The 221,793-nt window shown below is 43.5% G+C and overlaps 5 protein-coding genes, 1 long non-coding RNA gene, 1 other non-coding gene and 1 pseudogene across 14 annotated transcripts; 5 read left to right on the top strand and 3 right to left on the bottom strand.

Annotated features, from left to right (window-relative positions):
• Window positions 1-807: 807 nt before the first annotated feature.
• SPINDOC (spindlin interactor and repressor of chromatin binding) lies at window positions 808-12,169 on the bottom strand. Its single transcript, XM_065937588.1, has 6 exons — window positions 11,847-12,169; window positions 8,141-8,470; window positions 7,935-8,066; window positions 7,665-7,802; window positions 7,357-7,557; window positions 808-1,566 (listed from the first exon to the last, which is right to left on the bottom strand). The coding sequence occupies exons 1-6, from the start codon at window positions 11,971-11,973 to the stop codon at window positions 1,355-1,357; spliced, it is 1,140 nt and encodes a 379-aa protein (XP_065793660.1). The 5' UTR covers window positions 11,974-12,169; the 3' UTR covers window positions 808-1,354.
• Window positions 12,170-13,139: 970 nt separating this feature from the next.
• LOC136169673 (uncharacterized) lies at window positions 13,140-58,710 on the bottom strand. The gene is made up of 3 exons (XR_010663427.1): window positions 58,581-58,710; window positions 47,979-48,105; window positions 13,140-13,274 (listed from the first exon to the last, which is right to left on the bottom strand). It is a non-coding gene; the product is annotated as an uncharacterized lncRNA (long non-coding RNA).
• Window positions 40,458-40,529, top strand: TRNAC-GCA (transfer RNA cysteine (anticodon GCA)). Its single transcript has one exon. It is a non-coding gene; the product is annotated as a tRNA-Cys (tRNA).
• ZFTA (zinc finger translocation associated) lies at window positions 52,626-58,858 on the top strand. The gene is made up of 5 exons (XM_065937591.1): window positions 52,626-53,653; window positions 55,782-56,279; window positions 56,801-57,202; window positions 57,664-58,233; window positions 58,399-58,858. The coding sequence occupies exons 1-5, from the start codon at window positions 53,506-53,508 to the stop codon at window positions 58,851-58,853; spliced, it is 2,073 nt and encodes a 690-aa protein (XP_065793663.1). The 5' UTR covers window positions 52,626-53,505; the 3' UTR covers window positions 58,854-58,858.
• Window positions 58,859-62,423: 3,565 nt separating this feature from the next.
• RTN3 (reticulon 3) lies at window positions 62,424-117,608 on the bottom strand. 2 transcript variants are annotated; one of them, XM_065937590.1, is made up of 9 exons: window positions 117,286-117,608; window positions 111,690-111,693; window positions 88,449-90,481; window positions 69,327-69,534; window positions 67,307-67,445; window positions 66,665-66,734; window positions 66,158-66,204; window positions 65,507-65,565; window positions 62,424-64,466 (listed from the first exon to the last, which is right to left on the bottom strand). In XM_065937590.1, exons 1-9 carry the CDS (start codon window positions 117,428-117,430, stop codon window positions 64,421-64,423), a joined length of 2,751 nt encoding a protein of 916 aa, XP_065793662.1. In that variant the 5' UTR covers window positions 117,431-117,608; the 3' UTR covers window positions 62,424-64,420. The 2 variants fall into 2 exon arrangements, with proteins under 2 accessions (XP_065793662.1, XP_065793661.1); XM_065937589.1 differs by lacking the exons at window positions 88,449-90,481; window positions 111,690-111,693 and having other exon boundaries at window positions 117,286-117,585.
• On the top strand, window positions 103,536-105,217 carry LOC136168824 (eukaryotic initiation factor 4A-II-like; annotated as a pseudogene).
• Window positions 117,609-124,046: 6,438 nt separating the features above from the next.
• On the top strand, window positions 124,047-165,813 carry ATL3 (atlastin GTPase 3). Of its 2 annotated transcripts, none has more exons than XM_065937587.1 (13): window positions 124,047-124,157; window positions 135,441-135,655; window positions 135,794-135,937; window positions 142,471-142,575; window positions 143,084-143,134; window positions 145,859-145,915; window positions 146,734-146,826; window positions 147,706-147,844; window positions 157,852-157,979; window positions 158,580-158,636; window positions 159,746-159,817; window positions 160,201-160,632; window positions 161,391-165,813. In XM_065937587.1, the coding sequence occupies exons 2-13, from the start codon at window positions 135,449-135,451 to the stop codon at window positions 161,475-161,477; spliced, it is 1,572 nt and encodes a 523-aa protein (XP_065793659.1). In that variant the 5' UTR covers window positions 124,047-124,157; window positions 135,441-135,448; the 3' UTR covers window positions 161,478-165,813. The 2 variants fall into 2 exon arrangements, with proteins under 2 accessions (XP_065793659.1, XP_065793658.1); XM_065937586.1 differs by lacking the exon at window positions 124,047-124,157 and adding an exon at window positions 124,360-124,493.
• A 3,681-nt stretch (window positions 165,814-169,494) lies between these two features.
• LOC136169667 (phospholipase A and acyltransferase 3) lies at window positions 169,495-201,314 on the top strand. 6 transcript variants are annotated; one of them, XM_065937585.1, is made up of 5 exons: window positions 169,495-169,565; window positions 170,489-170,566; window positions 188,576-188,678; window positions 191,229-191,497; window positions 198,369-201,314. In XM_065937585.1, exons 2-5 carry the CDS (start codon window positions 170,552-170,554, stop codon window positions 198,468-198,470), a joined length of 489 nt encoding a protein of 162 aa, XP_065793657.1. In that variant the 5' UTR covers window positions 169,495-169,565; window positions 170,489-170,551; the 3' UTR covers window positions 198,471-201,314. The 6 variants fall into 6 exon arrangements, with proteins under 6 accessions (XP_065793657.1, XP_065793652.1, XP_065793653.1 ...); XM_065937580.1 differs by lacking the exon at window positions 169,495-169,565 and adding an exon at window positions 169,975-170,044; XM_065937581.1 differs by lacking the exon at window positions 169,495-169,565 and adding an exon at window positions 169,998-170,079.
• The last annotated feature ends 20,479 nt before the right edge of the window (window positions 201,315-221,793 follow it).

Raw genomic sequence — 221,793 nt, 5'->3', positions numbered from 1 at the left:
CAGGTGACATCAGCTCACAGGCACACAGTGCAGCCTGCTCAGCGGACTCCACCTGGTTTAGGGACCAGCCTTCTGGTCAGTCTCAGAACCTGCTGGGCTGTGGGCTTCCATCAGAAGCAGTGGAGCCGGGGCAGAGGGTGGACGGCCCTATTCTCCCACCCACCCCTGGATTCTACATGGGACAGTCAAGTTAGGGATCTGAGAGCTCTCTGTGCCTCTCTTGAGAGCCGCCATCATCACAGAGGAAGAACACAACCCTAGGCAGGTTTGGCTGGTGATGGTAGTTTAGGAGGGAAGGGATTAAGGAACAGGGGGAGAGATCCAAAGTGGATTATCTCCTGGTTCAGGGAACCTGAAAACCAGGCAAAGGCTCGCTGTAATTAAGCGAAGGAGATGGGGGCTGATCGCAAGGCTGAAAGGTTGGAGGTGGCCTGCCTGCCTTTCTTCCTGTCCTGGGGCGGGGTAGGGGGAGGTATCGGTGCCCCTGCACGCTGGCCACAGCCAGGGCACTCCCGAAAGATGACCTTAGGTCTCAGCTCCTCCCTGGCGCCCCAGGGTGGCCTGTTTTGAACGGAGGTTCACCAAGTGAGTCAGAAGGTATGTTTAAGAGGCGCTCCTGACCCCATCAGGGCAGGGGTGAGGGGAGGGGCTGAGGCGCCCATCTGACAAGGCCTGCTCCCACCCCGCCGCAGCTTCTGGCCCACACCCAGGACCCCCTCTCAGCTATCCTGCTTCTCAGGGTCACTCTAGGGGGCTGGACAGATTGCTAGCAAATCCCTCCCCCCAATGATGGCCCAGACAGAACTCTCTTCATAAAAAAAAATAATTTATTGTCAACAAAGGAGATATATACAACAGGAAAAGAGGTGAACAGGAAAGTGAGCGACCGGTTGGCCACCTGTGGGGATGGAGCGGGAAGAGGTAATGGAGGCCTCCTGCTCTGGGGGCCTGCGCAGGGGGGAGGGGAGGCGTCCCCCGAGGTAGTGGGGCTCAGTTCACGACCACCTCCTGTGTAAGGCACTGTGCCGAGGGAGAATGGGGGGGGGGGGCTGAGAGGGCGGGAGGAGGTCAGGGGACAGTAGAGGTCGGGGTCAGCAAAAGGATTGGGTGGGTGTTCTCCACAGGCCCAATGCCCTACCGCACGACAGCCATGGGCGGTCCCCCGCCTCGCTCCCAGGAGACGTTTTCCCAGCGCCCCAAGTCATGGCAGATGCTACCCACCTTCCTCTCCTCCATCCTGCTTTGGCACCTGGTTCTACTCTATCAGGCGGCCGAGCTGGGGGGCTCTGCGTAATGAGCCCAAGGGGGACACTGCCTCCTCCCTCCCTCCCTCCCACCCCAGAAAAGCAAGAACCTACAGGCCACTCCCCGCCTCTGGCTGCGCCCCCACAGTGCTGCGGGGTTCCGACAGCACCGCGGGCCAGTCTGGGGCGTCACCTGCTCCCACTCCCTTGGCGCCCTGGGGGTGCTTGGACCAGTCCTGCAGGAGGCTGACTGCTGGGGGCTCCTCCAGTCGCACGCGGATGACCTGGAGATCCAGCGTCCCGCGAAGCCCCGGAGGGGGAGCTGGGCAGGGATGAGGGCAGAGAGCAGAGTCAGGGCCCTCCAGACCATCCGGCTCAGGGAAGTTCCTGGAAGGTCTCTAAACCACACCCCCCTTTCCAGGCCTTCCATTCCACAGCTCTGGACCTGCAGTCAGAGGGGAAGCCCAGGGACAGTGGGAGGCCTTGCTCCTGGTTCACCCGAGGACCAGTGCTAACCACGGGGGCATCCCGCCTCCGGGGGCCCCCTGGAGCCTCCCTCCTGCGTGTACTCCACACATGGATGCTTGGTGCTCTCCTCCGCCCCCCTCACCTCTCTACCTTCAGCTGACTCTGTTTCACCTAAAACTTACTGGGCATCCTAGCCTGAAGGGCTCTGGCCTGCGTGGGCAGAGGTGGTGGGATGGAGAACACCCCAAAGGAAAGAGAAACAGGGCTCTGCCCTGGTGAATATGCAGGGTGGAGGAGGGAGCACCGCACAGAGGGTCCTGGGGTTAACATCCAGCTCTGCAACCCCGACCAGGCTCTTTACCTCCCGAGTCAGTACTGACCATGCAGGGGTCATGTGTCCACATGATCAGCATGAAGCTACTCACAACAGGCAAAATCGAATCTCAAGATGGGAAAGCGGACTGCTGACAGCCCCGTCAGGAAGCAACCCCACCCAGTGCGCTGCACAAGCAGGTCCAAAAGTTATATCAAAAAGCAAAACCAGAAAACATAAAATAGTGACTGCAACTGTTGTGATGTCTGTGTTACTTGTGGTTTTGGCCTTTCCTGTTTCCAGAGACTTAGTGATTTGGCAGGGAAAAGGGGTACCATTTTGCTATACCATTTGCTGGGATGTAAAACGACTCAATGGCTGCCACTGGGTTGTGCACCTGAACAAACTCTGCTTTGTATTCACATGAGCTGGTTTGTCTTCCTGACACATTCTACACTCCTCGAGGACATGTGGGGCCCACTCACAGGGCTCCTTAATTCAACAGTAACTTACTGGGCAACCACACTATGCCCCATGCTAGTCTAGCTGCTGGGGGTTCCCCAGGACACAGGGCAGACTAAGTGGCCTTCCTGGAATTTACGTTCCAGCAGTGAGAGCCAATCAACAGGATGAACAAATCAAAAATGCAATGTGATACACATGGACGGAAGCAAAGTGAAAAAGCACACCAGAGTGGGGGACAGGAGGGTTTCACTGAGGTGACCTGGAGGTGACCCGTGAGCAAAGGTGTCCAGGAAATGAGGAGTCCGCACTGTCTAGCTGGGGAACAGCATTCCTAGGGGAGGAAGAGGACATGCAGACGCCCTGGTGAGCAGGGAAGGTGAGGCCCACCAGGCCACTGAGGACTCTGACTTTTCTCTGGAAAGTGACAGTGACGGCGCTGGGGGGCTCTGAGCAGCAGTGCTAGGATCCCCGTGTTTTCAACGGCGGCTCTGGCTGCTGCAGGAGACTGACCCAGTGGGCACTGATCAGAAGCCAAGGAGACAGGCTGTTAAGGAACCATGGATGAAGGCAGCAGCAGTAGAGATAGTGATGCAGTTTGTGTGTGTGTCAAACCTGAGCATCCTGGAGGTGGGGCTAACAGGATTTGCTGACAGACTGAAGTGGGGTCTGAGAGAGAGAGATGACGACTCTGAGGCTTTGGTCCAAGCAAGCTGAAGAACGTGGTAGCCAGCTTCCCAGGGAAGTGAAGCACGGGGAGGGGGGAGTAAAGAGGCTGGGGTTCCATTCAGAAACGCTGTCAGAAACACTGAGTTTGGGGGATCTTTTATACAACCAACCAGACACATCAACTACGCAAGAGAGAGGCTGGAACCGAAGGGACAGGCCCAAGGCAGAAGGGAAGGTGGAACCACGACAAGCTTCGAGTCTGGGATCATCCAGGCTGTGGGTACAGATCCTGACTCACGGTTGGGTCATTCATTCATTTGCCAAATACATAGACAGCACCCATTCTGGGCTGGGCACTGGGGATATTACTGTGAATGAAACAGGCAAACTTCCAGACCGAAGGAAGCATAATACTCTAGAAACAGGAAGCAAAACCACCATATGATCCAACTTTTGAGAGCTGGAAGTGAACAGGCAAGAGAGGCAGGGGCAACCCCCTCACGGTGCAGCCAGAGAGGCCACGGGCAGCATGAGCCTCTAGGAAGGAGGGCGGGACAGGCTCCTTGTTTCTGCTGGATCAGGAAAGACAGGGACTGACCACCAGGTCTAACTTTATGGACGTCAGTGGCAATCTTGCCAAAAAAGACATGTAGGTGGTAAGCATGAGTTTGAATCTAGTGGCTTCCAAAAGACAGACTGGAGATGGTAGAGAAAAGCTCTCCAGCTCTGCTGAAAAGGTTTGGGGACAAATGTGACAGGCTATGATAGATGAGGGTTAAGAAGGGAGAAATAACATCTCTATGTAAGCTGATGGGGAAGACCTGAAAGAAAGAATAGCTCGTGGTCCAACAGAGACTTGATCCCTGGCCCTCGCGGCAGGCTGCGTGCTGCACGGGCAAAACACACACAGGCTGCTCGAGGCTCAGTTTCCTTTTCTGTAAAACAGGGGCTCAGCACCCCAAGCCCAGAACCGCCCCCACTTGCCTCCTGGCCCGGCCCAAATCCCTCTGCTCCCCCAGCTTCAGCCCCCTTCTCTTCCTCCACACTGTGCGTATGTGTGCAAATGTGAGCACCTCCTCCAGGGGGTGGCTGGGACCCATCTCTCGTTTTTCACTAAGGCTCATCTCTGAGCAGAGACTCTGGAAATGTCACCACCAGAGTGACAAGTGAAAGCAGTTGCCATCCACTCATCTGTCAGTAAATCTTTTCCAAGGGCTTTCTTTGTGCATGCCCTGTTCCAGGTGCAGAGGATACAGCAGTGAACAAAGCCTGCCACTCATGAAGCTCACACACATACACACACACCCTGTCTTCTCCTTGGTCCAGTCTCTCTCTCACACACACTGTCTTCTTCTTGGTTCAATCATACACATACACACCCCTTATCTTCTCTTTGGTCCAGTCTCTCTCTCACACACACACTCTCCTCCTTGGTCCAGTTACTCACACACACACACACACACACACACACCCCCCCCCCCCCATCTTTTCCTTGGTCCAATCTCTCTCTCTCCCACACGCACACTCTTTCTTCTCCTTGGTACATACACACCCACTCTTCTCCTTGGTCCAGTCTCTCTCTCACACACACTGTCTTCTTCTTGGTTCAAGCATTCATACACACACACACACGTACACACACACACCCACACCCACCCACCCTTGTCTTCTCTTTGGTTCAGTCTCTCTCTCTCACACACACACACTTCTCCTTGGTCCAGTCACACACACACACACACACATCCCCTTGTCTTCTCTTTGGTTCAGTCTCTCTCACACACACACACACTTTCTTCTCCTTGGTCCAGCTGAGAACACACTGGTCTAGCTGAGGTATTCTAAGCCAGGTCTCCAGGTCTTATTCTAATTAAACACCAGGAAGGCTTCTCTCCACTACTTGCCAGTGGGCTGGCAGGGCTCACCGCCTCTCCTGGCCTGGGCGCCTTCACCCTCCAAGGCCCCAAACGTCCAGCAAGCCTTCCCTGACGGCTTTACACACACGGCCACCAGCTCAGCTGACCACTGTGACTTCCTGCCGACTCCCAACTTCTAAATCCTTCATTTTTAATTTTCTTTTTTAAAATGGTAGGATCTCTAGTCCATCAAGACCTTTGGAGAACTTCAAAAAAATCAAACAACTCAAAGTAGAACATTCTGGTTGAAGCCTCACAGGTTTCTGAGACATCTGAGCTTTGGGTTCTCAAAACCCAAACCGGCCTGCGGTCACCCGTCTGGAGCCGTGCCGTGCTCAGAACCACCGTGGGCACCTCCTCGTCTGCATGTGCTGGCCTGGGCCCCTCAGAAGACTGGGCGTTTCCTGGGGCCAAAGCCGGGCCACTTGGGTCATTTCTCAGGGCTTCCTGGGTCAGGCTGCAGGCACACGTACCGCTGTGTCTCTCGCCATCTCCTGCGCTTTCTGGACTGTCCGGAACCTCTACAGGTCCCTGCCGCTGCCAGAACATGGCTCAGCGTCTCCTTCCCTTTCAAATCATTCAGACAGCCGAACCCCGAAGTCTTAGGCTCTGCCCACTCACCCCAAACGAATCTGAAACCTCAGGGATGCTCTTCTCAGCTACTGGTCACTCCAGACAGGAGGAGTTTGGGCACAGGGTACCCCAAGGCTCAAATGAAGCCCCCGCCTTCTAGCATGAAACCAGAAGACCCACCAGCCAGTGGGAAAGGTCAGCTATGTACAGCAGGGGTCCGCTGACAATACGATGGGGACCAGGAAACACACAAGTCTAGGCACAGCGCAGTCCTGGGGAGGCAGGACTGCAAGGTGACTCAAGCTGAAACCTGAGACAGTTAAAACCTCACAGGGGTGAGGCCCGCCTTCAGACTGGAAAAAGCAGAGCCCCTTTGGGTAAAAAATAAATAGACGGGAGAATATGGGCCCCTATTTGCACACAGAGCTTTGTGAGAGGTTGCACGGATATAAGCCAAATTTTTGACAGTGGTCAGTGAGTGACGTGGGCTGAAGGGAAGTGAAGCTTTTTCTTTATGCAAAAGGCACACCTCCCTTTTGGGAGCCCTGCTCTGGGGAGCCTCCAGCACCCGTTGTGCCGTCTTTCTCAGGGCTCCAACTCCAAGTGCCCGCATCAGGCAGGCCGGGATGAGGTACTGTGTGTGCCACATTCACTCCTTCAAGAACCACTTTCTGCACCCGAGATGCTACGAGCAGGGCCTGGCCTGGCGAGATGGAGAGAGAGGAACCAGGCTCAGCCGGTGCCGAGATGGAACACAGACCAGTGTCAGCTCAATTCTGCTACTGCCGCGTTAGGTGACTGTCCTAGCAAGAGGACTAGTCCCCCAGAGATGTCCACGTCCTAACCCCCAGGGCCGTGAATGTGGTACGTTCACGGTGGGGAGAATTAAGGCTACAGAAGGAACTGACGTTTTGTTAATCAACCAACTTTAAAATTAAATGGAGCCTTGGATGATCCAGGCGGGCTCACTGTAACCACAAAGGTTCTTAAAGGGGAAAGAGGAGGTCGAAGGGCCAGAACCAAAGATGGTATCCCAAGAAAGCCTGGCCACGGCTGGCTCTGAAGACGGAAGGCGAGCACAAGCTGAGGAATAGAAGCAGCCGCGAGAGGCTGGAAGAGGCAAGACTCCCTCTTTAGGAGCCAGAAAAGAACTGGCCCTGCCGACACCCTGCCTATAGCCCACTGACACCTCCTGTACCAGGCCTCTGGCCTCCTGGACTAAAAGGCAGTGTATCTGTGCTGTTGTCAGTCACTGAGTTTGTGGCAATCTGTTAGAGCAGCCATAGGAAGGGAACACATGGACGTGAAAAAGGAATCACCTCTCCGAGACTCGGCCTGTCCGCTTGGAAAAAGACACTTTTATAAGCGCCAAATGAGCTGCATATAAAATTTTCTTAAAATCAAGAGAACATGATATAAACACAAGCGCTCACTGCTATTACCAGACATACCCCGAGCTGAGGGTCTGTGGCGCATTGACCCCCGTCTCCTGTTATCAGTCCCATTTAGGCCCCTGGGTGGGCATCTCAGGTTCTAGCTGGAATCAACCATGACTGTGGTGATGCTGTCGGGCTTTGGGGAACACTGGCCTAACTCAACCTAATGCTAACTCAGGATGCTCCCAAGGAGCGTGCCCAAACCTTAGCTCTCGGGCCAGCTGCCTGCCCTCAGCCCAGCCACCCGGGGACGCGGCCTCCCCCGCTCAGGCGCTCACCTGGGGAGGGGCTTTCCGGCTGGAGGAGGCCTCCTTCGGCCCCTCTCCCCTCTTTGGGCAAGTCTCTGCGGTCTGAGGCCCTGAGCTGGGTGTGGGAGAAGAGCTGGAGGGCGAAGCCAGCCGGGAAGCTGCCGTCCGTGAAGTGCCGGACCTCTGCGGGAGCAGCGAAGGTCTCCGTGGGCGAGTCTGGTGAGGGGGGGTCTGAAGGAAGGACGGGATCAGCCTCGGCTGAGGTGCACGTGACCCCTGCCACCCCACCCCGACCCCTCCAGCCCCAGCTTCCCCTCGGAGCCCACACGCTCCTTCACCTGGGTCAGGGTCTGGGTCTAGGTCCAGGGTTTTGGTCATAGGCCTGCCTCTTTTCTTCCTGACCGGCTCTTCCCCAGAGGGCTCCTTGCATCTCTGACCACGGGGCTTCTTGCTTACTGGCTCTGGGACAGGGGTCACTGCAAAAGATAAGACCTTTTTAAGAGGCCTGACTCCCGCAATCTCGGAGCTGCAGGGTACCTGCCGAGCAGCTCACGGGGCTCATGATACCCTCACCCCAACTTGGCCTCACTGGCTGTGGGATGACTGACCGGGAAGTTCCAGAGGGCGAAGTCCCCTGGGCCGGGTCCTCCTGGGGAGGGATGTGTTGTCCTCGGAGTCGAGGAGAACGACGATCTCTGCTGGCATCCTGGCAGGGTCCGGGTCGGAGTCCTGGCCTGAGTCTGAAGCGGGCAGATGCCAGTGATCAACCACAAACTCCAACTCTCCCCTCCGCCCCCACGCCCGCCCCCACTACCTGAGTGGTGTGGGGACGTCTGCTCCGCTCGGAAGTCTTGCACAAGAGCCGCCCCCTCGCTCCAGGCCTCCAGGATGTTGCTCTTCTCGGAAGGGCTCAGGTCCAGGGTGTGAGGATGCTGCTCCAGGATGTGGGCGCGCGCCGTGTCTGCCGAGGGGGCCTGGATCTCGGCCCCACAGACCATGCACAGCGCCCGCCCGCTGCCTCCCGGGCTGCTCCCCACCAGAAACTCCTGCTCCCAAGACACATGCTGCTTGGGCTCCTCAGAGCCATCACTGCCCGCCTCCAGCAGGCTGGGCCTGGGCGGTGGGGTCTTTTCCTGCTGGGCCACTAAGGAGGAGAGGAGGGGGGAGGTGTTATCAGTAGAGGTGCCCACACCGGCAAGAGAGAACAGGGCTCCCCAAACTTGGTGGCATGTACAAGGAAGGACCTTTCCCATCTAGTGTCTCTTTTCTCCCCGCTCTGGAGCCCACAAGACATTAGCCACAATAAACACAGCCGACATGCCACCACATCCCACTAGCCCGATCCAGTCTCCGACCACAGGTCCAACAGGTTTTTCCAAAGATTGCATTCCAGCATGGCCCGGTCTGGGCACACCTGTTCAGACCACCCTGTCAGTCTGGCAAACTCGACTTCTTTCACGGTCCTGTTCAAATCCTTGGCCCTGTGAAGCCTTTCCACCCACCCATCCCTGGCAGTTGACTGTATCTACATCTGACTTCTGACAGTGTTTACTTCCTCAAAGACAAGAACAGCAAACTTTGTCATCTTATTCTCCTGCAGGGCCTGGCATGCAAGGGAGGAGATGCTCGATGAGCTTTGGGTCAGCAAAGGGCATCCAGGCCCGGTACTCCACTCGTTGAGGCCCCGTCAAGAGGCCTCCCCTCCAAAGCCTTGGCAGCAGTGACCTTGTCCACCCCCCAGCACCGTTCTCTCTGTACATGGGATCATAAGATTTGACAGGATAGGAACCGTTCTCAACTTAGCAAAGGATGCAGGCTCAGATTCTTGTGAGTCTGGCAGCTCAGAGCTTTTAATCCTTTGTGGGTGCACCTCTCTCCCATTTGAGAGGATGGGGCAAAATCATGGGAGGTTCTAATACCTGTGGACTTCCTGGAAGAGGTGGCATTTGATACAGGTCTGAGAACTGGCTTGGTCTCAGAAGGTTTAGCTCCAAGCCTGGGCGGTACCTCTCCCCCAGGTGATGGGGGCTGCAGTTCTTTCCCACCACTCCTCCAGAATAGCTTTGTCAAGGTCACCACTGCTACACCCAGTGGTCAGTGCTTCAACTTCATCCCCTGGCAGATCACTTCTTTCATCTTGATTTTTGTCACCTGGTTTCCAGGGCATCACCTTCTGTCGGTTCTTCTCTTACTTCACGGGGGCTCTTTTTCGAGCACCCGTGCCAGTTCCTTCTCTACGAGAGAACGGTCTTCTCACCAAGGCCTCTCTGCCGTCCCTGAGAAAGCGGTCAGCAGCCCCACCTGAGTGTCCTGTTCCCCTCACTTCATCTCCTCCAGAGCCCACAAGGCTGCCTGACGAAACATGTGCTTTCCTTGTTCCCTGTGTCTCCTCACTTCGCCGCAGGTCCGCGACAGCATGGGTTTTTTGATCCTTCGCACCTGTATCTCCAGCAATCGGCCCAGTGCCTGGCATGCCGTGGCATTCAGCAATGTCTGGTAAGGATTGACTCAGTCTCCAAGCTGGAACCCCTGGAGCATTTCACAACTCAGTCCTAGGACCCCTTCTCTATCCACCTCCTTCCTCTGGTGGTCTTGCTCCAAAGCCTGCCTGCTGACAACTCCCATGTCTACACCTCTAGCCAGTCACTCCCAAGAAATTTAGATTCACGTGTCTTATTTCTCATCGGACCTCTGTGCTTCAATGTGCATCTCAAACTTGTCTTGTTCAAACTGTAACCTCCTACAGGCCTGCCCCTCAGTCTTCCTGTCTCAGCAAATGGGAAGTTTATCCTTCCAGTCACTCAAGCCAAAAACCTTGAATTTGTGTTTTTTTTACCCCCTGAACCAAATCTTTCAAGAAGCTTGTTTCAGGATCTTTGCAATTGCTGTTCTCTCTGCCTAAAATGCCTTACCTCCAATAATCTACAGGGTTCCCTTCCTCACTTCCTTTGGTCTGTGTTCGAAATTCACCGTATTAAGAAGACTTTCCTGACCACTTGATACTCCAAATAAACCATTCTCACTCTTCTTATCTTGATTCAGTGTTCTCTGAATTATACATTTATCTATATTCATCTATCTCTGGTCATTAATATATACCCACAAGTTCCAGAAGAGCAGGGTTTCCACTTTGTTTACGCTAATTAGCATGCCCAGCCTAAAACAGTGCTTGACATGCAAGTGTGCGTGCTCAACTGTGTCTGACTCTTTGTGACCCCATGGACTGCAGCCTGCCAGGCTCGTCTGTCCATGGGATTTCCCAGGTAAGAATACTGGAGTGGGTTGCCATTTCCTGCTCCAGGGGATCTTCCCAACCCAATGATCAAACCCACATCTCTTGTGTCTCCTGTACTAGCAAGCGGGTTCTTCACCACTGCACTATCTGTGAAGCCCTGACATATAAGAGGTGCCCCTAAATACTTGTTGCATGAATCCACTTCTCCGGGGAAGAATGCTCTCGCAGTTGTTGAGAGGGTTAACTGAGACAGTCTGGCACTGAGCACTCAATAAATGGTATCAAAGATAGGGAGAGAACCTCTTCTGGATGGAAAATGCTTTATTTCCCTCTTTTTAAAGCCCTCCAAAAAGGAATAGAGGCGGTGGAGGGACACGTCATTATGTTCTGCTTTAGCTAACGGCATTGCTCTCAAGCTTTTTGGGTATTGTCCCCACTAAGAGAAGATGTATCCAGGAATGCAAAGATCTGCATTTTCATGAATAGTGTGTCTTCCACGAAGGTGGCCCTTTGTTTTCTTAGGGCCCTCAACATCCTGAGGGCTGGAAAAATCGGTGGAGGAGGAAGGGAAAGTGAGTGCTTACACATTGCTCTTCAAATCCCCTCTCGAGGCTCATCTCCCTTTAGAGTGGCCGAGGGCGCCTGTAGCAAACATTTCTTTCCCAAAACTGGGTGCCGTAAGCAATCCCTTGCACCCCTCTAGCGCCAGAATCTGACACCTGTGGCTTATGCGTGTGCAAGGCCTGGGGATGGTGGCGGGGAAGTGCAGAAAGCTTTAGGCTTGGAAGGCCCTTAAAACCCACCTCTCGGCGGGCTACACCGGCGCCTGCCTCCACCCACCGAGTCGCTCCGAACCCTGAGGGGAAGGGCCCCTGCCTCCGGCCTGAAGGCCTTGACGCCCCTCGGCCTGCCTCTGCCTCCCGGGCGGAGTACCCGCCAGCGTCACCTCGAAGCCGTCGTGCTGGGCCCGGGTGAGGGGGCGCTCGGGCACCGGAACATCCGGAGCGCGCCGGGCGTGGATCGAAGGCTCCAGACCCCGGGCAGGGGCGGGGGAGGGGGAGTTCGGGGAGGCCTGAGATTCCAAACCCTGGTGTGGGGGAGGAGCAAAAGCGCGCCAGGGCCTCAGACTCTGGGAGGAAGGGGGCGCCCGGGCCTCAGGCTGGAGTCGGGTGGAGGCGGTTGGGCACCAGACTGGAGGTGGGGGAGGGGTACCCGGACCCCCGACTGAGGAGGGGACGCCGAGCCCGGACCGTGACGCGGAAGCGGGATCCCCTCCCCTCCTCACCTCTGAGCATCGGCTCGGGCCGCGGAATTACGGCCACCACCATGGCCTCCTCGTCATCCTCCCCTTCCTCGCATTTGAGCGTCACCTCGAAGCAGTCGAGCGCGGCGCCCTCAGCCTTCAGGGCCATGGCGCGGCCGGGGGGGTGGGGCGGGGTGGGATCTTGGTGACCGGACGCCGAGGACGGCGCGCAGGCCTGGGCGCCGAGGGCGGCTGCCACTTCGCGCCCCGTGCAGTCCCCTCCCCGCCGCCCGCCGCTCGCCGGCCCGGCCTGCGGACGGGCGCGTCTGGGCCTCCCCGAGACCTACACCGTCGGGACCCCGGGGTGGGGGGGGGGAGGGCTCAATCCGGGGCCCCAGCCCCCCGCCGCTCCCTTTTATGGAGGCTCATTGTCGGCGCCCGCCCGGCCGGCCCGCCGCGGGCCCGCCCCCTACTCCGCGCGGCCAATCGCGTGTGGCCCCGCCCCGGGCACGCGGCTCCGTTAGAATCCCTGGGACCCGCCGGGGGCGGGCAGGACCGCGGGCTTCCGGCTGCCCCGGGGCGCAGGGGTGGGGGTCGCTGGCACGCGGGAGAGGACCCTGAGCTTCTGCCGGCCGGGAGCGTCCGGAGGCGGCCAGCCGAGCCTGACGGGTCTCCCGCCATTTGAGACGCCGATCGGGCACGTTGCCTGCACGTAGAGCGCTACCAGGCGCCCCAGGGTTTTGATCAACCCCGACTCTAGCCTTTCCCTGAACTAGCCTTCCTCAGCCAGAAGATGCCCCCGGGCAAGGGAAGAACCGGTAGGGGAGCGGAAAGGGCTTTGGCGTGGGAAGAGTAGAGACTGAATTCCTTAAGATTTGCCAGCTCTGAGACCTTGGCTACGTTATCTGTTTTCTTAGACTATTTCATCCTTTATTAAAAAAAATTGTGGAGCCTTCTGGACAAGGATGAAGATGCCAAGTGGAGTATTTTGAGCGCGCGTCAACCGGCCGAGGGTTGTGATTTCCATCTTTTAAACGCGAGTCCAGACATCGTGCTCCTGCCTCCTCAGGTCACTCGGAAGCCCTTGAGAGCCCCGGACCAGAGTCCAGTTGCCATGACGCTGCTGCATCACTCCGGTCTGGCTGAGCTCTGACCTCTGCGACAGAGAATGGGCATCTCCGTCTGCTGTAGAAGCCCTCAGGAGAATTGAGTGAAGGACATGCCTGACACTGAAAATCCCTCTTAAAATGCCACTGTACCAGATCAGAATAGAGGAGATCAGAATAAAGGTATTACTAACTCTGTTTACCCTAATTCTGTCGGAAGGTTGTTCACTCCCTTTGCTGCAGACCCCTTCCTTGCCTTTCTGCTCTGCTCTGTATTGCCCTGCAGGGTGCAGTTTCTCAGGCTTCCAGGACAGCTGTCTTCATTCAGCCTTGGGTTTGGCGAAACGGAGACAGAGGCAGGAGACTGGAAGGTAGAAGGCAGGACAAAGCCAGGTTATTTCTCTTCCTCGTGGTCCAAGCTTCCCAAGGATGACCCTCTCCCCCACTCTCCCTTAATTCCACCCCCTCCATTTGTCCCTCCAGCTTAGGAGTGTTTTTGCTAATCTTTGGGTCGCCTCATTGTCCGCTGTTGGGTTTCTCAGCCCTTCCATCACTCCTGTCATTGTGTCACCAATTCGGGGCACTGGATTTTCTGGCTTACATACTTAGAGTGGTTCCTGTTTGCCTGGTTGGACCTTGAGTGATACACCCAATATTATACCAGGCACTTTGTAGACATTATTTCTTAGACCTCACAAGTCTTACGTGGTAGATTGTATTGTTCCCATTTTACCTAGCAGGAAGTTGAGCCTTACAGGGTTTTATTACTTGCCCAAGTTAATCAGCATGAATCCAGTTTCATCAAATCTAGCATGAGCATTTCTCCCTGCATTTTAACATCTTTGTAGTGGGGGTACTTTTTTCTCTAATGGACACCAGTGTGAAGTTTTAGGACTATCAAGAAAGTATAAGATGGCCCTTCTGATATTCGGATAGTGATGATTCCAGCAGAACCTAAACCATTGCTATTTTAAGAAGAAGAAGAGGAAGAAACAGGCCCCAAATGGAGCCCTTTGCCCTCAGGACAGCAAATCAAGGCTTAATTGCAGTTTCATTCTTTCCCAGCAATGTGTTCTATAAACAGAAAATCTAAAATTTCCTGATCAGTACTAGTCAGGTAATCTGCATAAAAGACCCCTTCTGTCCCCTTTCCCCTGAAAAGAAGATAACCTGGACTGAAAAAGTTCTTTCTTTGCTAATAACTTCCCCACTCACCCCTCCTTCCTTTTGTAAAACCCTTCCTTTTTTTTTTTTTTTTTTAAAACCCTTCCTTTTTTGTACAGTTCCTTGGAGCACTTTTCTGTTCCCTAGATGGGATGCTGAGTCATTAGATAAAGCCAATTAAATATTCAAATTTACTCAGTTGAATTTTGTTATTTATCAGTGCTTAGAATGAGACATGCTTAGATGCTCACATGGGGCCACTTTGTGACCACAAAAATGACTTGGCCTTTCTCTGAGTGATTGGTGGTGGTTTTTTTTTTTTGGTTTGGCTTTGGTTTGGTTTGTTTTGTTTTTGCCACACCACGTGGCTTGTGGGATGTTCCCCAACTAGGGATTGAGCCGGGCCCCCAGAATCAACCACTAGGCCACCAGGGAATTCCCAATTGGTGCTTCTTTAACTGAAGATACAAATCTAGCCCTGTTTGAATCTTCCTGCCTCCTAGGTAAGCATTGTAAAGATACCCAGTCTCTGAATTGCCCCTGCTTCTTGACAGCCTTCAATCCAGACATAGTCCCCACTTCCCTAATCCCTCCACAGAACCAGGGGGAAAAGCCCACATTTAAGGACACACACAAGATGTTCTCAGGATAAGCTCTCCTAACTGCCTGCTAGTTAAATAAACCTGACTTTTTTTGACTACAGGTGTGTTTCTGGTGGTCTTTGGTCAAAGGCTTTGACAACCTTAACCAATTTATTTTGCTTCTATTTTCCATTTTTATACATATAAAGAGTGATACATGAAAAATCTATGTCACTATGTCAGTCTCAAAGAGCTCTTTAAATAACTAAACAATTCCAAGAGATAAGAAATCATTGTATCAGAACTTGGCAGCATTTTTTATTTTTAGGGTTGCCTAAAATAATGGTTCTTCTTACATCTTGTGCTCTTTTGAGTGAAATCCAGTTGCAGAAGCAGGACTCAACTCCCGTTCTGCCCATTCTACCCATCCACTGGCCTTGCTCTATCCACTACAGCACCATGCTGCCTCACTGGGAACTTTAAATAGTTGTTAAATGAATGAAAGGGTAGATATTATTAGCTCCGATACATGCATACAAAGAAACTGAATCCAAGAGAAATAAGTCACTTGAGATCAAACAGCTTGCAAGTCACAGAGCGATTCTGACTGCAAAGCCAGAGCTCTTTTCCATCATACCTACTGCTGAGGGAGCCCTCCCTGCACAGAGCATCCGAGGGGAAACTCCAGGACCAGCTTAAGTGAAGCTGTTACCAGTTCCCATCTGTCATAGTCCGTGCTGAGTCCTTTTTGAAGGAATTGGGACTTTAATTGCTGAGTTGGCCTGTGTGGAGGAGAGAGGGTAGAGATTTGGTAGGCAAATATGTCTGTAACTCGTGAATTTGGCCTTGGATTATGAGATTCCTAGAGCAGGGGAAGGACAGACTGGAGATTAGAGACATGAAAACAGTGGCCTGTGTCCCAGTAGTTAGCTGTTCCAGGCCATTCCTCACGTCATCCCCAGGGCTGGAGGCCCAAGCTGGGATGAAGCATTGCCTTTTTAAATTTTTTTTTAAACTTTTAAAAAAGATTTAAGTATAGTTAATTTACAATGTTGTGTTAGCTTCAGGTGTACAACAAAGTGATTCAGTTATGTTGTTTACTCGTGAAGTCCTCTCTGACGCTTTTGTGACCCCATGAACTGTAGCCTGTCAGGCTCCTCTGTCTCGGGAATTCTCCAGGCAAGAATACTGGAGTGGGTTGCCATGCCCTTCTCCAGGGGATCTTCCTGACCCAGGGATCAAGCCCATGTCTCTTGGAAGTCTCCTGCATTGCAGGTGGATTTTTTACCATTGAGCCACCTGGGAAGCCCCGATTCAGTTTTTATATATATATATATATATATATATATATATATATATATATATATATATATATATATATATATATATCTTTTTCAAATTATATTATTCTACTTGCATATATACTTTCTCAGGTTCTTTTCCATGATAGGTTACTATAAGACATTGAATGGAAGCATTTCCTTTTGATTCGGCTCTTACTGTTGGCATTTGGGGCCTTGGTGATGAGGGGACAAGGAGTGGGCTGCTGTGGGAAATAAAGCCAGCCAGAGCTCTAAGTGAAGAGACGGCTGTTTGAAGGCTAAAAGTGGGTGTGTGGGGCTGCACTGTAACTTACTTGGCATTCTGTACTCATAGCAATACTTCTGTTGTGAAACTCGTGTTCCAATCACTTGTCAGCATCTCCCAGTCTCTTGATCTGTGGGTTGCCAGAGGGCAGGTCCATTTCTCATCCATCTTTCTAGTTCCAGCCCTGTCCCTGGAGCTGTGGCGTTAGCACCAGCTTGGTGTCTATACTGCGAGAGTCTTGTTCAAACAAAATGGGCAGGGGGCAGGGTGGGGGCGTCGGGGAGCGGCTTCCCTGGTGGCTCAGTGGAAAAGAATCTGCCTGCCGAAGCAGGAGACACAAGTTTGATCCCTGGCCCGGGAACTAAGCCCAGGCACTGCAACTATTGAGCCTGTGCTCTAGAGCCCAGGAGCTGCAACGGCTGAGCCCTCGAGCTGCAGCTCCTGAGGCCTGCACACCCTACAGCCTGTGCTCAGCAAGAGATGCTACTGCAATAAGAACGCTGAGCACTGCCACTGGAGAGTAGCCTCCGCTCATCACAACTAGAGAAAAGCCCAGGCAGCAACGAACACCCAGCACAGGCAAATAAGGAAATAAACAGAAACCAAAATGGGGGATCTGTCGGCTTGTGGGATTCAGGGAAGGGCTGAACACTCGATCATGCAAAAGGCGGGGAGACAGGCAGGATGCGAACGCCACCCGTCCAATCTTTCCATTCCTGGTCTCTGCCTTTTTCTGTGCGTCAGCCTTATTCTCTCCTTGTAGACGGCTTTTTTCCCACATAGCAGGAGATGTCCCACCATTTCCCATCTACTAGCTTCTGTGCCTAGTCGCTCAGTCGTGTCCGACTCTTTGCAACCCCATGCATTGTAGCCCGCAAGGCACCTCTGTCCATGGGGATTCTCCAGGCAAGAATACTGGAGTGGGTTGCTATGTCCTCCTCCTCCAGGGGATCTTCCCCACCCGGGGATCGAACCCAGGTCTCCCACGTTGCAGGCGGTCTCTTTACCATCTGAGCCACCAGGGACTGGGTACATTTCAAATCTTGTCTCTCCTCCACTGCCTACGTGCGCCTCGGGTGCCAGGCACTGTAGAACACACTCCTATCAGCAGAAGACTTCTGATCCTGCACGTTGGTGTCACAAAGTGAGCTGAATCTGCTTAGTGGGCATTCGGCAAATTTCTGGAAGCCATGCCCACTCAGGACCGTTCTTAGTAACTAGACAGGGAAGTGGCTATGAACGATGGTCATCTATAGCAGTGTATTTATACAATTCCTCCCACTGATCGACTACACAGCTGCTGAACTCAACAGTCGGAACTGCCAATGGCCATCCCTCCTCCACTTAATGTGAGGGGAAGAATGGTGGAGAAGGCAGCAGAAAAACTCAGCCAGGGACTTCCCTGGTGGTCCAGGGGTTAAGAATCCGCCTTGCAATGCAGGGGACACAGGTTTGATCCCTGGTCAGGGAACTAAGATCCCACATGCCAAAGGGCAACTAGAGAGTCTGGCACAGATCCCACATGACTCAACGAAGATTCCACGTGCTGCAACTAAGACTCGATGCAGTCAAATAAATACATAAATATTAAACAAATAGCCAATCAAATGCAACAGGAATTCTGGGAATAAATTAATATAATAGTAAAATACTAAAAATCACAACAGCCAGTAACAGGAATTGGTTAATTAAATGATGGTGTGATAGCACCACAAAGAACAAATTTCCAGACTGTAACAACACAGAAAAGCATTTATGGAATAATGTTAAGTGTGCAAACCCACAAACATACACAGATATTCCTTGACTTACAGGTTTATTCCCATAAATCTATCATAAGTTTGAAATCGTGCAACTCAGATTGTCTTTTAATCTGAGTCTTTTAATTGAGATAACACACCTGGTCTCAGGACTTAATGAAGCTCAGGTTGCTCATGTCTCATCACAGAAAGAATTCAGTGAGAGACAAAGTGATTTATTAAGAAGTGGACTTATTTAGAGAGATACACATTCCAAAGACAGAATGCAGTCTGTCTCAAAAGGCAAGAACGACCTTGGGAGAAACACACTCCATAGACAGAGTGTGGGCTATCTCAAAAGGCGAGAGGCCCCAAGATACAATGTGCTTAGTTTTTATGGGCTGCATAATTTCATAGGCTAACAAATGGGAGGATTATTCTGGCTATTTTAGGAAGGGGATGGAGATTGCCGGGGACTGGGCCATCATCCACTTTTTGGCCTTTTATGGTTAGCCACTGAACTGTCCTGGTCCTGATGGGGGTGTCATTTGAGGCTCAAGGTCAACTGGAAGTCAACCTGTCTGCCATCTTGGACCTAGCTGGTTCTAACCGGTTTTTGTCATGTCCTATGGTCATGTCAAGAGCATCCTCAGTGGCTCAGAGGTAAAGAATCCACCTGCAATGCAGGAGACTTGCAGGAGATGCAAGTTTGATTCCTGGGTGGAGAAGATTCCCTGGGTAAGGAAATGGCAACCTATTCCAGTATTCTTGCCTGGGAAATCCCATGGACAGAGGAGCCTGGTGGGCTACAGTCCATGGGGTCACAAGAGTTGGACAGAACTTAGTGACTGAACAACAATAACAACTATTTTCTAATAGTTTCTAATAAAGGGTTGAATATCTCATGTAATTTATTGAATACTGTTCTGAAAGTGAAAAACAGAATGGTTGTCTGGGTGCAGAATGGTTGGAAGTGTATCAGTTTTTTACTCTTGTGATCACATGACTGACTGGGAGTGGTGGCTGCCACTGCCCAGCATCATGACAGAGGCTGCATATTGCTAGTCTGGGAAAAGATCCAAAGTCAAAACTCAAAGTATGGTTTCTACTGAATACATCATAAAGTTGAACATCTTCACTCACTTCATTGTGAGCTGGGGACCACCTCTACACTATGATTACATGCGTGTGTGCTAAGTCTTGCTTCAGTTGTGTCTGACTTTTTGCGACGCTATGGTCCATTGCCCGCCAGGCTCCTCTGTCCATGGGATTCTCCAGGCAAGAATACTGGAGTGGGTTGCCATGCCCTCCTCCAGGGGATCTTCCTGACCCAGGAACTGAACCAGCATCTCTTACATCTGCGTTGGCAGGCAGGTTCTTTACTACTAATGCTACCTGGAAAGTCTGTGTACTATGATTATGTTGAAGCAAAACACTGAATAACATTAATACAGATTGGAGGTAAACCTGAGAAATGGAAATAAATCTGTTATGATGGCAGAATTATTGGTTAAAAAATATATAAACTGTCAAAATATGTAAGCACCATGAAGTTCACAGGAACATTAAAAATAGCAGTGATAAAAAATAGCGGTGATATACATCTTTATATAAAAGTATTCATGAAATTTTAACTGACAGTTGCAACACAGTGTACATCATAATTATGTTAAAACATCAGTGTGATTATGTATATGTAAGAAATTGTATAAAAATAAACACTGTTAACATTGGTTAGGCCTGAATGATGGGATTATAGTTTTTATATTTTAAAGTTTTTGGTATTGTCTGATTTACTTTTGTAATCAGAATTTAAAATATAGTCACTTCTATTAAAGAAAAAAGACTTCCAATGCAGCAGATATTAGACAAATGTCTCATAATGCAGGAATGACAAGAATTTGGCCCAGTAACTGTGGTAGGTTGGCTTATTTCCAACTATTCCACTCCCCCTATAATAAGATTACAGGCCTAGCCCCTATGCCTGGAGACTTTTAATGCCTCTCATTAGGCAGTGAATATTTATCCATCTCACTGACTTTGAGCTTGGCAGAGGGACTTGCCTTGGCCAATGAAATGTGAGCAGGCATGAGATAATCTATATTCTAGCTGAGGATTCCTGCATTTGTGTATGGCATGCCTTGGCCTTTTCTGCCTGTGCCACACACCATGAGAAGAGCATGCCCCAGGGAAATGCTGCTTCTTCAGCCTGCGTCCTAGAATGGAAGACACCCAAGTCCAGTTGAACACAGCTGGCCTGGTAGAGGACAGGTGACCCAAAGACCTGTGAGCGAGAAATGAATGTTCACTTTTCTAAACAACTGCATTTTGGGGTTGTTTGTTACACACCCTTGCCACAGCAAGAAGCTGACTAATACTCCAGACCTTGCCTTTTTCCCCCAAGCCCCGTGTTCTTTTTTGAATAAAATTTTATATGGCTGAGAGTAACATTAGGGAGAACAACCATCTCGGCTTTCCTGAATGATTGAGGGGTTTCCTAGGACATGGAACTTTGAGATTTTCAAAAATAGCTTTATTGCAATATAATTTACATCCCATACAATTCACTCATTTACAGTGTACAGTTCAGTGTTTTTTAGTATAGTCACAGAGTTGTACAACCATCACAAAAATCTAAATTGAGAACATTTTTGTCCCTCCTCCTAAAAGAAGTTCCAGACTCATCAGCAGTCACTCCCTATTGTTCCCCTCCAGTCCACAGAAACCACTAATCTACTTCCTGTCTCTGTCAATTTGTATATTTGGGATATTTCATATAAATGGAATCCGACAGTACAGCCTTTTGTGACTGTTTATTTCTTAATTAACATAATGTTTCCCAGGTTCATCTTTGTTGTAACATGTATCAGTATTCATTTCTTTTTATTGCTGGGAAAAATTCAGTTGTATGTATAGACCGCATTTTACTCATCTATTTATCAGTGGTGGACGTTTGGGTGTTTCCACCTTGGGCTGCTGTGAATAATGCTGCTATGAACATTTATGTATGAGTCTTTGTTTGCACATCTGTTCTCAGGTGTTTTGGGTGTATGCCTAGGAGTGGAATTGCCGAGTGATATGGTAATTTTATGTTTAACTGATTGAGGAGCTGCCAAACTGTTTCCCACAGCTGCTCTGAGGTACATTCCTACCGGCAGTGTAAGAGGGATCCAGTTTCTCCACATCCTTGCCAACACTTGTTATTGTCCATCTTTTCTATTACAGCTATCCTAGTGGGCACACAGTGATGTATCATAGTTTTGATTTTCTTTTTTTTTTTTTTCATAGTTTTGATTTTCATTTCCCTAAACGACTAATGATGTTAAACATCTTTTCGTGTACCCATTCCCCATTTGTATACTTTCTTCAGAAAAATGTCTATGCAAATCCTTGGCTCATTTTAAAATTAGGTTATTAGTCTTTGTGCGTTTGAGTTGTAAGGATTCATTATATATTCTGGAAACTAGACCTTCCTCTGATAGACAATTTGTAAATATTTTCTCGTCTGTGGGGGTGTCTTTTTACTCTCTTAACTTGCAGCAAGAAAGTTTTAAATTTTGATGTGGTCCAATGAATCTATTTTCCTTTGGTCACTTTTGCTTTTGGTGGTGCGTCTACCAGCTTCCTTGTTAGTAGTCAACATCCCTAAGCAGTTATGGTAGGTTTTTTTAATCATTGAAACTGGATGCCACCTGCCTTGAAACTTTCCTCAACATTGTGCTATAGGCACTGTAGTGGTTAAAAGCCCCTGCTCTGTAGACAAACTGCGTGGGTTCAAATCCCCGCTAGAGCAGCCACTTAATGACGGTGTTTTCTCTACCCTAGGATCACTGCCAGGTGAGCACAATGCTGGGTGTTCAGTTTAGTCACTCAGTCGTGTCCAAGTCTTTGCGACCCATGGACCACAGCACGCCAGGCCTCCCTGTCCATCACCAACTCCCAGAGCTTGCTCAACCTCACGTCCATTGAGTCGGTGATGCCATCCAACCATCTCATCCTCTGTTGTCTTCTTCTCCTGCCTTCAATCTTTCCCAGCATCAGGGTCTTTTCCAATGAGTCAGTTCTTCACATCAGATGGACAAAGTATTGGGGCTTCAGCTTCAGCATCAGTCCTTCCAGTTAATATTCAGGACTGATTTCCTTTAAGATTGACAGGTTTGATCTCCTTGCAGTCCAAGGGACTCTCAAATCTTCTCCAACACCACAGTTCTAAAGCATCAACTCTATATCAATGCTGGGTGTAGGTGAGAGAAATCAAGAACAGGGATAGATGGGACTTCTCTGGTGGTCTGCTGCTGCTGCTGCTGCTAAGTCACCTCAGTCGTGTCCGACTCTGTACGACCCCATAGATGGCAGCCCACCAGGCTCCCCCGTCCCTGGGATTCTCCAGGCAAGAACACTGGAGTGGGTTGCCATCTCCTTCTCCAATGCATGAAAGTGAAAAGTGAAAGTGAAGTCACTCAGTTGTGTCCGACTCTTCAAGACCCCATGGACCGCAGCCCACCAGGCTCCTCCGTCCATGGGATTTCCCAGGCAAGAATATTGGAGTGGGTTGCCATTGCCTTCTCAGTCCCCAGTGGTGTAGAGGTTTAGAATTCGCCTGCCAATTCGGAGTCACGGGTTCGATCCCTGGTCCGGGAAGATTCCACATGCCGTGGAGCAACTAAGCCTGTGTGCCACAGCTACTGAGCCTGTGCTCTGAAACAAGAGAAGCTACCAAATGAGAAGCCTGCTCACCGCAATGAGAGAAAGCCCACATACGGCAACAAAGACCCAGCGCAGCCAAAAAGAAATAAATACATAAATTTTTAAAAAAGAAAAAGATAGACCAGGAGGACAATTGATATAGCTTCTTCTGTGTATCCTCATAATGGATTGGACTTAATGGAGGGCCTGAACAGATCTAGAGTTCAGGATATGGACCATACAGAAAACTCTGGCACATGACTTCACATCTTATCAGTTACACCTCTTTTCCAGTCACTGTTGCCAACTTCCCTTCACATAGAAGCAGCCTGACTGCACACAGCCCACACTTCGCACCTCTCGGTTCTTGCTCTGGGGCTTCTCTGACCCCTCATTGGGGGATACTTGGAGCCCTATTCAGCACTAACACTTGCACACCCTAGAAGTGGGTGGAACAGATGCCCCTGGAGCCATGACTGACCAACAGGGATGGAAGCTAGTGATTAAGTGCTTACACATTTGTCGTTCACTTTGTTTCCCCAAAGATACCAAAGGAAGGGGTGAAGGATGCTCAACAGGTATAAACAACAGCTACCCACGTTTTTTACTCAGAATCTTTAGAAGGATCCCAGGAATCTAGATGTGTAATAAGCCCTGTAGGGGACTCCTATGCAGTCTAAAAAAAAGTTTGCAAAACACGGAATTAGGAAAAAAAAACAACACAGAATTAGGGCATTTTCTGAAGGAATTTACATTATAAGAGGAGCAGAGATTACAATGGAGAAGGAAATGGCAACCCACTCCAGTATTCTTGCCTAGAGAATCCCGTGGACAGAGGAACCTGGTGGGCTGCTATCCATAGGGTTGCACAGAGTCGGACACGACTGAAGCGACTTAGCATGCATGCATGCACTGGACAAGGAAATGGCAACCCACTCCAGTATTCTTGCCTAGAGAATCCCGTGGACAGAGGAGCCTGGTGGGCTGCCATCCATAGGGTTGCACAGAGTCGGACACGACTGAAGCGACTTAGCATGCATGCATGCACTGGACAAGGAAATGGCAACCCACTCCAGTGTTCTTGCCTGGAGAATCCCAGGGACAGAGGAGCCTGGTGGGCTGCCGTCTATGGGGTCGCACAGAGTCGGACACGACTGAGCGACTTAGCAGCAGCAGCCGCAGAGATTACAGTTCTGGCAACTTGAACATACCCTTGTGTCACACAAAAAGCATTATATGACTGTCTGTCTCCATCTCCATGTCATTTATCTCTTCTGACTTGGCATCCCCATCCTAGGTACGCCCAGCATACGTACATGAACTTCCTTCCTAGTGTCTCAGTAAGATTACTGCTCTCTTCCTAAGGAAGGCTCCACTCCTTTTCCATAGGAGAAGGTTTTGCTTCTGGGTTCCTTCCTGTATCCTGTGGTCTAAAGAGAGCAGGGTCCTGGACTTCACCCGGAAGGGCACTGATGTTTGCTTCCTGCCAGCCCAACCCAGGTGATGAATGGCTTCCAGGACCCAGAGCAAGGATGCCTCAGTAGACCCACCAATTTTAGCTCAGTTGGAAGAGTGAAAGCTGCAGGGCCTGCTGGCTCCCTTATTAGATTTCTTCTTAAGTAAGTACATCTTTCAAAGACTTCCCCCCGCCAAAAAAAAGTTTCTAGAGGCAGTAAAGATAAATGTCTAAAAAGATGTTTTCCCCATTTGCATAGCTAGCTCTCAGAAAATATTGCTTCCTGCACTGCTTGGGTCTTGTGCACATCATTAATCCACATCCACTTCCTTTTTTTTGTTTATGGCCACACTGCACAGCATGCAGGATCTGAGTTCCCCAACCAGGGATTGAACCTGTGCCCCCTGCATTGGAAGCTCAGAGTCCCAACCACTGGACCACCAGAGAAGTCCCAATCCATACCCACTTTCAATGGCTACTTGGCTTATGACTCAGGGAGTGGTTTTCATTCAATTCTCTTGATTTAGAGTCTTCTGATAAAGTTGATAGTGGTGGGGTTGGGGAATTTGGTACTTCTTCCTGATTTGGCTCAGATGGTAAAGAATCTGCCTGCAGTGTGGAAGACCTAGGTTCGATCCCTGGGTTGGGAAGATCTCCTGGGGAAGGAAATGGCAACCCAATACAGTCTTCTTGCCTGGGAAATCCCATGGACAGAGGAGTCTGGATAGTTCATGGGGTCACAAAGAGTCAGACACGACAGAGCAACTGACATTTTCACTTTCCTGATTTAAACAGTATAACTTGTGGCAGATCTGACTTTGGCAGAGGTAGAGGCTCCCCAGTTTCTACAAGAGGGACCATGTCTCACATATCTGGTCATGTCTTTCCCTTACTTAAAACTCATCCATGTTTCCCAGTTGTTGTTCACTTGCTAAGTTGTGTCTGAGTCTTTGTGACCCCATGGACTGTAGTACGCCAGGCATCCCTGTCCTTTACTATCTCCAAGAGTTTGCTCAAACTCATGTCCATTGAGTCAAAGATGCCATCTAACCATCTCATCCTGTCGCCCCCTTCTTCTGCTGCTCTCAAACTTTCCCAGAAGCAGGGTCTTTTTCATGAGTTGGCTTGTTTGCATCAATTGGTCAAAGTATTGGAGCTTCAGCTTCAACATCAGTCCTTCCAATGAATATTAGACTCACATTCAGGCCCTTTATGATCTGGCCCCTGCTTGTCTTCTGTTTCGTTAGGACTCTTCAATTGCACATGATAGAAACCGATTTTCTCTTTGTCACTGGGTCAGGTGAAAAAGTATTGGAAAAGTCCTGAACAACACTGACGTCAGGCATAGCTGGATGCAGTAGTGCACGTGTTTTTGGGACTGTCATTTCTCTCCATCTCCAGGCTCTGTCCTCTGTATTGGCTTCCTTTTCAGGGAGACTCTATTATGTGGCAGAGATGAACACCATAGTGACTTCAGGTTTATAACTTGGTAGTTTATTAAGCTCGATGGGGAGTGAATGCAACTTCTCCAGAAAGTTCCAGGAAAGTTCAGAGGATGCCTGTCATCAGTGAGGATAGCTCATATGCTCATCCGTGGACCACCCTTGTGGCTTACTGTCCACTCCTGATGCTTGGGGGTGGGGTCACCCAAGTTGAACGACCTTTTTGAGAGTGATATATGAGTATTTACAGAGAACATTTGGGATGACATAAGAGGAGGATATGGCATGTACCATCACCTAACAAATAGCTGTGTTCCTCTTCTTTGTTAATAGAATCCAAATTTTGTTGGGTAGCAAGAAGCTAAGGGAAGGAGAGCCCCTCACTCAGCCGCAGGGCATGAATCATAATTGGTTTAACCCAAGCCCTGGAATCACCGACTCAGTGGACAGGAATCTGAGCAAGCTCCGGGAGATAGTGAAGGAGAGGGGAGCCTGGTTGCTGCGGTCCATGGGGTCACAAAATTAGATAGAACTTGGTGACTGAACATCAACAACAAAGCCCTGGAATCCCATTCCTACTGCAGTGACTGGTTTGTGTGTTGTGACTTGGATTTAGCCAGTGAGAACATAAAGGGTAGGCTGCTGGAGGACTCATGGGAAATATTTTCCTCCCTGAGAAAATAAGTGATGTTACCTCCCTGGCGTCCCGTGGTTAACACTCTGCACTTCTGCAGGGGGCGCAGGTTGGAGCCTAGTCAGAGAAGCCTCTGCCCACCTTCCACACTGGGAGCACAGAATCTAAGTCACTGGACTACTAGGGAAGTCCAAAAGCTGTGTCGTTTACTTAGAAGAAATTTTTAATTTTAATTATATCCAGGATTTCAATTTTTTCCTCATGGATTGTGCCCTTAGGGTCATATCTAAAGTCATTTAGAAACCTAAGGCCATCTAGACCTTCTCTTCTGTTATCTTCTTGGAGTTTTATAGCTTTGCATTTTACATTGAGGTCAGTGATCCATTTTGAGTTAACTTTTGTGAAGGGCATAAGGTTTGTGTCTTTCTTTTTTTGTTTGTGGATGTCTAGTTCTATTTATTGAAAAGACTATCTTCCATCCATTGTATTGCCTTTGCCCCTTTATCAAAGATGAATTGACCACATTTATGTGGGTCTGTTTATATGCTCTCTGTTCTGATCTACTGATCTATTTGTCTATTCCTTCATCAATAATACACTGTCTTGATTACTGCAGTTTTATAATACTGACTCTTCCTATCCATGAACATGGAATATCTCTCCATTTATTTAGCTCTTTGATTTCTTTCATCAGGTTGTGTAGTTTTCCTCTTATAGATCTTTTTTTCCCAATGATTTTATTGTGATAAAATACACATAAAGCTTATCATGTTAACCATTTTATGTTTATGGTTCAGTGGTATTAAATACATTCATAATGTTATACAACTATCAGCACCATTCAACTCCATAAATCTTTTCACCTTATAAAATGGAATCCCTGTACTTATTAAACAAAATCCCCTTATTTTCTCTCCTGCCCAGCCCCTAGCAATCACCATCTTACTTTTTGTCTCTATATCAGTATTTCCTTCCTCTTAAAGACTGAAAAGATGCTAACTAGACTTATTGTGGTGATGATTTCTCAATGTACACACACATTGAATCACTATGTTGTACACCAGAAACTAACATAATGTTCTATGGCAATTACACATCAATTAAAAATTTTTTAAAAGACTGAATAATATTCCATTGTATGTATACATCCCACTCACTTATTCTTCTGTTGATAGACACTTTGTGTTGCTTCCACATACTGTAAATAGTGCTACTATGAGCATGGGTGTACAAATATCTCTTGAAGACCCTGCTTTCAATTCTTTTGGGTGTATACCCAGAAATGGAAATTGCTGGGTCATATGGTAATTCTATACTTGATTTTTTGAGGAAACGCTATACTGTTTTCCACAGATGTACCATTTACATTTTTACCAATAGTACACACAGTTTCCATTTCTCTACATCCTCATCAACACTTATTTCCTTTTTTGTTTGTTAGTAACCATCCTAATGGATGTGAGGTGGTATCTCATTGTAGTTTTTATTTGCATTTCCCTGCTCATCAGCGGTATGAGCCACTCTCACAATATCTGTCTTTTGATTAGTTCCTTTAGACCACTGACATTCAAAAGTGGTTACTGGTATAGTTGCATTCGTATGTACCATATTTGTCACTGTTTCCTACTTATTGCCCTTCTTCTTTATTCCTATTTTTATATTCCATTCTTCCCCTACCTTTCATGATTTTAACTGAGCATTTTATATGATTCCAGTTTCTCTCCTTTCCCAGCATAAAGGAAAATCTTTTTTTAGTTTAGTGGTTGCCCTAGAGTTTGCAATATACATTTACAACTAATCCAGGTCCATTTTCTTTTTTAAACATTTTGGCTAGTTTTATTTTTAGTTATACTGGGTCTTCGCTGCCAGGTGTGGGCTTTCTCTAGTTGTGGTGGGAGAGGCCTAGTCTTCATGCACTGCCCTGGCTTCTCATTGTAGTGGCCTCTCTTGTTGTGGAGCACAGGCTCTAGTTGCAAGGGCTTCAGTAGTTGCAGCATTCGGGCTCAGTAGTTGTGGTGAATGGATTTAGTTGCTCCGTGGCATGTGGAATCTTCCTGGACCAAGGACTGAACCCATGTCCCCTGCATTAGCAGTCAGATTCTTATCCAGTGTTCCACCAGGGAAGTCCAGGTCCACTTTCTAATAACATTATACAACCTCATGGGTAATGAGTTTTTCTTTTTTTTTTTAGTATTTTTTTATTTGGCTGTGCCGGGTCTTAGTTGCAGCATTCGGGATCTTCAATCTTCCTTGAAGACAATATGGTGTCTAGTTCCCTGACTAAGGATCGGAACCCGGGCCCCCTGCCTTAGGAGCCTGGAATCTTAACTGTTGGACCACCAGGAAGTCTCAGTAACAAGTTTCCTATAATATCAAAATAATCATAACTTCTCTCCTGTTCCTTCACTGTCATTCATGTCACTTATATATAAACATACATTATGTGTGTGTGTGTGTGTGTGTGTGTGTATACATATATACTATTAATTTGAACAAACTGCTATCTGTTAGATCAATTAAGAATAAGAAAAATGAAAGTTTTAATTTTACCTTCATTATTCTTTCTTCCATATTCTTCCTTTCTTTATGTAGATCCAACTTTCTGACCTATATTATTTTCCTTTTCTCTGAAGAACTTTTTTTAACATTTCTTAGAAATGGCAAGTCTACTGGTTTGGTATCTGACATTCAGTTGGGGAATGTTTCCAGTATTTCTTCTGCTCCTTTCACTCTCTCTCCTTTTTCTAATATTCCCATTCATTTCAGTCACTCAGTCATGTCCGACTCTTTGCGACCCCATGGACTGCAGCACGCCAGGCTTCCCTGTCCATCACCAACGCCCGGAGCTTGCTCAAACTGATGTCCATTGAGTCAGTGATGCCAAGGCCATCTGCACTGAATTGCTCGCAATTCATCAACTACCCTTCAGGCTTCCCTACCTGCATGGGCTCCCACGGAGGTTTCAGCTCGTGGGTTTCTGCTCAGGTAGTCTCTGTATTCACCTGTTTGTCTCTCCAACTTGGGGAGCGGCAGTTTGCTGCTCTCACTTCTGCGACCTCACTGTCACAGGTCCCTGGCCCTCTGCGACCTTCTGTCACTTGCTGTGACCTCACTTCTTTTACACATCTAAGAAGAGTTGCTGATTTCTCAGTTTTCTCAGCCTTCTATTTGCTGTTAGGACAGACTAGCAACTTCCCAAAGGACCATGATCTTTTATACACATGATCTTATCCTCCATTACAGGATGTTCTGCATTCACTTCTGTGGGGCTCCTGCACTAACACTGATCACCTTTAGTTAGTAAAGGATTAACCGAACTGGGGATACATTTCAGTTTTATGAATATTCTATCTACTTTTGTTGCATCCTCGTTTCTTAGGCATGAGCATTCTGGGCTCTCATTTCTCTTTATTATTTTTATTTTTAAAGACTTAATTTAAAAAAAACACTATTTATTTGACTGTGTTGGGTCTTAGTTGCAGCGTGTGGGTTCTCTAGTTGCCCACATTGAGTTAGTTGCCCCACAACATGTGGGGTCTAATTCCCTGACCAGCACTGCTTTGGAAGGTAGATTGTTACCCATTGGACCACCAGGGGATTTTCCATTCCGGGGCTTTTGAATGAGAGCCTCGAAGGTCTCTGTCTCAGCCTTTGGGCTATGGGATGTTTTATTCTGCCATTTGGAAGTTCTGAGCTTTAACTCTCCCACCTCCAACAATGACAACTCCCATCTCCCACCCCATACATCTTTACAACATAGCAAGTGCCCTAAACACCATGCCTAAACACCATGAGACTGCAGAAGACTTCACTCCCAAGTTTTGGGACTTCCAGAAATGTCCAGCTCCTCATGACCACCAAAAGCTCTGCTGGCTTCTCTTCCTCCCAGTAGTGTTCCTTTGCCTGAGCTAAGCTTTTGTGCCCTGAATTGACAAATCCCTCCAGAGAAAAATATTTGACCTGTGACTCTCAGCCTATTCATGTCTGGAATCTTTATCGCATTCATTCATAGCTTTGCATTTATTTATAACTCTGCTGATTTCAAAAAGATGATTCTTGCAATTTTCTTATTTTTTTGTTTTGTTTGTCTTCTAATTTCTGCAGTGGGAGCATTGGCTGGCTGAAAATTTCTATATCCTGGTTGCAAACAGAAGTCTTTTGATCTTTTCTTATATTCTCTAAATTTACTTTCATTATCTCTTCAAATATTTTTTTCTCCAACTTTATATTTTTCTTTCTGAAATCCTATTATCTGGATATTTTTACTTCTACTTTTACTAATTTTTTTTTAATATTTTCAATTTTTAAAACCTCGCCCATCTGGGAAAGTTATTCAATTTGGTCTTCCTGTTCACTAATATTTTCTTCAGCAGTGTTCATTATATTTATCCCAACTACCTGGATTGATCAGCACTTCTTGTTTTGAAGGGCTACTAAGAATTAATGATTGCTATATTCATTCATTCATATATTCATCAAATATTCACTGAATGCCTACCTTATGCCAGGCTGGGTTCCAGGCATGGGGAATTCACTATCTATGCAAAGTAGACTTAACTAATTTAAACGTTTAGCTCAGATTCACATGTACAACCGGCTACTTGACATCAGACACAACTCAACATGTCCAAAATTGAACCAGGGACCTTCCCCTAATCAGTATTCCCTTGGGGGCAAGTCACAGAATTCCAGGTCACACTAGTTTAAGCCATAAATCGAAGTTAATGGCTCAGTTAACTGAAAAGTCCAGAGGAAGAATGGCTTGAGGCCTGGCAGATTGATATTAAAGGTTCAATGATATTGACAGGACTCAGCATCTGTTTTTCCATTTCTTGCCTCTGCTTTTTTCTCTGCTGACTTCACTTGTGGGATCTTCATCCTGTACCAGAGATTGAACACAGTCCCTCTGCAGTGAAATGCAGAGTCCTAACCACTGGACTGCCAGGGAATCCCCTCTGCTGACTTGACTTCTATGCTTACCCTCCGTCACATGGAGGTGAGATAATCACCAGCAGCAACAGGCTTCCATGCTTCCAGCTCAGTATCTCCAGCAGACAGAGGTTTCTCTATGCCAATAATTCCATCATCAGCTCCAGGCTTGCATCTTGTTGACTCTGCTTGGGTTTTGTGCCTAGTTATGACCCAATCACTGTAATCTGGAGAAGGAATCTTTGGATGGGCCAGATCTAGGTCTGAAGCTCACTCTTGCAGCTAAAGTTATGTTCTGCTAGCTTTGCAACCCAGTACAATTAAAAAAGCCTCCTCCCTGAGTGCTCCATCAAATGTTTGAAGGGGGACTCCCATCAGCCTGGCTTAGGACTCACGGTTTTTTCCAAACCAATGTCTGTGTCCTATTGGTAGGCCTGGATCTGGAGTTGCCAGATTTAATGAATAAAAATATGAGTATAAGGAAGATCTGGTACATATATACAGTGGAATATGGCTCAGCCATAAAAAGAATGAAATAACATTTGCAGCAACATGGATGGACCTGGAGATTGTGATACTGAGTGAAGTAAGTCAGACAGAGAAAGAGAAATATCCTATGATATCCCTTCTATGCAGATTCTGAAAAGAAATGATACAAATGAACTTATTTACAAATCACAAACAGACTCACAGTCTTCCAGAAGGAACTTATGGTTGCTGGGGGTAAGGATGGGGGAATGGATAGTTAGGGAGCTTGGGACAGACAAGTACACACTGCTATATTTAAAATAGATAACCAACAAGGACTTGCTGCGTAGCACAGGGAACTCTGCTCAATGTTATGCGGCAGCCTGGATGGGAGGGGAGTTTGGAAGAGAATAGATACATGTATATGTATGACTGAGTCTCTCTGCTGTGGACCTGAAACTATCACAATATTGGTAATTGGGTATACTCCAGGATAAAATAAAAAGTTCAAAAAAATGAGACATTCAGGACTTCCCTGATGGCACAGTGGGTAAAAATCAGCCTGTCAATGCTGGGGACATGGATTTGATCCCTTGTCCAGGAGGGTTCCACGTGCAGCCAAGCAACCAAGCCTGGGAGCCACAACTACTGAAGCCGATGCACCTAGAGCCCATCCTCCGCAACAAGAGAAGCCACTGCAATGAGAATCCCATGCACCACAACTAGAGAATAGCCCCTGCTGTTCATCACGCGAGAAAGCCCACATGCAGCAATTCAGACCCAGCACAGACAAAAAATAATAAAGTAGTGTGTACATGTCAATAAAAAATTTTTTTTAAATGAGACATTCAGCTACAATTGAATTTTAGATAAATAATGAATAAAATGTGAAGATTAATATGTCTCAAGTTTGCATCCTGGTACTGGCGACCTCACTTGGGTCATACACCAACCCCACACTGTGGGGGATGAGATCAGCCACACCCAACCACTTAGTTTGGGTGTGAGCAGCACAATCCCAAAAGAAAAAGTGGAAGTGCTGTTTCCAGAAAGAAGCTTGGATTTGAGCTGCACAGATGATAGTTGACCTTGACACTGCGCACATCCGGTTCACTGCAACCCATTAGCCCTCCCCCAGCTCCTTTATGGGCTCCCTTGATTTTAGGAATACAGGCTCTGCCCTCAGCCCCGGGGGGGATAAATTATGATTACTCTAAACTACAAATGAGATATATATATATATATATATATTTTTTTTTTTTTGCCAAATGATTGATGTTAAAGGAAAAACCATTCATTACATTTGTTGATGATCATCAGGTGAACTTTTCCAAGGAGCTACTATGATGGGGGTTTGTATTAGGGGTCAACTTCAAACACAATAAAGAAAAGTAGGAATTTATAGCCAAGGCTCAGGGTGGGGATCAGTGGATGGAAAATTACTAAGTGGAAAACTCAGAGGGTAAGGGCGAGATTCTGGCTAGACTAACCCAACAGATTCTTGTTAAAACTGAACGATGCAGTGATGAACACACAAGTCCAAAAGTCAGGGCACAGCTGAGAAGAGGCTTCAAAGGACCTGGATTGGAGTTTGTCAAGGAAGACTTTTTGTCATGGATACAAATCTTCCTAGCTCCTTTTGCGTTCAGCGATGGTCAGGCAGCCAGCTCTGGCCCACGAGAGGCAATGGGAAATTTGCTGGTGAGTTTTTGAAGATCTTGCCTTCCAGATAAAAAGACAGAGCCCCTGCACCTCACTCCTTACTTGTAACGCTGGTGTGAGCACATGATATTTGGAGCTATGTCAGTCATGAGACAACAAACATAGGACCGAAAAACCGGCCCACAAGAAGGGACGGAGCTGAATAGTGGGCAGAGTCTGAGAAAACTCAGGAAACTCGAATCTCTGGGCTTCTTTTGTAAACAACAGTCTTACAGTTCAGCCTCTGCCTTCTGGTACTTGCAGACACATGCTCCCCAGTTGATCTGCTCCTCCCCAGCCCCCCTCCCCGGCCCCAGCCTGCTTTTCTCCTGATGTCCCAGGGCTCAATGAATAATACCAGCACCTTTCCTTTCCTGCAAATCAAAATTTCAGTGTCATCACTGGAGCCTCCCTCTCCTCCCCCAATTCTGTTGAATATCCTCAGGGACTGTGGACTCTGCCTCCTTTTTACATTTCCACGTATGTTGTGGTATTGCTGGCAGCGCCTCAGTTCTCTCTCGGGTCAATTCAAAGGCTTTCTAATCTACCTCTTGCCTCTACTCTTTTTTTCCCTGCAATATATTTTCACAGTTGTCTTTTCAAAATATAAATCTGATAATATCAACCCCTGCCCTACCCTGACCCCCCACGAATGTTTAAAACCTCCTCTTGTTGCAGCAAGGGGGATCTCTTCCAGGGTCTGAAAGGGGGCTTATTTCCACTGGGAAATGGATTGTCCCAGGAGATACACATGCTGACCGAGCAAGAGAGTTTATTGGGAAGGGATCCCCGGGCAGAGAGCAGGAGAGTAAGGGAACCCAGGAGAACTGCTCTGCCTCTGGCTCACAGTCTCAGCCTTTACATTGATGGGATTAGTTCCCAGGTTGGCTCTGGCCAAGCATTCTGACTCAGGGTCCTTCTTGGTGCGCACATTGCCCAGCCGAGATGGATGCCAGTGAGAGGGATTCTGGGAGGAGGTAGGACATGTGGAGTCTCCTTTTGACCTTTCCCGGATTCTTCCAGTTGTCGGTAGCTTTTTAGCTCCTAGTAGTTCGGAGTTCCTTACCAGGACCTTCTGTCGCAAAGTTACTCTTGCAGACGGTTGCTATGCTGCCTAGTCTGGGTGGGCAGTTTCAGTTAGTGTATTTCTCCTAACACTTTTGCTCTTAGAAAAAAGACCAAAATCCTTAACAAAGCCTTTAAAACCCTGCGTGCTTGACTGTGCCTCAAGCCATACCTCACCCATGCTACTTCCCTCTTATGTGAGTCTGTCCCCTTCTACTACAGAACCTTTGTATATGCTGGGATGCCTAGAACGATCTTCTCCACCTCCATTCCCCTTCTCCACTCCGGCCGTGCCTTCAGATCTCTCCAGTACCCTTGCTTTTCAGGTGTGTCTTTTCCTGTCCTCAGAGACCCTCCCATTGCTCTCAATACCTAGCGGATGTCCACAGGTAGTCATCTATGGATATGAGAGTTGGACCATAAAGAAAGCTGAGCACCAAAGAATTGATGCTTTTCAACTGTGGTGCTGGAGAAGACTCTTGAGAGTCCCTTGGACTGCAAGGAGATCCAACCAGTCAATCCTAAAGGAAATCAGTCCTGAATATTCATTGGAAAGACTGATGCTGAAGCTGAAGTTCTAATACCTTGGTCACCTGATGTGAAGAGCTGACACATTAGAAAAGACTCTGAGGCTGGGAATGATCGAAGGCAGGAGGAGAAGGGGACAACAGAGGATGAGATGGTTGGATGGCATGACCGACTCAATGGACATGAGTTTGAGTAAACTCCTGGAGTTGGTGATGGACAGGGAGGCCTGGTGTGCTGCAGTCCAAGGGGTCACAAAGAGTCTGACACAACTGAGTGGCTGAGCTGATGATGAACTGATTTCTTCCCTGCTTCCCCTGGAATCCCACCAGGATTCCCTTCAACAGTTGAGATCCCTCCCCTCTGGAACAATTCTGCCACCATCCTTTTGTGAACGCAAGTTTTCAAATCAATGACCTGCTAATTCTCCCACAGCAGTGAGAACAAAAGACAAATTAACATTTTAGTACATTATTTTGACATACGAATAAGAAGGCGATTGAAAGAAGTGAAAGTGTCAGTCCAACTCGAAAGAGCACGGGACTGACTCTAATGGGGGGCCATTAGACCACCCCAGATACGGGAGGTCCTTGAAACGCCTTGCTCAGTCACCCAGTCGTGTCCAACTCTTTTGTGACCCCATGGACTGTAGCCCGCCAGGCTCCCCTGTCCCTGGGATTTCCCCGGCAAGAATATTGGAGTGGGTTGGCATTTCCTTCTCCAGGGGATCTTCCAGACACAAGGATCAAACCTACAGCTCTCTCCTAAATTGGCAGGTGGATTCTTTACCACTGAGTCACCTGCGAAGCCCTACTGGTAACCTAAAGAATGAGGAAGTTGGAGCCAGGAACAGAGAGGGAAATGCACTCCAGGCAGAGGGCTCTGTATATGCCCAGCCTCCTCCTCGAGGGGTCCCGGCGTGCTGGTGGTGAGAGACAGGAATGAGGGGTAAGGTGGGCTGTGAAGGAATGGATTTTGCTTCTGAGGGCAATGGGAAGCCAGTGGGGGGGCTTTAAGCAAGGGAGACCCTGCACCAGATTTGCTTTAGAAAGATCATTCTAATGCTGGGTGGAGAGTGGGTTGCAGGGGACAACACGGGTAGGGAGATAGAGGACGACAGAGGATGGTGTTAGATTAATTCAGCAAGGAGGCCATTAGACTGAGGGGGCTCTAAGGCTGCACTCTCTATGGAAAGTGAAGTGAAGTGAAAGTGAAAGTCACTCAGTCATATCCAACTCTGTAACCCCTTGGACTGTACAGTCCATGGAATTCTCCAGGCCAGAATATTAGAGTGGGTAGCCTTTCCCTTCTCCAGGGGAGCTTCCCAACCCAGGGATCGAACCCAGGTCTCCCACATTGCAGGAGGCTTCTTTACCAGCTGAGCCACAAGGGAAGCCCACATCATCTACGGAAGCAAAGCCAAATCTAAGCCAGTGAATACCTCAAGGTTATGAAAGCAGAACCTAAGGACAAAGAGCCAACTACATTTAAAATTAGAGCCCATCAATACTTTCCTTACCTTGCTTTTCAGTTTTTCTCTATAAAAGCGTTTCTTCAGCTCCTATCAAGAGAGCACTTCTAACTGCTTCCAGTTTGGCACGGCCTTATTTGAATATATTTTTGCTCAAATAAATTCCCTAAAAAGTTACTATGCCTCAGTTTACCTTTTAACTGTTCTGGTGTCAAAACTGGGATCCAAAGGAGATGCCAAGTTGCCACAGGAGCAAGCAGCCAGGCAGAGTGACCCACTGAGCCTATTGGGCTCACTGCTTTCTTCCTACCTCTGGAAGTTGTACGTAGGTTACTTTCTTATTTGAGCTTCGTGGTTTTTGGGTTTGAAAGAACTCTCTGAATTTATTTGAGGATTTCTTTCCCGGACTAGGACTGGTGATCAGCTGACTTAAAGGAACTGGACTGGGGGAGTCTTCCCTGGTAGTCCAGTGGTTAAGACTCCCTGCTTCCACTGCATGGGGCACAAGTTTGATCCTGGTTGGAGAGCTAAGATTCTGCATGCCACATGTCATGGACAAAACATAAAAGAAAAAAAGAGAGAGAGAAAGAAAGAAAATTTTCCTTGAGTCCAAAAAATCTGGGACTCCTCTACCTGCGGTCCTGGCTAACAATATGTATAAATTATAGGCCCTGTATTATCTTATCAAAGACAACCTTGAATTACAGTGGCTGTAGCAGGAAATTTTTAACCTAGATAAGCATATCTTTACAAGGTGCTCCAGAGAAAAAAGAGTTCTAAACAGTTCCAAAACAGTGTGGTGCACTTTTTTTTTTCACTGGTATTCAGAAGCTTCTTAAAAATGAAAGGAATCAAAATTACTTCTTTAAAAGATTCTTTACAAAACACAATTGAAAACTTTAAGCAACAAGTTGATGGTGAATCTAAAAAGAAGTGCATACTGCCTGACTTGACTCCAACTTCCTTCTGGCATCCCTCCCCTCCCTAAATTTCCTGAACCTACTAATCCGTTTACTTAATTGCTTTCTATTTTCTAAATATATTTTTTTATTTGGCGGCTTCCCTGCTGGGTCAGTGGTAAAGAATCCACCTGCCAACACAGGAGATGGTCCAGAAGATTCCCGGAGAATGAAATGGCTACCCACTTCAGTATTCTTGCCTGGGAAATCCCACAGACAGCAGAGTCTTGTGGGCTACAGTCCATGGGGTTGCAAAAAGACTCAGACACAATTTAGAGACGAAAGAACATCAGCATCAATACCTTGCAGGGAACCGCTCCAGGATTATGACATATTTATGCCCAGTAGTCTACAGCCTCCTTGGGAGCAAGGGGCGTCTATCTTTCTTTTGGGCTTCCCATGTGGCCCAGTGGTAAAGAATCTGCCTGCCAAGCAGAAGATGCGGGCTTGATTCCTGGGTCGGGAAGATACCCTGGAGGAGGGCATGGCAACCCACTCCAGTATTCTTGGCTGGAGAATTCCATGGACAGAAGAGCATAGCAGGTTGCAGTTCATGGGGTCCCAAAGAGTCAGACATGCCTGAGCACGCATGCATATATTTATTTGGCCGCACCACGTCTGAGCTGCAGCACATGGGATCTTTAGTTGTGGCATGCAGGATCTGGTTCCCTGACCAAGGTTTGAACTCAGGCCCCCTGGATTGGGAGCATGGAGTCTTAACCACTAGACCACCAGGGAGGTCCCTCAGTGGTCCTTTTTTTTTTTAAATAACTTTATTTTTGGCTGTGCTGGGTCTTTGCTGCTGCATGGGCTTTTCCCTAGTTGCAGCGGCTGGCTACTCTCTAGTTGCGGTGCATGGGCTTCTCACCGCGGTAGTTTCTCTTTGGAGCACAGGCTCTAGGGTGCGTGGACCTCAGTCGTTGCAGCTCTCGGGCTCCAGAGCACAGGCTGAGTAGGTATGGCGCGTGGACTTAGCTGTTCCAGGGCATGTGGGATCTTTCCAGATCAAGGAGCAAACCTGTGTCTCCTGCCTTGGCAGGTGGATTTTTTACTGCTGAGGCACCAGGGAAGTCCCCTCACTTACCTTTGAAAGTCAGGCCCTTGACTAAGCCTGGAATACCAAATGTAACCATCTTTTCTCCTGGTCAAAGGCTGAAGCCGAGCCATCATCAAAGTTCTCCAGACCCTCAAGAGAATCCTCAAAATTTTTATGAGGAATTTAGAATTCTAACTAGAGCCTACCATATGGGGCTCCTGGACCTCTGCCAGTTTATTCAAATGAATCAGGATGTGGTCATGCCCCCAAATGGATGACTGAAGCCAAATGGTAAGATCCCGAAACTGATGATAAAGACCTACATACAAACTGTGGTTTGCTACAGATGGCCCAAAAGGCACTAGAAAAATAGCTGAAGACCTACTTGTAGGTATGGATAAGGCATTTCCCAGAGAGACTGACTGGTCTATCAGTCTTGCAAACAAACAAGAAAAGAATGAAGCAGTCTCAGATTCTAAGACAAAAATTGGAAACCCTGTTTGTGAAACATTCTTTATTAATGCAGGGTCAGAAAACACCCTTACCTCCTTATTCATTAGGAAGCTCTGAAAAAAAAAAAAAAGGAAGCTCTGGCTGAACCAAGTAGCCTAGTTAAGAGACACGAGCTGGGCTGAGAAGCTACCTTTCTTACTGAATTAATAGACCTAGCTTAAAAAAAAAAAAAAAAAATAGACCTAGCTAAGCATTTTGAAAAAACCTTGAAGAAAGATAAAATTTAAAAAGCCAACCAATTTGTGGCCCTGAAGTTATAACAACTCCAAGGGCCAAGGAGACCTCCACAAACACATTTCAAGCCAGAACCTAGAGATCCCCCATTCAGGAAAAGAACTCTGCTCTGAAATGTCTGCCTTCACTGTACACAACTGGGGCACTGAAAAAAGCAATGCCCCCTGCAGATCCCATTGTTTCACAGACCTCCATTTATTAATCCAGACTGTTTTTCCATTGGGGGAATTCAAAATCTTTGATTACTGAAGTAATAATAAACACCGATGGGGCGCTGAGGGGTACTCCTGTAAGTTGCTCCCCAGGATTCCTCTAAATGAGCGAATGGAACCTAAGATAAACAGTGGGGAATACTGCTCAGTATTGGGGTTTACCGTTGCCACTTTATCGCTATTAAAACTTCCTTTCATAAAGCAGCAACTCCCTTGGAGAAAAGCGAATATTTCCATATTGGGGGTTTCTAACCAAGTGCAAAGGGTATTTATGTCTAACCTAAACTGAACCAGATGACATTTTTGGAAAACCATACTTTCCTTCTGTGTGACATGGTCCCCATAAGCCTGTTAGGATGAGGTTTGCTTTCTAAAAATGAAGAGTTATATAAAATTTAACACAGAAGGTAAAACGATCTTAGAATTTTCTGACTCCCCTGAACCTGAGGTGTCCTGCTCTCTGCAAGCAGGAACTGAGACTCTAAAGTATGAAAACCCTTAACTCTCACAAGTGCCTGAATGCCTGTATGCTTCTTCCTCAAGTGTCACAGGCAAAATTAAGAGCACTGAATCCATAAAAAATCCAAACAGAACATTCCAGACTCCTGCCTAAATTGCTGTACTATCCACTAAAGCCAGAAGCTTTCCTAAGGCTCTCACCAAATACAGACTTAATTAAGAAAGAACTTACAATTCCATGCAGTAGTCTCTGTAACATTCTGATCTTACTCATCAGAAAACGAAAAGGATGAGGCTGGAGATCTGTCCGGGGTCTGCATGCAATTAATAAAATTATGATGCCAAGTCTCCATGCCATTTGAAATCCCAAGACCTTGTTATCTAATGTACCTACAAGCTCAAAATGGCTCACAGCAGTAGATCTTAGCTCTGCTTTCTTTAGTATTCCAGTTGACAATGATGATCAACATTTATTTGTCTTCACTTGGAAAAAACCAACACCATACCTGGACTGTAATGCCACAAAGATTCACTGGAGCCCCGTTTTATTTTTCACAGGTTTTACATCAAGACTTGGTCACCTTTCAGTTCCTTAAGAACTCTACACTCATTCACTATGTAGATAACTTATTGCTATGTTCCACTTCAAAGGATAACTCAGAAATAGGTTTATTTATTACAGGGCTTCCCTGGTAGCTCAGACGGTAAAGCGTCTGCCTGCAATGCAGGAGACCCAGGTTCGATCCCTGGGTCGGGAAGATCCCCTGGAGAAGGAAATGACAATCCACTTCAGTATTCTTGCCTTGAAAATCCCATGGACTGAGGATCCTGGTAGGCTACAGTCCATGGGGTCACGAAGAGTCAGACATGACTGAGCGACAAAAAAAAAAACCCAAAAAACTACAGTCATTAGCTTGTAAAGGCCCTAAGACCTCAAGAAAAATCTCTGATTCTCAAAGGAAGTGGTCTACGGGGTGCAGAAGGCATTTCCTTTTCTTTTTTTTTTTCATTTATTTATATTAGTTGGAGGCTAATTACTTTACAATATTGTAATGGTTTTTGCCACACATTGATATGAATCAGCCATGGATTTACATGTGTTCCCCATCCTGAACCCCCCTCCCACCTCCCTCCCCATCCCATCCCTCTGGGTCATCCTAGTTCACCAGCCCTGAGCACTTGTCTCATGCATCAAACCTGGACTGGCGATCTGTTTCACAATTGATAATATACATGTTTCAATGCTATTCTTTCAGATCATCTCACCCTCGCCTTCTCCCACAGAGTCCAAAAGTCTGTTCTATACATCTGTGTCTCTTTTCCTGTCTTGCATATAGGGTTATCGTTACAATCTTTCTAAATTCCATATATATGCGTTAGTATACTGTATTGGTGTTTTTCTTTCTGGCTTACTTCACTCTGCATAATGGGCTCCAGTTTCATCCACCTCATTAGAACTGATTCAAATGTATTCTTTTTAATGGCTGAGTAATATTCCATGGTGTATATGTACCACAGCTTCCTTATCCATTCATCTGCTGGGGCATTTTCTTTTCATCTGAAAAAAGAGAGACTATTCACAACTTGCCCAGCTCAATGACTAAACAACAAATAAGAGTTTCCTAGGATTTGCAGGATATTGTAGATCTTGGGTTTCAAATTTTTCTCTGATCACCAAGTCCCCTGCATGAGTTTGTGAGGATCTCAATTCCAGAGCTTAACCCTGGGAAGATAATCATGAGCAAGTTCATTGCCAACTAAAATTAGCCCTGCAATGAACTCCAGCCCTAGAGCCCCCAAACCTTTCATCTTATTTATTGATGAGTGATAACCAGGATCCAGAAACTCTAACACAAGAACATGGAGGAAAACAGAGCTATTGCTTCCTGTAACTTACAGTTAGACCCAGTAGCCAGAGCATATTCAAACTGTTTAAAAGCAGTAGCCATAGCAGCTAAATTAGTGGAAGACTTAGGTGAGTTGGTATTAGGATATGACTTATACTTTCAAGTACCTCATGCTGTTCAGTCTATTAAACTCCCCTCAGACTCAACAGTTTTCAGCAAGCAGACTCACATGAGACCCTTCTCCTTTCACTTTCTAAGCATCTCGAGCACCACAACTTTTCAACTCTGCCGCCCTTGCAGATGATGGTACAGATCATGGTAATTTGTAGACATGGCGGTGTGGTTATTGACCCCTTGCACTGACATACAGGATACATCATTAAAAATCCAAGATTTGATACTTGTTGCTGGGTCCTATGCTAAGAATGCAGAGGGGAAAAATCAAGCAGGATATGCCATGACAGCTCAATAGGATTTACGGCAAAGGGGAAGCCTTTCCCGATTGAACTCTGCTCAACTATATGCTCTCACTCGGAGTTGTCAGTTATCCAAAGGAAAATCAGTAAACCTTTATACTGACAGCAAACATGCCTTTGGGGTGGTGCATGACTTTGGTTTATTATGGAAACAGGTTCCTCTCTACTAGTGGAAGGCTGATGAAAAATGGGCCCTGAATAAATGAAACTGTTCTCTGTCATTCTATTGTGTAACTGAATTGCAATGATTAAAACTGAAGCTCATACTAGAAAGACAGAACATGATTATCAGGCAAATGCTGTGGCAGACTTCCATGCTAAATCAGTAAGCGCTGAAACTGTCCCAAGACACAACCTGAATGAACTCTGTAAGATCAATTCTAACCAAATTATTTATGATAATTTATATAAAAGACAAAGTTAGGGATCTGAGCTGGAGCAACAATCTTGGGGGCAAGAAGGGTGCAAATTTGACATTATACAAGAATTTACTGAGGGCCTGGACAGTTGCTTCATTCTTCCTGAATCCTTGAAAATGCCATTACTAAAAGTCCTACATTCTGCATCTCACTGTTGCACAGATAAAATTATCCGAATTATGAAAAAGAATTGGTGGAATGACTAGTCCAAGGACACAAATCTGGTTTACCACCAATGTCTGACTTGTCAAATCCATAACCCTGGCAAGACTATTAAGGTATTAGATGGGGCATTCCCATTACCTACTGAGCAGGCCATTTGAACACTTACAAATGAATTTAATTCAACTGCCTCTCTCAATGGGTTACAACTGCTGCTGTTCAGGCGCTAAGTCATGTCCGACTCTTTGTGACCCCATGGATTGAGCATGCCAGGCTCCCCTGTCCTTCACTATTTCCTGGAGTTTGCTCACATTTGTGTCCATTGAGTAGCTGATGCTGTCTAACCATCTCCTCTGCCATCCCCTTCTCCTTTTGACTTCAATATTTCCCAGCAGCAGAATCTTTTCCAATGAGTTGGCTCTTCACATCAGGTGGCCAGAGTACTGGAGCTTCAGCTTTAGCATCAGTCCTTCCAATGAATATTTAGGACTGATTTCCTTTAGGATTGACTGGTTTGATCTTCCTGCTGTCCAAGGGACTCTCAAGACTCTTCTCCAGCACAATTCGAAAGCATCAATTCTTTGGCACTCAGCCTTCTTTATGGTCCTGCTCTCACATTCATGCACGACTACTGAAAAGACCACAGCTTTGACTACGTGGATGGTTACCAATATGTTCTTGTAATTGCTTGTATGTTCTCAGGATGGATTGAAGCCTTCCTATGCAGAAAGGCTGATGGCACAACTATAGCTGAGAAACTTTTAGAAAATATATTTCCTTCATGGGACTTCCCCTGAGAAATCTCCAATGAGAGGGGAACTCATTTCGTCAGACAAATAATTAAACAAATAAAGCACTGCTGACTCAAAGGCATTATCATTGTCCTTAGTGACCTGGTGAAGTTGAACAAATAAATGGTATCTTAAAACTAAAACTAGCTAGGGCTTTGCTGGTGGTCCAGTGGTTGAGAATTTGCCGTGCAATGCAGGGGATAAGGGTTCAATCCCTAGTTAGGGAACTAAGATCCCACACACTGGGGAGCAATTAAACCTCTCAGCCACAACTAGAGAGTCTGGGTGCTGTAACAAAAAGATCCCGTGTGCTGCAACCAAGTTCCAACACAGCTAAATAAATAAAATAAATATTAAAAAAATACTAAAGCTAGCTAAATTAACAGAATCAATTGGACTGCCCTTGCCTAGAGTTCCAGTATTGGAGATAAAGACCTTGATTGTGATCTTGGGAGAGCTGTCTATCACCTCAAGATGTCATTTGCCTCTGGGGAGGAATCTTCTGGGCATGGTGATTAGATCAACACCTATGGGAAAAGATAAAGGAATGAGTTATGAAATAGTAATGGGAAGACTGATACCCTTGATGATAGAATCACATCTGTCTCTTGGACTCAAATTCTGATATGATTCAGTATTGTAAAGCTTTAACGCAAATTTCTACCAGGTAAAAGAAGCTTTCCATGACTTTTTCTACAGATGGTTGAAGCTTCTACATTTTAGAACCTGGAGGGTGGGTATTCTGGAAATATCTAAGAAAGACTACCCTTGAACCTCATTAGAAGAGATCATCTATATTTGCCTCACTACCCAGATAGTAGTCAAACTTCAGAGACTCGAACCCTAGGTCCACATCTCCCAGTTGTAAGGTGGTCCTCCAGAGTCTTGGAACTACATCCTAGCCAGAGATCTAAAGCTAAAATTGACCAGGGAGATCCCTCCCCAGAAGCAAATGACATCTTGAGGTAAACAGCTCTCTCTAGATTACAGATCAAAATCGATATCTCCAATATGAAGTCTTTATCTCTTTTGCCTATTTGCTGTCTGCGTTCTCTCTTTTAATGCATGGGAAGATAACACTATGGTTAGGATTCACCAAAAATAGCTAGTGCAGGAAACTGAACTAACTGCTGGATTTTTCATGTTAAACCAAAATCAGCCCATGACAGGAGAGACCCCTAAGTTTACCCTAGAAGTGATTTCACTGGAATCCCAAATGCCACTGTGCACTTAACTTGTTCCACAGGTCCTTTTTATAAAGTTAAAATACTAATTCCACATATCCCTGTTTCTTGTCTCAATTTAACCCAATCCGGGGATGGAATATGAGATTCACTTAATATGTATATAAAAGACACAGCAAAATAGCCAATGTAAATCAAATCATTTGTAAGTTTGCTGACAGACCTATACATTTAGGTGGTCTTTGACTATGTTGGGTCTTGGTAAAATGATGCTAACCAACCAAGGAGTCCACAAATGATAATACTTCTGAAGCAGTCCTAGGTATTCTTCCTGGCTTTGCACGCAGAAGTTTTGGTATTAGCCCTCAGGCTTGAGCAGCTCATTGCCTTGACAGCTGGAGAATGAAAGGGCACCATGGTCTTGCTGCATTTACTGTTTCACTGTCCCTTTGTAACACCTCAGAAACTCAACACTGGCCCACTCCCTTGAATTTATACTATGGACGAAAAAGAAGTTTGTCAGCAGATGTTATTATCTCCAGATGGGGATCATCTGGACAGCCCCTTCTTTCACGGCTCAGAGTTAGTACAAACAAACACATGATTAGGAGCTTATCTTTAACTCTGGCCGTGATAGCTGAGCCTACCACCACTAAGGCCTTGGCTGCACAACAAAAGTACCTGGGCTCTCTAGCTAAGGTGATTTCAGATGGTAAGAACTGCTTTAGATTATTTGTTGACTGAACAAAGGGTCTGCGCCAGAGCTAATACCTCCAGCTGTAACTGAATTAACACCTCTGGTATTGTAAAAACTCAAATACAAGAAATTAACAAACAAGCTACTTGGTTAAAATGGATTGGTACCATATCAGGTACATTCTTTGATTTATTTGATACTAGGTTCATGGGGCCCTGGCTAAGAAGTATATTTCAGTCTTTTGGTGTTATCCCCTAGTAGTCACCATTATTTGTAGAAGGGAATGGCAATCCACTTCAGTATTCTTGCCTGGAGAATTCCATGGACAGAGGAACCTTGCATGCTACAGTCCATGGGGTCGCAGAGAGTCAGACACGACTGGGTGATGAATACACACACACACACACAGACACACACACACACACACACACAGAGTCATCATTATAGTCTCCTTGGTGGGCTATGTTGTGTCAAAGATCTCAAATGCATATTTGTAACCAACAGCAGCAAATCAGATGGTCTCACTGAGCTTGGAGAAACAGAAGCAAGATGCACAATGGGATAAACAGCAAAGGCAGTTCACCTATGGATCTGACATCATTAACTGATAAGAGCAATTTAACTCTCCTAGTGACTGAGACTGTCACTAACAGCAAACTCTTGTTCATCCTCTGAATGACCAAAAGGGGGAATTGTTAAATTAAACAAGGAGGCCATTGGATTGAGGTGGCTCCAATGTCTCAGCACCTATGTAAGCAAACCAAAATGTAAACCTGTAAATACCTCAACGTTATGTAAACAAAACCTAACAACCAATCATTAAGAGCCAACTAGTGCCACCCCACTCCAGTACTCTTGCCTGGATAATCCCACGGCCCAAGGAGCCTGGTAGGCTGCAGTCCATGGGGTCGCTAAGGGTCAGACACGACTGAGCGACTTCACTTTCACTTTTCACTTTCATGCATTGGAGAAGGAAATGGCAACCCACTCCAGTGTTCTTGCCTGGAGAATCCTGGGGATGGGGGAGCCTGGTGGGCTGCCGTCTATGGGGTCATACAGAGTCGAACACGACTGAAGTGACTCAGCAGTAGCAGCAGCAGCGCTTCAACTAGAGTCAATCAACAATTTCTTTACTTTGCTTCCACCTTTTCTCTATAAAAGTTTTTCCCCAGCTCCCATCTATGGAGTGCTTCTAATCACTTCCACTTGATGATGACCAATTCAAATGGATTTTTGCTCAAATAAATTTCTAAAATTTTAATATACTTCAGTATCTTTTAACAATGGGCTGTGCAATGGGTTTGGTCAGTAGAGAAGAGCAGCTTAGGAGTTAGAATCTAAAAGCATTTGTGTGATCAGACACGGAATGTTGGGGACAATTGACATTCCCCAACAGTATAAAACCGGTAGAAGCCCCCCTCCGAAATGATGTGAATGTCCCAATAGTTCAAGTGGCAGCTTCTAGGTATCCCTGCACTGCTGCCAGCTTTGCACACTGGGTGAGTCCTCAATTATAGAGAAAATGACATTGGAGAGCTGCTGTTTCACAGAACTTCTTGAAGGCCACCTACAAGTAATAGCAATTGGGTATATATTACAGGAGTAAGTGGAGAGATAGTCAGAAAGGTGTCTCTTTCCCTAAGAGTTGGGCAATATAAGCTAAGGAAATACAATGACTTTTTCAGTGAACAGTTAAGGAGAAGAATGAAAACAGATAAATAGAAAGGAGGAAGCATGCCCAATGGGCAGAGTGCTGAGTGCCCAAGGGGGTAGAGTTGCCCACCTGCCCACAAGTCAGCCCCAGCAGCCTCCGGGCAGCTCCAGCTCCTCCTACTCTTCCCATTTGTCTCATAATAATATTTTATTGAATAACTTAACCCTTCTGCATCTTACTTTTATTACTTTTATACACATAGCTCTACCTCATTCTTTTTTACTGCCACATAATGTTTATAGCATGAACATTCTCTGGCTTATTTAGCTCTTTTCCTACTGAAGGACAGTTAGGTAATTCCTGAGTTGTCATTACCTGCCATGCTGCAATTAACACCCTTTATTCATGATTCCTGTACATGTACATTTCTCTATAGTATAGAATTGCTGGATCAGAGGGTATGGGCATTTTGCAAATAAATTTTTTTTTTAATTTTGGAAAAATTTTAGATTTACAGAAAAGTTGTAAGAGTATTGACAGTCCCCATATATTCCTCAACCAGTTTCCTCTAGTGTTATCATCTTATGTCATCATAGTACATTGGTCAAGACTAAGAAATCCAACATTTGCATATTACTACTGTGAACTAAACTCCAGGCTTTAGTTGGATTTCTTTCTTTTTAAAAAAATATTTATGTGACTGCACTGGGTCTTAGCTGTAGCACTAGGGATCTTTTTAATTGTGGCATGCAGGCTCTTCAGTTGGGGCATGCAAACTCTTAGTTGCAGCATGTGGCATCTAGTCCCCTTACCAGGGATGGAACCTGGGTCCCCTGCATTGGGAGTGCGAAGCCTTAGCCACTGGACCACCAGGAAGGTCCCTATTTGGATTTCATTAATTGTATTATCTTCTCAGGCTGCCATAATAGAATATCATAGACTTGGGTGACTTAAGCAACATACATGTATTCTCTCACGGTTCTGAAGGCTGGAAGTCCGAGATCAAGGTGCCTCCAGCATTGGTGTCTGGTGAGGTCTCTCTCCTTGGCTTGCAGACGGCCACCTTCTCACTGTGTCCTCATGTGGCTTTTCTTCTGTGCACACCTGCATGGGGAGAGTGAGAGAGAGCTTTGGTGTCTCTTCCTCTTAGAGGACACTAGTGCTATGGCATCAGGATTCTATCCTTAAGATCTCATTTAACCTCTATTACCTCTCTCAAGGTTGTCGCCACACAGTCACATTGGAGGTTAGGTCTTCAACATATGAGTTTAGGAGGGGACACAATTCAGTCTGTAACACTGGCTTTTCCACTAATGTCCTTTATCTGTTCCAGCATCCAATTCAGGATACCACATTGCGCATTTTTAGATTCATAAATAAAGCAATTTGGCCAAATTGCTTTCCAAAGTGGCCTTACTAGTTGACACATTCTCAGCTGGGTGTCCCCCTTTCTTCATACCCTCCCCATTTCTGATAGTATCAAACTTTAAAATATTTGCCAATCAGATAAGTGGCTAATAGTATCTTGTTTTATTTTTATTTGTTTTTGCTACACTGTGCAGTATGTGGAACTTCCCCAACCAAGGATCGAGCCTGTGCCCCCTGCAGTGGAAATGCAGTCTCAATCACTGAACTGCCAGGGAGGTCCTCTTGCTGTTTAATCAGAAGTTCCCTGAAGGCAAGTAAGGTCAAGCTACTCTTGGCTGGCCACCTGTCATTCCTGGACTGTTAATTGCCTAATCTTAACCTTTGACCCCCCTCCTCTTTTTCCTTTAAACTGTATGATGAGGTTTTCTTACTGAATTGTAAGAAAATTGTACTTTTGTGAGGGGAGGGGCTATGTCTTATAGTCACTGCTGGCACATAATAGGTGCTTTTTGTTGCAAGAACCAGAAACTAATTTGAGGAAATGAAAAAGGGGATGTGTCCCAGGAAACCCAAGTAGGAGAGTAACCAGGCTTCTTCAGGGTTTGCAAATGGGAAGGGTACATGGCCTCTTCTCCCCTTTCCACAGTCTAGGTCTTCTCACTCTGTTCCTCAGGCTGTGAGAGGGCTGGTTCTGATCGATGCAACCTGTGACGTCATCCAGCTGCCTGGAAATCCTGAGAAGTGTTGGGAGAGAGAATCTGATTGGCCTTGCATGGGTCAGGGTGACATTCCTGCTGAACTGCTACTTCTAGGCTCTTAAGCTGGAATGTGTGGAGGAAAGATGGTTGCTGGGAGCTCCCACTCTGGGTGGGGAGGGATGAGCTGTGCAGATAGCCAAAGAAGAGCCAGCTCCAGCAGGACTGTGATGGATAGAACAGGAGACATGACCCCTGCATGTGCCTTGCTCCACAAATGTACCTCATCCTTGTCTTGCTAGAAGCTGGAATGACAATGTATTCTCAACATGAGTGACTAGACATCTGTCATTTCTGTCACTCTGCATCCCTTCTTTTGTTAACTTCATATGGTTTTACTTTACATCTGCCCATCTCAGTCCACATGCTGATTCCTCTGGGAATGGGTGTCTGATCTCAGGCATAGGGGAATGGCACATCCCGTGAGCCACAGTGATTGGTTGAGGGATAAGCATGTGATTGAGCATGTGATCCAGTTCAGGCCAATGAGAGTTAGACCTGGGATTTTGTTCACACTGGGGGAGAAAGGAAGATCTTTTTCTTTTCTGAGGGCCTTGGCGTGGTGAAGTCATACATCTGGAGCTGCTAGGGGCCATCGTTCGAAAGACCTGTCTGAAAGGGAACCAGTAAAGGGGGAGGCAGGGTAAAAGCAAAGAGACACAGACAAACACTAAGATCACAGTGACGCTGCTGAGCCTTGGGTCAAGTCACATCTGAAGAAACCCCTTCTGTAGTTGTCAGTCCCATGAACAAATACAGGCTTCCCCTCCTTTAAAAAAATACTGATCCAATTTGTGTTTTCCACTACTTACCCCCCCAAGGTGTGCTGACTTATCCTGAGATAGAATTAATGAAACAGGTAGCATTTCACATCCCCCTCGAGCACCCGTGTGCAGGAAGACAGCACCATGATGTGCTGGGACCCTGCTCAAATCTTTGGCTTCTTCTCCGTCAGCCCTACAGCTGTTGCCTTTCTGTGGCCAGCGTGGATGGCTCCAGCTGTGCCCACCCTTTCTCTCTTCACTCCCTCCTCCCTTGTATTCTCAGGGCTGCCTCCCGAGGCTCCAGGCACTCTCCAAAGCTCGGGGACAAACTCAAGGGCTTGAAGCAAGGCACCCTAGGCTCTTGTCCCTGCTCTTTCCATTTCTTCTGCCTTGTGAGACTTTCCTTCACCCTAGATCTTCCTTGCCTCTGTTTCTCATCCTGGCAACACCTCCTGGTCTTTGAAGACTTGGCTCAAGCCATACGTTGCCTAAAATTCTCCCCTAGTTGGTTGGAACCTCTTCCTTGGCATTTGTCACCCTGTATTCTATCAAGGCTGGCTAGCCTTTGGGCACTGGGAACACAGTGTCAGGTCCTCAATCATCTTAGAGGGTCATGAGAATGTTTTAACTTATTTAAAAATCAGAAGAAAAAAAGAACTTTAAGGGTCAAAGAAAATGTTATTTTTTCTCACATCAGGAAACAAAAATTTGTTGGGCCCATAAAAATCCACTAAATCATTTTTTAAATTTTCTTTAGAAGATTCCCATGGAGGCAAAGGCTCCCCAGGTGGTGCTAGTGGTAAAGAAATCTGCCTGCCAATGCAGAAGACACAAGAGATGCAGGTTCAATCTCTGGGTCAGAAAGATCCCCTGGAGATGGAAATGGCAACCCACTCCAGTATTTTTGCCTGGAAAATTCCATGGACAGAGGAGCCTGGTGGGCTGTAGTGCATGGGGTTGCAAAGAATCAGACACAACTGAACACACACACACACACACACACACACTTGGAGACAAAAGTTCCTAGGACCCAACAAGAGTCATAATGTGGTAGGATTGCATTGTCTTCCCAGAGTAGACCCAGTAGACTGAGAGCTCCTAGGAAGTGGGGAACAGAACGTTCCAGGGCTGTGTTACATAATTTTAAAACCTCTGCATCCCTAGTCCGGTGCTTGGTACGCAGGACAGGCTCAGTCAATGCTTTCTGAATAACTGGATAAGCAAATGAACGAATGGCCTTGAGTGAGACTCTAGACTCTAAGTCTCCTGTTTCTTCATCTGCAAAGCAAAGCTGCTTTGTGGATGGCTGTGAGGATTAAATGTGGGTGGAAGATGGCTTGGAACCATGGACTTGGAGCTGGTCCTGAAGCCAGGCTCGAAAATGGGAGCAAGGATCGGAGCCAGAGGTTGTTAAAAACGCCTCTAGGTGGTGTCCGTACGTTTTAGTTGATAACGAATAAGATTATCCTATATATACTCGGAGAAAAAGAACCAGAAAGACATTTATCAAAAGCGGCTCACAGTGGTCAGCCCTGAGCATGGGCTATCTTCCTAATTTTTTTTTTTTTTTTTTTTAAAACATACTTGGGGGACTTCCCTCCTGGTCCAGTGGCTAAGACTCTGTGCTCCCAATTCAAGGGGCCCAGGTTCGATCCCTGGTCGGGGAACTAGACCCCTTGGGCTGCAACTAAGACTTGGCACAAATAAATAAACCTTTAAAAAAATATAAAATAAAAACCATACTTAGGAACATGTGAAGGCCAGGTCTGTGTCTTCTTTCACCTTTGTGTCCCTAGCCTGGCAGAGGTGAAGAACGCATGAATGAGGGAATCCCCCATCACATAGCCCATCGGGGGCTGCATCAGTATCAGGTCCCTTGCCCGCAAGTAAGTCAGGGAGCATAGGAAGGCCAGCAGTGGACAGAACAGCCCTGTAGCAGGGAGACCGTTTTCACCCAAGGAGATGTCTCTTGCAGGTCATCATGGGGACTGAGGAAGAGATGGGACATCTCCAGTGGTGACAGCCACCTTTTAGACACTACAGAAATTTTAGTTCCCAGCCCCTCTTCACAAACATTCAGGAGACGGGCTTCCTGTGCTGCAAGTAATTTAGAATTTCCCATGGCTCCCCAAGGGGCAGAACTGTTTCCTTTTCATAAGCCGTGGGTGCTAAGTCAGTATCAGACTTGTGGGTCTTGCCCGCTGCTGTCTGCCCAGCGCCTAGGGGCATGCTGGCACATAGTAGGTGTGGAGAGAGCAAAGGAATGAGTGTCAAGCGTGACTTTAACGGATTGCTGGGCACGTCCCCAAAGAAGAGAATAAAACCCACCTCGAGATAATAAGACCCTGCACGGCCTCCCGCGCCCTGTAATTTGGATCTCTAGGAATCGCCTTTGTTGTGGGCGACCAACCACAGGCAAAGAAAGCACCTGCTCCTCCAGCCGGTCCTCGAGGAAGGACCCCGGGCTGCCGAGCCCCTGGCTGCTTCTCCGGGCCCCTTTCCTGCGCCTCCCGAGACCTGGGGGCTCCGAGGCATCCCGGGGCTCGCATGCAGGGTCAGCTCCAGCGCTTCCCAGCCGTGGTGGGGCGCGTCCCTAGGTGTCCGACACCTCGCTCGGGGTCAGCGTTCTTTGCCTCCTCGTGCCGGCCAGAGTGTCCGGGACCGCGTCTGCCACCCCCAGGCCTGCGAGGGCAAAAGCCAGAGACGACCGCGGCACACCCCCTCTCTTCCCGGCTTCCATCCTGGGGCTCCCAACGCCCAGCGGCGTCGGGCCTCGGCGCGGCCGGCTCTCCGCGGCCTCCTGCGCGCCCCCTCTCTTCGGCCCGGATCTCCAAGGCCGCGGTCCCCGCCCCAGCCAGCTCCGAGGGCGCTTGGCCCGTCCGCCCTCCAGGGCTGAAGCCTGAGCTCTCAGCGCTCCCCGGCGACTCCCGCGGGAGGGGGCGCGGCCGCCCCCGCGGCTCCACCCTCTCCGCGGGGCCGCGGCCATCTGGGGCCCCAGCCATTCGAGTCCGCTCTGGGGCCCGCGCCGAGCTCGCGCGGGAGGAGGCAGCCCTTGGTAGGGGCCCGGGCCTCCCCACCGGGCGACCCACTTTGCCAGCGCGGGTGCGGGAAGCCGGACGCTGAGATGCCCCGAGGGGGCAGTGGCTGCGAGCCGAGCCTGGGTGGAAGCGCGTCGCAACGGACGCTGCGCCCCTGGCCACCTCGGTGACCCTCCAGGAGCCGGGACCCGAGCCCCGCAGGCGGCAGCGCGGGCCCGCGAAGACGGCGAGGTCCGTGCTCCTAACGTCCGCGGCGGGCGCCAGCTGCGGAGCCTCGGTCGGGCTCTTAGCCTCCCGACGCTCCCCCCAGCCCCCCGCGAGCTGGCAGGAGGAAATAGCGCGCGGCCCCTTTAAATTTACCCAGGAGCCCTTAAAGGAGCCCCAGGGGCCCCAGACAGGAATCCCCACCCCGGTCCAGCCCGCGCCGCCGAGCGAGCAGCCAGCCGTCCGTGCTGCCGGCCGCCCTGTGCATGCGCCCCGCGCCCCGGGGCCCCGCGCACCGAGCGCCGCGCGCCGGCTGCCGCCGGCCCCGCGGCCCCGCGCCCTGCCGCCCCGGGGCCCCGCGCCGCAGCGCAGCGCATGGAGCCTGGCGGGGACCACCGGAGTCGGAGCGGCGGCGGCGGCGGCGGCAGGGGCGGCCCCGGGCCAGCAGCGGCCTCGGCACGGGGCCGACGGCTGCCGCCCGCCGGATCGAGCAGCAGCGCGGAACCCGAGGAGGACGACGGCGGTAAGAGCTGGCTGGGGCCGGCGGCTCGGGCGGGGGCCCCGGCGTGGGGGAGGGGAGGGCTGCGGCTCCGGGCTCCGGGCCCCTCTTCGCCGCCGAACAAAGCGGGGGACGCGGGCAGGGCGGGCGGGGGCGCCACCTGGCGGGCGCGGATCGTGGCTGCAGGGCCAGCGGCGGAGCCCCCCGCCCAGCTCCCGGGGTTGGCCCGCGGGGCTCGGGCGGATCCCCTCCCCCTTAAAGGGCCCCGCGGCCCCCGCCTCTGAGGCCGAGCTGGAGGGGCCCCGAAGGACCTGGCCTGATGCCGCGGGGCGCGCGCTCTAGGCTGTTGGGACTTGCGTCCCCCGTCCCTTTCTCTTTCAGACTCCCAGGTGGTCTCCCTTAACCAGCTGTCTCTTAAAAAGTCTGCCCAGACCTTGGTCCCTTTCCGGGGCTTCCCTCCAGAGGAACTGAGCTGGGGACTCCGCTGCTTTAAGTTGGGCTGTATTCTCCTTTGGGGCCTCGCCTAGAGAAGGGCACCCTTTTTCTTTTCCCCCTATGTTCTCCCTGGAAGAGAGCATGGCTTGCGCCTCTTGGGGACCTACCCAGTACCTTCCCCACGGGCGGGCAGTTTTTAAAGAGATGGTCTCGCCCACACTGGCATACACTCCCCTTCTGTCCGCGCGTTACCCCTCCCTTCTTTTCAGAAATTTTGCCACAATTTGTCAGCTATAGCGGGACCAGCCAGTCCTCCCCGTTTGCTCTCAAAGGGGGCTGTTTCTCTATCCGGGGTCAACGGCTTAAGATCCCTGAAGCTCGCGTCCAGGCTCTGGAGCTTCACCCCTAATCCCGGAGCTCCCCTGCCAGAAATTCCCCATCCCCTTTTGTTTTTAAAGAATCCCAGCTCCTCCCCTTTTTTCGGCTCTTAAAGGGCCAGTCCACCTTAGACTAACAGATCCGGCGCTGGAAGGATGCTGAGAGACCAGCTAGCTATCCAGTGCCTTTGCAGACAAAGACACTGAAGCCCAGAGAGCGGACATCACCTACCAAAGGTCACAGAGCAAGTTACTAGTGAAGTCCGGAGTCAAACCCACGTTTCTGACTCTGAAACTAGCGCTTTTTCTTCGATGTACTTAAACCAAAACCAAACAAAAACAGGGTGACAGGAGCCCCCTCTGATCCTGCCTTTTGTTTTCCATACGGTGAGATTCTCTCCTGGGAGGATGACCATATTTGTCTATTCAGCCTATTTGACCAGGAGACCCTTTTCTAAATGAAATACGGTCCAAACTGTAGGGAAAGTGGGGGGGACTGCTCAGGGTCTCCGTTTGGCAAAAGGGGACATTACTGGGTTGGTGGCCTTTCTACTGCCTGCCCACTGATTGCTGGTCAGTGGCCAGCTCCCGGCCAGAGCAAAAAATAAATCCCCAGAAAGGCTTAATGGATTCCGGTGGGTGGTGGCCACTCCCTGCTGCAGTATCTTCAGTAGCCACTCTAGTGGCCCTCCTGCCGGCCCCTTCCTGTCATCAGCTCTCCCAGACTCTAGTCCTTAAAGCTCCTTTCTCTGGAGGTGCTGACAGCTTTGTCATGGGGTCCCTTAATTTTGGGACCTGACAATGTTTAGTGCCCCTTAAAATGGGCTTCTTAGGAAGGTGTATTTGAGGCACTATTGCAGAAAGGGAAAAAGATCATCTTTGGGTGGGGCCCTCCGGGCTGGGGCCTCGGGCGGTGGGTCCTGTGTGCAGACAGATGCCCCCTTTGTTCTCTGGCCCCGCTGCCCGCTCTACTCCGGCTGTAACCGCCAAGCAGGCCGCTCCCCTGGCTTTCCCCCGACATTGCTCATCCAGAAGGGGTACCTTGCAGAGCCTGCTGCCTCCTTGGGCTTCACCTTCATTTTTTGAAAAAAATTAGAGCTGTGCCCTGCATTCTTTTGTTCCTGATCCTCTCTTAAAGGGGTCTCATTCTGTGTAAAGGACCAATGTTCTGACTCCCTGCTCTGCCACCTCCCTTTGATTGCTCTTGCAGTCCCTTTCCTGCCCCTGAACAGACCTCTCCCACCTCCGTTCTCTTGCAAAATGGAAGCCCTAGGTTCTTTCCCTGGAAATCTTAAGAGATTGAGACACTGTCTCCCTTTCCCCCCTCCTCCCCCCTTCAGGGCAAGATCTTCAGCTGGAAGGGGGTGCCTTAGGGTCCTGGGGGAGTGCCCCCCTGCCCTCCTCCAGGGCCAGGGGACCAGCATCTTCAGGCAGGAAATACTCAGACCACTGTGAGGCCCGGGCCTCGAGGCCTGGCAAAAGCCGCATTCCTGGCCGTGACCATCGTCGTTACTACCATGACCACTGGCGGCTGGAGTACCTGATGGACTTCAACCCGGCTCGGCACGGCATGGTCTGCATGGTGTGCGGCAGCTCCCTGGCCACTCTCAAGCTCAGCACCATCAAGCGACACATCCGCCAAAAGCACCCTTACTCCCTGCACTGGAGTCCCCGGGAGAAGGAGGTCATCAGCAACAGCTGGGATGCCCACTTGGGGCTGGGGGCCTGCGGAGAGGCCGAGGGGCTGGGGGCCCAGGGGCCTGAGGAGGAGGAGGAGGAGGACGAGGAAGAGGAGGAGGAAGGGGCTGGCCTCCAGACTAGCCTGCCCAAGGGCCCAGGTAATGTTCGACTTGGGGAAGCTGGGGCCTGGAGGGTGGATGGGGCCAGGTGGGCCAGCCTGGGCTTCCTAGCCAACTAGCTGGTTTCCTGGAGCAAGCTACTGCTCCTTTTTGGGGTGAGCTCTGCTTATTGGACAGTAGTGGGTGAGGGACCGTGGGACAAGATCTCCAGCATCACAGTCAGTTTTGACATTCTGTAGTTTTAGAAGGATCCAGGGAGTGGAGGCTGGAGAGAGGCCTGGGAGCAGAGGGTACTGGAAAGGTCTGACAGTGAAGTCTAGGGAAGGGGCTAGAATCTGGACCTGCAGGGGAGTCGGGTGGGGCTGAGGCTTTGTGTGCAGGCAGATTAGGAGATGAAGGAGTTAAGACTTGAGGGGAGAGGAAGGGAAGGGCAAAGGTTAGGCAGAGGGCTCGGAGTCAGAGTGAGGGAGAGGCTTGTGGCTGGAGGGCCTGGCTGTGGTGGGGGGGGCTCTCCCGGAGGGCCAGCATCTCAGTTCCTTCCCTCCCTCCAACCCTTTCAGGCAAAGCCCCAGCTGGTGGGGGCGGCCGGCGCCGGAGGCGAGGGGGCCCAGGGGCACCCGGGGCTCCGCGTCGGTGCCTCTCTGCCTCCCGGAGGGCTGGGGGCAGCAGGGGGCTGGGTGCCCGGCGGCTGGAGCGGAGGCTGAAGGAGTCCCTGCAGAACTGGTTCCGGGCAGAGTGTCTCATGGACTATGACCCGCGGGGGAACCGGCTGGTGTGCATGGCCTGTGGCCGGGCACTGCCCAGCTTGCAGCTGGACGACATCCGTGCCCACGTGCTGGAGGTGCACCCTAGCTGCCTGGGGCTCCGCGGCCCCCAGCGTAGGGCCCCCCAGCCTAGCGCCCTGCTGCAGGCCTGGGATGGCCAGCCGGAGGCGCTGTCTGAGCTCACCCAGTCCCCACCAGGTGCGAGGCCCACCCCATGGCCAGAACCCCTTTATATAAGGGCTGCAAAGTGAGGTCTGTGGCCAAAACTGGGAGGGACTCATCTCTCCCCCCTCCACATAGATACACACACACCCCTCCCCCCACATAGACACCCCCATACACCTCTCCCCCACACATACCTCCCCCCCCCCCCCCCCCCCCCGCCACGCTCCTCACCCCACATAGGCATCCACACCTCCCCCTCCCCCCCCAGACACACACACACACACACACAGGTTCTGGTTGTGGGGGGATTCATCCCCCCACCCACATAGACACACATGGACCTCCCCCGCCCCAGCCCTTATAGACACGCACACACAGATTCTGGTGGGGCTTCTAGCTTAGGGCTGGGATGAGAAGCAAGGGACCCCCTCTTCGTGGGTAAAGGCAACCCAGCCAGCAAGCTGAGCCCCTCTCCCTCACCCCTTCCCCAACAGACGATGACCTCGTCCCCCAGGACCTGACCAGCAAGAGCCGGGACCCGGCCCCCGCTGCTGGAGCCCCGTCCTCTCAGGACCTCAGCCCCCCAGACGGAAAGGAAGAGGCTGGCTGGGTCCCTGAGAGGGTGCCCGGGCTGGCAGGGGAGGAGGAGCCGGAGGAGGGCGAGAGGGTGGGGGTCCCCGGCCGGTCTGCGCGGGGCCGCGACCCCCGCCGCCACTGCCCGGAGCGCTGGCGGCTGGAGTACCTCCTGGAGCTGGACGGCGGCCGGCGCGGCCTGGTGTGCCTGGCGTGCGGGGGCGCGCTGGCCTCGCTCAAGATGAGCACCATCAAGCGGCACATCCGCCGGCGCCACCCGGGCTCCGCGCTCCTCGGCGGACCAGTCGGGGCCCTCATCGCCCAGGAGTGGAGCGAGAAGGCCGCCCACCTGCTGGCCCTGGGGCTGCCCTGTCCCGAATCGCCCGGGGACCCCGCCGCCCCCAGCACAGCCGCAGCCTCCGAGGAGGGGGGAGGGGCAGAGGAGGAGCAGCCAGAGGAGGAGGAGGAGGAGGAGGAGGAGGAGTGGTGGGGTGAGCTGGGTCAGAGCAGGTGGAGAGGGAGAGGGGCTAGGGGTAGAAGGCGGGTGGGGACAGTGGAAGGTCGAAGGGGAGACGGGAGGCAGGGGCCACCGGCGGGCACGGGTCGGGGGGTCAGGAGGCCGGGACGCTCCAGAGCGGTCCTTTGTTCCGTCCTAGGCGACGTCCCGCTCTCCCCCGGGGAACCGTCGGAGCGGCAGGCGGAGGAAGAGGAGGACGACGAGGACGGCCCGGATCCCGGGGCGCTCGCCTTCCCTCCGCCGCCGCCGCCGCCCCCACCTCCCCCGCCCCGCAGCCGAGAGCAGCGGCGGAACTACCAGCCGCGCTGGCGGGGCGAGTACCTGATGGACTACGACGGCAGCCGGCGCGGCCTGGTCTGCATGGTGTGCGGGGGCGCGCTGGCCACGCTCAAGGTCAGCACCATCAAGCGGCACATCCTGCAGGTGCACCCCTTCTCCATGGACTTCACGCCCGAGGAGCGCCAGACCATCCTGGAGGCCTACGAGGAGGCGGCGCTGCGCTGCTACGGTCACGAGGGCTTCGGGCCGCCCGCCCCGGCGGCGCCGCGCGACGGCGGCGCGGACCTCAAGGCGGGCGCCGTGTGTCGGGCGTAGATCACTCGAGGGGGAGGGCGGCGGTGCCGGGCCGACTCCCCCGGCTCCCCGCGGCCCTGGCCGCTGCCCACCCCCGCTGGCCGGGCAGGGCGGAGACTCTCGGGACTGGGGTGGTGTGGCGAGTTCAAGCTAGTGCGGGCGCCGCGGGAAGCGCCCTCTTCTCCTCGGACCCGGAGCCCGGGCCTTCGCCGCTCCAGGCCCCAAGTTCCTGAGAAGACTCGGTCGGTGCGCGGAGAGCTTTCGGCCCCGGGTCGCACCCCGCCAGGCCAGCCTTGGGCGGGCGGGGCGCCATCAGTATTAGAGTCCCAAGCAGGTGAAGCGGAGGGCGTGCAGAGGGGACGAGCAGGTCCCTTTTTCTTGGCTTTTGTGGAGGGGGGCGCCGAGGTTTCACAGAGGCACGCCGGCAGGCACGGCTCTCGGGGACCGGGGCCGGCTGCCCCCCAGCCGTTCGTTACTGGCCATCGCGGCCGCTCCGTGGCCTGGACTGCAGACGAGGGCCTTCCTCGCGAGGAGGGCAGTGGGGCCTGGGAGCCCGCCGGCCCGCGGGCGGGGAAGGCGCGGGCGATCGCGGGAGGGAGGGCGGGGCGGGGGGCCGGGCGGAAGGGCGGGGCCGGGCCTGAGCCCCGCCCGCGGGGCGGGCTCTGCGGGGACTGCCGCGCCCTCCTGCCCGACCCCTGCCACGCCCGCCGGCGCCGAGATCTTGTAAAGGGTTTAGCACTTTCTTCCTTTTCTCGCCTGCTCCGAAGGTCTGCCTGTACCCCTGAGCTCAGTCAGGCGCGCCTGCTTCAAGCGCCCTCAGTCCGAGTCCGGGACACTGGAGGTCCCGGCAGTTGGCGTTCTGTTCCCGTCCCCTCCCTGCCCCCCTTTTGTACGCCGTGGACGTGCCACCCATTCGCAGCCCTCTGGGCCTGGGGCCGGGCCTCGGCCTTCCTTTCTCTCCTCTCCGCGGCAGAGCCAGGCCGCGAGGGGCCGGGAACGGGTCCCGCGATCTCCCAGGCAGGTCCGAGAGGGATGTGTACATTCATTCTCCTGTGGAGAACAGGTGGCCCCGGGATCAGGCCCTTTTTGCTCTTTGTATTTTATTTTGAAACTGTATTTAATGCTTTTATATGAGAGGGGGAGGGGCGGGAAGAGAGCTGTCCGTCACCCTTATGTGCAAATGTCTTATTTATTATGCGTGTATCAGAGATAAGCTGTGAGGTGGTGGAGGAAGGACCTAAAGGAGGAGCGAGGAGGCGCGGGCGGGGGGACCCCAAACATCATAGACTAATGTGTGCCTCACCAGGCTCCTCCGAGGAGTCTCTAGTAACCCACTGGCGCTCTCCACATGGCCAGGCCGGTTCCTTTGGTCTTAAAGGCTGAGTGGGGAGATCAGCGGGTGGGGACTTCAGGGCTGGGTCTGGAGGGGTACCGGCCTTGGCAGCTGCCTCTGTGGGTGGGAAAGCAGAGAGCAGAGAGGAAAGCCTTCCTCATCTCAGTGCTCCCAGGCCAGAGCCCAAGGTTCAAGTGCCTCAAGGCCCACTCCCCTCGACTTCTTCTGATTGGGAATTGAATTTTATACCACGGATTTTATAGCATTTTTTATATAATTCAAGATTGTCTGAGCTGGAAAGACCTTGGAGATCAACCAGTACCTGCCCCCACCCATTTCACAGATATGTAAGATGGAGTCCAGGAACTGAAATTATCACACACCAGGTAGGAGCAATTCTAGGACTAGAATAAAAACCTCAACTCCCAGTTCAGTGTTCTTTGCACTACACCATATGGCCTCCCCATCTCTGGTAAGTTAAAATTTCTTTTACCGTTAGGCCTGCCGAAGGATGACGTGTGCTGGGCTCTGCAGTCCCTCCCAGTGCAGCTGTGGGCTTCTGGGGGTGGCAAAGAGCAGCACACTTTCCTGGAACAAGTATTCAACAGGGCAGTCTTGCCACCACTGGCTTTCGCTGGAGGGTGCCAGCAGCAGCTTTCTGGACCAGAACTCCAGAAGTAGAGCTGACTGCCGCCTGGCCCAAGGCCTCCCTGCTGGGCAAAGGCTCTGGCATTGTGTTGATGCCACCAGGGGTTCAGGGAATACTGCGTGGGCTGTCACTCATCTGAAAAGTGAATTCCTAGAGTGTTTGAACCTCCAGGTTTTTTGAGACAGTATTAAAAGAGAGCAGGGATTATGGATGGCCCCAGGTTGGGTACTGCCATTCTTTTATTTTCCTTCATGCATGTTGTTTTCAGATCCAGGAGTGCTCTGCCACTTTTGCTACTCTGCCTGTTCAAAAAACAGTAGGCAGACTGGGGCAACTATCACAGTCATCCACACCCTCTGCCGAAGTTCAGGTAAGCCAGGGCAGAGAGCAGGGTGAGAATGGTCTTTGCTCTCAATAGGCAGGGAGAGGCCTTAGGAGGGCAAGAGTGGATGTCTTCATTGAGAAGCAGCCCCAAACACTCCACTGGTTCTCAAAAGTGTGGCCAGTCGAAATTAGGAAGTTAGTAGAAATGCAAATTTTTGGGTGGCACCTTATGGATCAGAAACTGGCATGGAGCCTAGCAATCTGTTTTGATAAGCCCTCCAATGATCACAAGGCACGATAAAGTTCTGAGCGCCAGTGAACTAGTGGCATTGTAGTTATTACTACTTTGCAGCTATTATAGCCTCTTGAATCAACAGGAGCTTAGGTGGTTCTCATCTCTAGGTGCCTCCTCCTTGCCTTGGGAGTCTGATATGAACAGGTGAAGTTTCTTCATGAATCTTTTTTGTTAATGGTATGCTTGCTATTATGGCCAATATGTAAATGTTACTCTGAATACATATTTATATACCATGTTAGTGACATTATTTGAACATTTGTATGCGTATTTGTGAAGTTGTTTGCATCAGTTACTTTTTAAAAATTTCAGCCTAAGTTTTCTAAGAGGTATGTTGAATAAATTTAAAAAAATATCAGCTTAAAGGTCATGGCAACCTTAGTTTTGGGAAAGAGCAAATCCAAGATAAGTTCTTTCAGCAAAGACCTGATGGAAAAGTTTCCATTTTCCGTGGTGACTGAGTCTTACTGTAAGTACATTGTGACTGTGTGGGAGTTACAGGCTGCTTCATGTTGCAGGTGGGGGAACCCTCCTAGGTTGCTGTGAACTGGGACAACAGACCCCCCTGGCCCCTTCCACTCATCATCTTTCTCCTACAGTCACCTCTTAGAGGGTCTCTTATTTTCTTTCAGAAACCAAATGCACAGCTTTGCTCTACTATGGAAATTCTGCAATCTTGGAAATCATTACTAGTATCAACTATTAGTCACTTTTTAAAGCCTTGAAAGTGGAGTGGGGATGGGGGCCAGTGGAAGCCTCGTTTGGTTCTTACTTTACCCAAACTGTGTATAAAGAATAAAGTTAGCAGAATGACACCACAGTCACTGTTTTTTTTTTTTTTTTTCTTTTTTATTAATACCACATCAATTTGCAGTTTTACAGGAACCAAGATTCAAGCTCCTTAGGTGCTACTTACTTTTATGTTGCACGCACATTACACGCACACAGTTTCATTAGTAATTTTTCACCTATAGATTTTTCTTAAAAAACAAAAACAAAAACAAAATTCCTGTGTGGCACAAAGATCTGTCCGATCAATTTGAACACCGCAGTGACGAAACAAAAGCTAGGTGTGGAGGCTTCAAGCACAGGGAAAGGTCCTTTGGAGGGGAAGCCCAAAAAGACAGTCAGTGCACTGACTTCTTGGGAGGGCAAGAAATGGAGACGGAGAGTGCATTTCCCACCATGACATGAAGTGAGTTAAAACATTTCAAAAGGAAAGGGAGCTAAGAAAAGAAGAGTGGAGTAAGGCAAGGTACCTTTTACCCATCTAAATTCCTAAGTAATTTCCTCAACAAAGTAGAAAGAAAAGGTCCTTCCACTACCTTCTACAGAGCTGCACTGCTTTGGGACCGTCAAAGATTATAGCCCTTACTTTAAAGTCATCAGTGCATATTCCATCTGGATTATCACAACTGTGAGTTACAACCTGAAGGAATTCACAGATGATGTTCTTTCAAGTTTACTGAATATTCATGTTGGAAGGGGAGGAAGATGTAAGTCTCAAGTGGGAATCAAAGATTCTCAAATGCCCTCCATCTGGTATCAACGTGAACTGTTCTGTTGTCTTTTAGTTGTGCATGGAGCCCGCCAACACAATCTGGCCCTGCCTGGTCACCCTTACCTAAAGCTTCTTGGAAAACACTCTCAAAAAGAGGACTCTACGCCACGGTACAGGTGCTAAGACATCTTTAGTGCCTGAAAATGGAAGGAACCCTCAAACAACACACGCCCAATAAGCTAGCCTCTACATTAAAACTCCACCTGAACCACAAAATGCACCTCCCTACACTCCTCTGTGGTGTCTTAACCACAGATAGTCTCCTCTCAAGCCGGCTCAGCTTTGGTCCTCAGGGTAAAATGAAGAGCACAGGTTAAAGATGGAGTGTGTTGGGAAAAGAGAAAAAGGGCTTTGTGTTTCTGTAGTTCACCTCTTGAGAATGTTTCCCCACCACGGACTGAGACAGGATTACAATAACTCAATAATGGAGAGGCCCACATGCAGATTAAATTTTTTTTTTTCTAACAAGGTTACAGCAGTGTACAGCAGTTACAGACATTTATTTTATAATAAGAAAAGTACAACCATATTTATTAAACTTGAGGGTAGGAAAGAGGGAGGAAAGCACATTCAGGAATAAGCGCTCAAACTACAGCTCAGAACTGGTGTCCAGAAGAAATGACACAGACACCACCGTCCCACATGTGGAGCCTTTCCTTCCTAAGGAGGCGCAGGAGTCAGCAGTGCTCCTGTGCGCTCCTCCTCCATCCGACCTTCCATCTCCATTCTTGGTTATCAGATGGTATTCTGGGAATCAGAAATCATCACTATCAGCTATCAGTTATTCACAGAGTTGAAAGTTATGTCATTAAACGAAGAAGATCAGGAGTAGCTGCTCATGTTGTGGGGCAGGAAGGTGGGATCAGAGGACCGCAAAACAAAACGAAACAACAAAGAAAACAAACAAAGGGCAGGAACCCCCTTCTTGTCCCCAGGTAATTTCTTCATAAGTTAATCATTATTTCTTAACTTAAAAATAAGGGCAAAACTATGATGGGAAGCTACAGAAGACTGACTAGTCCTTGAAATTTGGATAAAAGAACCCAAGACATGGGTTTCTATTTTTCTTTTTCTCCAATTTCCCCTCCTTTCAAGTTACAGGTTAAAGCTCCACTGTCATGAAGGTACGGATTTCTCCTATTAATTTGGTTCTTTCTTTATTCTTTTGGGTTTTCTAAGATACCAGTTCTTTTTTAAGTCCAGAATATTAATCCAGATATTTCTAAGATACCGTTCTTTTTTAAGTCCAACAATTCTTGTGCTTGATACTGAGGGTAGAGGGAAAGGAGGGGAGAAAACACCAAATTAAAAAGCTTGGAATGCAGGCTCGAGCTGACACTGAGCACGGTCCTTCATAGCACAAGTGACAACGTTATAACTATTAAATGGTGTTTTAGTAACTGTTGCGTTTCTGGTTTCCATGTACTTATTCTGCCTTTTTTTTTGCGATTCCAGGGAGTTTTGCTTGGATCCTATCGGGAAAAGGAAAGAAAAAAAGAGTGAAGATATAGACATTAGTTCCAGATTTTTGTTTTAACACTGATCCTAGAAGACAACTCTTGGACTTACTAGTGTCATGTGAACAACACTCCCATTTTCACTGGGCTTCCTCTAGATGAAAAGAGGCAGGGGCTGAGTTTGGCCTGGGATGAGCTGAAGAGTACCCCCAAGATCCACCCCCTCCCTCTTTTGCTGCCCAAACCTCCTGGCTCCCTCCACTGGGGATGCCGGAGAATGAGGTATATGCAAGCACACTGCCTGCTGGCTGCGCTCTATAGGAATAAGCAACAACTACATACAAATCTGTGTGAACTGCCCTTGCTGGGCTTTAGCTCCAATATCTACCTAAGAAAGCGAAAAAGCAGGTAAAGATCCAGGCATTAAGTCTGGGCTGTATGAATACAGACAAGGTTTCCTCATATCAAAGCTAGAAAAAGCACTGAAATCCGGGGTGTGAAAGGTGGGGGCAGGCGCAAAGAGAATTTAACTGCTGTGATGCTTTGTTTCTTAAAGAGTATCTGAAGAAAATATGGAAAAATATTAACTTACAAAGTTCCTTGATATAGGGAGTCATAAAAATTCTACCAATATTTTATTATTTGATTTAAATATAAAACTGATTAAAACAGAAGGATTTGTAGTCTTAGAAAAGAGGTAGTTTTGAGCTTTAATCTACAACTTTTATTTCTGAAAAGGGAAGGAAGACTTTGGCTTAATATTGATATTTGTGAAACTAAATGGCGAGTAGACAACCACAAACATTTAAAAACCAGTTCAAAAAGGCAGAGTGGTTCTAACTCTGTTGATCCTTTTCAGTTTAAGATACAAAGAATGCTTTATAAAGGAACAGATGAAATAATTTCTAATAAAATGAAACCATTAACCAAGCCTTTCCTTTTCCCCAGGATAAAAATTATTTTCTTTGGCATTACCATTTTACATAGGAGACTAAAAATAATTGGGGGGAAAAAAGCTCATGTCATGATGAAATGAGGAACCTAAGCATACTCACTTTTCAACAATCGACTTGGTCTGATCACGGGCGATGCCAACATAGTGATCAATCTGGGTCTTTAAAGAAGAAAAGTCATTCAGTTGTGGCAACACACAGATTAACAATTTTCCTGAAGGTAAGATTCTTCAGTCTCGGTTAACCATCATTTTCTCAATACCAGAAACTGTGTGTTTAATCTATATTCAGTAAACACAAATATGTTCTGACTTCTGGTGAGACTAATTCATTTAATACCAAAAAGCCATGAATCAAGTCAGATGATGGATGACAATCTATCAAAAATAACTTCATAGCATTCAGTACACTCAATATAAGCCACTCTACAATACAGACATCTGTTCATACTGATGGATTCAGTTACCAGTTTCTCATAGGCACTTGACTTACAAAATTAAGACTGTAAAAATGACTAGAAAAAGATTGCTGTCAACTCTCAATGCCTAAAAAATGAACTAGGGACTTCCCTGGTGGTCAAGTGGCTAAGACTCTGCTCCCACTGAGGGGGCCCTGGTTCAATTCGTGTTCAGGGAACTAGATCCCACATGCTGCAAGTAAAGATCTGATGTAGCCAAATAAATAAGCAAATAAAGAACTAAAATTAGTCATACATTAACTGGCATATCTGATTCAACACAGACAAATGCTTACCTTGTACTTCTCATAGACAATTGGAACACTGAAAACGAGCAGTTCAGCTGTAAGACAGAATCAGGAGACACGGCAAGTGTAAATGTGAGACAGCCACAAGGTCACAAGTAACAGGGATATTTTTCCTCATGAAATATAGGGAAACACAACTTCATCAATATGAGAAATCCTGGCCAGAGCTCTCAATTAAGGACAGTTAGATACAGACAGGCATACAGGCTTCCCTTTTGTACCACAAATAATTCCCAAGTTATGAATCCTCATGTTTAAACCAAATCTAGACAACTCTCCTTTATTATTTCTAGTTGTCTGGATGTTTCTTTATAGGTGGGACCATTTAATAAACCTGTGCCCATAAACACGGGTTCCTTCAACGTCTAGTCAAGGTCTTTATGGATGTTGAAGGCTGCGCCAGTGTAAAAGGACTGGAGCCGTGCTGAGCTCTCTTTGCTCTTACTCTCACCAATTACTTCATAGAGCCTGAAGACATTTTCCTTGCCACCTTACCAAGAATCAGAAGGGTGATCCCATTGAAAACGGCACCAACATAGGTCATCAGCCACATGAAGACAGCAAGCTGTGAAGGCCAACATCAGAGGGTTAAGCAGGAATAATCATAATGCAAAACTCAGGCTGGGCTGTGCTTAGTCACTCAGTTGTGTCTGACTCTCTGCGACCCCGTGGACTGTAGCCCACCAGGCTCCTCTCTCCAGGCAAGAATGCTGGAGTGGGTTGCCATGCCCTCCTCCAGGGGATCTTACAAAATTCAGGTTTTTGATATTATTCTTTTCTGGCTAAGTCCTCATAAATTTAGTGATGTATGCCACTAATAATTTCAAGATGAAGGTTATCTCATTTCTATTATACATTTGAGGGTGCATAAGAGAATTCAGTGGCTCTCTCAGGCCCCCAAACAGATGGTAACTGCATTTCTGTCAATTACATACGTTATCCTTATTCTGATGTTAGTTCTCCCAGTGCAGAAAGTACCTTCTTTACTAACCCCTACTTCCATTTTTGTAGATTGATTGAGATAAGCATACATTTTGCTTTTTTCTGATAAAACCTTATTTACTGCCTTCCTCTGAATTATAACTCAGTCCCTGGTTTTCCTCAGCCTCACCACCAAAAGCTGTAGAGGCAACTAACCTTCAAGGAGTCAACTAGATCTTCCACCAGAAAGAGACGAATGATGAGTTTCAGGGCCCTGTTGATGTGCACCATGGCAGCGTTCACATAATTATGGAAAGCTTCTGAGGACAGAGTGATGTCAACATCCAGGTAGGCTCTTCCAGAAGAAGAAACAACAGTCACACATTTGACCTTGCAGGAGATGATCTCTTTCTGTTAGCACAGACGTTCTTCAGAGGGTCAAATCCCCCGAAGGGTGTGTGAAATCTGCAGAGGCAGTTTTTGCTAACATGGGGTGGAGGGGACATGACTGTTATTTGGCAGGTAGAGGCAAAGCTGCCCTATGTCCGCAGTGTGCGACAGTCATGTACAATGAAGAACTGCCCAATGTCCTGCAGAACTTCTACTGTCTCACAGGATATTCATGAAGGTGAACCTATCTATAATTATCAAGAGCCCAGAACATATAAAAACAAAGTATTTTCCCCACAATTTTAACATATCCCAAATTGTCTAAAACTGTATTTTGTTTATGCCGAAACCTTATTAAGATTTTTTTTTGCCATTTTGGAAAATCACATCTGTAAGGGAGATTATAAATGTACATGCAAGTATCTGATCTAAAGTATCTTTTTTTTGGGTGTAGTTATTTCTAAGAAATTAAAATATTGACTGAAATGCTTATTGTTTTACTGTCAATGATTTTCTATTTTATCATTCCTTATGATCAAAAAATTATTTACTGGTAATGTTATCTATGAATTTCATTTCAAAATGATAAAGGAGGCATTATAAAATATTTCTTAAAAAAACACAAAGACCTGGGTTATGTTCCCAAGATGCATTATAGAACTGAGATGTAAGCACCTGCTCATAACCTGTTCATTCACTCAGCACTTACTGAGTGCCCATGAGTACCAGACCCTCTGCTAGGTGTTGGGATATCAGAAAAATAAAACTGTCTCTGCCTCAAACAGCCTATAGTCTTGCGGGAAAATCAGAAGAATAATAGGCATGTTTTTATTTCCTGTTTATTAAGGAAATATTTACTATCAAACACAAAAGTTACAAAAACTAGATGCTGTAAGTAATACAACCCAACAAAACACCTTTTATAATCTATAACAGCATCATGCTAATGGAGAAAGAGAAAAAAAAAAAACAAACAAAAAACAAAAAACTTCTACATTGCAGCTTGTGGCAAAACAGTAAAATTTATCCACTCAATCAATCAACAACTATTGATCTGTTAAAACCAATTTGCAAGTAACTTTTTAAATGCCACGTATAGCTTCAATTATTCCTTCTATTTTCACCAGGAGAAAACACAAGGACCAAAGCTGCAGTCAGTCACCTATTCTGTCATAGTTCTGAGAGATCACAGAAATACTTCCTTTTCCATGAGAAGGGGTTTTAAAAATGTGCCATTTGGAAATAATAAAATACTGCCATTTGTTGATGTTAAAAGTTTTATGGGCCAAGACTTTCAAGAGGAAAGGAGTGAGGAAAACATTTGTTAAAGTCATAGCACAGCTGGAAAAAGTAGCAACTGGATTCTACAAATGCATGACCTACTGACTTGATCACGACTTGCCGCTGGTATTAAGGTAATTAAAGGAGAGACAGGAAGGAAATCAGTAATAAAACCAAGAATATACAGACCGAGTTCTGATATTGCCAAGAATGCATCCTCAACAATATTCCAAGGCTGTTTTAAGTATTAACTATGTGGGGCTTAAACATGTACCTGGGACCCCATTTAACTGAGTGCTGTCCAGATGCTCTGCTTTCTCTGCAGGATGACCCTGCCCAGGAATGCAGACAGTCCTTTTAGCGGAGCCTCTATAGTTTGTCAAAAAGTTCCTGGCTCCGAACGTGGTCACTTCATAAAGCAGTCTCCAGCTGATGCTCCATGCCCCTGATCAGCTGCATCAGGCCCTGTGATTCCTGACTTCTAGTCAGGTCTGCTCTGGATCTGAGCAGCCTCTGCAAACCCTTCCCCAAGTTGCACAGCATCACTTATGACACTTGAACTCACTTGAACGGATGGCCTTCTTCTGATTTCTGTACAGCTTGGATGACAGACTTGTAGACCCTGAAGCTGATGGTGACCGACAGGAGAGCCAGGATGAGGTAAGAAACCACACTGATGACGCTGAAAGCTGCCAGGGACAGCAGCGTGATCAGCGTGGTGCCAAAGACAAAGCCAGTCTTCTTCACATCACGCCAGAAAACCAAGTCGTGCACTGCCAACAAAAAAGGAGCTTACGTTAGACGGCCTCGCATGCAGCACGAGGCCGGGACCGTTCGCTCTGTGCTCTGCACACCCGACAAGCCTTACACTAGCATGCAGTTACAGGTGCACCCCTCCGTAAGACAGTAAATAAAAGTCAGGGAGAACCAAAGTACATCAGGGATGATTCACACTGCCAACGGTTTTACTGGCTTCTGGATAGGCTTACAGAAACTTAGTTTTTAGTCATGGCTATTCAAGTACAATGGAATAAAGTGTCATTTACTTTGAATGCTTCAGTAAAGCAACTGTGGGAAAAGCTTGAAAACTGTTGACTAAATTAAGCAAACCAGGTTTATAAATTATCAACAGTTGGGTCAACAGACTATAAAACCAAAGGTAACTTGACTTGTGGCCCTTAGGAAGCCTCACTATGAACAAAGCTAGTGGAGGTGATGGAATCCCAGCTGAGCTATTTCAAATTCTTTCAAAGATGAATGCTGTTGAAATGCTGCACTCAGTATGCCAGCAAATTTGGAAAACTTAGCAATGAACACAGGGCTGGAAAAGGTCAGTTTTCATTCCAATCCCAAAGAATGTTCAAACTACTGCACAAGTGCACTCATCTCACATGCTAGCAAAGTAATGCTCAAAATTCCCCAAGCTAGGCATCAACAGTACGTGAACCAAGAACTTCCAGATGTTCAAGCTGGATTTAGAAAAGGCAGAGGAACCAGAGATCAAATTGCCAACATCCATCGGATCATAAAAAAAATCAAGAGAATTCCAGAAAAGCATCTATTTCTGCTTCACTGACTGTGCTAAAGTCTTTAACTGTGTGGATCACCACAAACTGTGGAAAATTCTTAAAGAGATGGGAATACCAGACTCCCTACCTGCCTCCTGAGAAACCGGTATGCAGGTCAAGAAGCAACAGTTAGAACCAGACAGGGAACAATGGACTGGTTCCAAATTGAGAAAGGAGTACATCAAGGCTGTATACTGTCACCTTGCTTATTTAACTTATAGGCAGAGTATCTTATGCAAAACGCTGGGCTGGATGAAGCACAACCTGGAATCAAGATTGCAATGAGAAATGTCAATAACCTCAGATATGCAGATAACACCACACTTATGGCAGAAAGCGAAGAGGAACTCAAGAGCCTCTTGATGAAGGTTAAATAGGAGAGTGAAAAAGTGGGCTGAAAACTCAATGTTAAAAAAACTAAGATCATGGCATCTGGTCTCATCACTTCATGGCAAATAGATGGAGAAACAATGGAAACAGCGACAGACTATTTTCTTGGGCTTCAAAATCACTGCAGCCATGAAATTAAAAGACACTTGCTCCTTGGAAGAAAAGCTATGACAAACCTAAACAGTGTATTAAAAAGCAGAGACATATTGCTGACAAAGGTCCGTCTAATCAAAGCTATCGTTTTTCCAGTAGTCATGTATGGATCTGAAAACTGGACCATAAAGAAGGCTGAACACTGAAGAATTGATGCTTTGGAACTGTGGTGTTGGAGAAGATTCTTGAGAGTCCCTTGGACTGCAAGGAGTTCAAACCAGTCCATCCTAAAGGAAACCAATCCTAAATATTCATTGGAAAGACTGAAGCTGAAGCGAGAAGGAAATGGACTAGCATGGGGCAAGAGTACAGGCACAGAGACTCCCTAGGCGCAAAGGTTATATGGCAGTTTTTTTGTTTGAATTTTTTAAGTCTGAAATATTTGAAAGAAAGAAAAGCGTAAAGGATAAGGCTGGGGCCTAGACAGAAAAAGACCTTGATGCATCAGAGAAGGGAAAAGACATAAATATGCTAGCCTAAATGCAAATCTACCTCTGTGCAAATTAGAAAAAGCCTCCCTTTCTCATGAAAACTGTGACAAGAAATAGTCAAACCTACAATGATAACCACTGTCAAAGCTACAGTGGGCTTCTGTGATGAAAATGGACTGGGACGGGGCAAGAGTACAGGCAGAGAGACTCCCTAGGAGGCTAACACAGGGGTTCAAGTAAGAGATGATGGGCGTTTAGATTAGGTCAGGATGGAGCGGAGTAGACACACAGACTGTATTTTGCAGGCAGGACAGTCAGAACTTGATGATGAACTGATGTGGGAGGTGACAGAGGGAAATAAATATGGATGAGACCTAGTTTTGGGGCCTGAGCAAATGGATGGATGCGGTGTCATTTACTGAGATGAGAAAAAGCAGAGTAGAGAACATGGCAGTTCTGGATGGATGTCTAGAGATATACACAGAGAAGGTGGTCAGATCTACCAGGATGGGAGCACATAGGACAAGTCTGATGGAGATGCACATATGGAAACCACCAGCGCACAAATAATATTAAAAGTCATGAAAATGGATAAGGTTACCTAGTTTATAGGGACGAAGGCCCAGTTTTAATTCTGAGGTGCTCCAATATTTAGTAGCTGAGAAAAAGTAGAGGAGCTGGAGAAAGGATACAGAGGAAATAACCAAGGAAGTGGGGATAACTAGGAGAGTATGGAGTCACAGAAGCTGAGAAAGGAGTGGTTTGTGAAGAAGGGTGTTGAAACTGGCTAACTGTGCTGAGGCTGAAAAAGGGAAAAAGTTACCTTGGACTTAGCAATATGGAGATCGTTGGTGTCTGATCAGAGCGGTTCAGTGAATAGCTGGAGGGGGTTGAAGAGGAATTACTGGTGAGACATGGAGGCAGTGTGAAAGAAAATGCTTAAGAAGTGTGAGTATGAGGGGAGTAGAACATCTGGAGCCAAGGGTTTTCAATGATGGGAAACACTAAAGCATGCTTGCATGTTTTATAAGCGTGCTTATGAAGCTTGGTGTAGTCACAAACAAGGAGAGACAGAAGAAAGAGAGCAGAAGCAGTGAAGTCCTGGAGGAAGAGGGGATGGAGCAGAGCCCAGGCGGAGGGGGCTGACCTTGAGGAGGATGAAGAGAGACAGGCCCATTCACAGATCTGAAGAATGGAAGAGGAGGGATTCCCTTCTGGATATTTCTGTTTTCTCAACAAAAGGGAGATGAGGTAATCAGCTGGAACTGGGGGCAGGGGGGTGACAATGGCTTATCGAGTGAGGAAAAGATATGAAATGGTTGTTTCAGAAAACTGAAAGTGGAAATTCCCTGGAGGTCCAGTGTTTAAGACCCCGCACTCTAACTGCTTCCACAGGGGACACAGGTTTGACCCCTGGCTGGGGAACTAAGATCCCACATGCCATGCAGCATGGCAGAAAAAAGAAAATCAAAAGTGTCTTAAAACTGTTAAAAGAAAAAACAGGAGTCAATCTTTGTGATCCTGGATTCGGCAATGGTTTCTCAGATACAATACCCAAAGCACAAATCACTCACTCACACACACACACACACACACACACACACACACACACACACACACGATAAATTGATCCTGGATTTGGCAATGGTTTCTCAGATACAATACCCAAAGCACAAATCACTCACACACACACACACACACACACACACACACACACACACGATAAATTGGACTTCGGCAATGGTTTCTCAGATACAATACCGAAAGCACAAATCACACACACACACGATAAATTGGACTTCTCTGGTGGCTCAGACGGTAATGGTTATTTCTGCAATGCGGGAGACCCGAGTTTGATCCCTGAGTCGGAAAATTCCCTGGAGAATGGAATGGCAATCCACTCCAGTACACCAAAAGAAAAAAAAAGAACAAAAAGATAAATTGGACTATATCAAAATTAAAAGCCTTTGTGTTATAAACAGTACCAAGAAAATGACAAGAAAACTCATAGAATAAGAGGACATATTTTCAAATTATTTATCTAATAGGGTTAATTGTGTCCAAAATACACACAGGAAGAAATTATAACTCAAAAAAAAGAACAGCTTAAATGAAAAAAAGAAACAAAAAATGAGAAAGGATCCAAACAGACATTTCTCCAAATATATACAAATGGCCAGTAAGTATATAAAAAGAGGCTTAACATCATTACTCATTAGTGAAATGTAAATCAAAACCACGATGAGCCCACTAAATTGGCTATAATAAAAAATATAATAACAAATATTGGCAAGGATGCAGAGAAACCTCATGCATTCCCAGTGGGAATGAAAAATGGTGCAACTGCCTTGGAAAACAATTTGGCAGTTCCTCAGAAAGTTAAACATACAATTATTATATGACCCAGGAATTCCACTTTTTTTTTTTTTTTTAGGAATTCCACTCTTAAGCAAATGTGCAAGAGAAATAAAAACATACAACACAAAAATTTATGTACATCAGTGTTCACAGAAGCATTATTCATAACATGGAAAACATAGAAACAATCTAAACATCCATCAACTGATGAATGAACAAATAAAAGGAGCATATCCATACAATGCAATTATTATTTGGCCATAAAAAGGAATGAAGTTCCAACACTACATATTATAGATAAAATGTGAAAACATTATGCCAACTGTAACACATCAACTACAAAATCCCACATATTTTATGATTATGTTTATATAAAACATCTGCAACTCTGTAGAGAGGGAAAGTAAATGAGTGGTGGTTTACGGCTGTGGTGATGAAGTTATGACCAACCTAGACAGCATATTAAAAAGCAGAGACATTACTTTGCCAACAAAGGTCCGTCTAGTCAAAGACATGGTTTTTCCAGTAGTCATGTATGGATGTGAGAGTTGGATTATAAAGAAAGCTGAGCGCCAAGGAATTGATGCTTTTGAACTGTGGTGTTGGAGAAGACTTTTAAGAGTCCCTTGGGCTGCAAGGAGATCCAACCAGTCCATCCTAAAGGAAATCAGTCCTGAATATTCATTGGAAGGACGGATGCTGAAGTTGAAACTCCAGTACTTCAGCCACCTGATGCGAAGAACTGATTCACTGGAAAAGACCCTGATGCTAGGGAAGACTGAAGGTGGGAGGAGAAGGGGATGACAGAGGGTGAGATGGTTAGATGTCATCACTGACTCAATGGACATGAGTTTGAGTAAACTCCGGGAGTTAGTGATGGACAGGGAGGCCTGGTGTGCTGCAATCCATGGGGTTGCAAAGGGTTGGACACGACTGAACTGAACGGAACTGAACTGACCCTCTTCCAAAGTCCTGAGTACTGACCCAAGCTAGTACACTGGGTGCTGGAAAAAAATGAAAAGAAGTTCCAAAAATACAAAGTTAGTGTTTTCCTAACTTTTCAGTTATAACTTTATCATCACATAACTTAAAATTTATTTTTATTTGAAAGTTCTTTACTTTTTTCTAGTTATGTTTTTTCTAGTTATGTTTCAATCTGTTTAAAGTTTTGTTATACTAAGTATTTCTTAGAATCCATTTCCAGGATCTTTGTATAAGTTTATGTAAATGAAGTAAAAAATTTCTCTGTTATCTTATTTTGCCAATGGCAGATTAAGCATATGACAATGAATGTCTATATTAACCAAGAGTGTTTATGTTGCTGGTAGAATTATGAATGATTCATTGCTTTCTTTAATTTTCCAAATCTTCAGCGTTATTTTTTAAAAACTTTAAAGGATGTCTACCTTTTGCCCTGGAGAAGGAAATGGCAACCCACTCCAGTAATCTTGCCTGGAGGATTCCATGGACAGAGGAGCCTGGCGGGCTACAGTCCATGGGGTTGCAAAGAGTCAGGCATGACTGAGCAACTATAACTCACACCCACCTTTTGCCTGTATTATTTAAGGATGCAGTAACCTTCTTACACCAAAAGAGGGCACTAATATATCCAAGGGTAACCTCAAGACTGAAGGAAAGAAAGCTGTTCTTGCCAATTCCAATGAGAACAGCCCCAAACCTTGTTGACTCCTTGCCTATTGACTTTTATTATTAAACCGGGGAAACATCTTGGTTTGATGCCAATGTCAACCATTCCCAAAGCCATTCTCAAACTTTACTCTCCCAAGTGTACTCCTCAAAGGAAGAAAAGAAAGGCTGCTCAAACGCTTATTCTGAAAAGGAATAAATGTGCCAAGAAATTTTAAGGATTGGTAGACCACAAGCTTTAACTTCATTTTCAAAAATAACTCTCTAACTAAGGATCCATACAACATGTTCTACCTTCTGAGCACTAATTTTCCAAAATTTGTTAATACAAATCTCTAAGATTTAAAAGTGACTGCAATAACTACAAGAAAAAAAATTCATGACCACAATACGAAAACTTCTTTAACAAATGGGGAAACTGAGCAGTTAAGTCTTTTATATGAATAACTATTTCTGTAAAGAAAAGAATACAGACATTTCCACACTGATTATTTTCTTTGGTTACTTTTGTATTAATAATTCATGATAAGTGAAGCCATTTTTTGAGTTATAAGACATTGGATAATGCATTTATAAACTTAGAACTAAATTCTATGGCTGCTGAAATGGGTTAATAGTTTGCTGAAATGAGTTAATAATACAGGTTGATCCTTAACAAAGACACTCCCTCAAGATGGCACAGAAGAGTCACTGACAGAATACAAAACTGTCAGTGAAAAACATATATACTTTTGGTCTTGCATACACTTGGCAGCAGGCCAAGGAAATCTGTAGGAATCCCTTTCAAGCCAGCATTCCTCTCAAAGATTGTCTGGAAAGAGTTTTTCATTCATTTAAATAATCTAACATCCCCTTCCCCATGCCTTCAATTTTAAATTTTAAAAGGACAGAAGACAAAATGGTACTGACTACTCTTCCCCGAAAGAATCGATGGATCTGAACATGTGAACTTTTGAACTAAGTTATCTAAAGAATACAATTAAAGATAATAAATGTAGTGCTAAATCATGATGGAAAGGATAAAGACACAAAACCCTGGCTTTAGTTTCTTAGCTTTTTTCTTTCCTTCTAGGTCTGGTTGGTTATTTCCACATGCTTGACAACCACTTAATTCTCCAACTAAGAAAGTTTAGACTTAAGTCTGCAGAAGTTATCAGATCAAATCTAAAATTAAACAAAACACTAGTTAACGTGAAACCCCAATCAAACTTGAAAAGCGATTTTATGCCCTTCGTGTGTATTTATTTGTAATTCAATCTTCCATGCTAGTCATGTTATGGTAATGTGACATTTCTCCTATGGTTACAATATACTTGGATTTGTTTGTTTCTTTGACAGTCTGTTAAGTAATGCAGAGTTTCAGACTATCATAATAAGTAATATAACTATTTCCTTCTTTAAAAAAAGCTGACAGTCCCTAAAATCTTTACCAGTAGTAAGCTAAAGAAATTTTAAACATAAAAATATTAGGTATTATATTAATACTATTATACTATTATAATAATATATAATGCCTATTATATTAATAGTACACATACCCTTGACCTTTGAGATACTCTCTCCATTTTCCTTAGCTCTACTGAATGTTTCTACTGAATTTCATCTAAATGAAATTGTGCACTATGAATCGTTGTACTGCTTTTTACTTTTCATAGTTTCTGAGATTCATCCATAAGTGTTGCAAGTATCAAAAGCTAAGTAGCTACACCACAGGTTATCTATTCCTTTATTGATGAATAGCTGTGATGAAGAAAACTGCTATGAACATACACAAGTGTTCGTGTGAATGTTTTCATTTCTCTACAGCAGAGTTGCTAGGTCACGGGGCAGGTGCATGTTTAGTTCTTTAAGAAACTGGGCAACATTTCTCCAAAATATCTGTACTATTTTGCATTCTTACTAATAGTTGGAGAGTTAGTTGTCAGTCTTTAATTTTAATTATTCAGGTGGATGTGTAATAATCTTAATTATATGAAGACTTGTGAGGGTGAACATTTTCATTGGATTACTGGGTTATTTGTGTGCCTTTTGTGAAGCCTCAGAATCTTTTCTGCCCACTTTATTTTCTTGTGTTATTTGCCCTTTTATTGTTGAAATGTAGTTTTAAGTATTTTCTGGATACTATTCCTTCATCAGATACATTTTTTGTAAACACTTTGTCCTAGTCAATAGCTGACTTATTAGTGGTGTCTTTTAATGAGCAAGCTTTACTTCTGATGAAGTCTAAATAACTCATTGATCCTTTATTTTATGATGAGTGCAGACTTCACAAACCTTTGGCTACCTTCAAGTCATGAAGATATTCTATGCTTTTTTCTAAAAGTTTCATGATTTTAGTGTTTATGTTCATGCCTCTGATCTATTTTCACTTCATTTTTGCACATCATATGAAGCAGGGGTTGTGGCAGGCAGAATGCTAAGATGGCCCCCCAAAGTCTTACTCCTTGGTGTACATGTTGTATATATTTCCTCCTGCCCCCAAATGTGAGCAGAACCTGTGAATATGATGGGATAGTCACTCTCGTGTCTAAGTTTCAGTTATGTAAGACCCTGTAGCAGCCTGGAGAGAAATCCTCCTGACAGCTTTGAAGAAGTAAGCTAGCATTTTGTGAGAGAGTCGAAAGACCTGGGATCTGAGTGCAGCCTCTTGGTTGACCCTTGAAAACTGTGAAAATACAGTGTTAGTCACTCAGTCGTGTCTGATTCTTTGCAATCCCATGGACTGTAGCCCACCAGCCCCTCTGTCCATGTAATTCTTCAGGCAAGAATACTGGAGTGGGTCATCTATCCCTTTTCCGGGGGATCTTCCCCATCCACGGATTGAACCCAGGCTTCCTGCATTGCAGCAGATTCTTTACCATCTAAGGGACCAGGGAAGCCCTTGAGATGATAAACTTGTGTTAAGTTACTAAGTTTTTGGTAATGTGTTATTTCTGGATTCTTTGTTTATTTGTTGACTCTTCTGCAAGTTTCACAGTCTTTATTAGTGGAGTTTTACAATGTCTTGGAGTAAGTATTTCAAGCCTTCAATTTTTTCCTTTTCCAAGACTGCTTTGGGTGTTAGGTCTGTGTATTTTCAAAGAAAGTTTAGAATAAGCTTGTCAATTTCTATTGAAAAATGCTTCTAGGACTTTGAATTGTACTGAATCATAGGTGAATTTAGGTAGGACTGACTTCTTCACAATATCAAGGTTTCCAATCCGTGAATACAGCATGGTTCTCAGACAGTTCTCTGGCTTCTTTCTGCAGTTTTGTAATTTTCAGTATACAGGTCCTGCATATTTTTTTCTTTTAGTTACGTTTATTCCTATTTTATGCTTTCATGTTATTGTAAATGGAACTTAAAAAAAATTTTTTTTTGTTTTCTCATTACTTGTTGCTAGCATATAACAAAACTGAATTTTGTGTATTAACCTAATATCCTGTAACTCTACTGAATAATTCATTTGTTAAGTCTTAGCAGTTGCTTTGAAGATCCCTTAGGATTTTTCTATGTACACAATCGTGTAATCTGCAAACTAAGACAGCTTAACTACTTTTTTCCAATAGTCATTCTGTTTATTTCTATTTCTTGCCTTAATTCAAAGGGGAATATCTCCAGTATGATGGTAAATACAAATGGTGAGGGTGACATCTTTACATTGTATCCAATGTCAGGGGAAGTGTTCAATATTTTGGCATTAACTATAATGTCAGTTGTAGTTTTCAACAGATACCATTTATTAGACTGAGATTACCTTCTATTCCTGATTTGCTGAAAACTTTTATCAGAAAAGGATGTTGAGTTTTTTCAAATATCTTTTCTGTATCGACTCATATACTCACCTAGATTTTCCATATGTTAATGTGACAAATTATGTTGATTGGCTTCTGATCTTAAAACAAGCTCCTATTCCAAGAACAAACCCACTTAGCCATGATGCATTAACATTTTGATATAGTGCCGGATTTGATTTGCTGTTAATATTTTGTGAAGGACTTTTCATTTTATTATGTGCCTGAGTGATATCAGTTTATACTTTTCTTTGTAGTGTCTTTCTCTAGTTTTTGTATCACTATAAATATACTAGTCTGAGTTGGAAAGTTGGCCTCCTTTTTCCTTAAATGCTTGAAACACATCCCACCACCCCTCACCCCCACCCAGTGAAACTGCTGGGCCTGGACTTTTTTTGGGGACCTGGACTTTAAAATGTAATTGTTAGCTTTGGTAAACTGTATTTTTATTTTTTTTGTAAACTGTATTTTTAAAAGAACTTGTTTAATTTAAAATGGCATAAAGTTTGTAATATTCTACTGACCTTTTAATATCCACTGGATCTGAAATGATAACTACCTTTTCATGTTTAATATTGGTAACCTGTGTTCTTTTTTCTTGAATCAGTTAAGAAATCAATTTTGTTAATATTTTTCAGGAACCAAATTTTGGTTTTGCTAATTTTATTGCATTAATTTTTGCTCTTATCTTTATTATTTCCTTCCTTCTACCTCCTTTGGATTTACTTTGCTCTTTTTCTAGCTTAAGTTGAAACCTTCAGTTCAGTTCAGTTGATCAGTCCCCGTGTCCGACTATTTGTGACCCCAAAGACTGCAGTACGCCAGGCCTCCCTATCCATCACCAATTCCTGGAGTTTACTTAAACTCATGTCCATTGAGTTGGTGATGCCATCAAAACCATCTCATCCTCTGTCATCCCCTTCTCCTCCCATCTTCAATTTTTCCCAGCATCAGGGTCTTTTCCAGTTAGTCAGTTCTTTGCATCAGGTGGCCAAAGCACTGGAGTTTCAGCTTCAGCATCCGTCTTTCCAATGAATGAATATTCAGGACTGATTTCCTTTAGGATGGGCTAGTTGGATCTCCTTGCAGTCCAAGGGACTCTGAAGAGTCTTCTCAAGACTTTCTTTATAGTCCAACTCTCACACCTATACATGACTACTGGAAAAACCATAGCCTTGACTAGACAGACAGACCTTTGTTGGCAAAGTAATGTCTCTGTTTTTTAATATGCTGTCTAGGTTTTCATTCCAATCCCAAAGAAAGGCAATGCCAAAGAATGCTCAAACTACTGCACAAATGCACTCATCTCACATGCTAGTAAAGTAATGCTCAAAATTCTCCAAGCCAGGCTTCAACAGTACGTGAACTATGAACTTCTAGATGTTTTAGAGAAGGCAGAGGAACCAGAGATCAAATTGTCAACATCCGCTGGATTATCGAAAAAGCAAGAGAGTTTCAGAAAAACATCTATTTCTGCTTTATTGACTACACTAAAGCCTTTGTGTTCAGTTCAGTGAAGACCCTGTGGACTGCAGCATGCTAGGCCTCCCTGTCCATCACCAACTCCCAGAGTTTACTCAAACTCATGTCTATTGAGTCGGTGATGCTATCCAACCATCTCACCCTCTGTCGTCCTCTTTCATCCTGCCTTCAATCTTTCCCAGCATCAGGGTCTTTTGAAGTGAGTCAGCTCTTCGCATCAGGTGGCTAAAATATTGGAGTTTCAGTCTTGAATGTTCATTGGAAGGACTGATGTTGAAGCTGAAACTCCAATACTTCGCCTATGTGGATTACCACAAATTGTGGAAAAGTCTTAAAGAGATGGGAATGCCAGACCACCTGACCTGCCTCTTGAGAAATCTGTATGCAGGTCAAGAGGCAACAGTTAGAACTGAACATCGAACAACAGACTGGCTCCAAATTGGAAAAGGAGTATGTCAAGGCTGTATATTGTCACCCTGCTTATTTAATTTATATGCAGAGTACATCTTGAGAAATGCTGGGCTGGATGAAGCACAAGCTGGAATCAAGATTGCCGGAAGAAGTATCAATAACCTCAGATATGCAGATGACACCACCCTTATGGCAGAAAGCAAAGAAGAACTAAAGAGCCTCTTGATGAAAGTCAAAGAGTAAAGTGAAAAAGTTGGCTTAAAGCTCACCATTCAGAAAACTAAGATCATGGCATTTGGTCCCATCACATCATGGCAAATAGATGGGGAAACAGTGGAAACAGTGACAGACTTTTTGGGGCTCCAAAATCACTGCAGATGGCGACTGCACCCATGAAATTAAAAGATGCTTGCTTACTCTTTGGAAGAAAGTTGAAACCTTAGATCACTGAAATTTATTTTTCTTTTCTAATATGTGCACTTAGAGCTATAAATTTTCCTCTCAGCACTACATTCCACAAGATTGATTATTACATTTTCATTGTTATTCAGTTTAAAAACATTTCAATTTTTTTCTCATGATTTCTTTGAGTTATAGATTATGTAAAAGTGACTAGCTTAAATTTTCAAATATTTGGGAATTTTCCTAGGTATCTTATTTTCATTGTTTAAAATTTTTGTTTCATTATGGTCTGAGACCATACTGTGTATGACCTTAATCTTTTAAATCTACTGCTTTGTTTGATGGCCTAGCATATTGTCTATACTGGTGAATGTATACCTTGTACATCTGGAAAAGAATGTATTTTGTGCCGCCGCAGGGCACAGCGTTCTGAAAGTTATCAAGCAGGTCAAAGTGGTTGGTTGTGCTGTTCAGATCTTTGTGTGTATGCATAGTTGGTTTGTCAACTGTTGAGCAAGAGATAGTAGAGCCACTAATTATGACTAAAGAATGGGCTATTTCTCCCTTTAATTCCACCAATTTTTGCTTCATTTATTTTGAAGCTGTTATGAGGTACAGACACACAACTGTCAAGACATCTTGATATCTTTTATCATGATAACATGTCACTCTTCATTTCTGGTAAAACCATTTGTCTTCCTATGCTTACTTTTGCATGGCATACATTTATATATTTTTGGGTATACCTTTGCCCATCCATTTACTTTCAACTAATGTATCTTTACATTTAATGCATATCTTTTTACAGTCAGTATACAAGTAGTTCTTGCATTTTTATGCAGTCTGTCACTCTACTGGTTGTAGTCTTTAGTCCACTAACTTACTGATAATGACTGCATCAATTTTCCCACTTCATTACCATGTTTTCCTCTTTTGTTCCCTCATTCTTCCTTTTTGCTTTCTTTTTGATTATTTGAAAGTTTTAATTTAAACTATATGTCTCTGCATTATTATTTTAGGAGGAACAACATATACCCTTGACTTTTCATGGGTTGCCATGCCCTCCTCCTGGAGATCTTCATGACCCAGGGATTGAACCTACGTCTCTTATGTCTCCTGCATTGGCAGGTGGGTTTTCTACTACTAGCACCACCTGGGAAGCTTATGGTTTTCAGTTAAGTAAGTTCTAATTACAACTGTCATTTCTTTGTGTCATTTTTCTCCTTATCTTTCATTTCAAGCAATTTGACTAAGATATACTGGGCAGGAAAGGATTAACTCAGCAGTTCTGGAATGCTCAAACCCTGCACATGCCAAAGAAAGGTCTGTCTTTAGGACTGGGAGATGAAATCTGAGCCAGTGGCATATGCTGGCTGATAAGTGTTTCTGTGTGCCTGGGGCCTTGTGCCATGCTGCACCAGTGTGACCACGTAAGTCTATCCGAACAACATGATTTACGGCAAACACTTGTTCCTGCTCTGCACGGCTGGGGTGAGTCACGAGGGTCAGCATGCCATCCTGAATACCCAGTCCTCAGTGAGCTTCCCTAGTTGGCAACACTTTGCACATGCTGTCATGGATCATTGACGGGAGGATTAAGGACAGCTCTGCGTGACTCTACTGGATACCAGGAAGCCTGTACCTGGTTCCTCTTGGACTTTATCCCATGTGCCTTTCCCCCTTGCCAATTCTGTGTCCTTTTGCTGTGTACGGTGAGTGTAACAGCTTCTGAATCCTACTGAGTCCTTCCAGCAAATCACTGAGCCTGACAGCAGTCTTGGGAACCTCTGACACATATACCAAGGTATGGTTTTCTTCATCCTTATACTAACAGGTGTTTGCCAAGCTTCTTTAATCAGTAAATGTGTTTTTCAAAAAAACTGATTTTTTTTTTGTTTTTGCCATATTGTCTTCAAATATGTTCTTCCCCAACTTCTCACTTTTCTCTCTTCTGGGACTCCAACTATACAAGTTAGGTCTTATAATATTGTCCCAAAGTTCCCTGAAGCTTGGTAATAAATTTTTTCTTTCTGTTCTTCAGATTGGATAGTTTTCTGTTCATTGATCATTAAGTTCACTGATTCTTCTATCATCTCTGTTTTACTACTAAGGCCAATTGGTGAATTTTAAGTTTAGCTACTATATTACAGAATTCCACTTTGCTCTTTTTAAAAAAATAATTTTACTTATTTATATTTTTGGCTGTGCTGGGTCTTTGTTGCTGTGTGGGCCAACCTTGCTCTAGCTGCAGCGAGCGGGGCCCACTCTCCAGCTGTGGTGTGCAGGCTTCTCACTGTGGCATCTCCTCCTGTGGTGGATCATAGGCTCTAGAGAGCACAGGTTTCAGCAGTTGCGGTGCACGGGTTTAGTTGCCCAGCAGCTTTTGGGATCTTCCTGGACCAGAGATCGAAAAAACTGGTGTCCCCTGCATTGTAAGGCGATTCTTAACCACTGGACCACCGGCAAAATCCTAGTAATAAGTCTTCTACTAAAATTTTAACCACCCTGTTAGATGCCAACTTCAGTCTTTCTCTGGCAAGAAACAGTAAAAATAGAAAATTGATTTCATGTTGTCTCTTCTTGAAAGTGTCAGTCCTTTTTTAGAATTTGCCCGCTTTTGCTCATTTTCCCAGTGCTTTCAGGTCTCCCTTTTAACCCCACAATTTTGTCCAGAGTATATATTTACATGAAGAAAGTTACCTGCGCACTGTGGCATGTGGGGTCTTAGTTCTCTGATCAGGGAAATGAACCCGTGTCCCCCGTGATGGGAATGCAGATCCTTTTTTTTAAAAATAGTTTCAGTTATTCACATCCTTTGGTCTTTGTTGCTGTGCACAGGCTTTCTCTATTGGTGGTGAGCGGGGACTCGGCGTTGTGGGTGCGCAGGCTTCTCACTGTGGTGGTTTCTCTGGAGCAGGTGGGCTTCAGCAGTTGGGGCACATAGCATGAGAGTTGTGGCTTACAGGTCCTAGAGCGTGCACTCAAGTATTGGTGGCACGTGGGCTTAGTTGCTCCGCTACATGTGGGATTTCCCTGGACCAGAGATCAAACCAGTGTTCCCTGTACAGCAAGGCAGACTCTTAACTACTGGGCCACCAGAGAAGTCCCAGCAAAGGTCCAGTAAAAGCCTACTTGGCCACATTGCAAGAAAAATCACTGTGATCTTGTTTTTAAAAATTTACTTCAGAATCACACTGTGTGTAGGTATACAGATTCACTTTCAATGACATGAAAATAAGTATTATTCTGAAAACCTTGTTTTCTCACTTGTTTTGTCTACTTTAAGTATTCATCATGTAATAAAAACTACTGTGTTAAATAATATAGTTTTTATTAATAAACTATGAACATTTTCGCATAACAAGAAACTCCAACTTTGACAGCAAATTGACAGTAACTAGAAAAATAATGCATATACACAGAAGTGAAATTGATAAGCAGTGGCATAAGGATCCAAGAGAAATACGTGCATATGTATAAAAACAGATGAGTACAGGATGTTAACTTCAGCAATGTCTACAATAGTAAACCATGGAAAATAACCCAAATATTAGTTAAAAGAAAAATAATATAGTAATAAAATGGGTTATTACACAGCGATTAAAATAAATAAAATTATATACCTCCATATGAAAAGAGTTAAAAATGTTGAATGAATGTTGAATGAAACAAGTTGCATAACAAAGATAATATTAAAAAAAAAAGATAATATTAATTTATTTTTTGGGTGAGCTCTGCATGAAATGAAGGATCTTAGTTCCCTCAACGGGGAACTAAACCCATGCTCCTAGCAATGGAAGCACAGATTTGTAACCACTGGACCACAAGGGAAGTCCCAACAAAGATAAAATTAATAAAGTTTTAAAAGCACAAAACAATACCACATATGCACATTTAAAATGTAGTGGAGCAGAAACTAACACAACACTATAAGATAATTTCCCTCTGGGGAAATGGGGGAATTGGGTCAGATGGTAATCAAAGGGTCCTTTAGTTTGAAAGCAAATATTAATTAACAATAGAAGTTAATTCTAATATGCAGAAATACAAGTGTATTTCTTTTTGCACTGCATATCAACCTGTAACAACTCCAGTGGCTGTATAACATTTGACTGCACAGATATGTCACACACTCCAACAATCTTTAATTGTTGAGGCACTGAGATACCTGCCACTATTGTAAACAGCCCTACAAAGACTATCTTTACAGTTGCTTTCGCACATAAATTTCTTTTCCCCTTAGAGTACATACCTAGAAAAAAAATTGCTAGGTCATTTCCAGGTCTGATATATACTGCCACATATACCACAGAATAGCAAAAGGAAACTAAAAGATGATTAATTTTTTCATAGCTTCCTTTGCCTATTTTCCCCAACAAATTTAGGTAGAATATAAGTACAGAATTGGTTTTACTTTAGAAACAAAGACTGCTCAGATACACTGCTTAGAGTTAGATGCTGGTATATATTAGTATAATTAACATCTTAAAAGATTTATTCATGATGTGAGACAATTTTAAAAGGTTTTCAATTCTGAAACCTTCAAAGGAAGAACTTTTAGCTTCTGGGTCTAATTATACTAGTTTTCTTGAATTATCATCTAAAAATATCTATTAATCATAGAATTTGTTCAGTGACAAAACAACTTAAACTTCCATAGTCCTTTTCACCTCTCACACTAGATTAAATAACTCAGTTGAGATTTACTAATAATTAGTATTTACACAATGCTTTATTTACTATAACACTATGAAGCAGGGCAAAATACCACAATATTAACAAAACAAGATGCCAAACCAATTTGGCTAATTGTCAAAGGTCACACTAAAGCAGGAATTTGCCAGGATTAGACACCGGATTGTTAGCTAATTTCTATACACCTCATCACTTCAAAAACCTATGTTTAAGAATTTTGACAACAACTCATGAAGAAAGCTAGTATTTACCAGGGTCAGAGAAATGGTATTGATGAAAACCTACATCAACATCTTCACTTTATAGATAAGAAAACTAAAGCCCCCAAAAGTGATGTCACTTAATTGTTTAAAGTCACATTTCTAGATGGTGTAAAGCAATAATACGGATTCAGGTCTGTTTAATCCAAGTTCAACTATCTTCAACTTCTAGAGTATAACAGCTATCCTTAACTGCCATTTCACATTTTTGAGTTTATAAAAAGCCTCAGTGTTTTCACAGATAATTATTAACACTGCATTCAGTAACAAATAATGATCCAGGACCTACTATATGCCAGGTCCTGTACCTGCTGCTAAATGAGTATTTACTATATACTAGGCCCTCTGAAGAAAGCTGAGCACTGAATAATTTGATGCTTTTCAACTGTGGTGTTGGAGAAAACTCTAGAAAGTCCCTTGGACTGCAAGGAGATCAAACCAGTCAGTCCTAAAGGAAATCAGTCCTGAATATTCACTGGAAGGACTGATGCTGAAGCTGAAGCTCCAATACTTGGCCACCTAATGTGAAGAACTGACTCATTAGATAAGACCCTGATGCTGGGAAAGAATGAAGGCAGGAGGAGAAGGGGATGACAGAGGGTGAGATGGTTGGATGGCATCACTGACTTGATAGACATGAGTGATGAATCAAGGAGTTGGTGATGAACAGGGAAACCTGGCGTGCTGCAGTCTATGGGGATGCAAAGAGTCGGACATGACTGAGTGATTGAACTGAATGAACTGAGGCCATTTATAACCTGTATTTACACTTGTAATCTTCACACTATTATAAAGTAAGTACCATTATTATCTCTATTTTAAGGATTAAGATTTAGTAAGGTTAAATAACCTGCCTATGGTCTTTAGTAAGGAAATACCTTTATAAATAAGAAGTAAACGGTGCCTTTCTGCTGCAGGCTACAATGGGCAGCAGTCATGGCTCTGCAGCAGCCCATGGCTGTAGGCTTCAGGGTGACCCACAGATGCCAGTAGGGAACCTAACCAAGCAAAGCAAGTTAGCGGCACCCTTGCCGGAAGAAGTGACCAGAGGGAAGTGGCTGCTAAGGACTGAGCCCCCTGCTTATTCTGTGCATAATAAAACCTTTACAGGGGAAAAAAAAAGTAAATGGTACAACCTCACTTAAAAAGCTTCTCTTAACAAAAACCTCGTTTTTGTTTTAAATATTATAACTCTGTGTCTGATTTCATTTGAAAGAGGAATCTATTGTTTAAAAAGCTTGGAAAACCACAGAGCCCTGCATAGCACCTAACTCTGGCCACACTGATCATACACCAAGTGCAGAACCTCATATCAGATCAGAGGTTGGGAGTCGATTTTGGAGGCTTTATAGATCTTTTTTTCATTACACTAAGAGACCAGAACAGGGAGCATCTGAAGTAATTTAAATGAAGGCCAACAGCTACAAAAGTAATCACTCAAATAAACAGAAGACAAGCAGAAGGGCTTCTAGTACCATACAAAGAGTTTTGACCTGAAGAATGTCAACAAGGTCCAAAGTAGAACAATGCATGAGTTCTCCTAAAGTACCACTGGCACGACTGTACTCAGTACTGGTTACCTACTTTCAGAGCATGAAATCTCTGTGGTATAAGGTCAAATTAATTAAAAGTTTCATTTATTATCTTCCCAGCAGGAATTCCTTTCTCTTTGATTGCTAAATAGATTTTACAAGGGCTAAGCAAAAAACCCAAGGGCTAAGCAGTGCTACTATTAGTGAGATTTTATAATAATCTGTGTAAACAAGAGCCTAGTGGATAGTCTTAGAAGCAGCAATCTCCCCTACAGTCGACATATAGTGAAAGGAAGACCTTGAAAAAACTGGACGATGACATTTTTTTTCTTTAGGAGAATATTAATTTTACCAAGTATTCTCCTGCTTTGGGAAACATTTATATAAGAAAACCAAATCAAACAACCATTAAAAAAAAATCTACCTTTCCCCATTATACAGTATATTTTATTCTAGCTATAATTTAGTGATATAAATCAGAGACTAAGAAAATGGCCCTCTAAATAATCAATCATAGCAGAATTAACCACATGCAGTATTTCTTTTTTTTCCCCACATGCAGTATTTCTAATGTAAAGGGTTACCTGATAAGTTTGTCAGAAGTCTTGTTAGGACAGGCTTGTTTACCGGTTCAGTCTCGCTAAGGATGGAAATAACCTCTACCCTAGTAGTTTCTTTGATAACAGTGGGCTTCTTGGAAATCTCAAGATCAGATCCAGTCTTGACATCTTTGTGTTCCAGGACATCGTATGATTTCTGTGGCCAAGAAGATTCTGGAACAAATGTTAAAGTCTGTTTGAATATTTCTTCAGGAGATTCTCCTTTATCCTGTACAGAAGTTGACTTCTCAACCTTCCTTTCACTCAGTTCTTTAAGTGCTTTGATTGTGAGCTGTTCTTGTTCTAAGTCGAGAGATGCTACTGGAGTACCTTGGGTAGGGAAAACTTCCAGAAGCTCACTCCCATTTGTTTCTTTGCTTTGTTCACTGTATTTGCTTTTTATGTTTTTAATTTCAGAAACACCTGACTTACTCTCATGCAAAACATCTAGAGGAAGAATTGTTTTAAAGTCCTTAGTTTGCTCTGATGTTGCTTCGAAGGTATTTCCTTCACCTTTACTTACTATTCCTTTCTCTCTGGTTTCTGTAAAGGCCGCCATCAGGTCCTCTGGGGAAGAATCATCTATATCTTTCACATTTTTTTCATGCAATGCCTCCAAATAGGCAGAGGTTGTCACCCTTTGTGAGAGTTCTGTAGGAGATGGTTCTGAAGGGAGTTTGGGGTTCTCAGCTGCAACAGGCTTTTCAGGAACAGCCTCATGCTTACTGCCTGACTGCTTCACTTCTGACGTGCCATTCTTATTAGATACTAGTGAACATACTGCCTCACTTGGGCTCCTTTCAAGAGGATCAGGCTGAACTTGTTGTGGCTCAGAGTCACTGACCGACCCTTCAAAATTTTCAGATGTTCTGTATCTCTTATTACAACTGAGGATCTCTTTGACTTCTCCATCTGTTTTTACAACAGGACTTGGGATGGAAACAGGTTTTTCAGCCTGAATTTTGTTGCTCTCAAATGAATTATCTGCTGTGAGGTCCTCTATTACTGTATCATCAGATTCACCAGAACTATCAGCCTCTGTCATTTCTCCCAACACAGAGGTCCGCCAGCTTATTCCACCTTTCAGGTGGCCGTCAGGTAAAACCACGTTATCTGTGGCCACTCCAGAACCAAGAGAGACACATTTCTCCAGTGGAGATCCAGGTAACTCTGAAAGCGTGTCGTCTCTTTTCTGCACTTTGTCTTGCACACCTTTGACAGTGACTTCCTGTGTGGAATCAAAATGGTCTGGCACAGCATTTTCTTGCGGGAGAGATGTTCCCGCCCAGTCACCTGGTGATTTAGTGTTAGTAGTGCTTCCATTACTAGAACATACAGGAATTTTCTGAGTGTTCATTTTCAGATTTACAACAGGAATTTCTGAATTATATTCACTAGTGCCAAGTCCTGTAGTTTTTGTGTTGTACTCAGATTTATCAGTCTGCTGTTTCACTTGGGGAACCAAATCCCAAGTCAGTACTTCATTAGTAAAGTTATGCATATCATTCACACATCTAGATACCTCCTCCAATGCTGCAGTTGTGTGTGAAAACTGCCTGATGAGCAATGCAGAGGCTGGGTAACGCCCTGCTTCTTTCTTTCTCAGTGGAAATACTTTGTCATTAGACTCTGAAATGTCTGCAGGTGATTCTCTACTAGTATGCACTGCCCAGCTACCAAAATCATTTATGCTTTCCTTATATGCGTCTTTAAATTCTTTGTCAAATGCTGCTTTGTCAATTATTACTTCAAATGGTGATTCAGGGGAATCCTTTTCCATAACACCACCTCCTGAAGCTTCAGAAGGAGACAAGGAATATGGACAAACGTCTTCGGCTTTAGGCTGCAGGGTGGGTGGCTTCTGGGCTGTTAGCAAAGTGAATTTGTCATCTGCATCCGAGGCAGGTATATCATCCCTATTTGGTTCCTCATTTGGGTTCCTGGACTCTTGATCTTTATTTATCTGTTGTTCCATTTGACCAACTTCCTTTGAGAGAAAAGCAGGATGACCCAGGAAGCTGAGTGGAATGGAAGGACGGTCGCAGTGAACTTCTCCTGCAGCAGAAACTGGGGAGTCTTCTATGTCTTTGCTGGTCCCCGGAGGCTTTTCCATCTTTTTCCCATCTAGAAGAGCCAAGCAGTCTTTTTCTTCTTGGGCTAAAAGAATCTGGCTGCCTAACATTTTGCTTTTTACTCCATGTAGTATTGTAAGGTCAGTGTTACATATTTCAGAAGATGAACAAGAGGAGGAAGTCGTAATTTCTGAAGGTGGCTCATCAGAGCAAAGAGAGCTCAATCCCTCTATGGCCAGAATTTGAAAGAAAAACAATTGTTTACCAGGTACAATTACACATTAGTTAGTCAGGCCAAGCAGCATGCTTTTTATTTTTAAATTCACATATATATATACACACACAGGATGTACATATACATACATAAATATGTAACAAAGCAATGATCAACAGTTATAAGACATGCATAAAACTGCCAGCAGTGAAACAGAAAAGGCTTATCATGCTACAAACTGCAAATGACAGAAAATTTTCATGACAAAATACTTATCAATCTACATTTTCCCTTTAATGGTAAAGCATGAAGAAGGTTATAATAAAGACTGGATAATCTGGGGAAGTGTTTATTCCTGTTCCTTTGGTATTTAGTAGAGCTATTCAGCAGAAACAATGTAATTCATGTAAAACATATTACGAAGTACTGATACACTCTCATCTGTAGGTGGAACAATTCAAAACACACCCCTTTTATGAAACCACTGGTAAGAGCCTGACTGTCTGAAAAGGAAAACAAGTGACGAGAGTTTTTTTTTTTCCCCAAGAGATACAGCAGACCCCCCAGCCTAAAAATCAGGCTAGAAGTACTTCATTCTATCCACAGGGAAGGTGGGCCCCAGGTAGAGAGGGCCTGAATATTTTAAAGGATACTGAAAACGTCGGACTGTTCCAAAATCTCTTGTACCAACTTGTCAACTGAAAACTGAACTGTGTACACTGGTTTCCTTTATTAAGAAGAGTGAACTCCAGAAAATCTTTTAAAACAGAAAATACCCCCCTAAAAGCAATACATTAATTAGGTCTTATCAGTTTTTAATATCACAGTAGCCACTGATTTACCACCCTGTTTTCCAACTCTCCAACCTAGGAAGTTTTTTTACTGGAGAAAAGATCAGAACAACTGTCCCATGCGCAAGCACCATCGTTCTCATACATTGCTGTATCTTTGCAGCTGGAACAAAGTAGGTCTAAACAAAGAGTTCCACATGAATGAATCAAAGATTCGGCTTGCTCAGGTGAGCCCCAAGGAGGCCTCAGGACAGAAATGCCTTCCTTGAGTGTGAATGAGCAATTGGGAAGATGTGAGAGAGAAAAACTTTTGGGATTACTTTTATTCAACTTATGTTTCATTTGAGAAGGTGAATAATAATTAGACAAAAGCAAAATTATGACTTTATTTTATTCAAAATCATTTTATAAAGATGAAAAGAAATACTTAAATATCCTACTGCAAGAAACAAAATTCTACTATTACAAAAGTGTTTCCAAATGCCAGATAAAGTTCCTATATCTTAAAACACTACTGAAATCTGATGTAACAGGATCTCTGACCTTTAGCACAGTGTAACCATAATCTGGAGGAAAAGTCTTTGTAAATTGAGAATAAAATAGTTGAAGTTTGGTTGTACAAATTGTACCCATGAGATAGAAGTAAGCTATAATTCATATTTAATTCTAATGCAGTAAACATGGCTTTGCATCTATCATTGTACAGTATGGATACACAGCAAGATTGATTAAGGATAAATGAAGCTCACCACTGCAGGTTAAAAAGCTTAAAGACCTGAAATTTAAAGAACTATGGACTACATTAATATCAGAATATCCACAATCTGAGCTATGTATTATTATCAAATTTACTGGTAAATGTTTCTACGAGGAGACATTTAATGAACTAAATCTGGAATAAGGTAAAACTGGGACCCCCCTCCCTTCAAACGAATGGAATCTTGAACAAAACTGACTCCACCTCTCACAGGGAATGCTCAGCTTATATGTTTTATGGAGATTGAGATTTCAGATGATTTAGATTTGTCATTTTACAGACACAAGTGGACAGAATGAATTAGTAATAATTCATTGTTAATTACTGAGTGCCACTATCATGTGCCTGACACTGTTTTAGAATCTAGATTAAAAACCAGTGAACACAGAAAAAATCCTTGCTTTTGTGGAGCTTACAATACAGAGTGGGAGATAGAAAAGAAGCAGAGTCAACAGATAAAATGGTGATGATGATGATGATGGATTTGATGAATGGAAAAAAGCAACTAACTGATACTGGATGCTAATGAAAGAATGTACACAGTATTAGAAATGAAAAAGTATGGTAGAGAGCTTCCTGGTGGTCCAGTGGTTCAGACTTGATGCTTTCTCTGCCAGTAAGACCCGGTTGACAAACTAAGATCCCACAAGCCATGTAGTGCGGCCACACACACACACAAAGGATGGTAGAAATATTCTATGCTTTGTCAGGACACAAAATTCTCAGTTTTCTAAGCCTTGTTTCTTTTCTAACTTCCTTGAACTCTTAATACTCCAGAAGTTAGAATGAGGTATATAATAATCTGAGGTAAAAACTAGATTAGGTTAGAAATCTTATTCTCAGAATAGCAAGTTCTGTACTGAATGCCGTAACTTCTTGACAGACTTCATTTTACTGAAGATTCTTTAATATAACATAACTATTATATACACAAAAATAGCTTTATCATGTTCCCTAATGATAATTTTGTGACAATACTTGGAGCAGATAGTGTTTTCTGGGGGGACAGGTTTAGGGGCTAAACAGTATGCTGCATTCTTTCCTCAGTTATTAGGAGAGTAATTCCTCAGCTAATAGCATCTATTAGCTATTAGCTCTACATATTAGCTCTCATGACAGTCAATCAAGCTTCCCCACATGTAGCAAAGTAAGTGAGCATTTTTGCTATAATTTTAATAATTATCTTACTTAGAATTTCAGCAAATGGAAAGAAGTTCATTTGGCTAGTTGAAATCCTAACAAACTTGAACAGGGCTGATTTGTATCAAGACATGGAAAAAACCAGTCTGGAAGTAAAGTGCTTACAATGGTAAGAAAACATTAAATAAAACAAAGACCAGAATCTAATAGGTCTAAGCTCCACTGGCAAAGACGCTTTCAATTAGTCAGCATGACACTTAACAGTCATTACTCAGAAGTCTCCATTTATGTATATTATCTTAAATAAAACTAGGAAATTAAGTTGGCAGTCATACTCTATAAATTTCCAGACCACTCCCAAACCCCAAATTCCTATTAAAAGTTGCAAAATCCTTTCATCACATGTACTAATGGTGTGTGGCCTTGTCAAGTTGCTTAATACCATCTGAAAATTGGGATACTAAAGCAACTAACTTAAGAACTGCTATGAGGATTAAATTGAGTTAATACATTAACTCAAAATTTTGATTGGAATAAGGCAAAAGCTCCATTTGACTAGAGAATCTTGCGTGGAAATTGAAAAAGTTTCCCCTCTTCTATATATAGAGTGTTATATCTCACAGAACAAGATGTGGTTAAGGTGCTAAGTCATGTCTGACTTCTGCAATCCCATGGACTCTTGCCTGCCAGGATCTTCTGTCCATGGGATTCTTCAGGCAAGAATGCTGGAATGGGCTGCCATTTTCTCCTCCAGGGGATCTTCCAGACCCAGGGATCAAACCAGAGTCTCCTGCATTGCAGCTGAATTCTTTACTGCTGAGCCATCAGGGAAGCCCAATCACAGGATGAAGAAAAAACTTTTAACTGAATACTGTGTATGTGTCAAGTGAATACTTTGAATTGAAAAAGCCTCTTCATATACTGTTTACTCTATCCTTCAAAATATCTTCTTTTATTCTCCAAACTATCTTTTAGAAAAGGGTTTAGTACTTTTTTATTCAAGTGTTTTGTAACTTAATAATGAAAACACAATATGATCTAGAAACAGATAAGCAATAATGAATGTTGTATACTACACTTCTTCCTTAGAAGAGTGAATAACTTGAGATTATGTTACAGTTACCATTTGGTTACTATCCAGCCTCAGGAAATTCATTACTTTTAGTTGGTAACATAGAAAAAGCATACACATGAGTGAAGAAAGGGTGCCAGCCTGTAGTAAGCCACTAAGTTACGTTTTCACATACATACTATGCTTATTCATACACAGGAGGCTTGAAATATTCAGGTATAGGTTTTCCTACACTTGAATTTTCTCACATTCGCAAAACAAGAGGGAAAGACAAATTATCGTGCAAAACAGTATCAGCAATTTTCAGCCAAAGCATCAAAATAGGAAGCTAGCCAGCAGACACTTTGCAGCCAAGCTAGATCCTAAACAAAAAGTCTATTTTGTACAAAGAAAAATGTTTTGCTTTTGTTTAAAGAAAAAAAAAAAAAAAGGCTGTAACTGGCAATTTTTTTCCCTCAACGCTTGCCCCAAAGTTCAGTGTTTAACTTCCTATTCCAGATACTACTGCATTACTCCAATTATAGGCAAATATTCACTACTGCAAATGTGCTTCCAATTCTGGGTGGTGGATAGATCCTCCTTATAATCTTATTTTCACCCACTTTTCTTCCAATGTTTTCTACAGAAAATTGTAGTATTTTTCAGCCTCCACTTTTATCAAAGATTTCAAAAGGAGAAACCAAATTTGATTTTGTGTCTGATGGAGGGCGTACATCCCCCAGGTGATACTAAATTACATCACTAACAGCAATAATATGGTTAAAATGGGTCATTTCTGCCTCTTGTGTTCTCATGATGTTAACATGACATCCTAAAAAAACCTGTAAACCTTAAAATACCACTAATACATCATCTTTACTGGAGGTAATGGTTATATACATGGACTTCAGAGTCCTAGGTGTGTCATTTACTCACTGTGTGACCTTGAGCAAGTTACTTCACCATTTAAAACCCCAATTTCCTCAATTAGTAAAAGAAGCAGTACCTTTCCTCCATAAAACTGGTTGTGAGGATTAAATGAGACAAAAAAGTACTAACCACAGTAAAAGCTCAAAACAAACAAACAAAAAACAACCCACCCCAAATGACCACATAAACTACATCTATACCTCTGTTAGTATCCTTATTTAACAGCATAGGAAAACATTAAAATTTACTCCCCTATTTTGAAATGGTCCAGGATTAAGCTGAAATTTAACTCTGCTTGATGAATTTAAAAAGGAATCAATAAGCAAAAGATTGGAAAGGACCTCCTCAGGAATACCACTTACTTAGAAAGACCTGATTATTCTTGACATTCTCAACACAAATCTATTAGCTTTCAAAGAGCTTAACTTGTTAGCTTAAGTAGTTGTATACTTCAAAGTAGTACAACTTAATAAAGACTACATAATTTCCTTTTGAAAGATTTAACTGCCCTTTCTTCTCAGTCCAAGTTAATGACAACTTTGGGAATTCCCTGGTGGTCCACTGGACGGAACTTAGCACTTTCACTGCTGCGGGTCCAGGTTCAACCCCTGGTCTGGGAATCAAGATCCCATGAGCTTAGCAGCATGATCAAAAAACAAAAAAAGACAAGTTTTAGTACATGCCTCTCCTTGAAGTCCAATAATGATAAATATATATTTCAATGTTAAAAATGTCATTCTTAAGTATAAAAATGTCATTTTAAATTACTGCTACATATTGCTTAATATGGCTTGAAAAGAAAGAGTGAAAGTGAAAGTCGCTCAGTTGTGTCCAACTCTTTGTGACCCCATGGACTGTAGCCTGCTAGGCTCCTCTGTCCATGGAAGTTCTCCAGGCAAGAATACTGGAGTGGGTGGTCATTTCCTTCTCCAGTGGATCTTCCCAACTCAGGGATCAAACCCAGGTCTCCTGCACTGCAAGCGGATTCTTTACCAGCTGAGCCACCAGGGAAGCCCTAATATGGCTTGGATATATATAATCAAGGCATAATTCTCCAAGGCTAAATGGCTGAGGGATATGGAAGCCAGAGACAGATTAGCTGGGTTAGTGCCAGTTATGGACTCAAAGGTACCTGCTGGCGAGAGTCACTCTGAAAGGCCTGCATGCAGTTGGGTGGAACTGGTCCTGGCTATTCTCTCCAGGGGGTTTAATCCAGTTAACTAAGTACACCAACAACTTCCTTTCCCTTGCTTTTATTAAGGCAGACTAGAAGCTACCAGTCTTGGCCACCCTAGAACACACCTAATCACTTGCCAAAGAGCGCCCTCAAAAAATCAGCTGATCTCTAGACCTGCCAATGAAGTAGAGCACCAACTGGGCTGCTTTTCCATTATGTCTTTTTTGCAGGAGAAAATGCTAGTAATAGAGGCTAGACTGGAACACCTTCAGGGATATGACATTTTAAACTGCTTTTTTACAATACAATACCCTTTTAACAATAACATACCCTGAATCTGCACTGGTCAAAACAACTATAAGACGAAGAATGATAAATCTATTTTTTTAAACAAACTCTCATAGTCACTGTGAAGCTGAAACCTACTTGAACTTTTAACTAGAAAAATCCCTTTTATTTACCTCTGATTTGAGTGTGCATGTAGTTTCTCCTAATATGGATTAAAGTAATATTTTAAAACTATGACATATCTTCTCAACATTCTATATATTAGGCATGTTATGATAGGTTGTATTGTCACACTATTTAGGCTATCAATTATTTCCTTTCTATATGAAAAAAGTGACTATGAAGAAAGGATCTTAAAAGATCTGAAATACTTTGAGAAAATATAATTATTTGTTCTATTTACACTATATTTTTAACTGACACCTTCCAGAATGAATACATGTAATATCTCTTTGCCTAAATTATTAAATTTCTCATAAGGAAAAAAATACCCTTAAAAATATAAATCTGGATGGGTTCTAGATGTTGAGGATCAATTTGTCTGTTTATTTCCTAACATTCACAAACTATCTATCTTTAAATATAAACAAGTTAAATTCAAAGGTCATGATTTGACCCAGAAGATATTCAAATTCACACAGTGAGGCACACTGTAAAAGAGTTGGGGGCTCTAATGCTATCAGTCTGAATTGAACGCAATAAACTGTATATCATGTTTCCCAAGAAGCAGATCAGACTCTGAAAAAAACTTACTACGTTTATTTTATCCCATTAGGTTTTTTATTCTTACAAGGTGAAAGTCTTCCTAACAAACCAGCATACTGACCTTCATTCCAGCTAGGACAATAAACTCTTTGAACAAGGCTTCTTAGACCTATCTAGTGAGTTTAATTATCTTTTTAAAAATAATGATTTTTTGTTGATCTATCCCTGAGGTGGAGTACAAGAGCACAAATGAAACAGCACAAAGCAGACTCTCTTCCATGCAGCTGTCGGCTCTGACTCCCTTCCTCATTGGTTGACAGACTGAAAACAGACCCCCCAAAACACCATAAGTTAATCTCCAGGAAAACAAGCCTTGCTTGCCAAAAATTCAACTGATTTGTTCAGTGTTCCTAGGCAATTTGGAACTGGCCGAGCTCTTGGGACTAATCTCAGATAAGTCCATACTAAAGTATTCTAGCTAGGATGGTATATTAGTTCAGTGGAAGCACACTTTTATATAGCTTTCCCAAATCCACTACTTCTCCAAAGAAGTTAGATAACTGCAAATCAACAGGTTGAATGCATTCTGGAGAAAGTGTGTTTTCTGAACTGCAGTTCTTTCTACTCCAAGTTCTGTGGGCAAGTTTTTAATTTTAAAATACTCAAAGTTACACCTAAAGCTTATGCTATGTTAAAGGGTCCACCCAGCCTCATTCTATTTTACTGAGCTTTACGAGAAACTCATTAGGAGTTGCTAACTTGTATTTAGTTTTTATTTTAGGGAGTTTGGGGGCAACAGAAAACTCGTGCCTCATTTCCCCAGTTACAGCCTCTTTCTCAACATTTTTCTTTTATTAATGCACACAAAAAATGACAAACTTGCCTTGTGAGGTCGAAAATAGAGATACAGGCTGAGAGGAAGAGGAAGAAACAAAGGAATCTGAAAGAAAATATACAGCGTGAGAATTTGACAACCTCACATAGGAATTTGAACTTTAACTTTTTTTTTTTTAATTTGGCAAAGCATCATAATTTCATTGGGTTTAAGGAAGAGGGGAAAACCCAAATCTATATTTCCAATTACTGTTTTCACTCACCTGGTAGCAAAACCTTATTTCATTTTCAAAATGCATTTCTAAAAGTTAATCAATTCAATTTCTTTTGTCAGATATTCTCACCCACAAAGGAAGAAAAGAGGAACCCCTAGAATTTTTAAATAATCTCAAGAAAGATAATGCTCCCCTGCAATTTCATGTGGGAAAGAAAAAAACGGTATCTGAGTACTAACTGGTTTTGCTTAAAACCATTTTTAATTTAATTTTGAGGAGTCAGCCATGAATATAAGCATTTAAACATATATATGTTTAATATATATGTCGGCAAATATGTAAAACTGACCCTGAATACTGAAAAAAAAAAAAATTTAAATCACAATTAATCCACTGGGAAAAACAGGACCAACGTAAGAAATCTCCTATCTCTAAAATTGGGACTTATATTTCTCTAAATTTGGCAACAAATATCAAAATTTTAAATGCATAGACGTCCCTTACCAACTCCTGAGCATATTCTTTAACTTGGTAAATATATCTGCATACATATACAAAGACATGTACATCAGTGAGGATAGCCGTAACAGCGCTGATTATAAACACCAGAAATAATCTAAATGACCATCGATAAAAGTCTAGTTAAATAGTAACCTCCAGATAATGGAATACTTGCTGCTACAAAAAACAACAAGGTACAGCTATGTACGTTGATATATTAAATTGAAAAGCAAAGTACTGACGTGCATACAGTGTGCTTCCATTTGTTAACTGGCAACAAAAGGAACTTTGAGGTCTAGGGCAGGAGGGAGATTTGCTTTTCCCATCCAAGTACTAACCAGGCCCGACCCTGCTTAGCTTCCGAGATCAGACGAGATCGGGCGCGTTCAGGGTGGTATGGCCGTAGACGGAGATTTGCTTTTCATTACAACCTTTGGCCTTAAAAAAAATTAAACTAAGAATATAAATTGCCTTCAGTAAAAATGGAAAAAAAAAAATTAATAAAACAGCATGTGAAAAACAAAACCCTGAAAAAGTACCCCTAAGTATACTGATCTTTACTTAACTCCTTTTTTTCTTATAATTATAAAAAAGGTTTTCACAAAAATCAGAAATATACTTAAAATGAGGAGATTGCTTTAAAGGACTGGGCCATTGCAATATCTGTAAATACCTATCTAAACACAACACAGGGAATATAGCCTATATTTTATAGGAACTACAAATGGAGTTTAACCTTTAAAAATTGTGAATCATTGTATTGAACATCTGTAATTTACATAATATTGTACATGAACTCTACTTCAATTAAAAAAGAAAACTATTTAGTTGACAAATACAGAGCACGTTAACACCAAGGCAGAACTTAGTGAACAAGAGGCAGTAATTTGGTAACTCAAGACCAGAATTTAAAAATTCACTGTTTTTTAATTATCTTAAAATGAAGCATCACATTTACTCCTACCATTGAAAAACAGTACTCTTTTCTTTCTTAAACATTTCTATTTAATGTTTCCAAATGGGTTAATGTCTATATGCATTTATCTTCAACATTAAATCTCTGCCAAATGAATAAACCTGAAAATCTAAATGCTAAGTAAGCCCGATGCTAAAAAAGATCCCATGAACCTACCTTTTCATTTCCACCTGACATGTGTTTTAAAGAACTCTGGCAGCAGGATAAAGTGAAAATGAAAGTTGCTCAGTTGTGTCAGACTCTGTGATCCCATGGACTTCTCTAGGCCAAAATACTGGAGTGGGTAGCCTATCCCTTCTCCAGGGGATCTTCCCCACCCAGGAATTGAACCAGGGTCTCCTGCTTTGCAGGCAGATTCTTTACCAACTGAGCTATCAGGGGTAAAGTATGGACTTAATTGAAAAGTTCCTGCATAATCTTGGCAAGACATGAGGGCTTAAACTAAGGCAGTGAGGATGGGAATGAAGGGATGGACATGACAGGAAAGAATGGACAGGATTTTGAATCACTGGATGTCGGAGACTGGAGAAGCAAAAGTCAAAGGACTGAAGAACTACATGAAATGTGGCTTGCTAGAGTATGAGGAGGAATTCTTTGTATTAATTTTCACTAAGAAATAAGCTGTCTAAGGCATATCTATGACAAAGTTTCATCCTTGAAAAGCTATGACAAACCTAGACAGCATATTAAAAAGCAGAGACATTACTTTCCCAACAAAGATCTGTATAGTCAAAATTATGGTTTTTTCTAGTAGTCATGTACGGATGTGAGAGTTGGTCCATAAAGAAGGCTAAGTGCTGAAGAATTGATGCTTCTGAATTGTGGTGCTGGAGACGACGCTTTAGAGTCTCTTGAACTGCAAGGAGATCAAACCAGTCAATCCTAAAAGAAATCCAACCTGAATATGCATTGGAAGGACTGATGCTGAAACTCCAATACTCTGGATACTAGATGCACAGAGCTGACTTACTGGAAAAGACCTTGATGCTGGGAAAGACTGAAGACAAAAGGAAAAGGGGGCAGCAGAGGATGAGATGGTTAGATAGCATCCCAATTCAATGGACATGACTTTGAGCAAACTCTGGGAGGTAGTGGAGGACAGGAGCCTGGCACGCTACACAGTCCACGGTGTTGCAAAGAGCCAGATATGACGTAGCAACTGAACAACAATAAGGAATATCTAAGTGGAAACTGTTTACCAATATGAATAGGCTCAGGAGACAGGTAAGGGTTATAGGTAAATATCTAGGGGCTAACACCGGGGTGAGAAGTGACACCACCAGAGTGAATGAATTTGTCCAGGGATAATCAAAGAGGTGTTAACAACGGAATCTTGCAACACACAACCAATATTTACAGAGACTCAAAAAAGAATCACTGGTGAAGGAGATAGAAAGGAGTCAATGTGGGGGAAAATGTTTTGTCACCTGAATAAAGCTTTAGAGAATGATTAACAGAGTTAAAAGCCAAGGAGTGGTGAAGACTTTGAAACGGGTCACTGAACTTAAGTAACCAAGTAATTCAGCACTGATGACTCTATGGTTGGAGGGAGGAGGGGGCCAACCACTGAAAACTGAGGAGTGAATGGAAGTTTAAAAACACTGAAAGCAAGTGTGCAAAGTATGGATAATAAAGAGAAGGGACTAAAAACTGGGCAGCTGTGAGAGGGGGAGGTAGAGTTGAGAGAGAGATTTTCTAGGAATAGAAATGATAAGTGTATTTATATAGAGAAAGGCTCAAGTAGAAGGAAAAAGACTGAATATGAAAAAGAAGCAATATTTGCAGGAAAAAAGTCCAGGAAGTTGCTAGAAGATAACAGATAAAAGACCACAAGTGGACCTGATGAAACCTAATTCCGATATGTAATCATATTTATAAGTAAAAGAATAAATCTGTGCCTATATGTACTTATAAGACTTCATCACAAACATTAAGGGAATTTAATAAAAGTTACTAGAAACTGCTTAAATAGTTTTTAATATATCCATACAATGGGATATTATTCATTAAAAATTGTACTGTTGATGAGAATTTATTCATACTAAATGATGCTGATAATACAATGAATAAAAAAGAGCATTACCAAAAAAGAAAAAAAAAAAAGAGCATTACAAAAGTAATTTAAATAATGTGACCCCATTTCGGTAAAAAATACAAATTCATTTAAGAAGAAAAATGGATAATGATATTTACTCTCTGAGTAGAGGGATTATGAGTTTTTTTTCTTGCTTTGAGTTTTTGAATATGAGGAACATGTATTATTTCAAGAGATTATTGTTTCAAAATGAAAGGATATGCTACCCATTGATTTTTAATTTTCCTTATATTTTTGTTTACTAAATTTTCTATTATGAACATACATTTTTCTTATAATTCCTAACACATACCTGTGCTTCCCACCTACATGAAATGGATTAGTTACCTTAGAGGGAGAAAAAGGACACCTTAAATAGGATCTCTAGCAGGTCTCTCAGTGAAACCGCTTAGTGAATAATCTTACTAGTCTTTACACCACTGGATTTTCAATTTTCATAATACTTTAAGCTTTAACAAACTGTCAAAACTACAACAAACAACAAAAACACCCTTCTCTTTGAAAACAGAGCTACATTTCACTTACAGAGTCCCAAGTGTCTATGATAGACACTGAATTAAGTATTTATATACATATTAAATAAAATCCTTACAAAAACAAGCTTATAAATGTCAGAATCAAGATTTAAACCTGAATGTTTTTTGAAAGCCAATGCTTCTTCTCTGTCTACCAGACAGATCACTTGTCTCTTTTGCTGGTCTGTAACGTAATGTATGTGGTCATGTATGGATGTGAGAGTTGGACTTTGAAGAAAGCTGAGTGCCGAAGAATTGATGCTTTTGAACTGTGATTTTGGAGAAAACTCTTGAGAATCCCTTGGACTGCAAGGAAATCCAACCAGTCCATCCTGAAGGAGATCAGCCCTGGGTGTTCACTGGAAGGACTGATGCTGAAGCTGAAACTCCAGTACTTTGGCCACCTCATGCGAAGAGTTGACACATTGGAAAAGACCTTGATGCTGGAGGGATTGGGGGCAGGAGAAGGGGATGACAGAGGATGAGATGGCTGGATGGCATCACCGACTCGATGGGCATGAGTTTGAGTAAAACTCAGGGAGTTGGTGATGGACAGCGAGGCCTGGCTTACTGCGATTCATGGGGTCGCAAAGAGTCGGACACGACTGAGTGACTGAACTGAACTGAACTGAATGTATGTGGTACTTATCTGAAAATTTACTAATCAAGTTTATGTATACATATTTTTGTGGTGGTTATACTTATGACATTCAGTTTATTAATTTAATTACATATGAACTCAGAATCAAATTATACAAAGTAATACACTTAACATTTAGAAATACTAAGTAGCTTTTCAGTCCGGCACTGAGTGGTTCTTCGGATCATGTCTGGTGGCTCCGCGGATTATAACAGCAGAGAACATGGCGGCCCAGAGGGAATGGACCCTGATGGTGTCATCGAGAGCAACTGGAATGAGATTGTTGATAACTTTGATGATACGAACTTAAAGGAGTCTCTTCTTCGGAGCATCTATGCTTATGGTTTTGAGAAGCCATCAGCTATTCAGCAGAGAGCTACTATTCCATGTATTAAAGATTCAAAAGGTAATTCTGGCACTTGGAGATTATATGGGAGCAACTTGTCATGCCTGCATTGGTGGAACAAATGTTCGAAATGAAATGCAAAAACTGCAGGCTGAAGCACCACATATTGTTGTTGGGACACCAGGGAGAGTGTTTGACATGTTAAACAGAAGATATCTCTCTCCAAAATGGATCAAAATGTTCGTTTTGGATGAAGCAGATGAAATGCTGAGCCGAGGGTTTAAGGATCAAATCTATGAGATTTTCCAAAAATTAAATACTAGTATTCAGGTGGTGTTGCTTTCTGCCACAATGCCAACGGATGTGTTGGAAGTGATCAAAAAATTCATGAGAGATCCAATTCGAATTTTGGTGAAAAAGGAAGAATTGACCCTTGAAGGAATCAAACAGTTTTATATTAATGTTGAAAGAGAGGAATGGAAGTTGGATACACTTTGTGACTTGTACGAGACACTGACAATTACACAGGCTGTTATTTTTCTCAATACAAGGCGCAAGGTGGACTGGCTCACAGAGAAAATGCATGCCAGGGACTTCACAGTTTCTGCCCTGCATGGTGACATGGACCAGAAAGAAAGAGATGTTATTATGAGGGAATTTCGATCAGGGTCAAGCCCGGTTTTGATCACTACTGACTTACTGGCTCATGGAATTGATGTGCAACAAGTGTCATTGGTTATAAACTATGATCTACCTACCAATCGTGAAAACTATATTCACAGAATTGGCAGAGGGGGTCGATTTGGGAGGAAAGGTGTGGCTATAAACTTTGTTACTGAAGAAGACAAGAGGATTCTTCGTGACATTGAGACTTTCTACAATACTACAGTGGAGGAAATGCCAATGAATGTGGCCGACCTTATTTAATTCCTGGGATGAGATAGTTTTGAATGCAGTGCTTGCTGTTGCTGAATAGGCGATCACAACGTGCATTGTGCTTCTTTCTTTGGGAATATTTGAATCTTGTCTCAATGCTCATAACGGATCAGAAATACAGATTTTGATCGCAAAGCGACATTAGTCGTGAGCTCTTGTGAGGAAAGTCATTGATTGGCTTTATCCTCTTTAGAGTTAGATTGTTGGGGTGGGTATAAAAGATGGGGTCTGTAAAATCTTTCTTTCTTAGAAATTTATTTTCTAGTTCTGTAGAAATGGTTGTATTAGATGTTCTCTATCATTTAATAATATACTTGTGGACTAAAAGATATAAGTGCTGTATAAAATCAGCCAATTATGTTAAACTAGCATATCTGCCTTTATTGTGTTTGTCATTAGCCTGAATAGAAAGGCCTTTAAAATTGATTTTTTTTTTAGCATTTGAATGCATTTTGTTTGGTATTATATTTATTCAATAAAGTATTTAATTAGTGCTAAGTGTGAACTGAACCCTGTTGCTAAGCCCCAGCAAGCAATCATCCTAGGTAAACCCCCAGTAAAATTGCCATATTGCACATGTCTTAATGAGGTTTGAATGTTAAATAAATTGTATATTCACTTAAAAAAAAAAAAGAAATACTAAGTAATACACTTCAATTATACGAAGTAATACACTTAACATTTAGAAATACTGCTTTGTTTCCATTAACATTTCATGAATTAATTTTATTTAACTTTTCACATTTATCTTCTGCATACATGTGCATCTTTATCATGATAGGGTACTTTCTGAGTAAATGATTTTGAGTAAATAATTTTAAGTAATGAGAAAAGTTGAGCAATAGACTTTTCCAGAGCCTCGATCCTCTCTTTCATCTATTTATATATTTTCAAGCTCTATGATTATTTTATTATTTACTGAATCTTATTTCTCATGGGTTAGTTATATAAACTAAGGATTTAGTGTCACTGGTTCAAAATTTTTATAGATTATACTTCATTTCAAGTTATTTTAGGGACTTTCCTGGCAGTCCAGTGGTTAAGACTCTGTGCTTCCACTGAAGGGGGTTAAGATCACTGGTTAGGGAAATAGGATCCCACATACCATGAGGTGTGGCCAAAATAAAGAAACGATATGACAAGGTTTTTTTTAAAACTGGTTATAACATTCCTTGTGCTGCATGATATACCGTGTGGCTCATCTATTTTACTCATAGCAGTCTGTGCCTCCTCATCTTCTCCTACATGCTGCCCCACCCCTTTCCCTTTCCTGACTGCTAGCCACCAGATTGTTCTGAGTCTGTTCTGTTCAATTTTGTTAGATTCCACATACAAATGATAACATACAGTATTTGTCTTTGTTGGATTTATTTCTTCTTTTGTTCTCTTCCCTTGTGATTTGATGACTCTCTTTAGTGTTGTTTGGATTCCTTTTTCTTTCCTTTTTTTTGGGTTGCACCTCACGGCTTGCAGGATCTTAGTTCTCCAACTAGAGTTTGAACCCAGGCCCTCAGCAGTGAAAGCCCAGAGTCCTAACTGTTGGACTGCCAGGGAATTCCCTCCTTTCTCTTTTGGGTGTGTATCTATTACAGATTTTTGGTTTGTAGTTATATATGTGATTATTTTAGGTTGCTGATCTCTTAATTTCAAAAAAATCTTAACAACCCTGCATTTATACTCCCCTCCTCTCTCAAGTTTACGTTTTTTTTAGTATATGTGCTGCCGAAGCGAGCACTCAAGTTTATGTTTTAAAACTCCATCGAATGAAGAAGATAAGATCCTGTCCCCATGCCTCTTAACCTTTCCCTCCAGCAGCACGCTGAGTAGGTAAGCAGTGGAAAAATAGGGAGGAAAAATAGGAAAAAGGCACACTAGTGGAGGTCTCCAAATTCTTATCAAGCCTGTGTTAGATGGGTTGCTGGGGGAGAGAGAAAGACAGAAAAAGCTTTGCATCGGATGTGAGAGTCAACCTTTGATTTAGATCGGGGGTAAATACACTAATAAACCTGATTGCTTGAATTTTCTAAGCTGCAGTAAAAACAGTTTCAATGAATTACTTATTTTGGTGGTATCCGTCCTTTAACACCAGCAGAATAGAGACTACACTGTTAGAGAAATAAACTATTCTGGGAACAACTTTGTAGAATGACTTCTATAACGCCAAAGCTTTTTCCTTGTGCTAGTTTCCACAGATTATTAAAGCTTCTTCTAGAACATAAAGAAAAATGAAGTGTTTGAAATTTTATCTAAAATTAGTATAGTGAAAATGAGAAATTAATCAGTTCTTTCAAACATCTTTTCTATTCTAATTTTAAAACAAATTATTTTTGGACTTCTCCGGTTGTGAAGTGATAAGAATCCACCTGTCAATGCAGGGGACATGGATTCAATACCTGGTTCAGGAAGATCCCACATGCTGCGGAACAACTGTCCATGCACCACAATTACCGAGATGGCGCCTGTGTCCCCAAGAAGAGGAGCCACTGCAATGAGAAGCTGATACACCGCAACGAAGCGCAGCCCCCGCCTGCCTCAACTAGAGAAAGCCCTTGTGCAGAAATGAAGACCCAGCACAGCCAAAAATAAGTAAGTTTTATCATTTAGCTACCTTTTTTGCTTTATAACTGAGTCCCCCCCCCACAAAAGGCATTTTTTCCACTTTCTCGTAACCACAGTTCTAAATTTTTTCATTGAAGGATAATTGCTTTACAGAATTTTGTTTTCTGTCAAATATCAGTATCAATCAGCCATAGTTGTACATATGTCCCCTCCCTCTTGAACCTCCCTTTCATTTTCCTCCCCATCCCACCCCCCCAGGTCGATACAGAGCCCCTGTTTGAGTTCCCCGAGACATACAGCAAATTCCCATTGACTATCTATTTTACATATGGTAATATAAGTTTCCATGTTACTCTCTTCATACATTGTAGTTTTGATTTGCATTTCTCTAATAATGAGCGATGTTGAACATCTTTTCATGTGCTTGTTAGCCATCTGTACATCTTCTTTGGAGAAATGTCTGTTTAGGTCTTTTCTCCACTTTTTGATTAGGTTGTTTGTTTTTCTGGTAGTGAGTTGTATGAACTGGTTGTATATTTTGGGAATTAATCCTTTGTCAGTTGTTTCATTTGCTATTATTTTCTCCCATTCTAAGGTTTGTCTTTTCACCTTGTTTATAGTTTCCTTTGCTGTGTAAAAGCTTTTAAATTTAATTAGGTCCCACTTGTTTACTTTTGTTTTTATTTCCATTACTCTAGGAGGTGGGTCCTAGAGGATCTTACTTTATGTCATCGAGAGTTTTGCCTGTTTTCCTTTAAGAGTTTTACAGTTTCTGGTCTTACATTTAGGTTTTTAATCCATTTTGAGCTTATCTTTATGTATGGTGTTATAAAGTGTTGATGTAGCTATTCAGTTTTCCCAGTACCACTAATTGAAGAGGCTATCTTTGCCCCATTGTATTATTCTTGCCTCCTCTGTCAAAAATAAGGCACCCACAGGTGCATGGGTTTATTTCTGGGCTTTCTATCTTGTTCCATTGGTCTGTATTTCTGTTTTTGTGCCAGTACCATACTGTCTTGATGATTGTAGCTTTGCAGCACAATCTGAAGTCAGGAAGGTTGATTCCTCCAGCTCCATTCTTCTTTCTCAGGACTGTTTCGGCTATTTGGGGTCTTTTGTGTTTCCATATGAACTGTGAAATTTTTTGTTCTGGTTCTGGGAAAAATGCCATTGGTGATTTGATGGGGATAGCAGTGAATTTGTAGATTGCATTTGGCAGTACAGTCATTTTCACAATATTGATTCTTCCTAGCCAGGAACATGGAATATCTCTCCATCTGTTTATGTCATCTTTGATTTCTTTCATCAGTGTCTTATAATTTTCTGTATACAGGTCCTTTGTCTCCTTAGGTAGGTTTATTCCTAGATATTTTATCCTTTTTGTTGCAATGGTGAATGGGACTGATTGCTTAATTTCTGTTTCTGATTTTTCATCGTCAGTATATAGGAATGTAAGTGATTTCTGTGTATTCACTTTGCACCCTGCAACTTTCCTAAATTCACTGATTAGCTCTAGTAATTTTCCAATAGTATCTTTAGGCACTGTTTCTGCTATAGTTAACATGTTATATTAGTATTGTGGTATTGATAAATTTGTCATGATTAATGAACTAATATTGATACATTACTAACAACTAAAGTCCATACTTCCCTGAGATTTCAGTAACTTTTACCTAATGCCCCCTTCATGTTCCAAGATCCCATCCAGGAAACCACATCACATTTTGTCATCATGTCTCTTTAGCCTCCTTTGGACTATGACAATTTCTCAGGTTTTCTTTACTTCGATGATCTTGAAAATTTTGAGAAGGACTGCTCAAGTAGTTCACAGAATGTCCCTCAATTTGGGCTTGTCTGATGTTCTCATTGTTAGACTGGAGTTATGAGTTTTAGGGAGGATAACCACTGAGGGGTAACCCTTCACTGAGGTGAAGGGCTGTCTTGTCATACCATATCAAGGTACATACTATTAATATGACTTATCAGTGATGATGTTAACCTTGATCCCCTGGCCGAGACAGAGTTTGCCAAGTTTCTCCACGGTAGTACTTTTCCCCACCCTTCTATACTGTACCCTTTGGAGGCAAGTTACTAAGCATTTCCCCCACTTAAGGCATGGGAGAGAATCTACATAAACTGGCAGGCTAATTTTTAATAATTTTAATTTACTAGAGCTAACATTACTGTAAAAATAGACCAATTAACAATGCTTTGGCCCTCTGGAACCAATAAACCAAATAAGATCTAATATCCATTCAACTTATTTGCTGTTGGAAACAAATCCCAGTTGGACTGGAAGCACCTTGTGGCCAAGGATCACCTTGCATGTCCCTGTGTCTCATAAGGCAGAGAATGGCGGTCGGCATGCAGTACAAGACACAGGGTAGGGAGGCTTGGACACTACAGAGCCTCAGCAAGAGCTTAAACTGCTGTTTCAGAAACAGACTTTGAGTCTGGCCATTAGCCCTACTGATGTACTAGTTATGCTTTTCACTCTAGGGGAAGTGAAGAGGCTCACTCTGTTATAACAATAAAGAGCTGGAAAGCTTTCTCTGTACATATGTAGAGTAAATGCATATGCAATCTAAGAGGAAAAATAAGCAGAACTTTTCTTGCAAAGGAAACAAAATTAGAAAGTCTGACAAACAAAATGAAGCATAAAAATAGTAAATCGGTTACAAATGTTTTAATAACCCAACTTCTAAGTAGTGCTATATTTACTGTTGTTAAGAATATTTTACTCTTCTGCAAATAATGTTTAAAACATATTAAAATCTCAGATTCTGTTAGAAGACAGAAATCAGACTTATTCTAACACATTTTAAAATTCTGCCACATCATACTAGCTTACTATTGAGTACTTAATAGAGGTGAATCTCTAATAGACCAAAATGTGGCATTCAAATGGTTATAATTTTCTGGATTTAAAGCCATTAGTGGAAAATACTAGAGTCCAGAAGTAAGTAGTAAAAGAAGACAATCTTCAACATACACTATATTTGGATATAGTATTATGCACTTATATGAAAAGTCTCTCCTCAGCACCAAAATGAATATATTAATTTCCATATGCAGAAGGTTTTGCAAAGTTAACAATCTGATTTTCAAAAACAAATTTTCTTAACCTGAGGTTTATGAGTAGTTTTATAGTAGTTCATGAATCTGTGAAAGTTCATGCAATACTTCGTATGTGCATTATTTTCCTGGGAGTAGAGGTTCTCCATCTACTCATCCATTCCATAAAGATAAAGTCTTTGCTCTCATTAAAAAATACGAAGGCTTACTTTGTGCCAGGTTCTGACAGGCATCAGAGATAGAGCAGTGAATAAAATAGCAAAAATCTCCACTCTGATGAAACTCTATTTGTGGCAGACAGACAATATACAAAATAAATAAGTCAAACACTGTAAGACAGATTATGACAAGTCATAAGAAAAATAAAGCAGGAAAAGCCTATAAGGTGTTTTTCTCTTATGCAATTTTGATAAGGTAGCCAGGCAAAGATCTAAGGGAGGTGAGAAAGTGAAGAGCTGTGAGAATGTATGAGGGAAGAGCATTTTAGGCACTGCTGCTAAGTCACTTCAGTTGTGTCCGACTCTGTGTGACCCCATCTCTGGGATTCTCCAGGCAAGAACACTGGAGTGGGTTGCCATTTCCTTCTCCAATGCATAAAAGTGAAAAGTGAAAGTGAAGTCATTCAGTCATGTCTGACTCTTCGCGACCCCGTGGACTGCAGCCTACCAGGCTCCTCCATCCATGGGATTTTCCAGGCAAGAGTACTGGAGTGGGGTGGCATTGCCTTCTTCGATTTTAGGCACAGTGAACAGCAAATAAGACACTGAGAGAGGTATTCCTAGTGTGAAAAATAACAAGATCAGTGTGGCTAAAGCTAGGTGAGCAAGGCGGGGAGGCTGGGGCCAGATATTACAGGGCTTCATAAGCTGTCTAATGACTTCAGCATTTAATCTGAGTGTGATCAGAAGTGGCTAGAGCATATGCCAATGAGTGAAATAATCTGACTTGCATTTTTCACAGACTCACACCAGATGCTGTGTGGAGAAAAGACTGAAGAGAGTCAAGAGAGAAAGTCTGGAGATCAGTTAGGAGGCAACTGCAGTAATTCAGGAGAGCTATGGACAATAGCCTGGACCAGGGTAGTAGTGATGGAGCTTGGGAAAACTGGTAGTCACTGTAGAATCAATAAGATTTGCTGATTGCTACGTAAAGGAAAGAGAGGAATCAAGGGCATTTAAAATGAGGAAGACAGACTTCTCTGGCAGTCCACTGGTTAAGACTCCATGCTTCCAACGCAGGGAGTATGGGTTCAATCCCTGGTCAGGAAGCCAAGATCCTGCACTCCTCACAGTGAGGTTAAAAAATAAACAAAATGAGAAAGAGAAGTAACCACTGGATTTAATAACATGGAAAATAACTGGTGTATCTGATGAGAGAAGTTTCTGTAGAAAAGTGGAGCAAAAAGCCACCTGGCTTAGAAACCATGGGATCAGAAGTGAAGGTTTCTAAGTTAACTGAACTTGGTTAACCAATAACTGAATTTAAGAGGGTGACAGAACTATTTTTATCACATGTTGTTTCAAATTTGAAAGAGAGGCAGTGTATGTATTTGAAAGAACTGAATTGGATCCTTAATCCCTGTTTTATCCTACCTTTAACTTCATAGCCACAATGCTTGATGTATGCTTAAATATTTGTTGAATTAAGGTAATGTATTGGCACAAATTAAACCATAAAGCAATACACAAGTGTAAGACATAAATCAAGCATTTCTGCCTTTTATGTAAAATGAAGACAATGCCCACTGTTGAAATGCTTTCAGGTGGCTCCGTATTAGTTTTGCTAAAAATGTTTTTCAGAATACCTCTCAATATATCTCCAAGGGCAAACTGCCAGTGAAGAAGTCAGAGAGCTCCTGCCTCCACCACTACACCCCGACCCCCAGGTTATGATGATGTGCTTATGAGGAAAAATAGACTGGAAAAAACAGATAAGAATATTTCTTTGAAATTTAAAGAGACCATCACAAGAGGAAGCTAACTGTTAACAATTACCCACCCCATCACAAAATGTAAAACAGAAACACACATCCTATCCAGTATTTAAAGGGATTTTCTGCAGGAGTTCCCCAGTGGTCCACTGGTTAAGATTTGGTGCTTTCACTGCCATGGCATGAGTTCAGTCCCTGGGTTGAGGAACTAAGATTCATGTAAGTGGTGGAGCGCAACCAAAAAAAGAAAAGTAGGAAATAAGGGGATTTTCTCTGAAATTTCAGTATTACAGAGTAACGTGTCCTATTCTAGTAACAGACGTTACTAGTCACAGATATGTAGTAAAACACTGCAATGATGCAATCATAAGCAATACTGATTACAGCTAAATTTACTTAATATACATGCAGGCATGCTAAGTCGCTTCAGTTGTGTTTGACTCTTTGCAACCCCACAGACTGTAGCCTGACAAGTTCCTCTGTCCACGGGATTCTCCAGGTAAGAATACTGGAGTAGGTTGCCGTTCTCTTCTCCGGCGGATCTTCCCCACCCAGCGACAGAACCAGCACCTCTTAAGTGCCCTACATTGGCAGGTGGTTCTTTACCACTAGTGCCACCTGGGGACTTCCCTCTGGCTTAGACGGTAAAGAATCCATTACCTGCAACGTGGGACACCTAGGTTCAATCTCTGGGTTGGGAAGATCCCCTGGAGGAGGGCATGACAACCCACTCCAGCATTCTTGCTGAGAATCCCATGGATGGAGGAGCCTGGCAGGCTACGGTCCATGGGGCTGCAGAGAGTCCGAACTGAACCGACACCATGGAGTGACTAAGCACAGCACAGCGCCACCTGGGAAGCCCACTGTGTACATACTTTATAAAAACACCTACAACATCCCCAACCATCCGAAAAATTCTAGAGGGGCTGTTACAAATAAACGGGATAAAACTTCAGTCAGTCTCCTGTGCAACTCCTGAATGACTTAAATTATATGAACGTAATACCAACTTGGTAATTTTCATCTAAAAAGTTATACTACAAAATTTACATTTATTTCATAAGTCTGTACAGTTAAGGAGGCAGTTATAAATTCATCACTAACAATAAAGTTGGACACAGACTATAAGGTATGTACATACAACAAATACACATAGTTAATCATTTATTTGGAGTTCTGTTCAGATTTACAAAAACAGTAGTTCTAGGTTTATGGCTATTTTAAAGAGAAGTGCCCTTCTACAGAACAATGTCTTGGCTCACACAAAACTGGAAACCTTAATGTTCCCTCTGCCCTTCAATGACACGTCACCAATCCCTTCACTACCAAGCTTCATTTTACAGATGCCTATAAACTGCACAGGATTAAACAGGTGACTACTGTATCAGCAAGGATATATAATTTCCTCACCACAGAAAACAGTTGGACACGAATGAGGGACTGGATAACACCACCACCACAGAATACAATAAAAGCGATAATATTAGTTTCATTTTGTTTACAGACCATCTCTAAAATAATAAAAATAAAAACACTGATGCTCTTACCAGCTACTACATAAACAATTTCTTAGAGATTTCAATTTAACGAAGGTGTAAGTGTTAAATATATGTGGACTGGTTTGTTTGATCAGAGTGGTTAAATTATTTGTGAATCTGACTCTAAAAGAAAACAGCATTAAAAGATATCTTCTGTTCCCGGGGAATAAAAATCATTCAAATCAACAAGCATTTGTGAACCACACTACATGACCATTCTTGCCCTTTCCTGTCCTCTTGCTTCCCCTGATAGGAGTTTTATAATGTATCACAACTATACTATGGTCAGCATGCTGCAGAAGATATCTTAGCATACTGATGCCAAGCGACCTATGAAACATCTTGGCTTCATCCCCAACTTCTTTAACAGGTCAGTTGAGTGAAAGGAATGACCCCTTATAAATATGAGGGGTCAAAAGCTGAAACAAACGATTCACTTTTATAGAGAACAAAGTATAAGAGCATCCTTTACAATGAGGAAGATTTATGATTTCTCACTTCTTATCCAATTGTTCTTCGTATCTATGTATTTTAAATCTATAAATAGATGCAACAAATACTAGGTATTGTTATTCAATAAAAGTTAGGATTTAAGGGCAGCAAATTTGTCTACGTCACATTCCTGAGGCTTAGGATGTGCACAAGGTCATATAGTCAATAAGCATAGACAGGACTGACTGAAATATAGGTATCTCTGGGACTCAAGTCTGTGTGTTTATCACCATATTACACACTCACTGCTAATCTGACATGTGTACAATACAGACTTCAGTGCTGAACAGGTAGTCAGAGTTCTTTTTTTACTTAAGAGTTAAGACTGAAAATACAAATTACATAATCATGCGATTGACTGATATATTAGAACAAAGTGTAAAAATGAAGTCATAAAAAGTACATGGAACAACTCAATTTCACGAGTGAGGAAAGAAGTAATTAAAGCAAAAACTTGTGTATTTTTTTTTTTTTAGTTGTCCAAGCTGTTTTTTGCTTTGAGCTGACTTCCATGAACAGATACGAGAAATGTAGCTTTATTTTGACACCATGATTTTCAGAGCAATAATAAAGAACAGTCTCTAGCAAGTTAAAGAATTTCAAAGGCTACAGACAGTAAACTATTAAACCACTTTTAAAGTTCAGGCAATAGACAGGTATCTAAGGCAACTCTCATCCTAAAAAGAACACTAATTATTTACGTATCTTTCACTTCAACCTCAAATTTCTGCCTTTGAAATCTTCGTTCTTCTTCAAAGGCAGAAATCTGGGAAGCCAATCCTGGCTCCTGACCTTCTCCAAGCATACATCACTGCCTGCTGCACTAACACTGAATGCACTGGATGATACAGCGCTATCACCAATCATTTTTAATTAGAAACTAAATTTCTAAAGTTTGTTACTAAACAGGTCAGTCAAGACACAATTGTTTCCTGCAGGCACCAAGTGACCACTTACTCTTCTTTTTTTTTTAACTCTTATTTTTTGAAAGTTTCTAAAACCAAGAGAAGCTTGGTCAATGTAAATGAACCTAAAGGTTGACATTAACACCTACCGATTTTTAAAACAATCAAGGTAAATTTTTTAAGAATCCATTTTATGAGTCAAATTTTGTAATAACAAACTTCATCTTATTTTCATGGGGCAAAAGCCTGAGACATTTCCTCTGAGAAATGGAGGAAAGATGTAGCAAGGAGGAAGAGCTTTGGCAATGAAATTCTGACTATATATTACAGTGTCTTAAGCTAAACTTTTCAAGTAGTGACCTGACAAATGAGGATCTTGCATTGAACTCACTAAAACTGTATTAATGATTTTTATACAATATTAATACATATTTGCAGTGGATAAGAGTTCAAGGTGGCAAGAGTATCTATTTTTCAAGTGTATCAAAAATTTAAAATGAAGAAAATCAAAAGGTATGCACAAAAGGGCCAGCAACATAAGGGTAACCAATGACAAGTGATTAAAGCCAAAACACCAAGTTGCTAAGTATATAAGGAAGCTGCTATTCATCTGGACCTTTGCCCAGAACACAAAAATTTGGAGGAGAAATGGTAGTGGTTTAAAGGGGACAGGGGTTCTAAATTTGCTGCCTCATTCCTATATCTGGATAGCTCATCTTGGCCTTGCAGAAGCTTCCTCTGATAACTGTTTCTACTGAAATGTCCATAACCACACTGGAAAATCCAAACGGGTACCAAAGCATTTATGTAGAAATCCACTGTTTGAAAAACACCTAGAGAATATATTTAAAGCTAAGATAAATTTTGTTCTTTAGAAAATCAACCCAAGATTCTCGCAAAATAGACAATGAAGCATTTTAAAACGTCTCAAAATTCTCTAAGGTAGCTAAATAAAGAGCAAAATTATCTGTACTCCCCCGAGCTTATGGTCCTTCGACAAAAAGCTTTTCTTCTTCTTCTTCAAAGACTGAGTTCCTTTAAGAACCACCACCACCTGCTCATGGTGCTTTTTTTTCCCCTCAAGAAGGCATCTGCACTGCAGATCTCCACTCTAGGGGAGATTGCCAGCCAGCTCCCACCAGCAGGCAGACGCGTATACAATGGAAACTAAAAGCGGCCTGCAGCTTCCCTCCTAGTCTTTCATAAGATGCGAGGAGAAGGGGGTTCCACCAGCCCTGCTTTGTCTGAATTTTCTCCCCCTCCCCCTTTTCTGCGGGAAACACCCCCTTTTGTTATACTTCGATCAATAATAGCCAACAAAAAGCATGGAATTAAAACATGTCTACTGCTTGGCATGACTCTATCTATTCTCTTTTAGAATATAAGCTGCTAACCTCGTGCCCCCACCCCCACGCCGCGCCAGTGAAGAGCAGGCTGTGTTGCAGATGCAGCCACGGATCCATCTTGGACCGTCAGCAGCTCCCTCCCAAATCTTCCCTGAGCTATTCTCATCACGCCTCCTTCTGCCTCCGAGCCTCTGAAAAATCGGGCATTCCGAGGCTGGCCACACACACACACAAAAAAACTAAAGGCGGATGAAAACAGTACAGAAAACGGCTTCAGTGTTTCCATTAAACTTCCTCATCCTCCCCACGGGCAACCGAAAAAAACAACAACCCCATATTTTCTGGAAGACAACCATGAACGGCTGGTTATGGCAACACCTGTCTGCAAACCTGCAATGCAACCCAACCCTTTCACTGCCATCCCCTCAAAATCCTAACAGGGCATTTCTCCTACCACCAACCTGCCCCGATCCTCTGAGTCTCTCTAATCCTCCACTAAATCACCCCGGTTCAGAGGACGGATTCGCCCTCGCCCCCAAACTGGTGTCTTTCGCCCACCTGCCCAGTCTCGGCGTTAACGCCCACCGGCGGGAATATCTCCCCTCCCCCAGTCTGTTTTCCCCTCACCCCGTTATTTCCTCACCGCCTGCAAGACCTGTCACCCCCCTCCCCCTTAGCCCATTTTCCAGCCGCTCCTTCCCGGGGGATGAAGCCTCCAGAACGCGAGGGTGATGTTCCTTCCCTGACCCCCTAGGGCCCCCCTCCCGAGGTCGGGGTCCCCTGGCGCGCCTCACCCGCACAGGAGGAGCCGCAGCTCTTCGTCCCCAGGGCGGGGCAGGCTCCTGGGCTCCCGCTGCCACCACCGAGCGCAGAGGACTCGGCCCCGGAGGACGACGAGGAGACGGACGGGGACTGAGTGGCTGCCGACGACTCTGCCATGGCTGCGCGAGCAAAGGCGGGAGAGGGATGAAGAGAGATGTGGGACGGGAGACAGGGAGGGGAGAGGAAATAATCCGGCAGCTGGCTCTCCAAAGTCGCCTCGCCTCTCCTACCCCGAGGACAGACTCCGACGGACTGACTGACTCAGCCGAGCACCGCGAGAGGGCGGGAGAGCGACCGCGCAGGCGCACAAGGGCCCTCGGGCGGGGGCGGAGACGGTAGCCTTGCGCCCACTAACGCAGGGCGCAGGCGCAAGAACTGTTCCTCGGCGCTCCTCCAGGAAGGAGGGGCAAAACCGGCCTCGCGCTGCGCCAAGGCCCTTGGAGGGGTGGGCGGCTCCCCCCGGGGACCTGGCGCAGGGGGCGTGGTCAAACACCAAACTCCGCCCACCACTGCGGCCGAAGTTGAGAGGGGGCTTTGTGCCTTAGTGTTTCTGCACGGATTTTTCTGTGATTGTTTTAGCTTAGGCTGATTATGTGTTTTAACGATAGAAATTTCTTTTTGCTTCTATTAGTGAAGTATATCTTTCTCACAAATTCCAGAGCCGATCTTTTTTGTCTGATGCGTTCCTACTCGTGACTCCGATGGTTACAACCACAGTATAGGTCCACTCTGCAATGTGATTTATGGATTTTCCCGGATATATCCTAATACCCCATCACCACGAGGGACAGATGGTACAATCTCCCATTTGGTAGGTAAAGAAAGAGGCTGTACAGAATGAAAAACTATTACAATAACATTGCAATGCAGCCGCAGAACCTGCTTCACGTTCTTATCTCGTTACTCTTCCCCAAAAGGGGTCTACCTTGGGTCCCAAGGTTGCCAGTTCCCTGTCGAATAACAGAGAAGACACATTCTGAACGAAAAAAACCAAAAGCTAAACTAATGAGAAAGATGAGCCAGAAGATAACAGCCTGGTTATAGGATGGTAAAATTAGGGGTTAAAAATTGAGAATGTGACACAAAAGACATATAATTGAATTTATTCGTCGCCTAAAAGGGGTCCTTAGTGGAAACTGTATTTGAAACCAGATACTATCTAGTTTATACTGGATTTTACTCTTTTTGGCTTCTCTGATTGGCTTGCAAAATTCAAAGCCTTCTACCTACAACTGGTCAAATGATTTGCAGTGTGCATGATTCTTTTAAAAAGGGAAATGTAGACCAGGAGTAATAAAAATCAAGACTATAGGCCTTGTTATTGCTAAAGCAGCAATCAGTGACCCCCAAGGGCAATTGCAGGATCAGCAGATCCTGTAAAGATGCAACCTCATGAAGAGGGAGGTAGTCAGCCAAGCAGCCACAGAGAGGGAAAGCAATCTGACCAGTGGAAATCTTCTAGAACAGGCGGTGAACTCCATCTGCCCTTGACAGATTTTAAGGTCAGGTAAAGCCGAGACAGGAGGAAAAAAAAAGAAAAAACTTCTGGCCGTTGAAACACTCTTAAAAAAAGGCACAGATGAATATTTCCCAAAATAACTTTGTGGCAAATATCTTACTCTAGCATTTAAAGCATCAGTTGATACTGCAGCAGCTTGTCCTTTGGATGACAGAGAGAAATGCAAGCCAATATGATAATCAAACCAGTTAGCTACCATTCTGATAAATACATAAATTTTAAGCATTTATATTATTAGGTGCTGGATAAGGAAATGAATGATGCCGGTCCCTAACTCTGACAGCAGTTGCAAGGATCTGCAGACCCTGCCTGGAAAGGAACCCTATTTCCCTATCTAGAAAGAGAGAGAAAAGAAAATAAAAATCGAAACATTGATGTGGTCTTGGTGGTCTCTTTAGAGCCTTCAAATTTTTTACACAAGAGGCCTTTGTGTGGGGTCTTCCCTGGTGGTCCAGTGGCTAAGAATCTGTGTTCCTAGATTCCACATGCTGCAACTAAAAATCTCATGTTCCTCAACTAAGACCCAGTGAAGCCAAATAAATATGTTTTAAAAAAAGGCCTTTGTGCTCGGTCCAGTTCCTGAAGCTGCCTTTCCTTCCTGCTCCATCTGCTGTACCAGTACATTTTCCTGAGAATGACTCTTGGTTGGGATGTTATTAATGTACCTGATCTGTTGCACAGATGTTTACTGGTCATTTGCTGTGTGTCTGACACACAGAATACTGGGAAATCTGGAGGGATCCAAAAAATATGTTTGTCCTGAGTTTACAAGCTAGGTGGGGCTTAGAACATACTCACATAAAATTAAAACAAAATACAAATTAAATAGCAGCCAAAACAACTCCCAAACAACACAAAACTATAACACTATGATTAGATGACAAGTGAATTGTTTGAATTTAAGAGTAGACGGAATCACTATGGAGTTATAGTGACTTGGGGAGGTTTTATGAAGAAATTAAATCACATAGGAGCTTGGAGTGGTAAGGAGGTCCTTAAAGGCAAGAGAGAATGGTGCAAAGCAAATGCAAGGGGTGCTTTTTTGCAGGTATACAATAAGACCTCCTTCCGGGCAGACCAATCACAAAAAAAGCACACTTTTCTCCCAGCCCAGTCCATGATGCACTTCAGTGCTGGCTTGTTCAGCAGAACTTGGCCTAGATTTGATTCCCTCTTGCCCTTCCCTTCCACAGGCTGCATTAATGCAACACAAGACCACACAGCCTTCTGTGGTGACTGGAGGCTTAGAAGTGTGAGATGTTTTGGGTGTAGTTAGCCCAGGTTGGCTAGAGCCAAGGGCTTGATTTGGGACAAAAGGGAGAGCAAATGGAGATGTTTCAGGGCCAGAGTATGGAGAAGTAGAAGCAGAGCCCTAAAGAATGAAGGCTTAGGAGGATTCAGTATAAGTTTTCAGGCAGGGAAGGGCTCAGATGGAATTGTTAATGCTCACTGGAGTACAGCCATTTCTCAGGAGTTTTGCTGAGCAATTTTAACTGTCGAGGCACTGAGCTGGGAAATCTTTCTTGGTCCTGTCTTTATAGGATGGTATTTACAAAGCTAATCTCCCACCTCGTCTTCCAGGTCATTTTATCATCATTTTTTTTTTTTTCCTTGATTTTTAAGGAAAAAAATTTAATTAAAAATTTAATATATTCACATGCCATATATGTTTATAATCAAAAGTATATATACTATAAAGTTTTAATCTATCACTAACCTCTCTGTACCCACTGGTCTCCCCCTCTACACTCACAGAGGTAACTGCTGTTAGGAGCTTTTTTGTGGCAAATGCAAAGGTGATTATAGCAAATTTATATTCTTGTCTACCTTTTCAATGCTTCCCAGGCAGTGTATTGGTAAAGAATCTGCCTGCCAATGCAGGAGCCAAAAGAGATGCAGGTTTGATGCCTGAGTTGGGAAGATCCCCTAGAGAAGGAAATGGCAACCCACTCCAGTATTCTTGCCTGGAAAATCCCATGGACAGAGGAGCCTTTGGGGGTACAGTCCATGGAGTCACAGAGTCAGTACACGACTGAGCGCGCACACACACACACACACACACACCCTTTTTAACACAAATGATAGTGCTTCCTTTCCTTAACAGCAAGTTCTAATGATCTTTTCTAGTGTCTTTTTGAGGCATTAAGACAGTTGTGCTGTTGACTGCAGTTAACAATAACGAAGCGGCTGATAGATTTAGAGGTTTTATTCTGTTACTATATTGAGGGCCTGATATTCAACTTATGACAGCCTAAGAGTCAGGATTGACTTTTCTTTTGACAAACTAGGACACCAAGTTATTCCCTCATTTTATACACAAGCAAAGTAAGGTATTTAAATGACACTCAGGAATGCCAGTTGTGCAGTCTGCCCCTTACGAGTGCCTAGATTGTTGCTTAAATGTGGATTCTGCGATTAGGTGGTAGGAGAGGAGTCTGAAGTGTGTCCCAACACAGTGAGTGAAGGTTATTTACTTGGCTGTTCACCCCACAAGGCTGTGAGTCTCTGGAGGACAAGAATGTGCCTTATGTATTGTGGCAGCATTACTGCCTAGCACTGTGCCTGGTACGTAACAAACACTGTTTTTGGAAAGCTTTGGAACCTGATTCACAGTGGATATTATTGCAGAAAACAATTTTGCTATTTTTGTCCTTTGTAACATACTCTAGTATGTTGAGTATTTATGACTTTGTTTTGCTTTTCCAGAATGAATATAATAATTACCAATTTTTGAGCACTAATCATGCATTAGTCATAATTACCAAACATATCTCATTTAACTAACTATGACAACTCTGTGGCTTGAGTATTCAAGTCATTTGGCAGACGATGATGAAACGAGTTCAAAAAGGTAGACTAACTCACCCAACTGTACAGCTAGTGAGCTAGAATTCAGAACCAGGTCAGTCCGACCACAAAGCCAGTGGCCTTGACCATTCAAACATATCTATATGTCACCTACTTCTTGAAAACCACAAGGAAAGCTCAGCCTCTGCTCATACTACATGAGTGAGATGGCTGAAGGCAGGCTCAAATCAGTCTTATCAATATTTAGCATTTTGTATCTCCAGGGTTTTGATAACCATGAGTACTTGAGACGGAAACAATAATAACAAAACAGGCTTCTTGTTTACAGGGGTTGTTTTCTGACTTGCGACTAATCCTAAAGCCTACGTATAATTTGTATTGTGTTGTTCCAAGTGCCAAAATCTTCTACAATATATGCAGAAGGCTGAGGTGCTGATATTGACCTTGATGATGTTATACTGAGCAAGATGTAATGTCAGTATTTGCTGTCACTTCCTGACAGGGTGCGTTTCAATGTATCTCTATTGGGAACCCTTAAAATAGAACAGTGGAGAAGGAAATGGCAAAGAACTCCAGTATTCTCGCCTGGCAAATCCCATGGACAGAGGAGCCTGGCAGGCTACAGCCCATGGGGTCACAAAGAGCTGGACATGAATGAGTGACTAACACAAATTAGAACAGGGTACGTTGTTCAAAAGCAAAAATTAGGTATTTAGTATTAAAGGAAAAAAAAGTGAGTGGGCAGTGTTGCGTGTAACATGTACTTTCTTTATTCATCCTTTCAGTTAACTCTTTGAGTTTCTACTTCCTGCCTGGCACTGTTTGGGGACACTGAAGATACAGGCAGTGAACACAAAAATTTCTATCTGTAACTTATATTCTAATGGGAAGAGACAAACAGAAAAGTAAAACAGAAGTTAGATGTTGAGCAGTCTTATGGAGAAGGTTGGGGAAGGGGAGTATAGGGGTTTCCCTGATAGCTCAGATGGTAGAGTCTGCCTGCAATGCAGGAGACCCAGTTTTGATCCCCGGGTTGGGAAGATCCCCTGGAAAAAGAAATGGCAACTCACTCAAGTATTTTTGCCTGAAAAATCCCATGGACAGAGGAGCCTCCTGGATGGAGTCCATGGGGTTGCAAAGAGTTGGACGTGACTGAACTACTAACACTACATGCTCATCACCACCATGTTCAGTTTAACTTCTTTAATTGTTTATTGCAATTGTGACAAGTCTTTAGTCTCTGGCCCCTTTCTCTGAGCATGCTGCATATCCCTTGGATTTGTGTAATATCTCGTAGGTCCTGCTTTCTGCACATACAATGTGAAACCCCAGTAACCACTTGTCCTGATAGTCACATCTAGTTTCTTGCTGGTCAGTTAGCTTAGTTTGAATCTAGACTCACACATAATGCCTGGAGGAGGTATCCAAATAACCTTGAGAATTTGCAGAGAATCAGAAGGGACAGAGGAAAAGAAAACAAAACAGGACCTCCTTAGGTAAGTTTAGGTAGAATTATCTTTACTTCTTTACTGCTGGCCTAATCACTCCGGGAGTGAAACACAGATCAAGGGCATCGCACAGCCTAGAGATGGATGGAAGGAGGTCCTGGGTAGGTTATAATAGGTAAGACCGAAGAAAGAAAGTGGAATAATGTGTCAAGTGAATGAAGCAAGGGTGATGCAAGAGGTGGTGGTGGTGGTGGCAACAGACACTTTAGCCTCTCATCAGCTACTTACCCCCAAAACAACTGTCCCTACCCCAACAAATCCAAAATAACAATATTCTCCAATTGTGACAACTGCCGGTTTTGCAATCACATGTGAGTGTGAATAAAAGCATTTTTGAAGAACTGTGTTTGCATTGATCTGCCACACAGTTTAAGTAAGAGCGTCATTGCCAAAGCAACTTCAAGACAAGCTCCAGGAAGCCAGAGGTTGACAAAATACGGCCATAGCTTAGAAAGAACAAAGCCAGTGGAAGGACTTTCCCCGAAGTTCTTATGTTAGCTGTTAAGAGTAGCGATGGTGCGCCATCAGGGTTGGGCAGAGACAGGAATATCGGGAGTAGCTGTAATGGTGATAATGAAGTCACGGCCTCCTCTCCTTGTGAAGTCAAAATCATTTAAAAAACCAGTGATGCTCACGTCACCCGTGGTTGAGGCCTCCCTTCGGTCCTTAGGGTAGAGAGCCGCCTACCTATGGCTCCGGCCATCGTTAAGCACCGAAACCCTCTCAAACGCGGCCGGTAGGGGCCCGATGCCGGTTCCACCGAGGCCTCGGACCTGGGCCTGGCCTCAAGACTAAGAGCTGGGCGGGGACCACGGGCCGGCTCGGTTCTCCCCGCATGGCCTGCTGGGAGTTGTAGTTCAGTCGTCGAAGAGCCGCGACAATCCCGATCCCTCTCTTCCGCTTCCTCCCCGCCCCGGATGAGTTCGCCAAACGGGAACCGCTGGCGGGTAACCAGAGATCTAGGGGCTACAATTCCCAAGGGACCGTTGCTCCCAGTGCGCAGCCCCAGGTATTCCCCACAGTGTCGGACTCCAGCGCACGCGCATACGCGTCGGGCGGTGGCGGGATTTTGCCGCGTGCGCTTTCCCGCCCCAGTCTGCAAGGCGCTCGCTGCGCCTCGGTCGACCCCTGCCAACCCTCTGAGTTCTCGCTCTCTCGCGGCTTCGCGCGCCCCTCCTTCTCCCTCGTTTCTGTTAGAGCCCAGGCCACGCCCGTTTCCCGCCTCCAGGGCCTGGTTCGTTCCCGCCCCAGTCTTGCCCTTTTTGCGCCCCTGCTGCTTCTGCTGGAGGCGGAGGCTCCATGTTGTCCCCTCAGCGAGCCGTAGCGGCTGCATCGGGAGGAGCAGGTGAGGCGCCCGATTTCCCCCGAGCCCGCTCCGTAGCCACCTCCACCGCCCTCGCTGCTGTAGCTCCGAGGAGACCTTACGCCCGTGCCGCCGCCCTTCCTCGTCCCGGGGTTGGGACCGCGCGCCCCTCCCTGGTGTCCCTTGGCCGGCTTATTCGGGTCCAGGGGCTGCTCGCGGGGTCGGGACGGTAGGGCACGGGCGGCGCCTTCCTCGGCCACCTTCGGAGGTCGGGCCCTGCGATCGGGGGAGACGGTTAGTGCCCCTCGGGGCTGCTGCCGCCCGCACGGTGCCTCCCCCTCCCCGCCTAGGACGGCCCCGAGGGTCTGTGGTCCCGGGCGTCGTTCCGAGGCTTCGCCCCGCCGGCCCCGCCCTGGCTGAGCTGGGCGCTGTTGGCTGCGGTCCCCTTCCTGCCTGGGCGCCTCGCACGCTCGCGGGCCGAGTGGCTCTGGCCTTGTTAACGGGCCCAGGGAGCTGAGAAAATATTATAGATGCCGTATTGTTCAACCTTTCAAAAAGCGGTGGAGGGCCGCGAAGTGTCTTTGAGTTGGAAACTTTATTTTTATTCTAACGACCTTGAGTTACAAGAAGTATTAGGAAGGTTGATTTTCAACGCACACTTATCTCCCTAAAGGAGATAAGAGAATGTGGCCTAAATTGATTTTTAAGTTCTTTTAGTACGTGTGGTACTATACGTTCTTTTGCTTTCTTGAAGACATAAAATAGTGAAAGTATTAAATAAAAACAAATGGTCACCAGAAATTCGTGGGTTTTGATTTCATCTGTCATTTTACCTGACTTTATTTTTGTTTGCTGTGTGTGCTGTTGAAATGACCAGACGTTTCCTTTGCGAAATCTAAAGGCAACAACAGAACATTGAAGACTTCTATAAATCCCAGCCCTGAAATTTGAACACGAAGTTGGGTAGAATGTTTTGGGAAGGAGAGAAAAGAACTAACGGACCAAAAATGTGGTTTCACATTCTGACTGGCTTTTGGAGAATCAAAACCTACATAGTTTTAAGCCGAGACACGTATTCAGCATTGCAGTGTTGAGTTTCAAATGAGTGCTTTTTTTTCAGTCCCCAGAGAAACTAGCTCATAGTGTAGAAATCTGTGTTGCTGCGTTAACACCTGTTAAAGGAAACGCTTGACTGACGATCTCTATCTAATGAGGTATTATGTTCGCAGAGCAGGTTGTTTTATTAGCTATTGTTTGCTGTCTTATTGGAGTCATAAAGTTAAGAAAAGTAGTAGAGGAGAAATGTGATGACGAGTGCTAGCATAATTGTTTTAGTTTTCACTCAACAGGGCTTGTTGTTCAGTTGCTCAGTCATGCCCCATCCTTTGTGACCCCATAGATAGCAGCAGGGCAGGCTTCCTTGTTTAGAGTAGGCTTTTGTAGAATTGGTTTTTTAAGGCATAGCACATGCAGTTTTTCATTTTTATGATTCCTAAGTCGTAAAAGATATACTCACACTAATTATTTAAAATGAAATAATGGAGACTTGTAAGAAGAAATGTCTTCTCTACCTCCCCAGTTCCTCAGTGGTAGCCAGTACTCACAATTTGGTCATATAGTCTAATATTTCTTTGAAATATTAGGGAACCCTAGGGCGTGTGAACTTGTTTGAGAATTGGTTTAAAGTTTACCTCTGATGACTAGACATGCCTTTAAAGTTTCTGTGGCCTTGTGTTTCATATTGAGAAATTGTTTAAACAACACAACTATAGTTTATAGTTAGTCTGAATTTTAAAACATTTTCCTGACTTTGAGATTCTAAGAGCATATTCTCTAAAAAATATCAAGGGGAAACATGATGGGAAAGCTTTTAGTTAAAAGGAAAAAAAAATCTTTTAGTTGCTGTAGAGCTGTGGTTCCCAGCTCTGCTGCACTTTAGAATAACTTGGGGTTTTTAAAACCTGCTAATGCTTGGAGCTCACTCCCAGATTCTGATTTAACTCATTGAGGGGCCAGGGACTAGTGAAAAAGTTCCTAAAACCCAAGTAATTTGATTTTTATATTAATAGATAATCAAATTTCCCTATAGGTGGTTGCTTAATTTGAATTGATTTTTTGCATTATAGGAAGTATAATTTGTAATGTCAATATTTTTGTATTGAGTTGTTACTCCTCTGGGCTTCCCGAATGGCTTGGCGGGTAAAGAATCCGCCTGCAATGCAGGAGACGGGATGGGGGTTCCATCCCTGAGTTGGGAAGATCCTCTGGAGGAGGAAATGGCAACCTACTCCAGTATTCTTGCCTGAAAAATCCCATGAACAGAAGAGCCTGGTGGGCTACAGTCCATACAGAGGCTAAAGTATATTACAAGTTAGAAAGTAGATTTTACAGACATAGTAGGTGAAAAAGCAGAGAAGTAGATTAATTCTTTATGTTTTGAAATGATAAGGAATCCAAGTCAAATATTACCAGTTAAGAAAGTCTTATTCAACTGGAATACAGATATTTAAAACCTTCAGGTAGCCAGGTTGATTTTGCTGGTGGTCTTATTTTTAGAGTAAAGTCAAATAAGGTGACTATTGAATTCTTCCTATTAAAACGATTTTTTCTCATTTTAGATTCAGTCTCTGCATTTCTGACATAATTGATTTTCATAAATCCATGAAGCACCGCAAAATTCTTAATTAACTAAGAAAAAGTGCTTCTGTTCAGCATTCTGTGTGCTATGCATTCTGTGGAGGCTTCCCTCATAGCTCAGTAGGTAAAGAATCTGCCTGCAGCGCAGGAGACCTGGGTTCCATTCCTGGGTTGGGAAGATCCCCTGGAGAAGGAAATAGCAACCCACTCCAATATTCTTGCCAAGAGAATTCCGTGGACAGAGGAGACCGGCAGCTACAGTCCACGGACTTGCAAGAGTTGTACATGACTTAGTGACCAAACCACTACCTGTGCTAAAATACAAAAATTTTCTATGACAGATGAAAATAATCTTCCTCGTAAACCTTTTAATTATTTAGAATGTAAATTTCCCCTAGTATTGTATTGAGTTGTGTTTAAATAGTATTTTCATGGAAATAACCTTAGAAATATATGTGTATCTACCAATATACTGCCTTGAGACAAAAGGCACTCCCACCATCAGCAAAAAGGAGCCACACCCAGTAGTAGAGTTGGCTGAGAGCTTCCATGTATCTTTGTATATGATGATGTGTTTTCTTTGGCGTTCTCTGTGAACTGGGAACTTTAAAAGACTGCCAGCAAGAACGAGGCATGAAAATGGTATGCTTCTGTTTTTGGGTGTGTTGCTTTTGCTCTTTAGAAAATGTGCTATTTCAAAAGGAGAATGGAAAACTCAGGTCATAACTTTACCCTGAGTCATGCACGCTGCTCAGTGAAATGTTTCTTTAAGTATAGTTAGGATTTGCTTTTCAGAACTCTCTGGACAGTAAGAATGAGAACTGAGACTCGCTCTGCCCCAGTGGTTTTTAACCCAGGGTGGTTTTGCCTGGTTGGGACACTTAGCAATGCCTGGAGACATGTTTGGGTCTCCCAATCAAGAGGGAGCGCAATTGATAACCTAGTGAGAAGAGGTGAGAGATGCTGCTAAATATCCTACAGTGAGTGGGATAGTTCCCCACAACAAAGAGTTATCCACCCAAATACCAGTGGTGCTGAGGTTGAGAAACCCTGGTCTAAACTCTTCAATTGATCTACAAACTTTTGTCTGAATTACCTGAAATAGCAATTGTGATTACTTCCAAATAACTGGTTTCGTTGAGTTTATCACTGGTTTCAAATATTTGAGGAGCATTTAAACTTCTTTCCCCCATAATGCTTTTTCTGATAGAACTTGTTTCTTAAAATGTGTGTTTTCCGTAGGGTCAAAAAGTCCACTTATAATTCAGTAATCTTACCTACTTTTATTCAGCTGCTACGTTGTTTTCTTCTGTCCTTTAAAAATTCAGAAATCTAGGAAGAATTAGTGTTGTAATTTGCATAGTCTATACAAATTTTCCCCAATAATAATTAACTTCACTTGTTAGTCTTTCAGCCATTCTATTTGTCTGTCCTTTTGGTGAAGTTGTTCAGTTGCTAAGCTGTGTTGGAATCTTTGCGACCCCATGGGCTGCGGCATGCCAGGCTTCCCTGTCCTTCACCATTTCCTGGAGTTTGCTCAAACTCCTGTCCATTGAGTCCAGTTATACATCGATTAAATAAGCATTTAAACCTAGTGATTAATCTGGATTAAGGTGTGTATTAAAAAGGAGAGGCTAAGTCAGTGCTTTAAAAGTACTTAGAAAAAACTTCCATGTCAATTATTGGAATCCTTTATAATTATTCAAATATTTTCAACATTTCTACATACTTTGAAATGATGACTGATACAGTATTACTTTGAGCTATTTACAGCACTAATAATTGGCAGTATAATAGTTTTACCACTCACCTTTTTTTTTTTTGAAATTAGGTTTTAAGTTTACTAAACTTCAGTTTTTCCTAAACTTAGGTTTATAAGTTTACTTAAATGTAAACGGATGGTCTGGGAACTGGGATCCCACAAGTTCTGTGGTGCGCCTCCCCCCAACCCCCCCAAAAAAAGTATACGGAGGACAGATATGACTGGTCAGGCATATCTTCTGTATGTGTATAAAATGTCACATCTGTTCATGTAAGTGAACGTAATAAAGCATGAACTCTTCATATACTAAATAAATATTAATTGTTCATGTAAGTGAGTGTTACTCAGAAAATGTTGTCAACTTGGAAAATGATTGCTTTGCTAAGGGAGAAGGCATATAAGGTTGCCATGTAAAGGTTTTTCTAGCACCATCCCTGGAGGTTAGATCTCTATCCAGTATGATTCTTGAGAAATGAAAGTAATTTCACTGCAAATGGGGTGTCCCTCCCCCTTAAAGAAACCTCAAGTCTTTTGTGGAGTCCTTTCTGTGCAGGTTGCTTTTTTTTTAATCATGAATTTTGATCTGTTCTTTAGCCAGGCCTATACAATTTAACTTAACCTAAAGCATGAATAGGTTCCGTAACAAGTTTGGCCAATTTAGATAATTCAGGAAATTTTCGGTTTTTCAAGAGGCATTGAATTTCAGAGCTGGAAAATGGCTTTATCTAACTGCCTGATTTTGAGGAAGAAACGGAGACACAGGTAAGTGAAATGATTTACTCATGGTGTTAGAGTTAGTACGAAACTGGGCCCTGAAGTCTGGCCTTTCCTGATTGTTAGGGAAGGCCTCCCTCCTGTACATACTCCTTCACTTGCATAACAATCTTTGCCAAACCAGGAGCTGAAGTTATAGATGGAAGAAATGATAGGGTTTGGTGGTATATTGCTTATGAGTCAGGAGAGATGTGGAGGCTGAAAGGTAGAGATTTGAAAGAGTGGAGTAGCTGACAGGATTCACTTTGATGATACTAAATGGCTAATGATACTATATACAGAGTTATAAAATGGTAGAGGTTTAATCTCCACTCATTTTACTGTTGAGACTGAAGGCTGGACATGCCCAGAATCACACAGGTTGTTAGTGGGAGAACTGGAACAGGAACTTGTCCTCTGACTCTTACATCCATTTATTTCTATGTAATACTGCTCCGAGAGTGGGCTGATGGTGCAATATCCAGATGAAGGTGTGCCTTAGGCAGTTGCACATTTGGACCCAAGTGCAGGTTAGAAATTAATGAAGTTGCATCACCAAAATAGAGGGTGTAGTGAAATTAATTAATTAATGGGCTTCCCTTGTGCCTCAGCTGGTAAAGAATCCGCCTGCAATGCAGGAGACCTGGGTTCGATCCCTGGGTTGGGAAGATCCCCTGGAGAAGGGAAAGACTAACCACTCCAGTATTCTGGTCTGGAGAATATATGTATATTCTGTATAGTCCATGGGTCGAAGAGAGTCGGATACGACTGAGCGAGTTTCAGCTTCAGTGAAATTAACGAGTAGAGAGCTCAATCAGGGAGAGGATGAGAACTGCACGAGGCTAAAGCGGGGCATTGGTGGGTATCACAGGCTGAAAAGGGGTTGATAAAGAGGCTGGAAGGGAAGGAGGAGTGGGCAGTATTGTAGAGTCCAAAGGTTTTAAGAAGTGTCAGAAGTCATTGGCCATTGTGTGTTATCACAGGTGGAGGGTTGAATGAGAATCAAGAAAGGCCTGTTGCATTTGGCAGGTGAGGTCACTGATGAACTAGAGAATGGTTTCAACAGAGAGACTGAGAGGAAAGTCAGATGGCAAGGTGATGAGAAGGGAATGGGTCGTTGAGTGCATGAAGACATTCAAGGAGGCTGACGACGACAGAAAGGAGACTGGGAGGAGGAAGGGGAAAAACTGACTTTTACCACAATTCTTTCTATGTACTGTTAGGTTTAGTGTTCACAGTACTAGGAAGCTATTATTCTATGGTAGATACTAGGCCTGAATGTGACAGTTTCCTTACTCCCCAGGACCTCATTACAATATAAAGTTGTAATGAGTGGAATAATCTGTGAAGGTCGCTCAGTCATGTCTGACTCTTTGCGACCCCATGGGCTATATATAGTCCATGGAATTTTCCAGGCCAGAATACTGGAGTGGGCAGCCTTTCCATTCTCCAGGGGGGTTCTTCCTGACCCAGGGATAGAACCCAGGTCTCCCGCATTGCAGGCAGATTCTTTACCAGCTGAGCCACAAGGGAAGCCCCAAGTAGAATAATAATATGTACTAGTATTTTTTTTAATTAATTTATTTTAAATAGAAGGATAATAGCTTTGCAGCATTGTGTTGGTTTCTCCATACATCAGCATGAATCAGCCATAGGTATACACGTGTCCCCTCCCTCTCCAACCTCCCCCCAACCTCCCAATAGTATTTACTAGGAGTGGAAATGGGAAAGCAGGTTCATTTGATTGAGTCCATGATATGTGTCATGCGGGCTTCACAGGTGGCTCAGTGGTAAAGAATTCACCTGGTAATGCAGGAGCCACAGGAGACCTGGGTTCGATCCCTGGGTCGGGAAGACCCCCTGGAGAAAGAAATAGCAACCCACTCCAGTATTCTTGCCTGGGAAATCCCATGGACGGAGGAGCCTGGCAGGCTACCGTTAGTGGGGTTGCAAAGAGTCGGATGTGACTGAGCATGCTCACAGTATGTGTCATGCACTGTTGCTTTGAGATGGTGTTAGTTTTATAAATAAATGGAACTACAAATAGATATTTATCCACAATCACATTGTGACTAAGAGGTGGAGTTTGCTTGTTTATTATGCAAATGTTTACTGGATATCTCCTCTCTGTGTGCACTGTTCTGGTTCTTGGGGGACATAGCATTGAACAAAAGAGACAAAAATTTCTGTCCTCATGGAGCTTGCATTCTGGAGGTGAGAGAGTAAGGATTCAAGTCCTGCGGACTCTCTTGATTGCTTTTTAGTGTAAAGTGATGGGCTATGAGAGGCCTGGATGGGAGATCAGGCCTGAGGGAGGGTGCAGGTGAGTGATGAAGGATGAGCAAGTGTTTGCTGGAGTCAAGCGGAAGGCACATTTCAGGCCGTGGAAACAAATAGTTGAATAGGCTGTATATTTGAAATTTTGAAATTAGAATAGCACCTGGATCCTAACTTTCTCCTAGGAGGAGTATAAATTTATCTGGGAGGATGAGGAGAATAAAGAATTAGAGAAACTAAGGCAGTAGGGTGAATGGTGAAAGGCTTTGACTTAACAGAATTAAGATTTTAGCTTTGAGCCATCAATCCAGAAAATGTTTTTGATCGTTTTGTTACATAGTTGCTCTCATGGTATGTTTAGGTACTGTAATGAAGGTGTTCAGCCCTAGGGAATGAGGTGACAAGTCAAAGCAACACTCTGGAGATGTTGACTTGAATGATCAACCTGATAGGCAGGAACTGTTGGAAGCTGGCATTGCTAAAGGAGAGGGCCCTGAGGTTTTGATTAAGGGCTTTACGGGATTGGGGGATCTGAGATGCAAACATAAATGAGCAAAGGACATTTACATGATACCTAAAAATAAGATTTTTACTTGGATGATCAATAATATATAGTTTTATTGTCTTAGGAAGTGAGAGATAAAGATGGTATGGTGAAAAGTGAGCACCTCTGTTTGAATTATTAATGTGTATAGTTCAAAATGATTTTTCCCTTAAGTGGACCCAAACTGAGATCGTTTAAAGTCTGTGTGCCTAGTATACTGTCAGAGAGAAATGCAGGATCTCCCCAACTCCCTTAACTAAATATAGCCTGGTTCTCTTCCTTTTCACTTTACTGTAGGCAGAAAGAGGAAGAGATGAGGAAAGGTTTTATCTTTTTTTTAAAAAAAAAAAAAAACACTGTCCTTAGTGGTCTTCATCTTTTCTTGAAGTGCAATTCATTGTGTACAACTGCATACATTTTTGTCACGGAATTTTTCTATCTTGTTTATAGTTCAGGTAACGTTATCTTCCATGCCTGTTGCCCTGAGAGTACCACCTGCATCCTTAGGGTGGTAGCTTTCAACTATTATTACATACATATTCATTCTTATTTAACAGTTGTTTATTGTGTGCCTGCTTTCTGTAGAAAATTCACATTGCTCAGTAAACTTTAATGGTGAAATAGATGAAATGGAAAGAACCAGTACCATGAAGTTAATTGTGAAGTCCTGGGGGACTATTGTATTGGTTACTCAGTTTGGCTGTATCTCATAGACCCTCCAAATAAGTGATTTAAACAAGGTAGACATTTTCCTTTCATGTGAAAGTGAGCCAGCAGTGGCAGTTGTGTGACACTAAGTCCTCAGCCCTACCTCTCTGGTTGAGGTGTTACCCTCACATGCCTGGTCCAGGGTGACTTGCTCCTACTTTTGCATCTAACCAGCAAGAAGGGGGAAGATGCATGATCTGAAAGTTGCTGCGTCATTTCCAGTCAACTTAGGCACATAGTGATACCCTGCATACAGGGTTGGTTTGGGAATGTGTTTCTTCTGAGCATTTATGTGCCCAGCTAAAAATATTACCATAGCAGCAGGAGAAAAATAGATGTTGGGGGAGCAACCAGCCATCTCAGGGATCTTGGTACTGCTTTGAGTATTGCACAGCACTTAACCCTGTGCCTTATCCATAAGGTGTGAATAAATTGTTCTCATTTGTTCTTTTATATGAAAGACTGAAGGTCTTCAGGCCCCGGAATCACCTGCTGTTATGTCAATAAGAACTCCAAGAGATTATTCACAAAAATGTTTCCTTTTTGTTATGGGAAATAATGGGAAAGAAAAGTGTTAGTATCTGTGTATTATAATGCCAGCATGACATTTAATCTATAGTTATAGGTTGTTTTCCAGTAGTTCGCAAAAAAAGTAAAAAGTGGGTAGGCCTTTTGTTGCTGTCTGATACTGTAAGTTTAAAAAATGGGCAGCAGTGCATACTTAAAGGGTAGAGTCTGGCAGTCAGGCTGTTTTGTCTACTTTGCCTGCTGTGATCATTCAGCCTTCAGTGCTTCCCAGATGAAAGGGTTTCTGGGACCATATGTATGATTTTGGCCATATCTACCTACCTCTACTATGCTCAACTTAATATTTGTCCTTCAATTTACTTTAAATTCATTAGTGTTTTTTTTTTTTTTAAATTTAGCCTCCTTCTAAGCAATAATCCACTAAAACATGGTTTTGTTTCCTAATACTCATTCATAATTTCCTAATATAATTCATTAAATACCCAGTTATTAGAATCTGCTTGCTAATGCAGGAAACATGGGTTTGATCCCTGGGTGGGAAGATCTCCTAGAGAAGGAAATGGCAAGCCTCTTCAGTATTCGTACCTGGAGAATTCCATGGATAAAGGAGCCTGGCCGTCTAGTCCATGGGGTCACAATCGGACGTGACTTAGCAACTAAACAACAACAGCATCCTTTTAACGACCTAAGAACGTCTCCTTTAGAACAGGAAGTCGTGCTTTGCCTCATTTCATAGGCTCCGCTGCTGCTTTTTTTTGTTTTTTGTTTTTTGTAAACTTTCCGTAAATCCACATACCTAAGTGGCTCTGAATTTCAAAGAATATCTTTGTGTTTTTAACTCTAGAAGAGAAACTACGAGTTAGTGTTAATTTTGATCTAAAGAATTGCTTGCCTTTACAACCTTGACTAGGTTTTTAAGAGTGATCTGCAAAGCATAGTCACCTACAGATGTTTTCAAGTTTTCTCTAGGACCCGTTGGGACCTGTTACTTAGCTTTTGTAGGCCTTAAGTTTCTTTATTTTTAAAATGGAATGGTATTATTTACCTCGTAGAGTTCTCAGGATTAAGTAAAATGATGTATGTGAAAGGCTTGGCAGTGGCAGGTGCCCTTTCTACTCTTGGTGGACTTTTGGTTTATTTTCAGTTTTGGACCATTTTGAATGAAGCTGGTGTGAACATTCTTGTGTATATGTTTTTTGATGGATGTACACATTTATTTCTCTTAGGTATATACCTAGGAGTGAAATTGGCTGGGTCATAGTTATGTTTAGTTTTAGTAGATACTGCCTAACAGTTTTTCAGAGTGGTTCCATTCCCATCAGAGTGTATGAGAATTACAGTTGTACCATTCTGATGGGCAAGCGGTGGTATCTCCTTATGGTTTTGATTTACATTTCCTTGTTAAATAATGGTATAGAACCTTTTCATATGCTTATTGACCATTTGGATATCCTTTTTAAATGAAATGCCTGTTCATAATTTTTTGCTTATTACTCATTTTAAAGGTGGAATAGTTGTATTTTTCTTTGGGATTTCTATAATGATTCTGGATATGAGTCCTTTGGATTTAGGTGTTAAAATCTTTTAGCCTGTAACTTGCATTTTTACTCCCTTAATGGTGTCTTTTAATGAACAAAATTCGTAATTTTAATGAAGTCTAATTAATCTTTTTTTTTCTTTTATGGTTGGGTGCTTTTGTGCTCTGTTTAAAAAGTTTTTACTCTTCCATGCTAAAAATACATACATTTGAAACTTTTTTTTAATCTCTGTAACAACATAGGTGATGCTATGGAGAGCGGAAAGCCTGGTCCAGTGCAGGTTGTTTTGGTTCAGAAAGACCAACATTCCTTTGAGCTAGAAGAGAAAGCCTTGGCCAGCATCCTCTTACAGGACCACATCCGAGAGCTTGATGTGGTGGTGGTGTCGGTGGCTGGTGCCTTCCGAAAGGGCAAGTCCTTCTTGCTGGACTTCATGCTACGATACTTATATTTCCAGGTAAGATAGAATTATTTCATTTCAAATTAGCAAGTGGAGACTTTTGTGTCCAAAAGAGCAAACTCACCTCATGAGTTATCCTTCATGTGTAAAGTTACTTGAATAAGTTTTAATGGAAATTTATTGTTTCTTCTATAGAAGGAAGGTGGCCATTCAAACTGGTTGGGTGACCCAGAAGAACCGTTGACAGGGTTTTCATGGCGAGGGGGCTCTGACCCAGAAACCACCGGAATTCAGATCTGGAGTGAGGTTTTCACTGTGGAGAAGCCAGGTGGAAAGAAGGTAAGGAAGAAAAAGACTTACAAACTTAACAAACACAGTGAAGTGAAAACTGTAATGTGTAGTCTGATAATCCAGTTAAAATGATTTTTATCAAAATGATATAAGTTCAAGATTTAAAAATAATGCATGAATGTAGTTTAAAAGGTCAGGGGTAACATAAGGCTTCTAAGATAACTAGTCCTCTCTCTGCTCATTTTCACTTCCCAGAGGCTAATGCTCTCAACTGTTCAGAAGTTACTTTACTCTTAATTCTGTAATCATTCACTCCACCCACCCCTCCAGCTGTCAGCAGCTCATCTCATGAGCCTCATAAGCTTCAGTTGTAGACCTTCTCCCCAGATTTCTTTGTAAGGGTCAGCTGGGGCAAGGTATGTGTCTCCTTAAGTGGAAAGAGAATTTGGGGTTATGACTGTTTCTTAAACAGACTTTAACCCCTTCCTTCTGTTTTTATTCTCACACTAAAGCATGTTTTCACGGTTGTTTGTGCCTCTCATTTTTTGAGTCTTTCCAAGGCTTAAGATTTCGTATCTCCCCTTCGTGTTGTTCAGTTTCATCCTTTTCCTTGATGTTAAGTTATTAAATATTTTGGGAGATGGAGAATTGATGCATGACTCTTGATCACTGTTTCCACAGCTTCTGTTTTATTTTATGAATTTTCTTACTATTTCTTTAAATATTTTGTTTCTCTCTCTTTGTTTTAGTGAAGTTTCAGGAGAAAAGTATATTAGAAAACCCTCTAATTTTTTTTTAAATGCTTAGATATGCATATAAAAAAATGTGTAGCAAAATAGGGAGATTATTACACTTTTTTTTTTAAAGGAAGAGAATGTAGAGACTTGCCTGGCAGTCCAGTGGTTGGGGCTCTGTGTGACCACTGCCGAGTGCACATGTTCAACTCCTGGTCAAAGTATTAAGATCCCACAAGCCGTGGGGGCAAGGCGGTAGGTAGGAAGAGAATGGAGGAGAATGAGGATTTTTTAAAATAGAACGTTAGAAACTTGCTTGGAAGAATCTTTAGATATTGTTTTATCTGTTCTTTAATTTTTTTTTAGCAGCTTCATTAAGATACAGTTGATATTCCATTTCTCCCCTCCCAACATTTGTGCTTTTGTCATATATTTTATTATAATAACATTGTTTTTACTTTTATTTATTTATGTGTAAATGGTCAGTTATCTTTCAAAGATATTTAAATAATAAGAAAAAAGCCATGTACTTACACGTGCAATTACCATTAACTGTACTTCACTTTTTGCATCCAGATTTCTATCTATTGTTTGTGTTCATTTTTCCTTCCGCTTGAAGGACTTCCTTTAAAAGTTCTTGTAGTGCTACTCTTCCGGTGCAGAATTCTTTTAGCTTTTGTTCTGTGTCTGAAAAGTATTTCACCTTTGTTTTGAAAATACTTATGCTGGGTATAGAATTCTAGGATGGGAGTTTGGTCTTTCCGTGCTTCAGAGATGTCAGTCCCCTGCCTTTCTACTGACAATTGTTTCTGCTGAGAAATCTACTGTTATCCTTATTTTTGTTTGTCTCCGTGCTTAATGTGTCTTTTTAGTCTGGTTGCTTAAAAATTTTTTCTTTATCATTATTATTTTTTTTTAGCAATTGGATTATGATACATCTTTGTGTACTTTATGTTTCTTGTGCTTGAATTTTGTTGAACTTTTTGAGTCTACAGGTTTATAATTTTTATAAAATTCAAACATTTGGGGGGGCCATTGCTTCTTCAAATATTTTTTTGTCCCTTATCCTCTTTGGGGATTCCTATTACATGTATGTCAGGCTGTTTAAGTTGTCCCTTAGCTCACTGATGCTCCGTTCATTTTAAAAAATTTTATTTCTCTGCTTCCTTTTGGATAGTTTCTGTTGCTAAGTCTTCTGGTTCACCAATCTTTTAAATCTGTTGCTAAGTCTTCTGGTTCACCAATCTTTTAAATCTGTTGTTAATCCCATATAATGTATTTTTTTCTTTATTATTTATTTTCACTGTACTGAGTCTTAGTTGTGGCTCACGGGATCTTTCTCATGGCATGGGGACTTAGTTGTGGCATACATGTGGTATCTAGTTCCCTGACTAGGGACTGAACCCAGGCCCCCTGCACTGGGAGTGTGGAGTCTTACCCGCTGGACCATCAGGGATGTCCCTCATCTAGTGTGTTTTTCATTTCAGACATTGAGATTTTCATCTTCAGAAGTTTAAATGTTTTTTATGGCACTTAACTTTTTGAATGTATGAAGTACAGGTATACAGAATGCTGTTTTAGAGTCATTTTCTGTTAGTTTTACATCTGTGACAGTCCTGGGTTAGTTTTAATTGATTTTTCTCATTTGGGTGATATCTTTGCATGCTCATTTGGGTGATATCTTTGCATGCCTGCAAACTTTTGATTGGATGCCAGAGGTGTGAATTTTAACTAGTTGGATGCTGGATATTTTTGAATTCCCATAAAATACTTAGCATGTTATATGGGATGCATTTAAGAAATTTGGAAGCTGATGGATCCTTTTTGGTCTTGCTTTTAAATTTTAGGGTTTGTTAAATGAGGCAGCTGTATTTAATCTAGAGCTATTTGCTCCTTACTAATGAGGCAAGACTTTAGAATTACAGGGCTTTTGTCATCTGACTGGAGGGAAGAGGTGCTACTCTTGGCCCTCTGTGAGCAGTGAGTACTCTTCCCTCTAAGCCTTTTGAATGGCTCTTTCTCCAGCCTCAGGTAATTTTCTTATTCACATGAGCTTGTCAAGACTCAGCTGAACAGTTGATGGGGCCTCTCTGCGATCCATGGTGTTCTTTGTCTCTGTAGCCTTCTCCTCTCAGGTGCTCTGCCTGAGAGTCCTGTTGCCTTGGTCTCCCTGACTCTCAGCTGTATTTTCTCAACTCGGGGACTCTTGGCTCTGCCTGGGCTCCCCAGCCCTGTGCCTTAGCCAGTTGTGTCACCTGTAGGTCTGACCTCATCTGTTTTGTTTCTCTCAAGGATCATTATCCTTTGTTACCTGATGCCCAGTGCCGTGCAACTGTTGTTTCATAAAGTGTTAGTTGCTCAATCATGTCTGACTCATTGTGACCCCATGGACTATAGCTCACCAGGCTTCTCTGTTCATGGAATTCTCCAGACCACAATACCAGAGTAGGTTGCCATTTCCTTCTCCAGGGGATCTTCCCAACCCAGAGAATGAATCCCGAGTCTCCTGAATTCAGGCAGATTCTTTATTATCTGAACCACCAGGGATAGTAATCATTAAATGAATATGTCATATTTTGTTTACTGATTTCCCTATTGGTGGGCATTTAGATTGTTTCTTTTTTTCATTTTGTAATTCCTGCTATAGTGAACAGCCTGAAAAATGTTTTTGTGAGTAGTGTGCAAGCATGTCTCCAGGCCACAGTTTTTGAACTGTGTCCATGACCCAATAAAGTATAGAGAAATCAATTTATTGCTTATGACCAGTTTTTTTTTTCAGATTAGTTTTTCATTTTATTTTTTAAATTAATTTATTTATTTTAATTGGAGACTAATTATTTTACAATATTGTGGTGGTTTTTGCCATACATTGCCATACATTGACATAAATCAGCCACGGGTGTACAGTTCAGTCACTCAGTCATGTCCAATTCTGCAACCCTATGGACTGCAGCACGCCAGGCCTCCCTGTCCATCACTAACTCCCAGAGTTTGCTCAAACTCATGTCCATTGAGTTGGTGATGCCATCCAACCATCTCATCCTCTGTCGTCCCCTTCTACCTTCAGTCTTTCCCAGCATCAGGGTCTTTTCCAGTGAGTCAGTTCTTCGCAGCAGGTGGCCAAAGTATTGGAGTTTCAGCTTCAACATCAGTCCTTCCAGTGAATATTCAGGACTGATCTCCTTTAGGATGGACTGATTGGATCTCCTTGCAGTCCAAGGGACTCTCAAGAGTCTTCTCCAACACCACAGTTCAAAAGCATCAATTATTCACCACTCAGCTTTCTTTATATTCCAACTCTCACACCCATACATGACTACTGGAAAAACCATAGCCTTGACTAGACGGACCTTTGTTGGCAAAGTAACGTCTCTGCTTTTTAATATGCTCTCTTGGTTGGTCATAACTTTTCTTCCAAGGAGCAAGCGTCTTTTAATTTCATGGCTGCAGTCACCATCTGCAATGATTTTGGAGCCCAGAAAAATAAAGTCAGCCACTGTTTCCACTGTTTACCCATCTATTTGCCATGAAGTGATTGAACCAGATGCCATGGTCTTAGTTTTCTGAATGTTGAGCTTTAAGTCAACTTTTTCACTCTTCTTTCACTTGCATCAAGAGGCTCTTTAGTTCTTCTTCAGTTTCTGCCATAAGGGTGGTGTTGTCTGCATATCTGAGGTTATTGATATTTCTCCCGGCAATCTTGATTCCAGCTTGTGCTTCCTCCAGCCCAGCATTTCTCACGATGTACTCTGCATATAAGTTAAATAAGCAGGGTGGCAGTATACAGCCTTGACATACTCCTTCCCGATTTGGAACCAGTCTGTTGTTCTTGTTCAGTTCTAACTGTTGCTTCCTGACCTGCATACAGATTTCTCAAGAGGCAGGTCAGATGGTCTGGTATTCCCATCTCTTTCAGAATTTTCCAGAATTTGTGGTGATCCACACAGTCAAAGACTTTGGCATAGTCAATAAAGCAGAAGTACATGTTTTTCTGGAACTCTCTTGCTTTTTCAGTGATCCAGTGGATGTTGGCAATTTGATCTCTGGTTCCTCTGCCTTTTCTAAAACCAGCTTGAACATCTGGAAGTTCACGGTTCACATACTGTTGAAGCCTGGCTTGGAGAATTTTAAACACAGGTGTACGTGTGTCCCCTATCCCGAGTCCCCCTCCCACCTCCCTCCCCATCCCATCCCTCTGGGTTGTCCCAGTGTACCAGCTTTGAGTGCCCTGTCTAATGCATCGAACTTGGACTGTTATGACCAGTTTTTTAAAAATAAGAACTAGAAAGTATTAGAGTATATATAGAACAGATAAAAATGAAGTTTCAGCTTTATGGATGTGCATATTTGATTGTAATGCAAAATATATTTCTTACTGTGGGTTCTAGTAAAAAACATTGGAAAGTCTCTTAAAAGTGGAATTACTGGGTCTGAGAATACCCATTTCCTCTATTTCTCACTATTGCCAAACTGTTCTTGAAGGTTGTTAGGGCATTTTACTGTTCCATTACATGATATATTAATACCATTTCCCTCCAAATATCCAGCACTTTAAGCATACATATGACTCCCACTCCTCAAAGAGCTTCTCTTTAGTATTTCTTCTTTTTCCCTCTAGTTAGCATCATTTTTCTTATTAGCAGATGTTATGATTTTCTTTTTATTGAGATATAATTTGCCTACAATAAAATTCATCCTTTCAAAGTGTGTAATTCAGCTATTTTTAGTACACTTACAAGACTGCAAGTATTACCATCTAATGCCAGAACATTTTCATTACCCCCACAAAGAAACTCAGTCACGTCCCATTTCCCTCCTCTCCCAGCCCCTGGCCACAACTGATCTCCTTTCGTCCTCCATGTTTGCTGTTTCATACAAATGGAATTGTATAAAATATGGGTCTTTTGTATGACCTCTCCCAGCCAGCCCAGTGCCCTCAAGACCCTACCATGATGTAACATGTATTGAGACTTGACTCATTTCCATGGTAAAATAATCCAGTGTATGGATATATACTCCATTTTGTTTATCCATTCATCAGTCAAACAACATTTAGCCTGTTTTCATACCTTGGTTATTCTGAATAATGCTGCAGTGAATGTCAGAGTGCAGATATCTTTTCAATTATTGCAAGTTATATAAGGATGGTAGGTACTACATTTTTTTTTTTTAACATTTTGCATAAATTTCACTTTTAAGGTGGGACTGGGTCATTAAGTTCTTTTTGGAAAGTATGAGGCTTCATGAAACCTGGTTACACAGAGTGAACGACAGCTTTGATTCTCTTGCTTTCATTTGGCATCTGTGGTGTGGTCTCTTTTTCCTAAAGATTGAAATCAATGTTTGTTTTTCTTTTATCAAATGATCAGAAAATCCTATAAATTAAAGAGAAGTATTCTGCTTTGCAGGGAAATGCCAAAAAGGCCATGTGTTTTATTTTTATTGGATAATGCCTGAGTTTAAACTAAGTCAATATTTTAAATTTGTTTTTCAACAACAAAAACATCCACAGGACTGGCTTGAAAAGTGAGCTAATTGGCTTCAACATTTGGCTGTCTTGATTGTTAGGGTAATTTTCCATTCTTTTCGTATTGCTCTGTACACCTCTGTTCTGTACTGTCTATCAGAGCAGATAATCTTTTCCAGCAAAGTTCTCTGGTCAAAAAAGCAAGGCATCTAAATACTTTCCTTTATTGAAAAAAATCTGCATATAAGTGGACCCGTGTGGTTCAAACCTGTGTTGTTCAAGGGTTAACTGTAATTGTGTTTTTCTGATAGAACCTACAAGCATGTGCTTCCTCCTTGTCACTTTAACATATTTTGTGTGTGTGTTTGTGTGTTTTATAGGTTGCAGTTGTTCTGATGGATACCCAGGGGGCATTTGACAGCCAGTCCACTGTGAAAGACTGTGCTACCATCTTTGCTCTGAGCACCATGACCAGCTCTGTTCAGGTAAAACCAGTTGACTAGGAAAAGCTTTTGTAGAAGAAATAAGATGGAGAGGACACATCTAGTTTCAGCTATTGTTCTGTTGTCAGAATTCCTATGGTGATATGTAAATGTTCTTTTTATACTACAGATATAAGTGAAACTCTTATAAGCTTAAGAAGCAGCCTAAATTATTAATATTTTTCCACTTTGGTCATAAATATATATAGTATATTCCTGGAAAAGTCTGAAAAGTGGAAATTGAAGTTAAATCGGTTGCATTACACAGGAAATGTAGATTTGGTGAAAAAAAATAAGAAAACTGTATTTTAAACTATAAAGGAAGAATTATGCAATTTCAACCGTATATGCATAGTTCTCCAAGAAGAGAGATAATATTACTGTTTAAACAGACCTCGTATTCTTATATGCAGACCTTTAACTGTACAAGCTTCTGTTCACTGCTTTAGACTTACTTGGGATTCATCTGAAGTAGATTAGAGTAGTATCAATCTGAAATTTTGTTTTCTAGATTTATAATTTGTCCCAGAACATTCAAGAAGATGATCTTCAACAGCTGCAGGTATGTATTCCTCATAAAAATGTTAATAATGTCATTTAAAAGTTTTAAGGCCACGGTGCGTTTTACAACTGAGTAGTTTCAGCAAAAGATTGAAGTGTGGAGGAAGGTGCGGATTCATGGTAATCCTTCACTCTGTGTGTCTATGATTGGAGTGGTCAGGGATGCTCCTACTGAGTTAAGCAGGGGACTGAAAAAAGTCAGTAGGTAAATCCTGCGGATATTTTGGGGGGAAAGTGGTGCAGGGGAGGAAACAGCAGGAAGAAAGACCTTGAGGTGGAGTGTCCTTGGTGGGATCCAGGAATAGCAGGGAGGCCAGTGGGTGAGGTTGGAGGGTGAGACAGGAGAAGGGCATCAGAGAGGCAGGCACTCAGCTTCCAGTGATGCCCTGCTTTGTAAGGACGTGGGCTTTTCCTCTGGGTGAGATGGGAGCCATGTTTACATCAGAGGAGTGATATTGTTTGACATGTGATAAAAGGATCATGGTGACTGTTGTGTTTAGAGTATATTTTTAGAGGTGCAATGATGCATTCAGTGAGACTGCTTATGAACCTACTGCAATAATTCAAGTGAGGCTAAATAAATTAATATTTATCAAGGGCATAGGGTCATTGCCTGGAAAATAGTATGTGCTTAATATGTGCTAGCTGTTACTTATTAAACCTGCTGCTGTTTTTAGTCATATCCTCTCTTCTCCATAGCAGCAGTTCTTACACGTTTTTCCTGTGAAATCCTCTTCATTGGGTATCCCAGAGTTGAATGCAGTCTGGCATGCTTCTCGAATTCTTCTCCTCCACTGACATTCAAGAAATGTATCAGAATACGAGAGTGGGGCTGTCATTTATTATAGAGATTACCTTGAATTAGTTTTAATTTATATTCCTTTTAAAAAGAACAAAATAAATCTGAAATTTTGGTTCTTAATGTTACTGTTAGCAGTTACTTGTGCTTCATAGTTGGTGGTTCTACACCAGTGCCATCATTCGGTGGTTGAGAGCTGTTGCTCCATGATACGTATCCATCACAACTTGAGTTTGAAACCTTTTCACCCGAAATTGACTCCTTTCTAAGCTCCTTTCTTTCACACATTTTTTGGAATACCTGATTTGTGTGAGGGCTTCCCTGGTCGATCAGTGGGAAAGAGTCCACCTGCCAGTGCAGGAGACATGAGTTTGACCCCTGGGTCAGGGAGATCCCCTGGGTCAGCAAAAGGCAACCCACTCCAGTATTCTTGCCTGGGAAACCCCATGGACAGAGGAGCCTGGTGGGCTACAGTCTGTGGGGTCTCAAAGAGACCCGACTGAGCAACCAGACAACGGCAACAGTCAGTGAGAGGCAGTGGACCGTGTGTGTGATAACACTAGTGTGTGAGCTAGACCTGATTCCTTACGGGTTTCGTAGTCCCGGCAGTGAGAGGGTGCAGAAACGACTAGGCGTGAGTGATGCCTCAGGACCGCTGCACACACGTCACAGAGTGCCATAACCTGGGTGACTTAAAACAGTAGAAATGTATCATCTCTGGTTGGGTAAGCTGGACGTGATATGTGTGTATAATACGTACAAAGACTTCCAACTGTTTCCTTAGTCGTCAGCCCCGCTCCCTCACCTCCGCTTTCAGGGTAGCTGGTGCTTTAATTTCTGAGCCTTTCGGGGATTCTGCTGAGACTCTGCTTCTTCTTTTTGGCCCCTGCCTCATAGATGTCTTATTCTTAGCGGGGTGGAGAAAGCCAAAACCCAAGACAGTCCTCATTTGTTCTCCTTCCAGAGTGTTTGTGACAACTCTTCTCTTTCAAACCCTTTCTCTGCCTCTCTGTCCTGTGAGTTTATGACTTTTGCACTTCATTTTGCTGTACTTTTTGGTGCAGCTTCATGAAGAAATAGAGGTCAACGGGTAAGCCCTAACTCTGAAGAATTCATTCATTGGGTCATTCAAATGGCATGCGTCCTGCAGGTCTGGTACGTGCTGTCCTCGGTGCTGGAGGTCCCATAGTGCACAGAGCATCCTTGCCTCATAGACTTTAAATGCTAGTAGTGAAGACTGTTACTAATCAAGATGAGTAAAGGTATAGTGTATAGACAAGTGAGGAGAAGAATTTGAAAGGACATGGGATGGGAAATACTGGGTGGAGAGGTGTAACGTTTTTAGGTAGATGGCCATGAGAAGCTTCATTAGAAAGGAGTCATTGGAGTAAATACCTGAAGGAGCGATGAAGCTGTTCAGGTGTTTGGGGGAAGAACATTGCAGGCAGAAGGAGGCGTCAGAACAAAGGCCCTGGGATGGCAGTGCACGCAGCAAGTTTGAGGAACATCAAGGAGGGCCAGTGTGGCCAGATCACACTGCAGGGTCTGGCTTTTATTCGCAATGAGGTTGAAGGGTTTTGAGCAGAGGCATCATGTGGTCTGACTAACCTTACGTATAACAGAGCCACTGTGGCCACTGTGTTGAGGAGAGTCTGGGGCTGACACAGTGAGAAGCTGTCACAATATTCTAAGCCACGTGGAAGTTGCACATGGTTGGATTTTGGGTTTGCTAATGAATTGGGACGAGGAATTTGTGAGAGAGGAATAATCTAGATTATTTTAAGGTTCGTGATTCCTTTGGGAGTGTAGAATTTTGGTCTCATATAAATAGTATTCAGTCTGTTAAAAGAATTATTTGCTACAGAATAGCCATTAAAATGCTTTATGTAATATTGCCTTACAAACCATAACTCTTCTTTTTTAAAGCTCTTCACAGAATATGGTCGTCTGGCGATGGATGAAATTTTCCAAAAACCCTTCCAGGTAGACTGTTAACTGTAAATATAAGTCACATCTTTGTTTTAATTCATAGATGAGCAAACTATAATCCACAGACCAAATATGGCCAACTGTCTGTTTTTATATGACCTGTGAGTTATGAGTGTTTTCTTTTTTACATTTTTAAATGGTTAAAAAAATCAAAAGAGGAATAATATTTCATGGTATGTGGAAATAATCTGAAATTTAAATGTCAGTTGGCCATAGTGAAGGCTTTATTGGAACACAGCTACACTCATTTGTATTGTCCATGGCTGCTGCTTGCTACAACAGTCTGAAATATTTACTCTCTGGCCCTTTATGGAAAACGTTTGCTGACCCCAGCTTTAGCTAACTGCTTTATGAGGATGAAAATGCACAGTACTCTCAGTAAGATTAAAGGATCTCTAAGCATTGTCTTTATTTTAGTTTTTTTTCCTGTCTGACTTTAACAGATCTCATTTTATGATTAGCTAGTGCTCTTTTTTTTCTTGTCCTTCACCTTATTCTTCATACTTGCCTTTTGAGCAGACCCCCGAATGTAGCATTTTCTCATCAGTCTGTTTTCATCAATCTCTTCTCTTAACCCATAAGGACAAAAATATCAGATGAGATATACTGACCTCACAAATGGCTTATGCATGTCCTTCTAGTCTTTATAGGGTTTCTAAGACATTACAGGGTAGGATTGGGTAGATAAATCCTTTAGCACATTTTCTTGCCCCTTTTGAAGAAGCTGGCATTTTGCGAAGAAGTATTTCAATGATTATTTTGAAAATACATTTATGTAGTTTTATAATGTGTTCTGCTCTTTTTCTAAATAGACACTGATGTTCCTGGTTCGAGACTGGAGTTTCCCTTATGAATACAACTATGGATTACAGGGAGGAATGTCATTTTTGGAAAAGCGTCTACAGGTAAATAGAAATATAGTCTTCTGAGGAATTACCTAAAAGTAGTGATAACTTTCTCATTTGCCTTTAGCTACTATATTTAAAGGGATTCCCTCTTAGCTCAGTTGGTAAAGAATCTGCCTGCACTGCAGAAGACCTGGGTTTAATTCCTGGATCAGGAAGATCCTCTGGAGAAAGAAATGGCAACCTACTCCAGTATTCTTGCTTGGGAAATCCCATGGACAGAGGAGTCTGGCTGGCTATAGTCCGTGGGGTCACGGGAGTCGGACACAACTTAGCGACTAAACCACTCTCCACCACTGTATTTAAAGCAGATGATGGAAAATTACATTGTGTGTTAAACACTTAGGAATTATTAATTAGCACAAACTGATATTATTCATGGTAAGGTTATAGAACCTGTGTATATAACTCACAGGGACTGGAGAGAAAAACCCCAGGCAAAAGCCCAAGCTTTGATTGCAATTTCCATTTCACAATTCACATGAGTCCATATGTGTTTTTGGTTTCTGGTGTGGATACAAACAGGCTTAGTCTGTTTTCCAAAATTAAAACACAGTCAGTCACTGCTTACTGTTTCATGCCCACAAGCCTTTCCGTGTCCTTCGTGCCCGCAAATCTTTCCTTATTCTTCCTAAGTCTTGTGCAATACTCTTTTAAGAAACTCTGTAGTACCTGTTCTTCGATAGCTCTAGGAGCCAAGCCGTAGTTAATCAAATGTATACATTTATTGCTTCTCAGGGTTCTGAGTTTCCTCACTGGACAACACCTGGGCCACTGTGATCTTTTAGAGTTGGAAAGTCTTCTTCTCTTTGTCCTATACTAGTGAGTGCTGGTTAGGAAAAACATGGTCGTTTGTAAATTGTTGGCCTTTATTGGCAGGTAAAAGAACATCAACATGAAGAAATTCAGAATGTCCGGAATCACATCCATTCATGTTTCTCCAGCGTCTCCTGTTTTCTACTACCACATCCTGGACTCCAGGTGGCCACAAGCCCTGACTTTGATGGCAAATTGAAAGGTGTGTTGCAAATGATGTTATTTATACATGTGATTTTTATATTTGGAATTAAAAAGAGTGACCAGAAAATATTAATTGCGAACAGTAACTCACAATTTATGTTCTTTTAGAAAGAATACTATGTTCTTTTAGAAAGAATAGTTTTTAGAGTCTAGTTCAATTTTTTTCTCCTACCTTAGTGTGACCATCAGAATTATATTATCTTAGTTTCTCCATCTGAAATGGCTGTGGTAATACCCATTAATGATCTTTCTAAGAATGATGTTGTGATTCCTGGTTTACAAGAGATAAAAATGCTAGATAAAGGAAGACTTAACATTAGTCAGCTCATTTTTATGAAGTAAAACTAAAGTCCCAAACAAAGGTAGTATGATGCATGGCATGGCTATTGTTTTCATCTTATTTGTGATTATAGCAAACTTGGTGCTGGGTCATGAGTTACTATCAGGAAGTGGTAACCAGATGGTAGCTTAGAGGAATCAGAGGTGGGACTCTTGAGTTCCATTGTCTTATTTTTGATCCTGACTCACTGAAACCTTGAGTCATTTAATAGCTAGTCCTCAGTTTACACATGGGTTTAACCAAGCACTTTCGTTTATAAATTAATCTGAGCTTCTTTTGTTTTCAGTCACTGAGTCCAGTCTGACTATTTTTGCGACACTATGGACTGTAGCCCACCAGACTTCTCTGTCCAGGGGATTTCCCAGCAAGAATACTGGAGAGGGTTGTCATTTCCTTCTCTAGGAGATATTTCTGATCCCCTGAGATTGAACCCACGTCTCCTGCATGGGCAGATGGATTCTTTATCACTGAGCCACCAGGGAAGCCCATTGGAGCTTCTTAGATTCCTAGTAAAATTGAAATAATAATCGCTGCCATTTTTAGTGGCCGTTTATGTTCCCCGCTGTCAGTCTCTCCAGGGTGCTGTGACAAAATACCATAGACTGGGTAGTTTATAAAAAACAGAAATTCATTTCTCATAGCTTTGGAGACTGGATTTCCAAGATCTGAGTGCCAGCATGATCCGGGGAGGTTGTCTTTCTGGCCTCAAAACTTCTGGTTGTATCCTCTTGGGGGGAATGGGCTAGGGAGCATGGTAGGATCTCTTTCATAGGAGCACTGATCCCACTTGGCTTCACTCTCATGACTAATCACTTCCCAAAGGCCCTGCCTACTAATACTATCATATCACCTTAGAATTTCAACATGTGAGTTTTGGAAGGACACGGACATTCAGACCATAGCAGCAACACTATGTGGAGTAGGAAATGGCAGCCTACTCCAGTATTCTTGCCTGGAGAATCCCAGGGACAGAGGAGCCTAGCAGGCTACAGTCCATGGGGTCGCAAAGAGTCAGACACAACTAGAGCGACTGAGCACCAACACTATGCTAGTTACTTTTATACTTATTGCTCCCAGTAATTCCATGGAACTGATATTTCCCTTATCTTACAAATGAAGAAACTGGCTTAGAAAAGGTATATAACTTGCTCAGAGTACTCAGCTAGTAGGTGGTGGGACAGAGACCCACATCCAGATCCTTCTTGCTCATAGCTGTAGTGTGTTAGAACAGAAGTTCTGCTCTACTGGGCAAGTCACTTAGAGGATTTACACTGCTTAGTTACTGGAACTTGCCTTGTGAAGTGGAAGTTTTTTATTACTTCGTATTAAACTTAAAATGCATAATTTTCAATTTATGTAACTCAGTGGATTCAAGAAAGTTAATATGCTCGTTCAGCTTAAGATTTACATTCCAGCTGGTCTTACTATTGCAAAAAAAAATTTGAAAGGCTTACCTTTACCTTCTATTTGTCACCTATGTGACATTTTATATGGTTGGCAGCTTTCCTGAGTGGGAAACTTTCATAGCCTATAGGTTGGCAGTTCAGAAACCCTAGGTTGGGGTCTGCCTTTGGAGAGAAATCTGCTTAGGCAACTACTGGTGCTGAAACAAAAGCCGTTGTGAGTGAATTCTCTGAGTTGAGTAGGTAAGAAAGTTGAGTTTGTAGGTGAGGTGTTGTTTAGGATTTTGTTCCATTATTTTTGTTCCATTATTAGATATGCATTTACCAAATCTGAGCTCTGGTATATTCATTACTGGTAGGGAAACTATCCAGTGGAATCTTAACTGAAGATGTTTAAGAGAGGGTGAGTGGGAGTGACTCCTCCTACCTTTGTCTTGATTTAGGGTGGTTTCAGGTTATTGGGCATAAACATACATAATATACAAGCATGACATTCCTTCGTATTATTAAGCATCTAAATATTTCAGAATATTCTGTTTTAAAATTAATTTTCATCATATTATTCTAGGAAACAGGAAGAGCTTTTTAAAGTTCTGTAACCTTGACTTTTGAAATTTTCTATCACTCTTGGGTATGTATTTTATGTTAGTTTCCTAGGAACTGCTGTAAAAAAGTACCATAAACTAGATTTCTTAAGAAATTCATCCGCTAGCAGTTAGGAGACCAGAATTCCAAAATCAGGGTGTTGTCAGGCTAGGTTCTTCTTGGAGGCTCTTGAGGGGAATCTGTCCTATGCTTCTCTTGGTGGTTGCTGGCAGTCCTTGGCATTCCTTGACTTTTAGTTTCATCACTCTGCTCTCTGCCTCTGCTCACATGGCCACCTTCCCTGTGTTCTCTCTTCTTGCAAGGATACTGCTCTTTGAATTTAGGTCCCACTCTCATCCAGTATGATCTCAACTTATTACATCTATAAAGCCTCTATTTTTAAATAAGATATTCTGAGATTCCAGATAGACATGCATTTTAGCAGGGGACACTCCAGAGTACACGGATTTACAGATATGAAGGGTTTGTCACTAAACATTAAGGGTGCTAAGCTTCATATTATAAAATAGGGAACAAATTCTATATAAGCAATGGACGGAGGAGCCTGGTAGGTTGCAGTCCATGGGGTCGCGAAGAGTCAGACATGACTGAGCGACTTCACTTTCACTTTTCACTTTTATGCATTGGAGAAGGAAATGGCAACCCACTCCAGTGTTCTTGCCTGGAGAATCCCAGGGATGGGATCGCTTAGAGTCGGGCACGACTGAAGTGACTTAGCAGCAACAGCAGTCTCATACTTATTCACTATGCATGATAAAACTGTAAAACACATTTTTAGGGTTAAAATCCTCTTTTGCTACATGGAAAGGCAAGTCCCAAAGGAAGAAATACAGATGGTCAAGACATAATTCATGAAAATATGTGTTGCCTAACTATAATCAAGAAAGTTCAAATGTGTTGGTACAAATTTGTATAGTCTGTACCACAGTAGCAGCATTGTAAATGTTCACATCTTTTGATCCAGTATTTCACTTTTAGGAAATTTTCCTTAGGAACTATCCATATATAAGTAGATAAACATATGTGGACAAGGATAGTACCACTGCTGCATTATTATAATAGTGAATTATTGGAAGCAACCTAAATATATATTTCTGAGAAATTGGTTTAATTACAGTACATCTCACAAAGGGATGAAAATAAATCATTTAAAAGGTAAAAGTAGATAGATGGATATATCTGTATTTCCATAGAAAGATGTTCATGATATGTTGTTAAATGTGGAAGGTACAGAGTAGCATATATTGCATGATCCTAATTATTTAAAAGTGAATTTTTATGAGGTTGTTTTTAAAAAAGGAAGGATTTGAGAAATAAAAATTTCCTTTTTTATTTCACTTTAAAAATATGTTAATAGCTTGCCTTTGTGTGTCTTTTAAGGGACCTGTAGTCATTAGGAGGGTTGTTGATGAATTCTTGTTAGCTCTGCAAAGGTATATGTGTACGGGTATTTTTTAATTTTAGGGAACCTTTAAAACAAGTTACTGAAGGGTTTTGAATGAAGAGCAAATTGAGGCTGTTACATTGCAAATAGTGTGTGACTTGTGAATATTTGGCAAGTGCTTGGTTGAGAACCACATAAACTTCGTTGTGGGGGACCTTTAAGTAGAGTTGATAACATTTCTGAGAGTTAAAAAAAATTTCCTAGACATTGTATTTTCTCAAGCATATACTTGTACAGTGACTTGGTTGAGATCCTACAGCTCTGCCCTGTATAATCTAGATAAGACATTAGCCTGAGAATGTTTAGGGGTAATCCAGAAAAAGACCTTCATGTAGTTTTTGTAGAACATTTAAATTTATTAAGAACTGCATTCTGAAGCTGTTTCTGCAAATGTTCCCCTAATTACTTCAGGGATTGTTTTACTGGTCTTACTTTATTTTTTAAAAGATTAACTATTTATTCAGAGGTGAACACCTGCCAGACACAATCTTAGTTATGGTATAATCAGTGCTAAGCTGCTGCTTCCTACAGTAGTTAGCTAGGAGATTAGCTCATTTTTGAGACTCCTTTTCAGCAGACACAGGATGACTGTCATCACCATAAAGAAAACTGTTTTCCTTTTTTACTATAGCAGAGAGACCTAATACAGTAACTACTGAGATATTTAGCTGGAAATTAAACAGAAGACATTGTAGGGAGCAATCTTCTTGGACGCCATGAGATGTGGAGATTGTCTAAGTCATGTGACAGTAGTTCTTGTCTGTCCTTAAGTCTAAAACTCATATTTTGGTTCAGCCTTCATAGAAACATTAATAGTTGAGGGTCTATTAAATCTGGGTAAAACCCTGGACCATACCATTTGTGGTGTCTAGATCCAGAGGGATCGGGTAGATCCTGCTATTTCTTGTGTGAAATATTTCTGAAGCTCTGTCTTTCAGTGTGATGACTGCTGAAACCTTTAAAAAAGTTTTTCCAAGTGGATAATGCAGTCACATGTTTTAAATCCCTAAAAGGATTAAAGTGTATTCAGTGAAAAGTCTATTCCATTTTTGTAGGCTTCTAGAGTTTCTTTAGTATATGCAAAACAAATATAAATATACATAGGATAGCATATTAGTAATATGTACACTATGTGTTTTTCACTTCAGGGTTTTAAAGAATTTGTCTCACTTTTTCTTTCTTGAAAGTTTGAGGTCCCATTTTTTCACATTATAATTTATAATCCAGTTTCAGTTCAATTCAGTCAGTCACTCAGTTGTGTCGGCCCCAGGGACTGCAGCAGTCCAGCCTTCCCTGTCCATCACCAACCCCCAGAGCTCAAAGTCACGTGCATCGAGTCGGTGATGCCGTCCAACCATGGCCTCCTCCGTCGTCTCCTCTTCCTGCCGTCAGTCTTTCCCAGGGTCAGAGTCTTTCCCATGATCCAGTTTGGATCCAGCTTATTTTCCAAATGACTACTTATGCGTCTCAACACTGTCGAAGGGTCCAACTTGTCCTCACTGGTTGAAATGTCACCTTTATCAAATGTTAAATGTAGGGATCAACCCCTTTTTAAAGTTGGTATAGGGCCATATTTTGGTGCCATCCTGAGAAGACTATGGAATTAAGGGTATTTAGATGGAGATCGGTATCCGTTTATTTAGGTAGCTCATTAAGAAACAAACATTTTTTGATGTCAAGAGATCTTTTGATTGATTATTTAAGATGATGTAGAAATCAGTGATTAGAAGTATATGTTACTATTTAGAAAAAAAAGCATCTCATGCAGATTTCAATTTATGAACCATAAGTAAACTCTAATTATAAAATTGAAAGCATGGGGAAAAATTAATTTTATTTGACCTCTGGAATTGGGGAAGGACTCTTTAAAATTAGAAGAAATAAAAGAAATTATCAGGAAAAAGTGCTATACTTTTGAATACATAATAATCTTATGCATGTTTATAAAAAGGCAAACAAAATGGAAAAAAATTTCAGTTACCATAGTACACATAAAGAACAATATATCTGTTTACTTGCTGAAGAGTGACTAAGATAAAGGCCCTAAAAGTTCACTGAAAAGGTAGTCAGCTGATGAACAAATAGGGGAGAGAGTTTGGCCTAACAAGTAATAAAATAAATAAAAGCAAATTAGAAGAATGATCTACCATTAAATTTTTAAATATGCTATTTGATATCCAAAAGAATGCATCAATATTACATATAAGAAAGAATACACATAATGTATATATGTAAGGTATGAAATGTAATGAATATTATCAACCCACTACCCAACTTACTATTAATATCTGGATCTAGAATTAGCACACTTTCTGTAATGGAGTAAACAGGGAATATTTTAGACGTTGTGGGCCATACAATTATTTAACTCTGCTTTGTAGCAAGAAAGCAGCCATAGACAATTGTACTAATGAATGTACATGGTTATATTTCAATAAAACTTTATTTATAAATATAGTAGCTATCATATTTGGCCCAAGGGCTGTAGTTTTCCAGTCTCTTATTGAGAACATTATCAGTGCTGTTTTCTATATTTGTATGCTTCTTTCCTTCCCCCTGCCTCGCCACAGAAATAACTACTATTCTAAATTTTGCTTATTCTGTCCTTGAATTTAAAAAGTTATTACTTGTATGTGAAGTGAACTGAAGTGAAAGTCGCTCTGTCGTGTCCGATCCTTTGGGACCCCATGGACTATAGTCCACCTGGCCCTCTATCCATGGGATTCTCCAGGCCAGAATACTGGAGTGGTAGCTGCTCCCTTCTCCAGGGCATCTTCCCAACCCAGGGATCGAACCCGGGTCTCCCGCATCGCAGGTAGATTCTTTACCATCTGAGCCACCAGGGAAGCCCTTGTGTTTGATTCACTTAACAGTCTTTTGCTAAGTTTCTTCAATTTTTTTTTTTAATTTTATAAAAATATAGTATGTGGCCAATTTGCATTTTCACTGTGAGCTTTATTTTTTTATTTTTGTTTTCTTTTAAATTAATTTATCTATTTTAATTGGAGGCTAATTACAATATTGTGGTGGTTTTTGCTATACATCAACATGAACCAATCATGGGTGTACATGTGTCCCCCCTCCTGAACCCCCTTCCCACCTCCCTCCCCACCGCATCCCTCTGGATTGTGCCAGAGCACCAACTTTGGGTGCCCTGCTTCATGCATTGAACTTGGTACTGGTCATCTATTTTACATATGGTAATATACATGTTTCAATTCTATTCTCTCAAATCATCCCACCCTCATTTTCTCCCACAGAGTCCAACAGTCTCTTCTTTACATCTGTGTCTCTTTTGTTGTCTTGCATATAGAGTTGTCATTACTGTCTATGTGTGCTTTATTTTTAAGGCTATCTGTATTATTGCATGTGATTGTAATTCATTCAGTTTCATTGTAGGATAACAGTGTCTTCTGTGAATATAACAGTTTATTCTCAGTGGAAGTTTGGGCTTCTCTAGTTTTTTTGCTATTATGAGTAGCACTGCTATTAACATTCTTGTGGATGTGGATATATGGGAGTTTCCCAGGTTATGTGCTTAAAAGTGGGATTGATGGATAATTGAAATATATATATCTTCACCTTAGGTAATGCCAAATTGTTTTCCAAAGTTCTTATTCCAATTTACACTCCTTCATCAGTGTTTTAAAATTCCCATTGGTCCATATCCTTGGCAACACTTGGTATTAACAGCCATCTTAGTTTTGTTAAATTCGTGATTATAAAATAGTATCTCATTGTGATCTTAAATTGCATTTCTCTGATTACTAATGGGGTTGAATATCTTTTCATGTATTTATTTCCATTCATGTTTCCTTTCCTCTGAAATTCTTCTTGTCTAGTTTTCGATTGGGTGTTCTTTCTCTGCAGTGTCAAGATTCTGTATGTCTGTTTTTAGTTGTGAACCTTGTATTCTGTCTTCCATATCTTAGTTTCCTTCCTTATTTTGCATCATCCGATCTCTCTGTGCTGTTCTTTGGTATATTATTCAGATCTTTTTTTTCCTCCAGAGGAGATTTGATCTGTGTTTGCTTCTTCGGGGAGCTAGGGGCTTACCAACCCAGGACGATTGCAGTCCCGTTTCAGGATCCAACTTAATTCAGGAATTATTTTTGTGGAAAGTTTGTTACCCCATTATAGTGAATAGCCACAACTTCACATGTATTTAGCTCAGTGCTCTGGTTTCAGCTCACTCCCCACCTACTCAGCCCCTTGCAGCTCTCTTTGTAAACTTTGTAGACTCCCAAGTCTACACTGGAATAGAATATCTTTTGCAGGATCTTGTTAGGAAGAAGATCCCATCCGATTCTCTGATGTTTAGTACTGTCAGAAGCAGAAGCTGCAAGACACGATTTTTCACCAATCAAGTCAGCAAAGGTTTTAAAAACAATAAAAATCTCATGCGTTCATAGTAATGAACAAGCCTTCTCATATGTTGGTGATAGGGATATAAGTTGGTACAATCTTCTACAAAAGCAGTTTAGCAAGATATAAGAACCTTAAAAAGGAAGGGGAGAGTATTTTACATGTTAATTTTGATTGTCTGATGGTGGGTTTTATGGATGGTTGTTACATTTTTTAATAGTTTTGAATATTTTCCAGCAATTTATATTTTTCTCACATACCTAGTAATTCCTCTTAGAAGACCCTATAATCTTTAGAAATAAAATAACCTGAAGTTTTTCTGTGGAGATTTTTATGGTGATCCTTGTAGCTGGAAAAAATTTAGTAAACCACTTTTGTTTTATTCACTGCTCTATCCCCAACTCTTACAACAATGCCTGCCACAAAAAGGTGGTCAAAATCTGTTAAATGAATACATAAGACTGTCTCCATTTTGTAAATTCGGGTTATGCAGTGTTAAGGAGTTCCTACCTTTGTGTGGGTTCCTGTCTACTTTATTTTTAGCTGATAGTTTGAATTAGTTGAATTCAATAACTTGAATTACGAAGATGCTGGATCATGTAAATCAGATTCCTCGCATTTTCGTACTTGGGCCAGCTAGTTCTCACTTTGAGGAAAGAACTCTGTTTAACAGCTTCCTGAACCTTCTGTGGGAACACTACAGAAGCTGGAAAGAAGCTGTCATGTTTTCTGAAATAGTAGTCTTTTCCCTTTGGGGCGGCCCAGAGAACCTCTCTGAGGAGATAATAGAAATTAAATATCATGAGGTTCAGGTACTTCTACTTCCTTTAACTTTAAAAAAATGAACAAAAGTAAAAAAAAAAAAAAAAAAAAAAAAAAAAAAAAAAATGAACAAAAGTAAAGCAAATGAATAAAATGCTTTTAAGGGGGAGAGTGAGGGTGTGGCAAAGGCCTGGTCTGGGAGAACCTGAAGGGTTGATAAGGATTTTCCTGAAGATATATTAATGAAATTCTCTTTTTTTTTTAAGATTTTTTTTTTTTTGATGTGGACCATTTTTGAAGTCTTTATTGAATTTGTTACAACACTACTTCTGTTTTATGTTTTGACTTTTTGGCCACAAGGCATGTGGGATCTTAGTTCCCCAACCAGGGATTGAACCCCCACCTCCTGATTGGAAGGCAGAGCCCTTACCACTGAACTGCCAGGGAAGTCCCATAAAATAAAAAGTAAAGTTTCTTGGACGTGTAGGGAGTAGACATGAATCTCGCAGAGTGAAAACCAGGGTAGCGATATTCTGCATATTCTGTTATGAACTGCTGCTGCTGCTGCTGCTGCTAAGTCGCTTCAGTCGTGTCCGACTCTGTGCGACCCCATAGACGGCAGCCCACCAGGCTCCCCCGTCCCTGGGATTCTCCAGGCAAGAACACTGGAGTGGGTTGCCATTTCCTTCTCCAATGCGTGAAAGTGAAAGGTGAAAGTGAAGTCGCTCAGTCGTGTCCGACTCTTCGCGACCCCATGGACTGCAGCCCACCAGGCTCCTCCGTCCATGGGATTTTCCAGGCAAGAGTACTGGAGTGGGGTGCCATTGCCTTCTTCGCTGTTATGGACTAGAGAGGACTTAATACTGCGGAAGGAAGGAGACCGCACAGGTACATGAGAACAGAGACCCTTCAGCAACCGGGTTATTGCCAGAAAGGGTCAGGCTCACAGTCTGGGACCCCTGGCCCTCTCTTTCAGCTAGCAGATGTTAGAACAGCCAGATAGACTGAAGATTGTGCTTTATGCTCCCCTTGGTTGAATAAATCTGTTTGGCTTATTGTTTCCTTTCTCTTGGTCCTGCGAACAGACATTGCCAGTGAATTCAAAGAGCAGTTACAGACACTGATCCTGTATGTATTAAACCCAGCCAACTTAATGGAAAAGGAGATCAATGGCTCAAAAGTCACCTGTCGGGGACTGCTGGAGTATTTTAAGGTAAATATGGGGTTTTCATTATTAAAATATTTGACTTTTGGTGAAACTGATACAGGTTATGAACTCGGTTCAGGTATTTTAAAGCTTGGGGAGTTGGAAGGAAAAGCCTTTTCAGACTCCAGTGTCCTTCCAGGAGTGGGCCACTGGGTGGCAGTATTGGTCTAGGCACCAAGTGGATGTTCTCTGCACTCTCTTAGAGGAGTGATTACTGTGGCTAAAGGAAGACTGTTCCTCAAGGAAGATGGTGTGGAGAGGAGGTGGTTAGGAAGTTGCTGTGAGTAGGAGACGGCACCTAGATGTGACACGACTACCTCACGGCGGATGGTCACTCTGCCCACAGGCAGTGGTGAGGCCAGCGTGCATGGGGAGTCTGGCGGGAGCCATGGCCTTGGTAGGCGTGTGCTGCTTTGAGAACATTTTTAGTTAACTAAAAACATGCTAACATGCACTCAAAGGTGTGCTGTGTTTTTGCTAATTCCTGGGTGTGGATCTAGGTCTTTAGGAAAATGCAGTTGTATGGTCACTGTTTCTGAAAAGTAAGCTGCAGTTAAATATGACCAATGGAGTTTTTCATAATTGTTCTTGTGTTTATATTCTAAGGCATATATTAAAATTTACCAAGGAGAAGACCTGCCTCACCCCAAATCCATGCTTCAGGTAAGCAGTTCTTTGACAGTCCTGGTAGTTCCCCTTTTCTTTTTTTTTTTTAAAAACTTTTATTTATTTTTGGCTGTGCTGGGTCTTTGTAGCTGCACGAGGGCTTTCTGGAGGGGGGCTACTCTTTGTTGCAGTGCACTGGGCTTCTTACCGCAGTGGCTTCTCTTGTTGCAGAGCCTGGACTCTGGGGCGTGCGGGCTTCAGTAGTTGTGGCTCACAGGCTCGAGAGCATGGGCTCAGTAGTTGTAGCACAGGCTTAGTTGCCTCGTGGTGTGTAGAATCTTCCTGGACCAGGGATCGAACCTGTGTCCCTGCATTGGCAGACAGATTCTTTACCACGGAGCCAGCAGGAGAGGCCTCCCTTTTCATCATGCTGAGGTCTGTTCACATCTAGCATGTTTGCAACAGTGTGATTGCCTTCTGATCTTCTTGTCTGTATTCCTGGTGGTGGAGTTAGAACAGAACAGCTTCCTCACAAGTGTACTGTACCCAGGTTAAACATACCCCATTCTGTTAGACAGATCGTTCTCCTATTGCCTGTTTGTTGTCTATTTTCATAAAACATGTCCTGACTTATCTACTTACTAATCAGGTTTTTCATTTTCAGCAAGTTTTATTATCAACATTTTGATGTTTTCAAGATGTCATTTTGTGAATACATATGATTTCTGACTTACACGTGCTGAAGATAAGGTTGTTTATTGCCAAATGTTTATTTCTTTAGTAGACAAACATTTTCACAAAGGGAGTTAGCATGTGGGATTGGTATTGTAAAGATAAATTTTTTCTCTTCTGAGTTATATCTATTTCTTAACATACAAAATTGAAGCAAAGGAACTACTATCAGAGGTTTAGTTTTATGAACTGTTATCAGAGGTTTAGTTTTATGACAAAGATTCTTATGTATGAGAACATTTTTTGGCAGAAAATCTGGCAGAAAAGGTGTATTTTATTTAATCAGTTGGACTGTGTGGAAACCTGAAAAATAACAGAAGAATCATAAAGAAGGAAGAATGGGGAATAGAATGAAACAAAACTTCTGTTTGGTTATTTGTGGAAGAATGTTAAAAGAGAAAGAATTTATAGTTTGTGGTTTTCTTTCTTAAAAGGCCACCGCTGAAGCCAACAATTTAGCAGCTGCAGCCTCTGCCAAGGACGTTTATTACAACAACATGGAAGAGGTGTGTTGGACATAAGTCTTACTCTGAAATATCTAACCTGGGCAATATTTTTAACTTCAGATGTCCCAACTTGATCCTGCTTAGTGTTTCTTATGATGATGAGGCACCATTCAGGTTATTCTGGTTTTTGGGGCCTTTTAATTATGACCCTTTCTAAGCCAGCCTTCCTTATAGTGTCACTGCTCTCACTGATCAATATCACCCTGGTTACTAAGTGTGCTTTTCAGAAGAATTGAACCCAGACTTTTATTGATCTCAGTCATCATTTTAAAGTTTATTTCTAGTATCTTAAACTTTTCTAAGCTTTTCAGCGTTTTCACTTCTTTTCTTTGGCACTTGTTTCTGAAGGATTCTTTACCGTGTTCTGTCTTTATTCTTGTCAGGTTTGTGGGGGAGACAAACCGTATTTGTCTCCAGACATTCTAGAGGAGAAGCACTGCGAATTCAAACAGCTTGCTCTGGACCATTTTAAGAAGACAAAAAAGATGGGCGGGAAGGATTTTAGCCTTCGTTACCAGCAGGAGCTGGAGGAGGAGATCAAGGAACTCTATGAGAACTTCTGCAAGCACAACAGTAGCAAGAATGTCTTTAGCACGTTCCGAACCCCCGCAGTGCTCTTCACGGGCATCGTGGCTCTGTACATCGCCTCCGGCCTCACTGGCTTTGTTGGTCTTGAGGTGGTGGCCCAGCTGTTCAACTGTATGGTTGGACTGCTGTTAATAGCGCTTCTCACCTGGGGGTACATCAGGTACTCTGGTCAGTATCGGGAGCTGGGCGGTGCTATTGATTCCGGCGCAGCGTACGTGTTAGAGCAGGTAAGTGGTGCCAACCCAGGAGGCTGACGGTTGGTAACAGATAGATATCCATGCTTCTATTGTAAAATATCTCGATTTGGAAGAGTTCAATAGTGATAGAAGGCATTAAAAACATGCCTTTTTTTTTTTTTTTGATAGGCCTTATGTTTTATTATTGTTCTTTAGAATATTAATGTTTATTCCTAATATTTTGTTTCCATGCCTAAAACCTGTTCATTAATGCAGAAAACTTTCCAACTTAATATACATTGTGTTCTTCACGGGAAACTTTTAAATACATGTTCATCAGATATAATTCCTGTGTGATTATCTCCCACATCCAAGGTTAGTTTGCTTCACTGAAAGTCATGAGCTTTGAAAAATATGAATTTAGCAAAATGTTCTGTTTTGAGATCTGCCAGTGGATGGCATTTCTTTCACTTACATCAGTTCATCAAATCAGTGGCTTTTGATATTACATGATCTCCAGGTTTACAGATTTGAGACTTTGCTTTGTTTTTCTGAGTGGCAGGAACGGATTAGTTAAGTTAGAAGCTTGTGGTGAATGCTGGCGAGCTGCCCACCCACTAAAGGTTCAGCTGACCTACTTTCTGGGCATTAGCAGCTGCCACAGGCTCCCTGACCCCTGCATTTTCATTCCCTAATTTTCAGTCTCAGTGTAGACAGAGATTTTTGAAAGTTTGTCTGTAATGGCTTGCTCTTTTGACACTGTGCTGTAATTTTATTAACTGACATGTTGAATAAATGGACTTTTGCAGGCCACTTCTCACATCGGTAATTCCACTCAGGCTGCTGTAAGGGATGCAGTTGCTGGGAGACCACCCTCCGATAAAAAAGCTCAGTAGCATCCTAACGAGAGGATCAGACAAGAACCCTTCTAGCTCCCTCTGATTTCTGGGCTTCTGCGATGGCCACAGGCCCAGGTCTCCAGGAAAGCAGACCCGGGACCATCTGGGAAGAGCTGAAACACGGCACTAATAAATGAACAGACCTTTCCTGTGGTTTCAAATTCTTAAACACACTTCCATTTCTCTTGGAAGCATTTGTTTTCCTTGCTGGTGTAGATCCAAGCTTGAGTCTGTTTTCTTATTACTCTCTGCTTTGTGCACTTTATGGGGGAAAAAGCTAAAAGAACAATGGAAATGCGATTTTCAGTCCTTTATGTGCCGCTTAGTGCCTTTTAAGATTGAACCCATGCTTTCGAGGACTTGATCGGGAGGAAATTGAGGACACTCACATGAAAGATGCTGTTTTGAGGTGAATTGTCAGTTTGTACCATACTCTTTTGAGAAGGATTCCTTTTTTAAAAGTTTACAAAACTTGGCAAAAGCTTCAAAACTAAAGACTGACTAAAAATGATGCTATTACAGTTTTTAAATCTTACGATATTAGAGAATTGTGTTTGCCACATAATATGGAAAAATTGTATTTAAATCTACCATACACTGAAATTTAAAGTCTGTTTCTTGACAGACTGGCAGTTTTGTTAGAACATATTCTGGTTTTTGTTTTTTTTTTTTGCCTTCATTCATTCCTGTAGCTTCTTTCTAGAAAAGAGGCAAACATGCCTTGAGAAACCAGAGCTGCTCATAATAAAAGGAATGAGTTTAATACTTTAAGGAAAAAACTTGAGTTTAAATGAACCATGTGACCTCTGATAAGTCATCTGAACTTGTGCCTTGGTCAGACTCGCTGATTGTAGGTTTCTGTCTATACATATGTGTATTGTACGTAACTCACACACAGTTGTCATTCCTGAGAACAGAACTTTATCAAGGACTAGAGGAAGGATTTTTACCAAACATGCTGCCTTTAATTGATGTCCTGTTTCATGTGGCTTAGCAGTACATCAGGTCTTTATCCACAATGTTTATTTGCAGTCTCCTATTCATGATCCGATATTTTTAATAATGAAGCTAAAACTGTCAGTTTTATTTAGTGAATCATCCTTTATTTAATTTTATATGTGACTAGTCTGGTAGCTTTAAAGTAGCTTTGGCTTAGTAAGGACCAAGTCCCACCCAAGTATGGATATATAATATCTAGAAAGTGTCTAAATTCTTTATTTACCTTGTTTGTATGATAAAAATTTTTGTCTATCAGTTGCCTTTTCCTTTGTTTATCATGGTGAATTGTCTTGGATTTTAAAACTTCATACAACTTGCCTGCAAGTATTTATATAAGCATTCAGGTATATGAGCCTTAATTCTTAAGATAATTTTTTTGTTGTGGGAGGGAGGTAGGGAGTTTCAGGCAAATTCCGAGTGTAAGTTCTATATAGGAGAAGTATGAATGGATGGTGGAAAAAAGTATTTTCTAGTCTGTCATCTTTTTATCAAAGAGTATTTCTCTTGACTATTTTAACACTTTACCACTCAAGTATTTTTGTAAGTTTTGAATTAATTCTAAGTGTTCAATGTATTTTTCATATTTACATACCATCTTGCTCCGAAGTTCTTGCTATTTGATTCAATCAGGGTTAAATTTTAGAAAAGTTCCAACCTGTTCTAAAAACTGTTTACTTCCATATCAATAATACTTAGCTTTATTAAATTAAAACCTTAGTTTTGAAATTTTGGTGCATTTTCAAGTGGCCTGTCATCTTCCTGAAGATTGATACTTATTTGCTAAAGGCCTTACAGATGTTGACATACTTAGCTTTTAATGCACTGTATAAGCATGTTTATAGATTTCAGAAGAGTTGTCTAGAATTATCCTACTTTTAATGGTGAGAAAATGATGCTATGTTTAAAACTTATTTCAATACTAAAATACTAGATTTTTAAAAAATAAAAAACATGCAATCATGTATGATTTAATGAAACCTTAGAATTTAGTTACTGTTTAAATTCACCAAATTTCTGTTTTGATCATAAAGGAATAACTTTGTTTAATTACCCTGGGGAAACCTTTTTTTTTTTTTTTTTTTTTGGTCTTATTCTGCCTCTGGAAATTGTTTATAGTTTTCTCAATGAGGATTTTTATGAGTTTTCCTTTGCCCTCTCTATTTTTTTTCTTTTTTTTAAGAGAATTGATGACTTTATATCAACTTTTCCAATGAAAGGTGTGTTCTCATTGCTGGCTGTAAGCAGTCCTGGGGAGGTTTACGACCAGGTTGAAGAGAATGCTTTTCTCCTCTTACCCACCTCAGCTGTTGGTTTGTGGGTCAGGGACGGTACTTAAGACGGTGAGGTTTGCCGGCTATTTGTTTCTCTGGCCTTTCCACGCAAGCAAGCATTTTCAGTTTGCTAATTGCTAAGAGTATATGGGGCACATTCCCTGCTAACATATAAAAGGTTTTCAGAATTTTCTATGAAAAGAATTCATTTTAGGAGAAGTTAAATGTTAAGTTTTTTTTTTTTTTTTTTTAAATACTTCCAGTTAGCTTCCAAGTAAAAATAATAGAATCAAAATTTCAGTCTTTCACTGAGGCCTCTTTCTAGATTGGTGTGTAGACAAAATGAGGGAAAACTATCATGTAAGAGGATGAAATAGCCTCAGAGTCATACCTTATTTTAGCAGTATACCAAGAAAGCTGTCGCATGGAGGTCTCTGTAGTTTCACATTTGGTAGAGTTGCTTAAGAGTATTGTTTTTGTTTTACCTGGTCTTTCCTTTTTTTCTCTTTCGTGAAGTAAAATGCTTTAGGTGAACAAACAGACAAACTGCCGCGTACTGGCAGTGCATTTAACAGGTTATACCCAGTGTTCCACCTGGCTTATGAAAATGGTGTCTTGGATAAGTATGTATGAGTTACAGAAAAATTACATAGTTGATTTAAGTCCAGGCAAAAGTGATTAAAAAAGAAATAGTTTTATTTTTCCCTGTTTTTTTAAACAAAATAATGTAACTTATATGGATATCTTAATAGAGCTATTTTTTCCCCCCATGAAACTATTGAAATGTAATTTAGGATTATTTAGGATGGCTGCCATCTAAGGTAGCCAACACAGGTTGCATCATTTGGCTTAATGTTTAGATCCATCAAAATTTTAGTCAAGGAATAGGGGCATAGTGAAGAAAAACTTCAGTTACTAACATACCAACTATTTGTGTAGGTGGTGTTTTAAAATGACATTCTGAAGCCCACTTGTAAGAGACTATTTGCAGTTGAATAGTTTTCCTTCTGTGAAATCATGTAACTGTGTTTTGAATGGTGGCTCTCTTCTATCTTGACCTGCATAAAACAACCCTGGGAGGCATATTTAAAAAAATTCAAATTGCTAGCTTTGTACCCAGGGATTGCCCCAGTGGATCTGGGTCTGGGTTGTGGCCCTGGAATCACCACTTTTAAAAATAGCATCACAGGTGGTTCAGAGATCACTGTGGGAGAGACTGATCTGAGGGATGGGGAGGAACTGCAGTTCGGTGCTGCCCGAAGGCAAGTGGACACCTTTCGCCGAGCTTCAGAATAGGCGGTCTCCTGCCAGATACAGTCACGAGAGTTCAGTGTTAGGAGTAACAAGGATGCATTTAGTCCAGAGGATTACCCAAGCTCTATGAAAATGTTTCTCTAAATTAGAAAGTCCTAGTGCCTTCTCTGAAAAATGAATGTACAAGTGTCCTATTTACCAACAGGTGTACTTAGGATTAAAAAAACTAGTTTGAAAGTTGTTTTTCTTTGAAAAAGCAAAAATTTAGCACTGTGACTTGAACCTCTGAATCTTTTCATGCACAGAAAACCATAAGCCATAAATAAAAATGAACAAAAAGGACAGAGAGGATCATAAATTTGAAGATTAGTGACAGAGTACCCCTTACCAGGGGATTTCAAGATTAATCTAAGGGCAGAAAGATTTTAGAAGAAGTTTTTCTTCTTGGGAAAGGAGTCTCACATGCCAGAACTAAGATTATAAATGTAGTGTTCTTATGACCAGGGGAAGATGCATCTGATTCTCAAAGTGTTCCAATTTAGATACATAAATGCTGTCATGGACTTAAGCCTTAAAGGAGTTAATACTAATTTTGAGCATATACAAATTTTCTTCTCTGATTTCTCTTTCTTTAAAAAAAATGATTTGTTAAAAGCACTTTCTTCCTCCTAGACTTTTTGAATGGCTTTAAAATTTAATATACTTTTTAAAAAGTGCAATGGATTAGATTATGCTATTAGTATATTAAAAGCATGTTTCTGTTTCTTAGTTTTAAGGTCATTTAATGGAATAAAGATCTCAGCACTGTGTTACTTGTGTTTTTCCTTTCTCTTTAATATGGGAAGATGTGTTAAGTAGGTTTGGGCTTGGTAAAGTGAATAGGATCTCTAAGCGAATGAAAACTTGGTGTCAAAGGTGGCAGTGGTGATGTGGTTTGAGTGAGTCAGCTTTCTCTGTCCTGCAAAATAATACCGCACTAGTATCTTAATCTCTAGCATAATGCCAGAGAAAGCTGTGCTGTTGACAGTATTGCATAAGATGAAGCAGATTTTATAGTTACGTGGACTTGTGAGGACCTTTGAATTTGGGCACTTTCATTTAGTTGCCCGATCTGGAGCCAACTGGTTAAGTGGTTCGTCTCTGGGAGTGGGGTGAGGTAAATACAGCTCTACTGAAAGCTTTCCTTTTCACTGGCGACCTTGGAGGCAGTGAAGAAGTTGTTTGAACTCAAATATTGACTGATTACTTTACAAACCCCCATTCAGCCGTACAATAAAAAGATTTCTTTCCTAGTTTGAAACATAGACTGGATGGGGTCAGTAGCCAATCAGCCAGCCAGCCAGCCCTGATCATACCAGGCTGGCTGTTGTACTGAGTTCACAGTAGGAAAGGGGCAAACTCACAAGTTAATGTAATATGGAGAGTATGGGGAGTGTTGATCCCTCCGTCAGTGTAAGCTGGGGTGCAGAAGGGAGCAGGGTGGGGAAAGTGGTCATGTGTGGATGAGGAGAAGTCAAGCAAACTATGCTTCCCTTTGGTGCATTGATAGACACTTTTGCCTTTGATTACTATTAAACAGTTTGCCAAAGATAAGTCCAATGTTGATTAGCTTAATAATTAAAAGAATATTTTAAATGAAGCATTTTCTTGTAACTGGATATCTAGAAGTTACACTGGTGTGAATCAAATGTCAACAGGACTATTATTTCCTGTCTGCAGTGGCTGCATCTCTTCCTCTTGCAGGTAGATTTCTTCCATGCTGCTGGGGAGGGCAGGAACAAACGGTTCCAGTCTTACATCATTCCACTTGACTGTCCCCAGAGGAAAGAGGCTTTTTGACCCATTGCCTATTACAAGGTGTGTGTGTATTTTATATACATACAAACCTCCATCCTAGAGGAAGATTCTGACTGGCCTGCCTTGGGTTATAGGCTCTTTCCAGGGTCCCTGGCTGCCTTGAGGGCTGGGGCATGATAGAGAGCCAGACGTAGGTCACATGTGTCCCTACTCAGGGTGATGGGCGGGGGGTACTGTGATTCATGGCTCCACCAGAACCAAGCAGAGACCAAATGAGAGAATGCTGGACAAAAGCAAATGTCCTCTGCAGTTGTCAGTTCCCCAGACTGACCATTTAGTGGAATGAGAGCCTGGAACATCTCAGGAATGTGCTTTTAAGGGGAAATAGAGGTGGTTATGCCACACATTTACTAGTGGAAGCTCTTCAGGGCCTCTCAATAGGGGTTTATTCTCACCTCTTCAGTAGGGTTTGAGGGGTTGCAGACCTAGGCAATTCATGAGGAAGTTACACTTCACCTTCCTTTCCTAAAAGCCTGATTTTTCTGGTCAAAGCAATCTGTCAGTCAGTGTACTTATATCGCCTGCCCCGAGTGACTTGGATACAGATCAAAAGCCTATTCACTTGGCTGGTGGGGTACCTTTCCCCTGAGGAGCAATCTGGTTTGGAGTTGCTGTTTCGCATCAGAGCTTTCATCTTGTCACATAATGCTCTGTGGCTTCTGCTCCCTTAAATGCAGTTTGTCTGCCCACACTTCCTCCCCTCTCCTGCTCTCCTCTTGCCCTGGCCCTTGCTTCTCATGCCTGCCCCACCTGCTCAGGATCCCTGCAGGGTCTTTTAGGTCTGCTCTGCGTGTTGTTCTGTAGTTGCCAAGTCGTGTCTGACTCTGTGACCCTACGGACTGTACCCCACCAGGCTCCTCTGTCCATGGGGTTTCCCAGGCAAGAATACTGGAGTGGGTTGCCATTTCCTCTTCCAGGGGATCTTCCCCACCCAGGGACTGAACCCACATCTGCATTGCAGTGGATTTTTGATTGCTGAGCCACCAGGGAAGCCCTCTTGGCATGTAGCCTTGTGCCGTTTCCTCCCTCTTTCATGGTTACTCCTTCCTCAGAGACAGTACAACGATGGATTCTCCTGGAGGAGAACCCTCAGCAGGCAGAGAAAGGAGAGATGGCAAGTAATGAAAAATTAATATTTTCCACCTGTCACAAGAAGGATGGGCCTCCATAGCTGTGGCTGCAGAAAAGACCGGAAGAGGCTTTGTAGGCAGATAGCAGTTTGATCCTGGCTGTTTTGAACTTGCCCGTCCACTCACATCATGGTGATGGACTTGGAATGGGGCTTAAGGACAGACTGCCTTGCTGATGATGGTGGTGGCAACACGTGGTAGCTTCTCTTGGGGACTTCCCTACAGAGTTCCACCTTTGAGAGCTGTGTGAAAGGTGAAACCAAACTTCCTGACATCCCTGCCCCTCAGCAGGGATGTTTTTCCTGGCACAGTCACAGGGGGAAAAGAAGAAAGAAAGTAAAAAAAGTGACATCTGGGCTAATTGAAAGCAAAGATTAAGGAGAGGCAGGAATAGGTGTGGTTTCCTCAAAACCAAAACTTTCCATTCTGGGTTTGGATGGCCTTACAGATAATCTCTTGCTCAATACACATAATATGATTTGTTGGGTGAGTAGTATGCACATAAAACTTTGGTGTTTATCTCAGTGCCTCTGACCTCCTTGCTGGGAAGCTGGTTTGTGGATAAGCATGTACTTTGCCTCCTAACAACAGCCAAGAGGTCCCCAGTGAGGACTTGACCCAGGCCAGACATCAGGCTCCCACTTTATGTATATGCCTGGCTTTATCTGTTGCTCTCCCTTTGGGGAATGCATTTTTATTGTTACATTGTGTACATGCTCAGTCCTGTCAGACTCTCTGCAACCCCATGGACTATAGCCCACCAGGCTCCTCTGTCCATGGAATTTTCCAGGTAAGAATATTGAAGCTGGTAGCCATTCCCTACTCCAGGGGACCCAGGTATCGAACCCATTATCTCCTGCATCTGCATCGGCAGGTGGCTTCTTTACCACTTGAGCCACCTGAGAAGCTTATCTGACAGCAAAGCCGTATATGTTTTTATATATTATCTTACATATTGTACAATATCACCACCACCCCAGTTTGCAGATGAACAAACAGGCTCAGAGAGGGAAGGGTGCTCTTGACCCCGTAGGTTCAGGATTTGGCCAACGGGTCTTGATTCCAAGCTCAGTGCCAGCAGCGAAGGGTCAGGAAATAGTGATAATACCAGAACTGCTTTTACCCCTGCAGGGTCACAGCCCAGTGCACAAGAAGGGCTTGTGTTTGGTCATTCATTCCTTCATTCGTGAAATGCCTACCATTGCCAGGTTGGTGCCAGATTTGGGGGATATCTGATGGTTTGGGACCCAATAGTTAAAAATACTTTCTCTCTGCTAGGCCCTTGCCTTTAAATGGCTTTAAAAATTAATATACAATACCCCCGTTGTCCTAGGAGGATGTGTTCCAAGATCCCCAGCGAATGCCTCAAACCGGAAGTCCGGAACCCTAAAATAACCTCAGCTTATCCGTAATTCTGTCTCTGCTTATTTTTTTACCCAGCAGAGGGCAGATAGAGAACTCGTGGATAACGGGGGTCTAAGACCGTGATGCTGGGAGGGATTGGGGGCAGAAGGAGAAGGGGACGACAGAGGATGAGATGGCTGGATGGCATCACCGACTCGATGGGCATGAGTGTGAGTAAACTCCGGGAGTTTGTGATGGACAGGGAGGCCTGGCGTGCTGCGATTCATGGGGTCGCAAAGAGTCGGACACGACTGAGCGGCTGAACTGAACTGACTGACGGTAGTTTTAACTACAGGATAAGCCCACTTGAGGGGATGAGCAAATTGATTACACCGCAGTGCGATATGTATAGATAGGTATACGGGATCTTAAACTACCGAGGGTGGGGTGGCCCCTAGCTGGGTTCAGGGGGCTCCTCTGCTTAGGGGAGGGTGTGCAGAGAAGGTTCGGGGTGAGCGGAAAACATCCTGGCCTGACTGCCCCAGAGGCCGGAGGGGGCTGTCCGTGCCGCCCTGGGGCGTGGAGCTCTGCGAGGCTCTCATCAGTCACACGGGGCGTGGCCGAGTGACCTCTCGCTGACCTGTCCTCTGCGGCCATTTAACTGGTTCCCTTCTTGGTGGATGCCGCTACTGCCTTCCACGTCCGCGAGGTGGGTGGAGCGGTACTTCCAAGCTCGTAAGGAGGGTGAGACGCTTGGGGTGGCTCTCCCGGTGTCCCAGGCTGTGTGGGGGCTGGAGAACTTGGGTGAGGCTGGAGTAAACAAATTCGGTTTAGCTGAGCACGCGCGCGCGGCGCCGCGGACTTTCTGGGGCGCGGCCGCCGGGGCAGGCGACACCGATCGCGCTCCCCGCCGCTGCACCGCCAGCCTCTCCGGTATCAGGTGCACCTTCCTGCCCGCCTTGCGCGGGTTCACGGCCAGGTGCCGGGGCTGGGAGGGGGCCGGCAAGGAACTGGAACTGAGCGAGCGGGTCGTTGCCGGAGAATTTGGAGATCGACTGGGCACGATCTCCTCCGCCAGAAGCCACTGGCCCCTGGGGTCTTGGGGACGCGGTTTCTTGTTGCTGACGGTGACTCCCCCTCCCTCCTGCCTCAGGCATTTACACAGCTGATAAAGTCAACTCCAGACTGAAAGCGAGGGCCCCCATCACCCAAGAAGATGCGTGCACCGTTTGTAAGTAAGGCAGGCGTGTGTGGGCTGGGGGTGGGGGCCGTGTTTGGGCGGGCCTGAGTCATCAGAGGACAGGTTCTTGAGGATGTGTGGGCCACACCTCCCTTGGCCGGTGGGCTTCAGGCGGGAGACGGTCAGTGGTTAGAGCTGTCTTAGTGTGAGTACTTGTGTGCGTAGGTCCTGTTTGCCTGAAACAGGAGCAGGGCCAACCGGAGCTGGGAGGCAGCGAGGACAGACTTGCTCCGCCTAGGTCCTGTCTGCCTTCCTGAGTCAGACCAGAGCGCCTGGGAGGGCCCCCGGAGCACAGAGTCTGGGGCTGCACCTGCTGCAAACCCCCCCGCTCCCCGCCACCGCCTGGGTTTGACCACAGGGGCGTTTTTCTGGCCTCGGCTGAGACACTTCATGGCGCCCTGCCGGCAGTTTGCCAACTTTCACTTTATCAATTTCTAATCTGTGATGTGGTTCAGAAATCATAAAGGGGCTTAGCATATGCTTCCTTTCAACCTAGCAGGACCCTCTGCAGAGAGGTTCGAGCCTGGCTTTTGAGGAAGACACCCCTGGGATAATGTTCACGATCGTGTTCCCTAGCTGCGGCACTTTGATCACGTTTCCAATCCCAGAGTGACGATTATGTGACTTAATACTTCTGAAGTGCTCAGAACAGTGCTTCGCACACATATTAAGTGCTCACCTGTAATTCATTGTTGTGATTATGATTATTGTTTAATCCGTGTAAAGAGCTTAAGGCAGCTCCTGGGATTAGGGTGTACCTGGCATATTCGATGCTGGGAGTGGTCTTTTAAAAACATCCCTCTTCCTTATCTAACAACACTATTTTCAGTAATAATCATGAAATAAATATTAGTAATGGCCGGAAAGTAAACACAGTAAAGCTGCTTCTGTTGAGCTCTGTATATGAAATCATGCCAGTGAAAAACTAAAAATTGTAAAGTAGGGTAGATGTTATAGAGAAAAATAGAAGTAATGAGTTAATAGTTTTTAGTTGCATTAATGTAATTTAGAAGAAAACTTGTTCTTATAGTTAGGTTGGTTATAGTCATGAATAATGACAACATTACAGTTTCTGTTTTGGAACTTTTTCTGAAAAGTTGTCCTTGACTTTGACAAAACTGATCTTCTTTGCATATGCAACTCTTAGTAGAGGCAGACTTGTCAATATATCTTGGCTCACAGTTGATTGAAGAACACTTTTTATTAATTTCAAAAGTTTCTCTCATATGAAATAACAGATATACAAATAGGAAAAGCCTTAAACATTAGAATCAGTTTGTCAGAGATTCATAAAAATCCCATTTTGTAATAAATTCCGGAAACTGAAATGCTGCCTATATCTTAAAAAATTAATTCTAGTGACTCTTATTTTTAATTTTATTTATGTTTGTTGATCTCTAGGTTTTTTGTTTGTTTGTTTTGTTGTCTGTGCCATTCAGCTTGAAGAATTTAGTTCCCTGACCAGGGGTAGAACTCAGGCTCTAGGCAGTGAGATCAGGGAGTCCTAAGTACTGGACTGCTAGGGAATTTCTGATTTTTTATTTTTATTTTTAAAATTTATTTTATTGGTGTATAGTTGACTTACAATGTGTTAATTTCTGCTGAACAGCACAGTGATTCAGTTATATATATGTATATACACACATATATATTCTTTTTAATGTTCTTTTCCATTATAATTTATCAAAGGATATTAACTATAGTTCCCTGTGCTATACAGTAGGACTTTGTTGTTTATCCATTCAAAGACTTTAAAATATATCCACATTTAAAACATTTTGACTAAAACATCTTCACCAGAAAATCCGTCGTAAGTTTTTAATTTATTTGGTAAAATTCTCCTAAGTTTTTCTTCTTTGGCAAAAGTCAGAGAAAAATGGCTGAATGATGGTGAACTTTGACATTTATTTAATCCATTGCTTTAGAATGAGAGTTTAGTTCCCAGTGAAATTGATTCAGACTTTCAAACACTTCTCTTTTAATCTCTTTTCTTCTGGTGCTGGGAGCGCAGACTTCTGCTTAAACACAGGAAAATGTAGGGAGGGATTGGTAGCCCAAACTGTCCTGAAAGTGAACTCGAACCATTCTGAGCCATTCAGAACTTCCTGTTGAAGCAGACACATGGAGCTGAGTCTGTGTGTTGGAGGTTCACTGTAGAGCTAGGTGTTCTCTGATTAGACTTCCACATAGAAAACTAAGCTTTTCAAAGAACAGGAATGTGTGCTAACGTAAAGCTCGCATACATGTTATTAAATCCTGGCAGGAATCGCATGAGTTAGAACTTAGACCATTATCACTGATACTGTTTAAAAGTGTTGGCATATGGTGAGAATAAACAGCAGATGTATTCTTGGTATGTCTTATTGTTTTAAAATTCTCTACGGACAGCTCTCGCCTCTTTGCACCCGGAGGATGGGTGCACTTTCCCACTCTGTGTATGCCACGGCCTGGCTCTTGTGTGTGTGTGTGTGTGTGCGCGCTTTGTCGTGTCTGACTCTTTGCGACTGCATGGACTGTAGCCTGCCAGGCTCCTCTGTCCAGGGGATTTCCCAGGCAAGAATATTGGAGTGGGTTGCTATTCCCTTCTCCAGGGGATTTTCCCAACCCAGGGATCAAACCCACATCTCCTGTATGGCAGGCGGATTCTTTGCCACTGAGCCACCTGGGAAGCCTGGCTCTTAGGACTTGACAACTGTAGTTATTCTGATAGAGCTCCCTGGATCTCCCGGGGTTGGAGAGGCTGCATATCTGCCATATGGGCCCACGTGTCTCCAAGCCCTTTAGTCCAGCCCGAGGCCTCCAGGTCAGTGCCACTGTGTTCTATTAATACATTTGCTTAGGACCCATGGTCCAAGAGCTTTGCCTTCCCTTCTCCATGCACCCTGTCCTTAGACCCATGGCTTGTTGAGCAGCTGCTGCTGGGTAAGTGAAGATCCAAAGGGCATCTGAGGCTCCAGATACGCAGAAATTTTTTAAAAAATTTATTTCAAGCTGGAGGACAATTGCTTTATAGTGTTGGTTTCTGCTGTAAAACAACACAAATCTGCTATAAGTATATACACACATCCCTTCTCTCTGGAGCCTCTCTCTCACCCCCACTCCCATCCCAGCTTCTAGGTCATCACAGAGCCCTGAGCTGAGCTCCCTGCGCTACAGAACTGCTTCCCGCCAGCTTTCTGTTTTATACATGGTACGTCTGTCAGTGGTACTCTCTCAATTCATCCCACCCTCACGTTCCCCTTCTGTGTCCACGAGTCTGTTCTCTACATCTGCATCTCTGTTCCTGCCTGCAGATATGCAGAAATTGATGGGCCTGCTCTGGGCTCTGACTTGAGACTCTCTTATGGACCTCTTCACGACCCTTGAGGTTTGCCTGACATCCTGACAGATCTCTGTGGAGCTAGTTATGGGGCAAAGGGGAGGAGGGAGAAGTGGATGCTTCAGGCAGGGCAGGGGTTCATCTGCACTGTGGAGGGGCTTGAGCAGGAAGCAGAGCGTTCCTCTAGCCCACAAACCTCTGCTGAGGACATTGTATGTGCCTGGCTGGCTGCCCAGTCCAGCTGGTGGGCTGGGCAGGGAAGCTGATCTCTCTTTTCCTAGGGGCTCAGCCCCACAATTATAGTCATCATTGCAGACACACCAAGCTGTGGCTGATAAACACTCTCCGCTGGGAAGTCAGGGGGAGGCGCTGAGGAGGCAGAGACGTGAGAGATGAGTAGGAGTTTGCTAGCAAACAGTCAAGGGCCTTGTAGGCCTAGAAGACAGTGAAGCAGAGGCAAAACTCACCGTGGAGTTGGTGAGCAGATGTCAGAAGCTTGGTGTGAATTACTGGGTGCAGCGAAGAGAACTTGGCCTTTGGGTTCAGGAAGACCTGTAGTGTAATCCTGGCATCACTGCTTTTTAAAAATAATTTAGTTAATGAATTTAGTTTTGGCTGTGCTGGGTCTTCGTTGCTGCGTGGGCTTTTCTCTAGTTGTGGCGAGTGGGGCCCGGTCTCCAGTTGCAGTTCGCGGGCTCCTTATTGCTGTGGCTTCTTGTTGCAGAGCATAGGCTCTAGGGCAGGCGGGCTTCAGAAGGTTCCCGGGCTCTAGAACACAGGCTCAGCAGCTGTGGGGCATGGGCTCAGTTGCTCTGTGGCATGTAGGATCTTCCCGGATCAGGGACTGAACCCGTGTCTCCTGCACTGGCAGGCGGATTCTTTACCGCTGAGCCAGCAGGGAAACCCCCTGGCCCCACTTCTCAGGAGTTCTCTTGGGCAAGTTACTTCCCATCTCTGAGCTGTTTTCTGGTGGTTAAAACGGGGCTGCTGTAAGGATTCCAAGTAACTTGTGAAAACCCCGAGGGGTGCCTGGTGGCAGCGGTGGTGGTTCCCAGATGAGTTCAGGGGAAGTCCTGGTTCCCGTGGGCTGACGTTCAACACATGGGACAGGTTTGAGGCTTGTAGGGGGTCAAGAGCCTGGGAAGGTGGATGAGTTTTGCCTCCTTTTTCCAGGATGCCCATGACCTTTGGTTTGCTGGGGCTGGACTGGTGCCTGATTGGAGCTGCCACTGTCCCTCTCCCAGAGGCTGGGAGGGAAGAGGTGATGAGTCAACCCAGCCCCTCCTCTACCTTCTTGCTGAGCCTGAAAATGGGGAGTCTGGTCTCCCCCTTCACCCAGTTCCCTGCACCCACCCACTCAAGCCTGGGGCATGAGTTTGGGACTTTCTAACAGGTGTTAAGTGGATTTTAGAGTTCTCACCCCCATTAACTCATTATTCCTGACACAAACTCTGCTGGAGAAGCTCAGAGAGGTTAAGTGATTCCTGAAGGTCACACAGCAATAGAGCAAAGGGGCCTCAGTCTCAGGTGTACTGGGTTCTGCTTCTGAAAACGCAATCTAAGACAGACAGTATTGAGGGTGGGCTCCTCCGGGGCTTCTTTTCTCCCTAAAGTCTTTGCATCAAAACTCCCAACTCTGCCGGTAAAGTCCGTTCTCAGCACCCTCCCTGAACTTGAGGGTTTTGCTTTTGTTTTGAATTACGTGCCTCTCACGGGTTTCCCCAGAGTATCAGAAATGGAGTGGGTGAGATGAGGGATTTCCACACTCACCACAGCATGTGATTTGGGAACAAAGAGAACTTGCTCTCAGGCTGGGTTTCACAACCTCCAGAGTGTCTCCAGTTGGTCCTGGATCTGTCTGCGAACCTTCCAAATCAAGAATAATAAAAACACCCCCAAGAACAGTGGCAGCAAAAACTTCCATTTACAGAACACTACCTATTTGCCAGGGCTTCCCAGGTGGCGCTAGTGGTAAAGAACCCACCTGCCAGTGCAGGAGACACATGTTCTATCCCTGAGTCAGGAGATCCCCTGGAGGAGGGCATCACAACCCACTCTAGTATCCTTTTTTTAAAAAAAATTAATTTGTTTATTTTAATTGGAGGCTAGTTCCTTTACAATACTGTGGTGGTTTTTGCCATACATTGGCATGAATCAGTCACGGGTGTACATCCAGAACCCCCCTCTCACCTCCCTCCCCATCCCATCCCTCAGGGTTGCCCCAGTGTACCGGTTTTGAGTGCCCCGTTTCATGCATTGAACTTGGACTGGTCATCTATTTCACATATGATAATATACATGTTTCAAAGCTATTCTCTCAAATCATCCCACCCTCGCCTTCTCCCACAGAGTCAAAAAGTTTGTTCTTTATATCTGTGTCTCTTTTGCTGTCTTGCATATAGAGTCATTGTTACCGTCTTTCTAAATTCCATATATATGCGTTACTATACTGTATTGCTGTTTTTCTTTCTGACTTATGTCACTCTGTATGATAGGCTCCAGTTCCAGTTTCATCCACCTCATTAGAACTGACTCAAATGCATTCTTTTTAATAGCTGAGTATTATTCCATTGTGAATATGTACCACAACTTCCTTATCCATCTGTCTGCCGATGGACATCTAGGTTGCTTCCGTGTCCTAGCTATTGTAAACAGTGCGGCGATGAACATTGGGGTACACGTGTCTCTTTCAATTCCCACTCCAGTGTTCTTGCCTGGAGGATCCCATGGACAGAGGAGGCTGGTGGGGTACAGTCCATGGGGTCGCAAAGAGCCAGACACTACTGCAGCGACTGAGCAGGCACCTACGTACCAGGTAGTGTTTGCTTCACAGGTACTAACTTTTGTGATCATCAGGACAGTCTCCTGAATCCTGTGCTGTAATTACCCTTATCTTAGAGCTGAGGGAGCTGAGGCTGGGAGTTAGGTAACATGCCCAAGGCCACTCAGCTAATAAGTAGTACAGCTAGAATTTGAACCCTGGCTGTGTGGCTTCGGAGCCCCAAGGCTGTAATCAGTAAACGCAGTAGTCATGCTCACTAGCCTACTTTCTGTATTTTTTTGTACGCCTGAAATATTTCATTAAAAAAACCCCAACATTGACAGCCTCTTCAATAAATGGTGCTGGGAAAACTGGACAGCTACATGTAAAAGAATGCAATTAGAACACTTCCTAACACCATACACAAAGATAAACTCAAAATGGATTAAAGACCTAAATGTAAGACCAGAAACTATAAAACTCTTAGAGGAAGACATAGGCAGAACACTCAGTGACATAAATCAAAGCAAGATCCTCTGTGACCCACATCCTAGAGTCATGGAAATAAAAGCAAAAGTAAACAAGTGAGACCTGATTAACTTAAAAGCTTTTGCACAGCAAAGGAAATTATAAGCAAGGTGAAAAGACAACCCTCAGAATGGGAGAAAATAATAGCAAATGAAACAACTGACAAAGGATTAACTTCCAAAATATACAAACAGCTCATACAACCCAATACCAGAAAAACAAACAACCCAATCAAAAAGTGGGAAAAAGACTTAAACAGACATTTCTCCAAAGAAGACATACAGATGGCTAACACATGAAAACACATGAAAAATGCTCTACATCACTCATTATTAGAGAAATGCAAATCAAAACTACAATGAAATGTCACCTCACACTGGTCAGAATGGCCCTCATCAAAAAGTCTACAAACAATAAATGCTGGAGAGGGTGTGGAGAGAAGGGAGTGCTCATGCACTGTTGGTGGGAATGTAAATTGATACAGCCACTATGGAAGACGGTATGGAGATTCCTTAAAAAACTAGGAATAAAACCACCAATATGACCCAGCAATCCCACTCCTAGGCGTATACCCTGAAGAAACCAAAATTGAAAGAGACACATGTGTCCCATTGTTCATTGCAGCACTATTTACAATAGCTAGAACATGGAAGCAATCTAAATGTCCATCAACAGATGAATGGATAAGGAAGTTGTGGTATATACACACAATGGAATATTACTCAGCCATAAAAAAGAACGCATTTGAGTCAGTTCTGGTGAGGTGGATGAACCTAACCTATTATACAGAGTGAAGTGAGTCAGAAAGAGAGAGATAAACATTGTATTCTAACACATATATATGGAATCTAGAAAAATGGTACTGAAGAATTTATTTACAGGGCAACAATGGAGAAACAGACATAGAGAATAGACTTATGGACCTGGGGAGAGAGGAGGAGAGGGTAAGACGTATGGAAAGAGTAACATGGAAACTTACACTACCATATGTAAAATAGATAGCCAACAGGAATTTGCTGTGTGGCTCAGGAAACTCAAACAGGGGCTTTGTGTCAACCTGGAGGAATGGGGTGGGGAGAGAGATGGGAGGGAGGTTTGAAAGGGAGGGGATATACATATACCTATGACTGATTCATGTTGAGGTTTGACAGAAAAAAAATTCTGTAAAGCAATTATCCTTCAATAAAAAATAAATTAATTAAAAAAAACCCCAACATTGCAAACTTCTGACAAGGGGGCTAAATGGGGCTGAGCGTGGGTGGACTGGAATGCTTCCTTAGTGGTCTTGAATGAAAGAAAAACATTCCTTTTGCTTTGTTTCAACCCTTGGGTTGAAAATTCTTCTGCAAGTGCCTTTCCTTTCCCCTCCGGTCCTGTGCAGTGCCCGCACCTGAGGGTCTCACACTGGCTCTGAGTTGCAGGAGTGAATGGGGGTTATCATGCAGGGGCGGGTGGGGAAATCTGCTAGAGGGCCGGGCGGTATCCCTCCTCCTTGTAGTGGGGACGAGGTGGGGGTTCAGGTTCATGATTGGCTAGTTGCGGGCTGACCCTGGGTAAGTGACCTCATCTCTTAGTCTCAGTTTCCCCAACTGCACAATGAGGTACGACTGCCCCTCTCTGTCTAGCCTTCTCTGCCCTATGGACCCCCTCTCCTGCGGTTCTCCGTCTGGGCTGCACAGTAGAATCACCCGGAGGCTTAAAAAAAAAACAAAACGCCAGGCCTGGGGCCCACCTCAGGGATCCTGCTTCTGACCCAACCCTGAGATCGCCCTGAGATGCCTGCACTGCTGTGCTTTTGCTCCTGTCTGCCCCCACCCCTGTTCACCTGTCTCCATCTGTCTGCTTTCCATCGATCTGCTTTTCTGCCTCCTCTGGTTGCAGCAGAGTGTGAGGGTTAAGAGTGAAGGATTTGGGGGCTTCTCTGGCAGTCCAGTGGTTAAGACTCAGTGCTTCCACTGCAGAGGGCACAGGTTTGATCCCTGGTCAGGAAATCCTGTCTGCTACATGGTGTGGCCTTCCCCCCTCCCCCCCACCCCCCCAAAAAAACTGCAGGATTTGAGTTTGAATACATGCTCTCCCTCATTTTTCAAGTCTTCAACAAAAATCTCAGGTGCTGCCTTTCCCAGGAGGTCCTCTTCTCCTGGTCTCTCTCATACCCGTTTCAGCCAGGTTTTTGCCTCCAACTCCCAATAGGAGCTGTTCTAAAGATCAGCAGTGACCTTCACCCCAGACCGCTCCTCTGATCTCCAGGCTCACACATGCAGCTGCCCCGCTCCAGGTGGACATTTAACCCAGTGTACCCTCCCCGCCAGCAGCCTGCCCATTCGGCCTCCTGGAAACCTTGAAGTCACATTTCACTCCTCTTTCTTTCAAACCCTCCCTCATTGCAACAGCAAATCCTGTTGAGTCTACCTTCAAAGAAATCCAGAATCCATTATTTCTCATGCTCTGCTGTCCCCATATCATGTCTGAGCCATCAGCTTCTCTCTCCATCTTCCAACCTACCCTCTCCTCCTCTCCCCTGCACTCCAGCCACGCTGGACTTCAGGCTGTTCCTCAAACACACTCCTACCTGGGGCCTTTGCTCAGGCCGTCCCCTTGGCTTGAATGTTCCCGGCATCTGCAGGGCCTATTCTCTGCCTTCCCTGACACCCTTAGACTGTTGCAGCCCGCGTCCTCCCCTCCCACCCCTGCCCACCACATTGCACTCCAGATCACTTAATCCTGTGCTACCTTTTCTTTCTTTTTGTTTTTATTTGATATCTCTTCTATTTGATATCATCATTTACTGAGGCTTCCCTGGTGGCTCAAACGATAAAGAATCCTCCTGCAATGCAGGAAATCGGAGTTTGATCCCTGGATCAGGAAGATTCCTTGGAGAAGGGAATGGCCACTCACTCCAGTATTCTTGACTGGAGAATCCCATGGACAGTGGAGGCCAGTGGGCTACAGTCCATGGGGTCACAAAGAGTCACACAGGACCGAGCGACTAAGCGCACTCACACTGAGGCTTTAAATGCATTTGAAGAATTTCTCTCTCTCTGATACTGAATAAGAGCTCTATGAAGACAGGTATCTTGGCTTTGTTCATGGGCATAGCCCAGGTACCCGGCTCTGTGAGCCTTTGTTGAATGAGTGAGCAAATGAATGAGTCCTTTGACCCTCCCAGGCAGAGGTGAGCATCCCCAAGGTGAAAGAATTCTCAAGGGGTATCGTTGACCAGTTACACCACTTCCCTGAGGTGGGAGAGGGTGTTTGTTAAGGGCAGGGTGATTTTGCATGCATGCTGGCAACCTCCTCTCCTGTAATCTGGGCAAGGCTCGGGTCTGAGACCATAGCTCGGGATAAAGGCTGGAGGCTTGAGGTCAGGAACCCAGTGAGTTCTGGAGCCCATCAGTGTGAGAGTACATCACATGCTTGTTTTACTGCTGTTGTCATTGTTGTCATTGTCCCAGACGCCCTCAGTGCTTTACGTCTGCCTCTCACAGACGGTAAGAGGAGTTTAAAGATATATACAGTTGGAATGAATAGTTGGACATATTTGTGATAAAGTAAATACAGTAACACAATGGTAGAATCTAGGTGGTGGATATATGTTCACTAAAAAATGCTTTCAATTTTGAGCATTTGAAAAATTTTCATAATAAAGTGGAGAAATAATAAAGCTGTAAAGTATGCTATAAACTTAAAAATGCTCATTGCAGTAAAGCTGGAAAATGCAGAAAAATGGAAAGAAACAAAATAATCACAACAACCACCTTTAGCCTGAGCACCTGGAGGGAATCTGGTGCTCTAGGATGTTGGTATATATCTTTCTAGTCTTTTGTGTATTTATTTTGTTATATAATAGTAATTGTAGGGATTACCCCAGATTGAGCACACTGATGTTTATCAAGCTTTACATTGTTTTCTGATTCTAAAACAAATATATATGTATTTACACCTCTGGTAAACTAGAAAAGAATTAAAAAGAAAATTAATATCCCAAATTCCACAACTAGTAATAAACACTGTTTACATTTTGGTGTATTTCCAGTTTTTTTTTTTAATGTGTCGGTTTTCCTTTTGGAACAAAGTTTAAAAAAAAAATACCATTTTGTGTAAAGGTTTTTTTTCTAACTTAAAAAATTGAGTTATCCTTGACTGTAAAACCTTTTTATTAACCATTATATTACAGACATTTCTTGTCCTTAAGTATTCTTTTAAAATATAACTTTTTAAAACATAACTGTACAGTAAAATATGACAAGATTTAACTAATATCTTTATGTAGGATATTTAGATATCTATTGTTTTGTCATTAGATGTGATTTTGTGACATCTTTTGTAGGCATTTCAGGTTATTGTTAAGATCTGGTCTATAAAGATGTGAGTCAGAGAATATGAGTATTTTTAAGGTTGCGTGCATGCATGCCTACTAAGTTGCTTCAGTTGTGTCCGACTCTTTGCGAACCTGTGGACCGTAGCCTGCCAGACTCCTCTGTCCAAGGGATTCTCTAGGCAAAAATACTGGAGTAGGTTGCCATTTCCTCCTCCAGGGGATCTTCCTGATCTAGGGATACAACCCACGTCTCTTACGTCTCCTGCATTGGCAGGCAGGTTCTTTACCGCTAGTGTCACCTGGAAGCCCATTTTTAAGGTTAGTGATACAAATTGCCAAATTAACCTTCAGAAAAGTTGTACTGATTTATACTTCTATCAACAGTGACTGAGGGTACCTGTTTACCTGCATCTTTTCTTATATTTAGTATTAGTATTTCCCCTGAACTGTTTTTTTTTTTTTTTTTTTCCCTGAACTGTTTTTAATTAACTTTTATTTGATTACTAGTGAGCTAGAATAAGTTTTCTTGTGTTAGTGGTAATATATATTTCTCTTTATAAAATTATTTATTATACCGTGTCTGCATTTCTTTTTCCTGTTTCAGTGTTTAAATTTTTTCTTGATTCATGAAAATTCATTATATATTAAGGCTGTCACTTTCTTCCAGTTAGTCATGGTAGATTGTGGTGTTTTTTTCAGTGCACAGAATTTTCTGGTCTGGCTCTTTTGATTACAAGCAGCCCACTTAAGCTAGCTCAAGTAAAGAAGGTTTATTCTAATGACACATGTGGAGGGGTAAGGGGAAAACCTAAGTACAGGAGCTATAATAAGGCTGGGCCTCCCAGGGGCTGGGAGGCAGTTCAGGATCATGGTGATTCCAGGCACTCCACAGCTGAAATTGTGCATCTCTAGTGCTCCACCCATGGTGTGACTCAGCTGGCTATTCTTAATGTGCCTGCTTCTTTCTCTCCCACTGTCCACAGGGGCCTTCTGCTTGGTCATAGTGGGTGTGAGAACTCCAGCCCTTGGTTTGGCCTGTGGTTCACTGGGGTCGCTCTTGTCTCTCCCATGTCATGATTTTTCAATTTTAGCTCTTGTGTCAAAAGCTATTTTTAAAATTACTTGCTTCAGATTTTTGAGAGTGAGAGAGAGGACCATGGAGGATCCCAGGACGCTGACCTCCTTGGGGTCCCTGCCTTTTTCTGGTCCAGCTGGTGGAGGCTGGGATGCAGTGGTCACGTGGTATAAAATATGGCTGCTGTGGTAGTCGGGATTGTGGCTGGTCATCTTCTCTTAAAAGGCACTTTGAGCATAATAGGCAATGATAGAAAGTTTAAATAAGAAGTGCTTTAACATTTTTTCAATCATAAAAACTTTCCCCCCCAAATGTTTATTATTTATTTATTAGTTTTTGGCCATGCTGGGTTTTCATTGCTGCGAGGTTTCCCTCTAGTTGCGATGAGCGAGGTCTCCTCTCTAGTTGCAGAGGCGTCTCTTGTTGCTGAGCATGGGCTCTAGGGTGCGTGGGCTTCAGTAGTTGCGGCGCCTGGGCCCTAGAGCACAGGCTCAATAGTTTCGGCACACGGGTGTTATTGTTCCAAGGCATGTGGGATTTTCCTTGATCAGGGGTCAAACTTTTGTCTCCTGCATTGGTAGGTAGATTCTTCACCACGGAAACCTATAAAAACTTTCAACCTTTTACCTTATGCCTTTTTCTTTGGGCTTTATCTTTATTTTTTTATTTTTTTTGAAATGTTCAAGGAAATTCATTTTTATTACATAATGTAAACAGCTTCACAAGGGAAACACACATAGAATACTTTCAGCAGGAAAAAAATTTTTATATAAATTATAAGCAGTTATGGGCTTTATCTTTAGAATGTCTTTCTCTATTCTAAGATCTGATATGTATCCACCTATATTATTTTTGGTTTTATTTTGTGGTTTTATGTGTTATTGATACATTTAAATGTTAATGATTTTTAAGCATTATTATCATGGTAATATTTACAAGCTTCAAATGAAAGGTGGTTTTAAGAGGTTTTGGTGACAGAAAATATTCACCTTTTCCAATTAAAAAACTGCAGGGTCATCAGTATGAAGGATTTTTTTCCCATCTAAAAGTATTAAAATTTTTTATCATAAAAGTAATTCACATTGACTAAAAACAATAAAATAATATAACATAAAATGTAAAAGTCTCTGAATCCCAATCCCCCACTGTATATAGTATATAACAGTTTGATGTATTTTCTGTAGCTCGTACATACTGTATAATATGTTTTGCTTATAAGTGTACAATTTTTTTAAAAATAATTTTTATAGGGCTATAGTTGATTTACAATGTTGTGTTAGTTTCAGGTATACTGCAAAGTGAATGTGTTATATGCATACATATACCCACTCTTTTAGATTCTTTTCCCGTATAAGCTATTGCAGAGTATTGAGTAGAATTCCCTGCGCTATACAGTAGGTTCTTATTAGTTATCTGTTTTATATATAGTAGTGTGTACATGTCCATAGCAATCTTCCAGTTTATTTCTCCCTGCTCTGCTCCCCCCAGAGCCATAAGTTTATTTTCCACATCTGTGACTCTATTTCTGTTTTGTAGATAAGTTTATTTGTAGCCTAGTTTTAGATTTCACATAAAAGCAATATGTTTTCAATCACAATGATATTTTTTAAACAAAAATGGGATAATGTTTTCCAACTTATTTTTTCGATTGCTTCTATGCCTGCTCATGTAAAACCAACCTGTTCCCTCTATTGGCTGTATATACATACACATATAAGATAATTTATTTCACTGGTCCTTATTAATGGTCATCTAGGTTGTTTTTCTGATACGAATTGTGGAGGCCAGACATTGTTCCCCGTTTGCTTGCTAAGGAAAATGGCTGTTACACAGCTCATTATAAGCTGTGCTTTTGTGGAGAGGATAAAGACGTTTTGTTCTGAAATCCCGTGGGCGCAGAGTCTCAGCTTTGCCTTTGTCATCGCCTGTGTCGTGTGGGAGAGCCCTGGTTACTGCGCTCGGGAGAATTGCTGGCTTCCTGCTGGCTCACCTGTTCCTGGGAGAAGAACCACCGGATTTTAGGGCTGGGGATCAAGCTGAGTGAGGGATGGGCCACTGTTGATCCAAACTTAAGGGCCAGAGAGGGAACAGTTTTCTATGTCTGGTCTCTGTTGCCATAGAGAGAAAACAGCATTGGCCACAACTGATGGGCATGGCTGTGTGCCAATAAAACTTTATAGACACTGGAGTTTGAATTTCATATGATTTCTTGTGTCACAATATATTCTTCTTTTGACTTTTCCCCCAACCATTAAAATATGTAAACATTATTCTTTGCCAGCAGACAAAAATAAGCAGAGGCACACAATGGCCCCAAGGACTGTAGTTCTCATATTTCTAAACTTATAACATGATTTCTTGAGTTTTTAATTCTGATTGAGCACAGTTGGCTGTGTGTATCATTAAGCAGTTGTTTCTCCAGGTAGAGTTTAGTGAAAGAGTGTGAATTATTCATATCTTCTGTTCATGGTAACCTGTCCTCACTGGTCCTTGCAAGATGTTTTGTCTTCTGTTTACTTTTAAGTTCCATTATATCATCACTTTTCTCTCCATCTTCCCAATGGCTAGCTAGCATCCCAATATATTTAATATGTATTCTTTAGTTTCTAAAATGATGTGTGTGTTTTTGAGATTCTTTTGTTGTTGCTTTTTAAAAATAATTTTTTTGGGTATGGTTCTGATAAGATGTGTATTATCGTTTGTGTGTGAGTGTCTTTAATTTATATAAGTGGTGTTTTGCAGAGCTCAGTCTTCATTTTTCCACTCAGCACTGTAGCTAAGATTGTCCATGTGGTCACGTGAACATCGAGCCCTTGCTTCTAACTAGTGCTCAGGGCCCTGTGGGTGAATCCATCACCTTTCAGATCATTTTTAAAAAGAAGTTTCCTTGAGTGGTGGCATGTTTTAAGCTAGTGCATATTTGGAAATATGTGCCTTTTGCCTTTTATAAGAGAAAGGCAATATGATTGAGTATTAAAAAAGCATAGCTTTTTTGCTTTCAAACTGTAGATATCCATTTCTCAAAGTTAAAAAATTTTATTAATTAAAAAATTAAGGTCGAATTTACTCCCTTTGGTGTTCAGTTCAGTGGGTTTTGATAAACATATACAATTGAGTAACCATTCACCATGATCAAATACAGAATAGCACAGAAACTTTCATTGCTCCACAATCCCCTCATACCCCTTCCTTGTTCATCCCTTGTAGCCCCTGGAAATCATGGATTACTTTTCTGTCCTAATAGTGATGGCTATTTTGGAATGACAAATAAATGGAATCACACAGTATGTAGATTTTTGCTGTATGTAGATTTTTGGTACGACTTTTTTTCATTTAGCATCAGTATTCAGTGTTACAGAGTCTGAGTTTCTTTGTAGGTATTTTTGTTGGTGTGTGTGTGTGTGTGTGTGTGTAGTAAACATGTTTCTCTGCATAGGTCTTCTTTCATTGTGATTTGCTTGGGACACAGTGAGCTCCTTGGGTCTGCATACCTACTGGCTGCTTATTACTCGACAGCATATTAAGTGAAAATGTTAGTCGCCCAGTTGTGTCCGACTTTTTGTGACACCATGGATTGTAGCCCACCAGGCTCCTCTGTCCATGGAAATCTCAGGCAAGAATACTTGAGTGGCTGCCATTGCCTTCTCCAGGGGATCTTCCTGACCGAAGGATTGAACCTGTGTCTCCTGCATTGCAGGCAGATTCTTTAACGTATGAGGTACCAGGGAAGCTGTCATATTGCTCAAGTGCAAAATGTCTCCTTTTCTAATCTTTAGGCTCCCTGAGGGCTGGATCTCTGCCTTGCCTTTGTGTTGTGGCGTATTCATGGAAATGCTCAGTTAAATTCCCTCCTGGGGATCCTTGAAGACCTCTAACTCTTACCCAACAGTTAATATACATTTTTTTCCTTTGTTTTGGAAAACAAATGGGATTTGTAAGTTGTAACCATCGTCCAGTGTTCTGAAATAGATTCTCAGTAAGGTCTGGGTGCCTTTTTCTGGGAAGATAAATTATAATTGCTGCAATAAGACAACATGATTTGTCTGTATACGTCCTGCTGCCTGGGATGCTTCTTGCCAGTTTTAGTGCTTCTATAAATAGAAATGAACTGCCCTTGACCCTGCTTCACAGCCACTGTAGAGTGATGATGGGCTATTCCAACTACCCATCATTGCTGTCCTAGGGGAGACCATACATGTGGAAGTCCACACTCCCTACTCATCTTTGCTGGAATCTCTCAGTCAGGCCAGAGTTTGGAGGTGGGATGTGGACAGACCCTATGGGTCTGTCACCGCACAGCAAGAGGTGAGCGAGAAAGGACAGAGGGCCCGAACAACCTCTGAGGGGCTCTGTCTCCAGGTGTCCCAAAGAGATTTACGGTTGGACTGGACTAGGGAAGTCCAGATCGGAGTGCCTCCACCCGCAGCACTTAGCACAGTGTCTGGTATTGGGACCTCAGTACACTGAGTGATAGTATCTTGAAGTTCTCCTGAGTGCTCTCAGGCTCTGGGCCACTGTCCTCATCACCGGGCGGGGCTCTGAGGAGCATTTCAGCATCCTTCCCACCTTCCCCTGCGCACACACACACACCCTCACTCCCACGCACGCCCACTGTGATTTAATGAGAAATGTCTATTTAGTCTTGGCCCCAGGTTCCTGCCACAGAGCTTCTAAAACCCGAGTAGTTTCCTGAGCAGTGAGGGAGAGAGGAATGCATTTCATCATTCATAAGAAGCCCCTTTCAACCAACCGGGTGACCAAAGAGCTGGAGGTAGCATTAGTCACCAGTGGGCAATGATCTAATCAACTGAACCTACATAATAAAGCCTCCATAAAACTGCTAAGCTGGGGTGTTGCTGAGAGCATGGAGATCCTGGAGAGCAGTGGTCCCTAGAGGGGTCAGGGTTGCTCTGAATCCCCCCCTGTCCCACAGCTTGCCCTCTGCATTCCTGAGTTGCATATTTTCTAGTAAACTGGTCATCTAGCAAGTAAACTGTTTTCCTGAGTTCTATGAGCTGTTCCGGCAAACCACTGAACCCCAGAAAGGGGGCTGTGGGAACCATCAATTTACAGCCAGTTGTTCAGAGCACAGGTAACAACCTGCAACTTGCACCTGGCATCGGAAGCTCAGTCTCCTGGGACTAAATGTGTGGGGTCTGGGCTGACTCTGGGCCGTCAGTGTCCACCAAGGATTGAATTGCTTAGTGTGGGAAACCCATAATCTGGTGTCAGAAGGAGAGGAGTGAGCACAGTGCATAGAAGAGTGTTCCTTCGCTTGTCACACACACATGCAGCACTCTTACCCTCAGGATGAACAGCAAGGGGGCCATTACTGCCAGAGGCTGCCACCACCCTTTGCCAGGCTCTGAGTCAGGTAGGGGAGTGTCTGTGGAATACCATCGTCCCCAGATGTGACGGCCTCTGCAGGGTCCCCGGGTGGGCAGCTCTAGGCAGATAACCTGTGTGCTTGCCTGAGGTCACTGTGGGGGTCAAGACGATGGCCTGGGAATCAGGCGGCCTCACGCTGAGTCCTGGTCACATCACTCGGGCTGTGTGGTTTTGCAAAATCTCCTTTCCATCTCTGAGCCTTGATTTCCTCTTTCATCACACGGGATTCACAAAAGTGCCCACCTCATAGGCGGGTTGTGTGAATTTATTGAGCTGCACCTGTGAAACACTCAGCAGAGTGCTTGACTCAGAGTTCAAGTTCAGTAAATAATATTAAGAGTGACAAGAAGGTAGAAGCCCCAGCAAATGAAAAAACCCGTTAGGTGTGCACTTTGCAAGTCGTAATGACAGATGGGCAGGTCCGTAGTCCCTGCAATTCTGGGACACGTGTGTGAAGTGGGCCGGGCACCGGCGTGGCCGGGTGGGCTCGGGAGGACGTCCTGGAGAACTGGGAGATGAAGGCCGCTGAGCTGCTCCCTCTGGACTGAGCCCTGCCCTGGTTCCCGGCTCTCCCATCACTTCTAACAGCCCTTTTCTTGGTTTTGCAGCCTGAACCCCAGCCTGGAGACCTGATTGAGATTTTCCGCCCTTTCTACAGACACTGGGCTGTCTACATTGGCAACGGATATGTGGTCCACCTGGCCCCGCCAAGTAAGGGCACCCAGGGCCTCCACCATGCTGAGGCCAGAGCAGGGGGGATGGGGGAGCTGTGGGTAACCGGGGACCCCAACATTATTCTTGTTCTCCAACAAGACTTCAGCCACACTGGCCTTCTTGCAGCCTTCCTGCCTGAGGTCCTTGCTTTTGCTCTCCCTTCTGCTTGTGATGCTCTTTCCTGGCTCTTAGCACACCTGGCTCCCTTTCATCATTCAAGTCTCAACTCAAATGGCCATTGCTGGGCGTGGCCCTCCCGGTCTGAGCAGGGGCAGCCTCCCCTGGTCATGCTCTCCTGTGTGACTTCACTTAATCTTCCCCATAGCCTTTTCAAAACCTAAAAGTATTTTATTTTTTCTATTTGTTCCCTGTCAGTGTCCTTTCACTAGAGTGTATACTAGTTGAGGGCAGGTATGCTGTCAAGTTCATGGAGAGCTTCAGCACCTTGGACAGGGCCTGGCACATAGTAGGGCCTCAGTATTGACTGACTGTGCTGAGTGGGTGTAGCTGCTGGACAGGGGACAGGAAGGCATGACAGGGACCTGGGTGGACAGTGTGACACCCATCACAGGGTGAGCAATGCTCCTTAAAGGGAAAAGATGCTCCTAGCTGCATCTTCTCATTGGAGCTTCACAGGAATCTTGTGAAATAGGTGAGGCAAGGGGGACTGACCTCATACTCCTGAGAAAATGGTGGAAGTTAGAGCTGGATGGAAACTTAGAACAACCCAGTACTAATGAGAGTGGATACTTGCTGGTCACTAACCCTATGCCAGGCACTGGGGGAGGCACCTTAATGAGTCAGTTTCTTAAATCCTTGCAGCTCCCCGTCCACCACTGTAGGCACAGGTGGAATTTATTGGCCCTTTTCTACAGGGAATGGGGGTGCAGAGAAGCTAAGCCACTTGTCCAAGGTCACATAGCAGGAAAGTCCTGGAGGTGGGACTCAAGCCCTGGCTCTGACTCTCTATTTCTTGCCTTTAAACCTGAGGCTCTACTGTCAAGTCTGAGGTTCCCCCAAATTCAGTCATCGAGTGTTTGCCATATCCAGGTGCCCTTTCTCCAATTGTTTAATTAGTATTTTGTTTAATAGACTAACTTTAAAAAGTAAAATAATTCTTTTAAAAGGAACTTTTAAATTCCTAAATTGATGTGTGTTCATGAATCCATCTTAGCTTGTATTTGTGGATTCCAGCATTGGCTCAGCTAAGTGACATGTCAAGACTGTGCAGTGATGGGACCAGAATCAGCACCCATTGCTTCTGCCTCTGAGCCTGTGCACACTCTCACCAGGGTGGCACCCAGTGTGTGGAGTGTAAGGAAGCCCTCACTGTTGGGTGCTGACTCTGAACTTGCACCTCTGGAGCTGGACCTCCTGAAATCCTGTGCCCTAGGCACCTAGCTTGCCTCTCCCCAGTGCCAGCCCCCTACCTGCCCGCCGAGGGGCTGAAGGTGGATGGGCCTCTGGAGCTCCCCTTAACCAAGTCCCCACACTGACCCTTTCCACAGACTCAGGGCTCAAACACAGCACCTTCTTATTTATTTCACTGAATCCTTTAAGCATCTCCTGCCCTACTAGAAGGAAGTCTGAATTCCTCTGATTTTTCAGATTTCATAGTTGTTCTCTAGGCAGAGGGGTTCTGTCCTCTTTGGAAAGCCAAGCAAAACAGGACCTGCACTCTGATCAGACCCTCTGGCCATTGCTTGTTGCTGTCACCTGGCGTCACAGTGCAAGATGGGTCCTGCCACGTGTAATGGGATGCTTTCCCTCCTGGGGTGGACCTGGCGGTTCCTGATCATGGCAGGGCCACAGAGGCTCTCTGAGGGACATGAGTATCCTCTGTGATGTTCCCTGGGGCCCACCTCTTTAGTGCAAGCCCAGTTTTCAGTCATCATACCCCCCTCCCCACATGATATAGGCTGGTGACCTCAAGAGGGATCTCTGTGTGGGCACCAGCTTTCACTCCACACCATCCTGGCCCCTCTATTGGCCCCAAATCCCTTTCTTCAAGGCAATGTCACTTCTGGAAATCTGTTGCACCTTCTAGCCCCTCCCCATTGGCCAGGGCCATGCCAGTGTACTCCTTGAATCTCCCTGGTGTCATACCGCTAGGAGCAGCCATGGGGCTTTGGTCCCTTTGCTCCAAGGGAAATGGGATCTGTTCCCCAAATCTATCCAACTTTTCTTTCATCAGTCATCAGCTTTGTGTGTGGCAGGGAAGTGGAGCCTTGGCAGGATCACAAAAAATTAACACTCCGTTCTCCCAGGGAGGTGGGTGTGCTCAGAGCCTTTATTTGCACAATCAGAGGGCCACTGGCATGTCACAGGGTGTACAAGGCCAGTCTCTACGTTAAAAAAATCACAACAATTTATGGAACTTCACTCCTCCTTTCAGATAAGGAAACCAGGGACCAGAGACCACAAGGGTCTTATCCAAAGCCACACAGCTCTGACCCTGACTCATCTGCTCATCCCCTGGTGGATGTGGTGGATGCTAGGCTGGAGGCCGGCCCAGGACCAATCGTGTTTCTCATCCTGAATCCACAGGCGAAATCCCAGGAGCTGGTGCGGCCAGTGTCATGTCTGCACTGGCCGACAAGGCTTTCGTGAAGAAGGAGCGGCTGTGTGATGTGGTCGGGAGAGACCGGTACCACGTCAACAACAAGCATGATGGCAGATACTCGCCATTGCCTCCCAGCAAAATCGTCCAGCGGGCAGAGGAGCTGGTGGGCCAGGAGGTTCTCTACAAGCTGACCAGCGAGAACTGCGAGCACTTCGTCAATGAGCTGCGCTACGGGGTTCCCCGCAGCGACCAGGTGGGTCCTCAGTGTGTCCCCTTCTCTGTTTTCTCAGCTGATGCAGGCATCAGCGTGGACTCGGCTGGGGTGGAGACAGGCGCACAAACAAGACAGGGTAGCGGAGACAGAACTCTGCCCTCAAGAGTATCATAGTCAGGGTGGGGACAGGGGTGAGGTGATGGGCACCGCAGACAGTTGGCGTTAGGGGATACTTGCTGAAGGCTTGAGCACAGGCATCACTGTCAGCCCGGTTGCCCAGCCATCCCTGGCTGCCTGGCCCTGACATGGACCCTTCCCACAGCCCCAGAGGCGGTTTTTTTTTTTTTTAATTGGTAATCTGTGTTCTTTCTTTATTTTTTTTCCATTTATTTTTATTAGTTGGAGGCTAATTACTTTACAATATTGTAGTGATTTTTGCCATACATTGACATGAATCAGCCATGGATTTACATGTATTCCCCATCCCGATCCCCCCTCCCACCTCCCTCTCCACCCGATCCCTCTGGATCCTCCCAGTCCACCAGCCCCGAGCACTACTAACGCATATATATGGAATTTAGAAAGATGGTAATGATATCCCTATATGCAAAACAGAAAAAGAGACACAGATGTACAGAACAGACTTTTAGACTCTGTGGGAGAAGGCGAGGGTGGGATGTTTCGAGAGAACAGCATTGAAACATGTATATTATCAAGGGTGAAACAGATCACCAGCCCAGGTTGGATGCGTGAGACAAGTGCTCGGGGCTGGTGCACTGGGAAGACCCAGAGGCGGGTTTTATTGTCCTGCTTTACAGATGCAGAAACTTGAGCCCCAGAGCACTTGTTGGTGGCCTTTCATGTTATCAAACAAATCAGTGTTATCTCTTTTCCTGAGAGCTGTCTCCAGCTGTGCTGATAAGTAGCAGAGGTGAGATTTGAATCCCAGGTCTGTCTGACACAACTTTTCCTCCTTGTAAAAAGCACTGTGCTCAGACCTGCTGTAACCCAAGGGGCAGTCCAGGAGCCCCCAGGAGATGTTTATTTACTTAGTTGATTTTAGCCATGGTTACTCTCTTTTTTGAATTACTGCTGGGAAACTAACTTGCTCCTCATTTTCTCTCACTTCCTCCCCTCCTTTTCTGGCCCTTCCTCTCCTCTTGTGTGTGTGTGTGTATGTGTGACAACATTATTTCCTAAAGTTCTTAGATGCCAGTTGATGCAAAAGAGTATGATTTTTCTTTTTCTTTTTTTTGGTATTTTTCTTTTTCTTTTGATGAAAGGTGAGGTTAAGATCCATCAGGTTGTTGATTTTCATTACTTTATAACTTTTTGAGATTTGGTGTCTTCCTTGGTCAGTATGGTGGTCAAGAGTGTGGGCTTCTGGAGTCAGGCAGGCCTGGGCTGGATGTGAGCTCTGCCTTTTGTCAGCTTTATGACCTTGGGGATTGATTCAAGTTCTCTCAGGTTAAATACCACTCTTGGTGGTTTAGTCGCTCAGTCGTGTCTGACTCTTGTGACCCCATGGGCTGTAGCCCACTAGGCTTCTCTGTCGATGGGATTTTCCAGGCAAGAATACTGGAGTGGGTTGCCATTTGGTAAAGTACACATGATGATATTGATCTCGGAGGGTTACTGTGTGAATTAGATAAGAGCATCCTTATGCTTAGCATAGTGGTAACTAAGAGAATTCTCTTAATAAATTGTGGGAGTTGAAGTAGTCATAATGGTCCTCATTTTCATTCTTTCTCTTGGTTCACCCAGTGTCTTGTCCACTGGCCTGTCTGGGCCACAGTGACATCCTGGGGAAGCATTCAACAGCAAGGATCATGCTCAGCCTTCTTCCTCATACTGCTGATAACCAGTGGTGTTTACTACACTGACCTGCATGCTGATTACTTCACCCATATACATGTACATATATGCAATAAATATATAAGTATGTATATGTGAATGTGAGAGGTGATTAATATAAAAATCGAGGAATATCAAGTATACCCCTACCTAGGTATGGACAGGCTAATACTGCCAATGTTTGGTGAAGAGTTCCAGAATCTCTGGGTCACAGTCTGGTTTCAACTTTTCTGACAGTTTATGAGATCCTCCTTCTGGGAAAGTCATTGGGCAGGTCCATGAGAGGAACCTCATTAGGTTACAAAGGTGATGCAAACAGAAGGAATCTGGGGGATGATGGCATCAGTACATGTGTCTATTGGGGAAAATGACCTTCGAAACCTTTGTCCTGAGTCACATTTGATGCACACTGTCATCCTAGTATCTGTCTTTACTAGTAGCCTTTAGAGACACCCTTCAGTTTTCTCCTGTATTAATGCTTTTACCCTCTGAGAAAGCTCACATCTTTCTCATTCTTGGATTACTCTCTAGTTTTGGTGGAATACCACCTTGAATAGGTTCTGAGAAAGGGTGCATTTTAAAAAGACTGTGTATGCCTGAAGATATCTTCATTTTATCCTATTTTATTGATAGTTTGTCTGGGGGTGGAATTTTAAGCTGAAAAAAAGTTTGCCCCAAATTTGAAGGTATCGCTCCATTGTTATGTCATTTAAGCTACTGTTGTTGAGAAGTCTGAATTCGTTCTGATTTTCGAGCCTTTGTATGTGACCAGTTTTATCATTCTGGAAGCTTATAGACTCTTCTGTTTATCTTCAGCATTCTGAAATCTATCAATGATAAACCTTCTGTGGGTCTGTTTTCATGAATTGTGTTGGGAACCTGATGACTCTTTTCAGTCTGGAAACCCCAATTCTTCAGTTCTGGGAAGTTTTCCATTTTCTCTTCTTTTATTCTGGAGGTTGTACCCCTAGACTACTCCTCTGATTTTCTTTTTTAAAAACTTTTATTTATTCATTTCTGACTGTGCTGGGTCTTCGTTGCTGTGCAGGCTTCTCGTTGCGACGGCTTCTCTTTTGCAGAGCGTGGCTCTAGGGCACATGGACTGAGTAGCTGCAGCGTGTGGGCTCAGCAGGTGCGGCTCCCGGGCTCGGAGCACAGGCTCAGTAGTTCTGGTGCATGGGCTTAGTTGCTCTGTGGCAGGTGGGATCTTCCGGGGTCAGGAATGGGACCCGGATCTCCTGTATTGGCAGGCAGATTCTTTGTTATTGAGCCACCAGGGAAGCCCTCCTCTGATTTCCTTATCTTCTCTCTCCTGTTTTCCAATTATTTATCTTTTTAAATGAGAAAACTAACATTTACTGGTATATTTGGTATAACAGAAGTTTTTTAAAAGAAGCAATGATGACATCAGGATAAAGAGAAACTAACACTAAATAAATCTGATTTCATCATTCATGGTACTACATAACAGTTGAGGTCCCAGTTAGACCTGGCTTCAATTTCAGGTAAATGTCCACTCTCTTACGCAGCAGTAAAGTAAAAAAAGAGATTACTGTACACATTTGGGAAGTAATAAATTTAGGGTGTTGTATCAGGAAGATTTGGTAGATTTATAAAATATCTCTTAATCATGTCATTTTTAGTTGTCCTTTAGTGATTATTAATAGACTGAAGAATAAATTCATAAGTTCATGTAAGTAGAACATTTTAACACAATATGGTTACATAATCTAGTAAGATACATTTGTCAGTACACAAAAATAATATTTAGAGCGTTTAAGTACAATTCCAAATCTTGAGCTAGTAAAAAAACCAAGAAATATTTGTGAATTGTTCATTCTTTCTACGAACATCTTCCTGAAAAATGAAGCAACACTAACGAGACACATTTCTCTCCCTCAGACCTTAGCCTGAGGCACCACTCATACACCTGAAAAGGCAAAACAGCATTAACAATTCTTCTGGGCCCCCTTCAGAGAACATGAAAGCAGGATAGACTATGAAGCAAGAGGAGGTGCCATTTAAACTGTTTCCTAAGATTTCTTCTTTTACTTTTTGGCCTAGATGAGGGTTTCTCAGCCTCAGCACTGTTAACATTTTGGGCCATTGACAATGAAGTTAAGCCTTCATTGTCCTGACTTGCTCTGTGCATTGCAAGATATTTAGCAGCATCTGTGGCTTCTACCCTCTAGATGCCAGTAGCTTTCCCACCCCCAGGTGTAAGAGCCAGAATGTCTATAGATATTGACAAATATCTCCCAGAGGCCAGCCTGTCCCCTTCTTGAGAATCACTGGCCAAGGCAAGCAACGATCATAATACATGGTGTGGCCAAATTAAAATGCAGCTTCTGTTCTTGTCCCGTCTCACCAGAGAGGGTGAAAGGATCGGGTGCTGGACAATGTCCAGCAGTAGTTTTCTTTGTAATCGCTGTCAAAGCAGCAACTCTCTTTTTCATTTAACTCATGAGGACATTTGTGTTTGTGTTAAAAGAATCTGATTAGTCATTATGTTTATTTGTGTTCAGCTCTTTAAAGCATACTAGATTTTCCTTCAACAGACTACATGTGACTCGTCTAACTTTCCAGTTAGAAAGGGAAGCAATGGATTAAAACTAAAATGTAGTTTGTGCTTTCCACGCCTGAGTATTCTAAAACAGATTCTCCTATTTTCCATCTACCTACCTAAAAATACTCAGGTTTCAAGAAATGTATTTTTAGTAAGCTTTTGTAAATAAGCCTTCACATTGAATATGTGAATATGTTCACATTGAATATGTGAATAAGTACATTGAATATGTACTTTAAAAAAAAACAACTAGGAGCTACACACTCAGGCTGAAGTCTATTCTGTATCAGATAAAATTTTAAGATAAGTAGAAATTGAAGATTTGGCCAGTGGTAATGTGTATATTTCATAAACCTGGATAAATTGCAGGGCATTATTTAAAAATTACTGTAAATATTAAAGTCAACTTGATGTCAAATATTTTATAAACATTCTTAGTTTGTAACCGCTCATAGTCTTAATTCAGTTGCTCTATGAGTAATATTACTCTTCTTATATCCACTTACAACATGGCTGAAAGTAAAGAAAGCACATTCAAATTGTCTTTTTCCTAGAAACAATTCCAGGGCTTAACTCAGAATGGACGTTTTAGCATAAGCAACTAGTTGTCTGCAGCCTGATAGAATTACAGTTTGACCACTTTAAAAAAAGATAATGAAGGACAATTTTTCTCTTTCATAATATTCTGATTGAAGACCTCTGATGCACATCATGTAGCCTATTTTCATGATGAGAACTCCTGCAATTTCAGCACAGTGGCTGGGCTGGACCCAGCAGCCTTGCAACGAGAAAATCATCAATGGCATCTGAAGGTAGCACTGTCTCTCCCAGGAAGATCATTCTTTCTGTAAAACTTGCACCCTCAGGACTAACTATATACTACTTTTTGTATTTAATTAAATACTTTGTACAAAGCATGAGCACAAACAATGAGGCTATTGTTGTTTTCCTTGACAAAGTACCTTTTGTATGAACTGGCTCCATCAGCATTTCTTCTCACACTGTGAGGTTCTGTAAAGAACTGGGGGCTTATTGTTCCTACTCCATTATCTGCAAACCATTTCTCCCACCCTGACACGTAGCTTAGCAAGGAAAACACTGGATACAAGTGGTTATATGCAGGTTCCCTAGCAAGAACGAAACAGAACCAAGGGTGCCATAAAGCCTGGCTAATTACCTTTCACAGGAAGCTCTGAAGACTGACTGACAGTGGAACTTAGGTCAGTTGCCTCATTCAAACTTTCGTCATCATGTGCTCTGCTGCCAAGGATACCAGTTCTGGCTACCTTGTGATGTTAGTTACACTGGTATATTTCCTGGAATTTCACATAGCTTTACTGGACACATTTATGGCTCAGATAAGCCTGGGCAGCGCCAAGATACATATTTTTTAACTATTGAAGCTTTCCAAATTGTTCTCTATGTTGGGCATGTGTGAGTTTTGCAGTCACAAAATATACAACCTAGATAAGCTCTGTGCTTAGGGTTCCAAGGGCAGAGTTGGCGGGTCATGTAAGGATGTGGATTTTGGGTTCCAAGGCCACATTTTCACCCTTTATATTATTGGAATTTCTGATACATGGTTTCATTGGATTTCTTGGCATCAAAACATTAAGGAAATCTTTTCCTTTTTGAATCTTGATTCTGCTTAAATGCCTGGTTGGTTTCAGGGGAGATTTCTTGATCCACGTTCATGATACTCTTTTAGTTGGGAAAAGTACAGTTTTGCTGATTGGGGCATTGTGCCTTCATTACAGTTAGTGTTCTCCAAGTCCTAGTGAAATTATGTCTAAAACTAATGCTTTATTTTTAGTTGGAGTTCAGGAAAGAGTGAAATTTGACATATATTCAATTTTTACCGTGAAACTTACTCTTACTTTTGCCCCAGTCTTTTTTTTTTTTTTTCTATTATAAGCAATATAAGTCAGATATCTTTTTTTCCCCAGATATCTTAATAGTTTAAAGTATAACATCACTACTCTTTTTCATAGTTGAGTCATATATTTAAGAACATGCAAAGGTCAATGGTTGGCTGGACTGTGCTCTGGGGATTCAGCAAGGATGAAGATCAGTGAGGGATTTGTAGGACAGCGGTCAGAGTTTATTGAGGATTCAATAGCAATTTCTTTTCAACTTTACACTTACTTCAAGAGCTCCCTGTTGGCCAGCCAGGATTTCAACCATCTGGCTCCATCTCCCTGTCCTTTCTACAGCCACCCTCTGGGGCTCTGTCTGCTTTAGAAACTCACAGGGTCAAAGGAGTTTCCCTCTTCATGCCTGTGTACTTTGTTGGCAGCTGGCCCCATCCACCAAGTGCTTTCCCATCCTGTCCTTCTCTCCCCATTTCCCTGCCAATATTTGTTGACTCCTGAGTTTGTCAAGGAAGCTAAGGGGCATGTCCAGCTCCCTGAGCTGGATGTCCTTGTTGAATGTACAGTCTGTTCTCAGCTTCCTGACACAGAGTCTGACTCACTGTCCTCTCTCTTGCAGGTCAGAGATGCCATCATGGCAGTTGGCATCGCGGGAGTGGGCCTTGCAGCCATGGGCCTCATTGGAGTCATGTTCTCAAGAAACAAGAAACAAAAGCAGTGACTTTACACAGTCCTGTCTGCAGTGACTTTATACATTGAGGGGGTCTTTTTTTCCTAGCGAGTTTCTGCATTGGTTTGTAGTTTTCATTCTATTTTACAATAAGGTTTATTTTCACAAGAATAAAATAAAGTCCAGTAAGGAAAGATTTTATTGGGATAATGCATCAAGAACTGCCTGGCATGAAGTCTGTTGCGGTTGCAGTGAGGCTCTGTTTCTGCTGATGCCAGGCTGTGCTCTGGGTCTTTGGTGATTTTCTCTCACTTTCTATTTGTGGGCTGTGTTCTTTACCTGCAGGAAACAAAGTCTAGCTCTGGTTATCTCAAGTAATGGGTGTTTCCAGTTGTGTAGGTACAGGTGCGCAGCAAGGAAGACGGACAAACCTGACTGATATGCAGGAACAGGAACCAAGGGAAACCAGGACTCTTGACCTGGAACTAGACCCAGGCCGGCTTCCAGGAGTCAGCAGCTGGAGTCTGTAGATGTCCAGTGGGGCTCAAACCAAACCAAACCACAGCCATAGTGAAAAGTATGTGCTCTGGCCAATCTTGTTGAAAACCTCCCCTGGTCTCCACAGCTTTTCTCTGCCTTATCAGTTCCACCCTGCAATGATCCTGCGTCCTCTCCTCTTGGGGCTTGTCACGGCCCCCAAGTCTTTGATCCCACACCCACTCCTGTGGCTTCTCTTCCCATATCCGCTTAGCCTCATCCCTCCCTGTGGCCTGCGAGGCGCTCCTAGCACAAGCTCCTGAGAGAAAAATCTGATTGGCTCACTCACACACTGAGCTGTCTACTGATTGGTTGACTGCCTTTGGGTCAGGTGGCCCACTAGACCAATCAGCTCTGCCCGGTGGAGCCTGGTCACATGGTACAAGGCTGCCTCAGACCTTATGGAGTGTGGATGTGGATGGTCCTATACCTGACCTGCGTGCTGCTGAGGCCTCTGGGGAGGGGTTAGGGAAGGAGCTACGACCATTCCTGGTTGGACCCTTGGGGTCTGCCTCTGTTACTCGCTGGGCTTGACAGATATTCAAAGTGACCAGTTTCCTGAAAGGGGCTTTTGTGGTCTCCTTGGAAGCACCCTGCTGGGGCCAATTGTCCTTCCCTCCACAAGGCAAGTCATCGCCTCCGTCTGGTTGCCAATGTTTCCCTTGGCAGCCTTGGTTGTCTCGGGACCATCTGTCTGTGGAATCCTGGACAGGACTTATAAATGGCTCCTTTCTAGTTCCCTCCTGCTTGAACCATACCTGGTCTAGGAAAAGCTTATGCTCATTCTTTCCCCAGTGTTGACATAAGAATAGTTTTCTCCCAGTTAGTTTCTTTTAGTTTTATCTTAGCTCTATTGATATAACATCTCATGCCTGTTTTCACGTTTGCCAAGCCCAAGGGACACAGGCCAAAATTAAAGGGGAGTCTCTTGAAGGCCTTTCTCATACACTGGGCAGAATGTGATGTGGACCCATGGAGTACAGATCTCCAAATTAATTATGAAATAAAAAGGAATGAGGTAGATTAAACGCAAGAAAGCAAAGCAAAAGCACATCATTCAATTAAAAAATAATGAAGCATTACATATAGAAAGTGAGATTTGTGGAAATAATCAGATAAGATGGAAGAACTAATTCCAAATATATTGATAGTGACCATAAATATAAATGAACTAAACTTGCCAAGTAAAAGACAAACATTATACTGGGTTAGAAAACTAATCCAGGGAATACTGTTTACAGCAGATACAATTGAAATATAAGGACATAAAGACTGAAGTTAATAAGATGGACAGTTTATGTGATAAGTCATTTGACATCTTGAAAGCATTAATGTTATCAAGGAAAAAATTTGAGGGTGTGTATAAACTGTCCTAGACTGAAAGACATGTTGGAAACAAAGTAACTAAATGTGAGAGAGGACTATAAAAGCAATTTAGGTTTACTGGGGAAATTTGAATGTGAACTGGATAATGAAGAATATTAAGGAATCATGAATCTTATTAAGTGTGATAAAGGTATGAGATTTATGTAAAACACATGGCGTAAAAAATAGATGCAGATATAGCAAACATGATAAAATAAGATTTTAACTCATGCATTAGTTATATGAGTGACCATGTTACTAGTATTTTTGTATATTAAAACATTTACAAGGTAAATACCTTATAAATAGCTGAAACTTGAAAATTTAAACAAAATAAAACTTTCAAAATTATTTCAGTAAATTTTATAGTAATATTTTTAATTAAAAAGATATACTAGGCAACTACTAACTAAAAACTGGTTAATTAGTTGATACTAATTAACTGAAAGCTGGCATAACTATATTGATATCAGAAAATATAAGCTTTAAACCAAAAATGATTACTGGACAGAAAGGATGAAAAGTGTGGCATTATAAGAAATACACTTGGTCTTTGTCCTTGGTTCTTGGCCAGAGCTCCTAAAAGCCTCAGAATTTCCTTGGTGATAGGCTTTATCTTTTGCTATTTTTAAGGAAACCCCTTTGATCAACCTGAGTTTGTACTAATGGGGTGACTTAGACCCTAAGATAGCCTTAGGATGGGGCTGGTCATCAGAAAGACCCAGTGACTAGAGGGTTGGAAATTTCAGGCTACTGATCTCTAAGAAGGGAACGTGGGAGGGGGTGCTGAAGATTAAGCTCTATAAAAACTGTTCAGTGAGGAGACTTGATGAACTTCCTGGGTGGTGAACATACCAAGGTATCCGGAGAGTGGCTGCCTCAAGAGGACATGGAAGCTCCTTGCATCCTCTGCCCCCATGCCTTGTCCTCCACCTCTCTTCCATTTGATTGCTTCTGAATTGTATCCATCATAATAAATTGGTAAACATTTAAGGTGCCTTTCTGAGTTCTGTGAGCCATTCTGGAAAACTGCTGAAATGTAGGAGGGGTTTTGACAAAAGTACAGGTGAGTGGTGAAAGACATCTGATGTGAAGAAAGACAGTCTAAGGGGACTCAGTACTTAACACTGTGAAGTCTGTTTAGTGTCAAAATAGAACCGATTCATTGAGCACCCAGTTGGTGTCTGGAAACTCAGAGAATTAACTGCTGGTGTTGAGAAACGCTCCACAAAGATTCTGATAAAACCTTCAATTCCCTAGGAAGGTATGATATTAATAATTCTAAAATTGTTTGCATCTAATAAAAATCCTAAAACAGATATTAAAGATTTTGGTCTGTTGTAAGGAGAAAATGACCAGTTCACCATAGTGGGAGATCTACATATGCCTCTCTCAGGATCTGATAAATCAAGGGGACACAAAAATCAGCTAAGATACAGAAACTTGGCAAAACGTACTGACAAGCTGATTCAATGAGCTAAACTGTGAGCTGATTCATAGAGTAAACTGTGAAATACAGATTCTTTCTGACCACACACAAAGCAACGCTTATGAAAACTGACCATGCCTGAGTAGGAGGCAGGTGGCCCTTTAGGAGGCACATCAGATCTGGGAGTCAGGACTCCTCACTCTCTGACACACACATCCTCTGCACATACAGTGCACTCACACCCAGCTTGTGTACATCACTCTGACTCACTCCCCTGCTGCATGTCCACCCACACTGCCTTCTGGACCCCATCTCCATCTCTCGTTTGTCTCCTAAAGAGCTTCTTTCCAGCCCAGTCATCCCACAAAGAGAGGGACTTCTCACCAGTGCAAGAAGGGCTCCCAACTGCTTACTGCAGGTCATGAACAGAGGGAGCCTGCAGGCTGGACTGGGGCTCCTTGAGGGTCAGGTTCTAGAATGTTCCCTGCCAGGGCTCCCCTCCCCTCTGGTTTTCCTGTCTCAGGTCAAGCCAAGACCGAGACTTGGAGACCTGACTGAGATTTCTGCCTTTGGCTGTGAACACTGGATCTTCTCTGTGAGTAGGGGCTCTGAGCCATCTGGCTCCCTCAACTAAGGACGGGCTCTCTGTTTAAGCACCAGGGTTGAGGTGGAGAGTGGGAACAGGTGCACCATCACGTACTTGTTCTCACTTCAGTGCCTGGCACAACAGGCACTCAAGGACCATTTGCTGACTTCATCATGCTCCCCACCCCCGCGGTGTACCAAGGGCTCGTCTTCGTTAGAAGTGAGTTCATGGAGAGACTGTTGACTATACTGCATTAGAGAGTGGGGTTCAGTTCCAGCCAACCCCTGGTTCTTGGGAAGCATCTCATCTTGGGTCCAGTCTCCTATATATTAGTTGTTCTGGAGGGAAAAACAGGAATAAGACACAGTTACTTCTTTTCAATAGTTTACAACTGGCTGCACAGTGTAAGAAAAGGAGTGTGAGCCTCCCAGCTAGACAGAAGCAGTTTGGGATCCTCCGTCTCCTGCTCCCTGACTGTGCAACTTGCACACGTGACTGCCCCCACCGCCCTGTTAAGTTCAGCTGCGTCCTCTGTAGAGCAGATAATAATCCTTATTTCCTGGCTGTGTAGGGATGGAGTGAAAGCGTGTATGGGGAGGTACTGGGGCAGGCTTGGCCAAGTCCTGGACCAACTCCCTACTGTCTTCCATAGCATCACAGCATTAAAAAGAATGCCCAAACCCTGGAAACCATTCAATAGCAAGGAACTAGCCAAATAAAATAGATGTCTGCATTTAATGGCATATTATTCAACTGTTAAAACATCTGGGCAGCACATGTGTTTATATATATATATGTTTATATTGAAAATAAGTATAAAAGTCAGACTTATTGAAGAACATTTACAAATAGTAAATTTACCCATTTTAGTATATAGTTCTTTGACTGTTGACAAACTCACATATCCATGAAACCATCAGCAGAACACAGATCATAGGAGAGCCACTCATCCCTAAAGTTCCCCCATGCCCCTTTGTTGTCAGCCAGCCCCTCACCCCCAGCTCCACACCTCAGCTCCTGTGATCTCTTTTCTCTCCCTGTAGCTTTGCCTTTTCCAGAGTGTCATATAAATGGAATTATACAGAAACTTGCTTTTTGTGTCTGGTTTCTTTCACTTAGCAGAATGCATCTGACGTTCATTTATGTTGTAGCACATGACAAGCTTTGTTCCTTGTTAGTGCTGAGTGATATCCTGCTGCATGCAGGATACCTTTCCTTATTTACCTTTCCTTATTCACCAGCTGAAGGACATTTGTGGAGTTTTTGATATTTGACAATAATTCTTACAGCTACTATAGATACTCCCATACAGGTTTGTTTGTGTGCATGAACATGGATTTTAATTTCTTTTGGGTAAACACTAGGGGTAGGATTGCAGAATCATAAGCTAAGATTATGGCATCCTGTCCCATCACTTCATGGCAAATAGAAGGTAAAAAAGTGGAAGCAGTAACAGATTTTATTTTCTTGGGCTCCAAAATCCCTGCAGACTGTGACTGCATCCATGAAATTAAAAGTTGCTTGCTCCTTGGACGGAAAGTTATGACAAACCTGGACTATATATATATATATTAAAAAGCAAAGACATCACTTTGCCGACCAAGGTCCATATAGTCAAGGCTATGGTCTTTCCAGTAGTCATGTACGGATGTGAGAGTCAGAAGGCTGAGTGCTGAAGAATTGATGCTTTCTAACTGTGGTGCTGGAGAAGACACTTGAGAGTCCCTTGGACTGCAGAGGAAATCAAACCAGTCAACCCTAAAGGAAATCAATGAACACTCCAATGACTATTCATTGGAAGGACTGATGCTGAAGCAGAAGCTCCAATACTTTGGCCACCTGATGTGAAGAGCCAACTCATTGGAAAAGACTCTGATGCTGGGAAAGACTGAGGGCAAAAGAAGAGGGTGGCAGAAAATGAGATGTTTAGATAGCATCACCGGCTCAATGGACATGAATTTGGACAAACTCCAGGAGGGGGTGAAGGACAAGGAAGCCTGGCATGCTGCCATCCATGGGGTCGCAAAGAGTTGGACAGGACTTAGTTACTGAACAACAACAACAATGGTAAGTGAATGTTTATTATAAGAAGTGGCCCAGTTGTTGTCCAAGTACCTCACAGCACTATAGGAGTGCACGCCCTTTACTGGGGAAAGGAAGAACCCCTCGAGATTGCAGGAGGCAGTCGGGGTGTGTGTTCCTTCATCTGTTAGTTTTCTCTGGCCCTGGCACCTCTATTTCTGAACTCTTTCCACTGAAGTTAACTCACTAACTTGCCTTTCTTTCTCCCCCTCACCCCTTCCTTCTTATCACACTGTTTCTCTAGAAAGACTCTCCTCTGTCTCCTTCTCTCTAGGTAAGAATGTGGGCCTCTGAGAACAGCGGAACTTGAGCCACAGAACCAATGCATCCAGGCTTTTGCACCAAGGGACCGTCAAACTCCAGCAGGGCTTCTGGCAACATGAGGCCATGTCTGCAGGATGACCCCTCAGATGCCAGCTTGAAAAAGCTCAATGATGCCAGGACCTGAAGCCATCCCTTTGAATGTGGTCCCCAGGAAGGACGGGGCCACTGTCTCCCAGTCTCTGTTGGGTATAGAAGTCCAGCTTCCAATCTTACCTGCTGGCTCACCCCTGCCCATGTCACTGTGTTGGTGAGCACAGCGGAGCTGGGCTGAGTATACTGGTCTTTGGGGATCATCCTCATATATCTACTGCATCCTTTTGTGTTTTCCGAATATCCATGTCTTTATCTAGAACCATTTTCTGACTGGCGCTATTGGGACTTGTGGTGGACTACTCCCAAATATATTACAATGGAACATTGCTTATTTTGAATTAAATTTAGTTAAGAAATGGCCAAGGCAAGAAGGATGCTCTGACTCTCCTTTCTGATCCCCTGAAAGCAGGAAATACACCCCTCATGTGAAAGGTGCCCTCCCTGCACCTGGAGGTAGAAGGACATCCTTATTGCCAGGGACAGGGAATCCGGGGGAAGAAGCCTGGATAAACACCTCATTACTTCTTTAGTTTACCACCCCAAGTGCAAACTCTGCTTAGATTCCTCACTAATTGAACACTCAATACCTAAGTTTTGGGACTTCCCTGGTGGTCCAGTGGTTAAGAATCCGTCTTCCAATGCAGGGGACTCGGGTTCGATCCCTGGTAAGGATACTAAGATCCCACATGCCTCAGGGCAGCTAAACCTGCGAAGTGTAACAAAAGAAAGCCTGCAACCAGAGCAAGCCTTCAGCTAGAGAAAACCTGTGCACTACAACCAGGAACCCTTGTGCTGCAACAAAGACCCAGGGCAGCCAAACAAACAGCAACAATAACAATAACAAACCACCCAATACTCAGAACACATTAGTTTCTTTGTCCTGTCAATTTCTCACAAATGTATTGTTTGTCTAAAACGTCTAAAAGCTGCCTGCTTTGGCTACTTCTTAGGGACCATTTCCATGAGGCCTCTGTGTGTACACATTAAAATGTTTTTCTTTTTCTCTACGAGTCTATCTTGAGTTGATTTTATCATTCAGTTCAGTTCAGTCACTCAGTCATGCCCGACTCTTTGTGACCCCATGGACTGCAACACGCCAGGCTTCCCGGTCTATCAGCAATTTCCGGACCCTACTCAAACTCATGTCCATCGAGTCAGTGATGCCATCCAACCATCTCATCCTCCGTCGTCCCCTTCTCCTCCCATCTTCAATCTTTCTCAGGATCAGGGTCTTTTCCAATGAGTCAGTTCTTCGCATCAGGTGGCCAAAATATTGGAGTTTCAGCTTCAACATCAGTCCTTCCAATGAATATTCAGGACTGATTTCCTTTAGGATTGACTGGTTTGATCTCCTTGCAGTCCAAGGGACTCTCAAGAGTTTTCTCAACACCACAGTTCAAAAGCATCAATTCTTCAGTGCTCAGCTTTCTTTGTAGTTCAACTCTCACATCCATATATGACTACTGGTAAAACCATAGCTTTGACTAGACGGACCTTTGTTGGCAAAGTGATGTCTCTGTTTTTTAATATGCTATCTAGGTTGGTCATAGCTTTTCTTCCAAGGAGCAAGTGTCTTTTAATTTCATGGCAGCAGTCACCATCTGAAGTGATTTGGAGCCCAAGCAAATGAAGTCTGTCACTGTTTCCATCATTTTTTTCATTTTATCATTAGTTTTATCATTAGTTCAGCCACAATAATGCAAGAGGCACAGAGGGGGAAATTTCCTCTCCCCAACAGCACACACGTGAGTGAGACTATATTATTTCATAAAAGCAGAACCTCAGTGCTACCCAGAGTCCAGAGATTTGCTCAGCAGGTAAATCACAAGCCTACTATGTGCCTGAAGGTGGCTGAGCACCTGGGACACAGGACGATCCAGGCAAGCTTTCTGCCTACAAACTCTGGGTAGTGAGAGGTCACAGGGGCGAAGTTTCCTTCACTTTACACCAGCTTCCAGGCTCCCAGTTGGTCAGCCCTGACCTACAACATCTGGGCACCCATGCCCTCCGGGGGTATTACACCCACAGGGCTGTAAGGAGGAGTTTCCCTCCTTTGATGCCTCCCTTCCCTGCATTTCATACCTGTGGCTCCTCCTCCCACTTACTCTTTCCCCTCTAGCCAGCCACTTTCTCCCCTCTTTCCTGGGTCGCCAGCATTTTCCGGATGCCCCCTTTCATGGCTGTATTTATTCCCGCTGGGGTTGCTTTGAAGAGGACCAGACCAGATGGGTCTTCCCTGAGCTGAGGGTTCTTGGTGTTCTACGTTTCTGTGGTCAGACCCCTGGTACTGAGCGTTACCCCACTTTTCTTCTTGCTGCAGGTCACTGATGTGCTCATGACTGCAGGTGTGACAGCAGGTGTCATCGTAGAAGTGGGCCTGGCCCCTGCCTCACTGTGATTCTGCAGAAACAAGAGGGAAAAGCAGTAAGTTCAAGGAATTGTCATGAAGGCAGCCGGTTACTATAGGGAAATCTTGCTTAGCTAGCAGGCAGGGAGTTTAGTTTATTGATTTCCCTGTTTTGTGATCATTTAGGCTTATTTTAATGGAACTAAAAGCACGGGAAGATTTTATTTGAGGAAATGCAGACTAGCATGATTCTATTAAAGACACAGTTGACTTTCCTGGTGGTCCAGTGGTTAAGAATTTGCCTTCCAAAGCAAGGGGCACAGGTTCAATCCCTAGTCGGGGAACTAAGATCCCACATACCTCGGGGCAACTGAGTCTGAGCGGGGCAACTACTGAGCCCCTGCCCTCTGGAACCCACATGCTGCAACTGGAGAGTCCATAGTGAAAGTGAAAGTCACTCAGTCGTGTTCTACTTTTGCGACCCCATGGACCGTACAGTCCATGGAATTCTCCAGGCCAGGATACTGGAGTGGGTAGCCTTTCCCTTCTCCAGGGGATCTTCCCAACCCAGGGATTGAATCCAGGTCTCCCACTTTGCAGGCAGATTCTTTACCAGCCGAACCACAGGGAAGCCCAAGGAGAGAGTCCATGCATCGCAACAAAAGATTTTGTATACTGCAGCTAAGACATGATGCAGTTAAAAAAAAAAAAGACAATTGAACTCTGTTACAGACTGCTATTTTGTCTTGTTTATGCCTCTCTCTCCACGCCAGCCACTGTCAGTTGAGGTTCCTGGCTCATTTGTTGCGTGGTTCCAGATAAGTCCCTCCTCTTCTCACTGCTTTTATTTTATTTTTTAAAATGTATTTATTTAGTTTTGGCTGTGCTGGGTCTTCTTTGCCGCACAGGCTTTTCTCTAGTTGCAGGAAGTGGGGATTGCTCTCTAGTTGTGGTACACGGTTCTCATTGTGGTGACTTTTTTTGGTTGCAGAACCCGGGCTCTAGGGTGCCTGTGCTCAGTAGCTGCAGCTCCTGGGCTCTATAGCACAGACTCAGTAACTGCAGTGCTCAGGCTTCTTTGCTCCACAGCATGTGAGATCTACCCAGACCAGGGATTGAACCCGTGTCTCCTGCATTGGTAGGCGAACTCTTTACCACTGAGCCGCCAGGGAAGCCCTCGCCTGCTTTTATCATGTGTAAATGGAAAGCACTGGGCCTGGTGTTGTCCACACTCTCCCAGCTCTAAATTCTCCGATTCACCTCTAAAGGGTGGCTGCCTGCCTTGCCCACTTTTTTTCAGTCTTCAAATTTTTTTTTATTGGAAGGCCACGCGTTGCCTTCATTTATTGGATTTCAAATCACCGTACGTCTACTTTGGTGAAACATGCCTGCATTTTCTAGTACAAAAAAGCTTTAAAAATGGTTTCAGGCATGTAAAGAAATATCCAACTTAAACTGCGAAAAAGTGCACCATACTTCCTGCTGCACTGCGGTCATTTCTGCGTTCCCCTTGTTTCTTAAGTAACTATCTTGTCTGATAGCCCACAATGTGAAGAGCAAGTATGAAAATCAGACATTTACATATACGTCTAAAGACCTCTTGAGAGTATCCTGTTGGCATTAAAGGCTCAGCTGCGGTGCAGGATATGCATATGCCTGTTGGAAAGCTGGAATGACCGCCCAGTGACGCGCCTGGAACCGTCAGGGAGGGGCCGCTGGACCTGCAGGACGCAGCGGGGCTCATAGGAAGCCTGCGGAGGAATGTCCGTCTCTCCACAGCCGAGTCATCGAACCTTCTAAATTCACTCGTTTGTGTTTACCCTTTAGCTCACCTGTTTTATTTTCTTTCAAAATGCCATTTAAAAAAAGTCCCTGCCCCAGCTCGCTCCAGCTATGGGAGCAGGGATGGAGGTAGAGAAAGATTCTGCTGAGTCAGTACCAGGAGAGGCAGCGCTTAGGTTTTGCCAGGTGGAGGAAACAAGGTTAATATAGGCATGGATATACGTCGCCAAGAAATGGTTCTTTTTCATGAGAAAAGCACATTGTCTCCTCTGTCTCTGCCCCCGAGAATCCCCCAACCTCCAGTCTCTCCTGGGTTCATTTTCCGTTTTCTGCCTCCCAGACTCCGCATCTCCGCGATGGGCTTCTTCCTTTCCCCAGTAGAGGGCGCCCTCTCCGATGTTGCTGAGGGGAACTTGGACAACAGCATTTTGTTTCCTTTTTTTGAGGGGGTGGGTAGGCAGTTTCTTAAGATTAACCATTCACTTACCGCGTAACTCCACAACCCTACTTGTAAATGTTTACCCAAAAGAAATTAAAATATACGTTCATGCATATAAACAAACCTGTATGATAACATCCATCAGTTCAGTTCAGTTCAGTCGCTCGGTCGTGTCTGACTCTTTGCGACCCCATGGATTGCAGCACCCCAGGCTTCCCTGGAGCCTACTCAAACTCATGTCAATCGCGTCGGTGACACCATCCAACAATCTCATCCTCCGTCGTCCCCTTCTCCTCTCGCCTTCAATCTTTCCCAGCATCAGGGTCTTTTCCAGTGAGTCAGTTTTTTGCATCAGGTGGCCAAAGTATTGGAGTTTCAGCTTCAACATCAGTCCTTCCAATGAATATTCAGGACTGGTTCCCTTTAGGATTAACTGGTTTGATCTCCTTGCAGTCCAAGGGACTCTCAAGAGTCTTCTCCAGCACCACAGTTCAAAAGCATCAATTCTTCAGTGCTCAGCTTTCTTTACAGTCCAACTCTCACATCCGTACATGACCACTGGAAAAACCACAGCTTTGACTAGACGGACCTTTGTTGGCAAAGTAATGTCTCTGCTTTTTAATATGCTGTCTAGGTTGGTCATAGCTTTTCTTCCAAGGAGCAAGCGTCTTTTAATTTCATGGCTGCAGTCACCATCTGCAATGATTTTGGAACCCCTCAAAATAAAGTCTGTCACTGTTTCCATTGTTTCCCCACCTATTTGCCATGAAATAGGACCAGATGCTATGATCTTAGTTTTCTGAATGTTGAGTTTAAGCCAACTTTTCCACTCTCCTCTTTCACTTTCATCAAGAGGCTCTTTGGTTCTTCGCTTTTTGTCAGAAGGGTGGTATCATCAGCATATCTGAGGTTATTGATATTTCTCCTGGCAATCAAATATCAAAAGTCTCAAAAATGTCCTCCAGCTGGTGAATAAACAAATGCTGGGACATACATAAAACAGGATACCACTCAGCACTAACAAGAAACAAAGCTTGTCATGTGCTACAACATAAATGAATGTCAGATGAATTCTGCTAAGTTAAAGAAACCAGACACAAAAAGCAAGCTTCTGTGTGATTCCATTTATATGACACTCTAGAAAAGGCAAAGCTATAGGGAGAGAAAAGAGATCACAGGAGCTGAGGTGTGGAGCTGGGGGTGAGGGACTGGCTGACAACAAAGGGGCATGGGGGAACTTTAGGGGTGAGTGGCTCTCCTATGATCTGTGTTCTGCTGATGGTTTCATGGATATGTGAGTTTGTCAACAGTCAAAGAACTATGTACTAAAAAGGGTAAATTTGCTATTAGTAAATGTTCTTCAATAAGTCTATTTTTTGTATTTATTTTGAATATAAACATATATATATATACAAATACGTGCATACATATGTATATGCATATGTGCTGTAAAGCTGTTTTAATGGTTACATAACATGCCATTCATACAAGGGCTTCCCTTGTAGTTCAGCTGGTAAAGAATCCGCCTGCAATGCAGGAGATCCCGGTTCTATTCTTGGGTAGGAAAGATCCGCTGGAGAAGGGATAGCTACCCACTCCAGTATTCTCAGGCTTCCCTGTTGGCTCAGCTGGTGAAGAATCCGCCTGCAATGAGGGAGACTTGGGTTCAATCCCTGGGTTGGGAAGATATCTTGGAGAAGAGAATGACTACCCACTCCAGTATTCTTGCCTGGAGAATTCCATGGACTGTATATCTATGGGGTCACATAGAGTTGTACATGACTGAACGATTTTCACTTTCACTTAACATGCCATTACATGCAGGTATCTATTTTATTTGGCCAATTCCCTGCTATTTCCAGGGCTTGGGCATTCTCTTTAATGATGTGATGCTGTGGAAGGAAGCAGGGAGTTGGTCCAGGACCTATCCAAGCCTGCCCCAGTGCCTCCCCACACATGCCTTCACTCCATCCCTACACAGCCCAGAGGTAGGGACTATTACTGGCTTTACAGAGGATGCAGCTGAATTTAGCAGGGCGGTGGGGGCAGTCACGTGTGCAAGTTGCACAGTCAGGGAGCAGGAGACTGAGGATCCCAAACTGCTTCTGTCTAGTTGGGAGGCTCACACTCCTTTCCTTACACGGTGCAGCCAGTTGTTAACTATTGGGAGGAAATAGATATTTCTTACTCTTGTTCATCCCTCCAGAACAACTAATATATAGGAGACTGGACCCAGGAAGAGATGCTTCCCAAGAACCAGGGGTTGGCTGGAACTGAACCCCACTCTCTAATGGAATAAAGTCAACAGTCTGCCCATGAACTCACTTCTAATGAAGATGAGCCCTTGGTACACCGCGGGGGTGGGGGAGCATGATGAATTCAGCAAATGGTCCTTGAGTGCCTGTTGTGCCAGGCACTGAAGTGAGAACAAGTATGTGATGGTGCAACTGTTCCCACGCTCCACCTCAACCTGGTGCTTAAACAGAGAGCCCGTCCTTACTTGAGGGAGCCGGATGGCTCACAGAGCCACTGCTCACAGAGAAGATCCAGTGTTCACAGCCAAAGGCAGAAATCTCAGCCAGGTCTCCAAGTCTCGGTCTTGGCTTGGCTCGGTCTTGGCTGCCTGTCCTCAGGAAAACCAGAGACAGGCAGAGGGGAGCCCTGGCAGGGAACATTCTAGAACCTGACCCTCAAGGAGTCCCAGTCCAGCCTGCAGGCTCCCTCTGTTCATGACCTGTGGTAAACAGTTGGGAGCCCTTCTTATACTGGTGAGAAGTCCCTCTCTTTACTGGGATTGTTATGCCCGATGTACGAATCCCTGAGCGGGAATAGAGAAGGCTTCCAAGACAATGCAACTCGCAAAAAGGGAAGTTTATTACTGACTCGAGCCAGGGCCTCTGCCGCAACCAATGCAGTGGTGCAGGGTCAGAGAGCCCCGAGCCCAAGCTGCTACACAAATTTATAGGGTGAGCACACGCCGTTGGTAGTTGGTTTAAGCGGATTGGTTACAAGTTTGCAAAGCAATTTCATTGGTCAAAACTTTCGCGCACGCGGGACTTTCCCGGGGGTTTCTGCCCCGTTCCTAATTTCCTAACTGGTAAACAGTGGTCAGTGTTTAAGCGAAAGCTGATTGGTTGTATCCGGGTGGCCTGATAATCTTACCACCCAGAAGTAGGAAGGCCTGCTCCTAATCTAAGCTGCCTGGCATGGTGTTACTTCTGCTTGCCTCACAGGATGACTGGACTGGAAGGAAGCTCTTTGGGGGACAAAGAAGAGATGGAGATGGGGTCCAGAAAGCATTGTGGGTGGACATGCAGCAGGGGAGTGAGTCAGAGTGATGTACACAAGCGGGGTGTGAGTGCACTGTATGTGCAGAGGATGTGTGTGTCAGAGAGTGAGTCCTGACTCCCAAGAGGTCTACAATGCCTTCTAAGGGGCCACCTACCTTGTTCCCTGGGCAAGTGATATGAGTGATGGAGCTCCAACCTGCGAAGCCCAACATGCCAGACATGGTGCTCAACATGGAGCCGCATTATCATCATTCCTGCGAGTAAGACCTGTTGCTGCCCCACTTGACAGATGGGAAGACTGAGGCTCATGGAGGTTAGATGGCCTGTCTCACCTGTAAGTAGACCAGCAAGACTGAAACCTAGTCCTGAATATTTCCAATGTTATGCCCTCCACGATCCCAGGACATCCCAGGCCATCCTGGGACAGCTCAAGTCTGGGTTCCAGGCCTTGAGCTGGCTGGGGATCACAGATTGTGGTTGGGGTTGGCAGTGGGCAGTGCCTTTCTGAAGTTTGCAGCAGCAGGAGGTATGTTGCCCTGGTCACACTCAGAATGCCAGATATGCCCTTCCCGCAGGAGTTTTATTTCAGGAATGCTCTGAAGTCAGCCAGCACCACAGCTCCCTGTGACCTGGCTGAGCCAGCCACGCCCTGACCAGGGGGCTGAGTGACTGCTGTGGGCAGAGGATGCCAGCTGACTAGTGGGCAGACATGGCTGAGAGCAAAGCCTTTGATCATAGGAGTCAAGACTCAACTTGGCCAAAGATGTGACAGTTTGCATATTAAAAGAATAACTACACATAGATTGAAACGTATCCAATATATTGAAATCTATGTGCTCATAATGATATTTTTTAATTTATTTGTTACCTTTGGAGAGTATGAAAGACTCACCATATAATTTGAAAAACTGATAAACAAAGGAAAAGATCCAGTTGATCATTTCTTAAATGAGCTATACTCAGGGAACCAGATGAAAAACTGCAGCAAAATCTAAAGTCACAATACAACACTGAAAAGGTAGCCATACTTATGGAGGCAAATGAGTAGAAAAGTTATCTGGAAGGGCACACACCCAGATGTCTAAAGGGGAAACTGTCTATATAGGAGATGATGGTGGAAAGGGATTTTAGCCTTGATGCTGACAGTTTCAATTGGGCTTTGGTTTGGTTTTGTTGTGGTGTTGTTATTGTTAACAAGGAAAATGTATTTACATATTACTTGTGAAATTAAGGAAATTAATTGTTTTTTAAGTTTGGGTTTTGGAGTCAGACTCTCTTAGGGTCAGATTCCCGCTCTGCCTCTTGGAAAAGGGCATTCGTGCCCTCGAGTGTGAACTTGGGAGTAATTATTCCTACTTTACAGCTTCCCTGGTGACTCAGCGGTAAAGAATCTGTCTGCAATGCAGGAGACACAAGAGACGTGGGTTTGATCCCTGGGTCGGGAAGATCCCTTGGAGGAGGAAATGTATACCCATGCCAGGATTCTTGCCTGGAGAATCCCATGTACAGAGGATCTGGTGGGCTACAATCCCTCAGGTCGCAAAGAGTTGTCACGACTGAGCAACTGAGCATGCACACACACACATTCCTACTTCACAGGGTTGTTTCAAAAGCTAAATAAAAACCTTTCTCATACTGCAGGCTGTGGTGAGCATTCAGGGAATGTGGATATTTTTCAGCCAGAATGGAGAAGGAACACATGGAGGAAGATAAAGTGATGGAGGGAAAGCAGAGGGGCTGCTGCGATGGGACAAGGATGCTTTCTGAAAACCAACCTGGGCCCACCGCTGTGAACCACGTTCCTGGTCCCACTGATATGGACAACGTGACTGAGGAGGTGGGGCTGGGCTCCCCGAGCCCACCGTTCCTGCCTTCTTGGAACTGCCCTCAGGAGTGCTCCCCACCCAACCTGGACCCTCAGGCCTCAGCTTGACCTGCGCCCCTCTGAGCCAGAGATGCAGACCAACAAGGAAATCACCACCAACAGAGTTTTTTTGTTTTTGTTTTTTTAAATAAAAGCTTATCTGCAGTTTAGACTGACTGAGGCCATCTTTCTGGCAAGATGATGTCTGTTTTGTTGCCTGGACATCCAGCAACATTGTTTCAAGAATTGGGTTTTTTCTCTGATGCTGCCCAGGCACACAAATCTTTAGAAATGTGAGTCAGAGTTCACGTGAGAACTGTAAGCAGGGCCAGGCTACGTGCTGGGTAGACAAGCAGGCCCTGAAGAAGAGCCATCAGAGTTTGAGATGTAGGTTCAGAAGGAGCTGGTGAGGTCAGAGTCACGGTCAACACTCACCAAGTTTCAGGGCAGAGAGGAGAGGGTAAGAGGGCAGCAAGTCAAGCCAGGTGGCGTGGGGCAAGGCAGGATGGAGAGGCAGAGTGCAGGTGAGAGAGTTTCAGCAAGGAGGAGGAGCCCCAGGGAGACCCCAAAACTGGGACTGTTTTGCACCAACTTCAAAGCCAATGGAATAAGACCAAACAAGTCATCAGAGGCACATGGCCCTGCCACACCCTGGAAAGAGCGTGAGCCTGCTCAGCTACAAGGATGGTGGGAGACGATTCCCCATTTCTCCCTCTGGCCCACAGTTCAGAGGCACATTATAAACCAAATGGAAACCCCAAATCCATGACAGCCTGGGTGTGGAGGGGCTGCTTTTTTAGGCACCAGAATGCTATCCTCCCCAAAGCCTCAAATAAATGTCTCATACAACGTGTCCTTATCGGCTGTAACATCCTGGGCAAACTGGGCGGGGGCCGGGGGCGTGGGAGTAAGGAAGGCCTTTAGGATCCTCATTATGGGACGTGTGACCAGGGAAGCAAGGACCAGTAACCTACCTTCTTTAGGCTTTTAGTAAAAAAGGGAGCTTTATTTTTAGGATTCAAGTGAACAGGAACTGGGACTGGACAACGATTCAGCATCCGCCCCTCTCTGCAGACCATCTGCTCTCACAGCTCACATGGTCTTGCTCCCCTGGAAACTCAGCCTCTCTCAGCATCTCCACTCCATTCTCTGATTTCAGGGGACAGTCTTAGAAGTAACCCTCATCTTCCATTCTGGAGGTAGTTAGTGCTGTTGGCTCAACTGATCATCTCCCGAGTCCTTTGGCCAGCCCCGACTTGAGGATGCTGGACACCTTTGAGTTGCCAGCCTGGAGTCACATTATCAGGGTTCATTCAATTAGTGCCATCCCTTTGCCATGACATCACAACCCTGTTTCCCTGAGCAAGAAGACTTGCTGTGCACTTTTCAGCTAAAGAAAACTCAGATGGGGCTGGCAGAGTGAGTAACCCAGTCTTTGGTGGTTGAGACAGGAAGAAACGTCACTGTCCCCATGCTGGGGCTTGTGGCTTTTCACCGAATCCAATTTGTTCAGGGCGTCAGAGAATCAGACCCAAGAGCCTTGTGGCAGTCAGCAAAGCAAGAGCTGGTGGGCTGGGTGTTCTGCTTGTCCCGGTACTGAGCGTAAAGGTGCTAGGCAGGAAAGAGGCCAAAGTGCCCCCAGCTGTGCAGAGGGGAGATGGGGTACCAGCCTATTCGCAAGCAAGACCACAGTCTAGAAGACATACATTTTTGATCTTAAGTGTGTTTGTGTGTGTGTGTGTGTGTGTGTGTGTGTACACTCAGTCACTCAATCATGTCCAACTCTTTGTGACCCCATGGACTGTAGCCCGCCAGGTTCCTCTGTCCACAGAATTTTCCAGGCAAGAATACTGGAGTGGGTTGCCATTTGTTCCTCCAGAGGATCTTCCTTACCCAGGGATTGAAGCTCTCTTGCATCTCTTGCATTGGCACGTGGATTCTTTACCACTGCGCCATCTAATATAATTTAAATATATATATATATAATTTAAAATATGTATACTTTTTAAAATGTATAAAACGAAAGATGAGCTTCTATATTCCCACCTCTAGGCCTTAACCACCCAGATCCCCGCCCTAGAGGAAACTGTATCAATTTCTGATATCCTTCCAGGAATATATTATACTACATATACTTTTTAATGAGTTTTCTTAATATTATATCTATAGAGAACAGTCATAAGTGTAAGACATAAGAAGTAACAATAAAATACCCATACACCAACTTCTAGTTGAAGAAAGAGAAAATAACCAATATCTTAGATAAGGCCCATGACACAAAAAAGTCTGTACATAAATATTCACAACAGCATTTTTCATAATTGCCAAAAGGTAGACACAACCCAAACTGAAGAATGGATAAAAAACATTAGTATATCCATACAATGGAATGTTACTTGGCCACAAAAAGAAGGAAGTAATAATTCATGCTACAAAGGGGAGGAAACTTGAAAGCATATTTGTGAAAGAAACAGGTCATAAATGCTACTATATCTTATATGCTACTATATCTTATATATGTTACTATATCTTAAATGCTACTACTATCTTATAATGCTATTATAAGATTCTATTTATATGTAATGCCCCAAATAGACAAATATATAGGGACAAAAAGTAGATTCAAGATGGTTTAAGATTAGGGGCATGGGTGGTGCTAAAGGATATGGATCTTCTTTTTGAAGTGGGGGAACTGTTCTAAAATTGATTATGGTGACGGTTTCACAAATCTGTGGATATTCCAAAAACCACTGAGTTATAGACTTTAAATTGGTGAACTGATGGTATGTGGATTATATTCTATTTTATTTGTTTCTTTTTTCCAACAAGAATGCTGGAGTGGGTTGCCATTTCCTCCTCCAGGGGATCATTTCAGAGCCAGAGATTAAACCTGAGTCTCCTGCATTTCCTGCATTGGCAGGTGGATTCTTTACCACTGAGCTACCTGGGAATCCTTATGTGAATTCTATTTTAAAAAATTTGTTATAAAAAAAAGTTAATCCCATTTCCTCTCCCTCCTAATACTGTTGTGGACATGCTCCTGAGTCTAAGGGCTTGCTTTAAAAATTTTTTTACACATATAAATGTATCCCTTAATGATATTTTTAAAAAATTAATAAAAACGGAATCAAACATCATACATTCCACAACTTAATTATTTTTGCTCATGATTAGGTTCCATGTTGATGGATTGTAGCCATTGTTCATACATGTTCGCAGTATTCCCTTTGTAGAATGTAGCACAGTTAATTATCCTGTCTCGTGTCAACGGACATTGGGGGTCTTCCCAGGGTGCCACCATTACTGACCAAACTACCCTGAGCATCTTTATATGAACCTCCTGGAGTACCTGGAGGCTCTTCTCTGAGCAGAGGCTTCTGAAATTTTTTGACGAAGACTCACAGTGAGAAATACACTTTATAATGCATCAGGATATATATATAGACTTGACATATGTAAGTAAAAGTCTTACCAAAAATTTTCCAAAAAACAAGATGAGATTCATTCTGATAAAAACTATTCTCTACGTTCTGTTAGTAAAATAATGCTCAAAATTCTCCAAGCCAGGCTTCAGCAATATATGAACTGTGAACTTCTAGATGTTCAAGCTGGTTTTAGAAAAGGCAGAGGAACCAGAGATCAAATTGCCAACATCCGCTGGATCATCAAAAAAGCAAGAGGGTTCCAGAAAAACATCTATTTCTGCTTTATTGACTATGACAAAATGCCGGGAGCTAGCACACGAGATCCCACCCATGACAAGGTCATGAGGAGAAGACCTGACAAGCACGGCAGATCAGGACTTCAGGGATTTTGAAAAGCTGCCCCGGCACTCACCTTAAAGATGATCTCTGTCTTTCTGATGCTTGCTATATTAGACTACTCTCTAATTTCTGTGACACAGGTAGAAGGCCTTCCCCGATCTCTTTCCAAACAGAATCAACTTAGAACTTTAATTAATATGTCCCCTGGACGGTGGTATCCTATAAGATTATCCAGGATAAAAGGAGTGTTTCAATTTAGACCCCTTTACTGGCATTCTAGTCTGCTTGGCAAATGCGTACTAATGCACTTCAGGGGGTGAGGAAGCCCTATTAAAAAACACAAAAAATTAAAAAATAAATAAAAAAATAAATAAAATAAAAATAAAAAACACAAAAAATATTATTCTAAAAGTGGTTATTGGATCAACATTTGATTGCTGTTATTGTGCTGAAGTTGTGCAGTGGAAACTATTGTTAGTATAGTTAAGGATTTAGAAAAATAAGAATTTAGCCCTAGTGTAGAAACAATAAGATCATAGCTAATTTTAACCAGGAGCGCTAAAACAGAGGCTGCCTCACCAGAGCCCAGAGTCTTTGTGTGCTAAACTTTTTAGATAAATTTAGCTGGTAACTTCTGCAAAAGAACTGACCTTTGTGTTAACAGGATTGTATTTCTACTATGTTGCAACCTGCTGTACCATGAGACTGCACTTTTCTATTTTCTGCCAAGCTCAAGGCCAGAAGATAATGTACAAAAAGTCTATGGAAAAAGACTCTCATAAACAAAAAAGTATGCAGAGAACACCTGGTCTTATGAAGGACAAGCTGATGGAATGTTAAACTAAGTCTGTGTGCTTACCAGACCATCTGACCTGCCTCTTGAGAAATCTGTATGCAAGTTAGGAAGCACAGTTAGAACTGGACATGGAACAACAGACTGGTTCCAAATAGGAAAAGGAGTACGTCAAGGCTGTATATCGTCACCCTGCTTATTTAACTTATATGCAGAGTACATCATGAGAAACGCTGGGCTGGAGGAAGCACAAGCTGGAATCAAAATTGCTGGGAGAAATATCAATAGCCTCAGATATGCAGATGACACCACCCTTATGGCAGAAAGCGAAGAAGAACTAAAGAGCCTCTTGATGAAAGTGAAAGAGCAGAGTGAAAAAGTTGGCTTAAACTCAACATTCAGAAAACTAAGATCATGGCATCCGGTCCCATCACTTCATGGTAAATAGACGGGGAAAGAGTGGAAACAGTGAGAGACTTTATTTTGGGGAGTTCCAAAATCACTTCAGATGGTGACTGCAGCCATGAAATTAAAATACATTTACTCCTTGGAAGGAAAGTTATGACCAACCTAGACAGCATATTAAAAAGCAGAGACATTACTTTGCCAACAAAGGTCTGGCTAGTCAAGGCTATGGTTTTTCCAGTAGTCATGTATGGATATGAGAGTTGAACTATAAAGAAAGCTGAGGGCTGAAGAATTGATGCTTTTGAACTGTGGTGTTGGAGAAGACTCTTGAGAGTCCCTTGGACTGCAAGGAGATCCAACCAGACCATCCTAAAGGGAATCAGTCCTGAATATTCATTGGAAGAACTGATGTTGAAGCTGAAACTCCAATACTTTGACCACCTGATGCAAAGAACTGACTCCTTAGAAAAGACCCTGATGCTGGGAAAGATTGAAGGCAGGAGGAGAAGGGGACAACAGAGGATGAGATGATTGGATGGCATCACTGACTCAATGGACATGAATTTGGGTAAACTCCAGGAGATGGTGATGGACAGGGAGGCCTGCTGTGGTCCTTGTGGTGGCAAAGATTCGGACACGACTGAGCAACTGAATTGAACTCAACTGGACATTCTGCTTTATTGAATGATTTTTAAAATACTGACTGTGATTCACTAAATAGAAGTTATCACTTGCTAAAGGGACACAAACCAGAGTTGCTGGATTGTAGGGTATGACCTTTGGCTTTGTTAGAAAAAGAATGGAAAATGAAGCTTTTCACTGGCAGAATACCAGAGGTGTAACTGCTCAGTATTTAAATATTTGCCAGCATGGTAGCTGCAGCTTACAGGGTCTTTCATTTAACATTTCTATAATTACTTACGAAGTTCTTCATTTTGTCATGTGTTTGTGAGACATTTGTATTCACTCCTCTGTGAAAAGCCCATTAATGTATTTGTCCACTTTTCTGTTGGGTTGTCTTTCCCTTATTGATTTCTTTATGCATATTGAATACTAATCCTTTGTCAGTTTTTGTGTTACAAATATCTTCTCCCAAATGTTGCTTGCCTTTTCGTTTACTTTTAAAATCTTATTTGATGGAATCAAATTTACCTTTTTGTGCTTTATTATTTTTTTCTGTATTATTTTGTGCTACAGAATTACAGAAAGGTCATAAAGATGTTCTCCTGAATTTTTGTCTAAAAATTTTATACTTTTGCCTGTGGTGGTTAATTTTGAGTCAACATGACTGGGCCAAGGTATGCTCAGATAGCTGATAAAACATTATTTCTGGGTGTATCTGTAAGGGTGTTTCCAGGTGAGATTAAGTATTTGAATTAGTAGACTAAGTGAAGATCTGCTCTCACCTGTGGGCAGTGAGAAATGTGAAACAAAATGGAATCACAAAAGTAAAATTTTTTTTTAATGGAACCAGAAGGCCATTAAGTAGGTGGACCTTACCCACATACTACTTGGATGGAACCTCAACTTTGGAACTGAGTGAAAACACAAATTCCAAGGACTCTGCAAAAACACCTAAAACGTGTGTGTGCGCTCAATTCTCCAGGCAAGAATACTGGGGTGGGTTGCCATTTCCTTCTCCAGGAGATCTTCCTTACCCAGGGACTGAACCCATGTCTCTTGTGTCTCCTGTACTGGCAAGCCTATTCTTTACCACTGCGCCACCTGGGTAATCCCCAAAACTTGTCATAGCAACAGGTTTTCACCTTGCTCTAGTCATAGTTTTAGTAATCCTGTTCAGCCAGGATTAGCTTCTGCATCCAGCTCCAATTAAAATTCTTTGCCATGCAAGCCTCCCTTCTTTGTCTTTAAAAACAAATGACTTTTATTCCCTAGTAGGACACTGTTTATGTTGCTACTCAAACCTGTGTGCTCTGCATTGTAGTTTTTCGATCCCAATAACAGATTTCTATCTCATTATCGCCTTCTAGGCTTCCCTGGTGGTTCAGATGGTAAAGAATCTGCCTGCAATGCAGGAGACCTGTGTTCAATCCCTGAGTTGGGAAGATCCCCTGGAGAAGGAAATGGCGACCCACTCCAGTATTCTTCCCTGGAGAATTCTATGGAGAGAGGAGCTCGGCAGGCTACAGTCCATGGTGTTGCAAAGAGTCAGACACAACCGAATGACTGTCACTCACTCACTCAGGTTTATAAGTTGACAACGAGCATCATCCCATCTGCTGACGGCCCAAATAGAATAGAGAAGGTGAA

Source organism: Muntiacus reevesi, chromosome 5 (genome assembly GCF_963930625.1).
Source record: "Muntiacus reevesi chromosome 5, mMunRee1.1, whole genome shotgun sequence".
Taxonomy (NCBI): domain Eukaryota; kingdom Metazoa; phylum Chordata; class Mammalia; order Artiodactyla; family Cervidae; genus Muntiacus; species Muntiacus reevesi.
This window is presented reverse-complemented; position numbering and strand designations above follow the sequence as displayed.

Coding starts and splice junctions, on each gene's coding strand:
- SPINDOC (XM_065937588.1), bottom strand. CDS start 11,973: ATGGCCCTGAAGGCTGAGGGCGCCGCGCTCGACTGCTTCGAGGTGACG. Junction 8,471..11,846: donor GCCCGAGCCGATGCTCAGAG/GTGAGGAGGGGA, acceptor TCTCCTCCTTAG/TGGCCCAGCAGGAAAAGACC. Junction 1,567..7,356: donor GCCGGAAAGCCCCTCCCCAG/GTGAGCGCCTGA, acceptor ATCCCTGCCCAG/CTCCCCCTCCGGGGCTTCGC.
- ZFTA (XM_065937591.1), top strand. CDS start 53,506: ATGGAGCCTGGCGGGGACCACCGGAGTCGGAGCGGCGGCGGCGGCGGC. Junction 57,203..57,663: donor GCTCACCCAGTCCCCACCAG/GTGCGAGGCCCA, acceptor CTTCCCCAACAG/ACGATGACCTCGTCCCCCAG. Junction 58,234..58,398: donor GGAGGAGGAGGAGTGGTGGG/GTGAGCTGGGTC, acceptor GTTCCGTCCTAG/GCGACGTCCCGCTCTCCCCC.
- RTN3 (XM_065937590.1), bottom strand. CDS start 117,430: ATGGCAGAGTCGTCGGCAGCCACTCAGTCCCCGTCCGTCTCCTCGTCG. Junction 66,735..67,306: donor ATCTAGTTGACTCCTTGAAG/GTTAGTTGCCTC, acceptor TGGCCTTCACAG/CTTGCTGTCTTCATGTGGCT. Junction 64,467..65,506: donor ACCAAGTCGATTGTTGAAAA/GTGAGTATGCTT, acceptor TTTTCCCGATAG/GATCCAAGCAAAACTCCCTG.
- ATL3 (XM_065937586.1), top strand. CDS start 124,448: ATGTTGTCCCCTCAGCGAGCCGTAGCGGCTGCATCGGGAGGAGCAG. Junction 142,576..143,083: donor CCATGACCAGCTCTGTTCAG/GTAAAACCAGTT, acceptor TTTGTTTTCTAG/ATTTATAATTTGTCCCAGAA. Junction 158,637..159,745: donor ACCCCAAATCCATGCTTCAG/GTAAGCAGTTCT, acceptor CTTTCTTAAAAG/GCCACCGCTGAAGCCAACAA.
- LOC136169667 (XM_065937585.1), top strand. Junction 188,679..191,228: donor GGTCCACCTGGCCCCGCCAA/GTAAGGGCACCC, acceptor CTGAATCCACAG/GCGAAATCCCAGGAGCTGGT. Junction 191,498..198,368: donor GGGTTCCCCGCAGCGACCAG/GTGGGTCCTCAG, acceptor TCTCTCTTGCAG/GTCAGAGATGCCATCATGGC.